General features: G+C 45.8%; 3 protein-coding genes, 1 long non-coding RNA gene and 1 pseudogene across 6 annotated transcripts; 2 read left to right on the top strand and 3 right to left on the bottom strand.

The window, feature by feature from the left end:
* Positions 1–11,572: 11,572 nt before the first annotated feature.
* On the bottom strand, positions 11,573–37,692 carry LOC135397292 (cubilin-like). Of its 2 annotated transcripts, XM_064628755.1 has the most exons (11): positions 37,537–37,692; positions 23,690–23,880; positions 21,777–21,918; positions 21,152–21,348; positions 18,486–18,818; positions 18,125–18,287; positions 17,847–18,028; positions 16,387–16,546; positions 15,655–15,768; positions 15,299–15,520; positions 11,573–11,727 (listed from the first exon to the last, which is right to left on the bottom strand). In XM_064628755.1, the coding sequence occupies exons 1-11, from the start codon at positions 37,622–37,624 to the stop codon at positions 11,609–11,611; spliced, it is 1,911 nt and encodes a 636-aa protein (XP_064484825.1). In that variant the 5' UTR covers positions 37,625–37,692; the 3' UTR covers positions 11,573–11,608. The 2 variants fall into 2 exon arrangements, with proteins under 2 accessions (XP_064484825.1, XP_064484835.1); XM_064628765.1 differs by lacking the exons at positions 17,847–18,028; positions 18,125–18,287.
* Positions 37,693–48,253: 10,561 nt separating this feature from the next.
* On the bottom strand, positions 48,254–49,521 carry LOC135377444 (uncharacterized). Its single transcript, XM_064609890.1, has 3 exons — positions 49,155–49,521; positions 48,848–49,094; positions 48,254–48,788 (listed from the first exon to the last, which is right to left on the bottom strand). The coding sequence occupies exons 1-3, from the start codon at positions 49,519–49,521 to the stop codon at positions 48,254–48,256; spliced, it is 1,149 nt and encodes a 382-aa protein (XP_064465960.1).
* Positions 49,522–79,474: 29,953 nt separating this feature from the next.
* Positions 79,475–226,939, top strand: LOC135397274 (tyramine/octopamine receptor-like). 2 transcript variants are annotated; one of them, XM_064628736.1, is made up of 3 exons: positions 79,475–80,890; positions 200,334–200,521; positions 226,314–226,939. In XM_064628736.1, the coding sequence occupies exons 1-3, from the start codon at positions 80,096–80,098 to the stop codon at positions 226,675–226,677; spliced, it is 1,347 nt and encodes a 448-aa protein (XP_064484806.1). In that variant the 5' UTR covers positions 79,475–80,095; the 3' UTR covers positions 226,678–226,939. The 2 variants fall into 2 exon arrangements, with proteins under 2 accessions (XP_064484806.1, XP_064484801.1); XM_064628731.1 differs by having other exon boundaries at positions 200,331–200,521.
* On the bottom strand, positions 116,502–154,840 carry LOC135397286 (uncharacterized). The gene is made up of 4 exons (XR_010423627.1): positions 154,780–154,840; positions 149,563–149,623; positions 149,369–149,497; positions 116,502–116,600 (listed from the first exon to the last, which is right to left on the bottom strand). It is a non-coding gene; the product is annotated as an uncharacterized LOC135397286 (long non-coding RNA).
* LOC135378277 (putative nuclease HARBI1) lies at positions 126,100–127,639 on the top strand (annotated as a pseudogene).
* Positions 226,940–239,137: the final 12,198 nt, after the last annotated feature.

Raw genomic sequence — 239,137 nt, 5'->3', positions numbered from 1 at the left:
CGATATTTCAATGCACGTGCTTGTCTCAGGATTTTTTAAAATAGAAATGCTTTGAACAAGGATTGTCTCTCATTCAGCTATCTGGCTTTTGCGTGAAGGCGCCTAATTAAAGCTTGAATTAATGAATGTTAGATAAACCGTCTCACAGTAACGTACTCTCTTCGAGAGAATGTCCCCCTGGCCGTATAAACAAACGTGCAAAAACGGTATCCATGCTGCTCTCATAGCTTTTTCCATTAAAAAATCTGTAGAGAATAAAATAACACCCAGTATACCGACTCATTGCGCCGTCCCTGAATCCATCGTACACTTTTTGACTATGCGCTAAATCACAAACTACACTTATCTTTGGTATGTGTGGCAGCTCCTTCACGACACCATGTATGTCATAGTCATCGTTTATGTGTTGTTGTGGCCATAGCATTGGAATTTTTCTACGAGTAGCCAATTTCCTAAAATTTTGGGCAGTGGTCATGACAGTTTTTAGAAGAACATTTTGCGCACGTTTGTAACTCCCAATAGGTTGCATTAGGACTTTCTGGAATCACCTCTTGATCTCAGGGTGGAGGAGGTCCTCGTTTAGATTGTTTATTTTAGTGCTTGTGCTCGCTGTATATTTACTTAAGTAATGCCCCTGGCCACACGGGCAATCATATACGTCTTTTGGGAGAAGGACACCTCATCTAACGGCACTGTCTACCGACACACGGCAAAAGGGAATCTCCTTCTGGTTAGCTGCCCTTTTCGAAAGGGGAGATCAATCATCTCTTTTCTGACCGAAAAGGCGAAAGGTGTTTTGAGTTATGTTTTCTTCACTCTAAAAACAGAACTTCATCGCATAGCACGCTGTGCACCAACCATTGCCACGAATTATAGAGTTATGGCTTTTGACTCGAAGAGACAGGAAGGCGTACGCGTGTGAATTATCATACGTCCAAATTGACACACAAAGGCGTACTTCCCCTCTTCTCTCTCTCTTCGAATCAGAATCGATAACCCTGTCATTCGTGGCATTAGTTGGCGCACAGCGTGCTATGTGGTGAAGTCCTGAAGTCGTGCAAGAAACCTCCTTCTCTTCCTGCTGAAGACAGGCCTTGCTTATCGACCCATCTAATACTCTACTCTCCCCTACGAACTCGTGCACCTCACCGCATCCTCATCCTTTAACCTCCTCTATCCTCCATCCATCCGTCCTTCCTTTGTGTTTTGTTTTGCTTTGCGTTCTTTTCATTTCTTTTGTTTTGGCTATAGTCGTGACGACGCCCACTTCTGTGTGGCCAACAACGGCGAGCCTATCCTGCCATTACCCCCCCCCCCCCCTGAAGTCTGCGTTTTCTCCACGAAACGGGCCTCGTGCAAAGACCCCTTTAGTGCACCTCTCATCCACAGTGCACTTCCGTCCCACCAGTATCGTTCATCCTCCATATACCTCACCTTGAACCCTTCAACTCTCTTCTTTCCGCCCCCTCTCCCTTTTCTTTACTATAGTCGTGACGATGCCCACTCCTGTGCGGCCAACAACGGCAAGGTATTTCGACCCCCCCCCCCCATGTTTTTAGAGTGTTGAGTCTTTTACAATTTATTGCGCGCAAGTACCTGTTAGTCCGGCAAGTGCCGTGTGTTGGCAGGACGATCTCCTTTCAATGAAGAGCCCTGCAAAGTCGTATGGGGGTCCTACCTCAAAGGAATTCTAGTTAACCCGTGTGTCATGCATGGAGTGACTTCGCTAATCATCCTGGCGGTTATCGTGGTATACGGGAAGCATATCCCAACGAAGGCTGCTGAGAGATGCTCGCACGTTCTCTGGTGTGTATAGTTTTGCGGGACCACCCGATTCCCAGAGCAAGAGGGCCTGCATTCTCTCCCTCTCCTGTACCACCATCATCTTTTTTCCCCTTTATCTTTCCCCTTCCTCCACCCCTTGGTGCACCCAATTACGAGCAGACTGACCGCACCTCCCGCCACTCCAGCCCCCCCCCCCTCCCAAGTATCATTTATTGGTGTCACTATGCACGCATTAATATGCATTACGCTTTCTTTCTTAAAATAGCTACAGCGATGGCAGGTACCAATGGACCTTTCCTTGTACGTATATCTAGGGCCACATTTTATTGGTCTATTCATTTCACATTGCTGCCGACATATGCAAACTGATTCAGGAAAAAAGTGCAAGACAGAATTCTTATGGCCTAGGAATATTTCCTCCCTAGTAATATATTATGACAGAGGAGCGTGCATTCACGCAATCTCTCTCTCTCTCTCTATCTTTCAATATTTTTTGGCCTTTAAAGCCGCCGCTCCATTGATGTCACGATCGAACGAGCAGAAGACACTCGATCCTATTTTCGGTGAAGTTGATTTTTTTTCTTATCATATCGCATCGCGGGATTTTCGTTCCTCTGTGACAAGGGAACGATTACGGCTGCTGTCAGAGGCGGTATCATGAACAGCATTTTTCAGCTCCACGCGAAAGAAGCGACCATATGCATTTTGGGCGTCACGATGGCTTCAGTAAACAAATGCTTTGTCGCTACCAAGCTAGTAACAAATCGCATATACAAAGGCACAGCGTTTATCATGTGTCAAATGTCCTCTATGGCGTTATGTACGAGAAATATCGCGTGGTATAACTGGCTCCCCCGGTCACTGGGTGCTTTCGAAAGAGAGATATCAGAGAAAAAGCTTGGTGCTGAGCATACAAACGTTCACTCGATATATTGTGGCTCACTGCGCTGGCGTGCTGCATGTGCCACACCAAGGAGTAACAAAAGAAGATAGCGTCTGGAAGGGAGAATATCGAATTTTGGGTTTGTCGTACGATGATGCGTTGCGCCAAGACGTGTTTTCTTTTTGAGGCACCAGAGCAACGTTTGTTATCAGACGAAATGATGATGCGGTAAACGGTCTGCATGCACATGCGGTGCTATGCTTCAAGTATTCATGGTCGATGCTTCCGAATAACGATGAAAGAATACAAGTCACTTAGGTTCAGTGCCAGGGACCGAACGTGGTGCGCTAACGGTTACGAGGCTTTCTGCACAAGTCTTACGGGTGTCAGTAGGCGGACGGAAAGCCCATTAAAATACCTGTTACTTGAATGTTTCCTTTTTACGATAGATCGAAGTGTGAACATCAGATGTTATATGATTCGCAGTGCTACATCTTGAGTGTGTGCGTTTCTTGCAGGAGGCAAATAATAAATTAAGTCAATGGCTAGAGAGGATCACGAGCGATGATTGTTGACTCCCATGGGAAGGTATATAATCAAATCGCATGCAGAAAGATAGAAAAGTATGGGCTGTGTAATTGCGTGCCATCTTGAATATGATGGTTGGGCAATTAGGTTCGCCTTTCATCGTACCCTTTCGGTTCGAGAGAGTGTACGCTGATGCTGGGCTGAGAATTAAATCCAATTCGATTACCAACAACTACGCTTTCATAATTGTCGCGCAAACATTTTGGCTTATGCAAACGTCGTGTATCTTGAAAAATGCTTAAAACATGCTTCAATGCTTAAATGAACAATGCTTAAATAAACAATGGGGCTACAAATAACCTAAAAATAAATAACCTGCACCAGAAACTCCGTAGATATGGACCGAACAGGAAGGTAACTTTGTGAACAAATAAAACTCTCAGCTATTGCTTGTAATCCTCTCAAAGAAAACGAAAACGAACAACAAGAAAAAAAAAAAAAAAACAGCTATCTTGCAATATTAAGATGTGGTTCCATCACCGTTCTCTTCACTCTACACTATGGTCTAAACCGTATGGCAGCAGGCAAGGGCTGAGAGCTCTTAGCAATTGCCCTACAACCAACAACCAAAGCGTTGCGTGGACAGCAGTGTCACATATTCGGCACTGTAGGGTAGGTAAAACAAAATGTAGGTCCGAAATTTTTAAATGCTACATTCCTTTCGTAACCATTCACCCTCGAAAAAGTTTTCATTTCATTTCTTTTCATTTTCGTCGACACACTATCGGTCCTCTTGTTCTGTAATATCACCTTCAAAGATTCAGCGGTTGTCTGTCCTGGAACACGAGTAGTGCCAGTGCCAGTCGAACGAGCAGAAGACACTCGATCCTATTTTCGGTGAAGTTGATTTTTTTCCTATCATATCGCATCGCGGGATTCTCGTTCCTCTGTGACAAGGGAACGATTACGGCTGCTGTCAGAGGCGGTATCATAAACAGCATTTTTCAACTCCACGCGAAAGAAGGTGGTTATGCGTCTCGTGCCAAGTACATGAGGATTACCTAGACGCATATCGAGTAGCCCATATCGTTAAAACACTTTAAAGTTCAAAATCGTTTACAGTAAGCCTGTCTTTTACGGCATTTTGTTTTTGGAGAGTATAATCTCGTTATCATGCGCGCTGCTGGAAGTACTCGCGTTCCAATTATAGTTAGAAAGACGTAATGCGCATTCAAATTTGTCGCTAGCTATAAAGGAGGCGACATTCTCAGGAACGATGCTTTGTGAGTTCCAGTACATAATAGAAGGAACGAAAGCGGCGGAGAGAAAGTCGTCATCCCGTTTGGCAGGCACGACCCGGATTCTTGAGGCACAAGGTTTGGGAACACCCGCTACCATCAATACCATCTCTCTGTCTGACCTCAACGTTGAGCAGGTTTCTCAGCACCATTCGAGGTACGTCTATTACCTTTCTGTTACTTTTGGCGACAACACGTGGTGCAGTAGAGGTTGCATCTTGGTTGTATCTCTGATTTGACATCTAAGGGTTAACGACCGCGAAGAGCGCTGGTGTACCAGCCTTTAGATCAGTGACGCCCGCCTTCTTCTTCGCTCACCTTAATCAACTGCAAATTGTATATTCTTCTACTACAGAATCACGTTGAAAGTAGCCAAGATTGTCGTCGGCGGCGTTCTTGTCCGAGCAGTTCGAGTCGGCGCTGAACTTCATTTGATCACATCGCTATCGAATTCTACTCGACCAAGTTCCTCGTCTGGGTCGCCCTTTGGCATTTCATGGGAGCTTTCCCCCGTACCCGCGAGGCACGATGGGCGTCAGGGGTGAGCGGGTTGCCTTTTGCAATACGCCGTCCATCACTGGCCCAGCAAGGGGAAGACGCTTTCGCACGGAATAGGGAGCGGAGCTGACACTTTCATAGACTGCTGCTTATCTACGCATCAATTTATTGTATCTTTCGACGACTTTGTTGTAGTCTGAGCGAAGTACAGCTATGTTTGACCAGTAGTTGCTACTGTCATTAATGACGCATAACCAATAATCATAGAGCAGGAGGGACCAGTGTTTGAAGTGTCAAGAATGGACACGGTGGCACAGAACGACCGCGTCGTTGTAGTCTACGTGACGTTTCAATGTTCACTCCTTTTTGTTCTTCAGCATTCACGTAATTAGGAACCACGTAACAGAGCGATCTGCCTACCGCTGTGGCGTCACGTTATTGCGCTCGGGGGTTATTGCGCGTCCCGGGCTGACTTCGTGAAGAGCTGCCGAGTTTCACAAACTCGACAGAACAAATATGATGACAGGGAGAAAAACCAGCGATACGGACTCTGGTTTTTCTCCCTGTCATCATGTACCAGCTAGTCTGCGCTCTCTCCCTCCTATAGAATACATATGTTCTAGCATGAGAAAGAGTGCAACTCAGCCCGAATCACATATATCGTTTTGTTGCTCTGATTACACATTATGCCTGCCTGCCGTGGGAGGAATAATTTGGGCTCCTGGGGCCAGAGGGAAGGCCACAAAAGCTAACGCTCTGCACCAGCCATAAATCCCTAGCTTGAGTACGCCAACACAGAGAGAGCTTGGACGAGAAGGAGCAGCACCGTTTCGTGAATTTTTTAGGGCAAGAACGTTTCCTCATGAAGCACTTCTGCCTCCTCAACGCTGTTGTGGAAACAATACATTCCATGTGCACGCAAGCACTGCCCTACTCCTCCAGGACTCGGTTTCAGAACTTCGCATACGACGTTAAGCCTCCGGGACATAGTGTAGATGCGCGGCTAATGGTGCCGTCACTAGGCTAAGCAATTCTTGATGCAGGACTGCAGCCGAGTCGGCCAGCTACCTGTTACCATGTGGTTTACATATTTACGTGCATTGTATGTAAGTGACCACGACTCTGCTCCTGTAACGGCCCTCATGGACTAGCAGTATTAGTAAAAAACAACAACAAGGTCAGCATTGACAAATTTGTCTTCGAAGTGGTGTCATAGAAATGCACACTTTCCATGCTTGCTGTTCTCTGTATTCGTCTTTCACTGCCTCATTCATAATGAACCAATTTTAACAGCGCTAAAGTTTTTGTTCTAGCAGTTCTTTCGAGGTCATGTACGTTTTCCTCTCCAGCTGTCATAGACACAACGTCACCGTTAGAAAAACATTTGAGATTTTCCCTACAATGTATTCTGGAGTGAGCTCAGCTGGTATATTTCTGTACATGAAATTAATGGTGCTTCTGTTGAAATAAGTGCAATATTAGAACAATGACTATGCCGAACATCGAAATTCGTAGGGGGAAAAAATATCTGAGACATGATCGATTCTTACCGTTCTTGCTTCAAGCAACTCGAAAATCGGGCATTTCCTTAACAAGAGAGAGTACATCGAAGGTCGAACCTTGCAAAAATTACTTTGATACTTCAATGGAAGGCATTTTATGCACGTAGGTTATCCTTTTTGTTGCGAGGCTCATAGTAACGGTACGTGTACTGCCTGCGACACACTTGTCTGAAATTGTTGGCACCTCGGTAAGAATCCTCCACTCACCTACGGAAAAAGTAGACTCGAATGGGAAGCCAATATGCAAGGGCACTGGCGAAGCACCACATAGATGCTACGCACCCCCCTTTCTTTTGTAACCAGCCTCAAGTGCTCGTTACGGAAAGTAATTGTTCTGAGGCCGGAACACACAAAGGGACAAACACAACTCAAGCATAACTCAACAGTCATAGGTGACATCATCTTGAAGTCACATAATGTTCATATTCCGTTCCGGCGAATGCCGCCATTTGACCCGCAAGCATAAAACCATAAGATGAATGTGCTTTGATTTACAATAATAGGCAGGTACATTACAGCCAAACAACGTGTGCGACACGATGTCTTTACTCGCTTTTTTTACCCGGTAACAAAACCAGGAGTATACCCGAGAACTCTGCTTCTTTTTGACCATCGCAGCGTTCCCTGCGGACCGAATAAAGCTTCCCGCAATGAAGCCCAGCAAAGGTGAGAAAAACTTCTTTATGCTGTCGCGGCACAAATACTTAGCGCCTGCAACACCCAGGAGACGCAAAAAAAAAAAAAAAAAAGTCAGTTGAAGAGGAAAAGCCATAGCGTTTCGGGTTTCCGAAAGAGGGGGAGGGGATATATTTAATGATTAAAAAAAAAAAGGGGGGGGGAAGGTTAGCCAAGTAGCCACTGATTTATATTTTCCCTCGTACTCTACGTGACCAACTCCACTGATTAATGAATTATGCGGAAAAAAGCCATAAAAACCCCCGCGACTAGGCCCGTCTTGGCCTTCTGCGCTGATAGTGGGAGGCATACTCAGTTCGAATCCCTGCACCGGCTGTGCTGTCTGTGCGCTCCTGGGATTTCCTCGCAAGGATGTAAGTCAAAACGCGCCGCATATTGAAATCGGTACCAGAGGAGCGACGTTTTTCGAACCATTTTTTAAAGGAACGCTTCTTGTGGTTCACAATGTTGATTGAAAAGCGTTTTGTGAAGCACCACAAAAGTAGTGAGTGAAAATGTCAGCTGACGCTTTTACTCTCACCGTAAAATTGCGAGAACATTGGGCTTTCTCCCGGAAGCAAATCGTTTTTTTTTTTCAGGTTGATCTACAATACAGGGGCTGTGCGGGGCGATACTGTACCCGATGTCACCTGCTGATGTTAATTTTTTCGTAAAAAAATTAATGCCGACAGCCTGTAACTACTTTCACAAACCATTGTGCCGTAAAATAGTGCCGTCACGTACATATGTATAGCTGCACGTATTTTATATCTGCACTTGGAAATCATTGGAAAGGCGTTGCTTTATCTCAAGCTTCGTGTCGCGACCGCATTGCACTTTCGCTATTTGTATGAACTAACGAATCCGTTCCTTTTTAACGTTGTGGGGAGTGGAGCATAGAGTTTAACGATGTATTGGGTCATTAAGTCCGACAGCGCTCAGCGCAAGGAATGAGGATGCCTTAAAAGATGAATCGAGTAATGTAGGCTTCCAAGAACGACGCTTAACATTGCTTCCCAAAATCGGTTCCTTTACAGGGAGTTACGCAGACACCAATTTTTTGCTATGGGCGTTTGCTGTACGTTACCGTTGAAGGATAACTCGCCTTGAAAACGCTGCGCCTACGATGTCGCGTTAAGACTTCGAAGCACGACAATACTGAGTTTAGTGTATCGTACGCTACCGCGTTTGCGTACTTAACGGATGGCGTTGGTGGCTCTGCGCACGCGCAATACATAAACACAGCTTTGCGCATTGCGCAGAACCACCACGCTATTCCTTACGTACGCAAAACGCGACAGCGTATGATATACTAAAACTCACTAATAGAGTTAAGCCATGCATCAGGCTAGGGATGAGGACAGGTCATGGGCAAGGACAGGGAGGATAAGGAGGTGGAGGTGACAGTACTACTATTCTCGTTCGCCGTGATTGGCCTGCACACGCTGGAGGTTTAGAGGAGGTGGTGTTCTCCATACATGAGTCCTGACCGGCGGTGATGGAATGTCCCAGCGGGCAGATGTTCGTGGCCTCACGCTAGGACGGGGCCCGTAGGACTGCTTGGCAGGCGCAGTGGCGTGCGGCAACAGAGGCACGTCGTCGTCTACGAGCCGCCACATCACTCCCCCCCCCCCACACACACACACCCTCAGACGCGGAGCGGCGCATGCGGTTGAGGTCGATGTCGATACGATGCAGAGGAGCGTTGTCGTCGTCCACGAGCTGCCATAGAGGGTAGCGTCATCACTTGCGCGAATATGGAGTTGACGATGAGAAATAGAGATGAACGGGACGGGGATGGAGGGTACGGTGCCATAGAGACTAGCACATGATAAAAACATTCGGGCACTACAACAAAGGCAACAAGGACATGACAAGGATACGGCTGTAGATGCCCAAGCACGAATGCCACAGAAAGACTCAGACCTGCAAGGCGTTTTCCGACCCCGAATATTTCTTTTGTCCCGTAGGCATATGAAGCACTAAACCACGTGCTGCCTGTAAGAAGGCTTCCTTTCATATTTGCAGGCGGTTTCGCGGCACAAAATCATCGCAGGGTGCAACATACTTCATCAAGAAAACTCCCATTTTCTCACGCTTAGACTTTTTAATCGTGTTTCTCTCTTTATGCCAGATTAAACCATGTGTAAACAATGTTCAACATGCGATAGATTTACTCGCTCCGAGATCAAACAGAGCCGGCGCGCTGCGGAGAAACGGTGAACTACCATTGTGTGGACGCGTCGTCTGCTTTTACACGTTTATTCAGCGCTTACCGCTGTAGGTGGAGCATTGGGGAACCGAACAGCATCGTACCAGTCATCTTCCGGTGAATATATACTAGAATTACGGAAAAGATCCATCAACTCCGAACATTGGCCCACGTGTTATCCACACTATAGCAAGGTGGCAGTTTCGCCCCCTATAGGTCGATGTCGCAGCAAATAGGCGTCGCAGGTGCTTATCCGTGCACCTCGGGCAAATAATCATCTGGGAACGTGCATAACAGCGCCATAAAAAGCTAAAAAGAAATTATCTCACACCACTATTATTTCCCCTTATTTGCCGAACGTTTTAATTAGACAAGTGTGTTCTATGCGAGAAAACGCAGGGTAATGAAATGAAGAATACACTTTAAAAAGTGAGCCGCATAGCGTGAACAAGCTGAGCGCTCCAATGGCGAAGTGCCGATTGCCCAAAGGCAAGGGAATAGCACTGAGCGTGTTAGAGACGATAGCTGCCAAACTGTAATAAAATGCAAATGTGATCCAGTCCGCGAGGGTATTTTTCGCTTGGAATGAAAGTAAGACACACAGAGGAAAAGTAGCACGAGCGAGATCCATAAGCAACGTTTCTGACCTATTCAGTGCTAGCTATTTTTAATTCAAAATGTTTGCAGAGAGAGATTTCAGCACTGAAGAGCTTATAAGGGATCGCATAACATGACAGCTCACAGAAAAAGAACATCCTTAATTTTCTTCCCGTTGGAAGGAGAGGATAGACATGCAGATGCTGCAGCCGATAATAATTTGAATAATATGGATAATTCTTGCGAGTCCTCCACTTTTCGTCTACATCCGATAGGACGCAAGAGCGGTAAGTCGCTGCCATACTTCAAACGAAGTTAAAGAGTATACACGTGTGGGACCCACATCAAGCATAACCGCCGTCGGTGCATTTATTCAGAACATGCGCGTAAGTAGTGGAAATATCGTGCCAGATTACTTTTATTCTATCAACTTTGCCACCCGTACAACGTAACTCGGGTCTCCAAAAGTTGTGTTCGCAAAGAGGATTCTTTCATGTTTTTTTGTTTTTGTTTTAGAAGTTCTTGCACAATCAGTCCCTGCATAAGCTGCACACTTTCTGGGTTCGCTGCGAACCTTAGCGCTTCTTCGTATGCATGAAAGAATTAATTCCTACCTTTATGAAGTTTCCACGATTTTTGATTGAGACTACGGGTCCTATATAGCATGGAAAGTGTGGATGGATGTGTAAGGATGTGTTTCCGCAGACAGCTGTACACACGCCAGTTTAAGTTAGTAGTCTTTCGCATTTTATTATATTATCGGCGTGCTGTTCCTCATTAGGTCATGCCAGGAGATGAAAGATTTGTAAAGTTTGTGTGCATCGTTTGTGCATTATTTTACACGATGCCAGTTGTAATGACACGGTGTTGAATTTACGTACCATCACTCTAATCCATGCAACGAATAACCTTCGTGGTCCTTTGAATATTCTGGATAATAATAGCAATATGTCTTCTTAGTCAACTTCTAGTACCAAATATTCGATTTTCGCGGACAATGTTGGGTTTTGGAAAGGTGTTTTCCGATCTACGAGATGTACAATTTGTTTTGTTGCTCTGCTGCACAATTTGCTGGCAACACGGAAAACCTGCAGATTCTATTAAATTTTCACTGGTATTATGTGACACCTAATTTTGTGATTTTCATCATTTACATATTTGTGTTTTTAGAACCTGTTCCGTTTGCACAGCTTTATACTCCATTCTCCGCATACCGTGAGATGGAACGAAAAAGCAGCGACAGAATCTGTGGCGATAAGGGATTGCTCCATTCACCAAGGGTTCAGTGTGCTTTTGCTTGCGCGACGGTTTCCATCGTATTCTTTGCATTGTTCTGTTATCGTTTTGATGGTATCTTAAGTATGTGCATCACTGTACATTAATTGCGTGTATTCTGAACAGAGAAAATGGTAACGGCAGACACAAAGGTTGCGCGTGTGTATAAGCTCGCATTGGGGGTTGGAGGTGTACCAAACTAATAGACAGCGTTCACTTGTAAACGTTCCAGAAGCACTTCTAAAAAGATACACTCGAAATAGTGTGACATTTATTGAAGAGAGGTGCGCTAATTTTACGTATGCAGTGGCTCAACTTCCTCCCATGCGGCTGGAGCATCACTTTGCGTTTTCGGACTCAAGTTGGCGAACGGACTCTGTGGTTCGTTTATGTTGTTTCGGCTTGCTGTACAAGCTGCGAAATGAAATTGAATCATTAACTTCACAGCAAAATAAGACAAGCAAAGCACAGCACTTTGGCAATATACCGGCTGTTTCACGAAAATCCCCCAGCTGAATAATTCCGAAATGGCTTTCCGACAAGGGCTAACCAGTGAGTGACTCATTTGCATACACTCAGTAATTACAAAAAACAAAAATGCTAACTTTTTACTTTAAAGTTTTTCGTTGAACGCTTTAGGCACCTGTACCGTAGCGATCGTGGACGTTCAGCAAAAAATATACCATACCAGAGGGGAAAAAAAAAACAAATACGGCATCAACACTTTGGTTTTTTCGAGTAATTCATTGGTTTCAGTCTACATATTTCTTGAGCGCAGTAAAGCAGCAGGAATACCGAAGGGTTTTTTGTGGCTGTTCCGTATCTCCCGTCACCCCCTTATGTGAACCAGGCGGATGAACACGTAATTGAGAGCCGTATAGCCGAGTGAAAGGGCGCATTGCTGCACTACTCCGCGCAAGATATATGTAAACCGAAACAAATTAGTTTCTCGAAAAAATCACCAAGTGTCGACGCGGATATTTTTCTGGAATGTTTTTCGCTGGAAGTCCCGATCGCTACGGCACATGTACCGAAAACGCCTGATTAAAACTTAGGCCTTTTATTTAATTAATGCTTGTACGCAAATGAGCCACTTACTGGTCAGCTCGTGGCCGATATCTCAAGGATGTTTACGAAACAGAAGGTTATTCGATACCGTCAGGCGTTTCCGAATTATTCAGCTGGGGAATTTTCGTGAAACAGCCAGCAGGTTTCTTGTACGCTCTCGTGCACGTAACTACTACTGTATCACACTGTGTGTTGACTGTGCATCCTAGGTCATTCCTAACCCGGCATCCAGTATCCCTACCCAATCGCAGCTTGTGTGCAGGTTCCCGGTGTGCCGCTGAAAATGATAGGCGTGACGAACATTTAAACAAACATTCAAATATTATTTAAAGGGAAAGTCCGCTCTCTAACGTAATTAAAATAAAAATGCCTGACAGAAGCATTTGACTACAAACAGCTCTCATGTGAGCCATTTCGCTCGATATCGACGTATTTCCATTGCCATGCGCATTTTGCGGCCAGCGGTCCCGCACTCACGTGGATGAGCAAGCAGGATAACCTCCTCGTCAGCTCGCGTAATCCTTCCGTGATGTTCTAACCAGGATGGTCATGTATCAGTGTGCACTATCACACCTCGTCTTGTCCTCTTCCTTGTAACATCACCAGCAACATCAAATCATACCACCAACACCACCATACCTCCTCCTGACGTATTCTCTGCAGCGAGATGCAAATGATATTTCTGTAGGAGTGACCGAAGCCTGGAGCCAAGGGAACGCCCTCGTGCCGTCACAATGTCATCACACTGACGTTGTGCATGCATTTCTCTGCATGAGAATTTCTACCCGTGTGGATTCCAATAGTTAAATCAGGTATTGCGCAGCCCGCGGATCGAAACGTCAACAGCGAACTATTACATAAAGGTACTGTAAAGCAGCAGAGCGGCAATCTCAGAAAATTTATCGATTCGATAGCCTCAGCCTCAGTTCCAATTTTCGTCCCAATTGCGCTCATAGTTCTTTAGAAAATCAGAATTGAAACTTACGGGCAACACTGTGTCGAAGTCGCCGCCAACTGCGCATTGCCCGTCAAGTACGGCGGCAAAACTACATTGCATGCGCACAACACAGTGTCTAAAACAAAGGAAGTCGGCTACGCGCCGGCTACGTAGTCATCATGAGCAGGAAGCCAGTCGGGAACACAGATCACTGTTGCTTGACAACCTGGGGATTATTTCCCACCAGACGGCCCCCCCGAGTCGTTTTACCGCAAAATTTACTTGCAAATTGAACATATTTAGCGTTCCCTGTAACATGTCTAACTTGTTTTACTGGGTTAATTTGCAAGCAACAAGCTGTTAAACTACGCCGCCAACGTAACCTGTCTGTCTGCTGCTTTACGGAACTGTAAATTTTTCGAAATGGGCCTCTCGTATTCCAGCGCGAGGTGTGACGCAACCTGATTGTGTCTCAGACGTCCTGCTAGTATGACTTGTCCCTGAACGCTGTAAAGATGGTTGCACACCGAGGAGAGGACGCACGGCATGCATCTTACAATCTGCTGTCGTGGATACTTTTGGTGATCCGCGTTAGCTCCAGGCAGTGGCGCATTTAATGACTGGTTGTTCGAGGTAAAAAATAAATAAATGAAATAAATACGTGTGCAGTTTGAAAATCCTCTGGATAGTCAACGTAGGAGGGTAGAAAATCCAGCGAACCGCAAAGGAAATTTTAAGGGAAGAGCCTCAGGACGGCAGCATCTCGATATTTCGAACTAAGACTGTTCTCCTTCTGGGTAATGAAGATGTTCATGACATAGCGCATTGGCACAACCATCCTGACTGAAGAAAGGCCCGCAATTGTTCCGACTTTGGCAAGCGCGTTGTGAACTGTGAAGTACCTTCAACGAGAACACGGAAATCGGGGTGCCTTCCGTGCTCTGTGAGTCAAATCACGTTCCACTCTGCCTTTTGTGAGCTTCCACCGTGGAATTTCCGTTCTGTCTCGCATCCGGATCCCTTGGTTGCACTTCCGCTGGCACCCTGGCCAGTCAACACAAGGCCGTCACCAGTGGCTAGAGAAGCTTGTCGCCTTTCTCACTATTATGAGTGCAAACGGCACTTTGTTTCCGTTCGAAGAACGCGAACATGCGAAGCATCGCCATGAGCAGGAGACATAATAAACACAGGCATGTGAACAAATAGCTTTCTCTATGTGTGTTACCATTTTTTTACGATAAAAAGCTACGCTCGAGAGAGCTCGCGTCAATTCAATGATCGTTATCAAAATGTGTTTACCCGTCTCATTGTGCTTCCTCAAACTCAAAGAAATGCCTTCTTCTCATATTTTTTTAGTTTAAAAGAGACCAAACAAGATCCGGGGGGACTACAGTACGACTCTTGCCTTCTTGCATGATGTCTGACACATCTGCTCAAACCAGCAAATGGAAGTTTGACACGATCGATGTGTGAAGGTGCAGCTTGCGCTTTTCAAATGCTCCTCGTGCATTACCTTTTCAAGATTTCAATAAGCGCGCGAGAAAAAAAAATAAAATAAAAAACAAAAAAGAAGAAAGAAAAAAGAAAGAAAAGAAAGGAAGAAAAAACGAAACACGACAGCTTAAACGCACAGAGTATCAAGTGCTGTATTTAGCTCGCGCTCAAGTACTTGCCCTCGTTGAACAGAGAGAAAAGCTATCGCAAGTAGGATAACTCATGTGTAAAAAGCACATTAATCAGGGCAATTTGTACACCCAACGCGCGGTGACACCATTTGCTGCTTTAAGGTTATTCTTCTCGCTTCGAATGTCTCATGCTCTGTGTTCATATTCTTGTTAGTCACTCGAAGCATTGTTTGTCCTTACTCCTTAAGTTTGTTGAACTATGTCGTCGTATCTGTTTTCAAGTATGATCAAGGTCCAAAGTCACAAGCAGATGCAAGAAATGTCTGCAAAGGCAATGCGTAGAACTCTGGCTTACACTCGCTAGGTACAGACATGTAGACAAACTTGATGACACCCCCACATATCTTCAGCGAAAGGGCATCCTCAGTGGAAAGAAATGCTCTGGTTTCTTCCTTGGTAATGACAGCGATAGCCGCCGAAGTCGGCTGTGTGCCGTCGTGGACCGTGAGGCTGCTTGTGGCGCAATATTTGCTCTTCGTGAACTTGAGGTCCGTTACAAAAAGAGCCAGTCTCTCGCCTAGAAAACAGATGTGTACGGCACTTGACTTATGTGTATGCTGCTCCATGTCTCATGGAAAATAATATCGTGCGTTCGTTCCTAGAGGCACCTACACAGTGTTTCGCTTTTACAATCAGCATGAGTTGCCTTACCTTTTGGTGCGTAAATATTCCACCTGCATTCGGACTCATACCTATAAAAGCTGGGGTAGGTGTAGGATTTACCGACGCCTCCAGTACGATTGGCTATAATCAAGATCTCACAAACTGAAAGGGAAACAATAGCTGAAGTGCTTGAAGACAGGAGAGGACACGAATCCCTCGCGGGCAATAATAAATGGCAATACAGCAAGTGTGATGTACAATGAACTGTACATTGCTTGCTTCGCGCCTGTCCAGTACTAAACGGCGTCTATCAAGTCCCCCAGGAAGCATCTGAGGAGTTTGATATATCAGCAATGCAACAGGTACCCACCATTTTCTCAAATACTTGCCGGGGGGAAACCATAGCCGTAGCCGACAATGCCGAAACAACCGCGACGACATATGTCCTTAACGAAAACCTGAGACTGCAGGGACAAGAAAAACGCACACGAACGACAAGTTTTTGTTATGGATCTTTGCCAGCGGCTTGTTTGCTGTTTAACCATTATTTCAGTGACTCATATTCGTTAGGCGGAAAAATTGGTTTTGGTTATAACACAGTGCACCCTTGGACAAGACCCACACATATCATCTGCAAACCTTCGGGAGCCTTCCACAGAGAATCTGGTATACCACTTTCGCAAACCATAGCGATATTCGGTGGGAACAGTCTTCACGACTCAAGTGATGCATATTCATACTACTTGTACTTTTGCAAAGAATATTCAGCGATCACATTACCTGATCGAAAGCGAAGCCTAAAATGTGTGTTGCGGTCTTTGACGGGAAAAACCATCTTGACACGTACTTCGTTATCAATGCCCACCACTGGTGGAGGAGGTTCCACTGCGCAGCGTTTGGGCATGAGTTGCATATGGTTGCCTTGACTGATGAAATATGCCTGAGCGATACCATAGTAAGTAAAAAAGGGTTAGCAGTGTAAGATGCCCAGTACTACCTCCATTACCTCCTACAACTCTCACGTTCAACAAGAATCGGATCACCGCACACAGGAACACCTTTTGCTGGGATTTATAACGCATACTACATTAATGACTGCCCACCAGTTCAGGGTGCAAAATTTTTTTGTGACATAATTTTAGTGGTATACTACAACAATGTTATATAGGGTATGCGCTTCCTATAGAAAGAAAAGAGAAGCAAACATTTCCTGTTAGATGCGCCCTCCTCTGTGTGCAATAGCAGCATCTTCCCAGCAATGACAGTTGAAGAGCGCTTCGCCTTTGTCTACCTGTTTGACAGCTCGCAGGTAGCAAGTCAGCAAGCGACTTTCGGGGACCGGGGAGACGCACCACATGGCTAAAAACAACAACACCTGGAAACAGTCTCATCGCTGAAACGACGTGACGTAACAATCAGTCCGCCAATCACGACCGTGCGTCGACGGGGGGAGGAGGGGGGGGGGGCAATGGCAGGCAGGCAGGGTAATGGCGCAGAGGGTGCATGAGTTCGTCGGGAGTTCGTCGGGTGAGTGCGTCGACGGCCATAGCCATGAGCCGCATGGGCAGCCACTGGTAGCCTCAGAAAGTCTGGGTTTGAAATCATCTGCGGCGATTGGCTGACATCCCGACTTTATATGTCCACGTGCGAAACAGAGACAGGACGCATTAAGCAGGCCATCTCTATCTAGGTAGCGTTGGCTCTACTGGTGTGCAGGTCATGATCATGCGCGCTATGACTTATGCTATGCCTGTGCTATGATCTATGGGCGGATGATTTGAGGGCAATATATGTTCCCTTCCACTGACCGGCAGAGGCAACTACGAAGCTGCAGACTAAGAAGGGGTAACGGACACGTTCGCCCTTATTTATAGGCTAATGCTCACGAATTGTCAACGAGTATAGGTTCTGTATTCTAAGCGGCCATTTCTTTAAACATAGTGCACGAACGCGACACGAACACGGACGGGCGACACAGACACAGCGTTCTTTATCGACGATTTCTTCTCTCTTTTTTTTATATTTATTTTGGTTTTCTGCATGGCTACTACTTTCTTTGTCGTAATAGAAGAAGAAAAGGTGCTTATCGACGCAAGGGTCATTTCAGGCATGTAATAGATAGAAGACAGCGCTGGGTATCACGGTTTCTTGACTTGACCCCCCCCCCCCTTTTTTTTTTCACCGTTTCACGACTTCTCAACCATACACAGTTTGTCAGAACAGTTCTAAATAACATTTACCTCAATATAGCCTTTTGTGCAGTTTTCAGATTGAGTGAAACTGAAATCCTTGAATTCGATACGAGGTAAATAGTTTGTCTTCACCCGTATAATCCAAATGCATGTAATGCTGCTGTCGATTTCTGCGAGATCTAGTGGAGACACCACAGATCCTTCACTGGCTTCGTAGAGGCCGCCACAAGCTGTAACATAATTTTTTTTTTCATTTTCAGTATTTTCTCCATTGTTGGTACGCAGGAAGCACGTTTTAAGAACGTATGTTGCATATTGAAACGTACATGTCGATTTAATCTGGTACGCAGCTTCAATGGCATCGCGCCGAAGCGCTTGCATGTGGACTTGAAGTGAAAGAACCCTCCTCGTGGACGTAATTACCACCGGCGAGTCCACGGTGCACAAGTCGTCCAGCAGCATTCGTGTTTCGTCTTCTCCTTCAAATATCTATGGAAAGTTAATTTGAAGCCAGGACTGTGATGGACGCTCTTAAGACTGAAAAGCCTGGAACCCGGAAGACACGAGGCAGGCATGAACTTGAAATCTATTCAACTGATCGCCTCGTGCACTCGTGTGTTAATTCACCGACTGGCGCGGGTTCTAGCTGTTACCCGAAATGTTAACTAGGTTGAGAACCCTGCTCACCCGAAGGTACTCCACATCACAGCGCTGCATGTTGAGCCTCTTGAGTGTCAGCTCAATGGTCTGGTCTTTGTTGCCGTACATGGTCCATTTACACGTGGCAGGGTACGCAGTGAAGACGCCTTCTTTGGGAAACTTGAGTTGCCCGAAAGGTTCAGTGTGTTCTTCGTTGCAGCCAAAGACCTTCCAGCTCAAGTGCATACCGTTTTTCTCGAGCGTCCTATCGCTGAGGAAGAGGAGCGACACAGAGCTGCTCCGAGTGTGGACGGGTTCAGGAATAACCTTACCGCACAGTCTGTTGTGGCTACGCATCTGACCTTCATTCTTTTCTAGCACCTGCAATAGACCTAAGATTCGTAACGCATTCACCGCATTTTATTCTCCGAGGTACAGCTCTCGAAAATGATTTGATGCAGCGCTGCAAACCATGCGTGCGCTGCTATACCTCTCCCATGCGACATCAAAGGGGCTCTCAATAAAACTTGTGAAGCGTCACAAAGAATGGTAAACAATTTAAACGCGCTTTTTCATTCTCCATGCGAAATGGGAGCCAACCTGATACCAAAATAAAGCACATAAGCTATAAAAGCAGCACCAACACTCAGCGCGACAGCTGCGCTTCTGGTACAGCCGGTATTGTGGGTAAGCTCTGCGTGACGTGAATTGCGACAGCTTCTCACTTGAACTGGCTAGGCAAACTGCGTTGCCTTTTGTCAATAAGCTGTAAGGCGAAGCCAATGGTATTGCAACATATCAGTGGAACGATGTTTTGTTTATTTCGCGTTAGCGCCGCGAAGCAACTGCGGCTATGAGCGGCGTAGAGATGTGGACAGATGGAGAGATGACAGCAGGGAGGAGTGGGGGACAGGGGGTTAGCATGCGTCCTGGACCGACTTCAGAGGGAACTGTGCCGACATTCCTCTGGAAAGTCTTCGGAAAACCCTGGGAAAACCTCAGACAGCACAGCGGGTGGTATAGTATGCGAACCCATCACCTCCTAGGGGGGGGGGGGGGGGGGGTAATGGCAGGATAGGCTCGCCGTTGTTGGCTACACAGAAGTGGGCGTCGTCACGACTATAGCAAAAAAAAAAAAAGAAAGAAAAAGAACGCAAAGCAAAACCAAACACGACCAATCAGCGGGACGCCTTAACCCGCTCGGCCATGCCGCTGGTAGTGGACGATGTGGGCATGACAAGAACAAGGCTATGTATCTGCCAATAATAAGCACGTAAGTAGATACGTCTGCCGTCACACTATCGTTCTTCAAGATTCCCTAAAAAGATGCCGTGTCGCTTTGAGTGTGTTCGCGTTGACTCGGCGGCGCAGCGTGTTCTGGTAAACCCTTGGCCACTAACTTGGCCGCTAAGACATATTAGCCCCCCAGATTCAACCGAATCCCTATGTGTTTTTCGAAAATGGCGAGCAAGTAAAGCTACGATTCTGTAAAACACGAAACCGAAATCCAGCGGCGAGTCACGCGTGCGCAAGAAGCATTGGTCGATTAAGGCCCAAGCGGCCACAAAAGGAGTCCCGCGGGATCCGATGTTTATTGCGATCTTCTCAATTTCCTTGTTCCCGTTCGTGATTCCCGTTCGTGATTCGTGACGATTCCCGTTCGTGATTCGTGACGATTCCCGTTCGTGATTCGTGACGATTCCCGTTCGTGATGCTAACCCACGGCTGTGCGGAAGTTGCTCCCGGAGGTTTCCCTGATGCCCAGAGCCGCCAATTCCGAGCAGGCTGACCACACATTCTCTAAATGTTCTCCCCCGCAGGTTTCGCTGCGTGTGCTCACTACTGCCGTCATATCCGGTTTCAGTGTTGCTGCTTTTACATCTCTTCGTGCTGTGGTTCAGTTAATATACAGGTTTGTAAAACACACACACACAAAGAACGGGAGAACATGCAGCGGGATTCGTGAGAGTCTTGACTGTGTAGTTTAGTAAACGCTGCACCTGAAACAACTACCCCAGGGGCTTTTAAACTTCACTGCGCCTTTAGGATCGAGGGTTATTTTTATTTTTTCGGCCATGCCAGCCGAAGTTCAGGAGTCCCTTGAGGTCAGAAAGTTTGAGGACCCCAGCTGAACATGTGTAGCGCGCACGTAGGACGTGTTAGGAAGATCATCTGGAAAGATGGTCTCACAGTCGTTGTCTTCGTAGACGTATTAAAGACAAAAAGGAAAAAGCGACGGCTGATCTGTCGGCAACGTGTCCGCTAATGATCTCAAGGTTGCGGGTTCGCACCCTGCCAAGGACGCGAACAGCCTAGTGGCAAGGTACAAGTTGCTTAGACATGTCGTCCAGAGCGAGGGACGTCAAATATTGTGCGCCGTGTGGCGTGTGCTGACATTTCGACGCATGTTCACGAATCCTCAGGTGGGCAAAATTAGTCCACAGACCGACAACTGCGGCACTGGTCGTGATCACAGTTTTCTCTGGACGTATACCCAGAAAATGCTTATCTAGTAGTTAGAGTTCCGATTTAGGCAGCGATACATGTGTGCGTAATACGTACAACAAATAGCACGGCATGATGGCATATTTTGTAAAAAGGCAATCCCGCATGGGCAGCTGCAGAGACACCAAGAATGCAAAGAGCTTCACAAGACGTTCAGCCGAACTTCGCTGTTAAGTACACTCGTATCCTGCATAAAAATAGCGACGTACCTTAACGTACATATGCTTGCATTTCGGTGGTTCTCCAACGAGATCAAAATAATCAAACGTAAATTGATAAGTATTGCCCCTGGCGCTGTGGAAGCACCACCGCTTCCGTCGCAGCAGCGATGTCTTTTTGCTTTTGTCCTCTGGGATCTCGAGCGCTCCTTCGTTAGCGACGTAGGTTCTCGAGCATGGGGGCAACACTGGAAAAGCAACAATAAAAAATGTCGTAATCCAGTGGCAACATCCTGCGTTTTGAGGCGCGCGCGTCCAGCGCTACCGAATTATTGATTTCTGCCGTACCCGATCAAGTTCTCATTCACTATGCTGGTGTCGTTTAGGTGGTCGAATCGGTATGAATGAATGAACGTTTGTGTACTCAACGTTGCGGTGTTGAGCAGAATATTACTTTGATATGCAGTGCCGGTGAGTATTTATGTGTTTGAACATCGAGATAATGGCTGCAGCTGTTTACGCTTTTCCGTTTATAACCGGCACCGTAGAAACTCATTCACAATGTTCGTGTGTAAACATGATTTTTGCGTTAACACACAAAGAATTAGGCGGACTTTTCTTCCGGGGACGTGGAATGACACGCAATAATAGACAGTGCTTTTTAATGTCGGCTTACCAAATCTGTACGAAATGTTGAAGCCAGACCCAGACATGCTGGCGTCGGTCTTCAGTATAACAGTCACGAAATTCGTGTCTAGAAGAATGGGTTCGACTGTTCCCTTTCCGCAGAAGGTTTTCTTCCAGTTGCCAAAGGAATACTGGAGTAAAACGAATGACGTGAAGATTAGAATGTCCCCTAAATAATGTTAACAACTCAAGTAGCTTCTCAAAGTCATAGAGAAATACATGCTGCACGGTGGCCCTGTGAATACATTGTGATGATAACGCTAGAGCCATGCTTTGTTATACGTGCGCGATCAAAGTGTCCCTGACGTTCGCACGCAAAACGTGCCTTCTGGTGAGACAAGATAATGACATTGAAACTACGCACACGGTGCCACTCGAAAAGTAGCTAGCGTTTCAACGGTTGCATGCTTTAACGACGTTTAAATCATTTAGATAACCATGGATTGTGCACAGCATTGCAATTTGAAGCACTGGTGACGTTTCATTCTAAATTTACAAATTTCCAATGGCAGGTCTCTCCGGGCTGCACTATTACTATCCGATTCGACATTGGTTAATGACAAAATCACGCTACGGTACTAGGCGTTTTCTTAAAAATAACTTCATAACTGACCTAAGAACAGTATAACCTATCATTATAGTAATGTTATACTTCGCTCTTAGATACCTTGCAAAATCTGCTCAGTTGTGGGCAACTTTTCGCATCCTGGTGGAATACGTATACATCAAAATGTACGCTCAATATGATTACACCTGTGCTAAACCAATGTGGATAGAAATACTTATGAGAATGGTGAATAATGTTATAGCCAGGACGTGTGAAGGATGTCGGCGCGACGACGGTGTACTGATCACAAGGTGACGTGTGCAGCTACGTGTAGTGCAATGTCAGTGGAACATTAAAAAATAAAAAAATAAAAGAAGTGATGAATCGCAATTTTTAAACACGCGTTGTTGGACTGCAGACAAACTGATGAGATGACAAACTTACTAATACCCTTGATACAGTTCAATTGCATCTGTGGGATATATTTGCGCCCAGCCGAACTGTGCATTGATGACTACTTTTGTCGATTAATGTTACTGCCGTATATAGGGTGCCTGCATACTAGCACCTTCTGTGTACCCTCTGTGTACCCTACTGCCGTAGCGTTTGCCGGGCATATGGTGTGGAGCACTGAACCATATAGTAGTACCCTTGATATGTCCACGACACGCAATGCAATAAAAATCACGTCAAAGTGCAGATTACTTTAAAAGGAAAAGAACTCGAAGAGTCGCGAAAGAATTTGCACTTCATTTAAGCTCTGTGTCTAACTCAACGTCCACACGTCGCAGACAAACAGTTAATCTTGCAGCTCCCCCGAGAGGGACAACACACTGCCGCTGCGCTACCCGCTGTTGTTAATTCAGCCCTTCCACCGAGCCAAGATGTATGTGCACTGCGGCAGTATCCTTAGACAAACTCGCAGTTTCATCTTGTGTTTCACTATTCTCGTATGAAAGTAAACGAAACAAAATGTTCTGCCTGCGATAATATTCCAGAAGAGAAACGGCTGCCTTCCATCACGGAACGTTGCTTTTGCTATTTATTCCACGAGCTTCACTTTATAGACTTTTCATTGCGCGTCATTGTTCTCATGTGAGTGGATTTCTGTGGGTTTTCATGTAAGCGGATTTCTGTGAAGCTACACAATCTTGTTCGTGAATCGCGTAGCTGCATCAATCGCTTTCATTGTTCGCTTCTTCAAAGTAGACAGACCAAAGGAGCTACGAGAGGAACAGCGCACGCGTACGACATGTCATACGCCATAAAATTCCTGGCCTTCTGCCAGTACTGGTTGTTTTGGCGATGTAAAGGCTGATACAAAGACACTTCACGGCAAACATCGTATACAGTACCCTGAGGTAATCGTAAGGACAGTCTGAGCGAGATGCGTCGTCCTCGATGTCGATGGAATGTTTCTCGATGAGGATGGCAAATTCTTTGGGAGCGAAGATGTACCAGCGACAGACGGCAGAGTCGTCGTAGTGGTGAGGATAATTTGGTGACTGAAAGTGGCCCCGGAACTGCGTGAGAAAGCCTCCACATGCTGGAAGAAAATTGAAAGCACGTTCGCATAGTATAAGAAGAAACTACAGGGTGTTACCCTATGAAAGTCTACCCGCGCCGGCATGCCGTGCTCGCCAATTACTCAATGCAGGCGGTACAATGTGTTGCCTACGTATAAAACTCATAAGGACATTCCATCATGGGAAATATCGAAGTGATTGAGCACCGTAATGCAAAGTTATAGCGCAAAACGTGAGGTTCCCGTAGCCAGAACAGCCAAGATGGCGCCTCTCAGTTAGCAGACGACATCCCTTTTGGGTGTCGTCTGCTGAGTATGCGTCGGCATTTTTCGTTCCTCACGTTGCTTAGTTCTGAGCAAAATAGGACAGTTACACGAAAGCGAAATGAAAACTGCACTTCCATCCGGCTGGCAGGATATGCGACACGTTCTCGTGTGGGGAGCAGCATGTCAAGTGCTCTTCTCAACGCCGCCATCTTGTTTGTTTTGACTATGGGAATTGCACGTTTTGAGTTATAACTTCGTGCTGCGGCACTCAATCACTTTGAAATTTACCAAGATTAATTGTCCTTATGAGCTTTATATAAAGATCGCACAATGTGCGAATACAGTAATTGCCGAATACGGCATGGCGTCACGGGTAGACTTTTATAGGGTAACACCCTCTATTTGCGTTTTCCATTATTGTCTGAGATGTATAAAAATCATGAGCAGTTCATTGATTTCAGTGACGGCGTTGTTTGATTTTTTCTTTTTTTTTAATAATGTGGATGTGGTAGTTCCGCGAATATGGAGCTGACTACTCCAGAACGCTTTTACAGTTGACTGCGCTACGACCATAGGGTAGTTCGTGTGTGTGTGGTTTTTACATCGTCGTGTGTGTATGTTTTAGCCCTTTTACCCTTTGAGATGTCTGACCAAAAGGCCCAGCGAGATGTTTCATGCGACCACTAGGGGTTGGTGGGGTTAGTGATGAAGTGACAGGAAATAAAATGAACGAGTGAAAAAAATAGCTAGAAAACAGTAAGATATATCATGTGTGTATGTGTGTGGGATTACTGTGCGTGACCGCTAGGTTCCACAAAGTGCGTGACTAGGTTGACTAGTTACTGTGCGTGACTAGGTTCAACGAAGTTGACTAGTTTATTGCGTGACTCGGCGTGACCAGTCACTCTGCGTGCCTAGGTTCCACGGGTACTGCATTCGTGATGTCGCTACGCGTCAAAGCTTGATGTCCGCTTCGATGTCCCCGAAAACATTTGCAAACAACGGCGCGGAATGCACGATGGCCGACGCGGGAGTGCCACGGCCAGAGCGCTTCGAGGACACTGTTAAGACACTGAACTCCGAAATGCATCAGGCGACGGCCTTTACTAAGCCCACGGAAGTGTATAATAACCATTCGTATTTGCTTTTTCATCTACCGGCAGCCGACGTAAAAAGTAATAATAAAGTACTTCACAGCATAAAGACGGTAAAGGTTGGACTCCGCTACCAGAACCAGTTAATCGCGTGGCGTCGCGTGATGTTTACGGGAAAATGCTGTCTGCCTACCTGAAAGGGCGGCAAGTTGTCCAAAAAACAAAGAAAATAAAAGTGAACACACTACACATAGAAATGTCCCCGTGCAGTGCAATGTTCATATGTGGTGGCGGCGGAGGCTATGATATCCGTATAGGTCACCGTCAATGGTCCGTTGAGCTGTCCGCTGGTCACCATTTTCGTGTGTTGTGTGGGTATTTCCCCTCGCTGTCAAATGACTCCTAGGAGGGCACTCTCCTTCATGAAGTTTAGTACTATTCTTTGTGCCCTACGTCGTGTCGACATTGGACCAGTGGGGTAAATGAGTGATTCTATTTAGTAAAGGAGCTGGGTGGTCGAAGTTCTTCATTCTATCCAATGAGGCGTCTCTTCTGATGTTTGTATTTTCTGCAGTGAAGCAGGATGTGCTCTATATGTTCTCTTCGACGTCGCAGGAGTTGCACGACGCGTCTTTACTTCGTCCTGTGAGGTAGAGGACATCCTTTGTCTTGGCGCTTCGCGTTCCTAATCTCATTAGAAGCTAAGTTTCGTCCTCGGTGAAGCCCCCCGCGATGCAGAGGGGAGAAGCTGTTTCCATCGATGTCCTTCCATCGGGGTGAAAGCGCCACACATGTTGGTTGATAGCATTTTGCGCTCGAGCGTTACTTGGAACGACATGCAATATAGGTGGTTATAATCACGAAAAAACAAAAAGCAAAAAAAAAAAGAGAGAAAAGAAAAGAAAGCGTTGCTCTAAGCCTACGGGAAGCGCCCCAAGCGATGAAACGAAAACATTACAACAGTGCGACGAAACAGAGTAATGAGCAGCTAGCTATGCTTGTTTTTGTTGTCTATGCTTACAAGAGTTGATCCAACGCTCACTTTCCGGATGCCACGAAACACCTCTCGTCAAGACGCTGCATTAATTCATCGGATTCAACTTAATGTGGCTTTTTTTCAGCTTAGTGGCGTTACCGCCTGAGACAGGTTGACTCTCCCAGATGCCGTCACTGCGGTGATCTGGAAGATCTAGAGCACAGCCTTCTCCATTGCTTGCACTACCAATCTTCCCGAACCACACTTTCAGGGTATCTTAATCAGCTGGACCCTCGCCCCCCTCACTTTGTAAAAATTGCTTGGTCCATGGCCAAATCCATCCCACCAGCCCAGCCCAGCATTTCCTTTTTCATTTAATAAACTTTCATGTCCCCTAGTCCACCAACACTCTGCCCTCAAAGCACCTCTGACCTTTTTGGACAAAGTGGGACTTCGGTCCCCACTGTGAGGCGACTGTGAGGCATTTCACTACATTACCACCAGTAATGGGGTAGAATATTGCCTCCGGCGATGGAACCTCCTCACTCATGATAACAAAATAAAGTTGTTGTTGTTTGAGACTGTTGACGCCAATATGTGAGGTAAATGAAAAACAAAACAAGGAAATATATTGGCTCGTTGGGATCAGATTGCGTTAGGTGAAAGTCGCTAAGCATTGTCACTGAAATTCTTAATGGGAATGCAGGCGTCTCCAACAGCAACACGGTATGAGACGGCATAGATATGAACGTATTCACCCGGTGAACTTTTGTGGTGCGTTCGCACCTTCTGTGGTGCAATCGTACCGTTTCCGTTTTTTTGGGGGTAGCAGAATTCGCTTGCGCGAATTCAACCTCCCCTTGTTATTTTTCCAACCACCAACCCAACCAACGTATTCACCAATCTGCTTCGTCGGAATGTAGAAAATCTAGCGAAGCGGTAAAGGTATGCGGATACAGGTAATTCATGTCTGGGGCCAATATTCCGCGCACGAGATTGTTCTTCTACAGGCAAGGGCAGCCTCGTGTTAGAAATATTGGCTCGCCAGACCTGAAGTGCCTGCGAATCACCTATCAACTTTGACATTCACGTTTCCTGTACGGTATACGTACTGAACGTATACATACGACACGAGATAAAGAAAATAACCTCAAGAACATACCAGACAAACACTTTCTTGTTAGACATTACGATGGGGTGTTGAAAAGATCTCGGCCAGACAAGGAAGAACGCGCCCTAGAGTCATAAACCTTTATTACAATTCGACATATTTACCTCGAAGTTCGACGCACTTGACACATCGTATCTGAACCTTCTTTTAAACCCTTGTAAAAAGAAATCCGACGTCTGCCCTCCGAAATAGGCTTCGGTTGCTCCTATCACCTCCGAGAACCTCTTTCTTTCCAAACTCTGTTTTTCAGGTTTGGAAACAAAGAATAGTCCGATGGGGCAAGATCCGACAAGGACAGCGGATGTTCAATGCATTCAAACCGCAAATCCTTCGGAACCTGCATTTGTCTTGCCTGCTTTGTGAGTCGGTGCATCTTCCTGCAAAAAAAGAACGCCTTTCCCTAGCTTCCCGCGCTGTTTTTCTTTCAAAGCATCAATTAACCGAAAAAGCAAGCTGCAGTAGAATGCTGCATAGCCACCCATAGTCATCACAACACTTTCTTTGTCCCAGAAAACCTGTGGTCATGACCTTTCCCGCTGATCGTTGAGTCTTGAATTTCTTCGGCCTCGGAGAGCCCGGGTGTTGCCATTCTATGGACTGTTGTTTTGCCTCAGCATTATAGTGATGCAACCACCTTTCATCAACCGTAACAAGTCGCTCAAGAAGAATGTCATTACAACGCTGAAAATGCTGTAAACGCAACTTGGAGGCATCCATTCGGCGTTGCTTCTTGTCGGCATTCAAACATTTCGGCACCCACTTGGCTGACAGCTTCCGCATACCCAATCCTTCATGAACTACAAACCCAATGCGTTCTCTGGATATGCCTTAGGTCTTCGCAACTGTTTTAGCCGAGATTCGCCGATCGGGTGTTGACACCGTTGGAGGTCTCCCTGATCTTCCGGTCGGCTTTGGTCTAAAAATCCCCACGCTGAAAGTTGGCACACCACTTCTTCACGGTTGAGTATGATGGGCGCTGCCACTTAATGTTCACATGATGTACTCATATATTTCTTATATTTCTCCTGGAGTTTTCTTCTGACGAACAGGAACTTTATTAAAGCTAGTATTCCAACTTTTGAAAATTTCACGTTTGTAGTAGGCATGGTGCCGTTGACAACCCGCGCAAAACACTTGGCACAGGGCACGCCACTATACCTGCGTGATACCGGTCTCCTGAATAGCCTGTGACATCGTGTGTGGGACGGCAAGGAGTAGCAAGCCGTCCTTCCTGACTGACTTTTCCTATCCAAATAAATAGATCCGTCCCCCCACCCTCCCCCGCGCAAAAATGAACGCCCTTCGCGTTACAAATATTCAATCTCTCTTCTCTTTCCGCTACGAATCGCTCTTCGTGTCTGCGACGAAGAGATCGCGTTCGTATATCTGGAAGAGGGTCGGGCCTAGAACTTTTCAGCACGCCCTTGTAGAAGGATGCATATTGGTTGATATGACATGGTCAACAAGCGCTTCCACGCGTACAGGTTTTGCATTATGATGAACGACAACATCAACGTCAATATGAACAAAATATTTCTGGGATTCTCGCAGGGCTAGTTAGGTCTGTACGGCTGCGACCACCCTTTCTGTGCATTCCCCGTTTCATCCCCCACCCTCGACTAGTTCGTGAGCGGTATTGAATTCACACGGCAGGAACAAGATCGACAGAATGAAATGAAAATCTTTTGCCCTGCAACCATGAGTGCAAATCATAGAATCGTGCCAGGCGCGGCTGGCAGGAGAAATTACAGGTCTCGGGGATGACTCTGAATGAGTCTTGCCCGAGCCCCCACCTCACGTCTCCTGCGGTGCTGACAACCGTCGGGCCTTGGGTCGGGCGAGGCTCAGAAGAGACCCGGTCCCCGGGGCTCTATTCCCGGCTGCCCCCCCCCCCCCCCTCTGCCCTGGTGCCAGGTTAGACAATGACATCTCGCGGTGGCAGTCGTGGTGTGAGTAGCGTACCACAGTTTGCGCGAAATCTTCAAGGTCAGCACACACAACCATGAGATACCGTCCTTCCTAATTCCGACCGTGGGCAAGTCAGGGCAACACTGAAGTAAATGTTCCGCTCACAAGTGTGTCATACCTCCCATCAGAACATCAATACTTTTTTTCTAACCAACGCGCATAATTTTCCTATGTGTCCCCCTCGTGACTTGGACATTGCGCCATGGGTGTACTGCTTGCGACACGGTTGTCTGAAATCAGCACCCCGTGGCTTAAACCAGAGCGTTGAACCGAACCGGAACCGAAACCGAAAGCCGCAATTAACCGTTATTTTTAGCTGCAACTGAACCAGAACTGAACTGTAATTACTAGCGCCATCTTGGGGCTGAACCGGAACCGAACCAACCGAAGGCAAGTCTTCAGACTTCGATGGGGCGTTGGATGTTCATTTGAGCAATAGTGACTAGTTCATTTGCCATATGAAGATGCTACATAAAAAATACGTTCCACTTCCAGATGACGTGTTACCGCTATAATCTAGGCATATCGCTTTATTTTTTGTTTGTTTTTCGCAATTTAAATCCTATCCGGGGGGGGGGGGGGGGGGTTCCGGTTTGCCTGCCTAGATTGGCGGCACGTTGCTCGGGGAAGGGATCAAAGGGGGTCCTGTTGGTCGAAAAACAGATATAAATCCCTAGAAAAACTAACTTAGGTATCTTGTATCATTTTTAGTGGCTATCTATAATTTTGTAGCATAATAAAACCTCGAACCGGCTCCGAAGCGGTTTACAGCCTCTGAACCGGTGAATCAAACCGATATACGTGAACTCCGGAGCTGAACCGGAACCGAACCTTTATGCCCGAACCCGAAACAAACCGAAAAACGTTTCGGTTCGACGCTCTGTTAAACCATCTTAAATCTCCAGGCGTTGCAAGACCATTTATTATAGGACAATCAAGGGAATATAGGCTGCAAAACTACTGACAGGCAATTTTAGACAACCGTGTCGCGAGCAGAACGTCGCCACACTACGCGCGCAGCCTCGTTGCGCAATGCCACGAGACCCATTGATGCTGACAATCGCAATCATCTTAGTACAGTTGTGTAGGCCAGGGGGTTATTGTTAATCACGCGTGCCAGAAGCCCATTTTTTTTATTAGTGAGTCAATAAACACCTTCATAACGTGTACGGTGGATATCACCCAAAGCAATCAGCTGCATTCCTTCAGTATTTTAGTCGAAGACCATCAGAAACACGTGCACGAGGATCTGGGAATGTTGACTCAAGTGTGTGTGCATATCCTGCATGGCCTCTGTGCTATTCACCAAGTCTAAGATCATGGAGGCAAAAGGGAATCCAATGCCCAGGCTGCCTTCACACGGATAGGGAAGGCGCTCCACAGATTGGAATATATTCTTCTACTATTACCGAACAAAGATGAACGGTGTTTTGGGTCGGCGGTACTCGGAGGAGACTCGATGCTGTATTGATCGTAGCAACGGGTGCCGGTGATGGCGACGGACCAACCATGTAGCGACGACCTGTTTTCTTATCCGAGACTTGATCTCTCCTTTTGCCATTCTAGTTTCGGCAAAGTGTCTACGCTCTTGGCGCGATCTTTCTCCAGAATAGAATGTAAACACGTGCCACCACAATCTCCCAATATTGCTTTGTTAGCAAACATGTGTTTTCTGCTGTGCTGGGCGGCCCTTGTCTTGACGTTTCGCGGATACACGTCGTTTTCTTTATCTACCTAATACGCCACTTAACTTATAATTTTACGTGGATGAAATATGTTCGAAATTTTTGAAATCGTGTATGAACACGTGTTTTACTCCAAACGTGCAAGAACGTGTAACCATGATAAGAAACATGTAGGAGAACCACGGCCTTTGCAAGCCGTTCTTGGGCGCGAAAAATAAACAGCATTATTAAACGCTTCAGTGAGTAAAAACTAGACTGCCGTGCCATGCATGCTATCAGTTACTGTGAATACGTAACTCGGTAGTAGGGTAGTTTCATTTTAAATCGAACAACGTGTGAAAGTCGTATTTTTTAATTCGCCCAGAAAAAATATATGTTAGAGGACAGCTCAAACGACGCAAGTCGCGCCACGTGCGATGCTCGTGCGTATAGTAGTTTCCGTGTAGGAGAGGGGGAAAGTCTGAGGCTGCTTGAGCACGCTTTCTTCTGGACCGACTTTGACGGGATCTAGCACCGCTAATTTTATCTCTAGGAACTGGAGGTTTTTTGTGATTATAGGTTACACCATAGACATTGTCGACAGTCACCCACAGAACTCTGAGAGCCACAGATTTTCTGTTAAAAAATGCCAAACTTGGCGTAAACGTTCAAAAAGGCCAAACTTTGTTACCAATTTGCTTCATGACGGAACCTGTGAGAACATCGAACTTAGTGCCATTCGATAGGACATTGAAAGAGCTTTCGTTCTGTATAAAGCTCATTTTTCTCATCTCAGCTATTTCTGTGTTATTAACTTGAGAATCACACATAGTAGGCGAAAATTGCCAATGTTGCATCTCAGTTTTCTCAAAAATGCCATCTTCGATTTCCTTGATTATTTTTGAAAAGGTGGCGTCATGTCTCTACTTTAGACGCCAAGTGAGACAATCTTTTATTTTTGCCTGAGAGACACGCAGCGATTTTTTTTGTCAGGCACGGTGCACGAGGCTGCGGCCTTGCGCGCCCCACCCACGAGCGCGCGACTTTCAACCTCTTCTTTGCTACAGGTGTCCCGCTGACGGAGAAATCAATGACCACACTGCGTGAGCTTGTTGTAGTGTCCCCAGAGCATCACTTTACGTTTACCAATGGCCTTCCAGTTCCGTCAGGCTCATTCAAACCGTGGGAGAGTACATGAGTTGCCTGTGCGCCCTTGACGAGAAGCCCCAGTTCGACGAACATACCGAGAAAGCAGTGAGAAGAAACGAAGCGCTTCGTAGAGATCTTTATCCACTGGTAACATCTTAGCTTTTGTTTCAGGTTGCCACCAGTCCCCAAGGAAGTGTGAAAGTCACATCCTTTTCATTGGTAAAAGAACGAAAAACGGAAGTTTCGAACAACGTAAAATGTGCCCATTGCGAGATCCCTGCAGGTGGTGGCTGCCACCATTAAATTAGCATCATCCGATAACTTTACACATGTCCTTTCACATGATATAAAGTGAATGGGTTCAAGCGCATGGATGCCAGAAGGACTAGTGAAGACCACACCGGGGGTTTAAGGTACCTACGGCTACCGGAAACGAGGGATTTTAGTTGTGCGTTGTTCCGTCGGAAATTTTGATTCCCACGGTGACACTGACACATCTCGGTGAGGGCGAACGTGTTATACTTGAGAGCAGCAACTGTCATCACAGCGGTCTTACGGGTTTTGTACCACTCGTCGTGGTTCCGAAATAACGCTACGGAGCATAAAACTAATTAAAGAGAGCATGCACACCTTCGGAACTATCACTTATTGCGCCCAAGTTAAGAGGCGACTGCAACCACGCGACCACAAATTTGTATTCTCAGGTGTTGTAACTTTCTGTCCCCTGTGGCCGTAGTTCTGCCTTCTTAATATTAACTCGCACGACAGCCTCATAGCGTGCGTATGTGCATTGCCTCAAGCACATGTGCGGGAGAATAGTGAATATGCGAACGTGCGTATACGCACACGTCGTGCGTGCGACTCCCATAAAAGTGCTTAATAGCAAGTTCAAGTCGCCCATGAAAGTATTGCCCTACGTCTCCAAAGGAAAAAATAAACATACGTACCATAAGTGCAAAATAAGTACATAACGCAACATCTGGGCATTAAATTACAAAGCAAAGACTACGAAACAAAACGCGCTCGTAAACATACGAAGAGCGCCTTTGTGTGGAAAAATCGCTCCGCGGAAAGGTAGCCCTACGTCTCAATCAAAAAGAGAAAAGGTACTTTACCAGCAGCGCAAAGTACCGGCATAGTTCTGCCCCTGTGGAATAAATCGTGAAAAATATTCCGGCTTTTTAGAAATAATTGAGATCGAACATGCAAAATTTTCGCGTACCACTCGTGGTTTTGCGATACTAGGCGGACAAAGAATGCGCTTGAACCCAGTCACTTTATATCATGTGAAAGGTCATGTCTAAAGCTATCGGATAATGCTAATCCAATGGTGGCAGCCACCACCTGCAGGGGTCTCGCAATAGGCACATTTTACGTTTTTCGAAACTTTCGGTTTTCGTTCTTTTACCAATGAAAAGGATGTGCCTTTCACACTGCCTGAGGGACTGGCGGCAACCTGAAACAAAAGCTAAGGTGTTACCAGTGGATAAAGATCTCTACGAAGCGCTTCGTTTCTTCTCACTGCTTTCTCGGTATGTTCGTCGAACTGGGGCTTCAAGTCAAGGGCGCACAGGCAACTCATGTACTCTCCCACGGTTTGAATGAGCCTGACGGAACTGAGAGACCATTGGGTAAACGTAAAGTGATGCTCTGGGGACACTACAACAAGCTCACGCAGTGTGGTCATGGATTTCTCCGTCAACGGGAAACATGTAGCAAAGAAGAGGTTGAAGGTCGCGTGCTCGTGGGTGGGGCGCGCAAGGCCGCAGCCTCGTGCACCCTGCCTGACAAAAAAATCGCTGCGCGTCTCTCAGGCAAAAATAAAAGATTGTCTCACTTGGCGTCTAAGGTAGAGACATGACGCCCCCTTTTGAAAAATAATCAAGGAAATCGAAGATGGCATTTTTGAGAAAATTGAGATGCAACATTGGCAATTTTCGCCTACCATGTGTGATTCTCAAGCTAATAACACAGAAACAACTGGGTTGAGAAAAATGAATTCTATACAGCACGAAAGCTCTTTCAATGTCCTATCGAATGGCACTAAGCTCGATCTTCTGAGACGTTCGGTCATGAAGAAAATCGGTAACAAAGTTTGGACTTTTTGAACGTTTACGCCAAGTTTGGCATTTTTTAACAGAAAATCTGTGGCTCTCAGAGTTCTGTGGGTGGCTGTCGACAATGTCTATGGTGTAGCCTATAATCACAAAAAACCTCCAGTTCCTAGAGATAAAATTAGCGGTGCTAGATCCCGTCAAAGTCGGTCCAGAAGAAAGCGTGCTCAAGCAGCCTCAGACTTTCCCCCTCTCCTACGCGGAAACTACTCCACGCACGAGCGTCGCACGTGGCGCGATTTGCGTCGTTTGAACTGTCCTCAAACATATATTTTTTCTGGGCGAATTAAAACATACGACTTTCACACGTTGTTCGATTTAAAATGAAACTACCCAGTAATGATTACGTGCCCGTCACGACGCTCCAAAATGCGCACATTTAGACCCTATTTAGATGCTATCTTGATGTGCTTTGAAATATACATATTATACATACATAAATTAGAATCATGCTACGCTATTCTACATAGTGTGTTCTTGGACCATGGTCGGACCCCTCACATCTGATGCAAGTCCTACGAGCTGTTCTTGAGTTCCTCTCCGGCACAGGACTAATGGACAAACTCTAATAGGACACCTTTCCATCATCATCACTTTCTCATCCCTTCCACAAGCTCAATGGGGCAGTGTAGCGCCATAACGGCGGAGAATGACCCACCACATCATCATCCCATTTATGTGTGTGTGTGTGTGTCTACATAGTGTCAGCATTGCATAATGAGCCAAGCAAAATAATATATATTATTATTATTATGCTCGTTCGAACGACCGCGAACTTATGTAGCTAAAATGAAAAATGAGACACGGACTACGCATGTACTGGAAGTAAGAAAAAGGGGGTTATTTATTCATATTTAAGATGTTTAGTTAAACGGACTGCCTACGTCAGGGACCGCCATCGTCATAACTGACGGACAGAGCCTCCGCCGTATGGTAGACATTGCCCTTAACTGAACATCTTAAATGTAAACACGTACACTCTTAAAAATGAACTTCACCACATAGCACGCTCCTAGCCAACCGCCATCCCGAATGACAACGTTCTCGCCCCTGCTTTGTTAAAAACGGGAGGAGGAGCCTATTTTGTGCCATTATGCACGGCACAAAATAGGCTCCTCCTCCCGTTTTCAACAAATCAGGGGCGAGAACGTTGTCATTCGGGATAGTGGTTGGCTAGGAGCGTGCTATGTGGTGAAGTTCATTTTTAAGAGTGTAGCCCCCTTTTTCTTACTTCCCGTACCTTCGTAGTTCGTGTCTCATTTTTCATTTTAGCTATGCAATATATCATAGCTCACACTAAAACATGAAAACAGTGTCATTGCCAGTCACGGTGTAGCGTATGAGTACAAATAAAAAAAAACAAGATTTTATTAAAATCGCCACGATTTTATTGCATGCAGCAATTGCCCCTATAGCACATTAATAACAAACGCACCAGCATGGCCATACACTTGAGATACATATGCAGGCATAGAAACGTACTTGATATCATGAGTAGAGTCCGGATTTATAGGCATGAAAAAACCTTGTTTTAGGCGCCTATAAAACGCCCTAAAAACTCCGATTTAGGCACTAAAAAGAGCATTATAGGCAAGTTGCCTTTGCGCCATTAAAATATCCTAATCATCATCATCAGCAGCATTATAGGCACTACAACTTGTCGATTTTTTTCATCTACAGTACTGAAAGTGCAAAAACAAAGTGAACAATCAGTTCCATCTGCAAGAACAATACCGTAAATGGGAGTTGTGACTGTTTGTCTAATCTTTTTGCTGCACGAAATGGAAAACTTGTCCATCCTACTACGGTCACAAGGCTTGCCATTGCCTCCATTCCACGGCACTTCAGAAGGACTTGTCGCGGCCAGCATACGGACGATATGCGAGATGGGCTTCGAGCGTCGAAAGCTTTAGTCGCAAATTTCTTCATTAGAATTTTTTAAGCCCCGCCTTCTAGATTTTGTTTTCGGCATTACCACATGGCTCGCAACCGCTAGCAAATATGGGTGATCAAGTCTCCTCACACTGACGGAACGTCGTTTTCGCTCGTGTGCCTTGCTGGCACTGACTGCAGGAAAGGGGGGCAACATCCCCAAAGGTCGCCAAACTGGAGGGATTGTACCTACCTTCGCACGTCACATCCCCTCCCCAGCATTTTACCGTGTGTCAAATTAGTTGTAAAAAAAAGGAAACATGGAAACTGAAGAGCTCTCTTAGATGTAAGCACGCAACAGCGCTTAGAGTTTTAGATTTCGACAAAACCGTTACGAAACGTGCCTACATTTTATAATAGCGACCCAAGGAACAAAAACGCAATTCTGGAAGAGAGAGGAAGAAGGAGTAAGCGAGTGTACTGAGTAACTGATTTTCAATTCCCAGCTTACATTCCAGTAACTTTGAGATAATCGCTTCTTTGAATTGATGGTTCCAAAATGTCGTGCGAGGTGACCGATGTCGATTTCGCCTGTAAAACGGACTGTCGCCACTTCTTAAATGCGATTATAGGCATTTTTCGATGTTTAAGCGGAGTTTTAGGCACCTACAACAAAATAGGCACCAACGTCGGAATAGGCATTTATAGGCACTGTCAAAACCCCATAGGAGGTTCCCCAACAGGCAATTCGTGCTCCTGTATTGAAAAGGCACTCTTAGGATCACACGAATAAAATCCGGGCTCTAATCATGAGCAAGAAATGACCAGCAGGTCCGTTCGTATTGCACCATGAGTTCTACTCTCTACTAGCGTAAATTACAGAATATTTCGGCTTTCTCTAGCTCTGTTACAGGGCCAAACTTGCCCATTGTGTATCGTTTTCAGCAGAAATAAAAACAAACGAAAAGGAAACTAAATCGCGGATAGCTTTGCTATAACACAACTACCATTTCCTTAACTCATTCACAAATGACGTATAGGTTGTAGCTGTGCTCGAATCACATTATCACACCTCATGACGGTTAGGGAAAGCCCAGCGTAAAAGTACATAATGAAATGCGACTTCATATAATGATATGCGACTTCGTAGTAAATGAAATCGTAGTAAACATTGTCTTTGAACTACATACACGGTTAAATGTTGCTCCCTCCTTGGCGGATACTTTGTATGCCTTGTGTATAGTGCCACCGAAACAATGAACATATCTGGTTCACTGACAGCTCACCATTGCCTCCGCCGTTAAGTGCAACAATAAGTGTAACTCAGAATAATGTTGTCGTACGCCATTACTAATGCACATCTTCAAGCGTAACAACATGTTAGCGCAAACCAAGCACTCACATGCATTTCGAGCTTCGGCAGCAATCCAGCTAAGCACAGACGAAGTAATCCAAAGTCTTAGGAAGCGAGAGAATACTCGAGCGCACATAGAAACGTAACATTGGATATCACCGAGTTCGTCAAGTTCCTTGGCGGGAAAAATAATACTGAGCTACGCAGCAGCTCCCTTCCTTTGTCTGAAACACGCTCAAAGTCCGAACAGCCACCGGATGACTGCCGCTGGCTGCCATCGCACGACAATGTTTCGTTAATACAGTGGGGGTCTGCAGCAAGAAATGCATTAGAAGGCTGTGTGGGCGCTGTTGCTGCACACCACGACCTGCAGCCTTATTGTACCGTTGCTTGAAGGTTTCCTGCAGAACCATTCTTTTGTAATGTTTTTTTGTCATTAGGGTAGACTCGCGTTTTTCAGAGGGAAGAGGAAAAAATGAGGACTCGCCTATAGGCATTCCACCCGAGGGAATATAAGCCGTGTCGTGATTCTACCCCACAACTCCAATCGGTCTGACACGGTGAAAATGAGGTCGACAACAGCAACTGGGATGTGATTATGCCTTCGTGATAGGAACAGTATGTAGCGCTTTTCCTGTGATCATTACAGGTATGCATTTTAAAACCGACGGAATACGAAGCGAATAATTATACAAAGGGTTCGTTGTTATCCTGACGGTTTCGTTTTTATGTTCTTTTTTTCTAATTAAAAAGCTATGACAACAGTTCTGATGCAGTTTTTGCAGCCCGATTATACGGCTATGCGGACATTCTGTCGAATAAAGTATGTAACCACTACTACCAAAAATTCGTAAAATTAACTTTTTAATTAGAGGTTTTTGGGAAATTGTAAAACAGTAGGATTGAAGCCAGTCATTGCTTAACGCCACCATATATTCCACAATCCCGAAACGGGAACGTACTTTGATGGACCCATCGCCAAATCTATCGCTATGCAAATGAGCCGGAACCGAAACCACACACACCAGGAGCTCCTTCGGTGATGCATGCGTATCTGGGTCGCGAAGCGGTGGTGGTAGTGGTGGTGGTGCTGATGGAACTGCTTGCCGTAGTCGGCCACGCTCAGGGGGGGCAACGTCACGACAATCGCAGGGGGATCGTGCGTCGTGGGCCGACTTCACAGGGAACTGTGCCTATACAGTTGTCTTTCGATGTCTGAGGAAAACCCAGAGAAAGCACCTAGACAGCGAAGCCGGCGCCCGAATTCCAACCCGGGTCACCTCCCAGTCTCGGCATGGAATGGCATCATTGTAGCCAATAAGCGGTTTATCTGCTGGCTAGCAGATCTGCGCCTACTCCAATCAACTCGCTCCAGACCACATGGCCCTCCTACGTGAACCGTTCGTTGATCTCTCAGCGCACGAAACGCGCTTCCGTTTCGGCTCATTCGTCCCACTTCATCGTCATTACTTGTTTGTTGTTGTTGTTGCATAACAAAAGTTGGTGCTGGATATCTTCAAGTGCGCACCCGTTTTATGATGTAAAAAAAAAAAAAAGATATACGTATTAGCTTAAACTCATGACAGGCTACGATTCTGCTATCCATATCCCCGAAAACATCTAATTAAAAAGGTAATCAATGAATTTTAGGCAATTGATCATTTAGTAGTCGACAGAGGGTCCGCCTGGCCCTATAATAGGCCGATAGCGCTAATAGGGCGATTAGTATGTGACACAGAATTATTCGCTTCGGTATTTGAAAAACCCGAATATTCGCAAAGCCCTATAGTCAGTGACACTGACAACTTAAGTCCTACAATTGGGACCGCCCACTCATCCATAGAAGGCTCCTGCGATTGGCTACCAGCCTTTGCACCACGCCCCCGCTTCGCGATGTAGTGCCGGCCTCCCGTCGCTGTCTCTCTCTCTCTCTCCCAGTCTCCACTTGACTGCGCCGCACTACATTTGCGCGCACGGAACGATTCTTGTGTGGGGGCGGGGTCAAGTGTATGACTTATGTTGTCACTGACTATAGTGATTAACAAAAATCACTATGCTGTGCCCCATCGATCTGTTTACTATAGCCGTAACGTTGTACCTGTCAGTAGCGCACGTCGAGCATTACTAGGTGCCTTTACAAGGTAAAAGACTGGTTGATTTGAGATGACAGTGAAAACTGAGGATAGGCAGCACAATGGAGGATGTTATTTTTTACTTCATAATTCCTTTGCCTTTCGCGAATCGGATATGCTTCGTGTCTTAGTGGTCGTCAGAAAAGCTTCAAAATTTCATTTAAAAAAAATCAGGAAAAAAGTCCAATTCCATAACACGTTATGAACGAAACATACACTCTGCATTGCAATTCACTTGTACTTTTATAATTTGTCGCCCAATATCAACATTATCCCACTCGTTAAAAACACCGTTTGTCACCGCACGACTCTGAAGGTCTCATTTCAATAATACAGTACGGGCACATGGCCACAAAACAAGGCGACAGGCAAGACAACGTCCAGGCTCCGAGAGGAATAAACAAGGGCAAAGAGAGAGTGCGAGAGAGAGAGAGAGATTTGTCGCTGCTGGCTCGTCTCGAGATTCCACACGCGCGCGAAATACTAATACGGACTCCTGGTATGGTTGATGCACTATGTATGAAGAAAACATTGAAGCTGCAGAACAGCGGGATTGTATGCATATCAACGTCGCGGAATAAAACAATAGCCGTCCTCCGCTGGCTAGCCACAAAGGCGAAAGGGAATGTGTTGCCAAGTGCTATACAAGACTTTGTTGCTGCATAGAATCTCACATCGTCTGTGGACGTGGGGAGAAGTACGAATGGATGGAAGAACCCTGTGCTTACGTGTTAGAGGCCACCGTGGTGTTCCGACAGCTGCATGTTGCGCAGCGGTATACGGTCGCTAATTGATTTGGGCTCGTAGCTCTTAACGTGGCATTCAGATCGATTCTCACATACTGGATGAGCGATGGAAGAGAAAATCGCAAGGCAGACCCAACGTTAGAGCACTCCACATTCCTGCACTGATTAAGTATTCGGCAGGGAATAGACCAGGCTGTGATGAGGTGGACGTCTGGGCTGCTCTAACGTCCCCTGCTGCCCAGACATGTGTAGGCGATGTTTAATTACGGTAACAGTTGAATCACACAGTCATTACAACATTGCTAGAGCTACCACATGAAAAACATCGTTGTAGCAAAATTTATTAGACTCGAATTACCGAAACAATAATTCTAACGAGGCAGTCGCGAGGCAACACACGCTCCTTGACTACCAGTCAAGTGTACTAACAATAAAACTTCACGCCGGTTAGGGCAGTTGAATAGTCGTGACATTGTGCGGGTTCGTGCCCTGTCGCTGCCTCGCGTTTTCGATGATTGTCCCATTTTCCTTGTGTTTACTCCATGGAGGCTTTTGTTAGTCCATTTGTGTGCTAGCCCCGGCTTGGATACTTTCGATTAATACTTTTACAATATTACGTGACTAGTCATAGAGTCATAGTCAGCTTCGTGTTATGTACAGCTTCCTACACGTATTAAACAAGGTCCAAAGAGATTCAAACAGACTGCAGAAAAAAAAAGAAAAAAAGAAGAAAAACTAGAACTGGTCAAAGGCAGCATTCCTAATGGCCATAGAGTAACTCCGCAGCCTCTCGGCAGCTAGCTTTTCAATATATTTGTGAAAACGTGTCACAAACACAAATGGACGATGTAGCATCATAGCGCTGATAATGTATCTGTAACTCATACATCACCGTGCGAGTTAGTTATCGTGATATTTTTAGACGGAAACTGTAAGTTATATTACACGATATATTTGTAACCATAGATTCTTCATGCGACATTTGATATGCATAATAATTCGGTGTTTACGTCGCGAGACAACTGAGATCATGAGCGACGTCACAGCGGTCGGTCTGTGGATTGCTTTTGCCCACCTGAGGGTTCTTTAACGTGCGATGAAAGCGCATCACACGGCACCCCGTATTTAACGTCCCTCGCGGAAGACGGCGTGTCTAAGCAACTTGTACCCTGCCACCAAGTTGCTGGCTTCCTCGGCCGGGTTCGAACCCGAGTCATGCGACATTTGAGTTGCAAAGAAATGAACTACGTAGCACTCCAAAGAGAGTCGTCTTCCATATTCGGAAACCTGAAGGAACAGCGTAGTTTGTAATTGCTTTACAGTGCAAGATACCACTATTCAAGCATTACAGTACTTTCAGCAGCTGTTACAACGGTTATGTACTGCTTAAGTTACAACGACTTCTATTACCGTTCAAAATCTAATAGCCACGGCGTCGTCTCGGTGTCTTACCTCGAATGCGACGAAGCGTCGCAACCAACTCCCTGCTGCCTTAAGCAAATGACAGAGATGCTGTCTGGATTGACGTTGCACCGCTACCACCCATCGTTTAATTTAAATACATTGGTGTAATCACCACGGCCGTGCAAACAGATTGCTTTTTATATCGCAACTGAGACGGCTCATCTGTATCTCAAGCCTGTAATTCTCGTGCAGTTTCTTGCACTTTTTGTATCTACATAAAAAATTCCCAAAAAATAGCGTATGCGAACTAAGAATCGTAGGAATGTAGGTTTGGTACCTCGTACTTTGTCACTGGCGCGGATGTTTAAAAAACCGGGACTGTTTTAACCACGCTTCGGATCTACTATGTTCAGCTTCGTACCATGAGTACACGAAAGCTCGACAAATATTCCCGTCTGAGGAACATAGAGAACTATTTAACGGAATATACTGATGTTTAAAGCCTGAAGCACCTGCCTCCTTTCGTGTCTAGTGCCCACGTTTCGACACATATGACGATATACAGCCACGATTTTTCTTTTACTTGGTATCCATTGAGGCTGTGCTGCCAACGTCAGAAAACACTTCCCTGCTTCAAGGAAACAGGTATGAATTAATCTCTCACAGTCGATGAAATAAACGTGAGAAAGCGTAGACGCGTCCCTAATTACATGTAATGGAATACTCTCCTTTTTCAGGCGTTTTCCTTTCACCTGTCTTCGTTCTTTTAGGCCGTCAACACCCGAATGTCCAATTCTGAATCGCTGCCAACCGTGCACGCTTGTGATTGTATTATAATAAGGGCAAGTGAGCTAATGAGAAAGTGGCAGAAAACCGCGGTCTATTTCCCATAGTATTCTCCATTGGCAATGAGTCCAAGAGCTGGCACTGTTACGTAACAAAACTTGGTACAGCCGACGACATATAACATTACACTAGGCGGGGAAGTGAAAGTACCCCTAAACCCCACAACCAAACACTACCAGTAACGGTCATCACCGGGCCGTGCTCTGGCAACACCTCTCAGAGCTTGGGTGCACGGACGGACGGACGGACGGACGGACGGACGGACAGACGTTTCTCTCGCAACACTCCTTGGCCCCGTGCAGCGAGCTAGCCAGTAGAGTGTCACAAAAGTGGTGCTCCGCTTTCTGCGTGATACGGGCCTCCTGGGCTCCCTGTGAGCCGAGTTTCTTTTTCATTTTTTTCTTCTTGTTTTTATTTAATGATTTGTCTTTTTGTTATATTTCTTTTTTCTTTCTTATTTATGTTTTATTAATTTCTTTTTTGTTTAGGGAATAGCAAGCCGGCGTGCTGCATGGCTGACCTTTCCCCTTTCTTTTTCTCTTTTCTGCCAATAAATCCCCCCCCCTCCCCCCCCAGTAACGGTGCTGCACTCTGGCCCTTCACTGGAGACACAGTGAAGCAGCAACATATTTTTATCTGGCTAGGATTAACACACAGGATGCGGCTTGATTATTTTCAACTCAACTATTTAGTAGAGTATGTAGTGTAACATTGGGTGCCTCGCTTCGAAAAGTTTGATACTTTTATAATGCTTAGTGTACAACAGTCTGCCGTCTTTATACAGCCAATCTTCCGATTTGTTTCCACCTTCTGTGCAAGCCATTGCCACCCAAATATATTTTGCTATTCAGTCGCTAGTCGGCGTGACGATAAGAAAAGTGCCAGGGAGCTTTCGCGCCAGCAGAAGAAACATCGAGGCTCCCCAAAAAGAAGTCCATTCCCTCTGCAGCCAATCGGAAATATCAGCACCCATGTGAGAAAAGGATGAAAGAATGAAACTTTTCCTCATACAGTGGCATTGTACGTACCGTAGAAAGTGACATAAAAAAGCGGAGAGAGAACAGAGAGAATGAAAAAAAAAAAAAACGCAATGGTATTAGTGCGCATCCTCAGGCTCCCTTGTGCACACAAAATTGAATCGTGACATTTGGCGACAATAAATAAAATCAATCCCGGCCTTGGCCAATCCCAAGCGAAATTCAATCACATGACCGCTGATAAACGCATTGGCCGTTGGTGAAATCACTTGAGGTAATTCGAAAACGAATCGACAATTTAAGTTCGGCTTCGAGTCCTGCACTTAAGGAACAAAAAGGTACAAATGTACATAAGCCCACCCCAGGCTTTTCTAAACAAGGAGAAGACATTTGCTTCAGTGCCGACGACTACCGGCGAATTATTCCTAAAAAATGGCTATTCTTTCTGGTGAAATGAAGGGAATCGACGGATATTTCGCTTTTCCTGCAGTTTTATGAGCTGCCTTACGGCACACGCGTGATTAGCAGAAAGGCACGGCTCACTAACTCATCGGAGAAGTTCAACTCTGTATTGAACGAACTTGCTCCCCAGTAATCATACTAGATTTTGAGCGAAAAAAAAAAGGGGGGGGGGGCTTTCATGAAGACACCGCACTTTCACAGCGAAGCGAGGGAAAGAGAAGGAACGAAAGCCCCTGAAGTGCAATCGATGGAAATGTAGCGTAGCGGTCGAGTGGCATTAGTTAAGCGGCTGACTTCCCTCGCAATTTACTCGGGTGCCCTCTTGCAAGCACCTTACAGGGGAAGCGCTTGCTGTCATTTTCTTTCAGTGATATTTTTACATAAGGAAAGATCTTCGAAGCACGAAGAAGAGTCATTTGGTAGTTACATATAAGAAGAGCAGCTTAGCTTTCGACTCGAAATGTTCGTCATTAGTTTGTTTTCTTAGGTATCGCGGAATTTGACTCGGTGACGAACTGTGGCGAACGTCTCAACGACACGACACGCGGAAATTCACCGCAGAAAACTGCAGAATGAAGCGCAATAGGTAGAAGATCAACAGAAAGCTGGAGGGCAAATATCTATATTAAACGGTTCGCGTCGCTGACCCTTCGTTAGCATATCAACCCACCCTTTGCGGAATAGCAAGACGACGTCCCGTTTCGCTGCCCTTTCCTCCCATTTTTCCCCCTTTGTTCTAATAAATATATCCCCCCCCCACCTTAAGAAAAAGGTTGGCACCGTACACACCGTACACACCGAAGGTAACACCTTTTTGGTGTGTACTTCGATGTCCCATACATGACACCCGTACATGTGTTCACCCGATGCAAGAGTGTACTGATACAACCTGCTATAGGGAGTGCTAGTACACCAATGCAGTGTGCAAGTACACCCCAACAAGGAATGCTGTTTTACTCTGGTAGATGGTTAAAAGGCAGCACAAGGACGCCCAATCAGCTCTTGGGGCGTACTTGTACTTCCTTTTAGCTTGCTGCCTCGGAGTATGCCCCTTGAAGCTGCTGGGTATATATGTGCATGAATGTCTTGTGCATTGCTGTGATCTGATACGTACATATAATATGAATAGAATAACATTTATCTGCGCGGCTCATAGCAAAATACAGGTTCTTGCTGCATGGTGCATTGTGACGTTCAAACTAATCTTAGTGCATCGATTTCATAAAACTGTCTGGTCAAAAACTCTCTGGTAAAACACTGGTCTGCAATGCGTGTACACAGCGCGTATCCCGGTATATTTGTGTGTGTGTGGGGGGGGGGGGCGTGAATTGGTTCTCATCGCTTCCGGGGGTCCGTCACCGCCAAAAGTTTGGGAAACGCTGGAGTAGACGGCGTTCCATGTTGATTATATTATCCGTCCATCGGTCATATTTTCTCTCAAGCCCAATGCGAAGCCAGTAAAGTATTAAGTGAAGAAAATTAGTAGAGGCTCTTTGGCTGCACGTTGAACATATGTTTATAAGTCCCAAACGTCGCCACACCAGCATTGGACAGCTGTTTCGGCCTTATTGGGCCTTCATCAGCAATGCGCTTTCAGAGGTGAGCTTCTCACCCTGACGGGAGGACATCACGTTCCACGTGACCTTCCGACGCCACTCGCTCAAACGTCGCCCACCTACGCATTGCTGATGAAGGCCCAATAAGGCCGAAACAGCTGTCCAATGCTGGTGTGGAGACGTTTGGGACTTATAAACATATGTTCAACGTGCAGCCAAAGAGCCTCTGCTAATTTTCTTCCCTGAACTTTGAGGAGGTTGTTCAGGTTGTCCGTAGCCTCGAAAACAGAAAAGCACCAGGACCCGATGGGTTGCCTGCTGAGTTCTACAAGCAGTATTGGAACCTCCTGGGTCCCTCTCTGGTTAAGGTGCTTAACAACTCTCTAAAACAGGGATCACTACCAGATGAGTTTATGGAGGGAACCGTTACTTTGTTATGCAAGGACCCCCAGCGAAAGGAGCAGTTGGGAGCCCGATAACACTTTTAAACGTAGACTCCAAAATTCTAGCAAAGGTTCTAGCAAAAAGGCCACAAAAAAACATGGCAAAAAACATCCAGTGTGGCTTAATGTAGGTGATTGTTAGGGCAAGGCGAAATTTAGAAATATTGTGTCCCTGTTGTCTATTATGTCCGCATGTGGCTCGGAAGGGAAAGGTTACGTTTGGGGCCGCAAAATTTCTTCAAACAGTGGCAGTGCAAAGGCTTCAGGGTGGTGGACAGGATCATCAAGTTCCACTTCAGTGAGTAAGTATGAATGAAATCATGTTTCCCGAGCATTTGAAAGCTTTCCAGGGGAGGAAATTGGTAAGATATGCGGGGTGGTTTAAATGTGAAGCGCAGTGGTGTTGGCACATCTCAAGAGTATACGATGGGATGCTGCACTTCAGTGCGATAGCAATGTGGCAATGTTTTAGAACTTGTCTCAGTTGTTGACTCAAGGGGAGGGGGGTGGAATATAGGTTTATTGAAAAAAAACAAAGAAAGAGGGGAAAGGTTAGCCTGGCTCCAGAAGCCGACTTGCTATTCCCGCTTACAAAAAGGTAAAATAAAAAGAAGAAAAGACAGAAAACGAGAAGGGCGAAAGAAAAGAGGCGCAGTCACAGGCTCAACACGAGCCCTGTGTCAGTAAGGAAACGTACGAGTTCCCTTCCGATGCGCCACTGAATGGGGTGTTGCTGAGGGCCCAATAGCGTTGGCAGCGAGACCTCCCTCAGCCATAGGGCAGCTAGCCGCTCCATCAGAGTGGCACGGGGAGCGGCGAACACGCGACAGTGGAGGAGTAGGTGGGAAGTGTTGCCCTCGGTAGAGGAGGCTGCACATGTAGGGGTGTCAAGCGTGCTGAGTTGGAAGAGCCGTGTTGGCGTTCGAGCCACGCTTAACCGCAGACGGTGGATAACAGACGCCTCCCTCCTCGTGATGTTTTGGGGAGGGACGTATTGCATTTTTGGGTCGATGGAGTGCAGAAATGTATTGGGCGAGATGGCACGTTCTATGAAATCTTGGACACAGCGAGAGCGCAAGCGACATACTTGGAGCAGGCAGGCTGACATTGAAAGCGGGATGCTGAGACTCAAGGCAGCCGTGGTATGGGCACGTTTCGCAGCAATGTCGGCACATGTATTTCCGGGCAGCCCGACGTGACTGGGTACCCACTGTAGCCGTACGCTGTGACCGGAAGCCAGGAGCTCGTTGTATCTGGCGATTACAAGCGTGCGGAGATCACAAATAGCACTGCACTGGTACGACGCCAAGGTCTCCAATGCTGACTTGCTGTCCGTGAAGATGGACCACGAGTCGGCCTGTGAACCGGATATGGCGTTGAGCGTGTAGCGGGCCGTGGACAATGACGAAGATGGCCACGCGCCTGGAGCACCTGCCTCAGTTCCACCTATGGCCATACCATTATCGTCGGTCGGGACTCATGTGGAGGAAGACTATCGTCCTCTACATTTGGTGACCCGAACGATGAACATCAAGTTCGGAGCAATTCGGCCCTTCACCATCCCAAATTTTTGACAAAATCAACTAGCACTACCACAGCGCTCTATCCATGGAAGCCACCGCCATTACTCGGCTCACGACGACAGCATCACGACTGCCCTTCTCCTGTCGACTGACTCGCCGACCGCTCATGTACCGCCCCCCTCCACGGTACCGATTCGGACGACCATGCAACGATCCGACCGCTCACTGGTCATGCCATCCTCTACCGACTATCGCTTGACGGCTTCCAGGGACCGCCCTGCGCTGTGCACAGACCCCGGCACACTCACGACCCGCCATTTCCTTTGTGCCTCTCGACGCTCATTCGCAGCCGGCCGCGACACCAGAGCAAAGTGCTCTCCTGCCGGTCTCGGCAGTCGCAGCCGCCGACGCCACGGCACGCAACAGCCGGCGTCTCGGCAGTTTTTCCGGCAGTCCCCACGGGTACGCAGCCTCACTTCCTGGGACCCTACGAGCTCTCGCTCTCGTGCCGGCTGCGGCACCCCAGACCACGACTCTGACGCCCAACGATTCGCCCCTCACCTGTCCCGCTCATCGAGTGCTTCTCGCAACGGGTTTTGTGCCGTACCACGAATACGTCCAGTAGCGCAGGTCATCCACGGGCGCTCTTGCTCTCTCCCTCCGGTGTAGACCTAGTTCACCGTTCTTCTTTCTCGCCGCTCCGCGTCTGGGGGGGGGGGGAGCACTGTAGCGGGCCGTGGACAATGACGAACATGGCCCCGCCGCCTGGAGCACCTGCCTCAGTTACACCGGTGCGGCCATGGAGATAGGCCACCGTCATCGCCTCTCCGTGGCATACCATTATCGTCGGTAGGGAATCATGTGGAGGAAGACTATCGTCCTCTACAAGCGCTTCATAGATGGCTGTCTGTTCCGCTTCAGTGGATGAAGTTTCATGCGGTAGCTTGAAAGCCTGCGCAGTGTCGCTGTGAGGCATGTAGAAAGCTGCAGACGACGCGCCGTACACAACTGACCCATCCGTGAAAATTGCTTTACGCTGACCGTGGACCGAGTTCAAATGGTCAAGAACAAACTGGCGCGCAGCGAGGAGAGGAGTGTCGTTTTTGCGGGACATGTCGGGAATATGCAGGTCCGTCGGAGGCAGCACGAGGGTCCACAAAGGTGGGGCGTATACCAGGCGCGACGGAGGGGGCGGAAGAGACTGTGCCAGTCTGCAAACAGCAGCCCCGAAAGCTACAGTAGGTACAGTAGGTACAGCAGGTACTCATACAGTAGGTGAATGTCCCGTAGGTAGTGGGCCGCATGTCGTGTGCGGTACGGCGCACAAGAGCGCAGGGTCTCCAGGTTGCGTAGGACGTGGGCTGGCGTCTCCTTCGCCTCAGCCAAGACCAGGAAGGTGTCGGTCGTTTCGAGGACACCAAGGCACACTCGAAGGCTTCGGACCTGGATGTTCAAAAGTTCGCGCTCTGTTGTTGAACTTAGACCGTGCAATACCGGTAAGCTGTAACGCAGGAGCCCTAGGACGAGTGAGGTATGTACCTGGCGAAGGTCAGGCTATGATGGGCCCCAGGACGAACCAGAGATGCGGCGGAGGACGTTCACGATGGTAGTCGCCGTGGTAGACAGGGCCTTGACGTGCTTGGACCAAGTCAGCTCCCTGTCAATGGTTATGCCCAGGTATTTGTGATGACGTACGAAGGCGAGCTGTTGGCCGTCAACGCGAGGGAATTTGCGGAAGGACCGGCGGGTGAATACCATGGCAACAGTCTTGCTGGGTGAGATAGTAAGACCACGGCCGGAGAGGTAAGATACGATAGTGTCCAGAGCACCTTGTAAGCGACGCTGGATTACATCCCGACGGGTGGAGGAGGCCCAGATGCAGAGGTCGTCGGCGTATATTGTGATGTTGACATGTTCACTTAATTGGGCAGGTAAAGCGGCCATGATGACGTTGAACAGGAGTGAGCTCAGCACACTCCCTTGCGGGACACCACACAGAACTCTGTAGTGTGCGGTGTCCCCTTCAGAGGTGCGCACAAACAAGGTGCGATCAACGAGGAAGTCCTAAATCCATGCGAGTGGGCGGCCCCCAATACCAGCCTCTTGGAGCGTCGCAATGATAGTGCTGTGCACCACGCTGTCATATGCTTTTTTTTACGTCGAGGAAGACCGCTGCTGTGAGCTTCCCTTCCGATCGCGCTTGTTGTACACTAGAGACAATGTCGATGACGTTGTCTATCGCCGACCTGCCTTGACGAAGCCGGCCATGACTTCAGGGAAGAAGTTCGAGGCTTCGAAAAACCAGTTCAGGAGAGATTGGACCATCCGCTCCATGACTTTCCCTGCGCAGCTTGTAAGTGCGATTGGCCGAAAAGAGTCGATATTGTGAGGGGACTTGCCAGGTTTAAGGATAGGCACGATCATCGCGGACTTCCAGTGCGGCGTTCCAAGTTTCGTTGAAGAGGCCCAGAAGGAGCTGGCGGCCACAGAGCGGAAGATACCGCTCTGCTTTGTAGGTGACTCCGTCAGGACCCGGCGACGTGTGCACAGGCGAGAGCCCTATAGCAGATTCGAGCTCGGTAAGCGAAAATGGGACATCCAATGACGGATCTGCGGAGGACTCAAGGGTTACAGGGATGTCAAGGGAAGACGCGAGAGGAGCGGCAGGTGTCGATGTCAGGCGGGCACAGTACTGCTCTGCAACCTCGACTTCAGAGCACCCAGTGGCAAGCGATAGTGAGCGCAAAGGATGCCTTTGGAAAACGGGAGTGGCGAGCCCTTTGAGCACCGACCAAATTCGAGACATGGGTGTTCTTGGAGATAGTGATGTCGCGAAGCTTCTCCAGCGGTCACGTGTCAGCTTGCACAGATGCCTATGCATCACCTTCTGTAGTCGCCTCGCTTCAGTTTTGTCGACTGGGAGATGTGTGCGGCGGGCGCGTCGCTCGGCGCGGCGGCGAATAGCGCGCAGCCTCTCATACTCCGCGTCGACGGACGTGAACTTGGCGGGTATGCGGTGCACCTGGGTCGCAGCGCGTGCCGCATTAGCAACCACGTCGCAGAAGTCAGGGGCATTTTGGGGCATCCAGTCTTGCATGCTGATCAGGACAGGAAGGTTGACTCTATGGTCAACCCCACCAAGGTCGCTTGTTACCCCACTTGTTATTCAACAAGTGGGGTAACAAGCGGGATAAATGGTTAGGGAAAGTTTAGGAAGATGAGTACGCAATCCTCTGTGCCTCATCTCATAGAGTCAACAATACAAATGCCACTACCGCATATTTATTTCAAAGTGGGTTTATTTTGGCTTTTTATACCGCGGCACCCATTCATCGTCGTCGAAAACAATCGAAGAGGAGAAACGGAAAATGACAAGCTGGTGGCCGAGGATGAAAAACTGAAAAAAAGAAAAAAAGTTTGTTTCCACTGTAAAGGTCTGCTCACTTCTAATAGAGAGAAATTGAAGACGATTCACTATAGCTGCATGCAGAAGAACATGATCCTATAGTGCTCCAGAAGTGTTCTGGCATGGAGGCTGATTTGCACGAGACTTGCAGAGAACTTCTAGACGTTGCAAAAGCGCTGTCGAAGGCGAAGCCTAGTGTGCCGCATCCGTTACGCGAGCACAGTCTCATAATGATCTAGCTGTGGTGAGTGGCACGACGCTGGCTGCTGCGACGTACCTCAAGCAATAAGCGAGAACACTCCGGAGTTTCGACAGCTAATGGGGCAGGTTTCGTCTCGCGAGTTGTGATCTACATAGCCCAAGGATACCGTAAGGATCACGATGGGTTCTGCTCCGCTTCGCTGTGCAGTGTACGATGCAGCTAAACACTTCTCAAGCGCATGATGTACCGAAACACGCCCCAATCCAGTTATCCAATCCTCGTCGCCAGACTGTGGCCTGACAAATACGATCGTGCAAGCAGCGACTGAAGACGTTTATTAGTTTGCTGTGATTATATACAGTGATGATGACGATGACACTCGTTACTACTAGATACCTCAGGGAGGAACAAACTCAAGCAGTTGTCGTCGAATCTGTACCCGAAAGGACTGTCGTGTAGCTCAAGGCGTCAAGACGCAAAGTTCGTGCCTTCAGACCAACTACAGCGACGAGTACGAGGCGGGAAAGTGCCCGCAGTCGTCCTGTCAACTTCTTCCCTGTCCTTGTCTTCTTGCTGCTATTCGTCACCATGAACCTATACAACCTACCCCGGATTGTTCCTATTGGGAAAGTGCCATACGATTAGGAAATGGCGTTGGACGGGCGTACAGCGTCGTCGCCTGGTGCGTCCTCGCTCAAACTATGTGACAGGCGTCCAGGTGGTGCCACCGTACAGTGAGTCTTGCTCCCCGATGATGAAACGTCCTGATGGGCTGGGGTACATGTCTATAGCCTAAGTTTATGATCTTTCTCACAATTACTGGCCTTGATCCACCAAGGAGATTGGCTAGGGCCGGCTCTGGTTAGGGCTAGATGTAACTATATGTTCGCTAATTGTGACAGATGAGGATATTGAACACGTTCATACTTACAAGATAGCATTTAGGAGTGAACCCTACCGAGTTTCAGTGAGGCGGGGTATCTAACAGCATAAGCAGTGCTACCATTGGCCGTTTCTCGGAGATCACTGTTCCACTGCGCCTATATTACAACCCCCGTGAGAGAAGGCTCCTTCAGATGTCGCAACCGTCGCAACCATGCTCAAGCAGTTGTAGGGGCAGGAACTTCTCCAGCGCAAGGCGCAAGCACGTCCAGGCGTAGAGACAAAGGCGTGCGAGGGAGACTTCGGAGCAACGAGTTTGTGTGATGTGCGAGAACCGTCCTCAGTCAGACGGTCTGACTGAGGCCGGTTCTACCGATTTGTATGGAGATCTACAGATTTTCGGCAACATCTACAGATCTACAGATTATTTCTGAAATCTACACGATTTTTTGATTCCATGATGAAGCAAGCCTGAGCACGGGTTACACAAAATACATGAGGATACATAACGATCGTTGTGTATGTTACTCGCCACCGTGTCCCATGCTCACGTTGTTTCATCATGGATTCCATGTCACTACGTTGTCAGATTTTTGGGCGTTAAAAAAAGTTTTGATGAGAAGCCCGATTCACGATGCGCCACTCTCGGATGAAAAAACAACACATTTTTAATTCATGTTTTGTTCGTGGTGTGCGTGTTACAAAATGACCGTCATATCTAATTTTTGATATTTTGTATCACTCGTGACACGGAAGCTGTTCGTACTTAATCACACGATGTATAGATACTAATCATCGTGGTTAGTTAGCGCTTATGTGTTGATTTGTCTGATGATGATGCTTGATGTTTTGTTTATTCTTGCTGCCTCCACTGGAAGACCGCGCGCAGTCGCCGGCGCATTGGCATCGACGAACACGTGGTGGTGACAATGAAAAGATGGCTAAGAAGCAAACGAGCTGGTAAAGTTGATGCATAATGTAAAACTCCGAGACTAGGGAACACGAAGGGACAGACACGAACACTAGTCTCGGGGTTTTACATTATGCGACGTGGCGTTTGTGTGCTGTTTCAGAGCGGTCTGTTGGCTGGCAGTTCTTCCCAGACAGCACCACAGCCGGCGCCAGGATTTGAACTCTGGAGAGCCAAGCCAAGCTATTCTGCGCAGATTTTAATATCTTTTAGCACCACATACATATCTCCGTTGTTTCGACGCAAAAGTGAAATAGAAAATGTCAGACGATGAAACATACTAAATCCTAGCCTAAAAACGGTGTTAATGAAGCAACTTATAGGTATGTTTTAGTGTCATCTACAGATTTTTACCGAAATATCCATACTTCTTAATACGTGATCTCCACACTTTTCCTCTGACGGGTGTGGCAACACTGGTCAGACCTCAAACCTGGATCAGTTGGTCCAGTTGGAAGCGTGTCCGCCTACTGATCGCAAGGTTGCGGGTTCAGACCCGGACGAGGATGCCAGCAACTTGGTGACAGCGTAGAGGTTGGTTAGACAGTTTTCTAACAAACAGTTTTTTTTCTAGTAACTAGACAGTTGTTTTTCTTCCGCGTGGGACGCTAAATACGGTGACGGTGTGCCATGTGCTGAAATTTCGGGGCGTGTTAAAGAACCACCACGTGGGTAAAATCAATCCCCGAACCGACCACTGTGACGTCGCTCGTGATGATAATAGTCTTGCGACGTAAAGCCACAAAATTATCATTATCAGTAAAATGCGAGAGGCTATAGGCAGGCCTGCCGGACGAAGTTAAGCGAGATCTTGGGGACGAAAAAATATGGCAGGACGATCACCATTGGGGTGCAGGTAGCGTCCGATCATGCCGATCCATAACCGATTCCGTAGCAGCAGTGGAGACAACTGCGGGACGAGTAATGCAAATGTTAGAAGCCCCGCTCGTTGGAGCACGGGATTCAAAAGGAACTGTAATGGCATCATCCAATTTCCAATGGAATCCTCCGTGGCATCGACGAAACAAGTCGCTGGAGAAGCACCATAGTCCCACGGCCTATGGAGCAGTTGCGTATACGATTATGGAAAACTCGTTACGTGAGAAAAGTGCAACATTCATGATGGCCAAAGCTAGGCTTGCGCCTTTGAGAGAACTATCGATTCCTCGTCTGGAATTCATGGCATGCTTAGTATACGGAACTAGCCATGGGGGCTTCATGCACAACGCCGCAGATACATAAGGGTTAAAAAGGATGCTCAACGGGCCTTCGATCAGTTTAATAAAAATACGTACTACAAAACGGTGTGCAATGTCCGCATAGCAAAATTACGGCAGAGATCTCTGCGCAGAAACTGTCGTTGAAACGCGACCATTTACGAGTTCATTACGAAGACGAAAACCGTGGCGACGGAACCTGGCCGCGATGAGCTCATAAATGCTATCGCTTTTCAACGACAGTCTGCGCAGCGATTTCTGCCGTAATTTTTTGTGAAACAGTGATCCAGCACATAAAATGAAAATACAATGTACTGTGTCCGAGGGAACAAATGATTACACAAGTCACAAATCAACCCATCAACTATATGACCGTCGCGAATTGCCCGGATTGCGAACTAACGAACTCTGCTCCATAAGCAAAATATTATGCTGTATTCAAATAAAATAGCCGCAGACATAAAAACACTTGGATAAAAATAAATATAGTTTACGCGGCTCTTTGCTTCTTACCAATATGTTTACGCGTTCTCAAAACTATGCTGTCGAGCCTATATACGCACTCGGTCTGCCGGAGTGAGTGAAGTGGGTTTAGCGAACTCACTTAGTCGTCAGTGTGCTTTTTGGCGAACGTCATTAAAAGATGACGTGTGACACCACAGAAATGACACTAACTGAAAGTGTCATGAAAGCGCGATGAAAGTGATACTGAATTTGTTTCTGAGACAGGGTATTAAAGTCAGGGATTACGTTAATCTAAACGAGGTGAGGGTGGATAATACACGATGTGATGCAAGATACCATGGACCAACTCCATTTTCTGGTATGGCAAGGCTTATGGCAGTGCCTGCAACGCATCATCCACGGCTCCAATTTTGAGAAGCAATGAGATAGTAAGCGCTGACCTGGTTCGGTGCCTGTGGATCGTTGTTTGGAGTTTCCATGGGATCCTTTTTATTGGTAGTTCGGATTGATGATTTATCATGATAGCAGCGATTCGAGGGTGCTCTTCATGGAGCAGGTCTGTGGCGAGCATATATCAGTCGCTATCATCGTGTATTGGCAGATATGGGTTGCGACAGACGTGGGGTCCAGACGCAGGACGGTCAGCAGGTTCGCTTCCGCTGATCCCGACACGCGAGGGCATCCACTGCAGAGAAATATCAGCGCCACATGATGTTAGTTGAGCACGCAGTCTTCTGACGCGGCGTGCCAGGATGTTGTCACATACAGGGTTCGTAACTTTTTTAATTGCGCTGCTGGAGTCAGAGAGAATGGTTGCCTTGTTGATGGCCCTGACTTGGATGGCAGCGGCTACATGTTGTATTGCAAGGGGTTCTGCAGTCATGGAGGGTATTGGGTAGCGCAGAGATTTTCCTTGCCAGGATACGTTGAGATTTGTTGCGTAGTCGGAGCACGTGGCACTTTTAGATTGGTGCGGTGGTCAACAGAGGCGTCGGTGAATACCAGCGTGTGCTGGGAGTACACGTCGCTAATAAGGTCTTTCGCAGTAGCTTTGGCTTCGAGTGGGCCGGATATCGTCCTCTTTTTAGGGCGGGGGTGGAAGCGGATGCGCGCGGCATTGGCTCGTCCTACGGCGGCCATACAGACCTACTGGAGAAGGCGTGAAGAAGGATACGGTCACGGTGCAATACGGCCAGTCGACCAAGAACTGTGCTAGGGGTGTCCCGTAGGTCGATCAGGAAGCTACCCAGATTCTCCGATAGAGCGATCTGATCTACTAGCCGAAGTGCTATGCGTTCCGAATGAATGAAGACAGGTTGCTCCCTTCACTCTAGGTATGTTTGGGTGAAGCTAGCGAAGCTGGGGATCCCAAGGGCTGTTCTAATACCCGCCCAATGGAGTTGCTCCAAGGCCTGCTGCTGCGTAGGTGACAGACGGACAGATTAACATATGGCGCGACATAGAGGATTCTCAATAGAATGAGGGCTCGGTGCAGTGTTAGCATGGAGCGGGAGCTGCAACCCCATGCCCTACTCGCGATTCGCCTCAGAAGGTTTAGAGTTTTCGTTCGCGAGATACAACGTGGCTGACTTGCTTCGACCAGGGCAATGTACTGTTGATTGTAATGCCGAGGTATTTGCACGATTTGCTCCAGTAGGATCTGTCTCGATTCTGTCTCCTGTTATCATTCCTGATATCATTCGGAATGATGGTTGTTATGTGGTTCAGTTCTGTTTTAACAGTGTGAACTGGACGTACTATGTTACCTATCCCAGGGAAGGAATGCAATAAAACCAAGCGCTTCACTGAAGCTTGATGTTTATTCACGCAATTTCCGTTTCCAAACGGCGCTCCTATTTTTGCTGCAACAAACATGCTTTCTACAAGCTCCGTTGCGTTTTGGCGCGCAGCTTGCGGACCTGTCTCGGCGTTCCGCGTTGCGCTGAGACGAGGATGGTGGTAGCCGAAGCCAGGGAACTCCCAATTGGCGTCCGAGGCAAAGGAGGAAAATTTCCGCCACTATTTGCGATTGCGCGCTCACCATCGCCGCCACCCACTGGTACAGAACCTTCGTAAGCGGAACCGCAGCAAAATCGCGCAGTGTGCGCAAGAACTAACGGACCATATACCTGCCTTTACTGTTGCCCCAACCGCTTCTTCAGTAGCACCATGGACACTGCCGAAACCATCCATCTCGTCTACACATACCGGGGATCAAGGGGCCGAAGAGCCAAACCCCTCTTCCAGTCCTCAAGCAGGCTTCTCTGGAGTGGATGGACGCTGCATACGGAAACCAAACCGCCGTATATACGGACGGTTCCTCCACTACTGGCGGCTCATCTGCGGCATTTGTAATTCCAGAGGAGTCAATTTCACGTGGGTTCCGCCTATCGCACCGCACCTCGGCCACCTCTGCGGAGTAGTATGCCATCCTGCTATTCCTAAAGTCTGTTTTGGATCACCACCCCCGCCTCTGGGTGGTTTACACAGATTCGCGGGCAGCGCTGCAGTGCATAGACAGCATGGGCATCCGTGGCTCCTTGGTTCCGGTGGTAGTGAACATCCTGACGACGCTCAAAGTTTTAGAAGACAGGGGCCACCGGCTCACCCTCCAATGGGTCCCTAGCCACATTGGCATAAGAGGCAATGAAGTAGCGGATCGGGCAGCTGCTGCGGCTCACCATCGCCGCTCAGCAGTCCCCATCATACTTTCGAATGGGGAGAGGCGGTCCCTCTTGTCCGCGTTGACGTCGCCTTGGGCCCATGAGGAATGGTGTCATGACATCACCCGGTGGTCGCTTCTGTATGCTGTTGACCCAACGCTTTTATTTGAAATGCCAAGTGGGTTCCCTCGCCTCTTTACGTCTCTCGTGCGTCGTTTACGACTTAGCGTCGCATTCACCCCTGCACTCCGGTATAGGCTGGGCCACAGCAACACGGCGCTGTGTACAACTTGTGGTTTCCCGGCAACAATCCGACACATTCTCGAAGACTGCAGCCGGTACGTACGCGAGCGACGAGCCTTTAAGTGTCAACTTGAAATGCTGGATCAGAGGCCATTCAACATCTGCGAAGTTCTCGGCCCATGGAGTAACCCTGGACATCAGTGTCGTGCACTTGGCGCTTTTCTTTCCTTTCTGAGGGCCACCGGCCTCCTTCACGAACTGTAGGGATTTCCTTCCCTCGTCATCCTTTCATGCGAACCTTTTTGGAATGGGGTAGGGTCCTGCACTCAACGCAGGGAAACATCCCACATCATCATCATCATCCACTCATCTATGTTGTTGTTGTTGTTGTCTACAAGCTGAGCATATCTTGAGACATTTACGAGAAACGTACGACCTGCGTTACATTACATTATTGCGCACTCATCTATGAGACATATGAAACGAATGCACATTAGAGCACAATGGGTGGTATGGAATATTCCAAGTTCCAGAGAGGGAGAGAGAGAGAGGAGCACCTGTAGTGCTTGGCGTAATTGTGTTTATCGCGATGGGATCATCCGCCCCAACTGCTCTTCGTTGTGGACAGACGTTACCAACGCAAAGTGCGAAACTTGTGTGTTGATGCAGTTGGATACAAACCCCTGCTTGCACGGCCTAAAAATTTTTGCTTTACTTTTTCTCCTTATTCTGCTTCCTCTTTTTCTTCTTCTTCTTATTTAAGATCTTTATCTCATGGAAGATTTTTCGGAAAAATTAGACGTTACAATGCCGAACAGGAGCCTTCTTGCGACTGCGCTTTCCGTTGACATTTCCAATGCGTCCAACATTATTAACCAGAAGTGAAAGAGCGCAGACAAGCTGGTGCATACTGAGGGCTGGAACCGGAATCATGGAAGGACAAAAGAAAGTTCTTCCGTGTCTCCGGTTGCAGCCCTCCTTATTTACCATGCGTATTTACTGCTGAAGCTTTTTTTTCTATAGTTTTTAGAGATCCGTCCTACACATGGTTCGAGTCCCATCTGGAGAACAGGTCTCAAGCAGTGTTGATAGGGAGTAAGCTAAGCAGTACTTTACTTATCTGCTGTGGAGTTTCTCGGGGTTCTTGTCTAGCCCCTCTGCTATTTAATATCTATGTTAATGCTCTAAGTAAAGTTTTTGACAGTGCTCCTATTTTCCTATACGCGGACGATACGCTTCTTCTGTAAGAAAGCTACCTTGCCGATATGGTATAGCCCCTGTCCCATCTACAATGGTGCCCCATGAAGGACCCTAATGAGAGAAGTGGATCCCGATTTATCCCTCAACTTGCCTAATCGGCTGCGTCGCAACTTTTCGTCCGTTATACACAGGCTCCGTCTCAGCTTTCACCCCACTCTTTAAACACAGGCTCGGTCGCTCTGACACCATGCATGTTATGTTCCAGGTGTGCCGTGCTGACAGATATCAAGCACGTGATCGTCGACTGTGCCATCTTCGGGAGTCAACGAGAAATTCTGAGAACGACGAGAAATTCAACCAGAAAGTCAACGAGAGATTCAACGAAACCGCATGAAGCAAATTACTGCCGTTCCGTTCACTTTGGCGACAGTGCTTTGACCCTGGACCGACATCCTGCAACAGTGTCGCGCCCTGCAGATTTTCCTGGATTTTCTGCAAGACACCGGCCTCATTTGTGTCCTTTAGTACTCCTCTCCACATTTTGTGCCTTCCGTGTCTTCCTTCATTTACGGGGGCTTTATTCCGCACATGTTCATGTGCAGCCTTACTACCGTCTCTCCCCTATAGTCACGTCATTGTCATTTTACGTCGCTGTCATTTCATGCAGTCCCGTCGGCATTGGAGTAGTGGGCCGCAACCAGTGTTGTACCGGCCGCCAAAACTAAGTAACGAAATACCGCTATCCGCTACTCCACAGAAAAATAACGCAATACTAGCGTCGCTACAAATTTGAAAAAGTAATATTATACCGCTGCCGCTACCAAATAAAAGTAACGTAAATACCATGCCGCTACTTATCCGCTACCGTACCCTTCTCTCTATGCAACACCTTACCGTAGGCATCTCGTTGTCGAATGTGTCTAAAGACGGTGCAATATTTAATTTCCCTCACATAGCTGACATGCAGTGTAAAGTATACCACTACAGACAGCCAATATATATTGTTTCACATTGATCTTGACGTTGAGATGATGCGCATTTATGACATAACTTAATGCACATAGCGCAAGTGTGCATTTACTAATTTTCCTGTCAGAATGTTTGAAGCACAAGACGATTTTTCTGCAGTGATAGTATTTTGTCCGAGATATCCGCGGATCCCAACCTCAAACTCTTTCGTCTCATTCCTGTCGACGGATTGATCAGTGTGATCAAGTGGCGCAAGTGCCATCGAAGCGACCACTCATCAAGTCATCAATAAGTGGCTACCATGAGGTGGAAACATCAAACGAATGGCACAATGTTTGCTCTAGCGAGGGCCAACGCCGTGCTGTTGGCATGCTGCATGAAAGCTTAGGTCTGACAGGAATTAAGAGTTAATGTTGTTGCCTACGCCAGGCTTCCCTTCTTCCAGCCACACGACGGCTTCCCTTACAAAGCGTTTGATATACAAAAATCTAGCGGAGAAAGAGTCCACCGCTACCCGTATTTGTAGCGGAAATAATTTTTTCGTTACCAACGAAACGCTATCGCTACTCCGCTACTGAAAAAAGTAGCGAATACGATAGCGGCTCTACTAGTAGCGCCGTATGTACAACGCTGGCCGCAACTCAGGTGGCGAATTTCCCCATTCATCATCATCAGTCTATTTGTTGTTCTTCTTCTGTAATACCCATGTCTCACTGGCTAATTTAGTGTCATTTTCGTGAAGTGCACTCCAACCAAGCGAATGTGACTTTCACTACATGCTTGCTATACGGCTTAAGTAAGTGTCACTTAAGCAATGATGGCAATTACGATAGATAAGCATAGACAGCGGCAAAATGTTTAGGCGTGCGCCACAATACCTTCCTCAGAATGTTTTTCTTTGATTTAGAAGCACCTCCCGCAAATTTTCTTCCAATATTAACGAACTGGCCTCAAACATGTGCCACAACAAAAATAGCCGCGCGGGGTCGCAGAGACCGCGAAGTTCTGTTGAAGAACAGGCTGTTAACGAGAGCAATGCCATGTTTTTTTGGCACAATGTCACACTGTACTAAAATAAAATAAACATACTGTTGCAAACACTTGTGTAAAAATATTGTTGTGTCGGGGCCCCTCGCTTTTTCCCAATATTTTTACTTGTACCACAAAGCGTGCCGTCGAGGCTACACACTCGGTCAGCCGAAGAGAAGTGATGTGGATTTGGGGCACTCACTAAATCGTTAGTACACTTTCTGCCGAGTGTTACTAAAACATGTCGTGTGACAGCACACCAATGACACTAATTGCAAGCGTCACTCGTTGAAAGTGACACTAAATTAGTCCATCTGATAGGGGTCACGTTTCATAAATGAAGCCCTGTCTATACCCCGCAAATAAATACTTATCTGCTTATGAATTGGTTTGCGTTAAATTCCACCAGTGTAAACCCAGTTCCTAAACCTAAACGTGTCCTCTAAAACGTGTAGTTTATAATATACGCTCTTATTTACATGCCTCAACCTGTTTTAATTTCAATTGTGTATCTCTGCCCCATGACATCATCATTCATAATTCAATTGTTGTTGTTGTTGCCTTATATTTCTTCACTCTGCAAACTTGGCGTTCACTTTGACAGTGACATGAAATGGAACACACACACACACACACACACACACACACATACATATAAAGAGACGATGATGAGATGGGCCCCCCACCAGGCGGGGCGCTGCCCCAGTGCCAGACACAGATGTCATGATTGTTAGGAAAGTTTGTTTGCCAACTGTATCAGATGGACAAGCGCAATGCTTGCACCACAGTTACGTGGTGTCGCGTGCCTTTTGGACAATATTAAGAAATATACACCCTGCGCTATTCGGATGACTTTACAATCCCTAAAGTCCCTTTTATGGACTCACAGTTTTCCTCAATTAATTGTTCTCATGTACGGAAGTATAGGATTAGCGGTGGTTTAACGGAGGCCCTAAAAAGTGTATCCTATGGCTGTTTTGGGTTGTACGAGAGGCGTTCATGTCAAACCGGGACTTTTCATTTTTCGCAAAACTAAAATGAACTTACAGGCGAGAAGTTAGTTTTATTTTTCAAAGTAATCTCCAGCTGCACTAATGCACTTGTCCCAGCGTTTCACGAGGGCTTGGATGCCAGCAGCGTAGAAATCCTTACCGGAGCGTAGCAGCCATGATCGGACCGCATTCTTGACCTCGTCGTCGCAGCTGAAGTGGCGGCCCCCAAGGAACGCCTTCAGTGGCCCGAAGAGATGGAAATCGCTGGGGGCGAGGTATAGACTGTAAGGGGGATGTGGCAGCAACTCCCAGCCAAGTTCCTGTAAGGTGCGTGTTGTGAGATGCGGTATGCGGGCGTGCATTGTCCTGTAGGAGGAGGACTCCTTTGGTGATGAGGCGTGGCCGCTTTTGCTTCAGCGCCTTATGCACATACCTGAGAACCTGGCAGTAATATGCACTATTGATGGTGGTACCACTGGGCAGATAATCAACATCAACAACGCCAGCCTTGTCCCAGAAAACCGTGGAAAACTTTGACGTTCTCAGGAACTCTGACACTGGGCTGTGAGCCGCCCCGGCCGGGATCGTCCTGCACTGATGTACGGCCGTCTCGGAACCGTTTGCACAACTCAAACGCTTTGCTGCGGCTAAGTGTATCGTGGCCACACTGAGCCTGAAGTCTTCTGTGAATTTCAGATGACTTGACGCCTTCATTCGCGAGAAACTTCATGACAATTCGCTGTTCGATGTTTGCGCTCACCTCGTTGTCGGCCATCTTGTCCAGCACGTGTCTTCTGTTTTGCACAAACTTTGGACCACCACCTGGTGAACGCGAAGGCCTGTCGCGTGTGAAAATGACGAAAAAGAAGTAGCGCGAGCCATTTGTACACTCAGGAGACAGAAAGTCCCGGTTTGACTGGAACACCCCTCGTATATTAACCTATTTCCAATCCAATCAAATCAAATCATTTATTATCAAATGTAACACACAAAAAAATTTAAAACCGTCAAGCGGCGATGATGCCGCTTGACAAGGGCACAAACCGCAAAAGGTTGCACTCGAGTGTCGACGGTGGCACAAGGTACAAAAGGAAAAATATAAGGCATTCACGAAATGATCGTACTATTAGATAGATCGATTATATCGATTAGTAAACTAGCTAGATATGGGATCACTGGACCTGCACTTAGCTTAATCAAATCTTATCTCGAGGGTCGGTCTCATATTGTTAGGCGCCAGGAAGCTCTCTCTCAACCTTCACTGTCTAACATTGGTGTGCCACAGGGGTCTATATTAGGTCCACTCCTTTTCTTACTTTATATAAATGATCTTCCTGAGCACTTAAAATTTTCGGAAGCATTTTTATGTGCAGACGACACGACTTTATTGTTAACTGGCAATGATATTAATAATCCTTCATTGAAATTAGAGGAAGACATTAATAATCTAGTTTACTGGTGTCGTACTAATAGATTACATTTGAACGCGAGCAAAACAGTGACCATGATTTTCCACTCGCATAAACGTAATGTTAATGCGCCCACTTCTTTATCCATCTTGGGAAGTCCGTTGCAATTTCGACAAGAAACTAAATTTTTAGAAGTGGTATTCGACAGTCATCTTCGTTTGACGTCCCATATTAATGATATCACTCGCAGGAGTTCATACGGTATCAGAGTACTCGTAGGAACCCGACGTTACCTCCCACCATCTATTCTGCTTAACTTATATTATGCTTTCATACACTCTTCATCTAACCTACTGCGCTTCTGTTTAAGTGAAAAAAAAATAGCATAGGCTCTTTGGCTGCACGTTGAACATATGTTTATAAGTCCCAAACGTCGCCACACCAGCATTGGACAGCTGTTTCGGCCTTATTGGGCCTTCATCAGCAATGCTGATGAAGGCCCAGTACGACAGATGAAGGCCCAGATGCTGACGACGGCCCAATAAGGCCGAAACAGCTGTCCAATGCTGGTGTGGCGACGTTTGGGACTTTGGGAACATATGCGCTTCTGTTTGGGATTTAACTCACAAAACTCATCTTCGTGCTCTTCAGGTAACTCAAAACCGATCTGTCAAAATCACATTTGGGTTACCGTTTCTCTCTCATGTCCGCTATCACGAAATTCGTATTCTTAGAGTTCATGACATAATCTCATATAGTATACTAAACTTGACCTACAGTATATTACAACTTAACCTCACTTTGCCAAAAATACATTTTCTTCACCTTAGTTCACACAGGCGTACTAGGGCAGGAGCAGGTGGTCTGTTGAATCTACCTACAGCTAATACAAACTATGGGAGTTTGTCGTGTTTGTTGTCGTTTGTTTGTCTGTTCGTAGTCGTTTTGTTCCGCGGCTGTCGTTGCGAGTGGAACCAACTAACACGTGACGTAGCATGCATTCGATCCTATCCGCTATTTAGAAATCAACTAAAGCATGTGTTATTTCGCATTGCATCTGGTTTGTAACCATCTTCGTTTTTATGCATCATTCATCTCCGTTCCGCTTGCTTTTGTTGACGATGATATAAGTGTATCATCTTAAATTGTTTTGGTGCGTATGAGTTGGATTACATTATCATTGTGCTCTGTTAATATACCTTCATTTAGCTATTGATGAGGAACCTTTAACCGAGAGTACTCCATCTGGTTCCTCTATGTTTATATTCATGTATGTATGTTAATTGTTTCGGCGAAATAAATAAATGTAAAAAAAATGCTAACTGCATTCAAACTAGCAAACAACTCGATAAATAATTCTACCTAACTAACGCCTGTAATGCACTTACCGAAAGACCAATTACATTTACACCACCAACAAAATAAGTGTTTAAAATCCTTAGAATCATCTCCCTTCCCTTTTTTTTTAAATCACCATTAAACATATTCCCCCCTAAGAAAAGCACGATATACAAGCTGATTTCCGTAATTAGTTCTAGAGGTGGAAATCTTACACTGCTCAGCGTGTCGCGTACGCTGTATCGGGTGCTTTTTCCAGTGATATTATTAACATAATAATGTTAATCTGTTTCAGAGCTAGCACATGTGCCCTTAGTAGAAAATTGGTATAATAATTTGCAACGTTAATCATATTGGGACTAGAAAAGAGAGCTCCAGTATGTCTAGGGAGCACCAGCTAACCCTGACTGCCCGTTTCTGTACAACTAATAATATGTTTATATTAACTTGACTTGTGGTGCCCCAAACCAAGAAACGTAGGACGGAGAACACTCGAGAATTATGTACGAGCGTTTTAACTTTTCTAGGCAAAACTTGGTGAAGCCGGCTCATTAGCCCAATGGACCTGGAGATTTTTGTCTTCACGTAAAATACGTGGCAGTCCCAAGATATATTTTCAGCGAAATACATCCCCAATACCTTCACGGATTTTACAATATCAATGCGATCCCAAGAGATATGTCAGCAGGACATTTATTTCTATGTATTTAGCATAATGTACAGTTTTGGCCTTTTTAGTGTTTATAGCCAGGTGATTTACCTCGATACAGCTGTTCATTGCTACGATAGCTATATTGACTTTCTCTATGGTTTCCTCAACTGTATTTCCCCAGGTGAATATTATCGTATCGTCAGCGTAAATACAAAATTTGGCTATTTCCTTTCCCTTCCCATTTCCTTCGCCTTCCTCCTTTCTGGATACTTGGTCAGAACAACCTTCCAATGTTTGATGAACTCTTCGTGCACATTGTCATCTTAAAACACCATTGGTTTGATGCCTTTAAGAAACTAAATACTTGTTCTCGGCAGCTACGACACCTTGATTTATATTCACTAGCACGCATCTCAGTTACAAGCTATGGAAAGGGCAGCGAGAGTATTATACCCCAAAAGTATTTAATAAACTCGCTCCTGATTCTTTAAATCTTACATCCATGCCTAGTGTCAAAGACAGGTTATATCAACTTACATTCGATCGTCATGAATAATTAGCGACAGGTTTATCTCTTCTTGCGCTGCATATGGTTTGGAAGAAGGAAAGTCACTGAAAGGGTTAGCCAGGCTGTAGGACCCGAATCCAAATCTTCTGGATTGCAGGTCCACTGGCAATCCAGAAAATGTGGGTTCGTGCCCTACAGCTGGCTAACCTTTTCAGTGACTTCCTTCTTCCATTGTTCTTATAGGCACTTGAGGCTTGTGTATTGTGTTGTCATTTCTTCTGTGTTCCAGCCTCAGAACATCAATTTCCAGCATATGGTATGCTTTCGTTTTCTTTTCGTGGCCACATCGCTGCTGTATAATTCATTTTTCAGTATTATGCGTACTTTTTCTGTTGATGTTTTAAGTGTTATTTCACCATTTGTCTTTCGGTCCCCGCCCACAAACCTTTTAGTCTTAAGTGTGCCGGAATCGGTTCTGTTATATCCTTAGTCAGCAATAAATCGAACTGAACTGAATTTATTACTATTATTATTATTATTATTATTATTATTACTATTATTATTATTAATTTCACGTCTGTTAGGCCTGCTTCCCCATTGATTCCCCCCTACAAATATCTCCCCTCCCCCCTCTTGAAGTGTCCGTGCCTATCTCTTTCCGTAATCATCATGACGCGTCCAATTTTTTCGACCTTCGTCGAGGTGATTACATTGGTCTCTATCATCATCTCGCAGCTGCTAATTTTGAACCCGTATTCAATGCCACTGACGCTAACAGTGCTGCTGTTTTATGTACTGATATTGTTCATTCAGGTATAAGTTCCTTTGTCCCCCACTTGGACCATACGTAATGTCCGTAGATACCCTACTTGGTTCTGGAAGGAGACCAGATCTTACCTAAAGAAGAAATCATAACCCCCCCAAAAAATCATAACCCCATATGGCCCAGGGCGCGCTGGGCCCGTTTGCATACAGGTTGAGTACGATACATTCTCAATAGCATTGGCTGCACTTCCAGCGCAAGCGCCGAACGCGTGCTCAGTGCCCTGCCTCACTCCTCATCCATAGAACATCATACCACCACCTCCCTACTCCTCCTCACTCCTCCGCCTTAGAACATCATACCACCACCACCACCACTCATACACAACTTTTATGTAAACAGGCCCTGGCTGAATGTCTCAATGGACCACGCTCACGAGCCGTTACTCATTGGGAGATCTCGCTGATACCTTGCTTGTGTGGTGTGATATAAAAAAAAAAAAGAAAAGGAAAGGGGATTTAAGTCGCGACAAAGTCAGTCTGGCTACCCCAGACCACTTAGCCGCAGTTAGCCGAAATAAATAAAAATATTTTTGCCGATGTTTGCCGCAGTTTCACGGTCGCTAAAAATCTCATGACCAGCTGGAGGAAGCCTCTAAAACGTCGCTAAACAGAGCAAAAAGCCGCCAAATTTAGCGACAAAATCGCTAAAGTGGTAACACGGCTGGAGTGCTCCAAATTCCTTCACGGCGGCTGAATATTCCTACTCCTCTTAGCGAGCCCGCTTTGGGAATATCTTGACCTGTCAAACACTTGCGCATTACTGCGAATTTATATCCCCCTCGTGTATTTTCAGGGAATGCGGACAGCTCACTGTGTAAACCACACGATGCATCGTTGAAAAGTTGCTGTGAAGAGTTTCTGTTATTAATGTTCATCCTCCGCCAGCGACATTCTTGCGGAATGAGCCACTTTCTGAGATAAATGCCGTTGACCGATCCATTGAAGCAATTTAGCCCCTTTAGCGCACGATATCTGACGTTGATTTGCTGGGAAAAAAGTCACTAAAACTGATCGTTCTGTGCCTGTCCCGAGTCTTTTTCGGACCCTGCCGCTTAGAACAGTACGCGTAGTAACCCTCGTTACGTATCCTTCGTATTTGCACACTACAAAGCAACATGAACGTCTGAGGCATCAAGGACTGCTGTTATCAACACGAGGGAAGAAAAACAGGGCGTGCGTACAAAATTTTGTGCAAAACGTGCAACGCAACGCATTGATAATGCCAGTCTCACCTGCATACTGGAGGGGCATTTACTCCCTCTGTTTATTTTGTAATGCGAACATCATGCCACTTTTATGCAATATCAGATTATTAGTGGAGGCCCATGGGATCCACGTCAAATAATTTCATTGTGTACTAAATTTAATAACTATGCCTAGAAAAGAATAGAGATTACAATTGAGACCAGGGAGTGAAGTTATTGATTAACTTAAGAAACACTGTATGTGCGAACATGCGTTAAAAATGTCTTCATTTGCCGTTCAAGCAGCCTTCCTGACATTCTGCTTCTTTTTCATCCTTTAAGTTATTCTATATGTAAAGTTTACGCTTGAAGGCATGTAGGACAAAAAGTGCCGTTTTACAAATGACTCGCAAATGACTGCGAGATAAACGTGTTTTTAGAACGAGTCCTCAGTCGTTTCTAGAGTTCGATATTTCAGCGCGACAGTAAACCGGGTGTTATTTTTGCGTCGAAAGTTACGGACGAATTCATAAGCTTCCGTAGCGGCTTCAAAGCCCTTCAGTATCGCAACGATCGGAACTGCGAATAAGGAACACGAATTCTGCAGGCACAATGTACGTTGGTATTGGATCACGCCAGTATTCACGGTCTCCAGGTGTCCTGTTCTCTTTATAACATTCTTCCCATCAGGGTTTTCTATAATGCAAAGCATCAAAGTACGCCGAAATGGCCAGACTTTCCGCAAAAAACAAAAAACAAAAAACAAAAAGTACCTGACCTCGTTCTTACCGTGTGACTAATGTCTCACATGTGGCTCTCGTTTGCACGGCCCACTCAACACACGCCCACCATGAATAGATGATGTCAAGCACCTCACAAACGCCACCTTTGCTTCCAACATTGATAACCGCAACCTGATCGCCTCATTAATTCGTACTTCAACGTGGTGAAGTAGCCGGCGTATATGCTCGCTAATTGCGCACTTGGCTCTGCGTTTAGAAGGAGACGTTAGGCTTCCTCATAATGCGCGCATCGCTTTGTTTCCGAGGAAGACACATAATCCGCATAAGCCCAGGCCCTCGGTGGCCACAAGCACGACGCCGGGCAGAGAGCCGAGATATCCCTCATCAATTCTACCGCACGTAACGATGAGATGACGCCGAGGGAAGTCACATCGTACCTTGGTTGACGGTGAATCGATTGGCATGGGTCTTTCAGCTTAATGCGCCTCCCCTCCCAAAACCTTGATCACCTTCTGCTACCATTACTCGCAGCCGAGTCGCCAGCCCATTCAGCCGGCAGCGCTTTCTAAGAAGAAAGGAAGAAAAAGTAGTTAAGTGAAAACTTCGACTAATAACGTCTTCATCGCCTGAGTTGTTAAGCGTAAAAAGATCCCGCTCACCCGTGACTGGCCGTCCCTAGCCTTCTTTGGACCATTGCACTGTCACAACATTTTCCGCTTTTGTCTGCTTTATAGTATATGAAGCGCCTGTAATCCACATAGTTCGATGAAGGGACTTGTGGAGTAGAACCAATAACAGAGAAGTGCTCCCTAAAGTTGGCTTCATGTACACCATTGCATTAGGTGAAGCCGAACGTTACCATTCCACAGCCGCATGCACCTCACTTACTTTTCCTTCATAACACCCAAAAAATGACGCTGAAGCTTTCTAAAGATGTAATATGTATAACCTTTCGCGTGGTGGACCACGCTTCATTACGCACAAAAAGAAGAAACGGTGCATTCACACAAGTATACGATGTAGTTACAATAAGATCACGTGGGCACAAAACGGGAGGAAGGGATAAACGGCAAAAGTTGAAAACCTGTTAACAGCTGTACTGCGCGTGCAGTAAGTAAGCCAAACGAAGGGAAAAGGCGGAAGGAATGGAAACCACCAGAAAGTGCCCCATAATGGGCATTAAGTCAATGGTGACCTCTCTTCGCGGCCAGGGTTGTTTAAGTTACTTTTAAAAAGTATCGGAGTTACAGATACCCCGTGGGACACACGGGGTGTAACACACACTCATACAGTTACAGATACTTCAAAAAGTGTACTGAGTAATTTTACAGTTACGATTTCCATTCAATTGTTTGGGTTTATTGGACGAGCTGTTATTAGTTTCGTTACGGTTAATAAAGCAGATCACCTTAGGTCACATGATGTGATAACGCGTGTTTTAAATTCATTCTTTACTCTTTTGCGGATTCTTTTTTCTTTTATAATTGGGGGGTTTACGTCGCGAGACAACTGAGATCATGGGCGACGGTCTGTGGATTGCTTTTGCCCACCTGAGGGTTGTTTAACGTGCGATGAAAGCCCACCACACGGCACCCCGTATTTAACGTCCCTCACAGAAGACGGCGTGTTTAAGCAACTTGTACCCTGCCACCTAGTTGCTGGCGTCCTCGGCCGGGTTCGAACCCGCGATCTCGGGAACAGAAGGCGAACACGCTACCAACTGAGCCACCGAGGCCGGTCCTTTGTGGATTCTACACACACCGACCCGGTAGCACACATTAACAAAGCAGGAACTTATCTCAGGTGTTTGCTTTCCTTCTTAACACTTCTGTTCGCTTGCATACCTTCTGTTTGCACGAAGGAGCATAGTCATTTCAAAATTATTCTCCATCACGCGGGTTCGAAGGTTATGTGTTGACGAGACCCCCCAGGCTAAATAACTGAACTCCACCGTGGAACCCAGCTTGACATTGTTATTATTGTGTTATATTTGAGAAATACAAACGACAGTCCTGGGAAGTCAGTGTTAGGCGTAACCCGTTGTAACTCGTTTCTGTAACTAAGCTATTTTTTTTTCGGCAACTTTTAACCTGAACTCGTTGCTTTTGAACTCCAGTAACTTCTTGAGGAACTCGTTCCTTTTTTAAGTAACTTTGTCAAAATAACGTTGGGGAAGTTCCAAGTTCCTTTTGTTCGATTCTTGTCTACAAACGTCGCTCTCTAGTGAGATGACAGCCACGCGTGCACGCCGTTCGTACGTGCACGGTGCGCCTGACTCCCTTCTTGTTACACGGTGAACGTTACAAATTCTGTTTTGGCTGTGCATTAAGAGGCTCAGGTGACGCTAAGCATTTATAATGACACAGGACACTGTGTAGCAGGATTAAAACGTGGCGCGGTTCTATGACATGTGCGTAGAGGACCCAACTCATGAAACCTAAACTTTCAATGCCTGCTTTGTGTTCCGTTCAAGGACCTTATCAATCAATCCATCGAATCCTTCCCTATAGGACCATATAAAGGTAGGCTTCTTTCGTCATATCAGATATTGATATAGTTCCCGTACATGAAAACTATTGTAAAACGTCTTGCACCGCGCACTGTGAGATCTGAGTTAATTACAGAAAGGTCAAGAACTAAAAAATGTAGGTAGCAAGTAACTTGAAAGTAACTCATTACTTTTCCAATGTAGTTCAGGAACTTCAAGTTCATTTTCATTACCTGTTACTTCGTTAGTAACTTAGTTAGATTTTTTTTGCACAGTAACTTAACGAGTTCCTTTTTTCAAGTAACTTATTCCCCATCTGTGCTGGGAATGATTGCAAAGAACTCAGGTCAGGTAGCTTGGCCGAATTGCGCCACTTGTTGAGGAAGGTTGTCGCTCTGGTTTTTTAATGATAAAAAATGCTCTAAAAAAGAGTAAACGTTACTGAAAGCTGTAACGAGTTACAGACAAAAGTACCTCCGTGAAAATGTATCCGATTTAACTCAAGATACACAAAAAGTATCTAAATACACGTACTCGATCAGTTACTTTTATTCAGTTAACAACACTGTAGGCGATACTGTGTGAACGGAAGGGTGGATTACGTATACGTATGAGGAAGCTCTTTACAAATGCGACATGTGTTAGCAGCTAAACAAAGGTTCATGGTAAATTCCATGATAGGCAAGCCTGAGCGATGGGCAAGACACGTAAACAAACACAAACACGAAGGCTCAAAGGCTTGAGCCTTTGACAAACACAAGGCTTGAGCCTTCGTGTTTGTGTTTGTTTACGTGTCTTGCCCATCGCTCAGGCTTGCCTATCATGGAATTTATCCACCAGCTAGCCTGCATTTACGCCATTCTGTCCATAGGTAAAAAGTTAAATCAACTGATGCAGGGAACCAGTGGTAATACTGAGACCGTGAGGCATAACGGATTTGAATTGAGATATTAAATACGATTCCTTATTCTTACGTTTAATATCTGTATTCAACATAGATTCCGATATAGCAATGTTCAGGTCGTTTTCAAAGTTATGAGTCATCCCTTAAGCCTCACGGTCTCAACATTGCCCTGGTTCCTTCCATCAATTGATTTAAGCTTTTACTCATGGACCTTTGTTTAGCTGCTAACACGTGTCCCATTTGTACAGACCTTCCCATATGGATACGTAATCCACTCATCCGTCCAAGTAGCGTAGAGTGCTGGACGAGTTGGTGGAAACACATGACAAGAAGACCTTAGCGTACATCCTCTCCATGTGTCCGTCTCGTTGCCGCGCTAAGTCTTCTCATGCATTCCCTCCAGACAGACTCACATAGCCTCACCCACAGACACACTTAGAGCCTTTCTTCCGCGAAGAGATGTAATGCCCTGCCGCAATGCCCATTATGGTGCACTCTCTGGCGGTTTCCGTATTTTCCCGACGTTTGGCATACTTACTGCACGCGCAATACAGCTGTTAACTTGTTCGCTGGTTTTCAACTTTTGCCGTTTCTCTCCTCCGCCTATCTTGTGACCACGTGATCTTGTTGTAACTTTAACCTGTTGTAACCTGTTGTAAAGCCATTTATTCTTTTTCTACCCGATGTAGCGTGGTCCGCCACGCGAAAATCTTGCACATATTAAATCTTCAGAAAGCCTCAGCGTCCTTCTTTGACTGTTCTGCAGCCATCTCATACTTGACTCACCTTTGTACTCAAGTCTGTACACGTACATTGTTAAAATAAAGGTGGTGGTGGTGGTGACAAGACCGGCTTGTCGTTGTTGGCCTGACTCTGTTAAAACGGATGGTGGTGGTGGTGGTGGAGGTGGTGAAAGGGCTCGCCGTTGTCGGCCTCACAGATGTGGGCAAAGTCACGACTGACGCCCTGGGGGAATGTGCGTCTTGGGCCGACTTCTAAGGGAACTGTGGCGACATATGTCTGAAAGCGTCTGAGGAAAACCCAGGAAAAACCGCAGACAGCACAACCGGCACGGGGGAGGGGGGGTAATGGCATGATAGGTATGGCCATTGTTGGCCACACAGAAGTGGGCGTCGTCACGACTATAGCCGGCACGGAACGTCACCACATAACACGCTCCTAGCCAGCCAGACTCAAAGAAAAGAGAGAGAGAGAGAGAGAAAAAAAAAGGTGTATAATGAGGTGTAATTGTAGCTTCTAGTCCCCTGGAGTGCAATTACTCCCCATTTTAGTTCCCTAACCCCGACATTTACTCCCCAGGACTGCAAATTGTCACTGAACTTCGCAAATGGTCTTCCGATTGCAGCAGTCTACGTATATATGTGCTATTGATCGCTTTGATGACATAGTGCTGTATAACTCAGTCAACTTAGCAATTTTCCACCTACGCGGAGTGATGTGATGTTATGTGATATAAAAAGAAAAACATGGGGATTTACGTCACGACAAAGTCAGATGGCTACCCCAGCCCACTTCGCCGCAGTTAGTCGAAATAAATAAAAAGAAGGAGAAAATCCGAACGTAGTGGGAACACTTGTTACAAACTTCACTTCATCATCAGAATATATCTGTTGTTGTTGTTGTTGCTACAAACGAGGGATCAGAAAGTCTCACTGAGTAAGAAACAGTTAGCGCTTCTTTCTGAGCAAATGGCGCCCTATGTATGTCGCAAGATTTTATAGCACTCGATATGTCCCGGTTGACGGGTTGATTCAAAGTATTTTCATGCATGCACACGAATTATGTACCCGGGACCCTTGGCAGAGCGTACAATGCAGTCTCCACTGTGTGACATTCATTTACTTTCGAAAGGGACTATTTTTTTGTCGCAATGCATTTAGTACCCAAAAGGAGTAAAATTACTCCTTTTTTTCCTGTGTCCGCGGTTCTCTGCAGTTGTTCAACCCATCACCCCGCTAAGCTACTTCATTCACCTCCTGTTCTTAGCATTTTCCCTTCAGCCCATAAGGTCACTCGGACCTTCCCACACAGTTCAACAAAAGCTGTGTTCTCCACGTACGCGGCTAGACATCCACCTGTGCCCCCGTTTTGTCACCACCAAATCTTTTGAACCCCAATTCTCCGAATGTCTCATTTACCCGTACACTTTCTCTTTCCTGATTCCTATGTGATGGTTGCTCACGTGATGTATTGTATTACTGTCTGGTTGTTTTCTGTTTACTTGGTTCTGGAAATCTGTTTTATTGCATCTGTTCTCTTGGGTTGTATATATACTTGTGTCGCACTTAGTTTTCTAACCTGAAGAAGTGCAGTCTCTTGCACGAAAGTTCTTGTTCAAATACATCTTAGTTGCTCCTAGCCGTTTTTCATGTTACGTGTGTGATTCCCTCTTCGCGGGCTCCTTGACAGTGTTTCTTTTTTTTTTTTTTGTTCCCCTTTCCGACGTATCCTTTTTTTCCCTTAGAGTGCACCGTTCCGAATCATGTCATTCTGTATACTGATTAGCTGAAAACAGGAGGAGGCGCCCGTACATAACGTGTCCAAGATCGCATCCTCCCATTCTCAACAAATCAGGTGGAATTCTGTGGGTTGTTGAACGTCTTCAATTTGCATCCTAATTCCCTCGTATTGTCGTAATGCCAACAGGTCAATCTCTCGCCATAGGGAGAAGCAAAGCATTGCGTCGCATCGTGGGCGAAAGTCTTCGGTCTTTAGAAGTATGACTAGTTCAAATACATTGGAAAGGTTCGTATGCACGAAATATCGATTAATGTTTTAAGACAGCAATCTCCTTCAGCCACGGGAGGCTAGCTCGGCAAAGTTAAGCTGTACTTCATACACGTAAGAAAAGCGAAATGTTAAGCCAGCCAGCGCTTTACTTTGTATGCATAAAACGAAAGCACCCATTTATTTTCGCCACGAGGAAGTGAAGTCCCTCTTCTTATGCCTCATTAATTTTTATTATAACGCATTCAGAATTTAGCACAATAGGTACTTCATGGTATACAAAGCGGACACGACGAATAAGCGTTAGAGTAAGTAAAAGTCGCTGCACAATGTACACTACTGTTTGCGTATGTTCTGCATGCATTATTGATGGGAATTCTTAACGGAGGAGGTTTCATTCAAAATTAGAGGGGTTTCGACAGCACTGTGTCTAGGGACTGGTCTGCTGTGCATACTATAAGAGGTTGTGGACGAAATAGCAGATACGAGATTTTAGTAAAGAACTCAATGTGAAAGTGATTGAGCTCCATGATCAACGTCTTATTATTGAGGGTCACCTGACTGATACTTCAGAGAAGGCTCACAGATGTGCGGTACAGGCCGCAGTCACCACACCAGCTACCATTACGCGTTAATAGCAATGCACTTCCGTCTGTGCCACCCCACTTGCGCGATTGAAAACCATTCGTAAAGCCAGCAATACAATAGTTCCTGTGTCGTCAAAGCAGCATAATAAGGGCAGTCCTGCAAACGGGGGCACCAGGGTGAGAACACGGACAGTCACTCTTGTTGCTATAGTTATATGCCTTGACACGTTAATCTGTGAAAGTCTACATAGCAGGATTCGATTTAGGTTGTCTCGGAGTGGCATTGAAGGCGTGGATTGCATAAGGACATTTACGCCGGATATTATTCGTGAAACAGAATTTCACTACATTAATTACACTCTGAAAGCAACGGTTGTACATAACGATACTGCTATCGCTCCTGATTTTTTTTTTAGGTGCCACTGCATAGGTGCCACAAAAAGCGTACGCCTCCGGTTTGCAACAAATCAGGGGAGAGAACGACGTCACTGGGGATGATGGTTCGCTAGGAGCGTGTTATGCAGTGAACTCACGCACCCTCTACACATCTCCGCCCAACTACCTCCATCCACCTTTTTTCTTTTTTTTTCCTGGCTATGGTCGTGATGACGCCCATTTCCGTTTGGCCAACAACAGTGAGCCCATCCTGCCATCATCCCCCCCTCCGGTTTTAGGAGATCTACAAAATCTCGTCACCTCGTACCATTTCTCCAAGAAACGGGCCTTGCGCAAAGACCACTCTGGCGTACTTCCATCCACAGTGCACTTTAGTCTAATCGGTTTCATTCATCCTGTATACATACCTCACCTTCGTCCCTTCACGCCCTTCTTTTTATTTTGTTATTAATTTTTTTTTCGATAATCGTGTCGATCTCCACTCGCGTGTGACCAACAACGACAAGCCTGTCTCGACATTACCCCCTGTGTACTGTGTACTGCAAGAGTGTACTGTAATTATGTACTTGCACGCCATGGCGACTGAAGGAGGCTGCATGCGATGAAAAGTAGCGTCCCTATCAGCGTCGGGTGGCGTACGATAAAATTGCAGTTTCCACGCAATCTTTACATTTGAGTAAAGTCGTGCTTCAGTCACACGCGGGCGCGAAAGCCGTGCGTCTCCCTCTGGATCCACACCTTTTTCCGTGGAAGACACACACGCACATACGCACGCGCCCCGTTGTGTCCGCCGTAAAGGCTTACCTGTGCCCCATTGCTAGCTGAAGAATGGTTATTATGGAGATTAAATTAACTGACTACAGTTCGGTCACGAGGCCGGCTCGCAAAAGAGTTCAGAAGAAGAGAGAGAGAGACAGCAGCCGATGTGCAGTATTGAACGATTCCAGAATCGATCGAGGGGGCTGGTTTGGGCGACGACAAGAAATTCATGTGAAGATATAAAGTTCATGAAGACAACATTTACGGGAAAAGACGGAAGTTTGATATTGCCCTCAGGTGCGTTCGCTTATAGCCCGCACAAGCGAAGCAAGCGGTGTTAACATATTAACCTCGAGGCCGCTTGCGACTCAAGGGTTCAACCTTAAATCGCAATGATCCGTTTATAAGTCGGTCCACTCTGCGTAGCGAATAGTCCGTATATGCTGATGTTGGCCAAAAAATAAAAAGGAAAAGTCCGTAGAAATGGCAACCTCTCCCATATGTAAGAGAAGCCAGCCAATCTTGGCTAACCTCTCCTTAACAAATCGCCATAATGAAACAAGCGGAAAACATACACGATAATTCGTAGCTTTACGTCACGAGACAACTATGATAAGACTACTATGATAAGACAACCCATCATAAGCAACGCAAAAGTGGTCTGTCTCTTGATTAATGTGCCCACCCGAGGGTTCTTTAACGTGATCCGGAAGCTCAGACAACGGCGACTCTACGGAACGTGTACCATGCCACCAAGTTATGCCACCCGGTGTCCTTGGCCGGGATCAAACCCACAACCTTAGGACCAGTAGAGGGACACGGTACCAACTGATCCACCGAGGCCGGTACAGCGGAAAACACGTGACCCATACTCTGCTCTCGCAAGTGGGTTATTCTTTCACGATGAATACAGTATCATGTGACGTCGGACTAACCATTACAGACGACCATTTCGGAGTAGTCCTTTCGTTCGCCGTAGCACTATAGCAGGAAGGCTCGAAAAAGTCAACTTCACAGTTCTTCGATTTACTCGCCCATGGTGTCAGCATATCTAGTCAAGCTCATTTATTCCCAGTTTAAGATGCACATTGTTCCTTTCTGTAAATGGATTTTCTTTTATTCAGTGAAGGTATCACTTTATTGTGTATATGTAGAAACTCACCAACCACAGCACCATTTATCCCTTTTTCAGATTGCGAGATCCAGATGTTTTCAGTGACGAACTGCGACGTTCCTCGTCACGGTACGCGACTGCAGATGCTGGCCAACACAGGAGAAAGCGCTGCAGGAAAGGGACACTTTCCGTCGTCTCGACGACATAAATCAGATATCCTGGTCCCAACATTTCGCAAGGAAGTGTAGGTGATTGCTCTATTGCTGCTGTAAAGCGCGAGGCTTCCAAGGATTGGGATAGAAAATTGCATTGAAAATGCGTCCAGCAGTAAAAAACACACAGAGTGCTCCGAATGCTTTGAAGGCTTGAAAGTCAAAGGAGGTTAAAACGACAATCTCGCGATATCCAGATATCGTGGGACGAAATATAAGAGTACGAGTGACCAGCAAGGAAGGGAAGGGCTTTCCGAGCGATTTCAGGGCGGTGAGCTCCAAAGGTTAAGGGTTTAAGCTTCGTGTTGTGGGGAAATTGCTGCCTGTATCATATTACTGCACAACTGTACGATAAGCGGAGGCATGTTTCAAGATTAGTACGAAGTGGATGGTCGGAGCTGAGCTCCTTTTCTACTGTTCTCTGCATGTTTGCATTCTATGTCTTCTTATTTTTATTCACTTCTCATTAGCCAATGTAGTGTAAGAGTGCTGGCATAACCAGTCGATTCTACCAGCAAATTACGTCCCCATTTTTGATTGTCCTCATCATTATTTTCATCATCACCATCATCGTCGTCATCGTCGTGCTTACACTCTTTCAACATGAGCTATCATCACCAGCTAACCATAGCCAAGTCACGCATGTTGTAGATATATTACCTTAGTACTCTTGTGGAGCATTCATCTTGCTAGAAATCAAGTAGTGGCACATCCTCACCCGAAGCATCTGGAGGAACCGGCTGAACGCACAGCTATGCCAACATCGCTATGCGTTTCGTTTGATTCTTTCCTTTATTTTTCATCTTTCATTTTGTTATTTCACGTGAATCTTTTCGTTATTTCTCATATCCTTTCAGTTACTCAAATATTATTCAAATTTGTTTACTTATTACGTAACTTATAGAAATCAGCACCTGAAGAAAGATTCTGAGACTCATCTCGGAAACAAGTGAGGAATGCGGATCTCGAATCCAATACGTGGAAAAGAACGTGTGATGCGACAGAAGTAGCCCACAGAAACTCTTTAGTTTGCAGAGAACAGCAATTAACTATTCATCAGTTGCTGTCTTCCGTTGGGTAAACCGCTTCACAGATTTCTCCCGATAGCATTGTCCAGAGAGAGAGAGATACATGATGACGATGACATGGGGACTATGATTATGGACGTGGGGATTTCCCCAATGAACATCACAATTCTCCATCACATGTGAATGGAGATTAGAGTACAGGTACTTCTAGTCCGTTATAATCGCAGTTACGAGGGGCAGAACGTTTACACTGGGATATCTATGAAGTGATCTTTTCTTTTTTATCTCTCTTTTTTTTCTTATCTCTCTTTTTTTGGCCTACAGGTGCGTTCGCGTAGTCCCCGTTGCTATGTAGGCTATCACATAAAAAACTAACAGAACACTCAAAATTAACATGTCCACATAATTCCCCACCTAATGGGTCCATCATTCTCGACAAATGGTAAAAACTCGCCATTTCTAGGCGGCCTTTCCCCTCGTGCTAATTACTTTTCTCTATTTCATTCCGCAGGTTTGACCTTTTCTGCGGACCTTTTGTGACAGTTTCTTCAGGGCTTTAATCTGTAGAATGCATGGCCTCTTTCTTCTTTTTTTTTTTTTTTTTGCACGTTCTTTTCTTCTGCATGCCATGTATGAATCCGCACCTATTTACGGATGGAGGAAACGACGTAGGGAAAGCGAGCGCCACAGTGCGGGCTGCAGGCAAAGAAGCACGGGAGCAAGAGTGAAAAGGCAGTAGGGGAGGAGAGACTAGGAGGTATGGGCTCCTCCAGTAGCGGCGCTGGCTTCTGCCGGGAACCACTTTTACGCTCGTCGCCGCGCCGGACGTTGCCTCGCAGTTCCTGCTCTGCTGCTCCAGTGTGCTAGTCCCACGTGCTCGTTGTCACCCGCGGCAGAAGTTCGAGGATGACACCCGACAAGAGCGCCTTCACTCATGTGCGAATGTTTGGGCTATCCAATAGTCATGACCCATACTCACGCGAGTCTCGTGGGAGTAGCGACGATGGTGCAATCGCGAAGTTCAACGGTGTTTTCATGCGTAGTTAGGAAGTTTGGAATAGCTGATGTGAGGTTCAAGTATCGATCGTTGCACTGCTATCTGGGTCGAACTACTTTGGAATTCTTTTGAAACGACCTTCGATTCCTCACCGCTTACGGAAATTGCCATTATAGTAGCTCCCAAGCCATTCGTCCGATTAATGCTTGGAAAGCATCATTGATTGTTCCAGTATAGACCAGGCCGAGGCAGAATGTGACTTTCGACCGTGTTTCGTAGTGCAATATTGTAAAGGTGGACGTCGTGATCAATTCGCTACTGGACTGTCCTGCTCCTGCCCTATGAGGGAAGCGGGGCAAAAAGTGACGCAGTGGCTGCTGGTTTGAGCATGGAGAGTGGAGATCCACCGCCTCCTTGGGTTCTCACGGCTCCCGGACTAACGCTGACCACGACACTGGGACTCGTCATTTTGATCACGGTGATTGGAAACACGTTGGTCGTAGCAGCCGTAGCTACGACACGACGTCTGCGAACCGTCACAAACTTCTTCGTTGTGTCACTCGCCGTGTCTGACCTTCTAGTCGGCTTTTTGGTCATGCCTCTGGCTGTCATGAAAGAAGTGATAGGTGAATGGCTTTTCGGCAGGATTGTCTGCGACTTGTGGGTATCATTAGACGTGATGTTGTGCACCGCCTCAATCCTCAACCTCTGCTGCATAAGCTTGGACCGGTACTTTGCCATCACGCATCCTTTGGCATACGCCGTGAAGCGGTCTGGACGCTTGGCCCTGCTCATGGTAGCAGTGGCGTGGATTCTATCGGCCGCCATCACCTGTCCTCCGATGTTTGGGTGGCGTGAGGACAGTCGACAGAACTCCACGGACTGTAGCTATAACATGAATCAGGGTTATGTCATCTACTCCGCGTGTGGGTCATTCTTCATCCCAGCGACCATCATGGTGTATGTTTACTGGAGAATTTTCGCAGTAGCCAGAAAACGCGAAACCGTCCTTCTTCAGGAGTCCAGCCGGCGAGATAACCCATCAGAACCCGAAGAGTGCGATGACGGTGGCACCGTCAAAGATTCAAGCCTCTCTGTGTCCCTAGGGCCAACTGCGCCGCCTCTTACCGCAGGATCCTCTCAGAGGCAAGCGGTTATCGCTCTGTCAACGGGCACAGAAAAGGTGAATACGCTTCTCTTCCTCTCTCTGGAAGCATGTTACCTGGTCATATGTAGCGTTGGACATGATAGATGAAGCGCCATCCTGTCGTTGCATGAAGATTCTGGTCGACGTTCATCTACAGACTCGATGCTCATTTACGAGAAAAAAGGTCTGTAGCTGTACGTGTACCGCAGTGTAGCGAGCATGCTTTTTTCTTCGCGACGATGCCGGTTTATTGACCACGGTTCAGCAAGGAGAGGAGTTTGCTGCCGTATCAGTTGCCTCAAGAGATTACCTCAGATGTCTGGTTTACTGAAACGTATTTTCCATGAACTGTTTGTTTGTTTGTTTGAAGGAAAAAACAGAAGAGAAATTGAACTCGTCTCCCGCCTTGTTCTCTTCTCCTAACATAAATTCTCACCCCCCCCCCCCCCCCAAAAAAAAAAAAAAAAAAAAAAAAAAAAACTTGTCCTTCGCTCTACTCGCAAGTTCACTATTCACATGTTTGCTATTCAGAAGTATACTGTAGAACTGTATAGTACTGCAGTAGCAGAACCGTATTTGCATACTTACCAATGCGTGCGATAGGAAACGCGAAATGGCTATACTTACTATGAAGGACTGACGAAAGACGAGTTCAATTTCTCCTTTTTTTTTCTTTACAAACAAACAAACAAACAGACTAACCATAAAAGACGAGTACGACACAGAGCTGTACCATGTGGGGTGTGTTAACAACAACAATACCTATGTGTACTTGTTGAAGCACACAAAATGTTAACACAAAGTGTGTTCGCTCGCTGCGGAACGATTAAACAAGACGCTCGCTTATTACATCGCCGACCTGCGTCAAAATATTTCCTCACGTTTCCTGCTTGTTGTTGTTCTCTTTAATTGAGCCATTGTGAGTACTAGTACTTAACTAGAATTCCTTTTAGCCGTTTCACACTTTAGTGGTTGACATCCTACACCCCATCCTACAAAATTCACCCGTTTCAACACACAACTAACGTGTAATTCTGGTTGTAGATGACATAACGAAATGTGCCATGAAATATATGCTTTCTGTCCTCAATATTGCATCCATCTATTTGCATTTAAATATATCAATACAATTTGTAAATCTGAATACGGTTTAATCTCATATTATGTTTCACCATGAGTGTTGAAGGACACTGCTGAAGTCACAGCTTAGTCACTTTGTAAAAACATCTATGTCCAGTGAATCAAATATGCTAATAGAGTAGAAGCGCCGTCTCCTTGCGGGACACCGACATGTCACGCTCTTTCTGTGGGTGCAGTTTGACTCCGCAGGAAGCCCCGTTCGATCGGGTCAGAACCATTTTAATCTTCCAGAAAACCGCACGACTTCGACTGCCCTTTCAATGTTAGTCCTATGGGTTCGTCGAATAGGGAACCTATTTCGCTGCTTTCGTTTATCTTCTCCTATCTCCAGCAAGTCCTCGGAAAAAAGGGAGCTTTTTAACCAACGTTGCGACGACATGCTTTTCACGAAAGGCATTATGGTTGAATCACTTCATTTGTGTTGCACTGCTTCCTAGAGGATAACATACCGTGTTGGTGAAAAATGTAAGTCGGAGTGAGACGCACTTTATATTTTGAAGTTGGCGGGAGGTATAGAAGTAACCTACACAGTGATTCACAATCAAGCTCTTGTGTCGCCGTCTCCAGGGCAAATTTAGTGGTGATATATCTGCTCACGAATTATCAGCCGTTGAAATATTGCACAATGTGTGAGCTACATGGCAGCGGCTGTCAACGTGCGCGCGACAGATCCGGAAACAAAGCCACGCTGTTTGCAACCGCAAAGGTTTTCTCGATACGTTTTTAAACTCCCCCCACTTGGTCGAAAGTCGAGTTATCGCACGAATGACACATCGCTGGCAAGTTGCCGTGCTAGAGGCAGTATACGTCGCTTTTGCTTCGGGATGCCAAAACAAAGAGGGAAACGCTTTGCGACATCGTGCCTACCCCAAGATACCGAAAATTTGCGATTATGTCGTCAACATATGCATCTGTTTCATGTTTTCCGGAGAGAAACGCGCTATATTATCTTACAGCGTCTTTTCGTTGCGGCGCTGAGGAATATTGCAACTATAGGCTCTCAGGCAGACACCCGCGAATAAACATCGGTTCGAAAACACTCAAGAATGTGCTCTTCCTGCAGTAGGAGGTCATGCGTGATTTGTCGCTGCTGATTGGCGTCCTTGAATGGAAAACAGGAAAAGACAAGTAAGAAAAATAACATTCCGTTTACATCCTATTGCGTCAACCACCGATACACCGCAGTAAGCTTGCGTTTTTCGCAACAGATTTCCAATATCGCTGCTTTTGATTGATTTTAGAATACATTTGTTGCTCGGTGTGCCGAGGAACATCAGAAACGTGCTGCAGGAAACTAAGAAATGAAATCCTAAACTATAGCTGGATACAATTACGCGTGCTGATTTTCACGTCATTTATGTTGCGTGTCAGTAGATGAACTTGGAACATTAGCTGACTTATGCCAATACTTTTTCCATGTGCTCAATTTCAATGATTAACACACACAGGTCAAGTTCGCTGGCAAGTTTTCTTTAAAGTAGTCGCATTTCTTTTTATCTCCTTGGAGCTTTAAAGCGATAAGAAGCGCAAGGCTTGGAACAACACAATAAGCCATCACGGCGTTGTTCTGTTCGGTATAACAAGAGTTGGAATTAGCGGGGCGATACTGTGGAAAGTTGCTGTAGTAAACAAACTTCCTCGGCATGTTCCATCAAATTAGAACTGTTTGATACACGAAACATGAATACCCGTGCATTTTGCATTACACATCTGCGCACCAGACCTTTCCAACACCCCTACACGTAGCATTTCAAGTCACATAATCTTCCTTTGTACCAAATGGACGATTGTAGCGCTGCATGCTGTTCGTTCTAGCACTGTGAGGTCACTCCATAAAGTACAATCTGCGTATCCCCGTTTCGATTAGACCCGAGTTCCTATGCATTTGAATATTGCGTTCGCTTTAGGATGCGGGAATACGATTGGCATATGTCCATGTGACATGGCCTCAGTTTCATCAGGCACGTGACGGGCTCCCTAAGTAACATCGGGCAGAAACATCTCGCTTTGCACCTGACGTATTTGACAGAGAAAATATTCAAGTCAACGCTTCTGCGCGTGGGGCAACATAACACTACGCCGTATACTGGCGGAGGTAGTCTACACGAAATACACATACACCTGAACTTTCACAACTGAAAAAGAGCAAGGCTCTCTACATATGTGTCTTTCTCAATACGACTCATTTCGAAGTAATTTATAGTTTGTTAGGAGATTGTCTATTTCATTCGGCATGGGAAGTTTCTGCTTCACAGACTGCACAGTGGAGATGAGCGCGTTGAAATATGGCTCTGTACGCAGCAGGGCAACTTGGAAAGATCGAGGACTCCTCGTGGTAAGGGACGGCAGCTTTCACCTTACACGGCTGACTTCAGAAGGAATTCAAAGCAGGAACTCCTTATCCCCGTCACGTTACTTGCCTGTGACCATCAATATTCTGCACTCGTCTCACGTTCATACGCATATAGAAACACACGTTTCTTTAGTATGCAATTCGTCCAGGCGTACCCTTTGTATTTCAACTACCTTGTGCATCCGCTGAAGATGTGGGACAGCGCCAAACGTCCTCTTCCACATACGACTCCCGTTTTTCTAGTTTTCTGTGGAGTATCTGCGCAGTCATGCAACAGTATGCAAGACACATGTTTTGCGAAGATATGAACGGGACACAAAAAATTATTACTGGGGCAGCTGAACCAGAAGAAGCCCAGGCAGCAAGCAAAATTGGTCCAATATTTACCCCGGTTTCATTGGTCCTGTAGAGGCCCAATCAAGCCAATGAAGCCAAACTGCCGTTTATTGGCTGTATTGGTGTTTTTTTTTTTTTTTATTCCGTGTTAGCGCCGCCAAGGAACTTTTTTTTTTTTGATTGCGTGTTGGCGCCGCGAAGCAACTGTGGCTATGAGCGACGTACAGATGTGGACAGACGGAGAGAGGACAGCAGGAAGGAGTGGGGGACAGGGGGATTAGTATGCGTCCTGGGCCGACTTCAGGGGGAACTGTGCCGACATTCGTCTGGAAAGTCTTCGGAAAACCCAGGGAAAACCTCAGACAGCACAGCCAAGGAACTGTGGCTAATGCTTTGTAATGTGATGCGTTCCAGTTGTCGTGCTGCACATTAAAACTAGACTGGTATGACAGTTGCCAGCTACATACAGGGTGTCCCACCGAAAAAGGACCAGGGGCTAAAGAAAAACGGAGTGCTGGACACAAATGGAACCAACTGTATGTGTTTGGCAGTTGTGTGGTCTATCCAAAAATATTTTTTTCGTGGCCCCTTGTTAATTAATTAGCGGCAATTCATTTTCTAACTTTTTAATTATAAAAGCTACGAAGTTCCAATGAGAACATCTGATCTCTTCGGTCGCCTGATACCAAAGCCGTTTTCAGATAGATCGATAAATCAGTTCGATAGATCGTTCGCAAAAAATTCGTGAACACCATTTCTTTCTTTATTTTGTTCATTGCGCATCTCTAGAGACGCGTCTTTCACCCCCAAAACGAAACGATGAACGAGCACACTATCGCCTCTTGCGTCCTGGAAAAAGATTAAAAGAAAATGCAACCCAAGATAAGGGCAGTTGCGATAGAGTCCCCCGGTACATTTGTTTTTGTTTTGTTTCCGCAACTTAAAACTCATCTTCGACGCATGAGGCGGCACTGTGCTCTTTCACTCTCTCACACTGGGGGTGAAGGAAAGACGCGTCTTCGAAGATGCGCAATGAACAAAATAAAGAAAAAATGGTGTTCCTTCACGATTTTTTTGCGGACGATCTATCGAACGGATTTTTGTTCTGAAAACGGCTTTGGTATCAGGCGACCGAAGAGATCAGATGTGCTCATTGGAACAATTTCGTAGCTTTTATAATTAAAAAGTTAGAAAATTAATTACCGCTAATTAATTAACAAGGGGCGATGAAAAATATATTTTTGGATAGACCACACAACTGCCAAACACGTACAGTTGGTTCCATTTGTGTCCAGCACCCCGTTTTTCTTTAGCCCCTGGTCCTTTTTCGGTGGGACACCCTGTATATTCACTCATATTTTTCATTGGCTCACCACGGACTTTGTTTGGCTGACCACGGACAACGTTGGACCAATATTGGCAGTTTGATTGGCGCAATATCGAAGCGAGTTGTACGGCCAATATTGGACCAATGTAACTTATATTGGCTGCCAATGTTAACCAATATTGGTCCAATGATGGTGTGCTGCTACAGTGCACACGTCAGGTGCAGCGCGATAGCACGAGCAGCTTGATGGTCGCAGTCCGAACGATGCTGCTAGCTCGTTGAAATGCCTCCAGTCCAGATAGGTCCGCGGAAGCCTGAAGATAACGTCTCTTACGCTCGTACCGTCGACGCAGAATGAGATATGCTCTCTGTCCCCAATTGCTGGCGTGCTCAGATTCGCGGAGATTGTTCGTCTTCTCTGGGCTGTCGAGTAGTCGTGCAGTAGCCGCTCAATCGGAGACGACGAACAAGAGCTGCAAACGGTCGCGGGAATGATGACGGCAACACAAACATTAGACCTGGATCGATCCTGCAGATAAGATGGAACGCCATGCGGTCGCCGGAGTGCAATTGACACTTGTCGCGGTTCTTGCAGGAGGTCTTTATGCAGTAAGTGTCTCGCCAAGAGGATCGCCGGTGCACTGGTTGCAGTAGACCACGGCGGGGCCTCGAATATCATGCAAAAACGATTTACAAAAGTCTTGGGAAACACCTGGTGCTTTAGGATACGACTGCGGTATTGAAGGCAGTTTGGTAAAAGGTTAACTTACAGAAATTTCTGAAATAAGAGAGACATCTGTAACATGTCAACCACTGGGCGGCACAGGACTAACACAACAACAATTTAATTATGAATGATGATGCCATGCAGTACGCTGCAGCACCCCACCCCAGTGTATGTAAGTTGGTATGATTTGACGAGTTATCATGACACGCGCGCGAACGTAGCAGGGCACTTACCCCCGGATTCACAGGTGTGACTTGACTTGAAGCCGCATCTTGACGTGTGCAAGTCTGCGCCAGGACTTGTCTTCGCTTAAGACGGTCTGCGTGCTTCATGAACCCTCACGCTGGCTTACTTCGTCAAGTTACAACCTACTAGCTTTAACTGCGTCTGGGAGCGAGATTTTCGTACAATTTTGCACTTAAAATTTGATTTGCAGTATGAGAACACGATATTTCTTAGCGCCAGCACTCATAATATGTGTTACACCTGTCGCCTGGTACCAACGCTTGCGCAAAAGCTCTGTAAAAAAATTGATGACGCGTCAGCTCATGTAAAGCCAAGCCAAGACAAGATTCTGAATGTCATGTGGTTTCCCAAAGCAGCCGTACTGAAGCACTATCCAAGTCCGGTTAAAAGTAGCCCGAGCGCTGACTTGATATTTTCACCACACGTGTCAAGTCGAGCTCTCTACGTAAGAACGCTTGAAGCCGAAGAAGGTTTCTTAAGTACATTGACACCCTTCCAAGGCAGCTCCAAGTCAAGTCGAGATCAAGTCGCATCTATGAATTCGGGGTTAAAACTCGTACAGTGTAGAAGCCTGTGGTTGTTAGAAAAGTCGTAAGTGATCAAAGTGCACAAAAGTCTAAGAATCATAAATATATGTGCAGAACGACTTAATGCCCATGGATTCTGACATAGTAAGACAGTTTACTCCTCACCCGTATGAAGTTGTTTGAAGTAGCACGAGATGGAACGTCTCGATCGTACATAATTTAGCTTGCCATTACAGAATATCGATTTAAATTCTTCATTTTTAAAGACTAAAATTAATTTGCTCGGGCTGCGCAGAAATGCCTGTTGACAGAATGGCGTAAATGCAGGCTAGCTGGTGGATAAATTCCATGATAGGCAAGCCTGTTGCTATCATGTCTTGGAAGAGAGCAGCGTCTGACAATTGCACTTATCCTTCCAGACAGGACGCACAGGCTCAGTTGCAGTTGTGAGGTGCACACTGACCACTGCGCGCATTAATACAGTTTTTCTCGGAAGGACAATAAGATGGGAGACAGCTTATGTTAGAGGGGATTATTCAAACGCAACAATGATATACTCAACGTTTATTCATCCCAAATTTGCAAACACCGAGTGTGAAGTATGATCCGAAGAAAGACACCGGCTTCCTGTAGCCTATATAGTGGAGCGGGTCCAGTTACCTTGTTGATGTTTTTTTCTCGTTTTTTTTTTTTTTTAATGTTATTGGAGCTCAAGAATTCGACAAGTCAGATTAACTGTTTCCTCTTAGACTTAAGTAACGGGTACTGGTTTACCACCATTCGGCCGTAAGCCCCTTGCGTTTTCATTGATCTGGCGGTTGGGACATCGAGCAACAAATCCACGTTTGTTTTTTTTTCCTCCTCTTCTTGGGCTGAGAAACCGTGCGGTTGGTTTACTTTGAAACCGAACATTATGGAGAGGTTGCCCCGACTGTACTTTTGACCGACTACTCTAGCGCGCGTGGCGAGTTTCGCTGCCATTTCTCGAAGCGCAGGGAAGGTATAGCGTGCATCATGTGAACAAACACCTTTGCTTGTCAGAAGCATTCGACGGGTAACATAAATATTCACTCAATTGCTATCTCCTCGCTGTGATCTCCCTGCGGCGGGTTGTCGTTAGTTCAATTGGTGATACTCATTAGATGCTATGGCTAGAACTATAACGGCCAACTCACACGTGCGGGCCTCGTATGTGCGTCTCGTATTCCCCAGTTTTGTTGCTTGATTTAAAGGGAGCGTAAAATTCAATTGATTGAGTGGTAGATAACTAGCTTCATAGCGAGAAACACTCACTGTCACTTCCCTTGTTAGCCTGAGGCTGTTACCGGAACGAATACTACCTATTGATGTTCACATCCCAGCTCATTAGTAAGACAGTAGACATGATGATGCTCGCTAGGGTTACGCCAGATATCCTTTCAAGAGAGTGGCGCCAGAGAGTAAGGACATTGTGACGCAACGGGGCGAGACAAATACTGTAGAAGTGGTTTTTTTCGCGCGGAATTATTTTTCGCGTTTTTCGCGCACACCTCCAAAATCGCGAATTTAAGTTCCCGCGAATAACTCTGGCCATATGAGGGCGAAAATCGTTCGGCGTTCGACGCTATACCGCGACTACCAGATACTTTCTACTCCATGTAGCATAGGCAGTTTAAGCAAGCGCAGAAGATTGTTTTATCCCATCAGGCAAGATGAAAAGAAATGAAAATTCATCATGCTTTTGTTACTCCTATAAACGCTTTGCACTATACATGCAATATACCACTATACCACGAAGCCAGAACATGCCTTTCCCCGCATTCTCAAAACCAGCTTGAATGATAGTACCACATCTCAACCGAACTGGTGAGTGCCCCGAGTGATAATTAATAAGAACTGCTAAAATAAACTGGCTAACTTGCACACGGCCAGTACTATGGCCTCCTACAGGGTCCCTAAAGGCCATTTGACAGGACCTTCCCTCCTATCTCTGTGAGGAGAAGAAAGGAATAGTCCTAGAATGCCGCAATCCACGTGAACAATGGATGTCTTAGTACGTGCCGAAATATGCCCGAGTATTGACGGCGGCACGATATGCAAGAGCAAAGCACTCCCGGAAACCCGTGTCGCGAATTTAAGTTCTCGTGAATCAATCCTCAAAGCAGCTCTGCTTGAAAACGCGAAAATATTTTCCACGCGGAAAAAAACACTTCTACAGTATTACAGAGTACTGGCGTCTACATGCCAGCACAGCTATATGCTTGCCGCACTCTCTTTCGGGGTTTGTGGAGTCGAGTTTGACAGGAATCAGTTTCCATGCGAAGGTCATGCTGAAGACTTGGAGGTGATGGGTTCGAATCCTTCCACCGGCTGTGCTGTTTGATGTTTCCTTTTTGCTGAGTTTTCTGGCAGACTTTCCAGACAGATGTCGACACAGTTCCCCCCTGATGGCCTAGGACGCATAACCACCCGTCTCTCACTCGTTGCTGCTGTCCTCTGTTCATCTGTTCACCCGGTTAATCCGTGTTCCAGAGTAACTAAGGCAACTTTTGGCCGAAATCGACATTTGTGCAATGCATTCAATTTCTTATTGAAGTCCGACACGCACAGGGCACACCTTGGTTTTGACTGTGTTGATTACGAAGTTGTTCGCGAGTTGTTCGCTCATTCCCCACATCACCACCAACAATGGGGTAGAGTATCGCTCCCTCCATATTAATAAACTCAAAATAAAGTTGTTGTTGTTGTTGTTTGTTCACGAGGTGCCAGTGGATAACACTGTCGATGTCCCTTTGTAGTAAGGCACAATCCAATGGGAATGATACTACTTTAAACAATTTCATATCATCGGCATACTGTAGCAAGTTAGAATGTTGATTACACATAACGAGATCATTGCCAAAAACGTTGAAGAGGAGTGGCCCTAGGTTTGAGCCCTGGAGAACTCCTGATGTTGGTTTTGAACAAAGATACGGTTTTGAACAAATTCCGTTAACTGTTACAGGATGTTTCAGACTGTTACATTCATTCTGGCAACCAATCAAAGCACGCTGATGACGCTACAACCAATGGAAATCGACTGGTATGAACACCCTAACGGCTAGTATCTGAGGGCGGCAGCCTTTGCTTTGATGAATAATTCGTGATTAACGACTCCAGATTTTTCCATTACAGAGACTGTTTACTAACTGTTTACTTTCTGGTTTTTCATGCGTAGGGACCTCTCAGTATCTGTAACTCTAATGGCACTCTGAACAGCTCCCTAATTTTTCTTCATGATTAACCTCTGCAGGGTACGTTACAAAACGCGTCAAAGAGACTTAAATGGTCGAGTTGATGTTGGCGAAAAAAAAAAGAGGGGGAAATAAATAATACGGAGAGATTGAATTCGTCATGAATTCTTCGTAAATGTAGTCTTATGTAAATGTGTACGCACTTGAAGTACATTTCAGAGGTAAATGTTGCAGCCATGACATAGCAACAACAACAACAAACAAATAAATCGTGATTATGACCTGGGGTGATTCACCACTGAAGAGCAGTACACTACCCCATTACACGCGAAATATTATGTAAGTGAGGTATGAGAATGAAGTTAAAGTTATGACATAGTAATAAGGCATTGTTGAACCCAAATTTTGATACAAGTGCGAGAGGAGGCTTATCCAGGTTGTTAGCTCTAACGTGTCCAGAAATTATATTTAAACCGAGCGATAAAAGAAAAGCAAGTGGTATTTTTCTGCTACTTGAGTAAGAAAAAGATACTTCACTAGTAGCACCTGTTTCTTAGTCAAGTAGCTGGAAGGTAGCGCTCGCTTCTCTTTTATCGATCGCTTTAAATAAAATTTCTGGACACGTTACAGCAAACACCCTGTATACATAGCGGCTTGCATTTTTGTGGTGGATTTTATATGGGATACAGTTAGCTATCCTTTTTATGGCAAACTATACACAGCGAATTTTGCACTATAAATTCACAGTTTAGTGCTGTACAGCGTTACTCCTTTTCATGATGGAAAGTAACTGTTCTGAGCTGAAACACACAAACAGACGAACACAACACGAGCCTCAAAGGTGCATAAGAAGTGGTCAGCGCACACGACCGCCAATAGACAGGTGCGTGGTTCGATTTTCGCCGCTGTCTGTCTTTTCGACGATTTTCAGTTTCCGTTCGAAAACAGTGTTTGCTCGATACGACAAACTCTATGTACCATACTCGATGATTCGCTATTCAATTTGAAAAAGTGCTTTCCTCCGATCCCATACGCGCAACACCGTGGCAGATACTGTGTGCATGCGTCTTTTTCTATACTCCTCTATTCATTCACAGTAGTTACCGTTTGATGTTACGGGCATAGTGCAGTGCAGTCGCTTCACATGTACCCCCGTATGCGACAGTCCCATGCTTCCGCATACAGCGCAATACAGCGGTATTTATACGCCGCTATGTAAACACTGCGTGCTTTTTGGGTCTAACGGTACGCATACAGGGTGTGGTTCATTTATTTTTTTTATTTTTACTTTATTTTTGCAGTTATACGGTCGGATGGGCAGTGTCTCGAAGAGTGTAGTGCCTCGAAGGGCGCCGTTTTGGTTTCGGCTCGTTTGCATAGCAATATTCGGCAATCGATATTTCAACGCGCGTGCTCGTTCTAGGATTCTTGAAAAACAGAATGGTTGTGAACGAGGATTGTCTCCCATTCTGCTCTCACACTTTTGCCCGAAAGCCCCTAATTAAAGAGGTAATTAATGAATTTTAAGTGATTCGTTACCTGGTAGTTACATACCCTCTTCCAGAGGATGATGAGGGAGGAGATGATTTTTTCTGTGTTTGGTTAATGTGGTGCGGCTAAGCACACACACACACACATCCGGTGTAGCACAGTACAGTGGAAACACCAGGCGCCCTGCGAGACAACCACTGATTCATATCCTGGAAAGACTGTGAACTAAGGGCAACGGGCGAAGATACAGCTGTATACATTTACTTATAGTTACTTCCTTGTGACGCCTCGTTGGTTTCTTGAGTTTCAAGGTAACAAAAAAAGAAAAAAAAACCACTAGCAATCGAGATATCTTCCAGACTTAAAAACGATGTCCAGAAACTCAGAAAACTAAAAAGGGTACTGCAACCGGCGCATTTGACATGTGCTTTAATCGCGTCACTATGTATTTTCACCGCTATGGACTCTCGCTCTCTCACTATGTCAAAACTGCTTTGTCCATGGCCGAGTCCAGATCCCACCAACGCTTTGCCGTACCGGAATCACGATGTAAATAGACCACGAGCTTTCAGCGTCAATTCCTCTATAGGTAATGAACCGATAATTTAATCCAAACTGCATAACATCGAAAGGAAAGTGTTCTGCGTTGTGGAACAACTTGAGACATAGATAAACAAGTGGCATCTTTCATTTCGATACATACTTCACCGTGTGTTGCTAGTCAAATATTTCCGGCACATTAAGGTGGACACCAAGTTGTAAAGCTCGGGGCCTCAGTGACGTCAAGAGGAATTTATCGGGCCTTTTACAGTAGCATACTCCGTACGATAATATCACACTTTTCTGTACATTTTCTGTTTATCTTATTTATGCTTCGCATTCTTCTGCCAGGTAATGTCTTTGTATATGGTTCTTAGCACTTAATAAATGAAATGTACAGACCGACTGTGGGGTCACCCACACTGTAAGTAAAAAATTGGCAATTTTATGTCTTTTGGGGATTGAGTGCATTGCCACAGCCATCAGGTATTCACTTTTGGGGCTACACGCACGGAACTTTACGCGAAGCGTAAGGACTGTTTGCAGCGCCGGGGAGTAATTTTCGGGGTCAGGCAACTATAATGGGGAGCCATATTCGAATATAGGAGACAAGAAACTGCCCTTGTTTCCCAATTTGCTCCTTCCCAAGCAGCACAATGTACTGAAAGTCGAGTGCAATAGGGGTGGACGGTATGTGTCTTATCGATGTTCCTTAGTTTCACGAGTCCGTTCAAGGCCTTCCACCTACCCGTCCACCCCTATTGCACCCGACTTTCAGTACATTTTGCTGCTTGGGTTCTTTCTCAGAGTACAGCATGACCATTATCCGCATCACCGAATGATGAAATTGTTATCTGGTCGCATGTTTCTTTATCTTATCTTCAGCCAAACCGCAGCATTTTAAATAGCAATACAGCACGTTTCCATGGTTTGTTTCTCATTACTGGCTATACTCTCGTTAAAGTTTTCTTTAGCTAAAAAGGCGAGCACGCTCTTGATACCTCTCGCCGCGCAAACCCGACCCTACATCTGCACTTCTCCTTCTGGTGATTCATTTTGCTCGTAACGGAGCACAGGCCAATATCGGGGTAAAGACTGCAAGGGCCCATCCTAATGACAGCAAACAAAGGTTGCCCGTTAGGTTACGATCTGGGATGCCGCCCACATTCATCCGTTATGTACTCTCAGTCTGATGAGTCTATTGTAACTCGGACCACGATCGGGCGCTATATTTACGTTGCCGGCGCGACTAGGTCAACGTTCGAGACGTGTGCTACTCTCTTCTTGGAGTCACGGGGAATAGGGTGTTACCACTCATGTCATGAACGCGATTATTAACACTGTCTATCACAATTCGGCGGCGGAAGGCTGTCTCATGACCTTCCCGAAATCCTGGTTCGCATCAAGGACGCCGGTGCACACGTACGTTTTCGTTCCACTGAAGTATGTGAACCATCATGTATTTTTATGTAAATCTACTTCAAAATATCATTAAAGTGACATTTGGCTTTAATAATAGAGCTTTATAGGGCCAACCGCTGTACAGCTCCGTCCGCAGCTTTACAAGACTACGTGACAACGACCATGTGACGGAAAATTTACCGTTAACGATGACCCTATACAGCTACAGCATTTTAACGCTTTTGGCACACTGCTCTGAGATGCAGCCAATTTTTATTATTTTATTTTCCCCCTTTTTAGCAACTCTATAGCCTCATGTAATTCAAGCACGTGTCATTTTTCGTTCGTAAATATCATTTCCTTTTCTTAATGAAGAATACACCATAACGATAGGAGCGACTTTGGAGTTTGCATGGCCTGTGCGTGGCGTGATCTCCCTTCTTCGGTGCCCTGTCCCAAGGCCCAGGTATTCCCGCTCTCCTTCCTTCAACACTTGCCGAGAGCTCCAGCTCCGCGCTGCGCTCGCTCTCCTAATGCCAGGTGTCCGCCAGTGTCACACCTCACGGGACCGGGACGTACATCTACGTAGAGCTCACGTGGTGTGCGCTTTCTTACACTCTGGAGTCAGCGTTCATAACGTGTGAACGCCTTAGGTTCGTTCAGAAAATGTGATTCAGCTAGAGCTAATAGAGACGAGCCGGAGGCTGTTTGTCGGCAACACGAAAAAAAAAAAATAGAAGAAGAAGAAAGCAGACACTTCTACAACAGGTAACAATGAGGAGACCATTCGTAAAAGGTCCCCAAAAGCCGAAGCTGATACGTTGGGTGAAGAGACGTTGGGTCACTAGTGCGTAAGCAGGAGCGCTGCATCTCCTTCTGTCATCCTTCAAAAGTTCTACATGAATACGGTGTGTTGGAGAACGATTGCACCCTATGTGGGGAAACAACGTGGACACGTCGAAGCGGAGCCCGCGAAACAGTGCTAATTCGGCAGGGAGGGCGTCCCCAATTCTCAGAAGGCCCTCTGCACTCCGACGATAATTCCTTGTCAAAGGAACGCATTCAAGGAAGAAGGATTTCAGCTAGTGGTTTCTGCTCGATCGAAGCAATTTCAAACTGCCTCAAATTTTTTTTCTTTTTTGTGCGATCACCACCCCTTAGAGCCCGGTGGAAGGATAAAGAGAAGGCTGAATAGAGTTCCAACCGCTCATTTTGCGCGCCACGATGTTCGGACGCCATTAGGTTCTTTTTCTTTAATTTGGTCTAGCGCGGAGCTCGACTTCGAGAATTAAATGACCCCTTTCACGATTCCCCACATGCTCATATCTGTCGTTTTCCGGCGGACTTTCTCAAGGTCTACAAGGAAGTGATAACGCGTCACCTTCAGAATAACATGATGCATTAACAGCTACTAGGCAAATGTAACCGTAATCACCGGTCGAAATTGATTATCTTTTGCGGCACTGCAGCACTGTTTCTTGTCTGTCACCATAGAGATCTTGAAAGACACTAGAGCGCAAAAGAATAAAGGAAGTGGTGGCCTGGAAAAAGCATTGACAATGGAAGCCGTCAAATGTTACCGCAAAGTGAATCGAAGCTATAACAGCGTAAAATGTGAAGAAAAAAAAACGTCTGAAAGGAAACGTAACCCTAATGCCTGGTTCACACTGCTGCATTTTCACGCGTTACGGATGCGGCGTGGCAGGGTTGTTATAGCAACGAAGTACGGCGAACCAAAAAGCATACGCACCACAAGAGTTGGGCTCGACCGAACTCCATGCGGTACAGATTACCTTCGTTTACACAGCTAACCAATGAGTGAAGGCGCACCGCAGAGCGGGGATGGATAGATAGATAGATAGATAGATAGGTAGACGAATAAAGAGTGGAGACACGATTGGTCAAACACAGGCGCTTTCCGTATCAAGAACGCATGTGTCTGAACAGGCTGTCGTACGACAACCGCATCCGCACTCGCTCTGCACCGTACCCCCAACGGCGAGAAGTAGCAGTGTGAACCAGGCATAATGCGCAAGGTGACGTCGTTGCAGAATACGCTGTTCCACATAGTGTAAGAGATGGTGTGAAACGACAGAGATGGCATTGAAAGTTCGCAAAGCTCGTCGTTGAAGAAAGCCAAGTGTTATAGAAGTTTTCGTATATATCAAAATTTCGTATTCATCATCATCTGTCCTGGCCGAAAGGAGACGTCATCTGGACCGCCACTAACCATCACCGGCCGTCAACGACCAGCTGGGCCACGCAGTCTTCCCATTTTGTGCCTGACATGGCGCAGTTGAGAGGATCAGCAGGATTCCATTCTGTTACGAGGCACGATCGTTCCATTTTCTTTCACCCCGGCATGAGGCATGTTCTAAATTCATTGGGTCCAATTCTCCTGCGGCATCTGTCGCATCTGTCGCAAATCAGTCGCTCTGCCAGGACAAAAACAATTCCCCTCGTAACTATTTCGGGGATTCACGCTTTCTTTCGCTTCAGAGAGTTAGCGTAACACGCCCTGTCATCGTAGCGTGTCTCGCGAGTTGCGAACATTGCATCTGGTTTTCTGGTTTTGACCAATTTCACTCCATGTGATCGTACCAGGCCTCGTTAGCGTAGCTTGGCATGCGAGTGCCTTGTCATGTTTTTTCATGCTAATTGCGCTTGTTCTTGTTGAACATCAAGCATCATCTTCTGGAGAACCACAGGAATCAACAACTCAGGGCCCTGACCCTAAGAACCACGACCGCCAACGTCGAAGCGGCCCTGGTTTCACGAGCGATTCAAAACCGCAAGATAAGTTGCCTCACGACCGGAAGTTTTCGTAAAGTGCCTTCTGAACTGAGGACAGTTCATTTTTCAAAGTGGAGGTCGCGTGAGCAGCAGCTGCAGCAGCACCACTGCCACTGTGCACTCATCTTCTTCATCGTGGTATCGTCGATCCACAAAAGCGATGGGCGCGAGAGAGGCTACGGGAGTTCATCGGCCAGCGTCGACGCATCACCATCTATGAACTGTTTAATTAATTTAAGCAACCTAAAGCATTAATAAACGTCTATCTTGCCTTTGGTAACACGCCTGCTGTTCCGTACCCTTATTCATCAACATCTGTCCTGGCCAAATGGGGACGTCATCTGGACCGCCACTTTGTCATCACAGGCCGTCAGCGACCAGCGGGACCACGCAGTCTTCCCATTTTCTGCCTGACAACGTATGCGTATATGCGCATATACAGAGTGTTTAAAAAACCGTGTCATTCGGACATTATAAAAAAAACGGGGCGACGGAAAAATACGGGGTAAACGGCATTTGTGTGGCAACAGAATTTGCCATCATGCAAAAATATTTTCATTTGATTTTAATTAAAAGAAATTGAATTTCTTTTATTGAACTCCAAAATTTCGCAAGTCAACCTAACGTTGTTTTTTTTTTACAGAATTAGAGAGCCCGTAGCGAACTTAGTCAGATCCACCAAGAAATCAGCTCGATATTGCAAATGGAACTGCCCAAAAAAAGTCCCGAAATTGAGGCTTCAAAGTTACGGGTATTCAACGGCGCACCAAATCTGTCGCAAAGACGCGCGGAGAGCCTGACATGCTCCTGCCCCGACGAAGCTAGTACAATTTATCGCCGAACCGGCGTGCAGCACAAGACGTGCCGATAACAAGGCGGTTGACATTGCACCATACGTTGATAAGCGGCAAACAAAAATAATTCCGCCTCTTTTTTCCCGCCCTCTTTTTTTCGACCTTCTATCTTTCATGGGGACAGGAGCATGTGCTGCTCTCTGCGCATCTTTGCGACTGATTTGGTGCGCCGTTGAATACCAGAAACTTTGAAGCCTCAATTTCAGGACTTTTTTTGGGCAGTTCCATTTGCAATATCGAGCGGATTTCTTGGTGGATCTGACTAAGTTCGCTACGGGCTCTCTAATTCTGTAAAAAAAAACAAAAAAAAACGCTAGGTTGACTTGGGAAATTTTGGAGTTCAATTAAAGAAATTGAATTTCTTTTAATTAAAATGAAATGAAAATATTTTTGCAAGATGGCAAATTCAGTTGCCACACAAGTGCCGTTTACCCCGCACTTTTCCTTCGCCCCTTTTTTTTTATAAAGTCCGAATGACACGTTTTTTCAAAACACCCTGTATGTTCGAACGTTTCGTGAAAGAATAACACATTCGACACAAACTGCACTCCTGTACAGACATGCCTTCTCGTGTACGTTAATCCCCTATTACAACATTAACATACCATTCCCACTGATGAAGAATGACATGGACGATGTGACGAAGAATATGTGATAAACTGAAACCAGATTGGGTAGGATTGGAGTACGTTTTATTGGATGTGCGTATCTCACCCATCCAATAAGTCACACCTATCAACGATAGGTGTCACGTGGGCGCGCCGTTGCTGTGGCAACGGTGACGAGCTGCGCTAAGCGATCGTAGCCAAGAACGCGCCCCATCGTGACGCTGCCCACACGAGTGAGGCCAACAACGGCAGGCAGGAATCGTCACCAACACCACCACCGCATATTAGTAGGAAGTAACTAAAGCGTAAACTTATATTCTTATATGATGCAAAACAACAATTATCATGAGTGGATAGCTTACAGGCACGGACAGAGAGTAATTCTTAACATTAGTTTCACTTGCTATGCTGTTTCATGAAGATGCTAGTGGGATGTTGTCAAAACTGACGAAGATAACCATAATTCAGGTAGGCACAGATTATTTATACACACAACGCTTAGAGATTCTACCATCCAAGGCACGGCATCTCTTTCCCCCTTTTTCTCTCTTTTTTTCATTTCATATTTCCCCTTTCAACCTACAAAAAGAGGACATTTTTCCAAGTATGGTACCAGCCAAAAAGTAGTACCGACCCCAAGCGCCACTCAATAATTTCCCACTTTCAACTTTGTAATGTAAAAAAAAAAAAGGAGTATACATAGAACGAATCAATACACGCTTGCAGCAAATGAGTTATTCTGTGCCTTCAATGGTTCTGGAAATTCTATGAACGAATCACTAACGCCCCCAGCCAGTACACACAGAAAACTTATAAAAAAACGCATAATGGTTAATGTGAGCTTTGTCGACGCAGACGAGAAGTGCACGCTCTAATTGAGCAACGAGAAAATTCGTAGGCAGGGGAAGCAGAATGTACAGCTCTCTGCAACGTTCACTTTAACGCGGCGACGGCTGCGAAGCAGTTGGAGAGCCGCCCTATCGGCGCTAAGTAGAACTATAGGAAGAGAGCGTTGTGATCGGCTATCCCACTCATGCTTGGGGGCTTTGGGGGTGTTTGTCGAGAAGCACACGCTCCGCTCTGAATACGCGGAGAAGGGTTAAGGCCGGTTCACACTATTGCGTTCCAATGCGTGCGTGCGGCTGCGTGCGTATGCGTTGACATCTTCTTCTTCCTCCACCTCCTGGAGCGCGGTCTATGATACGCGGGACGACGCACGCATTCGCACGCATTGGAACGCAATAGTAGTGACTTTTAGTGTACCGTTGATAAGGATATCGTGCCTATCGGAACCAATCGCAGCGGTGCGTGACTCAGAATCTTATCCACTGATTGGTTCCAACTGATGCGGTTCGACGCAAGCCACGCTATCGACGGTCTGCTAAAACTCTAAAAAAAGGAGGAGGCTTCTCGACAAACGATATCAGCCACGTTGAAATGAACAAGAACGAAAAAAATAAATAAATGAATAAAAATTGTACGCTTTCATTCTCGTGCTATGGTGGAGTAGAGTATGTGTAGATATAAGTCTCATGTGTTGAGGACTGGGAGGAGTTGGAAAGCGAGGGACGCACCCTCGAGATCCACTATTGCGCTTTGTTTCCATGCTCTCGTGTAGTAGTTAGAGCACTACAGGGTATGTTTCCTTACAAACAAACAAACAGGGAATGGAGTCATCAAAATACAAAAATAAAATGAAAAGACACTCAAATGTCATGGCACAACAGGAGTAGCCATTACCTGAATTCAATACCGCACGGTAATTTTCGTTTCCATTTCTGTTTCCGCAAATGGAGGACCGTGGTATGTGTTTCCGTTTGTGTTATCGTTATCATCTCCAATTTCGGTAATATACCGTTTTTGTTTTCGTTACCATTGCCGTTACCTTTCTCTGGTTCCAAGTGACATCTTCCTCACAGAATTTATGGTAGTAGTTACGGTATTTAAATACTCACGTTGAAAAGTATTTATGCAGAGTATTTAAATACCTCTTTCAACAAAGTATTTTGCATTTATATTTAAATACTAAAAAAATGTATTTATGCCCATCCCTGCCCACAACCCTTTGTATATACGTTCAAGTACCGCGTACCCAAGCTGTTGCGCCTTTCGTTATAAAAACCTATCTTCCCTGTCACTTCGAGCCTCTTCTTTTTGTGGCTTTTTCTCTACATCAGTGGCACTGCACACATTCGTTCTAATGGTTTGGTTTGGTGCGTGGAAAAATGAAATGACATTACATTCTGCTCTTTCTCACGTCCCCACTGCATGTCCCCTTACAGTGGACTATATCAACAAATGTGAAATACGACGCTATGGTGAAGACAAACGAAACAAAAATAATGAACGTTCACTCAGAAAGACTAACATATGGTCTAACTAAAATTATTGTCGAAGTTTACACTGTACTCGCGTTCGTTGTGATGTTTGCGAAGCAGGAGAACATCAAAGTGCTGAACGGTGCAAAGCTGCATTTGATTTATGACGTCGCGCTGCATCAGCGCACTTTTGTTTACAGAAATGAGCAATCTTACCGCCCGAGGGAACCCATTTTGGACATGCGTTTTTCTTCTTTTTATGCGCGCACAAACGATGCGCGTGAATCTTTGCGAGAGGAAACGAAGAATGGAGAAAGCATATGGGGCGTTTGTTTGGAAGGTGGCAACGTCGCACGGCCCATTCCAGCGAAAGGTCAAAAGAGCTTGCAACTCTGAATTGTTAGGTTAATGCACGATGCCTAACTGTTTCACACTGACGGCTGCATGGAGATTGTTGATTAGGCTAATTGCCCAGAAACATCCCTCCTTCCGCCAAACATCGTCCGTTAGACGTATAGTGCTTTATAAATTCCGTTCTGCGTTCTTTATGCACGGGTACCAAATACTGTTTAGTAGGAAAAAACTCCCGAATAGTTTGGTACCCGAGTAACGGCACTCGATTAATAGCAGTACAGGAGAAACTTCCAACCCGTTCAAACATGGCGCTGAAGATGAAAATCGAAAAAGGCGTAAACGGACTGTCACATATATTTTTCTGTTTGCAGTCCATAATGGCGAGTAACTGTTCTCGCGAACAATCTATCTTGGGCACAAGAAATTCAACACGCTATACAGGGCGTAGAGTGTTCGGGTGGAATTGGACCGTAACTGTGGAAATGGCGTAGCGCGAGAAAAGACCGTCAGGACGAATGCTTCAACTGTTTCATTGAAATAGCGCTGTCGCCGTTTCCTCCTTGTGTTCGTCTTTCCGCGCGCTACGCCATTTCCACAGCCGTATACATTTTTTTTTTTAAATCCTTTACATAATTTTTATGATAAAACTGAGACGTGCGTAGATGCGGTAGATTTGTGCGGTAGGTTGGTGACGAGGTAAATGTCAGTCTAATAAAGTGAAAATCTTTGTGTGATTGACATTCTTGCGACGGAGCAACTCAAATAGTGGCGGTTATAGTGCTGCGTAACTTTAGCCCCCCGATTTTGCGGTACACACATGTGTCAGTAATAGAATGCAAAAAGAGAGTGTGCAAATGTGCTTTTCAGTCGCTTAGGAGAACCACTGTCAAAGCTGACAAGTTGCATGGAAAACACAGAAGCAGTACAATGTTCCATCGCTATACTAGCTTAATACTACATAACACTGCACACCCATAGATGACGAAGTTACTCGACAAAAGGAACTCGTTAAAGGTTAAGTTAATACCGAAGTTACAGGTAATGAAAATGAACTTCAACAACAACAACAGATAAATTGATGATGATGGATGGGGAGAACTGAACTTGACGTTACCAAGGAACTTTGGAAAAGTAACGAGTTACTTTCAAGTTACCTGCTATACCTAATATACACTTTTTAGTTCTTGACTTTCTATAATTAATTAAGGCCGTGATCTCACAATGGGCAGTGCAAGCCGTTTTATAATTCTTTTGATATACGTAAACTGTACTAATATTTGGTATGAAGAAAGAAGCGTGCCTTTATGTCTTTAGGGAAGCATTTGATGATCTTGATCTCGTAACAAGGTTCTTCAACGGCGCACAAAGCAGGCACTGAAAGTTTAGGTTCCACGAGTTGACCTCTACGCACATTTCGTAGAACCGCACCAAGTTTAGCTAGACAGTGCCCTCTGTCAGTATAAATACACTGCTCGTCCCTATGATGAACGTCACCTGAGTCTCCTCCGACAAAACCGAATTTGTATAGCGTTCACCGCGCAACAAGGGAACGGAGTTAGGGATGAAAGAAGGAACGGAATTAGACGCGCCGTGCACGTACGACCGGCGCGCACGTGCTCTCGTCTCATTGGAGAGGGAGGGCGCAGTTTGCGATGTTTATAGACTAGAATCGAAAGAAAGGAACTCGGAACTTACCCAAGTTACTTTGAAATTGTTAGCTAAAAAAAGGAACAAGTTCCTCAAGAAGTTACTGGGGTTCAAAAGGAACAAGTTACGGTAACGAGTTGCCTCCAACACTGCTACATACTGCATAATACTACCTGGCCAAATGGGCATCCTATGACTTACTAAGTGTGTGCATTGTGCGCTACCCCAGTGATTCCTTTTCTTGTTCAACATTTTACACTCACCCGTTTGGAGTTTTTGAACTACATGTTGCACTCCATCAATTTAACCAGTTCATCTTTTTGTATTCGCTGTATGTAGGCATCCTTGGTTAACCAGTCCGACTTTGTTTATCCCCATTTATTTATTTGTTTATTTTTCTTTATCACATCACCATCCTCATCATGCTACTTTGTTCAAATTTTGTCGCGTGACAGGGAGACGGGGCATTCTATGCATATAATTAACGTTTCCGAAGCGTGTTCATCTGCTTTTCGGATATACGGAGCCGCTCATGTGTGGCTGTTAAAACCAAGACAAATATAAGACGCACAAAGGTGAATTCAAAAGATAGGGTGCCCTGTACCGAGCTTCCTTTGATATCCCGAAATTGGACATCGTCTTAAACTACCGCGTCAGTCCATCATTCCAATAAGAAAATTTTACTGATACTATTTAAATACATAATGAGAAATAGTAAACGAACCAGAGCTACTCCCACAACTTTTAGGGTGAAATACAGGATAAACTTTAATAAGAGAATATTGCTACGACAAGTAAGGAAATACCGCTAAGCAATGATAAATAACTGAAATGCAAGTACCGAAATGTATATCTACGCCGTCCGTTCGGGGAACATATATTGCCTCATTTTTCTTTCTGTCTCTTTGTACTTTTAGCGCGGAATTAAAAAAAAAATGTGCTCTTCAGCCTGTTCTGCCCTCCTCCCTGTACGCCTTCTTCAGCACGTCCCTTAACACCGTGATGTCTTATACGATGTCGTTTCGTCCAGCTATGTTTTTAGTCACCCTTTCTCATAAAGTGCTGCACCAGAAATGTTGCCACTTTCTACCCTTCAACTCTTCACTTAGGAAGGGCGCCTAAAGTATGGTGAGAGTTCGTGGCACTTTGGAGCCACTCCCTGTTCCAGCGACGGCAAACGGTAATGCAATGATACTGCTATGGGCAAAAACGTATTTCCGCCCCTACGAAACTGGAGAAAGGCCTGGATATAGTTTAATTTTGTGAAGCTGAAAATCTTAGTCACACAAATCGCATCTACAAATGGTGCAATCCTCACCAAGCAGTTTTCTGTACTAGTATTTTTACGACACAGAAACGTTTTACACACAGCGGCAAGAGTAAATACTGGCTTGTGTATTCTCATGTGCTCATTCGCCCGTCCTTGTCTGAAATGACGAAGTACTTACAAGCCTTGGAGTTGGAGTTGGACGGACTAAAAATAATACGGAGAGGTTGAACTTGCCACCTGACAAGTTCTGCTACTCTGAGAAAAAGCTACGAAAAACAACAACAAGGAAAGAGTGATGACTAAGCTAGGCTGTACGGCGCACTGTTCACGGGCACATGACCGTCGGAGGATCGCGCCAGACAGGAACCAGAGCGCCACGTACAGATGAATTAGTACTGAGCATCAAGAGAACAACTTGAGATGAAGCCTACGAGAGCCTTGAATGCGGCGTCTCTCTGGTTGGCGTCCCACAAGCCTTCTTTAAAGCTATCCTGGTGATTTCAGTTTTTCAGCTAGCAGAGATTCTTCACGTAACTTAGGCGGGTTTCAACCCAGATACGTAACTCCCTTCCCTTTCGATGTTTCATTTAATAGAAACGAGGGAGGGAGACAATGGGACGTCAAGGGAAGCAGTCCAATAAATGCGCCGGATCCTCCAGCGACAGGTATCATTTATTTTGGAAAGCAATAACATTAGGTGGGGGATACTGTCCCTTCTCTCAAAGTAAGGACGGAACATGACTCCCCGTTGCAATATCCCGCGTTCAAATACATCCCGTGCGCGGATGCCACAACTTTCGTTGCACGATTCCATACGTAGTTTCACCTTGTCCTGGCAATTCAAACGTGTTCAGTGCACGTAATTCTCCTGGTGCGATAGCGCTGTCTGTCATTGCCGAAAGCGTGCGTGTTTTGTCAATGAAATGAGCAGAAAACGATCCGGCGCTGGTACTTTAGTGCCGTTCACACATATATCATCATTAGAGCGCAATAAGTTTGCTCACGAATTACCTGAAATGCACGTACAATTATAGTTGTGGATCATGCGGTTATGTACTAGCCCACATGCACGCGCGAATGAGTATATGTGCTGTAAGTTCCTTCACCAGTGCCTGTCGAGGAACTATTTATATAATGCTGCGAGCAATATCTTACATGTGTTATTTAATTTTCGCGAGAAGTTGGTATGCAACGTATTGACAAGCGGCCGCTCAACCTCGCCTTCATAATCGCTCAACACTTGACTCCATAAAAATTCACACGGGAAAAGCAAAATTTGCCGATCGTTCAGATGTGTACTTGCATATTTCCTAGCACTACCTCAAATTTTATTTTCAGCCGCCCGAACACCGGAAGAGGTCCAAGTTGCAAAAAAATTTATAAATTGATAAAAACAATCGCAATTTTATGAATAACCCACGCGCATCTTATAAAAAATAATCGATAAAACACAGCGAGGCTTCCGCGTCTCATCCATGTTTTATACTCTAATTATGCAAGTACTTTCAGAACGAATGTTAACAAACATCCACTGAAGTACGAACTATTAACTTTTATGCATTACTAAACAATCTTACCCAACCTGAAAACAGTCCCGAACGGGTTATTTTGTGGTTCCCCCACGATACCATAACACGAATGGCGGCTCTCGTCCTGAGGCTCTTCCCTTAACATAAGATGAAAAGGGCTTTCGCATTCATGGAAGTATGCGCTTCATTCATTATAATCCTTGATCAATCGTGCATGAAGCAATTAAGCATGAAGTCGGTATTCATAAATGAGGATTTATGGCCCTGCTGGCGCAGCTTCGCTAGTAAGCCTTACGTCAGAACCACATGAGGGTCATGCACTGTTTTAAAACCTACCCAGGCAGCACACCAATATTGGCCCAATATTGAACCAATGTGGGCTGCCAGGTTGGCCAATTCTGGTCCCATATTGCCCATATCCCTCAAAAACCTCCATTGGGATTGCGTTACCTTATTTGACCCAAAAACCTCCAACCCGCTCCTAGTGTACAACGGAACAAAACACTTTCGTGACGGTGATGGACATACTCCTCAACGACTCGTACTGCCTCTGTAGTAACTTGAGAGCACCTAGCGTTAAGAACAGACATCCCTTCCTATCAAACGTTGTGTGTTTTACTTGACCTGCCGCTTCCGTTGTCATTAGAGAAACCAACGACATTTTCGCCCGAATGAAACGTCCGACCCGAGTGTCAGTAGTTCTTCTGTATGGTTGAGAGCTTTGAAGTTCAGGTGCGCGTTCAGAAAGCGCGTAGGTGCGCTCGCCTTGCGTCACGTGGTACACTTTCGAATTTCGCGCGCGGTCTTTCTTACCAGGAAAAAAATCCACGCGAGGCGTGCCCTGTAGAACACAATTGCGACGGGTGTTTCTCGACACGATCTAAAACTTTCCAATTCACATCTCGGCCCTCATCCGGACACGTCATTTACTAAATTATAAGATAGACAAAACTGACGCTTTTTCCATCCAACTTTGAACATATATGTCTGTTCCTGACACAAACCACATGTATGTGACTGTTAACTATATTCATCAAATATTTCGTCGTAATTGTCGTTTAGATAAGCCAATACGTTCATGATTGCCTACAGAACGAATCGCACAGCACGCCAGGATCATTCAGTGTCTACTGACACTAATCTGAAATGGCGGCGGCACGGCAGGATCGAATGTGCATCATTAGGCCCATTGCACGCTTGCGAAATCACCTCCCCCGTGCGCGCTAAAAACATCGGCAGGCTGCAAAGCAAGGTTCACGCGTTAGAATAATAAATAAATACATAAATAACTAAATACAAGAACGATGAGAGACATTGCAATAATTTTTGCGGGGATTTGCGTAGGACGTGCTAATACCACGTTGCGAGTGGAAGCCGGGAGTGCGCAGCAGCTTCGACTCTGAGTATTTCGTCGAGGTTCCCCGTTATCGTTGGTGGCAGCACATTGTTGTATGCATGCATCATATGTATGAGATGATAAACGATGTGTTTTTTGCTGGGCGACTGAGTTCGCAATTCAGGGTACACGCAATACTGCACAGATTGCTGTGACTTATGTTACGCAAAAACGTGCAGCATTGCTGGAACGAGAACACAGGCTGTCTACCTGGATGTTCTTCTCAGTCCAGTACTCTGACAAAGAAATGGCAGCGAGCATCGGTTCGGAAAGAAGGGACATTTCGCTCCCTATTTTCCGAAAAGGTTTTATTGACAACTATTACTTAGGTGTCACAGATGAAAATCAATCGCCGCCTATTTACACGAGGGTGGCATGCCTATATGCCTTCAAAACGACCTTTCTCCTTGCATTTCATTCCTTTTTACGATGCACGCTCGCAGGTATTTCCCTATTTCACTGCCCCTTTCAAATAACTTTGAGACTTCGGCGGAGACTTCGGCATCTGCGGTTGTTACCAAGGCTGACTTTATATGGGCCACTTTTTAACGTATGCATGAGATCGGCAAAAAATGAAGACTTTTCCTTCTTCCTTTGCAGCTTTAATTCAGTTCAGTAGTAGCGACCTCCGCATTGAAACAGTTTTAAGGCAATAGTGTGGGCAAGTTGGTACATCACGATTGAAAAAAAAAAAAAAAAAAAACTATTTTTTTTAAATACTGAAACAGTTTCTCCACTATTGTTAGTATGACACCTAATCAACGACTAATTTTCGCAACCAATGTAAACACGGTGGCAGTGTAAACGATAAGTAATACCCCGGCCACACGGGCACGGAAAATTACATTAGGTGCGTAATGAATTAAGCCTTAATGTCATTCGTGTCGTGCTATACGAAGGTATTTAATGGCATTTGTCCGAATGACATTTTCCGCGTAATGTGATCGCCACAACTCATTCGCTCATGAAATGCGTACCCTCACTCCCATTGTCTGAGCACAAGGGCAATTTAGAACTTCCATAAAGCCACTCTGTACTGCGCACCGCGCAGTTATTTTATACATCACACGAAAACGAGCATTAGTTTTGCCAAAATGCCTGGCGTTGACTTTGTTCGTTGACTGCTGAAATCTTTGTTGACTTTATTTCCCCGGCCCGTTTCCCTCCTTTTGCGATGAACAGGTAAGCTTAATGAAAACCAATGTTCCCTGAAAAACTCCAGAGTGCAGCACCGTCCTCCTTCACTTTCTTTGTGTCCGGTCGGAGAAAAATGCTGCAAGCGAGATCATGTGTTCCTGGAATTCGGGTGCTCCGCCTGTTACGTGTGGGAGCCTGGTCACGTAAGGCAAAAGACAATAAAGCGAAAGGAAACACGGTCAAGTACAAACATCGGTTGACAACGTACGAGGCCGGTACGTATGTTACGAAATGTTGCATGACTTCAGAATTATCGTTTTTGAAACACGCGGCATCCAGTGGAACGCTAGTAAATAGAAGCGCTGACAGTAAAGCCTGGGCAATTGCTTCACTATAATTATGTTTAATGGGGGAAGCTCAACGCGGCGTGATGCTAGATGTAGGCTGCGGGCGTGGAGTACATCGTGATACTATACATCTAGGGTTGCCACCTTGAAAAATACCGGCTGAGGGAGAGGAGGTGGAATAGAGGGAAAGGAGGAAATGTTCGCGGGAATGGGAAAGTGGTTGAGGGATGGAGAGTATACAGAGAGAGAGAGAGAGAAAGAAAGAAGGAACCAGCGTACTCGCTTAAGAGGGGATACGACCTCCGGCGGCCCCATGTATTCTCTATGGACGAAACAATGCGATCTTTTGCAGCTAATACTGAACCGATTTGGACCAAAATGGCCTTGTTCGATAGATTTTAGAATTTCAAAAAATTCGCATTGGCGACATTTGCAATTTTTTTGCAGACGTTTTTAGAAACCTTACGAAAGCTGCAAAAAAAATTTATAAGTTCGGTCTCTCGCTTTTGGAAGTTCATAGCTCGTTTACTGTAGCACATATGTGAAATGTAATCAGTAGGATTTACGCGGAATTCTTTCTTGAATATTTACGTGTCCATGTCATGTCTGTCCATGCCTCCAGTTGTTCACAATATTGAAAAAACTTAAGGTATGTACGGCTCCGTGAACTGCCCCGTCTTGCCATCGTACAGTAGCGCCACATTGCTGGTCAGAAGAGAACTTCATATCGTTCCGCGGAATGCAGTCACTGTTCTGGCACCCTATCCCAGAAGGGGTTTCCCCGGCAGCGGAAGCGCGAAATTGAGGTCGTGAAACCTGTCTGAAGAGATCCACGTTGAGTAGGTCGTCGCAAAATAATGGGAAGGCCTTGAGTGAGAATAGGGAGAATGGGCGGCATAGACCAGGAAAGCTTTGCTACACAGCCACACAATATTCGTCTCGCATCGCATGCACGTAAAAAGAACGGTAGGGTTAGGGGAGGTGAGGCACAGTGAGACCGAGTGGTGTTATCATTCGCTCTCCCGATGTGTTGAAATTGGAAGACAGTTTTCTTTCTTTTTTTAATGAGGTAATATCAAACAGTCAAAGACTGGATTATGGAAAGGCCGAAAAATAAGGAATTCCAAGAGGATGTCTGCGAAATAAATAATTTATGAATAAAACGTTGAAAAAGACTCCACGTAGAAATTCACTTTTTAACAGAACTCAAAAGAAGCTCTTTCTCTATCCCCAGCTGTAAGATCAACCCCAGTACACGAGGGATGCTGCCAAAAAGTGGCATGCGCTGGACAAGGTCATACAAAGTTATTTTAAATGCATAAAAAGCATTTAGCGCATTAATTCCCAATACCTGTCCTGAGCACAGCGTTGTGGATCTACCTGATGTAGCAGATGTAACTTTTCGAATATATATTTTTCCTTTCTTGGTGGCCTCTGGCTTTCGATTGTTCAGTCTTCTGAGTTCTCGGGCTCGGGGTCCAATGATGGGTGTAAGAGGGGTGTCACATATTACACCCAAAAGATGGGTGCTTATTGGGTATATTGACTCAAAAAATGGCAAGTTCTGAAAAAAAAAAAAAGGCTTGCTCCCAAAATTCACGGAACACTATTTGCACTGATGTACTGCAACCTGCATTTGCAAGTCTGATCGTCTTAGCTGCCTAGACTCTTGGGGACATGTTTACAAAAAGAAAGTGCCTGGTGGGTGATTGCCAGTGAATGACTTGTACTACCCACTCAATGAATTTTAGAGGAGATGGTGTCGCTCTATATATTTGGCAACCCGAACGTGATTGTCGTCGTGTACAATAAACTCTTGCAATAACACAGTCATCTCTACTTTTACTTTTTGTTTTCTGCCTAAGTGATCGAAAGTACGTTATCTAAAGGGAAGTTTGGTGAAACGATTTATTCCCTCTATTAATTCTCAACAATTCTATCCTACTTACTTTGTATAGCTCATTTTTTATCGCAGTTGGAATAACAATTTCCGTATCTTGGCTTCCTTACTTTTCGACCTTACGGTAATTCGGTTTTCTGGCTTTCCGGCCTGCTGATAGTTCGGTTTTCTGAATTTTCAGCCTTCTGATCGTTCGATGTTTTAATTTTTCAGCCTTTTAAGTTTCGACCTTCTGATATCTTGTCTAGGTTTCGAAGGATACATGTATGTTGTAAGGACCAAATTTAGGTTCACCTGCACATAGGCGCAAAGTAAATAAACTAAAACTGGGTGTCCGCCCATTTCATCGAAAATCGTTTGGTCGAATGCCGTTTGATCGGCGCCGTTTGTTGGAAAGCCGTTTGTTTTGAAAGTTCAAAGCTCCGTGGAGTGGGTCGTACGCACCTGTTTTTCCGTAAGTTTTGATTCGAGCATACGGTGCAGGCAATCAGTGTCCTCTGCTTTTTTATTTATTTGTTTGCTTTGTTCAGCCGAAGAGGGGAGGCCACTGGTTATTTTAAGACCTTTGTCATTTACGAACAACACAGCTGAACAGAAAAGTGGGTACAATCCGACGAATTACACATATTGAAGAATATGGCCTGACGTTGGGAGCAGCCGACAGTCTGTGCTTCTTCTGGGCACCCTTCTCATTGCTGGCGGCAAATTTAAAGGGAAAGTTCTGAAATCGGATATCCATATGTGTGCGAAAGCCGCTCGTCTGTGGAAACTATAAGAAGGAAATTTCGCCATGGTACAACATATTAAATTAACAGCATATAAAGCATTAGTTCCGAGTGGCTCAGGACTAACATCTCCATTTTTTTCTTTTACAATCAAAACATTAGGAAGGGAGTTGCCTCAGGACAGAAGCCGCCGATATTTCGAACAGAGACTGTTCTTCTTCTGTTCTTCTGAGACTGTTCTTCAGAGACTGTTCTTCTTCAACAGTCTCTGTTCGAAATATCGGCGGCTTCTGTCCTGAGGCAACTCCCTTCCTACATCTCTACCGGTTCGCTGGATTTCTACCCATCTGCTATCAAAACATTAGTTCCCCTCATTTAGAGCATGCATCTGCAGTCTTGGATCTCTGCACATCCACGCTGTCCGAGAAAAAAAAACAAATAAAGAAGACAAAATGCAAAGGTCTGCACGGCTTATCTTGTCTAGGTTTCGGGGGACTTATTCGGTTAATGTTTGCAGCGACAAATAAATTTAGATTCACTTGCACACAGACGCAAGGTAAATACACTAAATCAGAATAGTCAGTTAAATACAAAATGCGTCCGCAAAATGTTCTAGTGTGAGAACTCGGCGCCAAAGAAAAATCAGCAGGTGAATATAAATAAGCGAGGACCAACGAAATATAACATTTGGACTCCGCGCTGCGTCCAGAAAGTCAGACAAGCTAAGAGGGCAAAACATCAAGAAGTCACCAGATGCAGTCCACAAAGGGACAAAAGGGAAGAATTGGCTTTCGTCGGGACCTCCTTCTTTCTTTGTAGCTGAGTTGACCTTGGCAACCCAAACATGACGTGAGATCCCTGCATCTCAATAGTCAAGGAGGTCACACGTGTTTTTGGGACTACACAATCCTGCGGAGGAGCGAGTTATTTGTACTAAGGGTAATGGTTACAGCTTCCTCCAGGCTGAGACCCGTATGTTCGTGTGGCGCCATCTAGGAGCGAAAAAATCGTGAATCGGAGATGCCGCCTCACTCGTATCCCCTCTTAAGACAACAATGATAATAATAATGAATAACTAAGAAAACGACTGTTGACTACGGAGTTGGGTCTGCGCTCCAGATTTATTCAAGCTGTAGTGGAATGTTGAAAGGAAAACCCTGTAAAAGCCCCTATGAAAGGTGTTGAGGCACAAATACCGGCAAAAGGCTGCCGGTATCATCTTCCTACCGGCAGAGCGAGCAAGTAACCGGCCGTGCCGGTATAATACCGGCCTGGTGGCAACCCTATATACATCCTGCGGGCGTTAGCACATCGCCCAGACAGAGAGGGCAAGAAGCTACATCAGAATTACCCTTAGCACGACAGGCGCTCAGCAAGAACAATGAAATAAAGCAAATGAAACAATGAAGAACAATGAATAGAATGAATGAACTGAACAATGCTTTGCACTTCTAGCTCCTTTCTTTTTCTTCTTCTATCGCCATCACATCCTTTCTCTTATTTACCCTCTATCACACGCGTCTGTTTGTTCGCGTGTCATCCAGCCAATTTGTCGTCCTGCAGAACAAGAGACAACTCCCGAGTGATGCTTTGGGACGTTCGACTCTGAATTGAACAGAACGTGAATTATTTGGCAAGACTTTCATTAAGTCGATAGTGGATGAATATGCATGCTCGAAAAAAAAAAGCTTACTTCTATATATCCTATTCCTTCTATTTCCTGTTCAACGCACGCCATGTAATTGTGGCTATAATGTGTGAACGATACAGACGAAGGCATGCTGAGTGACAACAGCAGAAATGAGTTGAAGATAAGGAGTTTACCGCTTCCTCCACCACCAGCCTAGCAACTGCTCTGATCATCGCCTTGAAAGTTTGCCGAAAAGCCCACAGAAAACCAGACGTGGCACAGCCTGTCGTGGGAGGATTTGGTTACCAGCTGGTGTGCTGAATGCAGAAACATGTCCCTGACTTTGGGGAAGAAAAGAAAACGAACTACACACACAGAACTCAAACTAGCAAATACTTTTGATAGATTTAGAATTCATAGGAAAAGAAGGTAAAAAGGAAAGGGGGAGTTCAACCGAAGGCATGCTGATGCATCAGGGTGTTGTTGCAATCAATGCAGCTTCAAGGATTAACCTCTGCCACGTGTCTCTAACATACCGAATGCAAATAGTCTTATCAAAGAACGGTATACATTCTGGGCAGCTTTCCACGTGCATTGCCAATTCAGAACTCGGATAGCTTTGTTTTTCACGACTCGAGAATCTTCTCTTGTATCCCTCAGACAAGGGCACGATTGAACTCCTTTCCATTAGGGGTCCCTTACAGCTGCAAAGGACACCTTCGCAAAACGGAGTTCGTGCCGGTGACACACGGCAAGAGCGAACTCGTTTTGGTGTTTCGTTCGAAAAATATACCCGAAGATGTCGCTCTAGATGTTTCCATTACACTAGCCTACACGTACGGCATAGTAACAGTAAACATAACAACACGACCAATGAATTCAAAATACGTACTGCAACTGCAATATCTGCATGCAGACTTCGAGGTAGTTGAAAAATGAAAACAAGGTCTAGCCTTCGTTCGAGAGTATTGTCGTCGTATCGCCCTTCGTTCGACGCTACGCCATACGCCTTTACAGATGAAAAGGATATCGCCGATCTCAGCTTCGCAAAAGGACCGCTTCGTAAAATGAGATTCTTCTTCGCCGTTTGTCACGTCACACAACGCCCTTCCGTTAGGTGTCCCTTTGTGTAAAGGAGTTCAAACGAGGGGAGGGGGGCGGTTTCTTTGTCGAAGTTCTGAGGAGGGATCGTCCAACCGCCCCCCCTAGGGGTCATGGGTATTAGACGATACGCATCTCTGGGTTTCTCAATAGCACCCACAGGACAAGGTGATTTTCTAAACAACATTGCGTTTGCACGATACAAATTGGTTCGTGTGTTTGGTGCCACAGTTTTTTTGGTTGGAGCTACTGGTGAACGGGATTAAAGATTGCATTCTATCATTGACCCTATAACTAAGCCACACGTCTGCCTGCATTCCGTTGTATTAGTTGGCATTTGCAGCCGTATAGCGCAATTGAACCTTTCTCTGTTCTTTCTGTGTACCTACCCCCACCAATGAAATACGAATGCAATGCACCTTCTAGTCGAACGGCAGCAAAGCAAACGCCCATTCAATTTTCTTCGTTTCGGAAATTTTCATCGTCTCAGCCACAATTGCTTCGCACTGTCTTCCTCACAACATTCCCTAAATTTTCAGAACTGTCCTTTTGAATTAATTCCGTTTCGTCAAAATAGTAGGAAAAGAACAAGCACGCCATGAATTTGAACGAGAATTCCAGTGCCCGTATTGCAGCGGTCTCGGTACACGGTGTCATTTCTAGAGCACACATTTTTTTTTTAATGTTTTTAGCGACCACAGCATTTCTTTCGCAGACTTAGAGTGGAGCGTGCAAAGAAGTCTTTCCTGTCGTGGCTTTCGTTTGCGCTGTAATGTGTCTCGGTTACCCTCGCCTTTTCAAGCGCTTAATGCAGCCATAACACTTTGCGCTCCGTCTTTTCAGTACGCATATTGCGGTGTTATGAAGAAGCGTACACGACTGTTCTCGTCAGGAACAGCTCAAACGGGTAATACGTGTAAGCCGTCGCCGTGACCTCAACACCTATATGAAGGCATAGAAACAGCAAGTGCTGGGTTTAAGCTCTGCGTGAAAAGACATAGATTCAAACAAATACTGAAGAGTGAGATTGTCGTATGCATAGAAACAGACTTACCTACGACGTTTCATAATATTACAGTAGTGGCGTTCTAACGTTCGTCTTTGCATTGGCCCTTGCTAATCAACAAGCAATTGGCATTTGCAATTAACTTATCTGCTAAGTAAGGGAATTTACTACGGTACGAGGTGCTTATACGAGTACATTCAGTTACTTGTCTAGGGTATTCGTGCTACAAAGCCTACGTGCAAAATTATTCAAAGTTTGAGGTACTATAATAACCTGTCCCGCCTATAGGTGAAACTCAATTCATCTCCACCGTTATGGTACGCCATACTGAATTTCCAGCAACACTACCAGCAGTAGATTTTAAATGTAACAATCTCAGTCGGATTTCCAACTCGTTCATTTTCTTCTACTCTCCCGAACATTTCTTTTCTATCCTTTTTTATTTTTACTATTGCAACTCCATTGAATGTTATGTTATCTAACATCTCCACCTTTTTCTTTTCTTTTCTTCTAATGGAATCTTATGCATCTGCACTTCTTCATTCATTCAAACCTTCCGAGATTTCGTTCTGCACAGTAACATTACACGGTATCTAACCAGGGATAACATAAAAGTTGCTATAATTGGACGTAAGACTCTTTCACAAAGAAACCTATTATATTTCTTTTTCGATCTAAGATTAGCTGTAGCCGATATGCTTTTATATTAGAAGCCACGCTATCACAGATAAAAACAGACGGCGCTCATACGCATACACGTGTATACGTGTATCTTCTTACGTCGTATTACAAACATTTACCGCCAACCCACTGTGGAAATAAAGGTCACAATCCGCCCACGAGAGAGTGGAAAGGTTGGTCACTGATAGCTCTATCAAATCTGTGGACGGTTAGGTGCAGTCGCGGTAGATTTCTTTTGCTCTAGGTGGGTGATGACCGGTCTGTGTAGCGTTCTCGAAGGCTGTCGTCTCCTGGGAAACAGAAGCCGGGAATCCGATACGCTGTGCAGGCCATCCCATGTTTCTGCACCACCCTATAGCTGGCCTCTTGAGGGTTTTCGTGGCAGACTGATGGCAACGAGCAGCGCTAAGTAGGGCGTCATATCGTAAAGTTCCCCACCAGCGACATTAATTTCCAGGAGCGGCGTAAAAGCAGGAAAGAAAAGTGTATTTGGAAATGGCTCCCTTTCGCCGCTGAAATATATATAAGCGAATCCGCGCATTATATTGTTGAGCATGTGCAGACGGTAGTTTACGAAGGCCACTGTCGTAAAAATTACTTTCAAAATGTCAGGGAATTAGTGTATGTTCTTTCCCTCTTTTCCTGGAAATAAATCGACGCACGTTGATTGGTTTTCTTTGTGTTGCTTTGTTGGTGACTGTTGTTCTAACAGGTGACACAAAAGAAAGGAGATGCCGCGCAGGTAACCGAAATCTGGGCGTTGCTGAGGGTATGCTTTACTACGTCATAAATCATTTAAGGGATCATTTGTTCGTGATTTTACATAACTCATTAGCACTGTTAGAAGACACAGTTTTGTTGTTATCGGCAGAGAGTTCTGGGAGTTCAAGGCTTCTTATTGTAGCGTAAAAAGGAAAGAAAAACTATAAGCACCTCATTCTATTGACTGTCAATCTTACTGTTTATGGGTCTCAGGGTTACGGTCATAAACACGCTCAGAGGCCTGCCCTGTCGCTCAATAAGTAAAGAAAACAATTGGTCTTGCCTTCAGTGCAGTACTTCTTGCGTTATGCGTCCAGACGGGCGTGACGTGACATTTGAAAAAGGGCGGTCTGTCTCTGCGAGCAGATGTCAAGGTGCCTCGAGCCACCTTTGGGAAAACGAAATATCTACATCAATGCCTGCATGTTCATTCTCGGATTCTGTTATGCTGTTTCAAGCAGCTCTAGCGTATGTATTTACGAAATTTGGAATGTTCGATACAGCCGGAGAGACACACTTTTATTTGCTACATTGCTTTCAGTAGAAATATTACTGGTGTAACAACACTCCGAAGAAAGAACCTCAACTCAGATGTCCGGTAAACAGAACTGTATAAGTTGCTTAGAGTAAATAATTAAGTAATAGTTACAATACTCAGAAAGCTTTTTTTGTTACAGGTAGTTACCGAGACCAAAACGTAACCAAGGTTGAGCGGTTACCCCTAGCGGTGTCCCTTTAAAGTAGCTAGATATTACTACGTCTCTCACAACATATTTAAGGATAACGTCGTTCATGTCAGCAGTTCATAATTTACACATTGAACTAGATGACACAAATACTTTGTGAACAACGAAATTTATATGCAGAAAACAGAACACCTGAACAGAAGCAAGGAAGCACAATATCGACGTTAGATTAATCGCTATATGGCACTAGACCAGTGTTGTGCATAGCTATTATTAGCTATATATAGCTATATAGCCGTATTCGCTACTTTGTTCAGTAGCGGAGTAGCGATCGCTACATTTTAAATTGGTAACGGAAAAAGTGTTTCCGCCACAAATATGGGTACCGGCGGACTCTTTCTCCGCTACCGCTACCACTACTTTTCGTAATATGGAAGACGTGGAACACAGAGCAAAAACGCGAGATAACGGCGAAGCAGAATTTTTTTCTTCTTATTCCTTTTAGTTAATCAGGCAGTCTGATGTGACGATCTTCCTCAATCTCGCTAACTCTCATAAGCTAAGCGCAATCGAATTATGTGATATGATGTGATAGAGGAGGGAAAAATGGTGATATAAGTCGCAATCGAATTATTAGTAATATAATTTGTGCATCTTATAACTTTTTTAGCTCACTTTTGCGAAACACAAACAGGTAGGTATAACATACTGCATAATATGGGCTACGAAGCTAGTTTCCGTCATACAATCAGTTGCAAAACTAGCGTGAGCGTGTTCATAGTACGTTTCAAACTGTGTTTTTCAACTTTGGAGCAGATAAACAAAGCGTCGTGTCTTTTGGAACAGGAATAAGAAAATACGCAGGGTGTTTCACCTAAGGTGATAAAAAATTCTAACTGGCGAAGTACTCGCCGGAGGATTGTGGGACTTTCGGCAATTACCTTCTAGAAACTCTTGCCGCCATTTAGGAAGGCTTTGGACAATTTTTAATTCAGGGAAATTTATTTTTTCAATTGAACTTTGAAAATTGCCAAGCGAACCTCACTTTTTTTTTTTTTTTTTTACAGAAATATGAACTCCTCCACGGATAACCACAGACCCAACAAAAACTATGCACAGTATCGCAACAGAAACAGTCGGAAAAAAATTAGTGAAAATTACATTTTGCCCCCCCCCCCCCCCCCCCCCCCCCCTGCTTGATTTTGGCAAAGAAGCGCGCGCGACATGTGCATCTAGAGGAGGAAGTGTCCCCGCCTCTTGTTTACCTTTCTTTCCCCCGCTGTGACCTTGATGCTGGTGACTACCGTCTTATCACAAAGAAAACAAAATAACCGTCTTATCACGAGGAAGGAAAAACAAATGAAGGCGGGGACACATCCTCCTCTAGACGCACATGTCGCGCGCGCTTCTTTGCGAAAATCAAGCAAGCGGGGCTAAAGCGTCATTTTCACTAATTTTTGTCGACTATTTCTGTTGCGATACTGTGCATAGTTTTTGTTGGGTCTGTGGTTATTCGTGGAAGACTTCATATTTCTGTTAAAAAAAAAGTGAGGTTCGCTTGGCAATTTTCAAAGTTCAATTGAAAAAAAAAAAAAGAAACTTCCCGCAATTGAAAATTGTCCAAAGCCTTCCCCAATGGTGGCAAAAGTTTCCAGAAGGTAATTGCCAAAAGTCAAACAATTCTCCGGCGAGTATGTCGCCAGTTACAATTTATCCCGTTAGGTGAATCCCCTGTATATCGGAAACTCAACGAAAAATTCCCAATAGCAGAAAAATTCCCCAGAGGCTCACCGAAGAAGTGGTACAGCCTTAAGGTGTTTATGCCGCAGGTGAAGCATTTCCGGCAAGATAGAATTACCTGAGCATACACAGGTTGCCGAACGCGATCTAGCTGAGTTGAGTTGATAAGAAAAAAATGAAGAAATAGGCACTCATTACGAGAGCCGGCTACTCCAGATCACTTAAAAAAAAAAGCCTAACAACAATAAAAACAATGAGTAACAAAGACAGTCAGTCAGTCACTCACACACACTGTCCGCACACACTGGCGGTCACACTGTGTCCACCAACTTGGAGTCCGCGCCAAATCGCACAAATGCCTGCATGGTGTGGAACTGATGGTGGGGTGTCCAAGGGCCCAGAACCTTAACAACATCGAAGGGTCTGCCATCCAGCCGAGCTGAAGAAGCTTGCAGATATAGTCTGTGCTGCTGATACCGTGGACAGGATAATAGGATCTGTTCAGTGCGATCTAGTTATTTTCTCACATCGAATACGTTACAATGTAGGTACGTGATCCACAGAAAATGAAGGAATAATAATATTATTCGGGAGTCAGTGTATGTCTGAGATAACTGAGAGGACGGCGGCTAGCAGGTGAAGATTCATAGTGCAAGAAAACTTTGAGCTTGAGGACACGTAAAAGACGAACACGCATACGACGGCTTCGTGTGTGTGTTCGTCTTTTACAGTGTATGCCAACATGGTTATTAATGCTCTTCGCACACTTGTTTGGTGGCGGTACACAGGCGATTAACTTTAAAGCAAGTGATTGGCTTACAGCGTTTGACATGTTTAGGGACAAGTTACACATTTTTTTCTGTAAGTGTTTCATTACGGAGGTACACTCTACGAAAAAAACGTTGAAAAGGGGTTGAAACGGCGCACTTCTTCCCAGACAACTTTTTTTCAGCCTACTGGAGGCATGAGTGCGGCGTTTTCTACCCCTCTCCCCGCCTATATCTTCTCAGCGGTAAAAGATATGTCGGTGCATGTGTGGGGTAGAAATAAAAGGCCGAAGCATACTGCGAAGAGCCCTACGTCACCGCGATAACCAAGTTAGCCTCCGTCTTCCTCGGCACACGGACAGAGCTACCAAGGACGCCGATAAGGACGTGTGTCGACGTTTCTTTTTCTTTCTCATTTTCCAAATTATGGTGTGTTTACTAAAAAAAGCTCTGTGCCTAGTGAAAATGCAGTAGGCGTAGGCTATGATTCTTTGCGCGTGAACAGCTCACAACTGTCATGGCATACTGTCACCGTAACGTCCTGCGCCTGCGTGCAAAATGGGATGGAAGAGAGTGGGAACAGACGTGATCTCGTGCTCCGACTCGACGGCGTGTTCCTGACCGACGGCGAACTCTGCCATGAAGGTGCTAGTTAGTTATGGTGGGCGAAAAGCGTTAGTGTAGAGGGGACCTGACATCACCACAGTGGAAGACACAATTGGTGCCGCTTCAGCGCTACTGAGCATACCAGAGAAAGAACTAAAGAAGAAGAGACCAACGGTGAGTTACTTTGTATGTTTGAAAAACGTTCAGATAAGTATATCAATTCACTTATCGTTCAATCTGTGCATGAGTGTGCAGACGAAGGGAAGAAACTGCGTCACTTTAGGCCGTCAGTTCGTTCCAGACAGTCATGCATACCGCGTGCAACGAATCTAGCAATGAAGATTATAACACGTTACGGCGAAAGAACGGCGGTGGTGCCCTGCGATGGCAACTCAACGGTACTTCGCCTGAGGGAAGATGAACTGATGTGCTAGCACATTACAGTGAGTAGTGTCGTGTACTTTTTTCGTGATAAGGGCTTGACGTAGCCATCACCTATATTATGGTCAGTTCTTCACTGATGGCGCGCTATGTAGTGTCTCAGTAGGATAATTATGCTGTCTTTCGTTCCTTGAAGATCTACGATGACGACTTTGACCTCTGTGTGGAAACAGCACAAGCAGGTAGTTTTCGTGGCTGTATAGCTCCCACCTTGGTTCACTTTACTACGAACTTACCATTTGTACGCCTTCATGACACTTTTTGTTCGTTCAGATTAGGGAAGAATGAGATGCGCTCACAGGGACTGTCATTGAAACTGCTTTGGACAGAGTTCTGCAGGACATTTCGGAAGCGGCTTTGAGGTACAGTCGAGAGAAGAGCCAACTGGAAGCGTTCTTTGAAGCCTTTAGAGTCTGAACATGGTGACGGTAAGATGATTTGTCTTCCGAGATAGTCTACAGATAGTTCGGACGTTTCACGGCTTTATGGCTTCCATAGCGCATATGCATTGCGACACATGCAGGGTGTTTAATTCTTGCGTAATGTATGTATATGTGCAGCAATGATAGTCACACTCCTTGTGGTCCTCAGTCTGGCACATGAAAGGTACGAGTCCTTCATCACGCCCCAGGTGGGTACGTATGGCGTTCGTTCTTATTGTACATCGCAAAAGGTTTTGTTCTGTAGCTAAGGAAACAAGCTTTGCATTTTTCGTACTTTATTACTGATGTCTCTAGAGCGACCGCGAAGATAACGTCCAGCTGAAAATACTTGGAAGATTTTGTCTATGTATTCTGCAAATTTTCTAGGTAAAGAACGAACATGTCTGTCATGTGGTGTGCGTTTCCCTGGAAGTATTCCATCCGGAGCGAACGCTGTTATACCTGGAGAAAGAGACCCTTAGGGTGTCCAGCTTGAAGGACCTCGTCGTGCTTTACTGGCTCATGGACATCGAATTCATGCCGAAGTCCCCTTCTATACTGCAAGTGCTCTACAAATTAATGAATGTACCCCTCGCATTGGTGAGCCCATGTGATAAAGCTGCTGCGTCTTGATTGGAATAGATTGCGCAAAATAAAGATTTGTAATTGGTAACAGCCTTGTCTGTGTGCTTCCATTCCTTATCGGAACAGTGTTCATTAACTGCATGTCGTTACCGTTAACTTCACGTGCACCCCAACAAAAGGGAACAGTTCTAATTACAAGAGCAGAAGAGTTCTATGCATACGGTGGCAAATGCTTCTCTCGAAATGCGTGAAATACCCCTCCCCACCTCTTTGTCTTTTGTTCTTTCTCTGTGGCAACGTGCCGCCCGTCTCGGCAGGCAGACCGCCCTCTCTTATTTTTTTTATTTCTTTAACGGTAACCCCCCCCCCCCCCCCCCCCCCACCGGCAAACGTATATCAATGCTAAGGTAGAAAACATCCCTCCGTTACAGTGTTAAGATTCGAACCACTTGGGTAGAACTGCTTCATTCAGGAGTGGAAATTTATAGCCCTGTAGGGCAGATCACTTCTACCAAGGGTTGAACGTCCCACCAGCAAAAGGTATAACATTTATCTCCAACGCGGAGGCAAATTTCGCCTCCTCGAGGTAGACGTAACGCTCCCATGAGGTACAACACATATTCCTTAAGGGGCATAATAATCAACCGTGGACGGGTAGAACTCTTCAACGAAGAGGGTAGAGCTGCCACCGGTCTGTTCTACCCCTGGGGTAGAAGTGGCAGGGTACAACTGCTTCTACTCCTCATTTGCTACCCCAAAAGGGTTGAAAATTTGGGACAACGCACTTCTACCCCCAAAAGGTAAAAAAAAGAAACTTTTTTTCTTAGAGTGTAATCTCACACGGGTAGGCTGTTTCGGAGGAATTCGTACTCCCGGAAAAAGCGTGTTAAGCGTACCTTCTCGTATAGCCAAACGTTTTGTAAAAGCAGCCGTCATGTGGCTGGAAGAATGGAAGCAGAGGCTAGGCAGCAACAGTAACTCCTAATTCCTGTGAGACCTAAGGCTTGGGGCAGTATGCCAACAGCGCTCAGAAGGCTGTCTATTCTTCTTGGAGGCCCTGGCCCTGGCGAAAGCATGAGCAAACATTATGCCACTCGTTTACCACCTGCTAGCTATACTTATTGATGACTCGATGAGTGGTCGATTATGATAGCAGTTGCACCACTTGACCGCAGGGAAAACTGATCAATCCGTCAACAGTAGTTTGAGGTTGGGATTCGTGGGTAACTAGAACGAAATACTGTTCTTGCAGAAAAACAGTATTGTGTGCGAAACATTATGACGAGCAAATTATTAAGTGCACATATGCTCTATGTGCATTAAATGCGCATCATCTCAAGGTCAAGATCAATGTGAAATGGCTGTAAGTAGTGGTATACTGTGTGCTGCATGCTGGCTATGTGAGGGAACACAAATATTGCACCGTCTTTAGATACATTAGGCAACGAGGTGCCCACGGTAAGGTGTTGCCTAGAGAAGGGTACGGCAGCGGAAATGTAGCGGCATAGTAAATACGTTACTTTTATTGGGTATCGGTGTCGCGTTACTTTTTCAAATTTGTACGCTAGTATTGTGCTACCTTTTTTGTGGAGTAGCGGCTAGCTGTATTCCGTTACTTCGTTTTGATAGCAGGTACAACACTGCACTAGACCTGGTAATTCAAAGGCTGCATACACACCATCATTCAACAGCGGGCGCATTTTTTGGGACCGCACGGTACACCCTACGTAACACACTTACCACGCCTGTAGTAATTACAGAATGCCACATGAAAATCCGTTCACATCATTTTATTGGGCTTAAATGCAAGCGTGGAAGAATGCATTATTCAAACCAAGAACGTCAACGAGGCGTGTGCAAATTTTCCATTTCCCTATCCGAATTAACACTCCACTGTCCACGAAGTACACAAACTCGCGCGGCGCAGACAATATTCATGTCCAATGCTCCGTAAACATGCAGGATAAAATATGCAAAACAAACAACAGAATTGAGAAAGAATTGCCAATGCAGCAGATGCGAAAGACATGCCTCTTTAAGATGACACACACACAGACACACATAAAGAAACGATGATAAATTTATCGCATATACTAATGCATAATCGCAGTTATAACAGACATGCTGTCAGATAGAAGAACAATTTCGAAATATTTGAGCATCGAGGGGTAAGCCACGGTATGCTAAGTACAAGTATGAGGAAAACATAAAATCACCCTGGGTATGGATCCCGAAAGCCTCTGGCGGCGCCCGGTGGAATTACCCGATCCTACGCATTGCTTAGCTACTTAACTGCCGTTTTCCCAGTTTCAAGGAAGACCAACCTGATACAAGAAGCGGGAACTCTCGGATTAATCGCCACATAAGCAAAAAAGGAAATCCTCTCCCGGTATTTGGAAGCTTTCCCAGGTTTTAAGCGCATAGAAAAGGAATCAGGTGTCTTACGAAAAAGATCTAGAGAGCTGTGCTCACTGTGAGAGACTATCTCTGAACGTGACACCAGTAGAAGATTTAAAGATAACACTTCCGTGTTATTCTTGAACGCCAGACCTCAGAAAGATGTGGTATTTGTTCGATATTTTACAACGCGAGTGCTTCCTCCCTCATGTTGATGATGATGATTGGTATTTTTATAGCGCATTAGCAGTTCAATTAAAATTATTAAAAACAAAAAAAAACATTTGTGACAACAACAACAACAAATAAGTTAATGATAATGAATGGGGAAATTCGCCACGTACGGTGCGGCCCACTGCCCCAAGGCACAATGGGGCAGGATGTGATGTGTCCTGATGATGAGGTGATGAACGATGCTAAATAGGGTCGATAGTCAGTGGAGTCAGTAAGACGTCAGAACGGTAGGCAAAACCACAGCACACAAAGACACACACACAGCACACAGGTACGCAGGGAGATCATAGGGTAGAGAGGAGACCAGTGTCCCGGAGAAAAATCTTGAAATACTCAAGAACTTGGCGATGGTCAATCTGGTTAGACCAAGGGCCGAGAATGGTTGCCAATGGGAATGGTGCGGCCGTGATGGACTGCAGGCGACACTGTAGAGCTGCTCTTTGGGAGGTGTACAGATGGCAGGCGAGGAGCACATGCTTGGTATCCGCCAAAACAGCAGAGCATCGAGTCAGAGCGGCCGATCAGATGCTTGAAATGGGGGGTGAATGCAACTCCAAGAGGAAGCCTGTGTATCAGCGACGCAAAATGGCGAGGAACACGAGAAGGCATGGTGAAGCCAAAGTCAGGGTCCACTTCACGCATCAGAACTCTTGATGGAACGTCCTGAGACCATTGCGGATGTGCGAGAGGCCTCACCACATCAGTTCGGAAGGTTCGCCTGTCGCCTTTGGGGAGGGTAATCCGCACGCTTGATCGGGAATGATACGCAGCTGCTGCAACCTCGTCAGCCTCTTCATTGCCGCGGGTGCCGCAGTGTGCACGAACCCACTGAAAGTAGATAGAGTGCCCGCTTATCTCAAGACGGCTTAGTTCCTCCAGTATGTCCACCACCACAGACGCAAGTGATCCACGAATACCCATGTTCGCTATACACTGTAGAACTGCCTTGGAGTCGCAGTATATCACCCAGCTGCTGATAGCGGCGGATGCAATGTGCTTGAGGAAGAACAAAATGGCATGCAACTCTGCAGACGTGGATGAGGTGCGGTGCGAGAGACGGTATGCGTGGCACGACGACATAGTCGGGATTGTAAAGGCAGCAGTGGAGCAGTGTAAGTTGGTCGACCCATCTGTGAATACTGCAATGTGCTAGGAGTAACGGCACTGCGTCATGTCTAGCGCAAGTTGTTTCAACACGGGTGCTGCAACGTGATCCCTCTTGCTCTTGAGCCCAGGAATGGTAGTGGAGATCGAAGGTATCGAAAAGACCCACGGAGGGGACCTGGGGACGACTGATCTTCCAACAAAAGCCGGTAGCAAGGGCTTTACAGCAGCGATGCAGTGAGAAATGTTGCTCTGCCTCCGCCTTTTGAGCTTCGAAACCAAAAGGTGACGACGGTGTTCCGCGACGAGGCGTAGATAATGGCGCACAGTTTCTCTGAGACGTAAGACCTCTACTGGCAGCTTGCGGGCCTCTGCCACCACCAACACGACAACGACAACGATGAAACTATAGGAGGTGGATAGCTGACACATGGTAGACTCCGGCCAAGCGAGAGATTCAGATATATGTACAGCTTGGACAAAAGTTTACGGAACACCGGGGTGTCGAATTTCTCCATTGGAGCGAAACACAACCAGCAAACAAGAGCGGCCAGGCATAGTGAGAGATGGATTGAGTCGCCGGTCCCCCGTTTCTTATTCGATCTCTTCCTGACACCTTGCAGGAGACCGCTCGGATGAAGAAACACACCAATGCCGTGTTCCGTAAGCTTTTGTCCCAAGCTGCACTATAATTATATGGAGTATAAGGTAATAAAATACAACTGAATGCTTTTATGAACAAAGAATATTTTGGTGAAAAGACTAGGCCCGAATTTTTGAACTCTACTTTCCTTTCCTGTTCCCCTTTCCTTTCAAAAGGCGGCCTGTCGCTAATTTTGAGCCAGTCCTTTCGTTACGGCAAAGGACGGCCTATCGATAGGTGGGTAGGATGCTACCTTTCGCTGTCAACTTCGTCGTCGTCGCTCTTTCAAGATGGCGGCTTCTCACCAGTCATTCGTAGAGTGCCTGGACTTTATCGACTTTGCTTTCCGAGCTAGTGACTTATTATGCCGCCGAGATGACGACTGGAATGTTTCTCCGAACCGCCGTCAGTTGCTGGATCGGGAAAGCCCTATGGAGCTTTATTCGGACGTAGAGTTTCTGCAGTGATTCCGGTTCACGAAGAACGCCGTGCTCTCCATACTGAGCCAGCTGTCCCTCCCAGACGTTACGGACAACAAAGGTCACCCCCTGCCTCCAATGCTGAAACTGCTGGTGACTCTTCGGTTTTACGGTGCTGGGACATTTCAGACCGTTATCGGTGATCTCGTCAAAATATCGCAGCCAGCTACATGTAATGCAGTTTGGGCAGTGACGAAGGGCAACGCTTCGGAGCTTCACCCAAAATACGTGAAATTCCCTTCTGCGTCCGAAGCACCGTCAGTTATGGCTCGATTTCACTCCATCGCCGGATTTCAAAGGGTGACAGGCTGTATTGACTGCACTCACGTACCCATAAACAGCCCTGGAGGAAATGACGCTGAGGTTTACAGAAATAGGAAAGGCGTGTTCTCCATCAACGTGCAGATATGGTATGCATATACGTACCACAACGTCCACAGTTTTGATAGGCGCTATCTTCCTACCTACACAGGTAATCACTGGCCCGGAACTTGTTTTTTTCGACATCGTTGCCAGCTTGCCGGGGTCAGTTCATGATAGCCGCATATTTGAAAACAGAAGAGCACGAGTTCTGTATGAGGAAGGCAGGATTCCTGGCATTTTGCTCGGGGATCAAGGACACCCGTGTTGGCCGTTTCTGTTGTCGCGACTCAGCAATCCCAGAACCCCGCCAGAGAGGAGGTATAGATATTGACAGATTTTTAACGTATCATTCCTTCCTCGTGCCCCTTTACTGTCTCACGGTTACCTGTCATTCAGGAACGACTACTGTTTCAGTAGTCGTTCCTCTCGCCATTCCTTTCGCAGCGACGAAAGGATGACCTACCGTTAGGTTGCTGGGGAGCGACCTTTCGCCTCCACTTACGCTCGAATTATCAGGCTCGTACAAAGATAAGAGGCAAATAGAAAAGAACAGAAAGAGAGCTGCGGACCTGTTGCCAGTCAAGCGCACTATTGTAGTATGTGCGCAACCTGTATTTCGAAGCGAACTAATCTCTTTTATCCACCCTCTGTAAGTATAACACGAGTCACATAAAAACACGCAACTCCGTGGAAAGAGCGTTCGGAGTTTGGAAAAGGATGTTCCCGTGTCTCGGTATGAAGTTGCAAAACAAGATAGAGAGATCTGCTGCTATAGTCTGCGCTTGCGCAGCGCTCCACAATGTCGCCTGCGCGCTGAATGACCCGTGCCCGGCAGTGTTCCTGCCAATCGCGGAGATAGCCTCTTGGGAGCGCAGATACGACGTAGACTTATACAGACCGATTTTTCTGGTGTGCGCCAGAGCAATCTGGATATTGCTTGATCACACCATGCGGACATAAACCTTTATTTTTGAACAGTGCATTTTATTTTGACTTTTTCACGTCTCATGAGCCGAATCACCACAGGCCAACTGCTGTTCGAGTTCTCTCTGTTTCAATTGTAGCACCTTGAGTTTTTCCCTTTCGCATTTGACTTGCAGTCTATGCAAAATGCGCATGTTACGTATTTTCGTCTCATGCTCTTCTTGCACCAGTTTCATTTTCAAGACATGCTCCTTTTCCTTTCGTGTGCTGTCCTCTTGTATGGCCTGCTTTCGAGCCTCCAATTCTGCAGAGAGAGCAGACTCAGGAACAGCGTTTTTGCCTCTATAAGGTCTCACTCTCCGCCCAGTCGACGTACTCTGAATAGCGCCTGTTGGCAGTACGACGTTGCTAGATGCGCGGTTTGATTGCGCAGGAGTCTGCGACGTCGAGGTGTCGGCAGGAGGCTCCTCATGGTGCTCATCAGCGAGATCATTCTCAGAAGCACGCTGCTCTTGACCGTCACAACAGAACTCCTCAGTAGATTCACGGTTGGCGTACGTCTCCTGCGGGTGCCCTGCATACAAGTGCGCGGTTAGTTAATGGGTGCGAGTGCTCCAACGATGAAACGGAAATAAAAGTAGAAAATTCAGGGAAACAATGTGGCTGTGAGGACAAGACCGAGTACTTGCCATGTTCAATATCTGCTTCGTCGCGACGTGCTTGCACCATGGGGAGCAGAAGGTCATCTACCTCAGCAGACTGGCGGTCCCCATCGTAAGGGTTATGCACCCTTGTTGCAATATAGGGGACCAAAGACTGTACCTGCTCCAAAAGCGGGTCCATTGGTGAGGGAGGGCCACCACCACCTGAAGAAAAGACAAAAACAAAAGAGAACCGAAAAGTTGGATGAATGGCAGGTCCCAATCGCGAAAAAAAAGCGTACACAGCTCACCAGTTGACATAGTTTTTCTGACGCCCTCTGTGCCGTCTTCTTCTTCCACTTGGTCTTTAAATCGTCCCAGGCTTTCCGAAGCTGCCTTGAATTTCTGCGGACAACGCCAGGCATGCTGTTGAACTGGGACGTAAGCCTTTCCCAGGTGTCCTGTTTTGTCTTCGTTGACACACTATCTGACTTCTTGTTTTCAAGTACTCCCTTGTACCTCCCGATCAACTCCATTAAGATAGCCGTCTCATCGGCCGACATGTACGGCGTCCGTTTAGACGTATTGGCAACGAAAACCACGTGTTACCGAAAAGTATCCAAGGGCGGGGAAGGAAGACTCGCAAAGCTTTTTCTTTCTCTTCGGCTAAGAACACGTGACATAGTTCAGACGTTATTCTGCTGAGAATACTGTAGCACATATTCAAAGGAACGAAGAAGTAGAAGAAGATAGAAAGCGTAAGGCACGTTCAAAAATTGCCACTAAGGCACTAGAGAAGGCTTCCTTTCTGGGAAAGTCTCTTTCGGGCTACCTACGGAAAGGAAAGGAATGCAACGAAGGAAAGGAGAGTTCAAAAATTCGGGCTTGACCGGGCCGGGCCGGGCCGGACCTGACACAACGCTGTTCACAGATCTTTCTCCACAACAATAAACTTGTCAATGCTTCACCAAGCGCATCAAGTGACTTACTTGAGTACGGAAGCGCAGGCGATATAAAAGCAACGACACAAACACTATATAGAGTACTGCGTAGACCGCTTTGCGTTTTTTGTCACTTTCGAAGGGTATCAGGGGTTGCTAACTGCGCTACATTCTCCAGCAATTTTCCACTAATCAAACGCCATTGCAACTCTAGCAGACTTCTCAAATATACACAGCTTGCTCACCAAGGAAATACTATCTCTCCTAATGGACCCGAAGTGATTCTTGTTGTTATCAATCTAGCCCAGGCTCCACATTTGGTGTTACGCATCAATATTTTTAGCTAGTTGCCCCAATCGACACTCAGGCCATTTTATTCGCTCATCCATCACGAGAAAACACAGTTTGTGAGAGCGAAAAAGACCCATCACATTTTGGCCGCCTGAGCTCAGCAAGATGTAGAATGGCAGGATATTTTGTTTGTTCGACGAGGAGGAGGCCGCGCCTCTGCTATAGCTGCGGCATAGTAGACCCGACAACGATTTTGAAAAGGAAAAGACGGAAGCCAGTGCTTCAAACGTCAAGGAATGTATAAAGGCACGTCTGTGGTTCTCAAAGCCATTCTGGGGAATAGTGTTGTCACTCTATTCTCCCCCCCCCCCTTTCTTATGTGCCGGGCAAGGATATATGCCGTGCGAAAGACGTACATATGGGTGATGTTCACCGTTTGGTTCAAAAAAAGAAAAGCTGCGTCGACCAATTTCCACACAATTTTTGTGGGAGGAAACTTTGAATATTGCTTTAACGTGGTGTGCGGACCTGTTTACTCTGTTATCTTTCATTGAATGACGGATGATTGAGTGAATTCCGCCTCTAGATGATTCCGTATGTACTATAGTATTATTTCTGCTGAGCGAAGGCCCCGAAACGAACCGGCAACACGCCATATCGGGATGCCTCGCTTTCATGATGACGAAGAATAAAGGCCTCAACAAAAATCCTTTCAAACGGTCACGCAGGCACTGCACATATTCGCTCCCCAGGGCACCATTTATTGAATGCTTTTGCCTTTCATCATCATTGCATCGAGTGATGCATTTTCTCGGAGAAACGTTATGTGCTTTTCGGCATCCCACATCATCATCATCATCCCTTCATCTATGTTGTTGTTGTTGTTTTCGGCACGAAGATGACATGGTCTGATGGCGAGTATGTGGCTTCCACTTTTCTTCGAGAGGACTGGTTTCATTCGATGATTATCTAAAATTACAATCCGATTCTAATCGAAATATAGTTTTAGGTTACGTACTGCTTGCGACACGGTTGTCTGAAATCAGCACCCCGCGGTTTATCCCATCTCAAGTCTCAAGGTGTTGCAGGATCATTTATTTCGAGTAAGAAACACGTGCAGCATATGGTCCACCTTTAAATACGATATTGGAACACCATTTTCGGTGGCAATGAAGGAAATACGGGCTGCAGAACTACTGAGAGGCGATTTCAGACAGCCGTGTCGCGAGCAGTACCTATAGGCTAGATCAGTTTACGCCATTTGCTTATCGCGTTTCTTCGACCGCCGTGAACACAATCGACGTGTAATTTCTGTTCGGTAGTATTTGCCTGGAACAAACGACCACGTTATCTACCCTTTGTTCCTGGCAAGGCAGCAGCGTCATTTACGGCCGCCGTTTTATGCACTCGATTACATGTCAAGTATGTGACACGATGAAGGAAAAATGAAGATTGTAGCAACTTAATGAACGTGGTAGAAGTTGCGTTGACAGCTGCTGTCTAGGTGACCCATTAAAATAAAGGCTACATAGGAGTGAGGGAGCAACGATCGGGTACCGACTTGTGTCACGGATGTTCTTTTGCCGCAAACGGGCATATCAGCTTAGCTACGTTTCGTATTGGTCACTGCAAAACGTTACAAGCGGTGGAACTCAAAAGCAGGGTGTCGAACCGAACCCGAACCGAAATTTTCATGACACTGTTGAACCCGAACCGGAGCAGAACCGGAAAAAATAATAGCGGTAACCGGTTCGCAGCAAAACGGTTCGGACATAAAAGAAGTCAGCATAGGAGTTCAAGTGCCTCTCAATCCCCGAATGAGGACACACTGGTCTCCATATCTTGAATTTTGCAAATTTTCACCTACCAGTCAAGCGAGGACGTATAGTAAGTGTGCTTTCAGCGTCTTTTTTTTAAACACGTTGAAGCACAGTTGTCCCTGTGAGTACCGCGCCCCACGCACGTGCTGCGGTGTCTGGTCTTCAGAGAGGATGTAGCTCTATAGGACGAATACGTGTTTAGGCAAGCGCCCAACATTTCCCTTTACACGTGAGCAGTAAAAATTAAACAAGTCAGAAACATGAGAAGTGGAGGAGGAGCATACGCAGAACGGTGCCTGTTTGATTGGTTTGAAAAGTAAATGTAGTTCTGCTTACTGGTAGTGAAATTGTGTTGTGACACATTGTCTTTGTACACTGGGTCTAACTGGTACACTACTGCGAGCTCGGACAGAGCAAGGCTGCCAGTCTTATTTTCAACATGCTTCAGTACGGTTTCAGATCGATTCACACTGCGAATGCAGTGTGCCGGCTCAGTACCTACTTGAGTGGAACTGCAGCAAGGGACGCGGACAAGCGGGTTAAAGCATAAACGACAGGATACCTGCAGACTCGCAACTGCAGGTCTCCAGTCGTTTATATTTTAACCCGCGTGTTCGCGTCCCTTGCTACAGTTCCACTCAAGTATGTACTTCAACCAACTACCCCGCTTCAACCGCCACTTTTTGGCTCAGTACCGTCGTCTATGTAAAATGCGGTCTTTCTTATTTGGCTTCCTTTAAGTGTATCTTGCTGGCACTGTGCGTGTGAAAAAATAAGCGATTTTGGAAACAGACGGTAGCAGGACTACACCACTTCATCAGCGTGGACGCTATTTGCAAGTGTTCACCCGTTTGTCCTTTCTCTCGCTAAGGGGAGTACCTGGCCACTAAAAATGTCAATGCAGACAACAGCAGTAAGCTGTTAGCCACGCATTTCCTTATAAAAGCAGTTTTATGGGAGATATAAATCAGACGCGTTGAACCGGTTTGCGAACCGGTTCGATTTTTGGCGCGGCCGAACCGGAACGAAATCCAAGCTACGCGAACCCGAACCCAACCTGTATTTTTTTGCGGTTCGACACCCTGCTCAAAAGCGCTCCTCTTGTGGCCCGGGGTGTAATATTACACAAGTGGGGACATCTTAGACTTTTGTTATTTTGGTTATGAGTATGGGTTGTTGGGGTTGCAGGTCAGTGGTTCCACTTTAGCGCATTTAAAAATTGACTTTTTGTGTTGGCTTAGGAGATCCGAGCGCAACAGTGAACGTCTCATACAGGTAATTATACGCTATCTAGACCAGGCCGCTGCTACAAAGCGCGAACAATCGGAAGTATATTCGACAGGTTCCTAGCAGAGCCGTTCGCTGTTCAAGATACAGGAACTGCCTGGGTGTAACTTTTGCTTTAAAACTCAGATTTCCTCACATAAGAAAAGTTACTTTCCAATGCTTCTCCATGTTGAATAGAAAAGCACAACATTTAAATTATACCTTCTACATTACGTTCGCCACATTGCATTTTCCCCACACATTCGAGACACACTGCAAGATGCGGTGTATCTGGTCTGGGGTCGCTACGTCCAACGAGACGTTACATCCAACGCGCCGTTACACCCATCGGTGGACATACGCATTGGATGCAACGGCTCGTTGGCCATAACGGCACGGTATGGATGTACCGACGCGTTGGATGTAACCGCACGGTGGACTTGGTGATCTTTTGGATGTAAATGCTCGATGGATAAGCAGCTTCAGGATATGTCGGTCGTGTCCTGGCATCGATGTAGTTTTGGAATCAGCCACTCCGTAACACATATTTCGCCGCGTGTCCTCGGAATGTTTTTGTTTGTTTGTTTTCGTGATGTGATGTGATGTGAGAAAGAAAAAAAATGGGGATGTGAGTTTCGATGTGAGCGATTTCACTGGAAATTTGGCGTTTGTCTCAGACGTTGCAGAAAGCTTCTGACGCTTCCAAAATTTTATGACAATTACAGGGTATTTGAAGAAAAATTATGCAGCTATCCAAAACACCTTCCAAGGAACAGCTGTGAAACTTCGCCCGCGCAACATTGTAGCTATGAAGTAAAGTGATGGTGGCATGGGTGGCGGTGGAAGGCGGTGATGCCGTCACTACTAAGCTCTTTGCTTGCCCGGTTTAGTGACACTGCGAAAAAGTACGGTCATACAAAAATACAGTAAGCTAATTTGCCGTTTGAATATATCACGGCTGTGTTTATACCGTTTGATGATGGCTGAATACCCAGGATCTTCCTTTGCGCCTTGTGCAGTCACATTCCGTGACCTATATGTCGTGTAAATCAATTAATTTTTGCCAATAATATTCCAGGCACAGTCACCATCTATTGTAAAACAAAAGGAAACATGACATAGTAGAGTAACGCTGTTGGGGCCTCTGAGTAACAACGATAATAAGGCTTACTGCAACAGGCCTTCTACATTACTTTCTTTTTTCTTTCACGCCTAACGATGTATATGGGTTACTTTACTTTCTTCGACATTTGCAGAAATGTTTCTTTCATTCGCGAAACTCATTGTCACACGACGCACCACTGAACAATGGTATTAGGTAAGACTTCATTCAAATTCCTTCGTGTTCAACTTTCACGCTTTCATGCACCCTCTGCATACTTTCTTATTGAGCTTTCTTCTTTCCTTTGGTTGTCGTTCTAGCTAGAGTGACTCTAGTTCTAGCAGGTGCTCCGGTCTATGTTTTTCGTCTAGTAGCTCGCCCTCATTCAGTCTGGTCCAGCATTCCTACTTTTATTTTTGCGAGGTCATCATCGTCATCAAAAGAACTGAACACACGGAGAAAAACTCTGCATATCGCTTGGCGATCTGCGTTCATCCAGTGAGTTGCTTGTAGCAATAACAAAACTTCAGTAGAACTCCACGTGTGAACTTCTCACGTACTGACGGTTGGCAAGGTCTTCGTAGATAAACCTGTCTTGACGTAAATATGTGTATATTTTGGAGAGCGTGCAATATGTTCACGACAAGTAGACGCAAGGGAATCCAGCAATCCGGTGACAGCCTCAAACAAGGCGAGGCGAAGATATTTTGAACAGAAAACCGTTGTTGAAGAACAGTGGTCTGTTGGAAATATCGTGGGCTCCCAACTAATAGTATATGTAGTACACCTTGAAATGAAAAACAAATGTTTAAGAAAATGCAAATAGTACAGAAGTCAGCAGCAACGTAATATGTTGTGCATAACGGCAATGAAAAGGAAGCAGGAACTAGAGCCTTGCGCGGATGATATTTTTGGTGTCCGCATCCGACCGCATCCGCGCACAGGTTATCCGCATCCGAACCGCAGCCGCAGCATACACAACAGTTTACATCCGCATCCGATCCGCTGAGCAAAACGCACCATCCGCATCCGATCCGCAAAATCCGCATGTTTCGAAGGACGCGTAAAGACCACCGGAAGCATGTGGTATAATTGAACCTCTGTATGCAATAACGGGATAAATCGCCTAATCCCCTTTTTACTTTTTTTGCTGCAATGACCATCTACATACCAGTATGTACCTGCCAAAAAAATTTAGTACCGTATTGCAATTTATTGGCCCGCTACAGGAAGTAAAAAACGGGAAATGCATGTGTCAGTGGGACGGACAATCAGATCAGGCCCCTTTACTCGGTTTGGGATTTTTCGACTTATCCCCTTATTGCATACAGAGGTTCCATTTCGGATGCCTCCATGTTGTCATGGAAGGACTAACGACGACAAGCAAAGGTAAACCTTTCAACATACGCGATATGGAGAGACTTCTGGAACGCGTGGAACGCTACCTCGTCGGTGCTCGCGCGGTTCGAGACGCCAGAATGCCTCCTCTCCCGTCTTGGCCGTGCATGGTCAAAGGTGAACCCGAGCATGCGCTCGGTGTCGACGCGCAACACAAATAAATCGCTCGTGGAAAAAATTACAGCACGCGGTATATCCGCATCCGATCAGCTACCGATCCGCTGCCTTCGCATCCGCATCCGATCCGCATCCGACCTCGCGCCTCCCGCATCCGATCCGCACACCGCAGAAAGTACTAAATTTTCATCCGAATCCACAAGTATCTTGCGGATATCCGCGGATAACCGCTTCCATCCGCGGATGGTTGCAGGGCTCTAGCAGGAACACTTCTACTTCATCTTGTGTTCTTCAGGAGCGTTCTGAGACTGCACCGGGACTGACGCGTCAGAGACCTGACAACTTGTAAAATATTTAGGCTGTAAGTTGATGTTTATTTCTTGGATGTTGCTTGCGGGTGATTTGGAAGATCATAAATACACCATGGTTAGACATATACGGCAGCAAGATTCATGACCGATGTGGATGCGTAGAAGTATTTCGCTACATTTACCTGGTAGCAGGAGCAGTATCGCGTTACTCTGGAAATTTGCGGCGGGTATATAGCGGTATTCACTTCCTCATTTTGAGGAGCGGGTGCAAGGTTCAACATGTTTGCAAGTCTCCAAGAATGGGCCGTTACGTTTGGTAAACTTTGTTGCGTACTAGAACTTCCGTAGTTCCATTAGAGCTACTGGTCGATAATCAATTACTAAGAGCGATCGCCGTATGAACCTTTTGCACTACACTAAATTCACGTATGTTGAAATATTTGGGTAAGATTACTCGTTCAGTAGCCAGCTATATCAACGAGGTTCCAAGAAGTGGATGCTCTATGGAAGCTGACAGCCAAGGATAATGTCGATCACAGTTCAGCGAGGCTGGTGCAAGGATACGCTGGTGCACAGACAGCGGCTGTCTGGCGCATTGGAGTTGACTGACGTGATGGCGATTAACATTAACTCACAGACAGCACGGGAACCACAGAAAGACTCGGCGTGAAGAAAGATACTTTTGAAAAAAAAAAAAAAAAGATCGGCAGAACACTTCGGCAGGTTCCAAATAATACCGAACACTCATTAATGGACTCTTCAACTGAGGACTCTCTGGAAAAACTGAGAAAACAGAATAGGAGATAGTACACACTATGCATTTAAAATCCTGAAAAAAAGAGTACGTACGTCGAAATATCCATCGCCGAATTTTGCTATGCAGATGAGCTGAAACCACGCGCTTCACGAGCACGTGACCTTCACCGTCGGAGGCTTATCTGGGCTGCAAGTCGGTTGATCTGGCCTGCAGATCAGCACCTACTCCAATCGTCTCTATATCGTTCGAAAGCACGTGACCGTCTGACGTTGAGCCCTGTCCTCGAAGCGCTCCTATTCCGCGTGGTTTCGGCATTTTGCATAACAAATAGCATAGCTCATTTGCATAGCGAAATTCGGCAATGGATATTTCAACCTCTGTGGTCTCTCCAAGATTTTAAAAAATAGAATGGCTTTCAACGAGGATTGTTTCCCATTCTGCTATCTCACTTTTGCCCGAAAACCCTTAATTCAAAGATTATTTAATGAATGTTAGGTAATTCGCCATGTGATATTTATATACTCCCTTCGAGAGGACGTCCGCCTGGACGTATAACTCAAATGTAAAAACATCTATGCTGCTCTCACAGCTCTTTTTTAAATCTGGTGCAGCTAGTAAAAAAAGAAAAAAAAACGCCCTTGCCACGAACCCAGCAGAGACCCCTTGCAGGCGACCCCTGGGCAGAGAAACTCCATGAACTTTATCATTACCTGTCGCCAGACTTGTACGTATCTTGAGTACGTACTCAAAATACGCTACTGTAGTATTTTAAATACTTTTTCCGGTGTTTTGGTACTCTACTAAATACTTTTTGCGACAAGTATTTTTGAAGTATTTAAAATGCTTTTTTCAGTATTTGCTACTCAGTGTTCAAAATACTCCCCTTCCTCGTTAAGCCGTATCCAGTACACTTCCCCACCGTGTCCAGATTTTCAGCTCACTGGAACTTAACCCCCCTTTTTCTTTCTTTATTTTGGGGGGAATTCGCCTATCTGGTCATCTGGTATACAATAGGCTGGTCCCACGCTTGGCACCAGAATCAGAAAATGGTTCCTCTTCATATTGCCAGGTGAATCCCCCGGGGACTAGGTACAAGAGAATCCCGGCATTTATCTCCATGATCACCAAAGCAATAAACACGCGCCAGAAGTTGAAGGACCTAAGCTGTTATACAGGAGGGATTACGAAGTTTTGGGTCGGAACATATCACCAACATTTACTCGAGTTCACCAATGTTCACCAAACATTACTTAACACCAAGTCCTTGCAAATAAAAGATATGGCGGATGAAGCTTATTCCTTTCATTTGTACGGCCACGTTCAGAATACGCGTTTCACTAATACTAAAGTACTTTAAAGAGCATCTTAAATACTTCTTAGAGTATTTAGTACTCTACTCAAATTACTTTAAGTTTTGAGTATTTTGTACTATATTTTAAATACTTTTTACGTGGAGTATTTAGTATCTTATTTTAAACACTTTTGCGCAGTATTTTGTACATCTCTGCCTGTCGCCACGAATGCCGTCAGCATTACCGTTCATCACTTTGACACCCCACGTATGAAGTAGTTCTTGTGGTTCAACTCCAAGTCCTTAAACCGTGCAACCAATTTGAACCGCTCAAGTCCTTTTTTAATTACGAAATACAATAAGGTCTAGAGGAGGAGTGGTAAAGATCCCAGGAGACGTCCCCTATTTATACTGCGGTTCTCGTGTTGACATAGCGTATGGGCTGACAGTCTGTGACGCATGAGTGGGTGACGGTATACACGTGTTTATATTGCAATATTTGCCAAACACTGCTGCGCTGAGATATTTGAACCGTTCTCCAATGTGCAGAAATAGCAAGCGAATTTTACTGGCGCGACTTATTCGTCGGTACAACAACAACAACAACAATAAATAATGACGATGAGATGGTAATTGGACGTACGCTGTACGCTTTTTGTATATACGACGCATTGCAAAAGAGCAGAATTCGAACATTCATTTTTCTCATTTCAAATTACGTGCCAAATAGGTCCTAATTTTCGAAAAACTTTATATGCCGACAGGCTACCACTGTTTTGCGCAAAAATAAATACCGAAGACAAGAAACCCTGCATGGAGGTTCCCCTTTAACTCCTAGAATATTGCTCAACTTGCTGCCGCGGACTGCGATGGCGCACTAAATAAACCCTAACACCGCCGACACTACCTTGATAAATGTTAGGCCATGTCTTTCCAGTGTAGCTATTTCGCTGAGCTTGAAATTTAATGCCATCCTCATAAATAACTTGTTGTTTACTATGCCTACAGTTACCCACCCTTGTCTCTGGAGCTCTCAACGACGTTTACGATCGTTCTTGTTGCCCTAATGGATAAAACTCTGCCCTCACCGGTCTGAGTCCTAACTGCGCTATAAAACGGGATGACTCGAAAGCGTTTCAACGTGTTTATTTGGAATCGAAACCGCATTAGATTGTTTACAGTACCATGGACACTACGGAAGCAACGACAGCCAGCAGCTTCCGTAGTTTGTGACACCCTTATATGACACCCTTCTGATCTTGGCAAAATATTCCACAGGTGTTCAGGTTCACAGGTACAGGCCCCATATAGATGCAGGATTTTTACTTCATTAGTATATAAAATTACAATTAGGTTGCATTGCCAACGTTTACAATGTGAGCGCATTTTGGAAAGTAAACACTTGCAATTCAAATATGGAGGTCACACAGTTGAAATACTGGTGTGGAGACCTCACATACTTAATAAGATATTGTGAGACGACTCAGCAATTAAAACAGATTGACTACAAAGAGCTACAAGATGCAACAATTGTGTATAGATTGGCTAAGAAGAGAGGAGGTGAGAGAGGGAGATATTTCAAAATATTGCATGAGTCAAGTGGAAAGGCTAGCTACAGTGTTGGACATAAGTTTACAGAACCCGCTCCGGCTCATTCCTTCCTCACAGTGATACTCTAGCAGCAAATAGGACCATACGGACTTAGAGACGTGTGCCTAGGTAACCCAGTTACCTGTTTGCAAGTCCGTACGGTACCATTCGCTGCTAGCGTGTCTCGCTGAGGAAGGAATGCGCCGGAGCGTGTTCCGTAGACTTTTGTCCAACACTGTACAATGAATGCTTTTAATAAGGGCCGATTTAATGCAAGCGAAAACAGAAGTGGTTCTTATATTCAGGAGGAGTGAATTCCAAGGATTCGTTGAAAAGGAAGTAAACTGGAACGAACCACAGCAATGAGGTAGAGTATCGCCGCTGTCGATGAAACTCCCCATTGGTCATCACAAAATAAAGTTGTTGCTTGTTGGAATGAACAATAGTTTGTTCTACACCTTGTTGTTGAAAGAATATTCAGATGAGAAGATCTAGTACATGTCGTGTTGGCTCTGTATGTGTAAGGTTGATGTGTGGTATGGAGATTTGATTTTGTAACAATTTATACGTGAATAATGGAACTCTGTAAGTCACTAGCGTTTTTACTGGGAAGATATATAACAGCGGTTGCAGTTACTATAGGAATAATATAAGTTTCACTATGGTCAAACACTTTCACGTGACTAGATTTATTTCACAGATAGTAAGGAAAACAAAACCACATCCAGATAACAAAGAATAGATGACGAAACCAGGAGGGAAGGACATACGTTATGTATTCTGTTGTATTCTGTCTAGCAAGCACTCTGTATCAGTGAAATGGCTCAGTGTTGCAAACTATGGCATTTATTGAACCAAATACGAGTGGCCGGTAGATGGATACTATACAAGAAGGGACTTCCGGCATCCGCGCATTAGAGACAGCAGTACATTTACAGTCTTCATCGGAAGCTGTACATGAATCGATTTGTCGGTTCGGAAGTACGCCCCGCAACAAAATGATGCCCGTTATAACACCGTCCCGGATGGGCATTCTGAAGATTGTTTCCTTTTCCTTGGCCCGTGCATATCCCATGAGGATGTGTAGAAAGATGCCCAAGTACCTTTACATGTTCGCTCGATATGAGGGCGTCTTCCTTTCGGAGTTCACGTCTAGGATATTCTTTTTAGTCGTCCCTGAGTTTCGTCGTCGTTGATCTAACAGTGCCTCTCGTGCCTTTTAACAAACTTCAACTAATCGTATAAAATTTCAATAAAAAAAAGATGCCGGGAAGTACATACGTCATCTAGTGCGTTGATCATCTACATTTGTTTTCTGCCCTTCCTATTAATGTTATTGTGCTATACCCAGACTTCCACTAATCTTGAACACCATATTCAAACCACTATATTTTTTAAATATTTGTATTAGTATTTTAGTATCGTACTCAGTACATTTTCCGTAAAGTATTTGTACTCTATTTAAGAAATTGCTTCAGAATTTTCTAATACTCTAATTACCTTTGGTTAGTAAATCAAAGAGTGATATTAAACGGTAGGAGCAACTTATTTATTTACACATAGTAACGAGAATTTCGTGCACGAGACTGCACGTCTCGGTAACCTGAAGAAGTGCAGTCTCGTGCACGAAAGTCTCGTTACCATATGTAAATAAATAAGTTGCTCCTACCGTTTAGTATCACTCTTTGATTTACTCACCACCGGCAACTTGACATCGCATATTTTTCTGCCTTTGTACCTTTGGTTATAGAGTTTCACAATTTTTTTTTTTTTTTCATGTCCTTTCCATTACGTTTTACTTTCCCTATGGAATCCATCTTCTGGTACTGTGTTATGACCTCACACAATACCTTCTTTCCCGGGAGTTTTGTTTCGAGGGTTTTATGCCCTGTGCATTCAAAGCGTCTTTCACACGAGGACACAGGGAATTTGCTCACTCATACTACTACTACTCATACTACTCATACTCCTACTACAACTTGCCGCGTTGGCCAGTGCTAGTTTTGTTCCCCATATCGTTTTTGGAAGAGAAAGTTGGGTCACATCTTTAGCAGTGCCACTCACTGTGGTTGGTCTATTTCTTCCGCACATTGGCTGCGAACCACAAAGTCCAGCATAGGACGGAGGTACCCTCGCTAACACTACTAAAACTGCCTTCTTTGTTTTCTTCTTCTCAATGCATTGTAGAGAAGGGCAGTAACATATCGATCCAGTATATGCTCCGTTTACAGATGTAGGCTATTTTTTCAATGAAAGACAGGGAGGTTGACTGACGGACGTTGTGAAATGCAACTCGTAGTGCGCGCTAGTGATGCCTGCGCTTACATAAAAAATACAACAAACAGAAACAGCAATTTTCTTGTTGACCAATAATCAAGTATCTTAAATGTGCCTTAAATGCATGTTAAATAATTTTTAGTATTTACTACCCTCCTTCAATTACTTTATTTTCCAAATATTTGTACTGTATCTTAAGTACAGTCCCCTTTCAGTATTTCTTCGAGGTTACTCGCTCTATCCAGTAAACGCTGAAAATGTCTCTCCTTGCTGATTCTAACGCCGGTGGGCTGATTACGGTGGTGGTTACGGTGAAAGTGCGCTCTAAGAAAAAAAAGGAGTAAAGCGGGGAGTAATCGCAGCTTCTACTCCCCTAGTCTGCCAATTACTCCCCATTTTAGTCCCCTAACCCGACATTTACTCCCGACATTTACTCCCCAGGACTGCAAATTGTCACTGAACTTTGCGAATGGTCTCCTGAATGCAACAGTCTGCGTAAATATGTGCCCTTGGTCAATTTGAACGGCATAAGGCTGTATAGCTCAGCCAACGTAGCAATTTTCCAGCCACACAGAGTAAGAAACAGTTAGCGCATCTTTCTTCGCAAATTGTGCCCTATGTATGGCGCACGATTTTATATCACTCGATATATCACGGCTGACGGTTTGCTTCAAAGTATTTTCATGCATGCACACGAATTATGTACTTCTGTAACATTCATTTACTCCCGTGCATTTACTCCCGAAAGGGACTAGTTTGTGACAATGCATTTAGTCCCCAAAAGGAGTAAAAGTACTCCTTTTTTTTTTTTTTTAGAGTGTGGACGTCGGTCAGGTTTCTTTTGCGTGAACGCTTTAGCGTTACAAGTGTATCACATTTACAGTTTGAGCCAGATTTAGCTGTTAGCTGTTTAGTTCCTATTTGATTGCTCCACATACACAGAAGAAAAAAAAATCAACATTGCACTTTGGAAGCGTTACCGAGCGGGCATTGGGCTCTAGATCAATATGCACCGCTGTGGTCTAAAAACAGAACTTCGCCACACAACAAGCTGGGGGCCGACTCACATTCAGAATAATATTGTTCTTCATTCCGGATGTTGGAAACTCCCTAGGCGCACCCCCCCCCCCCTTCCTTCGTCCACAACAAAACTGGTACTGATTTAAATGCAGAGCCATGGAGGACGAGAAACACGACATGCCCTTTCTCGGCACCCCCTTCTGGGTTCAAGAAGCCAAATGACGGCAATCGAAAGCACACGCTCACACAGTCAACAACACAAGCAATAAGAAACAATTGGTCCGCATGTGTGGTTGAACACTTGCGATAGTCGCGTGTCCCTACTACTAGGACTCGACAATACCAACACTATCTCCAGATCCCCTAGGTACGTCACTAACGCTCCAGAACAGAACACACACAGGTACAGGCAACAGAAAACGTTTAACCGGTCAGCTATAACCCTTGCCTCGGCCACGTGAACGAGTTGAAGATGCGAACCAATTCGTGACATTCCGCACTTTCACAGATGATTTGAAGCAGCAAATAAATCTAAACAGACCAGATAGAAAACAGCTGTGAAGTAGCAAGCTTCGGAAGTTCTTGCGTCCGGCGGCTGGGAACAAAGATTAGTGACAGCGCAGTAAAGACTCCTCGTTTCAAAGAAAGCCACAGAAAGCGCCGTCGGTCATTACGAGTTTCGACTACATTGGGTGAACTTGAAACGAGTACTTGAAACGACTACTTGTATGGCGCGCGGCTACTGTCATGCGGCTGCTTGTTCACATACGATACATATTTAAGCTGTATTCTCCGTAATTCTGCGTTCCTCCATACGGTCATTGCTTGTTTAGTGTGTGACTGCTGACACCCGACACCAAATGTAGAAACGTCTTCGACCCAGACCGTACATCTGAGCTCAGGAGCTGTAGCGAAAATGTAAACACGCACATGATCTTGCTTTCTGCCTCACAATGTGGATATGATCGACAATTGAAGCTTATGTTTGCAGACTTTCTATACCTTCAACCTTTCTTGACACGACAGGCTGAACGACACGGAAGTTGGTAAACGCTTTGTCTTTGCGTTTCTCCGCCGATAGTAGGTTTCTCTTTCCACAGAGAGATACAATATGTGACGATGAACTGAGGTTTCTCGCTGATCAATTTTCAGCCAAAAAACCTTGATAGTGAAGGGACGTTCCCAGCTTCCACGCAGCGTTGCACCCGTTACTAAAATAATGTAACGTGATACGATACTCGTTAAGTAAAGCAAAAAGTTACGAATAACGATATGGATACACGTTTTTTAAAGTAACGCGATACCGCTACCGTTACTCATAAAAATAATTCACTGTACTCGCTGGCGCACTGCCAAACGCGTACGAAATGCTATAGCATTGTAGCAGACGAAGGATGGCGCCTGCGCTGTGACCGTACATGATTTGCGTGCGGCAAAAAGACAAAACCCGACCATATGCTGTCATGGACCGCGTGCAGAAACACGGGCGCCCACAAACGCGTTCACTCCCTGTTAAACTCACTGTGCTCTTTGGTGCGCATTTCTGAACATCTGGCCGAGTGTTATAGTAGCATGCTGTGTCGCACGCCGCTTCCTGGCATTAGCAGCCATCGCGTGTACATCTCCCGCAGCAACGATGGAGCATCTACGACCTTTATACTTGCTCGCATACACTGCAACACACCGCCTACTCTGTAACTCCCCAACCGCATGAGGCGTTTTCTCAGCGGCGGGTCGTCGCGTTTGTCGACCGGCAAGCCACAGCCACGGCGAACAATATAGAGACGCGACGCTGTCATTGAAGTCAGAGACGAGCAGATCTCGACGGCAAGCGACAGAAGTGACACGCACAAGTGGTCAATCAGAGATTACCCTCAGGTTAGGTCCATCCGTTCGCGCCAGTTCGGGGTAGAGCCTACAGATGGCGTATCGCGGAATTGCTCGGGTGGATCGCGTTTGGCGGATGATCAGAACTTTGTTGGGGATGTTAAAAGCGAATTATGTGAGCTCCACAATTTAGCATGAACAGAAAGAGAAGTGTGTAATAGATTGATGAAGATATGAACCAGAATGCTGCGTTCGCTTCTTGTGTCCTGTGAACAGCGCGACCGGCATTCACAAGAAATGGCTCAATGCGTACGCTTTCCTGCAGTATCGTATTCGTTTTCGTTATAACATTTTATTGGTCAAAGTCGCCAGTGTTTGAGATTTTCTCACTTGTAATAAAAGTATTTATCAACGTCAAGTCATGTCGAGTTTCTCTCCTTGAGAGAGTACAGAGGGCCAGAGGCTTATGACATCGTCCATCCACCGTTGTGGAAGCGTTTCATGCAGTTAGCTTTGGGCGTTTATCGACAGCGTCGCTTGCCGCTGAGAAAAGCTCTGTGTTCTGCCGCTCGAAAAACGCCGCATGCGGTTGGGCCTTTACCCCGCGGCGTCCGTATTGCCGGACAACGTGGACGACAAAACACGATACGCGCTGCGCACACAGTGAGCGAGCGCCGCCCACGGTTTCTTCTCAGCGAGGTGGCGCGACGTACGACGGTGCCTCCCCCTCAAACTGATGCGACGCGGCTTCACCGAGCCTACAAAAGTGCGTTAAATAAATGCTATCGCATTTAAAAGTAAAATACTATATCCGCCGCCTTTGCTGGAATATTTTTTTTATTTGTAGTGTAACAATAACTTCATTTTGATTAGGTGATTTGCATTGTATTCGAACATACTACTTGCTATATCAGCCCATATTCTCTCCATTGTGTACGCATATGGTAATGTAGTGTAGTGTATATATACATATGTACCCTGGTCGTTCTAGTATGTAATCCGAAGGCGAGGAGAATATATGTGGCAATGTCACATGACCAACAAGACCAACCTGGTATTAGAAACATCTAGTCCAGAGTATACTGTATACAGAATCCAGAGCATACTGTCAAAGCTTTGACCTCGATTTGCGGTGAGCAACACCCTGATGAAATGCATAAGAGCGTCACATTGTTTTCAGTGAAAACTGAAGGGTCATTCTCTTCAGGGCCCAAGAAAGCAATGCAGCGTTTCTTGAGGTATAATCCCAGTTGCGGAACACGTGGGGTATGTACAGTCCTTTTGTAGAGTGCAAGGCGGCTCCAGGGACATGTACTGTTCAAAAGGAAGAAACGTGAATTTCTTTCTTAGAAAAGTAAATTTTCTGAGATTAGACCACTACTGCTTTACGGTTCCTTTAAAAAAAGTACGATTACGGCTCCGTTACCGGAAAAAAGTAGCGACTACAGCAACGGCGTTACGTACAACTCTGCTTCCACGACAGTTCGGTCATAAGGCGAGTACACGATCAGAAACCAACTTAAGTATCCGCGAATCCAATGAACTACAGGTAGCGCACGGAACTTCCAAGATGGCGGACGAAACAGGTCCCCCGAGCAAAGCGAGCGTAGGAACAGCAGTGTCGGTCGTGTTATGTTCATCCTGGGGACTCTGTGTCAGTTTTTAATACGCGAAAATTGATATACTTCATGAAAGCGGAACATCTGCAACAACATTTGTCTGCGTGTCATCTCCTACCGTGCAGTTCAACTCAGAGAAGTAGGCAGAAAGTTTCGGTCGTCGGGGTTTGTTTACAAACGTCGGGATCGAGTCGAGTGCACAAAGAGGTCATGAAAGAAAGGCAAAGCAGGAGATTACCTGCTTGAGAAGGGTCACATAGCATATGTTACGGAATGTGGACTAGTAGTCTGAAAGCAATGCCATTCTTGGGTTGCTCCTCCGGTTATCCCGTGTTATTTACATGTGAGTGTTGCAAAGGAACAAAAGTAATGTAGTGTCTGCAGAAAAAAAAAAGTTATTTTCGGAACTTTGAGACACAAGTAATTAAAAAAATTATAATGCACAATCTAATCTTCACATGGGCATTTGCAAGAGCTCAAGAGCACACTTCTGTGTTTGGTGTGGTGATGACAGAGACAGAACATATATGCTCATATGACGTTAGCTATAACCTACAGTGAATTTTGCAGAACTTTGACTGTATGTCAGAGGTTTATGAACAATACTCAGAACAACTCAGAGAACATGGTGGATGATTTAATACGCTGCGTTAATACTGACATTATTTGCTTTGTCTGAGATGTGAAAATGCATACATGTCAGTACGACAAAGAAATGTCTGTTCCTTGATCTGTATTACAAAGTGTGACAAGTGACGAGCTTCTTGTGATACTCCTTCTTGCAATATTATAATGTTTACCCAGTCTGCTGCAGAGATAGATCCCTTCCGCAGGGGATGTCAAATCCGCTTCGCCGTGTGCTGCGATTTTCAGTGGCTCTTCAGTGCCCTTTCAGAACTCTTATGTGCCGAAAATTAATCCACAATCCGACCACTGTGGCGTCGCCCCATGATCGTGGCTGTCTCGCTGCGTAGAGCCACAAATGTTTTAAAGATGATCCAGAAACTTGTTTGGTGGGTCAACAGGCGAGAATTCCGTTGCCTTCTTTAAGGTAAGGAAATTATTAAAGGAAAGCGTGGGGTATTTCCATCAAACTGAGAAACAGGTAGGAGTGCAACATAACTCTTTTTGATTTCGATAGATTCTTTCTTTTTTGCGTTCTGTCCAAAAACAAGACAAACCTGTACCGCTTCCTCTGCCCGCACGCGCTCTCAAACTTGCTCACGCTGCTTTTCCAAATCGCCGCTAGGAGGCCACGACTTCGCAGGAGTCGCAAATACAGACCTTATCTCTATATTGAGTCATAGAGCCAGAAGCTTCGCGAACAGGCGACGATCAAGGTCTTCATGACAATTCGGTCTTGTTAGTAACGTTCACAGTTTATGAGAAAGAACCCTAGGTCACATAATGCTCCATAGGTGGAGCAGAGTCCGGCGATAATAGAAACCATACGTTGCTTAAATGCTAAATGTTATTCATTCGACGGAAGGTGGTCGTGAAAACTTATGGAGGCCAACATGGAAAGGCAGGACAACAGGAGGACTGTACAGTGCCCCTAACGGATTTTTCCGCACCGGGGATTTCCGCACTTCGATTTTCGTCGAGTCTAAAGCTAGGCGATCTCGTCTTGAGAATGTGATTGGCGCTGGTGTCGCATAGACCCGTACGTTAAACGCATCACTCAGTCTCAATAGTCCTCATAGCTGTCCGCGAAGTCACGGGAAGCCACAGATTATCCAGTTATTATATCCGCACCCTTTGGCACTGATGCCAACACGCTCAGGTATCCAACGCAAGGAAATGCGGTCTCTCCATTCCAGCGCATATTTCTATTCTAAGAGGAGATCCGAGAGAACTGGACATAATGAACCTCAGACTCCGATGTCGACCACGGTCGGAAATGGTCTTGATTTTGTTTAGAGGATCCAATTGCGAGAATTCCTCGCCGTGATCTTGATCGCAAACAGGCCAGTGGCGTCTGTGAGGGCTAGTGCATGGTGCATCGTATCATTCACTCACTAGATGTCAGCGTTTGTTGCTTAGCTTTACATTGTTCGATGCCGCGCGTCTTTGCCTTCAACAAGGAAGCGAGAGCGAAACTTTCGGGACGGTCAAAGTTCCAGGTAGAACGACAGAGGTTGCTGGTTCGACCGAAAACACAGGAATGCAGCGCGCTGAACTGTGCGGTAGAGACACGTATGACGCCCTTTTTTTAGTTCCCCTTTGAGTTCTCTTTTGAGTTTATATGGAGTATAGGTGCACGCGAATGTAAACATTTGTGAATGAATGAATCATTTATTCCCATCAAGCTTGTGACGTGCTCAGTATAGATTCTGCTAGGATCCTCCGCGCCTTAGCCGCTCGGAAGACTCTCTGTCAAACAACGCTATAGCAAGTATTCACACTTGTGTTTGGACGAACGCGAGGGCCGGTGTACACAAGCTGACTGTACACCAGCGATCCTGGAACCGAAGTCCTGTGAACAGCCATCGCTGCCCAGCTTCGTCCATGCCATTTGGTGAACTACAACATACATTGGCCTTTTCTTCCAGGCGCTAAATGTGTTTCCTTCACGGTAGCTCCACGTCCAGTATTGACCCAAAGGACGGATGTGACGACGCATAGCTCAATTGTGCTCCAGCCGCATAAAGCTTGCCGCGCGAATGGGAGGGCAACTGACTCAAGGGGCTCATGCCCGCCTTCGTTAGACAGTGTTAAATTCCATCCAACGATAGTGGCAAAGGAGGATGGATGGCATGATGGGATTTGCCGATGAAGCAATAGTAAGCATCATCCGTACAGATGGCAATGGAAACGTTGGAGAGCATTGGATTTAGAACTCTGCTCCGTGGCAAGTTTCAGATGCTCTCTGTAATCTTTTTTGGAATGGCTGTTTTAGTATGCTTTGTAGCGCTTAACATACAAAACATATCATACCTTTACTGCTCAAACTGTGTAGTGCAAGTGCTATTACCTGCAGTTAGCGAGTATTACCTGAGCTGTGTAAGATATCGCCCATACGCCTTACATATCATCCCTCCCCATACATTCCTACACATCCTACCGCGTTCTACATTTACAATGGTTGTAATTCGTATTATGGGTAGCAAGTTTGGTAATTCAGAAATGCAGTAAATTCAGTTCTATTCCGTCGCCGACGAGGCGTCTCTTAGATGGTATCAGCCCAGTGTGGATTCCCAGCCATAGTTCATACTTCGTATATCTATCGAAGTAAACACAAACATGAAGTAAGAATTTCAGAGATCGCACCGACACTCGTCTGCGTGCTCCGCAAGGTTGGAAGGGTGGTATGTAAAATCCAACCACTGCAATCACTCATCTTGGCTCTAGTTTCAATTAAACAAGCAAAAGAAAAGAAAACTGCGCTTCTTTTTTTTTTCTTCTAACGGTTCGTTTCGGGTTGTTCCTGTAATCTTCGTCAGCATTTCAAGTGCACAATTTTCAAATGCGGGACTGAATCTTGGCGCTAAACATACTTGCATCTTATTTGTGCTTGCTGCAATCAGAGATGGTCGATCCTCGTGCGAGCTATCATGCGTAAGGGGCACAAACGTTTGAAAATGTAGAATGGCGGCTTGCTCTTGTTATCCATTGCGAAGGTGAACCTGTGAAATATTATATTTATTTTTGCGTGTTTTAGTCTATAGGACAAGGAGAAAATTTATCTTACGTTTCTGTAGATGAGCACTCCAGTAGAGAGAAGACAATACATGGATGGATGTGCCTGGAGGCTACGCATGAAACGAAAGAAGTACGCTGAGTAAAAATGTAGATACTAGAAGTGACCGCATGTATTTGTATTTTTCTGTTCATGTTTCTAAGCACTTCACATCAATCCGGTGCTGCGCTGTGCCATATCGGTAACGTGCATATGAAACAAGCACCCTAATGTTTGACCTCATTCGACAGTCTATTTCAACAATTGTCTCTTTCGAAAAATGCACAAACATTAAAAGAGTCCAAAAAGCCAGCTAAGAGATTTTCTGTTTCTGACGCATTATGGAAGGATGTGGCTTGACAACTAACACAAAAAAAAAATGTATCTGTACGTAATATTTTTCTTAGGAAAAAAAAAAAAACGCACCCAAATATATAAACGCGCGTTCCCGCTCAACTCGTCTGCAGGATGAAACAAGGAGGAGGAGGAAATAATAGTAATAATGGTAATGGTCCCGTGATGTTACACGTAAGGTTTGTCTGCCTATGGTATGGCGACATGTTGCACGTGCCGGAGGGTATAGGACTGCGGATAAGTTGGACCACCTGGGGTTCTTTTGACGTGCGCCGGAAATCTCCGACACATGGTGCTGGAAGCAATGTTTACCTCCCCCACATTGCTAGCGCCTTCGGCCGGGAAAAACGTTACCGGCGATGTCATTGCAATCACTAGAGTGACCGCGCTCCAATGCGGGCCAGAGTTTTGCTCCCATTTCTTTTTTTCTCCCAGTTGTCACTGGGTAGCAGACGGCGCTCTCTAAACCAATCAGCAGACTGTACCGTAACGGCATCAAAGCGGCCCGGGCACCAAGATGCGGGCATTGCCACCGTTGCGCACGGTCGCAATTTTTCAAATCGAATTCTGCGTAATTTATGCATCTGCCGGATGAATCACTTCGCATAATGTATTTTAAAGGGACTATAAAATGAAATATAACCACCATGTCTTAAGATACCATCATGTAGAACTTGGCTTTGTGATGACACACACGAGTCATCACCTGTCAGTTCTGCATACTTATGCTACTAATTAATTTTGAGCACTTCTAGAAACTGGACGGCGACGACCTTCTACGTTCGCCGGGGAAAACAGTGGGAGCACGACCCAGATGACGGAGAGTTATTACGTGATATTGAAGTTATACGTAACGCATCTGAGACAGGTTACTAATTACCCTTTCGAAGATTAATAGCAACTCTTGAAAAGTGCGGTTCAAGCTGTTCAACTTTGTAAGAATATCAGCGCGACGTGCGCCATGTGTTGACCTTTCTCTCTCTCCACGTCTCCGTGTCGTCTGCTCCTCTGCCGTCACCGATGAGTAGAGTGGCGCGCATCCCGAGGTGAGTAGAGTCACCAGAAGATGAACTGAGCTGTGAAAGTCGCTTGTTATCACTGCTGTGTGCTAAAACCTCGCATCCAGGCGATTTGTACGGGTGTCTGGCTTACGTTCTAGTGTTCCAGGATGTACCAACCGCGCACCTTCTAAGAGCCCATTGCACCTGGGAACGACCTGACAGATGGATAGCCTAGTTGCTTGCGTTCTCGATAGATGGCGTGCGAGTCGCCCCAGAGTTGCCGTGTCCCGGAGTCCGCAAATTTTGCTTGGCGCAACAATCTTTGAAATTAGATTGCTAAAAAATGCTCAATGTACAGCAGAGCTATTACGTATCTGAAGCGTCCTAGTTACAAGTTTTCAGAAAAGCACAGTTTCTACAGGTTTACCATTCGCTTTACAGTCCCTTTAATAGGCAGGTTAACGGCTTAGTTTTTTTTTTTTTTTTTTTTTTTAAGAGGGTAATGACGCAAGTGCTCTCTGTGCTTCTTTAAGTAAACGAGTTCTTCAGGTTGGCTTTGCGTCTGCAGAAAGGAGGGGAGGTAGTGATAGAAACGACATGGTGACGTACATTTGCACGCAAATGAGAGGGCAACGCATTATCGACTGACTTCACAGACGATTGTTTTCGAGCTCGACTGCTCGAAGCCTTCCAGACAAACCGCCGCTCGGGCTGCTCACTTTTGTCAAAGGCTTGTCATCATTCGTCGGTTAGAGAATGATGTTTCCTCGTGTTTCCAGAGAGAGAATTCCGCCATACTCTCGACATCCTGCGTGTGCTCTTGCGCTGTATTTCATCAAATAGTACAAAAGCTACGCCGGTAATTAGCGTGGGTTTTTCGGTACCATGGTCAGTGATCAAGGAGGAATACAATTGTTGAACATCAAAGTACGGTACAAACGAGCTCGGGATAATCTGGAGATGATGGCATTCCTTGAGATGGAGGGCGTCAACGACTCGTCCTTTTGTTTCTTGAAGCCAATTTGTCCTGTGACGAATTGAACCTCTCCTTATTTTTTTTTTCGCCAACATCAACACCTTGTTCGTCGTTGCCTTCCCTCAATCTCAAGGAATGTCATCATCTCCAGAAATAAAATGCCACCATAGTTTCCGAATCGATGGGGACGAATACGATCGTCGTTTTGAAAAATGAGATGGAAAACAAGGACGGACAGACAGCGGCAAAGATACAGTACTGTTAACTTCAACATTAGTCAATAACTGCAATGTTGCAAAAATGTATCCATTCATGCGGTTCAGCTAAACTCCTCCAGCATGTTTTGCTGACGCCGTCAGCCATTTTACCCATTTTCTTGCGCTGATAAGCAATCCTCAAAACGGCAGCAAACAAGGTGTATCGCCTAACGTGTTAGAGAGGCCTACTAAAAAATAAAAAAAAGTATAGTGATGGAGTCAAGGCAACTACGTTGAAGAACCTTGCGCCACGTCCTAGAAACAATTCCATTACATTTCGCGAACAGATATCTCTTCCGCGTAAAATGTGGCAAGTGACGACTTTTCAGTTAAAGCACATCATTGTGCAGGGTGGTAAACGTTGGACATACTAAAACCGCTCAGACAGACGACATAAACACACAAGTGACAGACAGACAGACGATGCGCTACGTCAGCGTACCGTCTGTCCGTCACGTGTGTGTTTGTGCCATCTATCTTAGTGCTTTTAGTATGTCGGACGTCTTTTCGCCATAAGCAGGAAGCGCACGGGGAATCGGTCCCATACCATAATACTATGTGCTCCCTAGAACAATTATAATAGTTCGAAAGGTGCGCAAGCTGTCGCTGGGATAAGCACCAATTCCTATGATGTCCATGGTTCTCCATCAGGTTACTTCACTAGTGGGAGCTTACCTGTTCGCCTGTACCACTGAAGTGATCAGAAGCGATGATAATACATAACGTGTAATAAGCGATATATAATCTGTGGCAGCAGAGTGAAGGGATGTGAACAGGAGGAAGCATCCCGCATTTTTGTCTTTCACCTAAACTGAACTAGACCAAGGTGGAATCACACTTTTTCCTCCCGCTTCTACCTACTACCTGATAAGGAACAAAAAATTAGTCTCAAGTCTTAGCCACACCGTGACACTAAAACAGCCACTGGCAACCACTAGGGCTGCGGAAGCCAATTTTTCCCAATAACAATGTTAAAAAATGTATTTTTGAGATATGACGACCCGATGGGATTTGAAGTAGGGCAACCCATGTAGACGATCTACGCGACTCGATAATGCCCTCCTTCGTGGCATATTTTTTTATCCTTCTACTGTCGTCCAGATTCGTCCTTCCAGTGATCCGACAGGTCTTCCTCCATTTGGATTCCCGTTAGACGGACTGTCGCTCCCAATAACGGCTGGAGTGGACCTGAATATTCAGTGCACGGTGCCCAGCCAAAGATTGAGAGATTTCTGGGATACTCCTTTATCGGGTTATCGATCCTTCCATCCGATCTCCACCACCACCGCGCTGAGGGTGCAGTTGCTTGGATTGCATAATGCAACTGGTCCTCGGTTTCTCTTATTATACAGCTCTTACATTTCGACGGTCCATATTCATGACCATAAACTACGGCTCCCTGGAGTTAATGTCTTTCCATTTTGCGCGTCCTTGTCCATAGATCATCGGTTGGCCCTCTGTGTAAGTCACATGGTGTTCGCTATACTGAGAAATACTGTATCAGGTTCTGAAATGTATTATGTACCCAACTTGTAGGAGCCGTCAAACGGTGAGTGGGGCACTTTCGAGATTTATTTAGAGTCACGCGGAAGCAAGCATTGTGTAACGGATGTTTTCATATGCGAGCGCAACAGCATTACGAGGCAGCAAGGATCTGCGGCTTCATGAGGTCAGGTAATGGTGAGGGAGAACACAAGTTCAATCCTGCATTAACTGTGTATAAGTTAATGTTTGATGCCTTCAGACCTGATGAGAGAGAGAGGTGTCTTCAGACCGGATAGGAATAGCAATTGCAGACCATAGCAGTAACTATTTCTAGGTACATGCCTTTATGAGGTCGCGGCTGCGTGCTGATTTTTCAAAAGCGTCAAACAGAAGAGTGGGCACACATATGGCAGCATTCAGAATTCTGATCCACCAGAGCATCACTGTTTACAGAGTTGCTCATCTTAAGCATATCCGCAACGACGACAAAAGAGATTGATAAAGGAAAACGCCTTTTGACCGAGTACACATGCAGCAGCGCTACCATGCTCTTCTCCCCACAGCCGCGATGCGCTTCCAAATAAGTTTATGTATTTTTTGTGGGTTTTTCATGAAATTGAGCCCACAGCATCAAAAGTCGGTGCAGCGGGTGCATCAAATTAATTCTTTATTCGCGAAAAGAGGCACTAGCTTTAATATGAACAAATTTCCTCTACTACGGGCTGCTGAAACGTGAAGAAACGAGACGGTGGCTCGGCTTCCGAAGTAATTTTGCAGAAGAAGGAAAAAGAGAAACGAATGGATGCAGCCGGCTGGTACATATTGAAACACAAATGATGAGAAAAATGCGCCGTCCCTCGTGGCTCTGGAAAGTGTGAAAAAGTGTGAGTGAATACCTAGCTTCGGGTGGGGGTGGGGGGGTGGGGGGTTATGGCAGGATTGTCTCGCCGTGCTTCGGAAAACATTCCAAATGTTTCTCTCAGCTTATCAACAGCCGCAGGAGGGCTTTTCAAATAATGGTCAAATACTTTTATATTGAGAATATTGTGCATTTGTTCTGGATTATTAGCCGTATGTCATCAAGGGTATGAATTGTTGTTTACTGGAATAGATGCTCCTTTGTCGGTTCCCTATGATATGCACACGAACCATTTACCACTTTCATAAGCCAAAAATGTAGGCTTCATCGCACCGGACGTAGAAGTCTATCTGGCGGTCGTCCATTTTACCATTCTTTTTGCCCAACTTGCTGCGAAAGAGAGAGAGGAAAATAAATAAACAAACAATGAATACCTGTTGATGTCGTCACAGTTTATGAGTATGTCACAGCGTAAGCACTGTACTCATTGGCTGCTGCTTGGACATCACGTGTTCAAGCGCCGCTACAAAACCGCCACGAGAACTCCCATGGCCAGCTCCCGTGGCTTAGTGGCTACGATGGTGGCATTCCAAGACGAGGAGGTGACCCGGGTTCGAATGCGGACGCGGGCTGCGTATTTATACCCTGCATTTCCCTCAGACGCTTCAAGACAAATGTCGGCACAGTCCCCTGTGAAGTCTGCCTAAGACGTACGATCACCCTGCGATAGCCGTGACATTGCGATCAGACACAATCACCCCCCCCCCCCCCCTCGAAAAAAAATTAACATTATCTTCCACTCTCCCGTCCACAGTTACGCGCTTCGACAAACAAACCGCCGTACCCCACAACGCGAGGCTCCGGATCCGCCCCTGCTTGTGATGCGTTTCCCATTCGAAGAGAAAAGCCAACCGAAGTGCCGGTACTGCCATCTACTCGGGAAATGGCGAAATTACGTTAGTGACCAAGTTAGTCACTCTCAAAGTAGACATGGTAGAACATACCCTAGCCGCTGCAGACGAATTTCGCGAGGTATACGTCGCAGAGAGGGGTGGAATGATATGTGGGGAAGGTGCGGTGAGCCTGCTCGGGGGTGGCGGCTCGGTGGTGCAGCTAAGGGAAGGGGAAGAGGGAAGGGTGAAAGAGAGGGGCAAGATGGTGGTGGTACGGAGAGAAAGGGGTGTGCAGTCCCTCATGCTCTTGGAATAGGTAGTTGCGGAGAACTACCCACCGCAGAAAACGCACACACACAGGAAACAGACGAGCATCCCTCAGTAGCCTTCATTGGGATGCTTTTGTACGATGCTAACCGTCGGGATGATTGGTGAAGTTACCCCACCCATGCGTCGTAGAAATGGACTACAAGGATGCCCCCACCCTCATTTTGCTGATATGCAATACACCGGGATCCTCTAACGGCAAGCTCAAGACGATACTTCTAGACAAACTCTTCATCTTCAATTACTCTGCAAGCATTACCTTCGTAGAAAACTTCAAGAAATACAACATGCCCATGATTGTCATGGGAGACTTCAGTACGGACATAAAGAAGCCTCGGAACGACTTGTTCGCGGACTTCATGAAGTAAGTCTACAATTTGGATCTAGCCAGTGACGATAAAATTCTCACAAACCGTAAGGGAAGTGTTGACTGTGTCTTCGTCAGGGGAATAGACAAGCTAGTGGTTGCCAAGTACGTCAGCCACTTGGGCCTCCATAGGCCTCTACACTGTCCATCATCGGAGAATGCCCGCGATGAGCTCATAAATCCTATTGCGTTTCAATGACAATCTACACAATGATTTCTGCCGCACTTTTTTTACGATCTGTCGCTCTGCGGTAGCGTACGATATACCGTTTTCCTTCCTGCTGCCAGGAAGAAACATTTTGTTTACAGACCAGCACAACAACAACAATAAATGAATGACGGAAGAGTAATGATAACATGGGTTGCTTACCCGCGGTGGTAGCAGGGCCCTACCCCAGCACACAGAACACCACTTGCGCCTTTTTTTAGCCCTTTGTCTTTCTGTGATAGCCTTTTTTCTACCTCACATTTAAGGGCAATCCAGAAAGCACACTTCCTGCGAAGCGACAAAAGTGACCACCATATCTGGTCTTATTTTCGGGACTATTCCCTGATGTCATATTGGCTCGATATTCACTCTAAATGCGGCAATGGCGCCAGCGCCCCCAAACAAGCACATGTAGTCACACGCATCGACATTTGAAAAGTTCATTAGTCAAAATTTATGAGGACAACGCACATGGAGAGTGCTAGTGCGGCCAGTAGCGCACTTGACCAAGAATGTATCGACATTAATTGTACTTGAAGAAATAGAAAATGCCTACTTTAAAAAAAAAAAAATGCGGTTCATCCTTAGCACGGACACTCTCTACATTCAAGGCGTTCCACGACTGGGAAATATAGAGGATAACCGAACTACGACAGCCTATATATTACAATATACGAAAGCGCGACACTTCCCAGGGGCAATGCAGCTGCCTTAGAGGCGCTTATAAGAATACGTGCCTCAGAAAAGATAAGCGACAAAATATTGGGAAAAACTTATCGCTTTAGTATATCGGAAAAACTATCACTATATATAGTTTCTTGCGGAGATACCAGTTGTATCGCGGACATGCTGCTGAGGCAACGTAGCGAATACATTAGCGGGCGTGTAGAAGCAGCACCGATGCTCGTTAAAGCTGTTGTCATTTTCAACCGCAGAAGAAAGGGCAATTGGACTTCAGACATTCTCGGGAATGGTACATGACGAAGTGATTTGTGCTGGCCAAGGACTCTGCCATTGGGCCTCGTCAACATAGAAGTTGAGAAGAGAGCTAGTTCATTGGCACGAATTTTTAATTCAGCAACTAGATTTTCAAGTCTCTCCTCATTCTATAGCGCCACCTGACATTGTCATATTTACTATATGACCACAGCGTTACGTCCGCGCATTTTAACATTGCTCGATTACATTCCTCGTTACACCATGTTAGCAAAAGTACACCTGTAATTGTTGTTCAAACATTATAATTGAAGTATGCCGTATAAGACGACGGTGGCTAGCGTATCGCGACTTCAGTTATCGAAATGTCCTTGAAGGAGCGTCGACAGGTCAATACATCGATACTTTGAAAAACGGAAAATCGAACGATATTCGCACTTCTTGGGAGAGTAAAAACAGGAAACGGAGGATGTGCTCGAATTCTGTTCCAAGAAAAGAAAAACGACTGCTGTCCGAAGAAAAAAAAAATGCTGTCGAAGGCAACGACTTTTAAATTAATGAGTTTGCGTGCATTGTTCCTCTCACCCTGTGTACTGGGGCACGACCACGTCGGCACGATCACGTGGGCATGACGTTCGCCTGGTTCGATTGTTGAACCTCATGTGACGTTTAGTGTCACCTGCTTTTATTTTGGCACGTTTATAAAAACTGGATGAGTAATACTGGAGTGTGATGGCGTTGGCGATGCGCGGTTAGTTCGAGACTATGCAGGAGTAGTATGCGTCTGTGGATTTAAATAACCTAAGTATATTCAGGTAAGGGGGCGCACGTATATCTTGTAGGCCGTTAGTTCTGCTCTCTATGTTGCGTGTTTGAGCTTCCGTTGCAATGCCCAAAAGTTTGAATGAGGCTTTCCGGTCGATATTTTCAAGATGAAAATTCCAGCGCAAGGTATTAAATATTATAACGTCTAAGCATTTAAAATAATTCTCACACCAAACCAAACCAACTATTTCAAATAATCAACCTTTTGAATCCGAGAATTGCCTACATGATAAATGAAACTGTGTTGCAGTTTTTTTTTTTTTTTCATAACTAGACATTTCTTGACATTCGGTTCCATTTCTCAATCCCTGCACCCAGCTGTCTACTTTTTCTATTACCCTTCTCATACGGGCACTCTTCAATGATCAGGGGTATAAGCATTTGTTCAAAAGGAGCTGGTTATTATGATTTCATATTTCAGAAAAAAAGCATACTGTTGTCAGCGAACAATCGAAAATTAACTTTGGTATTGGTTGTAATTTCATTAATATATATCAGGAACAATAACCAACCGAGCACTGAACCCTGGGGGACAGCGGAGCTTACAGAAATAGAAGTAGACATGCAAACTATCCACGTATGTATGAATAATTCTCGAACCATACACATATTTTAGAATTGGAGAGAAGAAATTTCAATTTCAGCAAATTTAAGTTTCGCGTGACAAACTTTGTAAAATGCTCTTATTAAATTCAAGAAAATTACATTGACTTGATCAATCAGCAACTGCGGTTAACGCCGGACTGAACCAATGCTATTTAGATTCAAGAAAACTACATTGACTTCATCAATCAGCAACTGCGGCGGTTAACGCCGGACTGAACCAATGCTGTTTAGAATCTAAAAAAGTTACATAATCTATGTGCCTTTTTAAATGATTTGCTAAAGTGTGTTCCGCGAATCGTCCATTAAAGACTTGGGCCTTTATCTTGACAGCTCTTTAACTTTGCACACGCACGTAACTCACTTGCGCACTTCTGCGATGCGTAAACTCGGCATCACCTCGCGGATCACTAAAAACTTTCGGGATCCATCTTGTTTCTTTCGCTTATTATTCTCTATTGTACTCCCTCTTCTTGAATTTGCATCAGTGGCCTGGAACTGCATAAATATGAACCGCTGAAATAGAAAAGGTTCAGCGAAGCTTCATCTCTGTTTTTCATCTTCGTCATCTTGGTTGCAGCACTTACTACAACTACGATCATATCCTGAACAAACTTGCTATCCCCACATTATCTCATCGCAGAACGATTCGCGACTGTCACTTCTTATATAAGGCCATACATGGTGTCATTGACTGCCCCGAATTACTATAGAGCATCAACTTCCGACTGCCCTCACGTACTCTGAGGTCTCATCTTGTTTTTTATCCTCACTCTTTTGCAAAGCTTAATGCGATCAGCCGTTTACAACTAATCTTGAACTCCGCGTCACAACATCGTGACATTGACATTTTCGCTCCTTCTCATGAATTTCTTACAAGTATTAGTGCCATTGTTCCTGTTTAAATTTGATGTTTAACTGTTAACGTTGTTGCCATTTTGTCTATTTGAATGTCTTTATTTTTCGTAACCTACTTAAACACGTATACCTTTTTGTGGTGCACCAATAAGAAGACCATAGTGGTTGTTTTTGGGCACCTAAACAAAAATAAAGTTATTATTATTCTCCCATCTTCTTCGTGGACTGTTCCACGTGCATTGGGGTATAGAGTACCCCACCGCAGCGGTGAAACCCCTATGTCATCATCATTATCTAGTTATTGTTGTTGTTGTTACAGAGAACTGAAATACATCTTTACGGACGCGTCAACAACCCCAAATGGGTCAAACCTGCGGTTTCTACATTTCTAGCTGTGGTATTCAACAATGCGTTCGTTTGTCCCGCCCAACATCGGCCACCGCAGCAGAATTATATGGAAGTCTATATGCTCTAAAATACGTCGCCACTCTATATTAACCGCTCTTCGTACAGCGAAGGAAACCAGCAGCCTGTCACTTGTATGGTGCGAGATATCGCCGCACACACCGAAGCTCTTGACAAACAAAGGGCACGACATCCGGCTACAGTAGATACCGGGCCACGTGGGCATGCGCGGCAACGAAGTAGCTGACCGTCTGGCACTGGACTCTCACCAACGCGCGCCCACGCACAAAGCCTATTTCACAGGCTCCGACGTGAAACGTGTTCTTTGTTCTCTGCGCACCCGGCTGATAAAACATGATTGGTTGAACGTGAGGAAACCGACGTCACTGCTCCACAGGATAGATCCACACCTCACATATCGAATACGGGCAGGGACGCCCAGACCGTTTGGATCCTTACTGCACAGATCCCGGCTGAACGTTCCCGACGGCCGCGCGTTTCTACACCCATATCGGGATAGCTCCCTCGCCAGATTGCATTCAGTGACAGAGGACACTGAACACGTACTGCTCAGCTGCGAGCTGATCCGCAGCAAGTTGTTAAGTTCTCCTGAATGCATCGGCCCAAGGCCCAAGAAAGCATAGCCGGTACCGGGATTCGAACCTGGGTACCACCCAGTCTCGACGTGACGTGGCCAGCACGCTAACCACTCAGCCACGCGAGCTGGTCACCAACCAGTGGTAATTTCTGCTTTGTCTTCTATTGCATGGTCGTCCGCAACCAACCTATCGATGCCGTCCTTTTCTGGTGATCCGTGTTTTTCATGGAGCCAAAACGGATCCATTAGAACCCACGGGGCTTGATTGCCCTTAGGTTCTATTTTTGAAGCAAACTGACGACAAAAACGTTAGTGTTAAATGGGCCTAATGGGCACTCGAACATGAAACATGTCAAAGTGTGTTTCAAACCGTGTAAAAAGAATTGTGTTTTTCATTACGAATCCCATCTTTTCGGGAACTAGGCAATGCTGAAATCGTTTGTCTTTTTCCAGCACTTACGCTAACAGTTTAACTTTCGCTCCAGCTTCAAAATACTTTCCACGGATCATTTCGCATGACTTTTTTGTTTTCAAAAGCCCACATACTTTTCTAAGCACAGACGAATGTGATTGGCATTGTGTTGTGAACAATTTCACATCTCGTTGACCGACAAATTAATATCGTTATATATTGTAAGGTGCCAGCAGGCCAATTAAGAGGTAGAGGAATGAGGTGAGAGCTTCATTCTGTTCCGTCGAGGGACTGAGACTACTGTGTAGTTTTACATTGGCAAAGCCATCGCATCGCAAACGTCAAGCTCGGCGATCTTATCCTGGTACAGACGCGCCTACCTGGGACGAAAGCTCCACCACAAGGCCCCTACACCGTCATCCATACGGCATCGAAAGAGGGCGTACTCAAGACCGTTGGATATGTCACCCCATACCACATACGCATAGCCCCTGTAAGCAATATATGCAAATATCATCCCAGGAGTGACGAACTACATAGGCACCCCGGGGCGTATGTATAAGGTGCGAGCAGGCCAATAAAGAGGTAGAGGGATGAGACACGAGGTTCATTCTGTTCCATCGAGGGACTGAGACTACTTACTACGTAAGGACAAATGCCGTTGACCGCATGATTCTAGGTGGCGTAGTTTTTTATTATAATTCGATGACAGTTTTCTGGGACACCCTGTATACCCCGTACTATCTGGTTAATATTCATACGAAAGAGTATGTCTAGCATACTCTCAAAACTTACTGACTGTTTCAAGAGTACATAAGGTAGACCAGTCTATATTCGTCAGGTTATAATATAAAGCATATGATAATTCGGTTATGCAGTTGGCAAATTTGTGCTTGACTTCAATGAGCCAGGGCTAGAATCGAAGCCAAGTACGACGCGTGATCTTCTGGAGTGAGATTTCTCTCGATTTCGTTTTTAACAAACCGACAGACTGGTAACCGTGGAAACCAGACATGCCACACGTCAAGATAGAACAGAACTGGAAGTCTACGATAAAAATGACGCAAGCCGAAATGAAAAGAGGTGTCAAGAAGTTAAAAAGGATAGCTGCAACGTACCGGAAACTACCACTCCAAACCTCGCACAATCAGACGCGAAAACTAGACACGCTAGATGGAAGTGAGAAACCGTGTCCCGCACTCGGAGTGGCCCGAAGTAACCCGTGGCGGATCTGTGAAATTTATGGCTCTGCAAAATAATGTGTGTAGAATTCAAAAACCTTCATACCAATGCAACAGAGGGCATCTGATATCGCTCCCCCGTAACCGTTTATGGAGGTCTCGAGGCCCAACTACTTCTGCTACATAAATCAGGCCGCGCTATCCGTATCATGCGATGATTTTCGCATATTAGAATAAGTGTGATCAGCAGAGCGATAATACTAATGAGCTTCCGGAATGATCTCTTCCAAATCACTGTTCAGTGAACCGGTGGTCGCTTTTTTCTCAGCTGCTGTCATCATCAATCATGTGTCGGGAACCTCGGAATTTCGCATTTCTTGTCTCTGGCGAGGGTGCCTGCGGGGAAACCAGTAGAATGCTTCAAAAGAACAATCCAAGGTCCCAACGCTTGTGATGATGACGAGAAAAATATGAGGATGGTAGTATGAATCCGGAATTTTCCGAATGCGAACCCGAATCCAAGGAACGTTCTGCGAATCCACGAATCTTACGAATGTCGAATCCTTGCTTTAGGTAAGTGTTTTAAAAAGCCAGGGGAGAAAACACTTAGACTGAAAAGTGTTTTGAAGCAGAATTTGCTATCTCTGTTTAATGCAACATTACAGGACGGTTACGACTCGTGTAACGCGAAATCCAGCGTCAGCTGTGCGTGTGGTGAAATGAGGCCGGATGAAAGTGTGTAGACAAATTTATTTAAGCGTGATGGGTATTGATTTGTGGTCGCTGAAATGCGAGGTGAGTGGTGTCCTGAACGAGGGGGCTGTTCTGGAACACCAAGTCTATGCATGAGCCACGTCTAGTTGTGGGTTGGCGGATGTCGGTGCACAGCGGAAGGTCCAGTTGTTCGGACATATCACTTAGGAAAGTCGTGTTCTTGGCCAGTGAAACGTCCGCACGTTGAAGTCCCCGACGACGAGAAGCTTGTGCGTGCGGTAAGGCGCGAGTACATACACGATAAAGTCGCGGATGCACTCCGGCGCGGCGCGGCACGAGGCGAGCAGTAGCACACAGCCCCCACGAGTCCTGTGGGAAGCTGCACGGCACAAATTTCTCCGACGTCGTTTCCAGGAAAGGTGACCTCAAGTGGTGTACCCAGTACTCCGGCACGCAGGTAAATGGCAACTCCGGCCGCTCGGTTGCCCTTGCCACTGCGACGCGCCCCGCAGCAGCACTTGAAGCCGTCGACTTGTATCGGTCTCTCCGTCTTCATCCACGTTTCGGAAAGACACATAAAAGATGTCGTACGGAGGACATACTTGTGTACAAGGTCTTCTGCGAGGAGCTGTACGGAGCCTACATTTAGGGCTGCGAGTGTCAACCAGTGGGGCTTGTCTAGTAGTTCCACGCACTGCGTAGTGATGGTGCGTGGGCGGTGCTTTTGCGGTCGACGAAATTCGTGCGCCAAAGTTCTGTCGATATTTGCCTTTCCGTGATAGAAGTTGAAGTCATTGCTAGCTCACTCAGCTATCTCACTTTCCATCGATAGCGGTTGTAAACTGGCGGCAATCTCCACCTTACTCCCAGCGCTGAGCGCACATGCGATAAGAGTTTTGTGCGGACATGCGAATGCATACGACGCCGACGCGATGCCGGGAAAGTCTCCACTATAGAGCGGACGCTGTAAAACAAATTAAATAATAGTTCACTTTCAGGAGGGAACATACCCGTATACTTCTTCCTAAAATGTAATTTATTTAACATGTTGTTCATCGACTACAGGAAATACATAAACTCTAGAGTCTGAATTATTTACGTAAAACTAAGAAACAATTAAAAGCAAAACCATGTTACTTTTAAACTTGTAATGAAAGTTCCTGCTTGAACTCCTTCAGTCCAGAGCAATGTAAACAAACAAACAAGAAAACACCCGCCAGGCAATGAGGCTTTCGGCGGACTCCGGAGGCTCCAATTCTAAAAAAGAAACAAACAAACGTGGTTGGTGGATTTGAAAGATTCGATTCGCCTTTTTGTGCACTGGGATTCGGATTCCCGAATCTCGAATCCCTGCCGAGGGTTCGAGGATTCGGTTGGCGCATCCCTAGCAGCTACTGAAGAATGGGTGTGCCAGAACAGAAAAGGAAACGGCAGGAAGTCACGAGAAGAAGTCACACACTCACCTTTATTACAGAATTCGTCATTTTTAAATCATGCAATGGTCAATATATAAGTATGACAGTAAACTATGTAATGGATATACTGTGCTTATCATCTTCTATCGCTATGGTTCTGCGGTTGAACACAACAATGAAAGGGATCGCGAGGTAAATCCGGAGTTGACCTACACTTCTTGTCTTCATATTAACATGCATGCACGAAAGGCACACATTTGTCGGTATGCCCAAGTGCAAACATGCCGTATTTAGCATTCTAAGTGGAACCAACAATGAGAATAAAACGAGTATCAGTAAGAGACACAAGGCAACAAGCAGCGACGGCTTCATTTTTGACGCCTTGATTATTATTTTACTTAGTTTTCAAATTTTCCGGACTGTTCTATATCCCCCAATAAATGCGTTGAAAGATTAAAGTTTTTATATACATATTATTTACCTATACGTGATGGAAATTTTCATTTATAGAATTTTACTAACTGGAATGCAGAGTCTTTCTTCATTAATTCGCACTCTGATTTTGCTCTCTGCTTTATCTTTCCTTTTGTGACCACATGGGAGCTCAGCCCTTATAGAATTATACAAGACCTATGAATGGCGTAACGATTTTTGGCTCTCTCAGTCGTTAGACCGAGTACGACTGTCGTTGATTGCCATGCATAGTCACTTCTTCAATGGGTGAGATCGAAGATCGAAGGTTGCATGCTTGTCCATCGGTTGTGTTTCAGAACGTTGCCGGCCAGACGTTGTAGAACAAAGGTTTGTGGAGGCCGCCAGCACAATTTGTATTCGAACAGTGTTCTCCCTCGCAACGAGTACAATTCCACGCACAGCCCTCCCTGAATGGACAGTAATGCCCCGAATTGAAACGTGGCAGCGTGAAGAGCTCGTCGGACCCGCAATTGAATGTACGTGAATTTAGCCAAACTGGCAAAGGGGAATGCCGGGATGCATACTCATTGATGCTAACATCGACATGCAAGTGGCATCAGGTCATAGCATCTGAAACTCGGGACACGTTTGGCTGCAGTTTGCGTTTTTCTATACCCGCCGTGGCCATCAGAGTAGAAAATTGCGTTTCTGACGAATCAGATTATCGCCTCGCGCGCCTAGTAAATACGGGGACTTGAGATGAAGTCAGGATTTATAATGGTGCTCGAATAAGATTCGAGCCGGATTCAGAGCCGCATTCGACCATGTTGGCCTCATGCACGTTCGAGACAAGCGCCGGGCCTGCAGTACGTCCTTTCGCGGAAGGCAAAATATTGAGGATATATATTAGGTTAATCGCGATAGCCTGAATGAAACGTGTCTGTGCTTCATCCTGCTTCATTAGAACTTGAACCAAAGCGCACGTCATAGGAAGTTAACTATTACGTGAGCAGAGTGTCTGCTTTCTTTCTTTTTTCTTTTTTCGGCTGGGTTATATTCGATTTGGCGTTGCTGCGATATAATATTGTCTGGCGAGCGATTGATCCTGAGACTTGCTACGAAGTCAAGAAGAGACTCGATGGGTAGCAGTATACCGCCTTGACGATGCTTTATCGTAACTATCAGCGAAGGAAAGAGATGTTTCGAATGAGGCTTTTCGCATGGGTCACTACGAACGTAAGCTTCCAGTCTTTTTTTTTTTTTTGTCGTAGCAACACGATATTGTGGTGGCAAATGTGGTAGTAAATCGAAATGTTTCAACTTCTTCACGACAGTCAGCAATCCGATCTCATTTCTCTTAAACAACGAATATCTTAAACATAGCTATGTCAACTCAATAGTATCATGCAACCGCAAGTCCCAAACGAGATATGGGGGAAGCAGTTAACTCACATAAAGCATTGACCATAAAAGGTTGTCCCCCAATTGCTCCCCCAATACGATTTTGTTATTTTCGGAAGAATTACATCAAATACGATCATAGGATACTACAGAGGATGCTCAATTTCAGTTTCTTATGCGACATTTCATGTAATGAAGAGCGAAAAAAACAAAAAACAAGAACAACAACTTTGACCTTGCGGCGGTTATGATCCCAATAGTCAACTATCACATCAACCAGACTTGTGCCCGTTACCAAAAAAAAAAAAAAAAAAGGAACTAAATACCGTTAGCCGTTACTTCAGCAAAAAGTAACTAAATACGTTACTCGTTACCCAACATACCAAAGTAACGAATTATCGTTACTCGCAGGTAACGAGTTACTTTTACGTTACCGCCGCATAGTTAAAGGAGCCAACAAACATGCCGTCAGTTGCCTTCAACTCTTTATTAATGAGGAATTGCACTTCAGAAGAAGCTGATACTCGAAATTTGTCGTCCGTCCTTCGTGTTCCGTGTCTCTCGGCCCCTTACCATGAGTCTATATCAGCTTGCCTGGACCTTTTCCCTTCTTTCCGAAGTGGGGGTGATCGGAGATTATGAAAACACAAGAAAAAAACTGCGGCTTTCGTGCCACCGACCCCCAAAGCAGACGAGGGCTGCGTCATAATTTAGGGCGCTCAGATGCTTAGCAAAGAGAAGAAAAGGCTAGAAGTCGAAACGCGTTTTTTTTGTAGCCATAGCACAATTGGTGCCCATTCTTGGGAAGGAGGGATGGTCGCAGATTACGGAAACAAGACAAAAGACAACAACACATCAACGAGGGACTGCAATAATACTTGCAATAGTCACACGTGGTCGTGGGTCACGCAGGTCAAAACTGCACGCATTGCGCCACACGGAGTGCCGAAATGTGCTCCCCCGCGCTGAAGATAAGGAACGAGTTACCAATTTTTGTAACTGATTCCGTTACTATTACCATTTTTTAAAAAGTAACTGAATCGTTACTTCGTTACCAAAAAAAGTAACCGTTACCAAGTAACGAGTTACTTGTAACGAGTTAGGCACAACTCTGACATCAACGAAACGCTTTATGTTACGCCTACCTATCGCGTTATTTTCACGTTACATCACATTTCATGCAGCCGAGGTGTCAGATCAACGTGAGCTTTATTGTTAGCTCAATACGGAGTTTTACTAGATCGGAAACACTCGTGGGACAGGATACGATAAAGGAAGCTGTCAAATCAAAGATCAGCAACGTAATTTCAGCCACTTCAAAGGAACCAGGCGAGTGGCTTGTCATGTTTTCGGAACCGTTATCTTGAACACCTTCCGCTCCACTAAAACTCTTTATTATTAGCAGCGCTTTGAGTTGAGCGCAGCTGGTACGTTCCGCTGGACAGCGGCGTGTTATGTTGCTAGAAGCCACAGCCGTCATGCAGCAATCGCTATATGTATTTTTTGTTGTCTTGTTACGTTTGGCAACGTGTACTTGCCAAGCGGGAACAGGACAAAGTATAACCTTACTTGCCAATATTATCGCGTAAACTTTGGAACAGTGTCGTTGTAACTAAAACACACACACACACAAGAAAAGAAACATAGTAGATATATAAAAAAAACGTCTATAACGGAGAAGGGTACCGCAGTTACAGCTCCGAAACACCTCATGTAGTCATCACGTATCTGCTGCTGTTGCTGATAACGTTGGTGTTATTAATAATCTATATTATTATGAATACAGATATATGTATGTATCGTCAATTACTGTTCGCGTAAGCACCTGTAGTGCATCAATTCCAAGGATGATAGCATGCACATGAAGCCTTACTGTCCCTTTGACAAAGCATTGGTTGTCATTGTTAAGGTAGAATAAAGGAAGTAGACCTTCCGAATACCTTTTGTTTCGAAAATCAGTTTTCGCAAGACTGACTAGGAGGTATCCTTCGTTGTTCTCACAGGGAACTATACGTGATAGGCTAAAACAACGCATGAAAATCGCGGCAATCTTTATGGTTAGGCACTCATCTTGCGATGGTGCAGTGGCATACAGTGCGTGGCCTACTGGCTGAATGAAGATGCTGTATCTGATAAATACGCCACGGCGAACTTCGGTGTGAACACTCTTGCTGTTCTCCGTTCGCCGCTCTCTGGTCCGGGACGCCCGGCAGTGGGACAAGTTCAGTTTATTATAAAACTGATAATTTAGGTGCGTTACAAATTTTGCACTAACTAAATCCAACTTATACTTGATCCTCCTGGCTTGCAGAAATGTCCCCTCGACAATAAATATACTGGTGATTATGCCTCTTTCACCATTTTTTTCTTCTCTCTTTCAACTCAACTCAACTCAACTGGTGATTATGTATGAGATTGTTTTGGATCAATCATACTTATTAAAATGCATGGAGCTGATGAAACCATGATGGAGTTTCAATCTATATGGAGAAATGGAGTAAGAAGGGAAATCAGAGAAATGGAATCGGGCCGTTAGTGCCGACACATTTGGAGAGGATAACAGGTTCTGACCTAACGTTAGTGAAAGAGGTTACAAAATCGCAAGCACAAACTACAACTTGTTTCATTGCAGGATTTAAGACTGGCTGCCGTACGATTCTCGGTGACAAAAATACGCTTTCTCTGAAGGTCGATTGGTATGGAAGAACATTTTCCTTTTTTTTCTTTTTGCTTCCAAATCTCACCGCATTTTATACTATTGTTTCATTCATATTTGTCTAGAAAACAACTTCGAGAGCTTACGAGTGAACACCAGCATTAAAGTTTGCAACAAAAAATTACAGGGAGGATGAAGAAAAGGACGAGTGAAAATAAGACATTGTAAACAAAGCATCTGTCAGTCAGACGACACAAACGAGAACAATGTGCCCTTCTGCCATCTACAGTATTAAGTATTTTTATGCCCTCAATGCGTTGTCCTAACTTGGCAAAACAAACACGTTTGAAGTAATATTTCGAAAGGAATATGTGCGGATGTAAGGCGGAAGCTTATCCATTGAACTCCTTGTGAGGGTGCTGGTTTAGAATTTACAAAACAAATTACAGCCGACAGTCTCTGCGGAGCTATCGAACACATTACAAATGCAAAGCGCTCTTGAATTTATGCCTGCAGTGTGAGAGAGGCAAAAAGAATGGAGAAAGAAAGAGAAGGTTCGCTTTAATAAATAAGCACAATGAGTAGGAGGGAGAATGCAATTAGACGAAGAGCACTCCTTTGCAGTTTCACGGGGATGTTTACTTTGCTGGAGGAGTTCTGCCGGCGCCGCTGCAATATAGCATGCAGGATTACACAAGCGTTTAAGTAAACGTCTTTGGACCTTATTGTCGAGTCATAGGTCCGCCAACCTGCGTGTTTGGCGACATGGCCTTCTACGTTAATCACTCCTTGTGGCAAGGTTTATCGTGCTCTCTCGCAATGAGATTGCTTAATACTGTCCAAGGTTCCGGAACATGGGGCAGTTGTTGTCTGAGAGTTTCCTTATGTTATGTTTTATCTATAGTTGGAGCTCACCTACGCACGCGTGATGCCTAGTGTGCTAAAAATCACGCGCACTACGAAGGACATTCTTCTGACTGAATCGATCGCCTCATAGAGCGAGACGGTATACGTCTAGCAGGTGATGCATACAGGGGAGGGTTGAAAGTGAAAAGCACACGGGTGGGGTATGCAGGGAGTTTTTTTTTTAAATCCTTTACAGGATTTTCTATAAGAAAATTATGAGAGCTACCTAGAAGTGGACATCCTGTCGGAAAGCGTATGTAACTACTGAACGACTAATTACCAAAAATTGGTTAATAACTAAAATTATATGTTTCCGGGGAAATGCTAGAGAGCAGAATTGGAGCAAGAAATTACTTAAATCAACCCTGTTTTTTTTAAATATCCTGAAACGCGCACGTACTTTGATTTATAAATCGCTAAATTTTGCTATGCAAATGAGTCGAAACCACGCACTTCTCGAACACAAAAGGAGCGACTGGCGGTTTCGTCGGAGGGCCACATGTTTCGTAGCGATGGAGCTGGTTGGAGTAAACGCTGATCTGGTGGCCAGATAGACCGCTTTCAGGCCCAGATAAGCCGAAGGTCATGTCGTTTCTGCGCTCGAGAAGTGCGTAGTTCTCGTCTCGGCTCATTTGCATCTCAAAATTTGGCGATTTATATCTCAAAGTAAACGCTCAGGATTTTTAGGATTCAGGATTTTTTAAAAAGAGGGCAGATTCAAATAATGATTGCCTCGAACTCTGCTGTCCTGCATTTTCCCGAAAACATCTAGTTAAAGCGTTAATCAATAAATGTTTAAGTAATTAGTCGTCCAGTAGTTACACGCGCTTTCCCACAGGATGTCCGCCTGGCAGCATAACCCACCCGCAAAAATGGCATCAGCCTGTTTTTTTTTTAGGAAAAAAAATCTGTAAATGAAAAACAAAGATAAAAAGAAAACACCACGCATACAGCGATGGGTCCTTTTCGAATCACTGAACTTGGAATTCCGAGCCATTTGTCAGACGTTCCGTACAGGAAGACAGTTTACTTTCTTGCGCGGGTATCAATACAAGCTGGATATATCGGTCCATTCTCCGTTACCTCTGAGATACACTGCGTTCCACGCCATCGGATGTCAGAAAAATAGCTCATTGTTTCAAGGGCATGGCAAGAGACGGTGTGGCAATCTTCCGAGAAGTAAGCGTCCAAAGGCTGTGTACGTGTGTGAGTGTGTGTGTGAAGCCGGACATGAATTCATGTGCCAATGACTGTTCGTGAAAAAAATAGCAGTTGATTTTAATATGATATGCATGACACTCATTGGGACTCTCGCTGTCTCAAACTATAAATCCATATTCACCCAGGAAAGAGGAAGGTTGGTTAACGTTCGTGAATATTTATGCGGAACGCTTTCCTTACACATAATTTCAGCCGAACTAACGATACACATAACTCTTGAACACGCAACTGCGAACATTTACGGAAAGGAGCTGCTGTCAGCGGTACGTGTGAAGGAAGCGAGATTCATCGCGATCTAAAGGGTGACTGGAGCTCTCAGCAGCTTTGGTGAGCACTCCCAGAGACTTAAGCGCATATTTATGCTCATGCTACGGTAGCATATTTATACATGTATAGGCCTCCCAATGGGCTCCGACGCTCACTAAACGATATCTCGCTTCACTCTGTGTTGCTCGTGTTGCTCGCGCTGCCCTGTGGTCTTTATATTAGATGACGCGTAAATACTTAACGATGTTAACATCGTTCAACAACTATTTTTTCTTGATAACATCACCATCATCAACTATGTAACAAACTTCACGACCACCGCGGTGCGTGAACCTCTAATTTCATCGATAAGTTAATGGAAATGTACGCCTTCCTCTACGTTTAAAAGTTACACTGTTATGAAAGTGTTAACGTAATTGTGGTAGTTTTTGTATCAATAGCTGTTAAAATATCAATCGTTTTGTAAACGTAATGTTAATCCGGAGTCGTTAAGTGTGCTTTTCGGTCATTTTCTGGGTTTCCTAAGTATGGGCGTTCGCCCCGTAATATCTTCCCTTTTTTATTTCGTGTGAGCGCCGCGAAGCAACTGTGGCTATGAGCGGCGTACAGTCGTGGACAGATGGAGAGAGGACAGCAGGAAGGAGAGGGGGACAGGCGGGTTAGTATGCGTCCTGAGCAGACTTCAGGGGGAACTCTACAGACATTCGTCTGGAAGGTATTCGGAAAACCCAGGGAAAACCTCAGACAGCACAGCTGATGGTGGATTCGAACCCACCACGTCCTAGGCTTCAGCATGACCTTGGCTACCACCAAGGCAGGGACGCCTTAATCCGCTCGTAATATCTGTGTGCGTGCTACATCCAAGGAGGTTATATACCAGAACTCCTGGAGTGGCGGTTCCCAATACCAGTCACTGCGAGCGGGTGAAACCGGCGGCCATATTGGAAGGGGCAAAAACTGACACCGTCAGTATGGTTGCGGGCAAAGTTTACCTTTTCCTTTTCTTTTTTTTTTCTTTTGCAGCTGCATCTTGCGGGGCAACCGATAAGAGGTTCGTCTGACCTTCGTCTTTCTGAGCACTAAATCTTAGATTTGGTAGATGATGCTCGCACTGGCAAGGGGGGTTATGAGAGTTTTATCCAGCGATTTCAGCAGCGAACGAAGAAATAGTTTTCTTGGAGTTGTTCATCAGGATGTCTTTTCCGTTGCTCGAAGGACGAAGAACGAAGATTCCGGGGGGGGGGGGGGGGGAGATATACGTTTACTATGAAAAAAAAAAAAATAGAAGGGAAAGGGTCGCCTGCGCTACGGCAACTTGCTATTCCCAGCTACAAAAAAGGAGAAGAAAAACGGAATTGGTCGCAGTTCACGGCCACAGCACTGCAGGAACCGAAGAAATGCGTTGGTGACCTCACTATACTGTGTGGGGCCTAGCAGCGTAGCTAGAGAAACGTCTAAGATCCAAAAGCGAACGATGTGCGAACGCAAGAGAAGAAGGTGTTGGCGGTAACGGGTGCAGTGAAGCAGCAGGTGTGGAATGTCTCCTTCAACATGACTGTTGGGGCAGATGGGTGACGGAAGGTGGCCCATCTTAAAGAGGAGCAATGGAGTCCACGTCACGTTCAGTCGAAACCTGTGGAGCAAGAGCTCTTCCTCCCTGGGATAACGGCCTACCAGAGAGTGGGCCATCGCCGGGTCAACCGAGCACAGAATAGAGTTAGTCCTGACGGCGTCTTGGAAAAAGGCCCGAGAGCTATTCGTGCAGTATCGGCGAATGGCTAGCCGGCAGATAGACGGGTTAAGCGGAACGGAAGTGACAGACCCAGCGGCACGGGCACACCTGGCCGCAGAATCGGCGAGGGCATTCCCCAAGATAACAACATGGCCCGGAATCCGCTAGAACCCCACACTGTAGCATAGAGACGACAGCATCGCGTGAAGGCAAAGCATCTCCGTGTAGATGCCGTTGATCACTTTGGGCGAATACGATGCCATAGCCTCCAAGGCTGACTTATTGTCCACGCCCTTGGTGTGGACGAAGAGATGTACCGCAGAGCGGATAATATAGCAGACTTCTGCTTCGGTTGATGACAGCGCGGTCAGGAGCTTGAAACCGCGCTAGTTTGCCTCCTCGGGAACATAAAAAAGCAGATGATCATCCATCGGAGGGCACCGAGCCGTCAGTTTAAACCTCCGTTCGATTCGAGTGTAGGGAGTCGAGATGTTGCAGCGTAAGTTGACATGCCACAACCTCTGGGACGTGGCTCTTTTTCGCAAGACTAGGAACGGGTGTGTGCACGTGGGGCAGATATACGGTCCACATCGCCCCCGTATAGGAGACCAAGGTATATGCGATGGTGGGATGTGGCTTTGTAGGCGCAGAACATCGTGGCCGTACGCAGACGCAGGGCAACGCTGCGTAACATCACGAAGGTGGTGACATGGGTGCCGTATACAAGACAGCGTATGTAAGTTTGGAGGGTTGCCGCGTCCCGGAGGATAAGCATGGAACGATCCCGCGCTTGCGCGCTAGCAGAGAAGGTATCTGTGGCCTTCGGGACTCCCAAACCAGATCGCAGGCTACGCAGTAAAACGTTTTATACCCTCAAGGGTGTTTTTTAAACTTTCCCATGGGAAACACCTTTGGGAGTGTGTCGCAACACCCTACAAAATGGTTTTTATGTGTACACCCTTTCAAAAAGGGTGTTATTTCAGAAAAACACCCTTCCAGTATGCATACTTCTAATAATGATTGGAGTAGATTTACACGCGACATACTACATTCGACCAGGGTGGGAGAGGGGGGGGGGGGGGTTGACATGCGCAGGACATTTCCGACACACGGTGCTGGAAGCAATGTTTACTTCCCCCGAATACTACCGTTCTCAGTCGGGACTGAACCCACGATCTTGAGATCAGCAAGCGAACACGTCACCGACTGAGCTACGGATAGCCTAACGAAACGGGCGACCTTAGCGACAATACGTTGGGGGCACAATCGCTAGCCCTGATTAACGGCTCGTTAGGTCCGTGACATCGCTGCACTGGGCAGACGTAACGTGCGGAATGCGCTCTTAGACTGGCGAAAACAACTTAACTAAATCTATGCCGTGTAATTGGAAAGGATCCTGACGCCTTCGGATCCGAGGTGCGCGGCTAGCCGATTGAGTTATCTTCCACGCGAAGAAGCCCTCCGCCATCTTGTGTGGTATATATAAAGAAATTTTATTACATTAACCTGATGATCAAGCAGTGAATAACAGTGGTATATACAGTGAAACCGGTTAATAACCGCTGTAGAATATAGGAGGGTATGTGCTTACATGCTATAACGTCACGAGCGTCAGCAAATAGCGGTCTGGTGGCGAGACTGCCGCTCCTTCTGCCAATATGATTCATGTGTTCTCTTTGTTGTGGTAGCTCGGCTTCCATTCTTCTTCTTCCTCCTCCTTCCCTTCTTCCGTCTCAGCTTCTCGCAAATCAAATCAAAGTGCCATACATACGGGTAGCTTCTTGTTGGCAAACGAGGCATGAAACGAACGGGCCATGTATGCGGGATGCTGCCGAAAATCGTGAACAGTGCCTCGCGTGGCGTGGCAGCATAAGGTACGTCGCGTCCCCGCCCTCCTGTATTCTGCCTTACCACTATATCTGAGACGTACGGTTAGGCTTACGACTATACTTTAAATTCCACGGTAAACGGCAAAGGGCAGCACATCATCCAATGGACCTTTTTCACAATGGCTTATGCGCATGACCTTGAGGTGACTGAGACCGTTATCCCCGCCTTCATTAGATGGTGCAGCATGTGGACGTCATATAAGTGGGGACCAGTGGGGGAGACCGCACGAACGGCGGCAGCTCGTCGGTCCCACTTCGAACCGGTTTTGGCACTTTGTGCTACCCACGTGGATTTGTTTTCATCTGCTGCGCGCGTGGTTCGCTGGAGAGCTGCTAGGATACTACGCGTACGTGAAAAAATGTAAGTGACGCGTATGTGAAATTCCTACAAATAAAAGAAGTCTGCGTGTATTGCCTACATTTCTTCGCCGATTAGGTGTTGAAATTGTCTAACAAAAGAAGTCGCCATCATTGGACCTACTTAACGACTTGACGAGTGGGTTGATGACCCGTTAGGCAGACGAGCTCGATAGATCGCTAGACAAGCAGAAGAATACGGCACTGTCACGTTAACTAAAACAAGGACTTCACAGGTCACGTGAACTTCGTCAAACTAAAGAACATTGATAAGACACATACCAGCCACCTATTGCACTCGACTTTCAGTACATTGTGCTGCTTGGGTCGCGACTAGGCCGAGGCACGCGACTAAACTGAAGATAATCCCAAGCAGCACAATGTACTGAAAGTCGAGTGCAATAGGGGTGGACGGGTGGTGGAAGGCCTTGAACAGGCTCGTGAAGCTGAAGAACACTGATAAGATACATACCGTCCACCCCTATTGCACTCGATTCTCAGTACATTGTGCTGCTTGGGATAGGGAGTTTTAGGAAAACGTAGAAGTTTCGCGATAACGTATACTAAAACATGATAAGCCAATCGCCTGATTCCTTTGAGGTGGCTGACATCGAGTTGCTGATGCCCGATTGACTGACAGCGATACGGAGTCCGAATCGGAGCGCGCTTACGATTTCCTAAAACTCTCTATTAACCAATCGCTTGAACGAACCGAATGTTACGAGCTCGATAGCTCGTTACGACTGCCAGAGATTACGCCAGTGTTCGGTTAACGAAAGCAGCGGCTAACACGTCACGTGAATACGTGTCACGTGTCGAAGTTAGCGAGCGCAACCGCCCCTCGTTAGCCGCCTTTGCGACTGAGCCCCCAGTATGGGTGCTAGTGATTATAGCCTACGCGTTTACGTGCTACCAGCGAATTGGCATGTCAGAAGGACAGCACAGCTGAACTGGTGTATCGTCGTGTTTTGGAACAAACGTGGGAATTCAGATACCCGCAGTGAGTGCTTTCATAAGGTGCTTTTAGCGTGTTCTTAAGGTGTGTTTCTAATGTACACCCATTTTGCACTCATAAAACACCCTCGTAGCTTCAAGAGGGTGCAGCGAAAGGCGTAAATGAAAGAAAAAAGTAGGGTGTTACCGGCAGATTACACCCATTTTAGATGCTAAGGGGTGAAAAAAACTTTACTGCGTACCAGCTTGAAGATTAAGCCGTTGCCGTTCCTTGAAGGGCGAAACACCGTACAGGCAACAACAACAACAACAACATAGATGAATGGATGATGATGATGTGGGATGTACAGGCAAGCAGTAGCGTAAAGTGCCTATAATCAGAGAGTTGTGTGCTTGGAAGAGGTCTGTGCAAGAATGACACCAAGAGGACCCACAGAGGCGGCGAAGCACATTAATGTAAGAGCCTGAAGAATCTGGGTAGTTTTACATAAGTTCCTCAAAGAAGTTACCGATGAAATGTTTGGCAAATTAAATTACACGAAAATTATTTAGTATAATTATGCGACACATTACGATGTCCGACACAAATACGGATGATTAGCCAATCTGTTTGGTGATAGGAAGGATGTGTCGGCACAGTTCCCCCTGAAGTCGGCCCAGGACGCATACTAACCCCCTGTCCCCCCCTCCTTCCTGCTGTCCTCCCTCAATCTGTCCATATCTGTACGCTGCTCATAGTCACAGTTGCTTCGCGGCGCTAACACAGAATCAAAAAAAAAAGAAAGATAGGAAGGACGAAAATTGGGGGATGAATAGTTGCTACCCCACATTTCATACATAGGTTTCTGCGCTTGCAGATTTAATTTAGGTTCGCTATTATCTGGTTTATTGCATTTGACGCGATGTAATTACTGGTTCACTAGGCTAGAACTATTTAGGACCGCGAAATTGAGTCAAGCGAAAGCACGTCATATTGTGCTTATCTGTGTTTCAACGCGCACCAGCCTCAGGATTTGCCTACCTGACATGTATTCTCTTTCGTTCAACTTATATTGTACCTTTTGAATCACTATTATTATCACACGCAGATAACCCATACAAAATACTCACACTCTCAAAGAGAGAGAGAAAAAAAAAGACCAGAAAAGAAAAGTCATATATGCAGCCCCTTGCTATTGAATAACACTGATAGGCTTCCCAGCGTGTATAGCAGACTAGTTAGCTAAGACGCGAAGCCGTTGTTCAGTCACGAACCTCTTGATACCGGAAGTGGAGTGCCAATTTGACATACCTTAATCAAAGGGCTTCTGCGCTTGACAAAGGCGAATGTCATGAAACGCTAGCACACGCTGAATTCCAATTGGTACACTTGATATGATCAATTCGGAAGGCCGGTATTCGTGGAAGTCTAACGAACATCGACATCTGAGATATATTAAAGGAACAGCTTGATCCTACTGTGAAATCCCGGTAAACGTTGATTGTGGATTGTAGCTTGGTGCATCCAATGGTGGTATAAGTTGTGGCGGGAATACTTTGATCACTAGCATCTCTGAATGAGAAGTTCCTAATGGCATCTGTCCGTAAGACGTTCATTGAGCGCTCGTATTGTAGATTGTGTAAGTGTGAACTTTTATCATTTATTAGAGGAATCGATCAGCTCCGTTTGGAACTATTCCGGTAGTTCTGAACTTCGGAACATTGAAGATTCTGTGGATGTTACTTGAAGCGATGTGGCATTCACAATAAACAAATTATATAAATGGCCGTCAAATATGGGAAGCCAGGGCATTTTCCTGCACTATAACAAGTTTCGTTTCCATATAGTAAGCTTATATACTGCCCGAAAACATGCACCAGGCCAGAAATATCGCTGTGTCGCTTTTCTGGGACAGTTTCTGGTGACGCTTTTGCGATACAAAATAAAGAAAAAAATGGCGTTCCTTCGCTAATTTTTTGCGGGCGATCTATCGAACGGATTTTTGTTCTGAAAACGGCTACGATATCAGGTGACCGAAAGGAACAGATGTTCTCATTGGGACCACTTTGTCGCTTTTATAATTAACAAGTTAATTAATGAAAGTTAATTAAGACATTGCCTTTGGACTTTGCTAATGCCCTCCTAGGGAGTGCCCTTCAGCATATGCTACATTGCAATTGATTTCATCTGGGAAAAAGTGTTATATATATTTTTTAAATATATGTTCACAGTTAGCGTGGACACCCTGTATATATCTATCACTTTTTCCGAGATGAAATCAATTGCAATATAGCATATGCTGAAGGGCACTCCCTAGGAGGGCATTAGCAGACTCCTAAGGTAATGCCTTAATTAACTTTCAATAATTGACTTTTTAATTATAAAAGCTACGAAGTTGCTCCAATGAGAACATCTGATCTCTTCGGTCACCAGATACCAAAGCCGTTTTCAGAACAGAAATCCGCTCGATAGACCGTCCGCAAAAAATTCGTGAAGGGTCGTCATTTTTTTTTTCTTTATTTTCGCATCTTCGAAGAAGCGGCTTTTCTTCACCCCCAGTGTGAGAGAGTGAAAGAGCACAGTGCCGCCTCATGCGTCGAAGATTAGCTTTAACTTGTGGAAACTATACAAACACAAATCTATCGGGTGACTCTATCGCAACTGCCCTTATCTTGGGCTGCATTTTCTGTTTCCTTTAATGTTTTTCCAGGACGCAAGAGGCGTTAGTGTGCTCTTTCATCCTCTCGTATTGAGGGAGAAGGAAAGACGCTTCTCTAGAGATGCGCAATGAACAAAATAAAGAAAAATTGTGTTGCTTCACGATTTTTTTGCGAACGTTCTATGGAACGGATTTTTGTTCTGAAAGCAGCTTTGGTATCTGGTGACCGAAGAGATCAGATATTCTTATTGGAACAGCTTCATAGCTTTTATAATTAAAAAGTTAATTATTGAAAGTTAATTAAGACATTGCCTTAGGAGTCTGTTAATGCCCCCCTAGGGAGTGGCCTTCAGCATATGCTATATTGGAATTGATTTCATCTCGGAAAATGTGATAGATATATTTTTAAAAAATATGGTCACATTTAGCTTGGACACCCTGTATATTGATGATATGGTATATATTGGGAACCTCACAACGCGTCCCCCAGTTGTGATACCCGAAAGTAATCTACATCATTGTGTTCGTCTCGAAGTACCCTTTCTTCTCATAGCGAGTACATCGTATTGTGAATTAGGGCAACGCCCCCAAGTCTTTTTCTGATGGGTGTCTACGGAATATGCGTAAATTCGACAGCGCGCATCCCATATATGCCCACTCGTGGCATCGTTCATTTTACTCACAAACGTTCTTCATGACGACTCAGAACAGCACATCACAAAAAAAAAAAAAAAAAATGCTTATGAGATGGTCGAAGTTACGTTCATAACTCAACGTCGTTCGCAACGTAAATTCGACCATCTCTGAAGCAATTTTTTTAATGTGCTGTTTTGAGTCGTCATGAAGAACGTTTGTAAGTAAAATGGACGATGTCACGAGTGGGCATATATGACATATATGGGATGCGCGCTGTCGTATTTACGCATTTTCCGTAGATGCCGCTCACAAAAAGACTGTTGGGGGCGTTGCCCTAATTCACAATACGATGTACTCGCTATGAGAAGAAAGGGCATTTCGAGACAAACACAATTATGCAGATTACTTTCGGGTATCACAACTGCGGGACGAGTTGTGAGGTTCCCAAAACGTACCATATTTTACAAATGAGGCAACTTTGCGAATTTTTATGTCCTCAAAGGCAAAGCTTAGGATCTTCAGAACTTAAGATACAATGATACCCCAGACAACACGTGGAAAAAATTCAGCTGAATATGTCAAATAGTTATGAAGATATGTGGCGTCAAACTGCGTAGGAAGTGCAATGGTCGAAATGCACACATCTGAATGATAATTCATTAAAAAATAACCACCAATTATTTTCAACTACTTTCAGTGCCAATATGCCTCCTACGGACAAGGCTTTAATATATATTTGAAAGAAAAAAAATGGAGAGGTCGACTGGGCCACCCTGCCTGATCCGGCGTGAAATCACCCATCACAGATTCGAGGGTGCTCTGCTTGGAGTAGTTCTGTGACGAGCATGTCTGTTGCTGTCGCCGGGTGTTGGCAGATCCTGGCTGCAACAGACATGAGCTCCAGACGGTCGACCTGTTTATTGCCGCTGATCCCAGCTTGCGAGGGAATCCAGTGCAGCGAAATATGAACGCCACAGTTAATGATAGTTGAGCACACAATCTTCTGACGCAGAGTGCCGGGATGTCGTCACACGCAGGGTTCGTAACTTTCTGAATTGCGCTGCTGAAGTCGGTGAGGATGACTACCTTATTGATGGGCCCTGACTTGGGTGGCAGCTGCTGCATGTAGTATTGCAAGGAACTCTGCACTCGTGGACAATATTGCGTACCTGAGGGATTTTCCTTGCCAGGATACGTTGAGGGTTGAAACGTACTAGGGCATTCAATGGCGCCGTCAGCCGAAACCAGCGTGTGCTGGGAGTACCTGTCGCAAATAAGGTTCTCGTAGCCGCTTTGGCTTCGAGTGAGCTGTAGTTTTTTTTTGTTTGTTTGTTTGTTTTTAGGCCCGGGATGGGAAGCGGAAGCGCGCGGTATTGGCTCGATGGTGAGATTTTATTTATTAGCCGTGCTACGCGTTCCGAATGAACGAAGACAATTTGCTCCCTTGACTCTAGGTATGTTTAGGTGACGTTAGCTAAGCTGGGAATCCCAAGGGCTGTTCTGATACCTGCCAGATGGCTCCAAAGCCTGCTGCTGCGTAGGTGACAGGACGACATATGGCGTCACCTAGGGGATTTTCGATGGAATGATGGGTCGGTGAAGTGTTAGAATGGAGCGAGGACTGCAACCCCAGTCCTTACCCGCGATTATCCTCAGAAAGTTGATAGTTTTCTTTCCACGAGAGACAATGTCGTTGACTTGTTCCCAAACAATCAGTCTCTGCGTAGGAAGCGGGGATAAACGCCAGCCATGGAAGCTAGTTAAAAGGCGGGGGTCAGCAAAATAAGGGACCTCGTGGGTTGGGTGGGTTGCTTCCGCACAATGGAGGAATAGTAAAAAAGGTGTCAGAAAAAAACAATTACATTTCAGAGGTTTTTGTTTTGGTTATCCCCACCGAAACTGCGCATACAGGATGCATTCTACCGTGTTGTATATCCGATTCGGTTGCGAAAGACATTGTGCGTGAAATTAAATTGCTATATTTTTGCACGTTCGCGGAAGCTATCATTTGCGTAATGGGGATGGTGACTTTTCCGTTTGGCACGAGTTGACGCCGCTGAAGTATCCTGGCACTCGTTTGGTGCTGCTTAAACTGGTGATGTACTTCACAACAGGTTCATTCCTTGGTCAGTCGCTGTTTTTTTGCTCACTCTGCTTCGACGTCCGTTATTTTAAATTACAGTGCATTACTGTCTTCCCAAAGGTGTATCTTTAAGCAAGCCCGAAGAGCCTGCGTCAGTATCATCACACTCCATTACAACAGCGCAGGAACATTATTATGTCTGCGAGCTAAGAGAACCGGGGAGACACATTGCTTCGTTGCTTCTCCTGCGAGCATTATGGCACTGCAGTGAAAGCACGCTTTACAGGAGGTCGACAACGACGGACGGACACATACAGACTATTTGACGTCACCTCCTGTTTGTAAAATGCATTCTGTATCGAAATAACAAGTGCAGCACCTTACTCAGCACGGTCATAACGTAGGCGGCGAAAACGAAGGAATGCCGTGGGTTATTGTTATACCGGAATACGGCTTGCGAAGGTGAAATAGTGTCAGCTTTGGCACATCTGGTTTACAAAAAAAGGAAAAGAAGACAGAGTAAAGGGAGCGACGGCAATACAAACGAATTGCAGCGGGCGATCGTATCGCCGTAATAACAAGCCAGTTTGTTTGTTTGTTTGTAAGAAAAAAACAAAAAAAAACAAAAAAGGAGAAATTGAACAAGCCAGTGTAACGCCTGCTCACCGTTAGTTGTTTCAGCTCTTTCATTATGGATTCGTGTTACGGGTTCTGTCTGCATGATAGTATGCATTCTGCACTTTTCCTTATTAGTAAACAGGGCAAAACACACAATCCAGGTCGTTTCTGTTTGTCTATGATGCTCACCTGCGAGGCCATGGAAAAGGGGAGAAACCAAGTATGAACAAATGTTCTGCTCATGTTTGCAGAGTTCCGAGGTTTTCGGTGGCCCATAAAAAGTGCGACCCGGTCGGCGAACGTCCCCATAGCCATTAATGCGCTTCGTAATGATAATTACGTGCAAACTGAGACGCACGGAATGCGGTCGTTACATTGGTTCTTCTAGTCCAGATTGGAATTCTACATGTTATAAACACTGGACCTCTCGTGAGCATGGTTTGTCTCTTCGTACTGTTTGACTAACGACTAACTTGCGACGCGTGAATTTTTCGGCTACGCACATATATAGAGATATTATAAATATGTTTAGTTGGGCTTGTTGCAGGAACACATGCTGTGATATACGTTCATACATCTGGTTAAACGGAAAACTGCCCTGTGCTGGTAAGGCGATGTTTAAGTTCATCTACTACGGTGGAGCCATTGAGATTCAGCTTTCATAAGCGCACTGTAGTGCGTTAAATTCAACTTCGGTAGACGTGTGTGTTAAAAAGTGAAAGGCAGATGGGCACGCAGTGATGAAAGTATATGGAATGAATGAGCTTCGGACATGAGTGCGAACAACAACAAATAGGCGATGACGATGACATACGGTGTTTCTCCGCTGGGAAGCAGTACACTGCTCAGAAGTCGGCGCTTGTAACTGCCGCTCACTCATGCTCAACTCTCCGTTTGCTCACTCACTCACCGCTAAGTTCTTTGTTTGCTCACTCATGTTCACTCAACTCCACTCAGCTCTCTGTTCACTCATGCTCGGCTCGGCTTCCCATCTCTGGTTGAGCTCTGTGTGTGCTCGCGCGCACGAAGTTGCCTCCTATCCTCATTTGCCGTCTCATCTAATACCCAAAACGCATTGACGCAGGATCCACATCGTGCGCAATCGTGATGAGGCAGCGATTGTGATCGCCCTCAGGTGCGGACAAGGCGAATCACAGCGACAGAGATCGACAACGCAGACACTTGTCCTCCGTTCACGAACGTGATTACGCACTTCAAGGAGGGTTGGCGCAGGCGCAGGGGCTTTCTTTCACCCTCGCCTGCTCGCTACGCGCACTGTCGGTTCAGGGCTGGCAAGACGGCAACGGCTCGAACGAAAAGAAAAAAAAAAACAGAAGAAGAAAAGCAACATGGAGAAACGCCGAAATAGCTGAAATAGCATTTGTATTAATGTGAATTTAATTTAAGCAGATATCTTGAACCAATGTTTCCTTTTAACTTGAAACTTGAGTGGGTATTGCGCCAAGCTCTCGCCAGACGGCGTAAAGTAAAAACCTGGATCACGAACGTGAAATGCGGACGACGCAGGCGTGGCCAGAGGGATTGTGGCGGCCAGGATTGCTCGCCGATTCAAATTGTGTGCGACAGTGCGTTTTGGGTATCACATGTCTCCAGGTTGTCAACAGCGTGAAGCACATGATATGGGTAGGGTCGAGCTCTGGTCATGAGGATTACGTGAGGCTGAAATAATGTTATGAGAGGGGAGCAAGGTGAAGTGAAGTAAAAATGAAACCATGTAGGTTGTGATTAGGGTTCCCGGTCTTCGGTATTTACCGAAAAGCACCGATAAACGTACGCTGGTAAATTTTTTACAAGTTCGGTGCAAATAATTATTCACCGATTGTCGTTGAAATGTCGACTTCGAATGATGTCATTTCCTGTTCCCTCGCTCTGCGCTGGTTGGCAGCGAACAGTGGACATGAGGTCGCTCTTGAACGAACAGATATTTCGTCTTTAGTTTCTTAGTTTCGTCTTAGTTTAGTTTTAGTTACGGTAGTCAGGGTCCAGGGCAGTTACAAATAGATCTGTATAGTGAGAATAGGCCAGTTCGGTCAGGAAGTGCCCCAGCTAGAGCGTAGAGACCATGGAGTGTACCAGTGCAAACTATTTGCCTATTCCACAAACACTGAAAACTGCACGGACCGACTGAAAGATTTGCCTTCCACAAGAAAGCTCCGATGCTAATTCGTTAAAGGGACGGTCTCGTACCCCCTCCCCTCTGATAAAGTGTACCATTCGATTGCCCTTTGTTGAAAATGGAATACTGCGAATTTACCCGACAAGACACGTCACGGTTATTAAATAACTGAATTAAATTGATAAAAATTGCAGAGCATGCCGCGATCTGTGTTGGCAACCGTAAGAACGGTCACGTCGCCCTGCGGGAAAGTCCGTGATAGGATACAGAAATCGTCTGGTTTTGCGCGCGCTAGTGCACCGGCGTGAGCAGACGACTTTCAGAAGTTACTGGGGACCGCGGCAACTCTCGTACATTTTCTTTCAGTTCTTAGGCGAAAAACGCACATTCTAAGAAGTGGCCCACGTGGTGGTTTAGAACAACTATGTTAATCTTCATAGACAAGTTAAAAGTCGCAGGACAACCCCACCCACAATCACAAATTTGAAGTCGCCGGCCATCGGCACGCGCGGTCGCATTACAGCTCCGATCAAAAATATATTACGCGCGCTTCCATTACACTCCCCTTTGCACACTGATCATGTTTCGAAATGCAGTGTCGCTGACGACGTACAGGGAGAAGGAGTGCGTGTTTATTTAAAAACCGCATTAAATACTCGCGGAAAGAAAACACGTGACTTAACTTCCACGTATCCGATTATGCGCCACATTGTCGAAGACCCCACAGTCAATGCACGGACTACATTCTCCGCTCACGGAGATATATGCCTGAGTGTCGAGAGCAAAGGGGATGACTCAACCAAGGTGCTTCTGCAAGTTACAATTACCATGACAACGGCGGCGTACCCGCAGGCCGACGTCATGCATGACGTTGCATGAGAGAAGCGGCATGTTTCGTCGTCTGCTATTACGGCACGGTTCGACAAATTCCTCGAAAACGACTTGATTATTCCGAATGAAACTTTGACGGTTGTATGTGTACAGTACTCGTGAAGATAGTTTTGGCTAAGTTTCGGATTCGCCCCGGCTGTACGAGACCATCCCTTTCAAGTTAACAGAGCGGTGTGCGATGTCACCTGCATTGCTAGCATGTACCTCACAAACTTATTAACCCCCGATTTTGACAGTTTGCATTGTAATGAAAGAAAGAAAAAAAAAACACACAAGGTACATCAAGTGCTGGTTCACTGTATGTATGGAAAACTCCCGTTACATTCCTCGCCGCTTTCGACCTGGTGTCTTCACGTTTCAAAATATTACCACGGAAACACACCGATTCATGGTGAGCACGATAGTCACCGATTTCTCCCACCGAATCTCTAAAAATTTAAGCACCGAAAGCCGGGAACCCTAGTTGTGATGTAAGGCAGCATCAATGGCCACTAGGTCAATGTTTGCGCCGAGCAGCGTACCAATGCGCTCTTTTGCTCAGCCCATTCGGCTGCGAAGAACGTGCTCATCCACGTGGTTCACACACTGGGGTGACGGAAGATAAGGAACAGCTACGGAGGGACGCTTCAGTACTCGCTCTCCTTCTCTACCCGGCTGGCACATAGTGCTCGGTGTGCTGTCGTTCTGGTGGTGACGTTGCGTGCCCTTATCGTGATGATGACGAATGCACGGCGAGCTTATCTGGAATCGCAACAAGCGTCACTCACGTTCACTCATGCTCAGTTCGCACAATTCGAGCATCATTTCAGCACACTCATGCTCAGCTCATTCGCCACACTGAGCATTAATGAGCGTTCTCACGAGGGAGAATGCGCGAGAATGAGTGAGTTTTGCTACAGCAGGCTGATGCTGAGCCCAAGCTGTCTCACAGGATAAAGATGACGGATGGGATATTCACATCGTACATCGCGTTGTGCAACAGCGCGGATTCAACCATGACAGAGTCAGACATCATGAAACATGCACTGAAAGGAATCTTGCAGGATGTTTTCCACCTAATGGTGCTCATTCTATACGGGGTGTTTCACGAAGGTCCTCTGGCTGATTAATTCGTAAACAGGTGGTGCTGCCGAAAAGCTTTCTTTTCAGTGAGCATTTCCGAGACGTCGGTCAAGCCTGAGCACTGCGGCTCATTTGCATACTCTCATTAATTAAATTCACCTAACTTTTAAATTTTGCTTCGGACCCTCTCGGAACCTATTGTTTTACCGATCGGGACCCTTCAGCGAAAAATGTTCCAGCAAAAAAATCCGCTTTGGTACTTGGTGATTTTTTTTTCCGTCATTAATTGGTTACTGTTTGCATATTTCTTGCGCGGAGCTGCGTACCAATGCGCGCTTTTCAGCGGTCGTAGCCAATCACGAACGTGCTTTCAGCGGTCGTAGCCATTGGGACGAACCACCGTCGTCTGCGAGTAGTGATTGAACGGCGCCGCGTATTAAATGGGATACCATTAAAATAAAGCGCAAAAGCGTCCCATATCTTGCTCAGGACTGATTTTCTGGAAACCATGTTACATTTTTTGTCTGTAGATTCAAGTCGACAGGTTCTGAGCTACGTGCAACCATTTCCGTGTTCTTGAATTTGCACAGCGGCGAATCGCAGCTTAGCAGACGTATTCTGACTTTTTATGTCCACATAGCGTAGGAGGGAGAGGAGGCAATAAGCAGGCCTTCTGTATATAGGTGGCGTTGGCTGTGTACTGGTGGGATAGAGGAGGAGAAGGCATACCGAGGCCTCTCTTGCGTCTGTTCCTTACCTTCCGTCACTCCCGTGTATGAACGAGGCGGATAACACGTAACTGGCAGGAGCATAGCTGGGCGAAAGAGCGCATTGGTACGGTGCTCCGCGCAAGAAATATGCAAACCGAAGCTAATTAATGGCTGGAAAAAATCACCGAGTGTCGACGCGGGGTTTTTTGCCGGAATATTTTTCGCTAAAGGTCCAGATCGGTAACACGGGGGTCCCGAAAGCGTCCGAAGCAAAATTTAAAAGTTAGGAGATTTATTTAATTAATGAACGTATGCAAATGCGCCGCTCACTGCTAAGTACTTGGCCGATGTCTCAGGAATGCTCACTGAAAAGGAAGCTTTTCAATAGCGCCACCTGTTTACGAATTATTTAGTCGGGGGACCTTCGTGGAACACTCGGTATAGTCCAGACAGTCCTGCGCTTTTTTCAAGATGCGCAAAACATTCCGTCCGCAGAAAAGTAGTCCGCGCGTGCTTGGAACAAACAAAAAAGCAGCTCCACTGTTCCGAACGAAGGCTGACGTGACGCGCATCCCTCAGTGTACATCAGTCCTTCCCCAGTACCATAAGAACCTGCAGCTCCAATCACGGCTCTAAGCAAACAAGCCGTTCCGTATCTGCGTACACATCCCCAGCTGTCCCTGCAAATCAACCCGCGAGTCTCCCCATGCTGTTATTACGGTTAACTGGAGATATACTATCCGTTACTGCCTCAAATAGTGCAGGAACATCGAAGAATATATATATATATAATATAATATATATATTTAATACACTGAAAGCCACATGGAAGTTCGAAAGAGGGAGTTATGTAATTCACGGCACCCACAACGAACCTCTACGTGCAAATCATGACGACCATCCGGATCAATCTAACGTTCGAATTAGTAGCCGCTGTCCGAGGAGGACGGACCGCGATTATGACATGTACTCGGCCCCTCTCCGCTATGTTATCACCAGCGTTGAGGGAGGCTGCAGCCTTGCTCCGCTGCCTGCATAATAACTTTGAATGTTTGTCAGCAAGTACGCAAAGTTATGACGACTGCTGTTGCGATCCGAGCAGTTGGGTGCTGCTATGCGTATTCCTATATGGTAGCGTGATGGAAGGAGACATGCGGGGATTTATAATGCCGTTAATAAATTATAGAGCTCGGGTCGGCGAAAAGTGAAGCAGCGATTGAATAAACCAGGGAATACAATACCCGTGGAAACGTATCTCTGCGAATTGCTGCCTGGAGAGCGGTTACGGTGCCGTTCCTCAAACTTATGTCACTTGCAACAAATCCCTTGTGTCAGGTACGGTCTTCATAGTGTCTGGAGATTGACTGATTGATTTTTAAAAGAAAAAAAATTGAGATTTTTAGTGTCTGAAGAATGGACCAAATCTTCCCTATTTCCCGTTGGCTGGTGGGAATCGACGGCCTATTCGGCCTTCTTTCCCTTCAAATTAGGAGAAGGAACTTGGCGGCACTTCGAGCCGCTACAACACTGGTTCCGCCGCAGGGCTGGCCATCACAGAGGTGAGCAGTTCCATTTGCTGGTCCGCAGAGTTGAGGAATTCTGATCACCACATGAAGCAAGTCTTGTGGTTGGCACTTCTCAGTCTCGGGCTCTAAATATTTGTCAGATGACATGAGCTTCACGTTTCAGTTGAGCCACGAATAATCCGTTGGAGGATTAAGGTGCCTTTGAAACAGGAAGCAACTATGTGAAAAACAATGACGGGCGAATGCGCCAGTCCTAACACGCACAAAGCTACGAGCTCTCCACCTTTGTTAGCCTGAGCACGCCAGACTGCGACACACATCTTATAAATCTATTTCCGTTTCCAGTAAAACAACTAGCTCATCAATCTTTTCCATGACACTCAAAATAGACTGACATACAGTAGAATTCATATTATTCAGACTTGCACCTGACATACTCCGTAGCACAATGAACAGCAGTAATTAATTTACATCAATGTACACTCCTTACAAAAAGTGAGCTCACCCAGATGATGAGAGTCATAAGCGAGGTCGTCAGATATTCCCTTGTGAATCATTTTTCTGATTTGTCTGCGTTGTCTGGCAGGCAGTTCGCGACCCAAGGTAAAAATCTATCTTCCAGAGACCCGGGCCAATAAAACATCCGCGTTAAGCAAAGCCCGGCATTCCGCTCCCTAAACCGATTTACATCTGGGTTAGAATGAGATCCACGTACCTGCTCCGTCCTCTATGCTTCTGTAAAAGAACAACTTGCTCGCATATTTATCTCGTTCTACCGCGATATCATCGACTGTAGAGCAGACCTGACCAAATATAAATGAGATACATTCACCTAACTTAGCAGTTAACGCCATCCTGTCGAGTTTTTGAGCATTTCTGTTTCAGGATTAGCTTCTTGCTCAGCGTCCTCATGCACTGGAGGATTTATCTTTTCACCAGCTCGAGCACTCCTCAACGTACTCTGCATCTGCACTCGCCCTTATGCCCGGCGCGTGAACGGCCTCATGTACCTTTTCATATTGCGGTTCCACTGATGCATGAACATTGCCCCCCTCCCCCTTCCCTTACTTTCGCATCTCTTTTTCCGTCGTCATTGCCTTGCTTTCACGGGCGTCTATGCTTCGGAAATCATCTCCGAAAAGCACTTACTTCTTTCTTTTAGTACCTCATCCGGCTCCTTAGAAAACAGGTATGGATAATTTATAGAAGGCTCTCCAAGAGTACCGCATCTGTGGTTAATTGGTCGAAAGGGCCGTTTACTGTAACCCTGGCAATAGGAAGCTATGGGTCACGTTTTGAGCTACTTGGTTTATCTTGGCGCACTCGCACGTTTAACCGCTATGCAAAGGGCCCATCCATGCCCACCGTGGCGGAAGAACTCAACCTAACATGCTGTTTACCGCCACAGGTATATATGACATGTGCTTTTGGGAGTTTTGCATCCCTGGAACTATCAATTCGCCCCCACCCCCGCAACACAACCCCATTGAGACAATTGTTTGAGAAAACACTACTTATCGCAATGAGAACATGCACAGACAATTAGCAGCATAACGCTCCCGCTCAAGAGAAATCTAACCTTTCTCTCGGAGTTCCAAATCGTTTTGTGTAGCCTTGCTTGATCGCCGTAAAGTCAAAATTGACTTCCGTACGTTGACGTCACTGAAGATGACGTTCTGTCGCTCTTCAAACGTGCAAGTTTGATGTTCTTCCGCCCAGACCAGTCGATATATCCCTTGACACTTTCTCCAGGAACAGCATTCTCATCTCCCTTCTACCAATCTTCCAGTCTTGTGAAGCCTTCTACACACCGCTGGTACCACACTCGGGACGTCCCGAAGATGATGGAGCTTCCGCCGAAACGTTGACTGGATTTATATTGTTCTTTTGTCCATAGAATTATGCAGCTAACACTGCCCTTAACTTGCTATAAATTAGTAGTTCACGTTATGTTATGAGTCATGTGAGATAGCTGTGATCATAGAAATGCTGGACTAGATGCCAGTTGGTTGGTGCCGTGGTTGGTTGGTAGTTGGAAATCCGTGCTCTGTTCATCGACACGTCAGCGCTAGTCCTTTCACATTATTATTCCTTGGTCTTTGTGCACTTCCCGCATGTCTCTGCGTGTCCACTTTAAAATGACTACTGCATCTGGAAACGTGTGTGTGAGACCGACACGGCAGAGATGGGGAAGTTCCTCGACAAAGGTAACTCGTTACCAGTTAGGTTACTGTGCAAGAAATGTAACTAAGTTACAAACCAAGTTACACGTAATGAAAATGAACTTCAAGTTCCTAAGCTACCTTAGAAAAGTCACGAGTTACATTCAAGTTACTTGCTACCCAGTATATACTTTTTAGTTCTTGACCTCTCTATAGTTAATTCGGATATGGATATCACAATGGGCGATGCAAGACGTTTCAAAATAGTTTTGATGTACAAAAACTATACCAATATCTGATATGACGAAAGAAGCCTACATTTATGTGCTTCTTTAGGGAGGGATTTGATTATTTTGATCTCGTAATAAGGTTCCTGAACGGAGCACAAAGCAAGTTTATGCTCTACGAGTTGTCCTCTACGCACATGTCGTAGAACCGCGCCAAGTTTTAACCCTACTACACATGCCCCCTGTCATTATAAATACACTGCTCGCAGCTAAAATGAGCGACACCTGAGCCTCCTAATATAAGGCCAAAACAAAATTTGCAACGTTTACCGCGTAACAACAAGTGAGTCACACGCGCCGTGCACGTATCACCGGCGTGCACGTTACTCTCGTCTCAAGTCACTATAGGGAGTGAGGTCGCAGCTCCCGATGCTTGTAGACGAGAATCGAATAAAAGGAACTTGAAACTTTCTCAAAGCTACTTTGACAAAGTTACCTATAAACTGAAGGACTTCCTCAAGAAGTTACTGAAACTCAAAAGCAACGAGTTAAGTTAAAAGTCACCGAAAAAAGTAGCTTAGTTACAGTAATGAGTTAACGAGTTACCTCCAACTAGGGTTGATACCTGTCCGGATTTCACCCGAACAGTTCGGAAATTCAACGCTCGCGTTTGGTATCGGGGTTAAGGTGTAATCCAGACGTAAAGTTTTCGGGAATTGGCCAAGTCGTAGTAGAAACCTTAAGACTTCGAGTTTTTCGTTTGCGTCATCGTTACGAAAGATTGAGCGATAGCTAGAATGAGCAATGAAAGCTACATTGATCCACATGAGGGTAGAGAACCTAATATTAGAACCCTCTATGTCCAGTGCTCAGCTTTCAAGACTCAAGAATTTGATACGGTCTTTCACAATCCACTTCGTCCAATACAAGACAGGGCAAAAAAGCGGCCTCGGCAGTAACAGCTCCCCATAGAAGGCATAGTTTGAGATAGACACAGCACTGGGCACAATGCAAATAAAATTGAAAGGACAAAAAAAAAATGCAATGTTATGCACTCCGGCCAGTCAGGAGCCTTCCTGCTAGTCTCGCCTTTTAGCGTGACCGGCTTCGACTTCTACTCGTTTTACGCCTGACGCCCAGGTATATGTATAGCCTGAGATAACTAAAACAACGTTTGGTAAAAAAAAAAAAGGCTCATACATTGTATTGATTCAAAGGTCGAAGTACACAAAGCCCACTGCGTTGCACTTGCAACCCCCCCCCCCCCCGGTATTGGCCGACAGAATTGGTGGCAACCCTACCCCCAACAGTGCGACAAGGTAATGTTCAGCAGTGCTTGGCCAAGTTTCTCTTCCGAAAACAGCTTCCACGAGTTTTAAAGATTCGCATTCCCTCTGCAGATAAGGAAGCCGCAGCAATAGTAACATCATGATGACGTAAGGCAGGCATACGAATGGCAGCGCAACGCAGACGGTTGTCTCCCCGGGCTCGTCTGCATCGCGTTCGCACTGGAATATACTATGTGAAAAGTTCTCGGTAAATACGGCCGACTTTCGCTTACCACTGAGAGTTCTGACGCGACCATGTCGCGTGGAACACAGTGTTACGCTCCTGGCTGTAAACACGGCCGACGCTAACCCAGAAGTGACGTTCCACAAGCCGATCACATGCCTCGTTTACATGAACTCGACAGGAGCGGGTCGAGTTGACTAGCGGGTTGAGTCGAACCCGACGCTGTTTATATGAACTCGCTCCAGCCGGAGGCAATCACAGCGGCCCCTAGCGCATCGAGCCTAGCCCGAGCGTGTATGCTCGAGTCAACCTACTAGTTAACAAATGGGCAGATTGCATATGGTACATACTTTGTGCTGCAGCGGCGATGATTTTCGAGGAGGAAAACTTTTTAAGGACGAATAATTTGGACAACACAGCTACAACTTTCAGCCGACTTTACTTGCTGAATCCACGCGACAAAATGGTACAACGGCACAACTTTTTTCTCTCAAGCAGGGCGGAAGCACTCCCTCGCCCTATTGGCTGCCATTATTGGAGTGATAACTCTACCCAAAGCATGTCGGGATCGCGATAAGATTCTTTTGTTTTTCAGTAAAGGCGGCGATCGCCTTGCTGGCACAATTTTCTTTACTTTGTTTTATCTTGGTCGTTTCGAGTACATGACGCAGGTGTAGGTCTTTTGACATTCTAATTATTTCTGTATCTTCAAATATAGGGACACAACCGCACAAGTCGATATGCGCTAGCAATTGAGACTTTTGTGTATCTTTATTTTGTCATTCATGTGTGTTGGGAATACGCCCAAAGAAAAAAGAAATCCGTTCTAGCATTTACTCCAAATCACTGCCGCATGGTAAAGATAGGGGTTGCTACATTGTTACGTTCTTGTTTGAAAAAGAGTTGCTCACATGGCCTTTTTGGAAGTTTTCTTACACAATACAGAATGCTATTGGATGCTGACTACCCAGTGGACTTCTTAAGAGGTGCGATAAAACGACTCGGGAGTAAAAAAAGCCAGCCTAGGGGCTCAGAGACGACACATAAGGAAATAGTGGTAATTCCATATGTGCACAAAGCTACCAACCAGTTAAGGAAGATGGCCCGGAAATATGGGATTAGCGTCATTCCTTCAGTTAGGAGCAAGTTAAGCTCACTTCCTAAAAAAGTGCAAAAGAAAGAGATTCCCCCGTCTCGTGGCGTGAGACACAGAGATAAAAAAAGTTCGATGGATCGAAGGTGTAGCAAGGTACCTTGGGTGTAGTCTCTTCAATTCCGTTATCACGCGGAAGTCCCTATATAGGAGAAACGGGTAGATGTTGATAGCACATCAGGGGAAGGTCAGAAATAAAAGATGCCAAAAACTCTCACTTGGCTGCTCATGTCGACGCGTGTGGTTGCATCCCTATATTTGAAGATGCAGAAATAATTAAGGTGTCACAAGATACACACCTGCGTCATGTAATCGAAACCACCAAGATGAAACAAAGCAACGAAAAGTGTGACAGCAAGGCGACCTCAGCCGTCACTGAAAAATAAAAGAACCTTATATTATCACTCTGATAATGACAGCCAGTACGGCGAGAAAGTGCATCCGCCCTGCTTGAGAGAAAAAAGTTGTGCGGTTGTACCATTTCGTCGTGTGGATTCAGCAAGTAAAGTCGGTTAAAAGTTTCGGCTGTATTCTCCAAATTATTTCTCCTCAAAAAGTTTTCGTACTCGGAAATCATCGCCGCTCCAGCACAAAGAGTCAACCTATCTCCCGCTGTGGGGTTGACTGGACTCGACGCGACGCGGGGTCAACACGACCCGACAGCGTTTACATGAGCGAGTTGAACATGACAGTCCAACTCGACCCGCTTCTGTCGAGTTCATGTAAACACGGCTACAGACTGCCCGCAACCTGCAGACGCCCTCCCAACCGCCCGCCGGTCGCGAAACGCCTTCAGGCTGCTCCCTGATTGGCCTTGTCCGAGTGACGTTTTCTCCGTTTTCCAGAGAGGGAATTGTGGCATACTCTCAACACCCGTCTTCTGTTCTTGCCATGCATTATATCATAATTGCACAGAAACAACTTCACTAATTCGCGTCGGATTTTCGGCGTTATTGTCGGTGATGAAACGAGGACTAAGGTGAAACTGCAGTTTCGGAATCAACCTGAACGAATGCGACATACAAAATAAAAAAAAAGTAAGAAAGTGCAAGCGCAGACCTCACGACCTCCGTACATAACAAGGATAACAAGTTCCAAAGACGTAGTCTCTCCTTTTCCTCGTAGTCTTCCTCTTCGTCCTTTGGTTTTCTGCAGATTCGCCCCAAAATTGATGAGGCCATTTTTAAATCTTCGACCAACTCCAAAGGAAACATGTGTTGTATAGGCCTCTTCAGCCTCCTTTAAAGTTCCGCCCAGTCTGGTTATCCTTGTTTGTATATTCCTTCGTGACCATCTGCACCCTGTATATATATATTCATAACCCTGTATTGGATGGAGTGGACTCCTGCACAAGCTATTGAAAGCTGCGGTTCGTGGCAGTTCCTTATCAGGTGCCCAAATCGTTGGCATGGATACCAGCTCCTGTGGCTCAGTGGTTAGCGTGCTGGCAATGTCACTTCGGGACTGGCAGGTACCCGGGTTCGAATCCCGGTGCCGGCTGCGCTGTCTGGGGTTTTTCCCCGGTTTTCCTCAGACGTTTTCAGACATATGTCGGTACAGTTCCCTTAGAAGTCGGCCCAGGACGCACATTCTCCCAGGGCGTCAGTCGTGACGTTGCCCACCTCTGTGAGGCCGACAACGGCGAGCCCTTTCACCGTCCACCACCACGTTGGTATCGATAACATAATGTCAGCGTAAAGTACTGTACACGATGTTTAGTGAAGCAGAGTTGAACTTCTTCCGGCATGGAAGTGTCAGACATGAATTTGAGTATGACGTTGTTAGTTAGAAGATAGAGTGGTTTCTGTTGACGCATTCTTGGTGAACGTTTTGGCGATGGGCCTCGATAACACCATAAGGGCCCGGGTACTCCAGAGGTCGCTCATCGGTGTAGGATGTTCGGACCTGAGTGATTTTGCCTATGTTCATAGCATAGTTGCCCCAGTTCGCTGTGCAATAGACATGTGCACATGGGGACCTGCTCGAAGCGCGATAGGAGTATACCAGCGCCACATCACGTCAAGCAAGTTCATAGGTACTTATCGATCGCATTACAACGGGTTGATGTTTCTGGACACGTGATCTACGAGAGAGACAAATACCTCTGTGCCACACGGACACACTAAATATATGTGAAAAATTACTAATTAAAAAAGAGTACAATTATGTCACATTAAATGTGAATGTCCACGTACCTCAAATAACGTGTTCCAACCAGGGATGGAAACCGGAGCTGAACCCTGACTGAGCCGAACAGATTTCTTTTTTTGTTTTTTTTGCTGCCGCTGAGCCGAGCCGGAACTGAACCGAAATAAATCTCAAGCGGTTATCGGTACACGGAACGCCTCAGCTGGAATTGCTTCAGCAAGCCAGTCCCGCAGTGTTTCTCCTCGAAAAAGTGTTTCTCCCGCAGTGGTTTCTCCATGTGGCGGTGTCTCAATGGTTGTACTAGTTTTGAAAACCTTATTGCGAGACAAATCAAGAGTTTTTAGTCGACGAATTCAGGAACCGAAACGCGCGTGAACGAAGGTTCAGTGTGGTAATGGTCTCCGTTGAGTAAACCAAGTTTCCTGGGGCTGCTTCTGCTTCACTTGGCAGCCTATATAGAGCTGGCAGTTTATCGTTCTTTTTTTTTTTTGTGTGTGTGTGGGGGGGGGAGGGCAAACCTTGCGTGAAGCTTTTGCCCTAATAAGTAGTATTCATAATTCAGCAATCAAACTACGAATTTAGTAAAAAGCGCAGACTCATTCGTTGAGCGCACAGCATCCCCGAAAGTTAAAATGGAAATCACCTAACGCCTTGCTTGATTCATTCTGAATTTCAAGCATGCATAAAGGCAAGAACCAGTTAGTGAAATTTCTTGTCTTTTCTCTTCTCTCTCGCACTCGCACATTTATTTCTTTATTTACCACCAGATAGTGCCAACTTGTTCTCGTAACTGTACACTCTCAGAAAAGAAGATAGAATTTCCTACCCAAGCTGGTAGAACGACAGTACTTCTACCATTTCGGGCCAATCCACACGCGCCTTCTCCTCCGCGGGTATTAGCGGCGCCGACTCTTTGCATTTCTCCTCTCTCACGTTTGCTATAAGAAAAGAAGGTAAAATTTCCTACCCAAGCTGGTAGAACGACAGTTTCTGCTCTGTATTTTGTTGCTTGTCTGCAGTTATACCCAAAAGCTAAAATTGGTTTCAGTAGAAATGTGGTTGCAATACAGATCTACCGAGATGGGTAGAAAGTTCCACTTTTTTCTCTCTCTAAGAGTGTAATATTGCGGGCAATCGCAGCTTCTGAGCGCATTTCCCCCGTAGTCCAACCGAACCCCCCAAAATAACAGTTCCAATCCCTGCTTCCAACATAACAAACAATATTATATTAATGCATGCCTTTTGTGCTGTTTCAACAATTGTTGGTTAGTGGTGTGTTGTTGCTGAGCGATCTGGCTGCCGGTGATGGTTAGTGAATCGGGCGAAATTAAACCACGCGCCAATCAACGCGGACTAATGCCACAACTACCATCAAGAAAACCCCAGGCTGATCTCCAGTCTCTCGATAACGGTGTGACCAGGAAAATGTCCACTGACGTATGAAAACACGTTACATGAACACTGCCACTCATTAGTGAGCGTTTAGTCTGATTCATACTGGTGCGTTTACGGTTGCGCTTGCGTGTTACGTCTGCTGACAACCAATCATTGCAATGGAACATCCTTCCGGATGGAACGAAGGTACACGTAAGACGCTGTACGCAGCCGTAAACGTAGTAGTGTGAATCAGCCTTTAGTAGACCGTCGATAACGTGAGTTCCGAAGTACCCCAAGCAGCACAATGTACCGAAAGTCGAGTGGAATAGGGTTGGACGGTATATGTCTATTCAATGTTCTTTAGTTTCACGAATCTGTTCAAGGCCTTCCACCTACCCGTCCACCCCTATTGCACTCGACTTTCAGTGCATTGTGCTGCTTGGGACCGTGTCTTTACCTCATCCAATCAACAGATAAGATTCGGTGTCATGTACGATGACATAGGTTCCGGTACGGTAGCTTCACGGTGACGTTATCAACAGTGTGCTAACACTCCCTATTAGAGAGTTTTAGTAGATCGTACGCTATCGCCTTTACGTACGTAAGGGATAGCGTTGATGGTTCTGCGCACGCCCATAACAGAAAGAGAGCTTCGCGCAGTGCGCAGAACCACCAACGCTATCCCTTACGTACGCAAAGGCGACAGCGTATGATATACTAAAACTCACCATTATCTAGGCGTCCAGCGTCGTCCTCGTGAAACTTTAGCAGGGCACGTGACGAACCGCTTGCTATTACGACACCTTCCGAGGCAAACAGAGTTTGCTCCTGTTTTTGTCAGTCGACTGCAGGAATTTCTCACAGACACCACGTGCATCTCTTACTCTTTCAACCGGCATAGCGGGTTTGTGAGAAATCAGTTTACAATGCACCAGTTTGTTCACCCTAAGTCGAAACTTTTTACGCAGCTGTTCCTTCCCTCTTTGTACTTTGACTAGAGAACGACTGAAGCATCGTGTGCAAGTTCTTTCTATCATATGTGTTTAGGTATCGGCGTGCGTTTTTCATACAGGAAACTTCGATGGCGTGCCATATGGTGCATACTGAGCAGGACATCAAGAGACAGAACCAAAAAACTGTAGGATAAATAGAAGTATACACCGGTGCAGCGGAGTTGCCGATTCGTGTTGCCAAGGAAACCGTGTCTGCAGTTTGATGTAACGAAATAGCAAGTTTTTCTTTTTTTCCCTCTCTCCATTCTGGCGGGTGGCATACCGGTTTTGCATTGGACTCACGGCGCACCGCGTACGCCACGGCATGTGTAGGTGCTTTGCTCCATAACGTTGGTAGTTCCATTGGAGTATGTTATCAAGAAAGAAAAAAGAACAAAAGGGGGATAAGAATAATAAGGACGGTACAAACTGCACGTACTAAGTGCTATCGAAGCAGGCTGCCTGTAATTCAATTGAGCGTTAGCTGAGTGGCACAATTTCGTTTTTTTTTTTCGTGTTTTACGTCCTCTAGTTTTCCACAACACACTTACACATCCAGTGAAAAGCTTGCTCCCTCCACAGTGCCTCAGTAAGAACGAGGAACAGCTAGATTCCTTAAAGTACCACAGTGATGTTAAAGTCGCGCGCGTGCGTGGGTGGGTGCGTGCATGCGTGCGTGTTTGAGAGTGAGATGTTGAGCTGGATGTTTTTCTAACTTGTGAAGTCACATTTTTGGGTCTAGTTCGAGTTCTATAGCTTACTTACCAAGCAGCACAATGTACTGAAAGTCGAGTGCAATAGGGGTGGCCGGTATGTGTCATATCAACCTTCTTTACTTTCGCGGGTCCTTCATGGCCTTCCACCTACCCGTCCACCCCTATTGCACTCGACTTTCACTACATTGTGCTGCTTGGGTTGATCCAAATTTCAGCAGAGATTTTGGCGACGGTACTTTTCATCGTTTTTTTGCGCCCCAGGCTGCTTCTTCAGACGACGAATCATCTTCAAAACGTTCTATACCACGCATTCCTAATCTCCTGCACATGTGGTGAAGGGGGTACCGCCAGTTTCAATTACCCTTTATAGTGACGCAGTAATTGGTAAAAAGATTTGTACCTCGCTAGGGGGCGCATGCATGGCTCGCGGCAAATTAAGTCGTCCCTTCCTTGATGAAAAGCAGCAGGGAACACTCAACCGAACAGAAGGAAGAGAGTGCATAATTAGTTTCTATAGAAATTTCTACGTAACCAATTTCAGTGGAAACTACAGATTCGCCAGTGTTAGTGCCAACCATCAAGGGAAAATGCGGCAGAAATATGGGTGCTACGCCGGAAAATTAATTACAAGAAGCGATCAGTGTGTGTGTGTGTGTGTGTACGGACGAACATTTCGTCCTTCGTGCAGTTTTTCATAAGGCATCTATTTTTATAGACACCTTCATATGAATCATTACTCACACCACAATGCGTTTTAATGTCTCTGGAAGAAAGGGGAAGGATCTGCAATCGTGCAGACAAAGGATCGCATGTGCCATCAATTAGCGCACGCACTCTCGTAGAGGAAAGAAACCCGAAAGAAAGCCGAACTACAGCTAAGTATCTCCGAGCGCCAGTAAATGACCCCTACGCAGTTGTAAGATAGGAGGTGACGAAATCCAGGAGGAGCAGCGCTATACTTTGCCTTCATCATCTTCGTGGCTTCTTTACTATAGACCCGTTGACGCTAGTCGCCTTGAACGGCGCTGCGGTAGCAATGATGGCGCCAATGCGGAAAGAGTAATGCGCTTGACGCAGAGGGTTCAGTTTTGTCATAACCCAAACAAACGGATCCCTCGTCGACTCTTCGCACCGATAAATTCAATGGGTTAGGAAATAGAGGTAAAAAAAAAAGAAGTACAATTGATATCTACCAATTTTCATGAAATATGACGCAGACCTCACAAAGAAGAAGAAGAAGATGCAGATTGACAAGAGTCGAAGAAAGACGTTCACGTTTTTTTTTTTTAGATCTGGCCCTCCATATGTGTTTGAAAGTAGAACGAAGTATAGGAAGAGCCTATAGGACGATATCTGCCAACTCTCAGGTCGCCTGCCACGGGGTGGCTCTCCCCTTAACATATGATCGAAAGGTTGTGCAGGGCAGAGGAGGCTGATATGGACATGGTATACTTTACCAGCTCCATGCACTGCACTAAATTTCGCTGGCCTGTTTTTGGAAACTATTCAGACAAAATAAAACAACTGTATGACAAAACTTTGCCGATGAAAAATATATTGTACTGAATTGAATTGAATTGAATTGAATTGAAAGCTCGCTCTGTTTTTTCTCTCGACATGCACTTACCGAGTTATCTGCCTGCCCCCCGGAAGCACGCTGCTCTGGGAGATTGTGCGTCCCTCGGTTTGAGTAAATAGTCGTGTATCTTTCTTCTTGCAGAAGGCAGCACCAATCAACTCGGTGTTTCGCAACAGCAACAAACTCCACCAAGCTTCCATAGTGGTTTCGGATCCTTTGCCGTCATGCCCTGCTCGTCTGCCTGCGAGGGCAGCCAGTCCTCCAGAGTGGAACTCCACTAATTCTTCCAAGGGGAAGCCTCTCAGGCGAACCAAGTCAATGCGCTTGTCCAGGTAGGCCTGCATATTTTGGAGTATCAGTAGCTGAAGAGACAGATGCATAAAGGGAAAAAAACCTGGCGGTAACAGGAACCCTGATAATCAATCAAGACGTCCCACATTTTATTTTATATAGTTTTTGCCGAAGGAGGTTTATTTTTGGAAGCGCGTAGTGTGCAGCGCTCTGTGGAGGGGTGCCTGAATCCTGATGAGAAAAAGCCAAGCAATGACTGCATTCGTGTCCTACAAAATGAGTGTTAGTATGAGGGAATACAGAATCGGTCTGTAAAAAAAAAAAAAGAAAGAAAAAGTTGGTGAACGCGTTCTTGTTTTACTTTCACAACTTTCTTGAGTTCTCATCCACAGCACCTGGTAGCGCTGCTATAGGCTTGGCTTTTGCGGCTTATTCAGTTCAAGGACATGCGTTACGTGTTATCGATTTTTGTTGTTCGTTTTCTGCTTTTCGGTGAACGAAGTTTAAAAGCAAAGAAATACGAGACTTTTATCAAGTTGTTGTGAATAATAACAAAAATCCACAAAGGGCTGCCTGCTACACGACAAGAAACGCAGAAAAAAAAACGGGGGGGGGGGGGGGGGGGGGGACTCGTGCACCGGAGAGAGGAGCAATGAAAAAGAGGGTGACGTTTCGAGCGAAAGTTCTTCTTCAGACTAGAGGAACGGAATGAGGGGAATGTCGGGTACATATCGCCCAGCCCGCTAGGGGGCTAACACGAGATCCGTGTAAAAAGGGCGGCATGTTATACAGATGAGGGGAATGTCGGCAAACATGCTGTACATATCGCCCCTGTACATATCGCGCCTGTAACATATGCCGCCCTTTTTACACGGATCTCATGTTAGCCCCCTAGCGGGCTGGGCGATATGTACAGCATGTTTCCCGACATTCCCCTCATTCCGTTCCTCTGGTCTGAAGAAGGGCTTTCGCTCGTAACGTCACCCTTTTCTTCATTGCTCCCCTCCCCGGTACACCAGCCCCCCCTTTTTTTTCTGCGAATAATAACAGATAAGCGAAGAAACTATATGAATGAGTTTTCGCCATTTTCAATAAGGAAATCGTCAACGGTTCATTTCTTTATTCCCGTCTTCGATTACACTTTCTCCGTTTACGCCTAGGGAAACAGACAAAAACGGAGAAAGTAGACTTGCGTAATGAAATCGAAATAAATAAGCGCAGGCGGATCCGCAAAAGGCCAAAGAAAACACAATGCGAAAAAGCAACGCACTTAAAATACAAGCTATTCCAATGCAAGCTACCGCGCAGCGCTTGCGCTTCGCGAAGTATACTTGAAGGTAATGGTCAACGATTCTAATGAAATATCAGGTATTGGAAAGTCACTTTACGCCACATGTTGATGATATTAGAAAATACCTTTCAGTGGTGCCGGTTAGAGGCTTATAGAGACGTACACTTTTCAGACAAGAATATACGCAGATATGATATTTGAACAAAAGTGAAACGACACAGGAAACATTATGTTGCCTTTGAACGAATCAATTACGTTTATTGTCACTGCAGAGACCGTTTGTAGACATTTCAAGCATCATAAAATTTTAATTATTATTAGAAACCAAAATATTAAATTAGAATTATAACTTTGAGTTTCCTATTGTGATTTCTAAAACTACCAAGTTTATAAGGACCCTTAAAGGCGTACAAAAATGAAAAAAAGTAAATAAAAATAAATACTTCGGGCGCAACGAAAGATGCTGCTTCTTCGATAGGAACGCAAAAGGGACAGATTTGATCTGTCGCTTCGTTCGTGACTAATGCTAGAAAAGAATCGCAAATTTAAGAGTTTTCTCTTCTCTCCTTCTCGCGCAACGTAACCGGCACGCCACCCCTAGCGCGCCCAATGATCGTGGGAAATCGTTTGTGGGAACCAATGGAACGACCGCTTACTTGATTTCTTTGTCGAATCAACGCGTGAAAGGGGAGCTCAGACTTGGCTGCAACGCGCAGAGATATAACCCGGAGACACTCTCATCCCATACAAAGAAGGTACACCTCGCCGGGACACTGGTATGCGAAGCAGTCCGCTATCGACACGCGGATGCACAGAGTGCGCTGATTTGTTTGATTACTTTATCACCCCTCCATTTTACAGCATGGTCGCATAATGGGTGCGAACAATATCCCTCTTTTCTCCTACGAATGCACACCCTGGCGTTCACTTCCAAATGCCCCTTCATCCCACGGTACTGCGAGCGGAGCAGTACCGATCTGATTGCACATGCGTGTGCAAAAGAAACGCCGTTGATAAATGTCATTGATCCCATAATGTTCAAATAAGTAGATTTTTAAATCGAACTTTATGGCACCTCAGGAGGGTGTTTCACCTAACGTGTCACAATATTCCATTTAAAAATGTACTTGTCTGAACATTATGGGGTCGATGCCAGTCAATTTTGCCATTACTTCTGAGCAGTTTTATCAAATTTAATTCGCACGAAATTGAATTTTCCCAATTGAACGCCGAAACTTGCCAAGTCACCTCTCGTTTTTTTCGTTTTTTTTTTCTTTTTTTTACAGAAACAGAGAGCACATGCATGATTTGCCCCAGTCTAGTACAAAATACATTCACGACTACAAAGGTAATAGCCGCAAAAAAAAAAAAAATTGCGAAAACAGTCCTTTCGAAGAGCGCAAATTGGCGGCCAAGCTCAGTTCTGCGTCAAGATAATGCAAGATGCGGCGGAAGAAAAACGGTCACCCGCTCCTTCCTGTTTCCTTCTCTCTCTTCTTTCAGATAACTTTGTGTTGAGACCGTGCTGCCCGTTATCAGAAGACGGTCGGAAAAAACTGAAAAAGGGCAGCCACATGGCCTCCTCGCATGCAGTCGTGTATCACCCCAAGTCATTGTCATGGTTTATTTGTTGTTGTTGTTCGCTTCAATTAATGTATTTTGCACTAGAATGGGTAAATCCTGCATACCCTTTCGCTTTCTGTCAAGAAAATGTGAGGTTGACTTGACAAATTACTGAGATCAATTGTGAAAATTCAGTTTCTCGCGAATTAAATTTGATAAAAGTACTCAGAACTAACGGCAAAATCTTCCCCGAGATAAATAGCGTTGATCCCACAATGTTCAGACAAGTAGACTTTTAAATATAATTTTATGACAGGTTAGGTGAAATACGCGTATACAGGGTGTCTGCGGGCTGGGTCTGCAACCTCCTTTCGTCGGACTGAACCCGATTGCGCTCAAAAAGTCATTGAGCTCTATGCTCTGGGTGCTCCGAAAAGCACGATGTTCGGCTATTTTTTTCGATGGGATAGCTCTCAATGTCAATTATCATGATTGAGTAAATTCGACGCGCCCTTCACATTGGTAGGGTAAAAAAGTGACCTTTACCTGGCAAATTTCCGACTTCAGTTCGCGAAAATTTACATAATAAAACTTACGTCACACGACATTCACATCAAGAGGTGGCAAAAACCTTGCAAGAACAAATGCCGTTGACCGCATGATTCTAGGTGGCCGTAGTTTTTTTTTTATTATTATTATAATTCAATGACACGTTTTCTGGGACACCCTGTATACGAGGACGAAAAGTGTTCACGCGCACGAACAGCGGCTAGTGTCACGCACGACTAACGGGGGTGATCCAAGGAGGGGTCTAAGGAATAGAGGGGTTCAACATAGTTGAACAGAAGATGGTGAAGAGCACTGAAGAAGAAGAAGAAGGAGAAGGCAGAGATGAAGAACACTGTACCACCTCCATGTACTGCATGGTCTGGCAGTATCGTCGGAGAGTACGCTGGAAAGTGAGCGTCGCGATATGCGTAGGAGTTCCGCGTGCAACTTCTGATACAGGAGCTGTCGCCGAAACTAAATAACCCGGACTGAGTGCGCTACGAATGCAATAATCGCTGCACCATTATACTCGTATCATTACACGTCTGCGTGGACATCCATTATCGCGGGCCTTCTGTAGACGAAGCTCCAATATTCTACCGAACTGTCATGCTTCGCCGTCATCGTAAATTCCACGGCATCAGCCGCTGCCAGTTCCTTGAGTCCGGCCTTGGACTCTTCAACCTGCTGTGGTCTTCCCCGCGATCCCTGGACGTATCAGAAAGAAGTTTGTCCCATCATGTGTCCTACAGAAGCACAGTCTTCAGGTTCTACACAATCGGAAGGACAGAATATATATTTTCACAGATGCATCGACGACAGAAGGGGGATCGACATGCGCTTATGTGGTTCTTGAGCTCTCGATTGAGGGTCGTGCCCATCTGTCTCATAGCACATCTTCCACTTCAGCGGAGCTCTACGGAATCATCATGGCACTACAGTTCATACAGACATTCGCAACAACTAAATCATGGGTCATGTACAATGATTCAAGATCTGGGTTGAAAGCCCTGCAAGCAGAGGTGATGGTTTCCGCAGGCAGTGCTCCCATTGTATGCGGCGCCGTTGGCATTCAACTGTTGTGTTGCGAAAGGACATGATGATCCTACACTTGATACCTGGACATTCCGATATAACAGGCAAGGATGCAGCGGACGCAGCAGCCTCCCAAGCATACCGGGATGGGTCAGTATACGTCGGGCGAACTTCACCAGCTCTGGCGCGCGGTTAATGCTTGCTACTATGACCAAGATAACGTACAGGCAGCTCTGGTTTAGTGGACACATGTTGACGAGCACGTCCTCACTATACATGATAGACCCAGACAACATCTTTGTGGTTCCTGCATCATTGTCCATGGAGACACTGCTGCATCGCTTTCGACTGAATGTCCCCTAGTGGCCGGATTCTACACAAGATTGGGCAAACAGCCACCCCCAACTGCTCTGTGTGGGGGCTGTGGAGGATGAATGAATGAAGGAATTTTTATTTCCAGTTTAAGTCGGTGGTGGGAGCCGTGAAAAAAAAGTCGCAGTAACGACTTGACAAGTGGAGGGTGTGGAGCATATCCTAGTTATGTGTGAACCCTATAGGAACCACGTCATCGCCTGCGATCGATAGTTGGCAGCGCTGGACGACCGCCCTTTCAGCGTCGTCAAACTTCTTGGGTTGCGGGATCCACAATTCAAGCGAGAAGCGTTTCGCGTTCTAGCTCAATATTTCAAGGACATTGAGGCGGACACAAAGGCTCAGAGACCTCAGCGAAGAACATTATAGCTCATCACGTCACGTAATATTTGCGCTTCTTCACTTTTTATTGTCGCACACTCGTGCCACAGTAACTCCGCTCCTTCGTTACGGTTTCTTTCATTTACTTGTTTACATCTTAATTTTGAGCACTCAGCTTTGAGCATCATGGAGTAAACGGAATCACAGTTGTGGAACCACTATCTCCATATTTTTTTCTTCATGTCCATTCCGCACGCGATCACATGCTAGAGTAATGATCCCCGTAGTCGGACGATGAAGTGATAGTTTTCGTTTGCTTCTTTTTGGTTTGTTCCTTCTTTGTTCTTTATTTCTTTCTTCGTAACTTTTTCGTAGAGCTGCAAGGGGAATTAATCATCATTATTTATTTATTTATTTATTTATTTATTATAATTAGAAGATGTGTAACCCTGGCATAATGTTGTCTATACATTCCGATTTGTAATTAACTGCCATTTGCGACACGATGCGACCATGGCTGCCATGTTGACGCGTAGCAGTCTTGGCAGCACATTATGCTGTTGGCTACTGACAATAATCTGACATGGCGACGAAGCAGCTACGTTTGTTTAGATATAATTAGGGTGTCATACAATTTTACACCAGTACACAGCAGTGCCACTGTATGTTCCTGTATGTGGTAGCACAGTGTTATGTTGATTGTCCTCCTCATTGTAATGTTGTAGATTGCAATGTTGCATTGCGATTGCATATTTTATTGCGATTTATATATTTAACTGTCTATTGTACATATCCTCATGTTTTCACTCACACCTGCAAAACACCTATATTTTCTGTATATAGAAGTAGAAAAAAAGAAGAAGAAAAAAGGCAACGTAGGTCGCACTGGTGCAGCCAGCTGTTCCATGACGTTTGATGTGTGAAAGCAGAGAGTGATTTCAAAGATTAGTTTAGCACGTATGTCCTTGAGGTTTCTGTATACGTATATGTTGACGCGAAGCAGCTATGTTGTTCCAGTGGCACAATCAATTTCGTTCGCTTCATCCAGGGTGAATGGAGTCACGTCTCCTGTGGCTGTATGAAATTGATTGCTGTTTTTTCCGCGTGCTGTAGTTCTGCTGGTCTGTTCACGTTGAAGGAGCCCGACTATGGCAAACTTTTTTTTCTGTGTGGATGATGAATGCATCTTTGAGTTGTATAGCACCGGGCGGTCGCAGCTTGCTGCCTACAGCCAACGCTGCCAACCGTAGCGTATGCGCAACGTTCGGAAAGAAACTTGCGGAAGGGAGGAACGTTCTCAGTTGCATATCAACGATGTTCCTTGGCCTGCCGTTCGCAGCTGCCGTCTTCAAACGCGGTGGCATAAGCCTATGTTTTATCATAGAAATGAGGGAGGCAGTCATATAGCAGGCATAACAAGAAAACGACGTGTGGACGGAAGGGAGTACTCGCCAGGGTGTTCTTGATCCACCCCATGTTTACTGAGGCTCTTACGTGGGCCTTTGTAAGACCGCTTACATCTCTGGGAATGCCACTAAGGTGACGTACCAATTACAGCTTCTTATTCCTTTGTCTCCTCTTTCCATACGTAATCTCATACATTTGTTAATTCTCGTGCACAAGATGATAACTACAGCTCGCTCTAATGCAAGCCAACTTCCTGTTTCCTAAGTTTTCCGTTTTTGGTTGGAGAGGCATGTCTGACAATGATTATGAGTTTTCACACAAGAACAATGAGCGCAGATGATCGGTAGTCTCTGGCAGAGTTGTACCTAACTCGTTACTTGATAACGGTTACTTTTTTGGTAACGAAGTAACGATTCAGTTACTTTTTAAAAAATGGTAATAGTAACGGAATCGTTTACAAAAATTGATAACTCGTTACTGACGTTACTCGTTCCTTTTCTTCAGCGCGGGGGAGCACATTTCGGCACTCCGTGTGGCGCAATACGTGCAGATTTGACTTGCGTGACCCACGACCACGTGTGACTCAAAGTATTATTACAGTCCCTCGCTGGATGTGTTGTTGTCTTTTCTCTTGTTTCCGTAATCTCCAACCTTCACTCCTTCCCAAGAATGGGCACCAATTGTGCTATGGCTACAAAACACGCGTTTCGACTTCTAGCCTTTTCTTGTCTTTGCTAAGCTTCTGAGCGCCCTAAATTATGACGCAACCCCTCGTCTGTTTTCGGGAACCGTGGGTGATCAGCGGCACGAAAACGGGTGTCTTTTCATGTGTTTTCATAATCTCCGATCACCCCCATTTCGGAAAGAAGGGAAAATGTCCAGGCAAGCTGATATAGACTCATGGTAAGGGGCCGAGAGACACGGAATACGAAGGACGGACGACAAATTCTCAGAATCAGCAAAAGGTTTATTATAATGACCCAGACTATAGCCACGACTAGACGCAGAGGGGGAACAAGACAAAACGAATGGTCACTAATCACGTTGCCACGTGTGGCGATTAGTTTCTTCTGAAGTGCAATTCCTCATTAATAAAGAGTTGAAGGCAAGTGGCGGCATGTTTGTTGGCTGCTTTAACTATGCGGCGGTAACGTAAAAGTAACTCGTTACATGTGAGTAACGAGAACTCGTTACTTTTGTATGTTGGTAACGAGTAACGTATTTAGTTACTTTTTTCTAAGGTAACGGTATTTAGTTACTTTTTTCTGAGGTAACGGTATTTAGTTCCTTTTTTTTTTGTAACGGGCACAAGTCTGGTCTCTGGTCAGTAGTCGTGTACTAGACTGTCTGTTCCGCTCCTTTCGAGATCCGTATCCGTCACCCCTTGACGGCTTGCTTATCCAAATCAGGGAATCAGGAATGACGTGAAAGCTGCACGAGAACCAGAGCGATTATTCCACTCTGACGCAAAGGTATGATGCCTCGATCCTCGATAAGTACTCTTTGCCAGTCTTCAGTGTAGCGTGGTAATGACGGCTTCGTCCGCATGACATGTCTATTACTACCAAGTTCGTCTGACAGACCTGACGAGTCAGGTAAAAAGGGTCAAGTCTCGTGGCTGGACTGCTTCAGCGTCCTTGTTGATGTCCAAGTGGTCGAGTGCTACTCTTGAATATTTCGTTAACATGAGGCTGTATTATCTTGATAAACGATTCATGAACTGTGCTGTTGTCTCTGCTTCAGCGGGCGGGTGCTTCTTCTCTAAATCAGCTGGACTCTCGCCCTCTCACAGAAGCTTGGTCCATGGCCAAATCCAGTTCACCAAAGCTCTGCCCTAAAAGCACTTGTAAACTTTTTGGACAGACACCGTAAAACGTGGGTCCTCACTGTGAGGCGATTCATTATTCCATTTCACCACATTACCGCCAGTAGTATCGCCCGTTGCGATGAAACTCCACAATCATCATCATTAAAATAAAGTTGTTGTTGTTCTATCAAGAAAGTGGACAGCTCTATCAAGAGGAGAGACCGCGTAACAAGTGGACAGCTATTTATACTTTCACCTTGATGAAGTCACCACTGCTGCTTTGAACAGATATAGATCACTTTACTGTTTACAAACAAGCGGCACATGTGCGCATGCGCGGGGTTGGTGTGGGCAAAACATACTGAACGCAGCGAGCGAGTGCTTTCCGCAAGAGCGACATAAGCCGTGTTGCACTGCAACATCGCTTTCGACAGTCTCCTTCCACAATACCCGAATAATTTAGAGCTCAGAAGGAGTCAGACAACTATCGATACAAGACGAAGTTGTTTATGAACGGTATACAACATGACGATTCACTTTGCACTGCTCATCGACGGCTGGACAGCCCAGTCACCAAGCATGCCGCCAATCAATCACAATCGCCTTGTATAGTTTATCTAATATTTTCGCCGAGCCAGTTCACTGGTGATACTGTGCAAGCGTACAAGTTACTGGAAGCATACAATTACTTCGCCTTATGCGAGCTTTTTTATCGGTGCGTTCCTGAAAACAACGCTAATTTGCTACCGTGCGCCGATCCATGTTAGCATCATTTATGTGTACACAGTGTGGAAACCTGTGTTCCTACAACCTCGGGACGTCAGCCCGTCCGTTCCGTCGCCAAGGAAGACACAGCAGGCGAGAATGCAAAAAAACAAAAAAACAACAACAAATAGTTTACTTCGTACCTTCATACACAACCAGCAGCTGCCGACAATCACACAGCTGCAACAGAAAGTCCCCGTGCTTGCGGCTTAAATGCACTTAACACCTACGCCCCCTACTTCTGGGACAACGGCTAGTGTTCCATGCTTAACGGGCACGCCCCCCCCCCCCCCCCCCGAAATTCGGCACGTGCACACAGAGATAATACCCACAACAGGTATCGTGATGGAGTCTCACAAAGGCGATGTTAAGGAATCTTTCCGTTTAACTGCAGCGATCAAAGGATTTCTTCGTTCTGGGTTGCGCGGAAACAGATGAAAAGTGGTTTCGCCACGCTTCCCCATCTAGTTGCCGAAGGATGCACGGCTTTGTGGAATGCCCACTTTGCATGAAAAGGATCACTCCAATTACTCCTTGATTGCTGTTTTGCCCACACCCAGCAGACGATCTGCTGATTGCAGCGCCACCACTAGAGTGTGAAGTCAGGCGCGCAAACTGGTCTATATGAAAGGGAGATGCCACCACACCGAAAGCATCCCGCGCTGTATCGTTTCGTGGAGGAGCAGGCTTTGAGCAGGAGGAAGTATAGGACGAGCTGCAAGGCTTCCGTTTATCCCTCTTCATAATGAAAACTACAGCACACGCCATTTTGGTCACTGGGAAACCGATATAGCTTTCAATCGTTTTTGGTGCGATTGGGACAGCGAGGTAGCGTCGTAGCATCAACCCAATTTTCAATGCCCCTTCGCTACCGTTTCTGGGCCTTCGAAATGTCATGTCATGGACACGCGATGGCGTTCGCTATTGTTAAAGAGAGAGCGAGAGCCCCAACAGGGTATTGAATCGCGGGGTAAGTGACGTACGAACAGGGTATCAGTTTTAGATACTTCCTGTAATATCCGGTTATATGCGAGAGTTTTAATTAGGGGGGAGGATATTTTGACACGCTGTGCATATCGATCCAAGAATTTCGAAACCTTCAATCGACTAGGCAGGCTACTACAAAAAGTGAAACAGAAACACTAGCCGTGAAGTCCCATCTTGTGTTCGTCTGTTTGTGTGTTCCAGTCTCCGAACAGTTGCTTTCCATCATGTTCACCACAGGTGCCGCTGTCCCGTCCCCGTGTTGTATATTTCTGTGTGTATGAGAAAAAATGCAGAAGACAGTGAGTGCGGTGTCCTGTTCGTTGAATAAGGCCCCTTGGTAAGTCGTCAGGCGATAGCGTATACGATATACCAAAACTCTTTATGATCTCGCGTGGTCGCTTGCATGATAAAATAAACAGGCATCGCACATTTTTTAAATTACGTGTTAGCGCCGCGAAGCAACAGTGGCTATGAGCGGCTTACAGACGTGGACAGCTGGCGAGAGGATAGCACGAAGGAAGGGGGGAGAGGGTGGGGGCGTTAGTATGCGTCTTAGGCCGACATCAGGTCCTGTGCAGACACCCGTCTGCAAAGTCTGCCTGTAAACCAAGGTGAAACCTCAGACAGCACAGCCGTTGGTAGGATTCGAACCGACCACCTCCCAGTCTACAGCACGACCTTGAAGTAACCATCACTGTTAGAAAAATTTATACCTTATAGGGCATAAACGGCTTGTCCCAGGGCGCATACCTTTTGAGGTATAAACGATATACCTCCCTCGAGGTATAGTAACTTTATACCCCCGTGAAGCAATATTATTTGCACCTCATGGTATAAACATATATCCCCTTGAAGGTACATTTTCGATCCCGGGGTGTAATTTGGAAAAATTTGAATATTTGATTTTTTTTCAACGCTACATAAGGGTTGCACTCTCCTGATCCAGCTCGTAAGAAAATTATAACAAAATAATATTGAGCGACAAATGTTTTAATGACAACTACTACCCCGAGAAGGAAGGAGAGAGAGAAATTACCTGGACACGCACGAACACAAACGTACCCACAAACTCATCTTCACAAAGATGCAGGTGTAAACCGTAGGGAAAGCTTATGCAGATTACTCGCCACGTAAGAAGCGTGTATTGTCATCAAGCAGGAGAACTACCTATGAAGCGACATGGGAGGATTTAATGGAGAACTCGTGTAATAAAACGTGGCTTCGCAAAATGTGCGGCACCATCTCCCGGCGAGCAACTGTATGAGTGAGGACGCGTAGATTTGGTCATTTGGTACCACAAATTAATATGGTACCACAGGTTCATTTCTAAAGGTATACAAAATACCGAAGGTATAAACGCAAGAGAGAAGTACCTTATAATACCCTCAACTGGCGTGGAAGGTATAGCCTCGGCGATTTATACCTTCCACATGGTTTAAACGGGGTATAGACGTTGGTACGAGGTATAAATATGGTAGTGTAGTCCTGGTTTATACCTCCGTTATACCTGTTCTATAACTTTTCTTCTAACAGTGCACCAATGACCAGATGTTTTTGTCCACTCAGCCATGCAGCTGGTGGGCATCGAACAATCCCAACTAATGACGTAACCTAAGGAGCTTTTTGTTTTGCTATGTTTAGATAAGCCTCAGTAGCGCAGCGTATAGTGGAGAACGAACGGGACATAATCTCTCCCTCGGAAAGAAGCTAACGAGCGAGAGAGAGAGGGGTGTACTACCTCACCGTCAGTAAGTTAAGTCATTAGACTCTATTAAAAAGATTACGTTGCTCTTTGTTTTGTTGTCCACTGTATAACGTGTATCTTCCTAAGGCTGAATTAGCCCTCGCGTAACTCTGAAGAGCCCACTTCGTCAGGCTAATGTTAGGGACGGTGGGTATTACGAGACCAAGAATATTAACTGAAAATTGCGCGAATGTTACCGGGGCCGACTGAGCATGCCCCGCAGTAATGTTTATTGCCCAGCCACAAGCCATTGATTTTCTAAGGATTTTTCGTGGCCTGGACGGTCGACGTATCCCATTTCTTGAGCCGTGCCCGTGCAGCTCCGATACATCGTCAAACGTTGCTACAACACTGTTGTTCAGTGGAGTGCAGTCATATAAATATATCCTATATCACTGCGCAAACACCAGTGGCATGGCCGAGTGGGTTAAGGCGCTCGCTCGTTGGTGGTAGCCAAGGTCGCACTGAAGGCTGGGAGGTGGTGGGTTCGAATCCTACCACCGGCTGTGCTATCTGAGGTTTTCCCTGGGTTTTTCGAAGACTTTCCAGAGGAATGTCGGCACAGTACCCCTGAAGTCGGCCGGCCCAGGACGCATACGAATCCCCCAGTCCCTCACTCCTTCCTGCTCTCCTCTCTCCATCTCTCCATAGCCACTGTCATCACATTAATAACGGGTTCCACATGCTCTATGTCTTTCACTTTCCTTCCATGCACCGTTCCGTCACTTTCGCATCTTTACAAGAACTCTGTAAACTACACAGAGCGGCGTGTAAATCAAGTTACCAGTTTTCGATAGCATTTTCAGATATCGATAACGGTTCACCTATACATGCGCCGCCACATCAATTACATCGATTTCTTTTTCAGAATTATTTTCCTCTTCGCGCTATAATACATGCAAATCAAAATTTCTCATATGCGCTACATTGTTTGGCAGGGAATCTGAGAGGGAATCATCCACACGTGTTACTGGAACTGTATGCATCCTCTGACTCCCACAAAAGAAATGAACGGGACACTGAATCTCCGACAAAATTCTTCGGGATTCCGGAAATTATCCGAGGAATCTCCAGCAAGCCGAATTCCACTAACAGTTTTCGGAATTATGTCCCTATTTTTTTTTTAACTGCACTACACTTCTCGTTCTTCAAGATTTTTTTTGTATAGTGTTCATCGCCATACAGGGAACTAGGTATCTCTCCCCCCCCCCCCCCAAAAAAAAAGTTCATACTTCTAAGAATAATTTGCTTTTTTCCGTTTTTGCGCGGGGTAGATTGATGTTACGGGCATAATGACGCTGAAATCGGCAACGAGGACACACTGGGGAAAGACCGCCCTGCGCCGCTTGGGAAAAGAAAAATGAGAGTGGGGATGCAAACATCGAGCCATTTCTGCTCCCCCCTGCATAGAAGAACAATTGGCGTGCAATTGAGATTGTATAGGTACCAGCAGGAGAAAAATATTTCGTCTGATTGTGGAATAAGGCGCCATCTAGACACCCTCGCATCGCAGATCTGCAGCTATCTACAGTGTGTTGTGGTGCTACTGCTGCGGTTCAGCTTGGGAATGCAAATGGAGCCAAGGGATTCGAAACGCTTCGCTCGGCCACACTATGAAATGAATAGCTGTAATTTTGGAAGCAGAGACTACGATAAGGACTTCGGAGAGCGATGGTTAGTCTAGGCTGCTCTATTGCTTAATAAATCACTCTGCTCTGAACGGCTAATTCGATGCCACACTCGAACTGAAAATTTCTTTGCGCGAGCATCACTCTGGTTTTACGTCGCTAAAAAACTATGCTGGCCAAGGAAGAGAGAGAGCATAATCACAAACTTGTTTTCATTTATTATTACCAGTTTCTAATTAAATGTAACATTTATATTTTATCATTTATTATTTTTTATTATCTTTGAGTTCGTTTCTTTGCTTTAATGGCGCTCCGGTACCATAAACACCGACACTTCAAACACATTCTCATGTAGGCGTTATAACTGTGCACACCGTGTTGAATGTCACGAAGAAACATTAAGGCAGTTACTGCCGCTTAGATATGTGAAACGGAGCAAATGGCATCAGAGACGAAAAAGGAAGACGGAAAAGAGAGGGGTAAATGTAACAGGTACAGGAAGAAAAAAAAATTAAGGGAAAGCGAGAACGACAACAACAAATAGACGATGACGATGGCACGGGGTGTTTCAAGAAAGCGAGAGGCGGGTATCATAGTAGAGACAAAGGAGGCGCCGTAATAGAAACCCCATATTGGGCAAATTAGCACGACAGAACAGAGTCCATGTCGCGCCGTGGGGTGTCTGTGACTTCGTCGCCGTGTACAATTCTACATTCAACATCAAGCGCACCCACTACGACTCTAGGTGGTCGCTGGTGCACTAGACCCAAACTCACCGAATGAAATCACTCACTCAATGAAGTATGGGATAACTAGTATTCTATGTATAGTGATGCCGTACCGCACCCGTTACTTAGCTAATTAGCAGTTATGTTTTCATTAGGCAGCCTTGGCTGTGTTGCGTTGCTTATGCTAATCACAAAATAAAAAAAAGCCTTTGAGCATGATAAGTCTGCGGCCCATTAACATACTTATCTCACTACGGGGTTCCCCCGCTTGCGTTGATGTCGTGGGCATTTTGCCACTCTCTATGGAAATTTTTGCGAAAAATAAATTTTGGTTCTACATTAGGCCACATGTTGAAGTAAGGCGAGGCTTTTTAGCGCTCCCGACTTTCATTTAAGGTCTCAGCCTACTGCAAGTGACAAGCACCATTCAATCACTGTAGCGCAGGTTTTATTAACAGAACATAGCAAACCTTGTTATGGAATCATAGCTGCACGAAAATATTTGAAAATAACGATAACCCGTTTTTGCAGCAGCAGGCTACAGGAAGAGTAGTAGATGGTGATTTATATACGTAGAAATGCACATTGTATTCTCATAAGATATGAGAGAAAGAGTCATCATAACTCAAGTAAAGACATTTGGTAAAACGTTTCTCCTAGTTTCTCTTTTATGTTTTTTAATTAGTCTCTTCTTAGGTAATCTAGTGTAGGTGTACGGGACGGACCCAGTCATCTCACGGCCCCATTATTTTCTCGATCTCATCATCATCACCAACCACCACCATTATCCCTCTGTATCTACAATACCTAACCCACCTCTAAGAGGGAAGTGTGAAAGTGCCTTAGTTACTTAGCTAAGAAGCTTTTGCCCTGTTTATCTAAGCTAAAAAGACACACACACACACACACAATAAAAAAGAAAGAGAAGCGGGAAAGAATGGCATGCATACGACACAAAGGCGTTAGGATGGAATCCGAATCTAGTTAGCGTTTCAGACGAGAGGTCCATCACTATCGCTACTGGAGTCCACCCATTGAGCACGGTAACCTCCTTGCCTCACACTCCTCTTGGAAATTTTGTTCCTTACCTGCTCACATATGCACACCGCAAACAGCCGCAATTGCTTTTCAGTTTCGATTTATTATTCCTTTCGATTGGAAGAGGTAGCAAGAAGCCGGGGAGGCTTGACAGCGTCTCCTCTCCCAATACAGCAGCAGTCACAACATGAATACACAATCAGGGCAACATAACTAATTCATATCTCGAATAAACCAGCTTATATAGTTTCTTTTTAATCATTAATAAAGGGTCTGGTACTGTTCCAACGTACTGATTAAAAACTGAATAAGTAGACATATATTGCACCGATTGTTTCCCATAATTCGTCCTGCACAGTGATATGTGCCACTGCTCAGTTCGAAATGGTAAGTAGATATTCGCTTTTCTAGATCATATAGTTTCAAGAAAGTTGTATTATTAGTGCGAGTACAGACGTAGTAGGTTTAATATAACTTTCTTATAGGAATGATTCTGTATATAGATCTGCGTCATGTAAAGGACAACCGAAACCAGCGACCACTCTTAACGCTTGGTTTGGTACGGTTTAAAAAAGAAAAATGTGGAGATGTTGGCCCAACTCTACAAAAGGCCGACCACTCCAGAACGCTGCCTGTCTAATGCATTGCGGAGCACTTCAAGACTTGCTGCGAGCATCGTTCGCAGCTGAGTGATGTGAAAGTATCTCGCGATATCCCACTCGTTACACAATGCGGATGATACCGTGAAGCTGTCGATGGCCCGGTACAAAGGACCGACAAGAAGACACGTAGCACAAAGACGTCTTTGCTCAACGATGTTTATTTTGCGACTGAAAAACTAATGGCTTTTCCCGGCGTCCAGAGACATCCATTCCTCTCATTTTCACGCTATGGTGAGTTACATATCACTCAATTTTCGTTCATTAAGTCGTCCAATGATTTCGATATAGCGTGCTGTACAGCTTATGGAGTCCATAGAATTTTACCAAGAAGCGGTCAGAACACAACAGTACCGCTGTCAACATGATGCACAGAGAGGTTGGTGAAACAACCTCTCTGTGCAACGTTTCATGTCATTCATGTCAACGTTTACACAAGCCGAATGCAGAGCAGCAGCCATAGTCTCTGACGTTGTTCTAGCCTACAAATAAAGCTTATATGCCAGGATTGTTTAACTGACTGTTTGTATGTTATAATATGTGTACGCGACTATAGATGAAGCACTGATGGACACATAAAATGTCGAACGGGGAACGATGGCACACGGGTGCGGTTTTTGATTGCGATCCATTTGTCAAGCAACCCATCGTCGACGCACTCTCCAGCCCCAAGACCGGCAGGCCGCAAAACGCATACAAAGAGCTATACAGCGTCGTCTGCAGAAGCTCACACAGGCCGCTGGCGTCGATTTACGTCGCCTCTTTCGCCCCGTACCCCTCTGTCTCGGATCTGGGGCGTGCTTAAAGGTACTGTAAAGCAGTAGACAAGCATGATATGCCGGTGATGTGACTAGAGACTTTGTTGCTTTTAAATACCATATGCGGAACCATACCACCGACAACGCGCTATAAATATTTTTAATTTGCCATGAAAGATGCGGCGTAGTGGAGCGGTGCGACGCCTGGTGTCAAACAACCCCCTGTACAGCGGGCAACACTGAAAATTGGTATTACACACTATTACATCGGAACTTCCTTATTTTAGTAACCATATTATTAGTTTTCCTGTTTACCTATGCATTCTGAAACCCCTGTTAACAGTGTTTTTTGCGAAGTGTCCCAGCGCTGGCCGCTGTTCGATGGAGGCTCTCCTTACTTCTCTGCTGCGCCTGCGCGTTCCTTCTGTTCGCGGCCTCTTTCGAACGAACAAACTCTCTCTGTGAACCTCTGTGAACAAACAAGTCTCGAAGCTGTCTGGCTTCTTGCACGTCTGACACATTTTTTTCAACGGCTCAGCATTTCATGTCAGTTCGCTTATCCGTTTATCCTCAGATGTGGATCGTTGTGTGGATTGCAGGAGCGGATTTTATCGTGAATTGTGGTGGATTGTTATGTCGGGCCCAGTGTTATACGCATGCAATGTGGTTGCCGCCGTATGTGTCAGGAGTACGGATTCATTTCGAATACCTAGTACAGTGTTGCCCGTAATCTTAAATTGTAATTTTCTAATTAATTGCACCGTCGATTGGAATGAAACTTGCGCAGTTTTTATCCTGGTGGCTCGGACTATCGAATAGCCACACTAAATGACATTTGATCAGTGCTGCTTTACAGTACCTTTAAGGGACTCTCGACGCCTGTAGTACAACGTCACCCGTTCCGCTCCCTCTCTTTGGCCATGTCGCGCACGGAACTGCAAATTGCAGAGGACTTCTGTGCCCGCCTCACCGCTTTGCCTGCGTCAAGCCAAGCTGTCCCTGATGTAGTACAATGTACGAGCAACGAGGCCCTAGACCTACCTTTTACTCTCATGCAGTTGGATGCTGCACTAGGTGCATCACCATAGCACACCTCCCCAGGGGCGAACCAGATCTCGTACAAAGCACTTCGGCATCTTCCCTATGCGGGGCGACTACGCCTATTTAATGACAGCTGGCGGCAAGGGCGATTTCCCGAGGAATGGAAAGCCGCAATGGTAGTCCCCCTACTCAAACCCGGCCAATCTCCTCACCACCTGGAGTCCTTCCGCCCGATAGCCCTTACCAGCTGTGTGGGGAAGACCCTGGAACGAATGGTATTCAACAGGCTCAGCTGGTACCTAGAGAGTACCGGCTTTTTACCGGCCACAATGATGGGGTTTCGCCCAGGCCGGTCGTCACTTGATAGTATGCTTACCCTCGTCAGTGAAGTGCAGCATGCTCGTGCGGATGGCTTCTTGTCCGCCGCTGTTTTCCTAGACGTTAAGAAGGCGTATAACAGTGTGCAACATAATGCAATTTTGCGAACACTCCAAGATGCCAACGTAGGAGTTCGCTTCCCGCAATGGCTCCGAGACTTCCTCACACACCGTTCTCTTTTTGTACGCACTACGGAGGGGGATACTGCTTCGCATCACGTCCAACGAGGTGTCCCACAGGGCAGCGTACTCAGCCCCCTATTGTTTAATATCGTCATGGCCTCCCAGCACAGCTGCCAAATCACACTCACGTTACACTCTATGCGAACGATATTTGTATTTGGAGATGTGCTCTTCGTCGTGATGCGATCCAACGTCGTCTGCAAGGCTCCTTGGAGACAATATATCATTATCTCGCCGACCGAGGCATAACCATCTCACCTGCCAAGACTGTAGCCATGGCCTTTTCACGGAAGTAGTTTCACAAGTACCCACTATCGCTTGCTGGATCGCCCATCACATTTGTCTCAACCAGCCGTTACTTGGGTTTTACCGTTGACCGAGGCTTGACATGGTCTCCTCACGTGAAGACACTTGTTGCCAAAGCTTCAAGCCTGGTTAACGTCCTTAAGCGTGTCGCAGGTGCGTCCTGGGGCCCCTCCTGCCGTGACCTCCACCCAGTCCATACGGACCTTGTCTTGGGCACGTCACGGTATAGCCTCCTTATCCTCCATGGAATCAGCCCTACCCAAGACCGAGAGCTTCTCAACCTTCAAGCCCGCAGCCTCCGTGTCTGCCTAGGGGTCCCTCGGACAACGGAGACCTACTCCGTCCTCGCAGAAGTTAGAGAGCACCCTGTTCCTACTCTACGGGACTCAACCACCCTGCGCGTATACGCCCGCTGTCTGACCCACCCTTCCCACCCCCTTCGTCAGGTTACAGAAAGCTGCCCTGCTTCCACCTTCAGTAATGCCATTGCCCGCCTAAGGGATTATCTCCCACCCACGACATCTCCTCCCTCCTTTGCGCCAGCTATGTGGACCCTTGAGCGTCCCGCCATTCAACCTGCAATCCCGGACCTTCCTCGAAAACACGAAGCTCCTCCGCTAGTAGCCCATCAGCTCTCCTTGGCACATATCAACTTCACAGATCAACTTCACAGATGCATCTGTGATGCGTGACCCATCAGGGGCAGCCTTTTACGTCACAGATACGGACCACGAACAAGCCTACACGTTGCCCTATCCTGTGTCCTCTACTGAGGCGGAACTGTATGCCATCCTCGTAGCCCTAGAATACATTGCTGGCCTGCCACCTGAGAAGTCCTGGGTTGTCCTCACTGACAGCAGGGCGTCCCTGCTTCTTCCCACCCCGCCATCATATGTGACCTGCCCAGCATGATCATCCAGGCATACCATCGGCTCTGTGCAAATGATCACGTTCTTTCTCTGCAGTGGAGTCCCGGTCATGTGGGCTTATCCGGTAACTCACGCGCAGATGCGGCTGCACGACGTGCTGCACAGGTTGTGACTCACGCCATTGTACATCTGCCCCTTACTGTTTCTGCCTGCCGTATGTCTATACGCCGCCTTTGTGCTGGTCGTGCCCAAGCGTTCAGAGCTGAGGCTGCCTCATACAACAGTCACCTGCAATCAATCGACCCCTCAGTGGACTTCTTTATTACGTGTCGCTGCACTCGTCACGAGGAATCGCTCCTTCACCACCTCCGTCTAAACGTCGCTCGCACACCGCTGCAACTGTTCAAAATGGGTCACTCTAGCACTCCCCTCTGCACTAGCTGTGGCGTGGTGGATGATATTCCCCACTGCATCCTACACTGCCGGCAACACCTTCTGCACCGTGACGCCCTCTGTCGTCGTCTATCCCAACTTGGCTACGGCACTATGACACTGGCTACCTTATTGGGTCCCGTTCTTCAGCCGACCCAGTGGGCAGTCACCACTGCGCTCCCCCGCTTTCTCCATGCTTCGAACCTTGTCAACGCCTTGTGATTGTGTGACCGTGTGTGTGATTTTTCAGTTGCAGTTTTGCGTCCTTCCTTTTTCTTCTCCTTTTCATTTCTTCATTTTCCCTTTCGTTTCTTTTTTCTTCTCCTTTTCTTTTCTTCTTTTTCTTTTCTTCCCCTTTTTTTTGGAATAGCAAGCCGACCTCCGCCTGAATGACCTTTTCTTTTTTCTTTATAAACATATCCCCCCCCCCCCCCCCATCGTCGGCAAAACACGCCCATGTTAGTTAGACAAGCCACGCGGCTGTACTATAGCAGTGGGACTGGTGGCTTTTAAAAGTTGGTGAATGTGTCTAAAAGTGAAATAATGCATGGAAGTGAGAGAAGGCCATATACCGAGACTAAGAATTATACAATTATGTGGTCTCGAACCTTTTTTATATGCATATCATTAACACCATCTGAACCACAGAAAAACACGGCCACGCTAAGCCTAACGGCGTCGGATGGGTGATCTTACGAAAGGTATGAGCCTTGGGTTAGGTCAGCTAAGCGCATTTTAGTTAGGTTAGGCCAGGCTAGGTTACACAGATTGGGGGTCTGACCCCCCCCCCCCCCCCCAGAGGGTACAGCTTGCGCCAAAAGTCCACGGAACACGCGAGCGGCGTTTTTCTCCGCGCCGCGCCACCCACACGAAGGAGGCGTGGTCGGATGTTGCTGAAAACTCTAGAAAAATGAACACTTTATTCTTTATCTTTAAGATATCATTTTTCTAGAGTAGTCAGCAACATCCGACCACGCCTTCTTCGGCTGTATGATGCTTGGGGTCTCCCTCACCCCATCATCACTGCAACTGCATAAAAAGACAAAGCCTTCTTCACCTCAGCACTACCCAAGCAGCACAATGTACTTAAAGTCGAGTGCAATAGGGGTGGACGGTATGTGTCTTATCAATGTTCTTCAGTTTCACGAGTCTGTTCAAGGCCTTCCACCTACCCGTCCACCCCTATTGCACTTGACTTTCAGTACATTGCGCTGCTTGGGTAGTTCAAGGTGACCGGTGACAGGATTAGACTGGAGCGGAGGCAACAGATCGTGTCCATGTCGCTTGCAGGGCATTCTGAGCGAACGATTGATTGCTCGAGAGGTGGGATGCTGCTTGTCTTCGGTGAACCGTATCATTCAGCGCTTCCGTGATGAATAAGGGCAACATGAAGATGGACCAAGGCCTGGACGGCCGCGGGCAACGACGTCGGACGAGGAATAATTGCTGCAAACGTGGTCGACCCGTTTCTGACGGTTGTCGATCTAAAGAAGGAGCTGAGCCTGCAAGCGTCGAGTACAACGATCCGACGAAGATTAGCGTGCCTCGGGGGTCCCCGTTCCGGAGTCGCGGTTCAGAAGCCCGCGCTGAAGCCGGAACACCGAGAGGCAAGACTGGACTTTGCCTTACGCTACGCGGAGTGTGACCCCGCGCAGTGGAGCCACGTGCTGTTTACTGATGAGGCAACGTTTAGTACCAAGTGGTCCCAGGGGAGGCAGGTTTGGCGTCCTCCTAACTGCAGGTAATACCTTCAGAGTCCGTGCCTGCTTCGAGACGGCCCTATTTATTTTATTTTTTTTCCTTTTAAGATATCTACCCCAGTACGTTCACGGCGTGGTCTCCAGTGGACGGCACTCCGTGAGCGTGTGGGGCGCCCTTTCGCACCGAAGCTTGGGGCCTCTTGTCCGCCTAGACGACCGCTACAACGGAGCAGCGTACGTTAGAGTCATCGAAGATCATCTGCTCCCATACGTCCTTGACGGTCCTTTCCCTGACGGTTGCTTTATTCTGCAGCAAGACAGAAGCCAGGTTCACATGTCGTCCACTGTCCAGCGCAGACTAGACGATGTTGGTATCATGCAGCTTGAGTGGCCCGCGTGCAGCCCGGATCTGAACGTGATGGAAAATATATGGGGCATGATGAAATTCCGAATGAGCAAAAAGCGGGTGCCAATGTCCAAGGACGCCTTATGGGAGGCGATAAACATGGAATGGACGTCCCTCAAGGAAGACGTAGTACTACACCTCGTGGGCCGGCTCTATCAATCGCTGCCAGACCGCATGTCCGCTGTGATCTCCGCGAACAGGGGCTTCAGGCGATACTAAATAAAATATTGATGAAGTGTCATTTGGCTCTTTCTTCCCTCTCTTGTTTCTACGTCAATATCGTACGTTTTTATTTTCGAGCGCCCGTCATCCCCAGACAAAATAAAAGGAAGACGAGAACGAAAAAGAGAAAAGAAACTGCAGAAGCCAACTGTTGTCGCTCTGTGTCATTCCTGTTGTCTTCCAGCTGCGAACTGCGATAGGAATTTGCCTGGTGAAACGCTCCGCGGGCATGCCCTTGTGGGGTAACTGCTGCCAACGCCACGGTGGGTTGCTGCCTGTGTTATGCCCTGCGCCCCCTCAAAATGAATGGACCTGTTCGCTCCCGCCAACTTCCGGCCGCCGTTAGAGTGGCGCGGCGCGGAGAAAAACGCCGCTCGCGTGTTCCGTGGACTTTTGGCGCAAGCTGTACTGCATACAACTACAAATTAAATTTATATTTGATGCTACAAGAGCTTGAGGCTACAAAGGTTTGATTCATGAAGGGGGGTCACACAGCCTTTTTAATTGGGATATATATCGATGATATGATAATAATTCGTGGTTTTACATCGCGAGACAACCTTGATCATGAGCGGCGCCACAGGGATCGGTCCGTGGATTAATTTTGCCCCATTTGGGGGATCTTTAACGTTCGCTGATAGCTCAGCACACGTCACGCCGTATTTAACGTCCCTCGCGGAAGACAGCGTGTCTAAGCAATCTGTACTCATCCAACAATTTGCTGGTGTCCTCGGCAGTGACTGAACCCGCAACCTTAGTATAGGTAAGCGGACACGTGTATCGATGATGGACGAGACTGAGTATGTAAGCTAGTTCTATTGTGATTTTCAGTAAGGAAGGGCCAATCTACCGCGCTTGTTGAGGAACAACAGCTTCGCATTGGTTGTTTATTGGTCCAGTACATTAGTATTTTCTTTTGAAGTCCAGGCAGTTTTCGATGTGATGATGTCCCCAATGTAAAGATGAAAAACTCTCCGTAAAAAATACCCTAAATTTCTTACAGACAGTGGCGCAGTTGGTGGCGACTTCGACACAGTGCTTTTACTAATGGGAGACTGTCCTTGCCTGTAGACCAGAAGAACAATCTCGTGTGCGGAATATTGGCCCCAGACATGAATACCTGTATCCATCTTACCTTCACCGATTCGCTATACTTTCTACATTTCGACAAGGCAGATTGGTGAATACGTTCATATCTATCCGTTAAGCTCATGTCATGTTGCTGGTGGGGACACCTGCATTCGCATTAACACCTTTTTCACATTCGCATCGCATCCGCCCAGCGGCTCTCCAGCGAACCGCCCTCGGCGTGCGCCAAAAGAAACCCACGTGGGTAGCAAAAAGGATCAAAACCGGTCTTGGAGTGGGACCGACGAGTTCGCGCGGTGTCCCCACGGGCCCCCAATTCCGGTCGTCCCCATCCAGAGCCATCTATTGAACACGGAGATAACCTTCTCCGGCGCGCCCAAAGTTGTCGGGCGCCGCAGCGCACGCGCATAAGCAGTTCTGAAAAAAGTCGTTTTCAGTGACACTATTTATCCACTTTCAACTAATGTAATCTGATCCAAAAGTCTCATATTTCCTTGTTTTGTTTTTCAGTTACCTCACACATTGTCGTCAATAGTCTCACAAGCCTAGCTAGCTGCACATTACTCTGTTCCATCGCATTGTTGTGACGGTTTCGTTTCGTCGCTTGCGCTTTCCGTAGGCTTGTATCAATGTTTTTTTTCTTCGTGTTCTTTTTATTTATTTTTTAATTAACTGGTTCTGGTAGCGGAGTCCAACCTTGACAGTCTTTATTCTGTGAAGTGCTTTATTATTACTGTTTACGTCGGGTGCCGGTAGATGAAAAAGCAATTACGAACGTTCGTTATGCACTTTCGTAGGCTTAGTGAAGTCCGTCCCCTGATGCATTCGGAGTTCGGTGTCTTAATCCCCGAATTCCTAGATGTGACTTGATCTCTACTTGACTTCCAGGTGCCTTGGAAGAGCGCCAATGCACTTCAGAAACCCTGCTCGGCTTGAAGCGTTCTTACGCAGCGAGTTCAACTTGACACGTGTGGTGAAACTGTCAAGTCAGTGCTCGGCCTCCTTGAACCCGACTTGGATAACGCGCCAGTACGGCAGCTTCGGGAAGCGACATGGCACTTAGACTCGCCTTGGCTTGGCTTTACATGAGCTGATGCGTCATCGATTTGTTTACAGGGATTTTGTATAAGCGTTGGTGCCAGATGACAGGTGTGGCACATATTATAAGTTCTGACGCTAAGAAATGTCGCATTTTCATACTGCAAAGCAAATTTGAAGTGCACACTTGAGTGAAAATCTCCCTCCCAGACGCAGTTAAAGTTAGCAGGCTGCGACTTGACGAAGTAAGCCAGGGGAGGGTTCATGAAAGACGCAAACCGTCTTAGCGGGGATAGGTCCTGGCGCAGACTTCCACAAGTCAAGATGCGGCTTCAAGTCACATCTATGAATTCGGGAGTAACAGTGTCTCCAAAGTGCTCTCGCCGTGGCACTCCCAAGTCGGCCCTTGGGCATTCTGCGCCGTTCTAAAATGTTTTCGGGGACATCTAAACGGACATCAAGTTTTGACACCTAATCACGCACTTTGTGGAACCTAGCGGTCACGTACAGTAATACGACACACATATGATATATCCCACCCTTTTCTCTTTTTCGCTCGTTTATTTTCTTTCCCTGTCACCTCATCACTAACCCCACCAGCCCCTAGTGGTCGCATAAAACATCTCGCTGGGCCTGTTGGTGAGACATCTCAAAGGGTAAAAGCGTTAAAACAGACACACGCGAAGCACGCACGCAAAGGACCGCCGTTGTGCAATCAATACTGTAAAAGCGTTCTGGTGTAGCCAGAGCTAAGAAGGAACTCTCGGTGAAAATGTTTCTAAAAATGTCAGATTCTTGAGTCAACACAGTGATCAAAGAAGGGTGTTGATATTTATAATAATATTATGACATTTAACACTAATGCAGAGTCTTTACGATTATGTATAGATAATATACCGTGTGTACAGTATAGCTCTAATGGCAGGATGGGCAGCGCGCGTTCGCCGTATCTTTGCCTCACGGTACCTGGTATAGAGCCTTGGAGACAATACAAATGGACGCGCATGTTCTACACGATTTCAATGGCGGTATAGTAGCAGTAACCGGCGGCAGAAACAAATATACGGTGAACAAGTTACTGTAAACGTATTTTTATTCGCGCTGCATTAATTTCTGCGAATCGCGCATGCAGTCATTTACGAAGTCATTCGCGAGTATTTAATTTCGCAATTCCAGGGCTGCTTTCCTTTCGCGAGATAAATACGTCAAGCTGTGTTTGCGGGTACAATTCGCGATTTTGGGCGGTTGCGCTCTGCAAAGGGCGCAACAACAACAACATATATATTATGATGATGAAGTGGGGAGGTTTTCCACTCTAGAAGTGGAACGCTACCCCATAGCTAGGGGTCTAATAGGCGCAAAGGGCGCAGAGGGCCACGAGTCCAAAGGAAACCAATCTCTGTTGTCGCTTCTCCCCATTTTGCCCCCATTCATCAGTTTGCGACGTTGTTTACTGCCAGTTTGTTCTATGTTTGCAAAGACAGCATGTAAACCGGCGTTGTGTTCTATTTCATGCAGGTTTTCTGGTAACACGATGTCTCAAAAGGCGCAGCACTGGAGACGCCGAGAAGGCTACGAGCGAGCAGCCTTTCAAAGGGAACGTCGGGTTGCCAAATCCCTAGCTTTAGTCGTCGGCGGCTTCGTGATATGCTGGCTGCCTTTCTTCACGGCCTACGTCATCGAGCCTTTCTGCGATGCCTGCAGTCTCCCCACTGTGGCTTCAAGTTGCTTAGTCTGGCTCGGCTGGATTAACTCAACCATCAACCCGCTAATTTATGCCCTAAACAACAGCGACTTCCGCGAGGCCTTTCTTCGCCTAACTATCAACAAGTGTCGGAGAAATGGACATCGTAGAGCCCAGGACCCACGAAACTATTTCTGACGCAAGTTCCCCCAAGAGTGCCGTATAATCGAAGCAGAAAGACAATTACGCGAAAGAAAACGTGCGATCGAACTCTCAACCATCCTTCCTGCGGGAAGTAAATAAAGGTGGGAGCGTGTGCGCGCGGAAGATGTGAATTAATGCTCCTGTGACAAGGATTCATGCCCTGTTTTCCTTCTTTACGTGGATGCATGCTGCAGTTCCACTGCCGTGGTCATTATATCAAGCTGAAGTATGCATAAAAGTATTGTCTTTTCTAGAAATTGTGTTCCACAGCTCCGTTTTTCGTACATCGGACTAAGCGGTCAGGTATAAGCATTCTGACTGCTGCGTTCTTATAACTGCATGGGCGCACGTTTCCGTTAGCCAAGCTCAGCTGTCAGGTCAGCTGCCTTCCTCCGGTGTGATATTTAACACGACGAGGCACGATTCGATGGAGATGAATATAAGATGCTGAAATTATGCGTTCATGTTCACTCTTACATTCCCTTCAAATCCACGGTTGTTTTCCAACTTAGAGGACAACAACAGGATAAAATTCGATCTTAGCGAATCACAGAAACAAATGCATCATTCTAAGTGAGGACTGATTAGTAGTATACTGTCCGTACAAGTTCCCGCCTTAGTAGTCCTGCACCTAGATGCGTCTAAAAGCATTCCATAGCTCTGTAAGCCTTGAAGCAAAGGCTTGTAGAAGAATCGCTAGTAAGATAAAGCGCAAAAGGTGAATTCCAACGACGAAACGCCATAATACGAAATGGACGTCAACTCCGCATGAATGAAACGGGTGCCTTCAATAAAGCGAGCTTGCTTACCCTCCACATCTTCTTTGGCACAAATAAACCAGACTACAAGAGCAGACCTCAAGAATAACGACTGATGTCACCGTATTCTCTGGTTATTCGGGAATTCATGGAAGTCACGGATGCTTTGGAGCAGAAATAGAAAGGCACACGCCCTACACAACAGTTACTGCACTTTCTATACTCATTTACTCCGCTTGAAATATGTTTAGCACAATGTAGAAATCAGATAGTGATAGACAAAATACTGCGAGCTAAAACCATAGATTGAGAAGTTACCCGTCAAAAAGAACTCGTTACAAGTTAAGTTACCGTGTGCAGAACGTAACTAAGTTAATAACGAAGTTCTTCAGCCTGAAATGTAACTCGCAGTTACTGAGTTACTTAAAAAATATAGAACGAGTTACTTCCAAGTTACTTCGGACACAAAATAGCATTACGCAGGTGCAGCTCACGTGAGCAGTTGAGTTAGACCTTGAGTTGCCTGCGGAGGAGTGCAACACGCTTAGATCGTTTTCGTTTATGTCCAACAATAGACCTCTCCCTGTTTGTAAACAAATGGCGTCATAGTGTTCGACAGCTCCGCAAGTTTGGTAGAATTGAACTACGCTCGAAGCTAGAGGTGAACAAGGTCGCGCACGAAAGCCACGGTCTTGAGGGGATTAGGATATGGTCCCTTAAAGGGGCGCGACCCTCGGTCCTGCGTTTCTTTCAATGGGAGGCAGCGAACAAGTGCCCGTTCGTGGAACCCAGCCATCTCCTTCCGATTTGTTTCGGTTTCAGTCTGTCTACCAATGTCATGATGACGTTTCTCTGGTAGAGGTCTATTCGAACGCTTTGCATCTTACTCCTTGTGGGCGCACAGTGGTTCAGCTTCTTTGCAATGGCAGCGGTTCTTACTTCCTCAATAAAATACTGTCATTGATTGAATATCATGTTTTCTGGCAAAAATGCCATGAAGGAACCGGAGAGAAAGCAACATATGTGGACGTGAGTGAAAAGCGAGTTAAAAGTAACTTGGAACTTAAGTTACTGTGGCAGAGTTACCTGAAAAAGGAACGACTTCCTCTGAAAGTTACCACGGCGCAAAAGTACCGAGTTAAGTTACAAGTTACCAAAAAGAGGAAATTTGTTACAGTAAAGAGTTACCTCGAACTCTGGCTAAAACCAAGCGGGATCGCTTTACTCCTTTGCGAAGACGTGCGCAGCGACAACTCAAGTGGTACTTGGTGAGCGGATACTGTTCCAAGTGGCGTATGGTTGTGCCGTGTGCTCGAACGATGTCCAAGTAAATTCTAAATAGTTGAACAATGCTAAATAGTACTGATGGATGCTGTCTCCTTGCGTTCGAGCTATGTCTGTCCAGTAGAGCACTGTTGGTCGAGTAAAGAGCTGATCATATTCGTACTTGTGTACATACGCATATTGAGGTGGTCGCGACACTGTAATACAGAATAGAGAAACAACCAAACGTGCACGCACACATGCCCGCACACACGCACTCAGAGAGAGAAAAGAAGGAAGGAAGGAAGGAAGGAATCATCTCTGTACGCGCACTCTGCAAATGCACGCGTGCGTCTGTGTGGCTGTGCGTCTGTCTGCGGGTACGCGCGTGCGCACACACACACACGCACGCACGCGCGCGCGCACGTGCATGCCTCGTGTGTGATGTAGTGAAGATTCCAACCACATACTGCTGATTGGTGGTGGTTTACTTCGGGAAGAGAATCGCTCCTGGATCGTGTTTCGTGTATGCCAGGCCACCCCGCTTCACTCGCTCAACTTTTGGGTCCTGAGATAATCTCTGTATAATCAAAGACAAGTAATCTCTAACTGTCTTACTCCTGGACCAGTATGGGCTAACCAGTGAATTATGAACAATGAAAGTGAATCCTAGATCTGCCAGAAATGTGGTTTCCTGGTGTGACACCAGACACCTATAAAGAGACATAAATGAAAGCTTCGGTGTCGATAATGCTAAGAAACGGTATTGTCTTTTTCTCTTTTTCAACCTCAGCCGGCTAGCAACGCCCTCACAAGCTAATTGCTTGTATTCCATAGACACAGCATATATAATAGAAATGCAGACGCGTACTTTCTGGGATAGGAACAAAAGTAAAGTTTCGCTTACCCAGATTGCGCAAAAGGAGAAAAACCGATTGTGTTACGCGCCGCCGGAAGCACAAAAAATGAAGGGCGCCTCTTTTGGTGCGCAATGAAATGGGGTTCTGACATCCAGGATATTACCCAGGACCCTACACTTTCGGCGTTTATTCAATTACGTGCAGTTCTTCTTTGCGCAAGAGCCTTACATTTGTACCAACTCTGTTCGCACATGCTGTTTTGCGTTTCACGAGTGGATGCACGTCAGTCTGTCGTGTCTCATTCTTTAGATGTGGCAGTGACTCATTTTTTTTTTACTCCGGGAAAGTTGTAATTTCTTTCTTTGCACCGCAGTGTCCGTGGGAGCGTGACAGAGGGCATCACGAACCCAAGAAGGGTATGTCTGATGTAGTTCTGGAGATAAGCCTGTTCACAGTCACTTTCTGCAGTCAAGGTAGCAGGTGCGAAATGTGCTGCTCATGAGAGACATAGCCCTCGAGACTTCCCGATTTCCATTGAGGATGTTCACCGTCTGGGGGTGCGCGATTTTTCTCTCGCACAGGGATGTTTGCACCAGTCGCTTTAGTTATTTTAATTAGTTGCTTTATTGGCATTCGGCCACTCGCCACAACAGTGCCTGGGGTGGCACAGGCGTACAAGTATTTTGTGACACTCCCACGCTAACAGGGCGCACCTCGATACAGTACACATTTTTTACAGGGTTCATGGTCCTTGATGAGAGTCAGCCACGAACAAAGCCTGGTGCTTAATTTAACATTTTTCAACTTAACATCTCAGCCCTCAATGGTGTTCTAGAAAGAACCAACACTAAGGTATAGTAAGGAGCACGAGCAATAGCAAGGTCAAAGGATGCCTCAGGGAACAATTGATAATTCGTGGTCTTACGTCGCGGGACAACTGTGATCATGAGCGACGCCATAGTGGTCGGCCTCTGGATTAATTCTGCCCACCTGAAGGTTGTTTGACGTGCGTCGAAATCTCAGCACACGTCACACCGCATTTAACATCTCTCGCGGAAGACAGCGTGTCTAAGCTACTTGTACGTTCCCTGCCACAAAGTTGGCGACGGTCTCGGCAGAGATCGAACCCGCAACCTTGGGATCAGCAGGCGGACAAGGGTGCATAAGAGACCATTGCTTCGTAGCACCAAGCAGAAAAACGTCTTCAAGTACGTAGACGAACATTTCACGGGGGGCGGCGGGTGGACGAACACCAAGCAAAGAACACCAGGTCACGCGTACGTGCGCGAATGGTTTTTTGAGCACGAAACATTTCGGCAAGAGAATCTAGTCTACGTATTGGAGGTACCATCATCTACTCGTTGAGCTCGTGATGAATCCCAGTTTATTTTTCGGAATAGCAAGCTGGCAATAGCCTGGCTGACATTTCATTTTTTTCCCCTTTTTTCTTTCACTCTACTAAACGTATCCCCCCCCCCCCCTCTGTAAACAGTGTAATGCACGATAGCTATTCGCATGGATGTATTCACGTACGTTTATCTCCCGTTGTACGAGAGATAATTTTATCTTTCTTTTACAGTTTTATCATAGCCTCTCACTTGTGCGCTTTGCTCACTTTTATGACATTAAAAATAACGGCGTACTTTTAATTTATCAATGTACGTTAGGTGAACTACTCAACATTTTACTTTATTTTATACTTGTTTACACTAAATTTACATTCATCTAATACTTTTATTTTTTATCGATTTTACTTTTCTGCCAAATAAACTAGCCCCTATATAGTTGAGAGAAGCTACGGCTTTCATTTAATCTCCAGAAGCCACACATAATGTCCAACTTGATTTCTGTTCCCGCTGCGATGCGTTTATTATACAGGCTGTCAGCGCTAACTGTGGTTCTTAATTGATTTTTTAAATTAAATTAAATTTCATTTCATTTCATTTCATTTCATTTTAATTTTTTTAACTAGCCAAATGCGTTTCGCTATTGCAATTATTGGCGACGTGTTCTTGGTTAAGCAGGCCACCTTATGGCCGCACTAGCGGCCTCCTGGAACGTGGTCCTCATTAATTTTCACTAATAAACTTTTTAATTAGGAAACATAGCAGTTCGGCCCAATTACAACATCAGTTCCCTTTGGTGCACTCATGCCGTTGCCGGTTCAGAAAGCGGATCGAATCAATATTGCGCGAGGAAATGGTGCCGGAGAAACGGTAGATTTAGAGACAGTTTTTGTCGCTTCCCAGAAACGCGCTCTTCCCTTGCCCTCAAGTGCCAGCGAGATGCACTCAAGGGCAAGGGAAGAACGCGTAATTAAAAAAAGTAAATAAAAATTTAACCTTTCGGAATTGAACAGTTCATTAGTGAAAATTAATTAGGGCAATCTTCCAGGAGGTCGCTAGAGCGGCCATCAGGTGGCTTATACTTAATCAAGAAGATGTTGTCAGTTATTGCAATTGAGGAACACGTTTCCTTATTTTTAAGAATGTTCTGACAGCAGTTAGTGCGGACGCCCTGCATTAAATGTCTGAAATGGCCATGACGAGGAAGCGAGAAACATCGACTAACCGAAATGACTAAACACAAGTATAGAAGCAGGGGTTGCTTTTCCTTTCAAATGTGTAGAAGCCTTCATTCACTGTAATGCTCAGAAGTGAGCTCCACATCAAGTCCCCAATCTGTAACCACAGGGAAATGGGAACTCCGTGCACACGCTCACAATTTATCGAATGATGATGTAGCTTCCGCGCGACTTTTCAAAGGTACAGCTATCAAAGAAAATGGACGATTCCATTGTGTCGTGTCGTCTTTTTATGTACCCAAGCTCAGGTTTCTACGATCATGGATTCCAACTGAAGCGATAAGGAAACTTTGGCTAAATAACCTGCACATATATTCCATCCGTTGAGTTGTTCGGAAATCCTTCGCGCCGTCTACCGTGTATCGATGGAGTGCCAGATGTAAGCCAGTGCGTCTGACCATTGAATGCTGACTTACAGATGGCATAGAACGTCTGATATGCGCCGTCTAAATGCATTCCTTTGCTGTGTTTAACTTCAGTAATTCCAATTGCTCGAAAAGCCGTCGGTTTATCTAGATGTATGTCCATAATAATGATACATTTGCAACTTTTTCCAAAGTTTCCGCGTCTTGCTTGGATAGGGTAGTGTTCAAACGTTGAAGGATTTGAGAAATTGCACCCCAGGCATGTCGTTTCCACCTAACTTTGTAGACAGGCTCGACAGCTTTCATTGACACAATATCAAATCAAATCAAAACATGAGGGTGGCAGCACTGCGCGCTGTGTCGAAAAATTAGCATCGCTCATCCGTATCCCATTTCCGAGCTGGTAGTTAGTACAGGTGTCTTTCAATAAGCTTTATGGCTCCTCTTCAAGGAAATATGTCCATCCTTTCTTGTTAGCATTGAATATAGTAGCAACGATTGGGGTAGTTGACCCCACTTCTGCACAAAAGGTTTGTGGACACTCCTGGACACTCCTTGCAGTCAGCTATCATCGTACCACGCTTCATCGTGGTCATCGAGGTCCCATGTTCCGATCGGATCCATAAATATGTGCCCGGAGTAAGATCGGGCCGACCCGAAAGACGAATACGCAAGGTATTGCTTCACAATGTAGGCTCTGTGTGGACAAGCGATGTCGTCCATCTACTGGAAGTCAGGTTGTTGCGAGCCGTTGAGGATGGTAGGTGGCCAGATCCCCACACGGTAGACAAAATCCAGGCAGAGGTCGGTTGACAAGAGAGACGACGTGTATTTTACGTAATGCACAAACAGAGACAACCCGTAGGTTGCAGGTGGCGGCTTAAATAGCCAGCGCGTAGCGGGAATGAGGTTGCAGCCTTGAAGGATTCCGGAAGTCGTGCTCGTTTTCCCTTTTTCATTGTGGAGTGGAATGATTCTAGTGGACTTCGGGAAGGTGTGCGCTCGCGTACCCTGGGAGGCTCAATACGGCGATGGCTCAAGCCACAACAGGGTCCACCAGCAAAAAGTAGCATATGTTGTTGAACGGTGCTATTCCAGTACAGTTAGCACGCTATCGTAGTTCGCGAAAGAACGTTGGTCTGCGTACACGAGCATAACGTGATGCCAACCCGCATCATTCCACCGCCACCTTACCGGTCGCTTTCGACGACATGGTACGGGTAGGACCCCCTGTTGGGTTCACTCCCGATGTGAACATGTCGGGGTCGCTTCGCAGGCTGAACAGTACACGACAGAGAACAATACGAAGCCCCACAGCACCTCTGCCGAGTCTGTCTTGGTCTTCTGAATAGAATATTATTTCGCTTGTCTACGAAATGTTCACAATATGACAAAACCTGACCAAACAGACGACCATATCCATATCCATCTTGGTCTTTTGTACGGTTCCACGATCGTCTCAGGCAGACCACGGTCAAAGAAATGCACTTTGTGAGCCTCCGCGTATCAAAACCATGCTTGTGCAAACGCTTCAGTCGATAAACGTCCCCTGGTAACTGCTGTATGGTCCTTGGACATGGCCCGCCTGTGCATATTCTGTCACACCTGACGTTTAGTCCCTGAACACTTCCGCCCGAGGCGTTTGTGCGCAGTGGGCGTTCATATTGGAAACACCAACGGACACTTTTCTCTTGAAAACATATCCGCAGCCTACAGCATTGGCCGCAGCGCTTTGATCGTGTGACGTCCCCAGCGGTGATTGTACTACCCCGAGACACCCAATAGATCGCCATGTCTCTGGTTACTTCATCGAGGTGGACACGTTCATCACAGACAACAGTAGTTGAGCGTTGAACCACATACACAGATGAGACAACGCGATCTGCGAAGTACATCTGTAAAGGCGGGTGGTGCCTCCAGATGGACGGCTGTGACATTTTCCTTTCCTCTAGCACATCAGTGCGGCGACCTTTACGTTTTATTTGATATTGTGTCAATGGAGTTTACTGAACGTATCTAAATATTTGGTGAGTATCGGACGCCTGAACAGGCGCATTTTGATGACCAGCGTAAAACTCGTCCAGTCTATCGCGCGAGAAAAACGCAGGAACAAAAAAGAGGATACACTTTATGGTGTACATTCTGTTTGCCACTGGATTTCCTTGCATCCCTTGCTTGCGTGGTAACACCGCGTATTGCGAATTACGGGATTAGTTCGGGATTTGTGGTGTTCGCATTCGAGACCGTTCCCGCGACGACGTTTCTAAGCCGACGCTCACCAAAAACCATTGATGTATAGGGGGACTTTGGACAAATCTACGGGATATATATGGACAACCAACCAACAGAAACACGTCACGGCTATCACTCCCAAAACGAAGCTGTCCGTCGCTGCCCGGCCGTTACTTCCGCTATTACGTGGTGTAAAGTAATGTACTCGGTAACGCTTGACGATATGTATAGGGGAATGTGCACCAAAGTCTGGTAGGTGGACAGAACGGAGTTTCAGCATTATCCAATGAAATGCAGGAACAATGTGTTTTTGAAAGAATTGTTTTTGGAAAGGATCGAAAATCTGGCGAATGATTTTTAAAATATCATAGCTGCACGAGGTGAAATGAAAACAATAATACTAATAATAATCGAAAGAACTGGCGAATTGGTAATTCCTGGCGACACTTACGTTCGCCAATTTTGCGCTGCTCGACTAACTGCAAGGCTAATTGGACTGACTCCTTCATCATATTTCCTTATTTCTTTTTTGCCCCATAATAAAATCTGTACGGGAAGCATCGTTCATAGGGTGTCGCACACGTCGACCATAACCGAGCCATCGAATAATAAAAATGTGTAACAACAACAACAACTTTATTGCAAGATGATGAATGGGGAGTTTCATCGGCAGGGGCGATACTCTACCCCATTGCTGGTGCAGTCTACGCCATTGCTGGTGCAGCCCTAGTCGGGAGCGCAACAATGGATTCCTTTATTTCGATGACCCTGCCTATATGGCAGGTTGTTCAGACCGCTTTTCCTAACTTCTTTGTCCCCTAAGCATGCAAGTTTTATCCTGAGCGATTTGGAATGAACAATCATATTTACATGAAAGATCCTCCTCCTACTGGTACTAGTGTTGACAGGCGTTTAATAAATTTCGTCAACCAAAAGATGCTTCTTCCGAGCAATTAATATTTCTAGATCAATATAATCCTCAAGAAATATGCGTATGTAGGTCGAGAAAGTGAACAAACTATGCAATGTTGATTGGAAAAGTGTTTAATTATTATTGTTATTACCTCGGCTTATCACTCCGACAATTTTCAATTTTTTGCGTCCCATTCTAGGGTTCCTTGGGGTTTTTCGCGGGTTCTCCTCCTACACCAGTACGCGCAGTTCTATCTCAGTGTGTGTGTGTGGGGGGGGGGGGGGGTGCTAACATAACCAATTATCAATCAAGGGTTACAATCAAGTCATAGGGTACAAGATGCTGCTCCTCAACGCTATGTAATATGGCTATGGCCGGAATATGTAACAAGTTGACGTTGATAACGAAAAATACTAGGGAGAGGTTGAATACGTCACGCGACAAATTCGGCTACTCCCATAAACGGACCCCCCCACACACACACTTTCGCGATAACTATCGGCCAAAGGCCAAAATCGCCGGTTAACGTAGTGCACAGTGAATGGTATGCTCCTAATAGACTGATTCCAACGCACACATCTGAATAAATATCCAACAAGGCACGTGGCTTCCCGGACACTCCGATAATGATAGCTTATGCTGTCGACATGTGTATTATCATCACAGGAAGGAACAAAGGCAAGATCCATGTCACAGCGCAGACAACGCTCCAGGGACGCGAAGAACGAGAACTCCCTGTCTCACCGAAGAATTCCAAAGCGCTGGTCAGTATCCCACCGAAGTATGCAGGCAAAGACTATATTACGCCAGATTATTACAAATTGGTACCTATAGCTCGCTCGAAAACAGTCACGAATGTGGGAGTGACAATCGACAGCGTACTCCGGTTGACACAGTAAGTCAGAAAGGTGGTAACCAGAAGTTAGATAACACTCAACCTGATCCAGAAAATAAGCTGAAAGTCGTAGAGATTCCTGATCAATGCTAACATTGCACCGTGCTCTATACACAGGCAGCACTCAGCTACATGCACTAGTGAGTCTACACAAGGCAGGTCTGAGAGCAGCACTAGTCCACGCTGTTACGACTCCGGGTGTGGTAGCAGGCCGAAGGAGACTCAGCGAGGGAAGATAGAGACGTAGCAGTTTATTCACATGATGTCAGAGTAGAAAATGAGAGAGATGGGCTGTAGTGCCCGATGCTATATAAAGTCTTTGGCACGCAAGGTCGACGTGGTTCTCACGCACCGCACAATTCGGTTCCTTTCATCTTCAACTGGCGGCAAACAATTGATCTTTGACGGCGAAGGTACTGGTGGATCTCAAGTGGATCTCTGGTTTTGCTGCAGCGTGTTCTCGCGTATGCAGCTGATCTGGTGTCGTCCGGTATGACGCCAGTCGCCAAGTCATAACAGCACCCCCCGCTGGGTAGATCATCAAAAGGGGGAGCAATCCCTGAAGTTGCTCTGCTGAATTGATGAGTCAGGATTTCAGGAGCACATTTCCTTCGAAGATGACCATGCTTCAAGAAGTCGAGCTGTGAAGCTGAAGATCTGAAGCTCTCTTGTGCGAAAAGCTCTGCCGTGCTGCGCCTGGTCTGCAGTAATACCCTCGCTGGTGTTGATGAGACCAGGCAAATGGCCCTGCCTTCCAATTTGTGGCTCAACATAACAAAGGAAGCATAGTGACAGAACAAACAACCCCGAGACACAACCCCGGCACAGACAAGTGCTGGCTGTCCCATATAGTGTGCCAGACTTCCATTCTATAGGGCAATTCTTGTTCTCGCTCGAGCTATCCCGAAATCAGTAATTAGCCCCTTTTATATGGGTTCTGGCCAACTCTTCAAGTGAGGTATTTCACCTTCGTGGTTGCTTGAGCCAGACCTTTCTACAACAAAACAAACGTAACTAAAGAAATCAAGCAATTGATTACACTACTGCTATTTACAAGTATAGAAGCATCTGAAGAGCTCATTTATGCAACTAGAAACAACGACTGAGCCCATCAGCATTCCCATTTTCGCTTCCCTTTTTATACCTCATTTCAAAGTTATAGGGCTGTAATGCTAGGCTCCAACGGAGCAGACGTCGGTTCTTTGATGACATGTTTTGCAGCCAAGTTAATGGGAAGTGGTCGGTTTCAATTACGAATCTTGATCCCGAAAGGTAACACGACAGCTTCTGCACTGCCCAAATCAAACATGCACATTCTTTTTCGGACGCGCAATAAGCCTCTTCCCAGCCGGTAAGTTTTCGACTTATGTACAAGATCGGCCGTTCTCGTCCTCCTTCGTTTAGTTGACAAAGAACTGCTCCGATTCCCCGGTCGCTGGCGTCGCACTGGACAATTAATGTACGATTATAGTCAGGTGCTTTTAGCACGGGCTTATGAGTAAGCGCATCTTTGAGTGTTCTGAAGGCTTTTTCTTTCGCGTCATCTCAATTGACTACACTCGGTTCTGTCTTTCGGAGTGCATCGGTGAGAGGACTGGCTATGTTCGAGTAGTTCTTAATGTAGTGGTGATAATATCCAGCGAGACCCAGAAACGCTCTTAACACCGTTTTTCTGGTGGGTAGTGGATAATCTGCTACTGCAGCAATCTTTACATCAGCCGGGCGGCGATACCCTTGCCCAACTATGTGCCCCAGGTAGTTCACTTCAGCCTTCCCTATTTGGCATTTTTCGACTCGCACTGTCAGCCCTGCTTCACGAAGCCTTTTTAGAATGACCCGCAAATGGCGAATGTGATCTTCCCAACTGTCTGAGAAAATGGCGATGCCGTCCAAGTATGGGAGTGTGAATTCTCCCAGTCCGTTTAGGACGCCATCCAAGAGACTCAAAAACAAAACGGGGCGTTCTTGAGCCCAAAACTGAGCATTCGTGGGCGCCTGCCTTCCATTTTGACGGCATAGTTTGTTTCCGAAAACTTATGTACAACTCGCGCTGGACCTTCCCAACGCACATCTAGCTTGTTCTGCTTGGAAGACTTTAAGAGCATGACTATCTCCTGCTTTAAATGTCCTTGTTTTTGCCGTTTTGTCGTAGTAGGATTTACCTTTCTCTTGGGCGGCCTTCACGTTACTTTCCACTATTTCCCTAGCGTTATGTAGACGGTTAAGGAGATCCAACCGTATTGCACCACAGTGGGATCCTCTCCTTGCCCTTCCCAAGATTATTTTAACATGCGCAAGGGTGTACGCAACGTACACCCATACACTAGTTCGGCGGGACTAAAACCTGTAGTCTCGTGGGCAACCGAACGAAGAGCAAACATCGCGGCTGGGAGACAAGACTCCCAATTGGTCTTTTGTTCAAAGCACAAAGCTCTTAGTATCCGCTTTAGGACTGAGTGCATTCTTTCCACACTGTTTGACTGAGGATGGTGGATAGAGCTGTGAATTATTTTCATCCCACACTTTTCTAGAAAAGTAGTTGTAAGATTGCTTGTGAGCACGCTGCCGTTGTCACTCTGTATTT

The sequence above is a fragment of the Ornithodoros turicata genome, chromosome 1 (assembly GCF_037126465.1).
Source record: "Ornithodoros turicata isolate Travis chromosome 1, ASM3712646v1, whole genome shotgun sequence".
In the NCBI taxonomy this organism is placed as follows: Eukaryota; Metazoa; Arthropoda; class Arachnida; order Ixodida; family Argasidae; genus Ornithodoros; species Ornithodoros turicata.
Note: the sequence above shows the minus strand (reverse complement) of the source record. Positions and strands in the feature narration are given on the sequence as shown.

Coding starts and splice junctions, on each gene's coding strand:
- LOC135397292 (XM_064628755.1), bottom strand. CDS start 37,624: ATGTGCGCTCGAGTATTCTCTCGCTTCCTAAGACTTTGGATTACTTCG. Junction 23,881..37,536: donor TGCCGAAGCTCGAAATGCAT/GTGAGTGCTTGG, acceptor ATTTTCTTCCAG/CATGTGGAGGCTTTCTCACG. Junction 21,349..21,776: donor CAACATTTCGTACAGATTTG/GTAAGCCGACAT, acceptor TTGCTTTTCCAG/TGTTGCCCCCATGCTCGAGA.
- LOC135377444 (XM_064609890.1), bottom strand. CDS start 49,521: ATGGCCGCTTTACCTGCCCAATTAAGTGAACATGTCAACATCACAATA. Junction 49,095..49,154: donor CGTCCTCCGCCGCATCTCTG/GTTCGTCCTGGG, acceptor CACTCGTCCTAG/GGCTCCTGCGTTACAGCTTA. Junction 48,789..48,847: donor CTACGGGACATTCACCTACT/GTATGAGTACCT, acceptor TGCTGTTTGCAG/ACTGGCACAGTCTCTTCCGC.
- LOC135397274 (XM_064628731.1), top strand. CDS start 80,096: ATGGAGAGTGGAGATCCACCGCCTCCTTGGGTTCTCACGGCTCCCGGA. Junction 80,891..200,330: donor TGTCAACGGGCACAGAAAAG/GTGAATACGCTT, acceptor TTCTTCTTGCAG/AAGGCAGCACCAATCAACTC. Junction 200,522..226,313: donor AAGTCAATGCGCTTGTCCAG/GTAGGCCTGCAT, acceptor TATTTCATGCAG/GTTTTCTGGTAACACGATGT.